General features: G+C 43.3%; 1 protein-coding gene and 1 pseudogene across 1 annotated transcript; one reads left to right on the top strand and one right to left on the bottom strand.

Moving 5' to 3' along the window:
* The first annotated feature begins 7,134 nt into the window (after nt 1-7,134).
* cpne7 (copine 7) lies at nt 7,135-188,749 on the top strand. Its single transcript, XM_033035666.1, has 16 exons — nt 7,135-7,377; nt 19,244-19,728; nt 70,520-70,702; nt 89,191-89,265; nt 100,432-100,506; nt 102,793-102,876; nt 106,758-106,847; nt 113,334-113,432; nt 122,501-122,587; nt 125,363-125,422; nt 135,425-135,558; nt 153,392-153,446; nt 161,721-161,772; nt 166,569-166,702; nt 175,612-175,848; nt 187,568-188,749. Exons 2-16 carry the CDS (start codon nt 19,555-19,557, stop codon nt 187,703-187,705), a joined length of 1,677 nt encoding a protein of 558 aa, XP_032891557.1. The 5' UTR covers nt 7,135-7,377; nt 19,244-19,554; the 3' UTR covers nt 187,706-188,749.
* On the bottom strand, nt 74,715-74,823 carry LOC116982989 (annotated as a pseudogene).
* Nucleotides 188,750-243,793: the final 55,044 nt, after the last annotated feature.

Here is a 243,793-nt window from a genome sequence, read left to right as displayed (position 1 = left end):
GGGGGACTTCACTGACGCAGAGTATAAGTCTATAATTTTGTTACTGTAAGATCTGAAGGGTCTTTTACAGAGACAAGTGTCAGCTTGGGTAATGAACTTCGTGACAAATTGGTTGCAGAAAGCAAAAATAAGAATGGGGAATAAAGACAATGATTAAAAAAGAAAAATAATTAAGAAATGACTCAATTAAAAAAACATTTTTTTTCTCAGTCACTTGAAAGATGTCAATAGTTCCCAAAGAATTTGCTGATAATTTCTAATTAATATCGAACAATAGAATAGCAATATCTAGCAAAGTCAAAGTCTTTTGCTATTGGTGATCAATTCAAAGGGATCCCTGGTGTTTAACATCTGTGATAAAACCAAACCAGTTGAATAGTCAATTATGATATAAGATTCTCACAGAAAGGAAACTGAGAAGTTTTTAATTAATTCATTACAGACTATCAAGTAAAGATTTAAATGTAAATGGAGTTCAATCTCAATAGAGCAGGCTTGAATATACTATAATAATAATAATGGATGGGATTTATATAGCGCCTTTCTAATACTCAAGGCGCTTTACATCGCATTATTCATTCACTCCTCAGTCACACTCGGTGGTGGTAAGCTACTTCTGTAGCCACCAAAAATAGGCAAATACTAGTTTTACCTTTAAAGTGGAGTGTTAGGTTAGTGTGGTGTAGTGTTAGTGTTAGTGAAGATGTGTGAGTGTGGATGTACAAATCTTATTCAATTTTCCAATTCACAGCCGACACCACCATTGTGGGCCGGATGTCAAATAATGATGAGACAGAGTACAGGAAGGAGATCGAAAACCTCGTGACCTGGTGTCGAGACAACAACCTTTCTCTCAATGTCAGCCAGACGAAGGAGATAGTGATCGATTTCAGGAAGTGAAGCGACACATACCTCAGTTTATATTGATGGTGCCGAAGTAGAGATGGTTGAAAACTTCAAATTCCTACGAGTCAACATCATCAACAACTTCTCCTGGACCACTCACATTGAAGCAACGACCAAGAAAGCACACCAATGCATCTACTTCCTTAGAAGGCTTAGAAAGTGTGGCCTTTCCCCTACAACTCTCACCAACTTCTACAGATGCACCATAGAAAGCATTTTATCAAGATGCATCACATGGGAATAGCTCCATCCTAGACCACAATAAATTGCTGCAAATTGTGGATGTAGCCCAGACTATCATACAAACCAACCTCCGTTGTATTTACTCCATTTATTCCCTACACTGCCTGGGCAAGGCCAGCAGCATAATGAAGGACAAGTTCCACTCTGGCCACTCCCTCTTCTCCCCTCTCCCATCAAGCAAAAGGTATAGAAGTGTGAAAACGCACACCTCCAGATTCAGGGACCGTTTCTTCCCAGCTGATATTAGGCAACTGAATCATCCTACCATAACCAGAGAGCAGTGCTGAACTACTATTTACCTCATTGGTGACCCTCCAACCATCCTTGATCGGACTTTACTGGCTTTACCTTGCACTAAACGTCATTCCCATCATGTATCTATACACTGTATATGGCCCGATTGTAATCATGTATTGTCTTTCTGCTGACTGGATAGCATGCAACAAAAGCTTTTCACTGTACCACATGTGACAATAAACTAAACTGAAAAGGGGTTGTCTCACACATCCGTGTTATATAGAAATTACACTCTATTAGAAGTAGAATAAGTAGTGGAAATGGTAAAAATACCTTAAGTAATAAAATAAAAACTTGCATTCCAAGTTGCCATTCAGATTGGACTTCCTTTATAAAGAAGTTGTATCACATATTCTTAAAAACAGAATACTGTGGCAGATAATTTGATAAGAAGAAATTAGGACTGGAACCTAATTAAAAGTTTGAGAGACATCATGTAGCTAAGTATAGCACGTTAGGTATTTTAAAGAAATGCTGCTTTGTGAATTCCTGTCAGTTCAAATATTTTTTTCGATTCCTTTGGAGAAGTCTGGCCACAATGCAGCAATGCTGTGAGATTCTCGAGCGGGGGGGGGGGGGGGGGGGGGGGGGACGGGGGACGGGGACCTGCGGCCTTAAGGCCATTAAGTGCGGCCTTGTGAATGAATCCAAATTTTGTAGAACAAATCCTTTTATTATTATTAATATGTTTTTGTTCGTCTTTTATTATTTTTATTTTAATCTTAAAATGAACGTATTTATAATACCAGAGAGTAAAAGAAGATTCAACAAAATAATCCTCCCCGACTGACGGCCACAATTAAAACATTAGTAAGTCATGCGGGCTATTTTAATACCTGTTATGCTCATGCTTTAGTTCTAATACGACTCTAGAATGTACATTAACCTCCCTGCCTGACTGGCGCCACCACCGCCTGAGGCTGGATGACGAGAGGGAAAATGTCGGGGAGAGTCCACTGGCCGTCCAGTCCAGTATTATCAACTTTTGATAGCGGAGCATGTGGCTTTCTGTTTGAAGTTCAATTTGAGAATAGCTAAACAGCGTATTTGTTTGACTGTATTTTGTTATTCTGTCTGCTTAACAGCCCATCATGTCAAAGAAAACCAAGTGAACACTGAGGGAAGAAAAAGGAGTTTTTAATGAGGAGGGGAACTGCAATATTATCTTGTTTCTGCTAAAGACGGCATCGTCAGTTTTGTAATATGCTAAAGTTGGACGATGAGGCATTCAGTGGGGATTTGCTGTATCATTCTAAAGAGCGTTGGCTATCGCAGGGACAGGTGTTAGCAATTTTTAAAAAATCTTTGTGAGAACAGATAGTTAAATTTCATGAAGACCAGAATCAGCAATGTGAATTATTGAAAGAAGATTTCTATAGAAATACTGCATTTCTGTGCGATATCATATCAAAGCAAAATGACTTGAATGTTTCTTTGCAAGGTAAAACTAAGTCTATATATGATATGTGGCAAAATATCCAAGCATTTTGAAAAATGTTTTCTTGCTTTTCAACCACTTATTGCTGCGAATCTACATTCTCCTACCTAACCCAAATCAAGACGCCCTTAAGGTCACAAATGACGGATACCCACCTAGAAGATCAGCTGAAACTGCGTACCTCCATGTTGCAACCAAATATTCAAATGCTTTCCCACAAAAAGCAGTCACAACAAAATCATTAAAAGTTTTTAGTTAATTTTAGAATTAACATTGAGGGGGAAACTGCTTTTCACGGTAGGTATGTTGCAAAACCTACCTTAAGCGTCACTGCAGATCTGTCTCAGCCCGTGTGCGTGATTTTGGCGCCGTTGAGAGGGGGGCGGGTTTAAAACGCGGTTTTCCCTAGGCTATTCTACTTAGTTGCTGACGAAAAATCGCTTGGAGGTTTTTTCGCTGGAGCTATTTTTACATTTAATGGGTTTATTTAATTATTATAGTAGGTTAAAAATTATCCTCTAAACCCGTGACCGCCGACAACAGGCCGGATCTCATACAGGGGACAACGGAAGGTAGGTTGTTTATTTTTACATTAAAAAGCGCTTCTTAAGATACCTTTATACAAAGTTTTATGTTGCGAGTAGCTAATTTGGGGCCCCATTAAATCCTGCAGTATTTTTCTGGGCATTTGGGGTACAAATCTACCGCAATGGGAACGTTCTAAACCAGCGCGTTCCACAAGACCCCACTCGAAAGCTGATTTAAATGGCCATTAATTTACAGCAATTGAACACTAAATTCCTTCCATTTGGCCTATAAATTAATGTAAATGAGATTTATAAAAATCATGTTTTATTGTGAATTCTTTGTGAATGTTATTTGGACACTTAGGCTATTTAAAAATGTGAATCTTTTCTTACTGACCATCGATCACCCATACACTATTTCTATGTTATCTCATCCTACACACCAGGGGCAATATGCAGAAGCCAATTAGACTACAAGCCTGCACAACTTTGGAATGAGCAAGGAAACTGGAGGTCCTGGAGAAAACCCACACAGTCACAGAGAGAACATACTAACTGCACAGACCGCACCAGTAGTATGGATTGAACCCAGGTCTCTGGTGCTGTGAGGCAGCAACTCCACTGTTGCCCCATAAATATAGCCAATGAACTGGCCTCAACTACCTTCTGTGGAAGAGAATTCCAGAGATTCATTTTTCACACAGAGAGTGGTGAATCTCTGGAATACTCTGCCACAGAAGGTAGTTGAGGCCAGTTCATTGGCTATATTTAAGAGGGAGTTAGATGTGGCCCTTGTGGCTAAAGGGATCAGGGGGTATGGAGAGAAGGCAGGTACAGGATACTGAGTTGGATGATCAGCCATGATCATATTGAATGGTGGTGCAGGCTCGAAGGGCCGAATGGCCTACTCCTGCACCTATTTTCTATGTTTCTATGTTTCTGTTTCTATCATGCCGCCCTATATTTCTGGGAAGTCTATTACTCGTAATCTCACTGAAAACTACATTTCAAAGGTTTGCCTAAATGAAAACTGCATCATTTCATAACCATTCAAATATATTCAGAAATATTAGAAAGTAACTACATTTTTCTATCTTGCTTTATAGTCGTTTAACTCCATGGTCTTCAATCTTGATGACAAATCTATTATTTGCCATCTCATTGAATATATTTTGAAAAAACCATTTAAGTTACCTCAACCAAAGTACCCTCTTCAATCTTCCTATTCCTTCTGTTTAATTAGTTAGTTCGTTCCTGACAATACGGACATAATCTCTCAAGAGCAACTACAAAAAACAAGCCATGAATTAAAATCTAGAAGAATCAGTCTTTACACTTCAGGAAGGATGTGAAGGTCTTAGAGAGAGTGCAGAAAAGATTTCCTACAATAGTTTCAAGGTTACAGGTTGAGTTATGTCAGCTACAAGGTCAGACTGGAAAAGCTGGGATTGTTCTCATATTGCAAAGATTTGGTAAAAATGTACAATGGACAAACATTGAAAGACAATAATAGGATTAGACAGAATAAGTGGAGGAAAGATGTTGTGGGTGAATGCGTCAAGGATTGGCTAGGACAGAATTAGATACGGTAAAACTCTGATAATCCAAACATCCTATTAGACAATAGACAATAGGTGCAGGAGTAGGCCATTTGGCCCTTCGAGCCAGCACCACCATTCAATGTGATCATGGCTGATCATCCCCAATCAGTACCCCGTTCCTGCCTTCTCCCCATATCCCCCGACTCCGCGATCTTTAAGAGCCCTATCTAGCTCTCTTTTGAAAGTATCCAGAGAACCTCCCTCTGAGGCAGAGAATTCCACAGATTCACAACTCTCTGTGAAAAAAAGTGTTTCCTCATCTCCATTCTAAATGGCTTACCCCTTATTCTTAAACTGTGGCCCCTGGTTCTGGACTCCCCCAACATCGGGAATTTTTTCCTGCCTCCAGCTTGTCCAAACCCTTAACAATTTTATATGTTTCAATGAGATCTCCTCTCATCCTTCTAAACTGCAGAGTGTACAAGCCCGGCCGCTCCATTCTCTCAGCATATGACAGTTCTGCCATCCCGGGAATTAACCTTGTAAACCTACGCTGCACTCCCTCAATAGCAAGAATATCCTTCCTCAAATTATTGTTCAGAAGTCTTGCTGGTCTGGACTTTAGTGGAGAGCATAAGTGTGATATATGGCAGCAGCTGAGTCGAGAGTGCTTGAACTCCTGCTCATTTGTTATATTATCGTGTAACATTAATCAATTGAGATGAAAGTATGTCTGGATATTAAATGGAGTGACATTCCATAGTCTTGACAATCTGCTAGTTCTCGACAATAAGGAGAATGTGAGGAAACACCTTTGTCAATCTCTGTTGCATCCTACCTCTGTTATGCGTAGGAAGGAACTGCAGATGCTGGTTTACCCCGAAGATAGACACAAAATGCTGGAGTAACTCAGCGGGACAGGCAGCATCTCTGGAGAGAAGGAATAGGTGATGATTGGGTCGAGGCCCTTCATCCGACCCTTCATACCTCTGTTATGATTCAAACTCAATGCCAGACGGAGTGGTAGGAAGAGAATCATTTGGGGTATTCAAAGGGGAATTGAATAGGCATTTGAGCAATCATACTTTGCAGTTCAATGAGGAAAGAGCACAACACATGGACGAGAGATGAATCCTTAACATAAAGTTGGTGTGGACTTACTGAGAGAACTAAATGACCTTCCTCCCAGCAGTAACAATTCTAGACTTCTGTAGAATGCACTATGTCCAAGATAAGTCATGTAGCTACAAAAACGAATGTACCTTTCACCCTCTGCCCCATCCCACAACATCCCTCTTCCCCCTTTCTGGAATACTTCTGGAATGAAGTATATGCAGGATTCAAGGATTCGGATCAATGAATGGAGGAAGCACATGGTGAAGATCACAAAAACTATTTATTAAACCAAACACAGAAAATCTATCAACTATCAATAAAGAAAAACAATACAAAATTGAACTCTTGCGTCCCCTCTGTTGTATTCGAATATATATCGATCTATCTCTCTACCTCTCTCTATCTATCTAATCTCTATCTCTCTCTCGCTCTATATCTCCGCTCTCTCTCTCTTCTCTCTCTACTCTCTCTCTCTCTCTCTCTCTCTCTCTCTCTCTCTCTCTCTCTCTCTCTCTCTCTCTCTCTCTCTCTCTGTTATTTTCTCTCCCCGAAGATGAAGCTCATAACAGAAGCATGTATTTATATAATAATGTTATCACTACGAATAACAAGTGATTATATGTCAGCGAGCTATTCTCCGTGGTACCATAATGGCGTGAGTTATGGGTCCTATCAGACACCGATATCTCTGGGAAAGCAAAGCTTTTCTCAGTGACCTCGCAGGTGTAGTCATGCTCTACTAGTCTCTGAATTAGCCCAAGTATTCTTCGAAAACATCTACTTGTTTGTTCTAAAGCAAGGTTGGAAATACGGTATTGCTACAGTCATTTAGCTGACAACTCCATTCCAGCTCACAGTCTATTTCACCCTTACATTACAACTCCCTCACCTGAAGAATTGATAAATAAAGTGTTAGGGCAGGATGCAACTTGAGAAATGATTCTCTTTAATAACTTCATTTAAAACGAGCTTGCAATGATGCCGCTGTTGTGAAGGGAAGTGGGTCCCTTATTTCAACAACCTCCAGTTTAAATTCCATTAGGAATATTTTGGAGGAGCAGGAAACCAAGAAAGAGAAGAAAGGCTTGTCCGAGGACGAGGGGAAGTGTGTGAGTTGTGAGCGGGGTTGGGAGTTGCCACTGTGCCGTGGAGATGGAGCGAGTGAGGTAACTGGAGGGCGGGAGCACTCACAGTATCTCTCTCTCTCTGTGTGTTTCACTGCCTCCCACTAACCGGGAATCTGATCTCTCAGCACAGGCGAGCCGACAGAAGCGAAGCCACTGCTGGCTGCATCGGGACTGCTCTCCAGGTATTTTTTCGGTGCTTTGTTTTTTTACAGTCCTGGGATATTGTGGAAGACAGTTTGTAGTGTTACACTGAGAAGTGTTGTATGGTGGAAATCAAATAAGTTAAGACAGAATAGATCAGAATAATAGAATTACACATCCGGCAGAAGGCACAAATTGAAGTCATAGCAAATATTTCAGTAAACGTACCCAAATCTGGGCGCTTTTATGAAAGTAATATGCCGTCAGTATGACCCAGTATTTGGGATAACTTCCCCAGATCAGCTTGGATCTGAGCGCCGTTTACATAGGAACGATGTTTGGTCAACTATGTAAGACTCGGTGCCAATTTCCCGCTGCGTTTTACATCTTTTTACTTCAAACGTTTCGCTCTCAGGATGTCAGGGGGAAACATTGTTATTATTTATGCGTGTGTTTGTCCTGGGTTTCCACGTTTTAAACTTACTGTTGATCAAGCCCAGGGTTATTTTGCTGGTCCGAGTGGCGGCCACAAGCAAGCACGGTGTTGAGAAATAAACTATTTAAACTGGGCTGTGATGGTCCCGGTGTAATCCGTCAGCGGAGGGTCGGGGTTTACAACAAAAAAGGAAGAATCAAACACAATCTTGTAACGTAATGATTTTGCTCGGAAATAATTGTGGAACGGGAAATTAACATTGATGTGCGGTGGTTTCACAGGGCAGGGGGGAGATTGCATTTCAGCGCAGATTTTGCCACCTAATGCATGGACTTGTCTGCTCACCCTCTCCTCACCAACATCCCTCCTGCCATCTGTATGTGTAAATGTTTAAGAAGGAACTGCAGATGCTGGAAAATCGAAGGTAGACAAAAATGCTGGAGGAACTCAGCGGGTGAGGCAGCATCTATGGAGCGAAGGAAATAGGCAACGTTTCGGGACGAAACGTTGCCTATTTCCTTCGCTCCATAGATGCTGCCTCACCCGCTGAGTTTCTCCAGCATTTTTGTCTACCTTTGTATATATATATATATATATATAAATGATTAGCTTTCTGCTCTATTTGATACTTGGCTGGCATTAAGGTATTCGTTCACAGTTCATGCTTCCAGGAACTTACATATATATATGTCCACGTGAATTTCAGGAACATATACCTATACAAGTTCCTGGAAGCATGAACTGTGAACGAATGAGCTTAATGCCAGCCAAGTATCAAATAGGGCAGAAAGCTAATCATTTATATATACAGATGACAGGAGAGATATTATTGAGGAGGGTGAGTAGACAATTCCATGCACTATTAGCCCCTGGAAGAAACTATTGTGTTAAATATATATGTTATATATATATATGTTATATATATATATATATGTTATATATATATATATGTTATATATATATATATATATATATATATATATATATATATATATGTGTGTGTGTGTGTGTGTGTGTGTGTGTAACACAATCATTTATTACATGGGCTAATAATGCACAAGGGAGAAGGTTGGTGTAATTCTGCACCCTCTATGGAGATCACTTGCCCACTATCCCCACTTCCAGAGGATACATCTGCTCGGATTTGCGCCGAGCATAGACAGCAGGTGGAGACATAAACACAGAATGAAATAGAAAGGGAAAGAACCGATAATGCTCAAACCGGCAGGCAGCGTCGGTGGAGGGATGAACTGCATGAATTAATCCAATGAATGACCTGTCAGATTTGGGATAATGTGTTTTTGGATTAGAAGTGAGGCACATTCTGAGGGTAACATACATAGACACAAAATGCCGGAGTAGCTCTGAGGGACCCAGGCAGCATCTATGGAGAGAAGGAATGGGCGACGTTTCAGGTCGAGAGATACTGCCTGTCCTGCTGAGTTACTCCAGCATCTTGTGTCTACCTTCAGTGTAAATCAGCACCTGCAGTTCCTGCCTGCACATCGGGGGTAACATATTGGATGTTATATTTAAGAGGAGTTAAGAAGGTGTGATTAAAGACAGCTCGAAATAACGCGTTTTGAGTTTTGGAGGCAGAACATATATAGGTTTACTTAGAAATTCAACAAAAAGCAAGCACTGTGACTTATCTGGATGTCAGGGAGCATGTCCTGTATACAGAGGAAATTTCTATTGGAGACTGAACAACTCACCAACTTTGTTGAACGGCAATGAGAGAGGTAATTAAATGCTGGCCTTGCTTGTGACACACACACACATATATATGTGTGTGTGTCGATATATATATATATCGATATACATATGCACGCACACACACACACACACACACACACACACACACACACACACACACACACACACACACACACACAAAAAATTCCTCTATTGTTAACTGTACAATATAAATGAAAGAAAACACCCCTGAATTATCATATTCTTACCTCAACACTTAAAATGCTTTTATCCTTAATGTAAAATAATAAGATTTGAATTGTACACCACATAAATTCATGCCATTTTTCTGATCAAGCAGTAATCTGGAAGTAAAGCAACATTTCCCATGCTCAAATAGAGTGAAGCTAATCCTCTCCTTAGAATTATCTTATAACCTGGAGCACATACAGTAGCTCCAGGTTCCCTGGAATGTCACGAGAGCCATAATTATTCCAAGCATATGATCTCAATTCTTTGAAGTAATATGAACAGTTCCTTACATTTGAAAATTGAGGTACTCGGATCGAAGCTACAGTAAATGTTTCTTTTACTGATCACCCAAGGCTGTCAGTGTCACTATTGGGGCATTAGCTGGTATCTTATTCCTAAGGCTTCTTGGCCAAAGTCGAAAAGCTACTTCTCCATGGCATTCTTGTTTATTTGTTTTTTTGGTGCAATTATTTTAGTAATACATTAAAATATCACTAAAAGAATGATTTAGTTTAGTTAATGACACTGACACCGAATCACATGGAATTTTGTCATTTGTAAACCAGATTTGTAAAGTTTGTTCGGCTGTATGTCCACAACACAACATCAGAAAAAGCAGAGTATTGTTTTAATATAAAATATCCTTGGAAATATAACTGTATCAAACATAAAGAGAATAAGCAGGGAGTATTGTTATATTATTTGTCAGGCCTTCAGTTACTCTTGAAGTGCAACATAGATTATACTGAGCTCAGGCGTTCAGAAAAACTAATTTGCTGCTTTTAATTGATATAAACTTTGTGGTGTGGCCTGACCTAGTTTCCTGAAGCCAAACAATTTAGGGATCATGAATCATTAGGAAAAATACTGTATGTAAGGAAAAGAATGTCACTGTGTGTTAGCACTTTGCACAGGTGACTATAAAAGCATCATTGAACCATTGACTAAAGGATTAAAGCTAAATAATTTAAACAGACTTGTACACCCTCCTCCCTCCTACCTCTTAGGCAATTGTCTATACCCATAATAAAAAACCCCATATATTTCTGATTTTCATAATATTCTCTAGTACATATCTGTTGAATGGCTTTGGAATTTCATCTAAATGACATTCCCTTTGTTATCATTTTATTTGCTTCCTCAAAATGTTCAGCTGGCGTAGATTGGCACGATTTAATCACAAATCTCAGCTGGCTCCCTCTCGTTATTTTGTCCAACCTTCAGAGAGTTCTAGTTAATTCCCCACAGCAGACTTCTAATTTTTCTGGATAATCACTCCATCCTTCTTAAATTAAAGAAATATTAAAGTATTTGAAAAGTGCAAGGAATATGCCCTGAAATGTTGGAATATCATTGGAATTACTATTAGCTGCACAATAAAATACATTTCTTAACCGTCAACAAAACAGTCCAATGAGTATTTTCTGCCAATATGCTCACAATATACATTTAATTGAGCAATAAAAGTCGCAGAATTAATCAGCAAATCTATTTTCTATTAAGGAACTTGGAATTGTATTATATATATGCAGTTATTATCAACTCTTCCAAAAAAATAAAATAATTAATATAAAGTCACATGCAGACAAAATGTTCTTGTGCTGTGAGAGGTCCAGTATATATGTAATATTGCACCTCCAGCTTCTTGGACATTACAAAACCATGTGTTAAATAGCTACTGAGCTAAATGCAAATCACACACAGCAAAGTTTCACTGGTATCACAGAACACGGTACACGTTTAGAGCATTGCAGAGCACAGTATTAAGACAACTAGACAAAAAATGCTGGAGTAACTCAGGCAGCATCTCTGGAGAGAAGGAATGGGTGACGTTTCAGGTTGAGACCCTTCTTCAGGCTGTAGGCTTGAATCCCAATTTGGCAAATTATGAACTTGAAATCAAAATGCTCTGGTAATCTGGAATAGTAAACTCATTATAAACATTTCTGGATTGATATAAAAACATTTCTTACTGTTTTTGGCCATCAGGTAACCGCAGAGCATGACTATTTGTTTATTAATGTCTTCTTAAAGGCCAATTAGATATTCAGTAATCTATCGTCCTCAAGTAATGGAATATCTGATGGGGTTTGACATCTATCAGTGTGTTAAAGTGTTTGGGTGATGAGCCAAATAAACTCGATTAATTGCCATCTATCGTAGTATGGAAAGAGATTTATGTATGATTCGCTACCATTCCTTAAAATAAACTAATGTGAGACTTCTTAACAATATTATTCATCCATAAGTATTTGTCTTGGGACTGTTAATGTAATGTATAAGCATTGTGTAAATCCTTGACTATATTCTAGCTAGAATAGTGTGTGTGTTTATTTGTGTGTGTGTGCATGCATGTGTGTGAGTGTGCGTGTGTGTGTATGCGTGCGTGTGTGTGTGTGCGTGTGAGTGTGTGTGTGTATGTGTGCGTGTGTGTGTGTGTGTGTGTATGCGTGCGTTCATATGTGTGTGCGTGCGTTCATGTGTGTGTGTGTGTGTGTGGAGATCTTAACATCATACCTTCAAAATTACATTAACAGATTTGAAGAAAATTGAAAGTAAGAAAATGTGACTTAACGCTAAATTTTGAAGAATAGCTGAAAAAGCTTGTGACAGGATTTGTAATTTAAACAGTGCAATCATTGATAATGTAAAACATATTGGGCTCAGATCGCACTCATAACAGTAGAAGGTTTTTAAAATTAACAAGGCTGAAATGTTATTTTTCTCAAGTAGTGGTTACATGAATTGATCGCAGTTGACTGGATTGTACCAAATCAAAGACTAATACAGAACAAGATGATCACTGAAACCATAGACCTGTCATTAGTAGTATGCAGCTATCTGCGCTATGATGTAGGTTGACTTTATTGGGTATATTTTTGTCTTTAGATGTGAGAAATGAACTGTAAAATATTGCTGTTTAAGAGGGAATTGCAGATGCTGGAAAATCGAAGGTAGACAAAAATACTGGAGAAACTCAGCGGGTGAGGCAGCATCTTTGGAGCGAAGGAAATAGGCGACATTTCGGGCCGAAACCCTTGTTATTTTCAAATATTATTTGAAGCTTTACCTGTGTTTGTCACAAAATGTAGTAGAGCATATAATGAGACAAAGTTGTTAATAAAAATAAGGTAACAAAAATAAGTTAAAAGGACATGAATAATCTTTTCTCTTCAATATTTTGTGACTTTATTTGGAAGCTACCACGGCATTGCTCACAGTAAATAAGAGACTACCTTTTCTGATAAAGTAGAAGTATGATAACATGTAATTTGGGATCTCATCCTGCTATTAGTTGTGTCATTTAAGGCTTCCAATATCTAATTGCACTAAATTGGGATAATCTGTGCATAAATATTTGTTAATGCTGAATAAAGCTTTTTGTAGATTGCTATGTAGTAATTTTAAATAAAGAGTCCTTTCGCAGGTGTTAAACAGCAGGAGACAACGTGTGTTTTTTGTCTTCTTTTGCAGTGTGATATTTGACATGAACTTTTTGTAAAATCACATTCATCTTTGCCAATTCAGCGGGACAGGCAGCATCTCTGGAGAGAAGGAATGGGTGACGTTTTGGGTCGAGACCCTTCTTCACACTCTGCTCCGTCTAGCAGAGCTGGTCCTCACCCTTAACGTCGGTTAACCCTTGGTTAAGGTTGAGGAACAGCTCCAGAGATCCTTCTCTCCAGAGATGCTGCCTGTCCTGCTGAGTTACTCCAGCATTTTGTGTCTATCTGCGGTTTATACCAGCATCTGCAGTTCCTTCCTACACAACTTTGGCAATTACCTGATTATTAATTCTTCTGCTGATGAGATGGGTTTTTCTCCGTCGATTCTGCCTGCATCCTGATTACAAATACCTCTCTGAGATCATCTTGTCAGTCCTAAAGGGTCTCAGCCTCTCTGGTCGAGCCACACAACTGAATCCCTTCATCCCCAGCATGATCCAAGAAAAAAACATTTGCTTAAATCATTTACATCTTTCCATAAGTGTGGCATCCAGAACATTATACTCCAGTTGTGGCTGAACTAGCATTTAAAAAAGTCTTTCCACATTCTCTTCTTTTGTGGTTTATATCATCGATTTGGATGAGAATGTACAAGGCATGGTTAGTAAGCTTACAGATGAAACTAAAATGGGTGGTATTGTAGATAGTGAAGATAGTTATCAAAAAATTACAGCAGCCTCCTGATCAGTTGGGCAAGAGGGGTGAGGAATAGTTAATTGAGTTTAATGTACATCAGTGTGTGGCGTTGCATTTTAGGAAGTCAAACCAAGGACCTTCACAGTGGGCCCTGGGGAGTGATGTAGAACAGAGGGGTGTACAGGTACATAGCTCTTTGAAACTGGCGTCACAGGTAGATAGGGTGGTCAAGAAGGCCTTCAGTACATTGGTCTTCATCAGTCAGGGTATTGAGTGTAGATGTTGGGATGTCACGTTACAGTTGTACAAGACATTGGTGAGAACACATTTGGAGTATTGTGTTCAGTTTTGGTCACCCAGATATAGGAAGAATGTTGTTAAGCTGGAAAGAGTGCAGAGAAGATTTACGAGGATGTTGCCAGGACTCAAAGGCCTGGGCTGTAGGGGGAGGTTGAGCAGGCTAGGACTTTATTCCTTGGAGCACAGGAAGATGAGGGGTGACCTTATAGAAGTATATAAGACCAGTAGGCGAATAGATAGTCTTTTAACCAGAGTAGGGGAATCACAAACCAGATGACATAGGTTTAAGTGAGAGGGGAAATATTTAAAAGGAACCTGATGGGCAACTATTTTACTAGTTAGAGTGATGTTGGCCACACGCGGGCAAGTGGAACGTGTAGATGGGGCATCTTGGATGGCATGGGCATGTTAGGCTGAAAGGCCTGTTTCCATGCTGTGTGACTCTATGCCTCGATGACATTAACCCACATATGTCCTTTATTCTGTCTGCAACCTTCCTCTAACACTATAGTCTTTCTCTGTCCTCTGATTTATGACTATTGTTTTGTTTATTTGTTAAACCTCTGGCTTTACATTTGGAAGGGAGGGAGGAGAGGAATAAAAACATCTCTCTTGGACGGGTTTTAGCTGAAACATCTCCACCTTAAAAACACCATTGTTAAATTACAGTTTTGTTTTCATTTCATTTGGTTCACATCTGGTCTCATCCTGTTAAAACCGACTCTTCACCAATTGGAGGACAAGAGATGTAAAATGTTAATATTTAAAGGAAGGGAGATCGTGTCAGTGAATAAAAAATGAGTTGATTCATCTGTGAATGTACGTAGCAGGAAATTAAGGAGAGATGTTGTCGGATTGTAAATACCGATAGTATAAATTAATGCATGAGTTGTGTTTCGATTCTATTCCATCAAACTCAAGCGGGAATTTTATGTTGGAGAACCATACCATGAGAACGAATGCATGAACTGGAATGATGAAAGCAATGAGTGCGTGTATATGTGACATGAAAGCTAGGACAGCCTATTCAGCCCCTTGTGCCTGGTCCACTGTTCCATCAGATTGTGGTGACCTTCCTTGCGTAGGGAGATCACATCAGTACACACTATTTTGGCAGCAGTCTCACTAGGTCCCATTTCATTACAATAAAATATCTCCACAAATTTACTTACTTGCATAAAAGTCAAATCCATTTTCCTAACTAATTTCTTGCTCCATCTGATGAATCTTCAATAATGTGTGCACGAGTTCTCTCGGGACTCCTTTAAACATCAACACCTTTCAACTTGATTGTCTGATACTTTATTGTGACGTGTATGTGGTACAGTGAGATTCTTTGTTTGCAGACAGTGCAAGTATGCAAGTGTAATGGCAGCCACGTAAAGGATGCTGTCAAAGTTACCAAAGTGTTCAATATAGGGGCAATCCTCCCCCCCTCCTTCACCGTCCTCTTTGTTCTTGGTGGTCCTTGTTCTTGGTGGCACGTCCTCCACCGACCGCCGGCGCTCACGCTGGTGATGGTTCCCCGACGGCCCCCGGTCCCTCTCGACGACGTCTCTCTTGCTCGCATAGACCGCATTCCCGCCAGACCATGTATCATCAGCAAAGTGAATGTATTATACTTGATGCCTTCATCCAAATTACAACTATAGTGCACAGACATCTATCACTAACCTACTCCCGACACCAATTGCTGCAGTAGACAATAGACAATGGACAATAGGTGCAGGAGTAGGCCATTCGGCCCTTCATACCTCATTATTGCAGCAGTTCACCTGCACTTTTTGTCCTTTTACATTAAATGTACATTCATTTTATTTCCCTACTATCGATGTCAGCCTAACTGGTCTACAATTCTCTTTTCTATTTCTATTTTGATGTACTATTCCAACCTGAAAGATTCTAGTTTCACTACCCTGCAGTTTGCCCTACCAATAGCCCTCGTTATCGGATTTGCTGGGACATTTTAATTTAAGTGAAGCCCATCCCAACAGAATAGCCCGTACCCTTTCCCCCAGCATTGGTGCAACAACCCTACAATTGAAACCTACTTCTCCCACACCAACCTTTGGGCAATTTAATGGTGCTTTCATTGTCACATGTGCAAAGTGCAAACGCACAGTGAAATTATTTTCTTACAAACAGTCCAGTAGAGTATTGCCCTACCTAAGCACATTTCTGATTAGCAGATTGTACAGAAATAGTCGCTGATACTGTGTGCAAGTGACGCCAGGCCTTGTCGCCATTGTCAAAGTCCAGTCCGGCCTCTAGTTGTTATGAGCGGTGCCCATTCCAGGCGAGCCCCAGGTTGCTGTAGGGCCTCCAGGCGTCGCCTTCCCATGGATCGAACAGCGAACCCACGTCCCTCTCCTCATTCATCCACCTCTGTTCCCCGGGGGGTGGGAGCCTCTCGCAGCCGGCCTTGAGGGTGCAGTAGGCCAGACCGCCGGTTTCCTCTCCTCTCCTACCCGCCACATCCATCGTCACCGGCTCCATCTCTGGTCTTCGAGGAGAACACGGGTTGGCTCAGCAGCTCCCCCCTTTTAACTCCCGAATGTTATTGATACTATACTAATGTGTATGGGGCTTTGGTTCTTTTTAATTTAATAAGGACCCTACCTGATCATAATTCTTCCGCAGACCCCCTTCTTAATTCTACCAATGTGATTTGTTCTGTCACGGACTAAAGCATGGATTAATACCCTCTCACTCAGTCCGTCTCCAGCCTCTTACTCCTTACACTGGCAGGCAACATCGTTTTAGGGACATAGTCATACACGCAGAGAACTGTGCTCATCTTCAGATCTCTGCTTTCTTATCATTACTGCATTGTTTATGAAGGCCCCCCTCCCCCAGTGCACCACAGTGGTTGGTTTATCCATTCTTTTCTCACATCTCTATGGGCTATGAACAAGGGTCTGGGTTCCTCTAATTTTACTTCCAGGAGCCCAATATTTGTTTGACTTGTGGCCACACCCCTTCTCTTCCTTTTGACTGATCATTTGCGAATCTCAGCCTCAAAGCTGTGACTCTGAAGGAAAATATCCAGGTAAGATTCCGCCACTCCACCTGATGCATTGCCATAGACACAAAATGCTGGAGTAACTCAGCGGGTGAGGCAGCATCTCTGGAGAGAAGGAACGGGCGAAATTTCGGGCCGAGACCCTTCTTCAGACTGATGCCAGGGGAGAGGGCGGGACAAAGATAGAATGTAGGTGGAGGCAGTAAGACTGGTGGGAGAACTGGGAAGGGGATGGAGAGAGAAAACAAGGACAGTCTGAAGTTAGAGAAGTCAATGTTCATACCGCTGGGGTGTAAACTACCCAAGCGAAATATGAGATGCTGTTGCTCCAATTTGCGCTGGGCCTCACTCTGACAATGGTGGAGGCCCAGAACAAAAAGGTCAGATTGGGATAGGGAGAGGGAATTGAAGTGCTGAGCCACCGGGAGATCAGGTAGGTTAAGACGGACTGAGCGGAGGTGTTGAGTGAAACGATCGCCGAGCCTGCGCTTGGTCTCGCCGATGTAGAGAAGTTGACACCTGGAACAGCGGATACAGTAGATGAGGTTGGAGAAGGACCTCTGCCTCACCTGGAAAGACAGGTGTTGCATCTGCAGTTGCAGGGGAAGGTGCCTGGGGAGGGGGTGCTTTGGGTGGGAAGGGAAGAATTGACCATGGAGTTTCGGAGGGAGCGGTCTCAGTGGAAAGCAGAAAGGGGTGGAGATGGGAAGATGCGGCCAGTAATGGGATCCCGTTGGAGGTGGCGAAAATGCTGTATGCGACGGCTGATGGGGTGGAAGGTGAGGACAAGGGGGACTCTGTCCTTATTACGAATGGGGGGAGGGGGAGTAAGAGCGGAGCTGCGGGATATCGAGGAGACCCAAGTGAGAGCCTCATCAGTAATGGAATAGAGGAACCCCCGTTTCCTAAAGAATGAGGACATCTCTGATGCCCTGGTATGGAACACCTCATCCTGGGCTCAGATGCAGCGTAGACCGAGGAATTGGGAGTAGGGGATGGAGTCTTTACAGGAAGCAGGGTGGGAATATGCATTACCATATCTGAATCTCTGATATTAGCTCAGAGCTGAATGTCAACTTGCAGACTGATTTCTGGCATGATTACCACAGTTCTCAATGGTTTAGATAGATCGATACTTTATTGTCACATGTACCGTGAAGGTACAGTGAAATTATTTGTTATAACACACAGCACACAAGAGTCGCCACAAGGCGCGAACAAAGTTACAAAGTACCCTGAAATATTGTTGCTCCCTTCTTCTTCCTCCCCCCACCCCCACCCCCACCCCCACCCCCACCCCCACCCCCGGAAACCAGAGCACTCAGAGGAAATCAATTTATTCAATTTATTTAGTTGGTGAATATGCTACCAACCAATTAAATAGCTAAAAAATCATTAATATATCTTTAAATTACAATCAGATGACATGAACATGCAGAAGATTTTATTTGAAAGGGTTCGTTCGTCTATCTTTCTAGTTTCTTTTTAATATAACACAAGTGTTACCTCTCTGTCATATTATTAATAATAATAATAATAATGCATTTTATTTGCTGGCGCCTTTCTGGACACCCAAGGACACCTTACAGGACATAAAATCACAATACATTTATCAATATTAAAATCAAGTTGATTTAAAAAAAACAAAAAAAACAAAACAAAATACACAAAACATTTTAAGTCATTAAAATCAGGGTGAACATGGTGGAAGTTATGTCGGGTATGCTAATCTAAACAGGTGTGTTTTGAGTTGTGATTTGAATTGATCGATAGTGTCCAGGTGACGGAAAGGAGGTGGGAGAGTGTTCCAGAGACGTGGGGCAGAGCAGCTGAAGTCTAAATGTGGGGACAGTTAAAATTGCAGCTGAGGAGGATTGTATTGTATTTTCATATTTTGTTCCTCCAGCAGGATTGAATAGATTATGTTCAAAACAATGCTAGAAAAATGTTTGCTACTTAAAGAAAGCAATTGTTACTGTAAATCTCAGTCATATAATTTGAGAAGCCTAACTCAATGGAATGCGAGCTTTAATACAACCAAGTCTTTGATTTATTTCCAGGAACTTCTGATACCTTGTCTAAAAGTTGCTGCCTCTTCCAAGTTACTTTTGATTATCTTTGGACCCTCAAGATGGAAGAATTGAAGCATTAGCAAAGGTTGGATTTGTGGATCCAGAGTGGATAGAAGCTGAATCCACTGATATAATCGCCACCATAGAAATGGCTTTCTAGCTCTTCTGCGGGCACAAGACTGCAATACAACACCTAAGTTTACACTAATAGTGTAGACGGATCTCCGTCAGTCCCGTGTTAAGATCTTCGCAGTGCTCGTTCCTTGCTCCTGGATTCTCCTACTGGTCTTGGTGCAGAGATGACTGAGCTCACAGGCAGAGTATCTCCAAACCCACTTGGTGTTGTTACAGCTCCCTGTGTGTCCAAGGTGGAGCTACGTGTATCCTGCAAATCCTTGTTGGACAGAGATACTCTCAATAAGTCTGATCCATCCGTGGTACTGTTGATGCAGTCTCAAGGACACTGGGTGGAGGTAGGTGAATGTCAATAGCGATTACGTGTCGAAAATATGAGTCCATCTGGTTGTGTTTTTGCATGAGCACGTATAAGATTAATTTTAGACAGCTAATTATGAAAGATGTGCACATAAATTTGTTACAACAACCCCCTATTAAAGTTGTAGATTGACCTTGCCAATTAATAGATGATGGAATACATTAGTGGTTCCAGAGAGTGCAAAATAAATTTAATTTAGTTTATTTTAGAGATGTAGCGTGGAAACAGGCCCTTCGGCCCACCGAGTCCACGCTGACCAGCGATCCCAGCACACTAACACTATTCTACACACACAATACAATACAATACAATACAATTCAATTTATTGTCATTTGGACCCCTTGAGGTCCAAACGAAATGTCGTTTCCGCAGCCATACATTACAAAACAAAAAAGACCCGAGACACAACACAGTTTACACAAACATCCATCACATTGCTGTGATGGAAGGCAAAAAAAACTTATCTCTCCACTGCACTCTCCCCCCCCGATGTCAGAGTCAGAGTCAAAGTCAAAGTCCCCGGCTGGCGATGGCGATTGTCCCGCGGCCATTAAAGCCACGCCGGGTGATGCAAGGTCGCGCACCGGGTCTTGGTGTTAGAGCCCCCGGCGTGCGCTCGCAAAGTCCCGCAGCCATTCCAAGCCAGGCGGGGCGATGGTGTAAGGCCCCGCTCAGGTGCTCTTCAACCCCGCAACTCGGGCGGGAGAAATCGCCGTTGCGGAAGCCCCGAAAAGCGGTCACCCAGCAGGGACCCGCGGGCTCCCGGTGCCGCACTCCGCCAAACCCGCAGTTGCAGCCTCCGAAACTCCGGAGGTCGGGTGTTAGCAGCGTCCACCACCGCTCCACCCGCTCTGGACTCGGCCAGCCCCGTGACGGTGAGTAGTCGGCAGCTCCGCAGCTGGAACCCCAGGTCGTTCCTGTTGGAGGCCGCTCCACGTTGCAGCCCCAACGACAACGGAGACCCGACAAAGAAAAGGTCGGGTCTCCCGTGCAGGGGAAAGATGTTAAAGTTACCCCCTCCCCCCCACCCCACCCCCACCCCCCCACACACATACTCCAACAAAAAAAATAACAAAAACTACATAAAAACGAGACAAAAAATAATAAAACACAGACGGACTGCAGAGGCCGCTGCTGACGAGAGTCGCGCCGCCCGCCGATATGCACTAGGGACTATTTACATATTATACAAAGCTAAGTAATCTACAAACCTGTACGCCTTTGGAGTGTGGGAGCAAACCTCAGATCTTGGAGAAAACCCGCACAGGTCATGGGGAGAAGATACAAACTCTGTACAGACAGCACCTGTATTTGGGATCGAACCCGGGTCTCTGACACTGTAAGCGTTGTAAGGCAGTAACTCTAGCGCTGCACCAGTGCGCTGACTACAAATGCTCCTTTGGATAGTTCATGCATGTAATTTAACTCACCAACTATGTGCTACAGGTGCAGGTTAATGCACCATCTGATATCCTCACCCTTAATATCTGAATGACTACATCTATTTTTGTAAGATTCTGTATTGGAATATAACAGGGATATGGAGTGGACTCCCTGTTAATGACTCTGCACATGCAGGTGATGATTGAGTTAAAGATAGATGCAAAAAACTGTAGTAACTCAGCTGGACAGGCAGCATCTCTGGAGAGAAGGAATGGGCAATGTTTTAACATAGAAACATAGAAAATAGGTGCAGGAGGAGGCCATTCGGCCCTTCGAGCCAGCACCGCCATTCATTGTGATCATGGCTGATCGTCCCCTATCAATAACCCGTGCCTGCCTTCTCCCCATATCCCTTGACTCCACTAGCCCCCAGAGCTCTATCTAACTCTCTCTTAAATCCATCCAGTGACTTGGCCTCCACTGCCCTCTGTGGCAGGGAATTCCATAAATTCACAACTCTCTGCGTGAAAACGTTTTTTCTCACCTCAATGGGTCGACACCCTTCTTCAGACTGATTGTGTTGCCTCTTCTTGTAATTTTAATTATTCCACAATATTTTTAAACTTAGCTTATCCCCACGATGCATTCAAAGCGGTGAAAAATGATGTGTTGCATTTCCTAATTCTCTACTTAACAATTTTAATTATGTGAGTCATCTTTCAGATATTTTCCTGGGGATACCTGCTAGCTGTTCCATGTGATTACTTTCATTTTTAAAACTAAATGTCTGCACTGTATCATATTTCATTGAAGTTTTAAGAAGAAATTACAATGAAAATGCAATGTCAGATTAGTCGGAGCAATTCTTACCACAGAAGATTACAATTTTGGGAAAGTCTTTTCTTCATTCCATCCTCTGATAAGTTCCACAATTTCAACAGCAAATAAAGCACTTTGAACTGCCAGTATTATCCCCTTATCTTGGCTCCTCATTGAAATTGTAGCTTTTGACATTTGATTCAACCAGACGTAAATGCACACATTTGACATCAGGCAACAAAATTAGTATAGAGAGTGTTCTCCAGTTACCATTAATGTATGCATGACGAATCTTTCCCAAAATTGATTGGGTCAATTTTATTCTGACGTAATTGTCAAATTTTATTGCCATTTCCCCAAGGCAATGTTGCTGGTTTGGTTGGAAAGACTGTCCATAGTCAGCACTCTTTTGGGACAGTTTGTTAAAAGTTGGTTTTAATGTTCTTCGGTTTGTTTTATAGAAACATAGAAACATGGAAAATAGGTGCAGGAGTAGGCCATTCGGCCCTTCGAGCCTGCACCGCCATTCAATATGATCATGGCTGATCATCCAACTCAGTATCCTGCCTTCTCTCCATACCCCCTGATCCCTTTAGCCACAAGGGCCACATCTAACTCCCTCTTAAATATAGCCAATGAACTGGCCTCAACTACCCTCTGTGGCAGAGAGTTCCAGAGATTTACCACTCTCTGTGTGAAAAATGTTTTTCTCATCTCGGTCCTAAAGGATTTCCCTTTTATCCTTAAACTGTGACCCCTTGTCCTGGACTTCCCCAACATCGGGAATAATCTTCCTGCATCTAGCCTGTCCAACCCCTTAAGGATTTTGTAAGTTTCTATAAGGTCCCCCCTCAATCTTTTAAATTCCAGCAAGTACAAGCCGAGTCTATCCAGTCTTTCTTCATATGAAAGTCCTGACATGTGGGGGGGGAGGGGGGGGGGGGGGGGGGAAAATCGGGGGTAACTTTTTTCAAGTTCTTACCTTCCGGGAGATGTGAGCAATTTTCGGATCACATTCTCCGGGCTCTGCGGCCTACCACCGCTGGAGCTGGGAGCTGCCTCAGACTGTCGTGAGCCCCACCGTGTGGCGCGGACTTAACATCGGAGTGGATCCCTTGCCTGGGATCGTTCCCACCGCGACCACCGTGGACTTACCATATAGGGCTCGCAGTCTCGGGACCAGCCCCGACTTGAGGTTCGATCGCCCAGCGTGGGGCAGCTGACATTCCCCTGATGCAGGAGCTGAACGCCTCGATGCGGAGGGCCGGAACGCCGCCGGCTACGGGAGTCAAGACCATCCCGTCAACGGAGGGCTCGAGGCCCACGACCGAGGAAGAACATAAGGAAGGACTTGAACTTTATTTTGCCTCCATCACAGTGAGGAATGTGTAGGAGTCACTGTGGTGGATGTTCAGTTAAAATGTGTTTTTGTGTGATTTGTTGCTTTTAATTGTATGACTGACCTGGCGAATGAAATTCCTCGTATGTTGTAAAACATACTTGGCGAATAAAGTGTGATTCTGATGCTGATTCTGATGGTTCATATTGGTGCCCAGGTGAAGCACTAATGAACACAGCAAATGAGAATAGGAAGTTGGGTTATTGATAGCACAGATCATAAATCAAAAGACAATCAAAACACCATATTCAAAGATTGTCTCAACTTCAAATACACTTGATTGTTTGGATGGTATTGGTTCTATAACTATCGAAGATGGCAGATTAATTGTTTTTTATAGAATGTGCAATTGATAAATAAATTATGTTGAAAATATTCACCAACCAATATTCCCATTTTTGACAAAGTGGTTGTCATTTTCATTGAATTGATCCAGTGCTTCACATTTGATGGGAAAGAGGGAAAACAGAACTTGAATACAAGAATATTAAATCAATATACTCAGCGGTATGAATATTAATTTCTCTATCTTCAAGTAACTCTTGGTTTCACTCTCTCTCCATCCCCTCCCACCCTAGTTCTCCGATTAGTTTCGCTGTCCTCCTCATTAATTTTACTGTTTGTATGCCTTCTTGTCAGCTTCCCCTCATCCAACAATGAACCATTGTACATTTTATTGATCAGCATCTGCTTTGATCTGTTCTTTTCACACCTTGTCCTTCCATATCTCTAATTTCCCTCTCCCTGACTCTCAATCTGAAGAAGGGCCTCGACCTGAACCATCACCCATAACATTCTCTCCAGAGATGCTGCCTGTCCTGCTGAGTTACTCCAGCATTTTGTGTCCATCTTCGATGTAAACCAGCATTCGCAGATCCTTCCTAAACAATATTAAATCAGTGTTAGCCCTTGACCCTGTCCTGCCATTCATCTACATTAATGCTAATTTCTGTCAACTCCAGCTACCTGCTTTGATTCAATATTTCTTAATGCCCTTTATACAACAAAAGACTGTCAATTTGATAAAATTCCACTCTCCATCCTGATAATATTCTATTCACTGCATGGATGAGACTCCTTTAGTGACATTATTAATATCTAATTGTCCAAACGATCATAATCCATTTTCCATCCTGATAATATTCAATTTTATGCACTGAGATATTCTTTTCCCTACAGCTATGATCTTCCATATGTCCCCTAACAATATACCATTCGCTACCCTGATGATATTTCTTCTCCAACTGATAATATCCTATTCTAACTGATATCATTCCATTCTGTGCAGAGATTATATTAATTCTACTGCCTGATCATATTCCTTCCATTCGTTGTGATAATATTCATCTCTCCATGGTCATAATGTTTCATTCTGTGCTCTGGTAATTTTCCATTTTTCTCTACTCATATTCCATCTCCACCCACAATTATTTTGTACAATTATCTCTCGTGGGCCTTTAACACAGAATTTGAAGCGAAACCACTGTTTATGGAGGCAGAGCTAACACATTATTGTAATTGCTTTGGATATTGCAATAAATGGCTGTACGGTGGCAAATATTTACTGTTGTATTTTATGTTGTAGCTACAATGTGTAAAAGGATTTCACTCTTTAATGTATGACAGCACAACTTTTGGGAAGACAAAATATGTTCATATTTTGGTAGCATGTTCGAAGGAGGAATGTCATGTATTTATTAAGATTGTATATCGGCTCTGAGCATTTAGCTTCCTGTTTATAGCTTCTCTTCATTGTAGGATACAGTTCATAGGAAATTTATTTTTTTAATGCATTGCTCCATCCAGTAGTTAGACCAATTGATGTGTTTTGGAGAGAAACCGCATCCTGTGCTGTATTCCAACTTCTTACAGGTTTAGTTTCTTTAATTTAGTAGGAAAGATATTAAAGGGCCTGTCCCACTTAGGCGACTTTTTAGGCGTGTGCAGGAGACTCTGCGCTCGCCACATGGTCGTCACATGTTTGCTGGTGGTCTCTGGTGAGTCTCCTTCATGGTCGCGAGTAATTCCCGCATTCTGGGAACTAGTCGAGGCCTCAGTATGGTCGCTGGAAATTTTTCAACATGTTCAAAAATTTTCTGCAACCAAAAATTGGTCACCATGGAGAAAGTCGATAATCCTGTTGTCGTGGGTGCAGTTGTAGTGGGGTCGCCATGTAGTTATGGGTAGTCGAGGTAGTCGTAGGTAGTTTTAGTTAATCGCCTTTGCTGACCGGGCATTTTCATTGGCTCATTGGGGAAAAAAAACATAAGCACGAGTTTTCAGAACCAAGGATAACCGGCCGGTAATATTGAATGCCCGTCAAACTTCACAGCTGTGTATCTCTGGCTTATTAAAAGTTGTCTGGCTTCTAAAAAGTGTCTCCACTCCTTCTCCACTCCTTCTCCCCACTTCTCTCCCCCCCCCCTCTTTTAAAGGACTTACCGTACACTGTGCTAGCCGTCTTAACCTTCCTGTTCATCGCGGTGTGTGTCTGTATCACCTTGGCTTTGCACCGTGTGAATTTCAGACAGCGCTCTCCCCCGCTTTCCCTGGTCCCCGCCTTTGTGATGTGTGTGTGTGTGTGTGTGTGCGTGTGTGTGTGTGTGCGTGTGTGCGTGTGTGCGTGTGTGCGTGTGTGCGTGTGTGTGTGTGTGTGTTTTCATTCCAGTCTGACAGTCGCTGTTTTTCAGGCAACTGCCGGGAACTTGACAGTCGCCGGCAGTCCGCTGAAAAATCGCCGAAGTGGGAACAGGCCCTAAAAAAAACGACAATTATGTAAACTCACCCTCCAATACAGTACAGAATCAGGGTTTGTTTTGCAGAAATGTAGGACTTAGTCATTTCTAATGGCCTTGTATTCAACTATCTAGATTACTTTGCCTGTGTTAAAGTGATGGACCTAGAGCTTTTCTGCAGAAGTCAAATGTAACCAGTCTGAGGACCCTGATATTGCTGAAGATGTGGGGAGGGCATTTCCAGGGGGAGTATATATGTAGGTAACTTGGAACTAGCTACAAGAGTGCTCAGGAAATCATGGAGAGCAGTGGGGCAATTGAATGGGTCAAGTGAGGCAATTTAATGGGGGGGGGGGGGGGTTAGTAGTAATGGTGTTTGCTGGTTGGGGCTGCTTGAATTTGGCTTATGGGTTAATACATAGGTGCACCCATATTGCAACAAACTGCAAAATAAGTACAATCCAGGGAATCTCAATTTAACCAGAAGTCATTGATTAGAGTCAGCGCTGACCTCACCTGCTCAACCCTATTTCTATAGTGTGAGATTCATGTCTTGTGTGATATTGTACCACAGCTACCCCACAGATAGCTCTGCTGCTTGTCACAGTGAGTCCAGATCAACCAAACACAGCACATCACATCCAACTTTAGTTTAGTTTAGAGATACAGCACAGAAACAGCCCCTTCAGCCCACCCAGTCCGCACTGACCAGCGATTGCTGCACATTAACTATCCTGCACACACTAGGGACAATTTACATTTATACCAAGCCAATTTACCTACAAACCTGTACGTCTTTGGAGTATGAGAGGAAACCGAAGATCTCGGAGAAAATCCTCGTGGTCACGGGGAGAACATACAAACTCTGTATAGACAAGCAACCGTAGTCGAGGTAGAACCCGGCTCTCTGACGCTGCAAGAGCTGTAAGGTGGAAACTCTACTGCTGTGCTACCACTGTGCACTAAAGACTATCATATTTCAATTTAGTTCTCAATCAAACTCTCCAATAATGCTTTCTCACACATCTTCCAGCCCATATTCTCTCATCCCTTTAAAGATGGCTTTGTCTAAATGATAAACATTAGATTTTGGAACTCCCCAGACATGCTTAAATGATGAATAGATGTTTTCATTTTGACAATCGCCTAAGCATCGCAAACAGACGCGTAGAATTTTACTTTTAAGTGATTCTCAAGTATCATGGATTAATATAGAAACGGCAGTTTGAAAGGTGTGGTTAAGAGGCTTTTAAGTGGACACAAGAATATGCGATGAATGGAGGGATATGGAGCACATATAGACAGAAGTGCTTAGTTTTAACTTAACAGACTGAAGGAGGGTCCCAACCCGAAACATCACCCATCCTTTTTCTCCAGAGATACTGCCTGATACTCCAGTACTTTTTGTCCATCTTTGGTATAAACCAGCATCTGCCGTTCTTTGTTTAGACGTTATTTTCAGCATGTTTGGCACAGTCATCGTGGTCAAAGGTCATGTTCCTATGCTGTATTGTTCTATGCTTTATGTTAAAAGGACAGATTACTATTTTTTTTTCACGTTTTATATTCTAATTTCAATATTACTAGTTAATATATAGAATCTATTGCTAGACCATGCATCAGAAGCTAGATGTATTTGAAACCATTTCTTCTCTGGTAAGGCAATCGAGTGAAAGGTATCTCTACATTCACGTGATTTACAATAAACATATTCTATCAGAAATGAAGTCTGACAAATAAATGCAGTCAGCACTTACTTGGAGTACATCGTGTCATAAAGAAGCCGCGAGATGGGCTGAGCCCAGTTTACCCGCTCACTGTACCACAGTTCACCATAGTATCTGGATGTACGAGGCTTCAAGTGAAATACCCATTGGAAACATGGATCAACAGTCGAAACCTCAATGTGATTGCCTGGCGGAAATCCTAAAATAATGGGAATACATTATAATTGTGTTCTTAGCAACTGCACAGATGTGTTTGTCACTAGACCATTTATGTAAAAGACTATTTCAACAGAATTACTGGTGACTACTGGAGAGACCGTTGACGGCACGGAAAGGCGGCACCCGGGACAGGCTGGGTTAGCACCCCAGTCTGTGTCTTTTTGGTGAGAAAGCCACCCAAAAAAGCTACGGAAAGGCCTAATGAACCACCATGGCCTAAAAATCCATTAGGCGAGAATGAAATGCTCGGAGAAGGAGAAAGAGGTGCAGCGCACAGGCCTTGAACCTGGTGAGACGCAGGAGGAGCCCGGCCGGGACTCACCCCACAGAGCCCAGTCCCTCCACGCACTAGAGTCTCCCAACCCCTGCAGAGTAGTTATTAAGATGGCTGATCCGTGGGCGGTTGCTGCTGGGACGCAAGTCGGGGCTTGATCAACCCCGGCTGGGTCGTCTGGGTGAGTGTGTCTGATGTTGTGAGACCCGAAACACCTGATGACCCCAGGTCACATCACTGAGGATGCGTCCCAGCGCATCTAGAAGATGTATATTTTTCACACTCCCAAACCGCAACACTGCTGCCTTAGAAAAGGCTATGTATCTCCCAATAACCATGTTCATTCTGAAGCACCTTCCAAAGTGGTTGCATGTTATTGTTAATTTGTCACTCTGCAGGAGACAGATTATGTCCCCTGGCGGATTCCCAAATGTAAAATTATACTTACACAGCAGCAATTGCAGTATATTGAAAAAAATCCAAAAGAAAACTTATTGTTCCTGTAAATATTTAATGAAATGGAGGGAAACTGTGTGGTCTCTGTACTGCTATTTTACTGATTGTCTTACTTTATGGTTTCATACACTGAACAAATATGGATTGTGACACGAGGCAGAAATAGCAGGCACCAATGTAGGGGTTGATGTGATTTACTGAATGCTGTGTGATCAGTTTCAATGGCCCACTTTAACATTAGGAGCCTATCACTGACTCAACCAGAACTGTAATAACTAGTAGAGGCTAATGTGGAAGATCAGAGTTTTATGACAAGAAGTTTTATTTAGAATGTTTTACTGAAAGTACTGTATTGATTAAATACTTTATACTGTATGTGGTTAATGTGAATGCACCTCTGAATGTTTGGATTTTTAAATAACATTCATCCTGATGAGTTTCCCTTAAGCAGTAGTGGGAGGTAAGACCTCCCTGGTGGAATAAAACAGGGTGACAAAAAAGGTCTTTCCTTCCACCACATGCAACCTCCGGCAACCACCTTCAACTAGCATCGCAACCGGCTGCGACTAAAAAATTACCGATTTTTAAAACGGCGACCTATTTTTAGTCGCGGCCGGTTTTGAATTTTTTGAAATAATCGCCGGAACATAGAAGAAGCGGAAACCACTTTCGACCATTAGGGAGACTGACAAAAACCTCCGGGAACCGCACGGAAACCTTGGGTGGGGCGCAAAGTCTCCAGAGGTTTACGTTCAGGTTTCCACTCAGCAGGACAGGCAGCATCTCTAGAGAAAAGGAATGGGTGACGTTTCAGATCAAGACCCTTCTTCAGAACTGAAACAACACCCATTCCTTCTCTCCAGTTGCCACAGAAAGTAGTTGAGGACGGTTCACTGGCTATATTTAACAGGGAGTTAGATGTGGCCCTTGTGGCTAAAGGGATTAGGGGGTATGGAGAGAAGGCAGGTACAGGATACTGAGTTGGATGATCAGCCATGATCATATTGAATGGCGGTGCAGGCTCGAAGGGCCGAATGGCCTACTCCTGCACCTATTTTCTATGTTTCTATGTTTCCAGAGATGCTGCCTGTCCTGCTGAGTTACTCCAGCATTTTGTGTATATCTCCGGTTTAAACCAGCATCTGCAGTTCCTTCCTACACATGTCAATCTAACAGGTCACATGCACTCCAGCTGTAGTGAAGTGGTTCTAAGTTTGGCTGAAGAATGGGGTCTAAAAGGTTTAATGAATAAAATATTATTTACGGTTTCTTAAAGCTAGAACTTCTGTTCAGACAACTAAGCTCCTTTGTGCAAGAATATGCATGTAATGCAGAATCTCGTGACCATAGAGTATGACTCATAATTAATGCTGTGATGAGAGAAGGGATTGAGGCACAAATACTGGAAGTGAAAATGTGAGACTGTATCTGCTTTTACCAATACACAGATGAAGAATGTTTTCCCGGATGCCAAAGACCAGCATCCTTCTGCACTAACAAACTGATTGCCCTGCCCACAAAATCACTGCACAATCAATATGTGTAACACCAAAATATCTTCTGATGTCAATGTTGCCTTTCACTGATTTTGATATATTCGTGCTACCATGCCAAGTACATACATTATCCGTGCTGGGAAATATTAGTGTCCTAGAACATTATGTGTAAGTGTCACCAAAAATTAATAATGTTGGTCTTATTCTCGAGAGTAGATGAATTCCATGATTATTACTGACACAAAAAGCCGTAGTAACTCAGCTGGACAGGTAACATCTCTGGAGAGAAGGAATGGGTGACGTTTCAGGTCAAGACCCTTCTTACTGGCAGTTCATGTCCCAGGAAAGTATACAGCTCCAAGGCCAAGCTTCCACCCAAGCTACTCCTATCACTTATGACCTTATTATGTCATAGCCTCAGAATTAAATGATGTTCTTTTAGGAAGGAGATGAGGAAAAATGTCTTTAGTCAGAAGGTGGTGAATCTGTGGAATTCTTTGCCGCAGGAGGCTCTGGAGTCGGTCAGCGGATTTATTTAAGGCAGAGATGGATAGATTCTTGATTAGTACAGGTGTCAGGTTATGGGGAGAAGGCAGGAGAATGGGGTTGGGAGGGAGAGATAGATCAGCTATGATTGAATGGTGGAGTCCACTTGATGGGCTGAATGGCCTAGTTCTACTCCTATCACTTATGGAAGTGTTGTCAATGATGCTTGCCAACATGGACATTCTCTTTCCTCTCCTATACTTTCCGGGAGAAGGTACAGGGGCTTGAAAGCACAGAACTTATGACTTAAGAACAGTTTCTTCTCCACAGCCATCACCTCTTTCATGCCCTTTCTCAGACATGCTACCATGTACTTGTATTCTGAACTCTACCTCATTTGATCAGACCGTTATTGCACTTCAGTTTATTTTTGCACTACTTCAGGTTGCACTACAATCTTTGCACCATTCTGCTGTTTTACATTGGTCATGGTATTTATCATTGTATCTCTCATTACCACTGTTTAAACTATGAGTTTCATGTGAACAAGGAATTTCATGTGAACAAGGGTGTGTGGTCTCTGATGATGCTGGCTGCCTTCCTGAGGCAGCGACTCCTGTAAATCCCTTCAAAGGTGGGGATATGAAGGATATCAGATAAGCCTCTGCGAGCTCTATGAACCCTCCTGCCTTGGAGAAGAACAACCATCCACTACGTATGTTTAGTTACATATATTTTATGACAGAAACAATCAGTTTCTGGTTTTGACAGTCAAATACATCTGGAGTACTGCATGCAGTTGTGGTCAAGAAGGATTTGGAAGTTTTGGACAAGGTGCAAAGGTGGTTCACTGCAAAGCTGCCTGGATTAGAGAGCATAGGCTACAAGGAGAGGTTGGACAGACTCTGGGGAGACCTGATAGAGGTATACAAGATGATGAGAAGCATAGATAAGGTAGACAGAACCTATTCCCAGGGTGGAAGTGTCAGGAATCAGAGGGTGTAGCTTTAAGGTGAGCGGGGTAAAGTTCGAAGGAAAGTTACAAGGCAAGTTTTTCTTTATACAAACAACGATGAGCGCCGGGAACGTGCTGCTAGAGTGGTGGTGAAAGTAGATACAGTAATGGCATTTAAGAAGCTTTTCGATAGGCACACAGATATGTTTGGCATGGAGGAACATGGATCATGTGCGGGCAGAGGAGATCGGCTGAACTTGGCATCATGTTTGGCACAAACATTGTGGGTGGAATACTGTTATACTGCTATACTGTTCTATGTCCTATGAATACATCAGTTTTTAGATTACACTTCTCTCCAATGATCTTGTGATCTGCATCCACACGTGGTCTAAAACTCATCTGCCTAATCCCATCCTTGTGGTGACCCCTCTCACCTATTGCCCACACCCTCCAGTGCTTCAAACACTGGAGAACTCTTATCTATAATTCTAAATTCCTCTTTGTTCTCAGCAAGGCCAATTCTTCCAGGGCAGCGGTTCTCTCCTCCAGCTATTTTCGACTATTATGCACACTTTATTTTACTATTGACTGCAGTAAATATGCACACCCGTATCTCTGGATCCATGCATTCCGAATCCCTCTATAAACTGCATCCTACTCCCTTTGCAATTTCCTTTAAGCCACCTCTGAATTCATCCTGATATTTTCTAAAGCTTTTCATATGCCCCGAGGCTGTTTCTCTTTTCTAAAGACATTAATTAAATGCAAGTTGTTGCTTTTGTTGTTGCTGCTTTTAAATCTTAAATTCACTTACATACTTTAGACATTAGGTACAGCTTGCAAACAGGCCCTTCGGCCCACTGAGTCCGTGCTGCCAGTGATCCCCCAACACTAGTCCTGTCCTACCCAATGGGAAGAATTTACATTCTTTACCGAAGCCAATTAACCTGCAAACCTGTACATCTTTGGGATGTGGGAGGAACCCGGAGCACCCTGAGATAACCTGCACCGTCACAGGGAGAATGTATAAACTCCGTACAAGTAGCACCCATAGTCAGGATCGAACCCGATCTTTGCAGGTCTCTGGCGCTGTAACGTGTCAACTGTAATGCTGCACCACTGTGCTGTTTCTACATATCTGTTTAAAACAACATTTCTAAGGACAAAAATAAATAAAATTTGACGTGATTGGGATTTTTCACCAACAAAAGCAACAGTCGGGTGAAATCAGTTCTTGCTTTCCTTATCTTAACAATTGCTGTACCACAGCTGCTCGGGCACATATTGTGAACGTGAGATGGGTTTGTTTCAATGCAACACACTGTTTCACATCCCACAAAGATGTCCAAACTTTTGTTCGATTATTTTGTAAAGAAGAAACATATGTTGTGGGCTCTTTTGCTTGATAAGTTCATAAGTGATAGGAGCAGAATTAGGCCATTCGGCCCGTCAAGTCTACTCCGCCATTCAATCATGGTTGATCTATCCCTCCCTCCTAACACCGTTCTCTTGCCTTCTCCCCATAACCCCGGCCCCCCCATACTAATCAAGAATCTATCTATTTCTGCCTTTATTGGCACATGTACCGAGGTACAGTGAAAAGCTTTTGTTGCTTGCTATCCAGTCAGCAGAAAGAGAGTACATGATTACAATCGAGCCATTAACTCTTTACCTACCTGCAAATCTCCAAAGTGATTTTGTATGTTTCAATGAGTTTATGTCTCATTTTTCTAAACTCCCAGAAATGGTCATTTTTGCAATCTGCTCCAAATAACATTGATTTTTATTTGCTTAGCGGTAAAAGATCGACACCACACCATCACATCAGATTTCTAGGCTAAAGAATGAATGATGCCTCGTGCCTGGTTTAAATCATTAAGTTAGTCTGTTGTCGGCATCAAAGTACATTTTGGAAATAGTCACAAAATGCTGGAGTAACTCAGTGGGTCTGGCAGCATAGAAAGAATGGGTAACGTTTCGGGTTGAGATCCTTCTTCAGACTGAAAGTCAGGGGAGAGGGAGACACAGAGGTAAAGAAGGGCAAGGTGTGTAAATCGAGACATCAAAAGAGATGTGGATCAAGGCAAATGTAGAATAGATCATTGTTGGCTAGGAGAAGGTGACAACAAAGCAAACAGAGATAAAATGTAATCGGGGGACAGTCAGACTGGCCGGAGAATTGGGAAAGGGGGAGGGATGGAGAGAGAGGGAAAGCAAGGGTTACTTGAAGTTAGAGAAAGCAATATTCATACCTTAAAGGTAGACAAAATGCTGGAGAAACTCAGCGGGTGCAGCAGCATCTATGGAGCAAAGGAAATAGGCAACGTTGTGGGCCGAAACCCTTCTTCAGACTGATGGGGGGGGGGGGGGGGGGGGGGGAGAAGAAAGAAAAAAGGAGGAGGAGGAGCCTGAGGACTGAGGGAGAGATAGGAAAGGGAGGAGACAGCAAGGGCTAACAAAATTGGTTGAATTCAATGTTCATGCCCCCAGGATGCAGACTCCCCAAGCGGAATATGAGGTGCTGCTCCTCCAATTTCCGGTGGTGCTCTGGCCATGGAGGAGACCCAGGACAGAGAGGTCGGATACGGAATGGGAGGGGGAGTTGAAGTGCTGAGCCACCGGGAGGTCAGATCAATTCATACCTTAAATTTTGGCTTTAGTCCGATGGGCATGGCCATGTTGGATGGGGCCAGCATTCGGTAGCATTTCTGTTGGGGGGAACATCCATCTGAGGCAAGGGTATGAAGACATTTCTTTACTGAGTCTAGCAGATCCTTGAACCCATCATCCTTAAATTGGCGTGGATGCTCAGATTTATAATATATTCAAAATTGAGATGAACTCTTTGGATGGATTAAGGATTTGGCTTCAAGGGGATTGCTCAGAAAAGTAGATTTGAAGTAGCGACACAGACACAAACTTGTTGAATGATGGAGCCCATATGCCCTGTTCCACCTTCTGTTGTATTTTACAATTTCATATTTGCAAATCAAAGTGTGTGAAACGTCTGGCACATTGCTTCAATTTTGCTGTTGTATAATTATTTTATTTTGTTGACCTGAGGCTAATTTCCCACTCACTGCCGACTGCAATATAGCTTTGTGTTCTTACTTCATCTGCCAGGACTATAATGATCCATGAAGTGACAGAGCACCTTGTTATCTGCTAAACATGTGCACCTTGTTTATTCCACTCTCTGTTCCCACACGATCATTGTCCACATATGCCATTGATACAGTATATATTCAGCATTTAGACACAACACTCGTTTTTATAAAGGAAGATTGATTCATATATTCTCATTATTTATAGATTTATAGATGCATGTTTTCAGCATATGTTTGATCTTGCGCTGTTAATGTTAAGGAGGATGCTGCTTCTTGATTTATTTCAGCGGAATCTTGTGTCATTACTTCCAAACTCGTGAGATTATCTTTTGGATTGCACCCATAATTGCATAACTCTTTGATATTCTCTTGCAAATCCCTTGCAGGAAACAGATGATTAGTACTTAGGCATTTAGTTACGACTTTTAGTCAGTCGTTCAGTTTAGTCAGAGTTGAGATGAAATTTCCAAACCTAGATGATGGCGAATCTTTGAATTCTTTAACACGGAGGACTGTGAAGTTTCAGTTGATGAGTATAGAGAAGTATGTTTCTTACTCTACACTGCCTGCCCCTCCACCCATCTTAACATCATCTGCTAACTTGGCCACAAAGCCTGCAACCCCCTTATCCAAATCATTAATATACAACGTGAAGAGAAGCTGCCCCAGGACCAACTCTTTGCCGATCTCTACTAGTCACAGGCAGCCAACCTGAAAACGCACCTTTTATTGCAGCTCTTTGCCTATTTCCATCCAGCCAACCCTCTATCCATGGATGTATCTTTCTTTCAATACCGTGGGCTCTCATTTTCCATAGCAGCCTGACTTGCGGTACCTTATCGAAGGCCTTCTGCAAATCTAGGTAAACAACATCTACAGCCTCCCCTCTGTCTGCCCTGCTATTAACTTCCTCAAAGAATTCCAGCAGATATGTCAGGTAAGATATTCCCTTCACAAAACCATGCTGACTTCAGCCTATTTAATCTGCAACTTCCAAGTATTGCGTAACCTCATCCTTTATAATTGACTGTAAAATCTTACCAACCACCGTAGTCAGGCTAACCAGTCTTCTGCTTTGCTCCCTTCTTGTACAATGCAGTGATATTCCCAATTTTCCAATCTTCAGGAACCACTCGTAACTCTAGTGATTCTTGAAATATCACAACTAATGCCTCCACAATCTCTGAGGCCACCTCCTTCAGAACCCTAGGGTGCAGTCCATCCGGTCCAGGTTACATCCATCTTCAGACCTTTCAGTTTTCCTAGCACCTTCTCCTTAGTAATCGCCACTCCACTAACTTCCACCCCTGACTCGCTAGGATTGCAGGCACACTGCTGGTGTCTTCCACAATGAAGGCTGTTGCTAAAAAGTTATTCAATTCCACTGCCATTGCTTGATTTCCCGTTATTACTTCGCCAGCGGCCCAACGTCCACTCTTGCCTCTTCTTTACTCTTTATACAGTGCATCTGTAGAAACACTTTCATATTATTGGCTAGCTTACATTCGTACTTCATCTTTTCTCTCCGTAGTATCCCTTTAGTTACCTTTTGTTGATCTTTAAAAACATCCCAATCCTCTGGCTTCCCACTGATATTTCCAATGTTGTATACCTTCTCCTTTGCTTTTATGTTGTCCTTGACCTGCCTTGTCAGCCCTGGTCGTCTTATTCTCCCCTCTGGAATCTTTCTTCCTCTTTAGAATGGCCTTCTGAATTATCCACAGAAATTCCTGCCATTGCTGCTCTCCCATCATTCCTACTAAAGCCTCTTTCCAGTCAATCTTTGCCAGCTCCCCCCTCATGCCTCGGTGGTCCCCTTTGCTCAGCTATAATACCGACACATCCGATTTCTCGTTCTCCCTTTCAAATTGTAGGTTAAATCTTATCATATTGTGGTCGCTGCCTCCTAGATGTTCCTTTACCTCGTTCTCTAATTAAATCTGGTTCATTGCACAACACTAAATCTAGAATTGCCTTATCCCTGGTAGGCTCCACTACAAGCTGCTCTAAGAAACTATATCGGAGGCACTCTACAAATTATCTCTCTTGGGGTCCAGTGCCAGCCTGATTCTCCCAGTCTACCTGCCTATTGAAATCTCCCATGGCCACCGTAGAATTGCCTTTGCTACACGCCGATTTTATTTCCTGATGCAACTTGTACCCTATATCCTGGCTACTGTTTGGAGTCTTTTTACCCTTGCAATTTTTCAGCTCTACCCACAGGGATGCTACATCCTCTGATCGTATGTCACCCTTTGCGAAGGACTGAATTTCATTCCTCACCAGCAGTGTTACCCCAACCCCTCTGTTCACCCGTCTGTCCTTGCGATAGGATGCGTAGCCTTGAATATTTAGCTCCCAGTTCCGATCCTCTTGTAGCCAAGTTCCATAATGCCAACAACATCATACTTGCCAATTTCCAACTGTGCTACAAGCTCATCCACTTTGTTCCATATGCTACATGCATTAAAATGAGTTACTCCAGCAATTTGTGTCTAACTTTGGTGTAAACCAGCATCTGCAGTTCCTGCCTACACAGCTCACAGGAATTCTTCCCCTCCCAGAGGTAACTGGACTATGCATTTGCTTCTCTCAGTGAAGCAGTGAATAAGCAGTGAATAAGCCTTGCACAGGCTGTCACAGAGCTGTTCCTGCTGGAGGGAGATGTGTGGCCAACAGCTGGAGTTGGAACAACATTGTTTGTTTCAGTGAAGATCTTTTGTCTACAGCTCCTTTCATCTTGCCGCGAGGCATATTATCAACATCAGACTTAAGTGAATTCATGCTCGCAATGATCACATCATTATCAAAACAAATTGCTTCCCTGGGTTCCCGATGGACAGGAAAGAACAGAATAGGTTTCTGGAGTTCTGTATATGACAGGCTTTCCCTCTCTGGAACATAATTCGACTCTACTCTGATCAGCCTGAAGGTTCCAGCAGAAGTTAACACAGCCCTTGTGAATTGCAAGGGGCTTCCACTTATTAATATGCAGCCACGTACAATGGAAAGCTAGTGTTGTACAAGTTTGTACCCGCACCACTACCACTGTCCCTGCCGCTGCCATGAGGCCTTCTCCTTGGCCCAAGCTCACAAAGCACGCAGCTGCTAACAGCTCAGGTACATGGGCCCTGCTCTGCATTCTCAGCACATCATTTTACTCAGTAACCCCTACATTGGTAGAACTAGATCCACACCTCTGTTTGAGCACTGAAGAGTCAAGAGACAAGTCAAGAGTGTTTTATTGTCATATGTCCCAGATAGAACAATGACATTCTTACTTGCGGCAGCACACAGAATATGTAAGCAGAAGATAGACACATGCTGGAGTTCAGTCTGGAGAAGGGTCTCGACCCGAAACATCACCCATTCCTTCTCTCCAGCGATGCTGCCTGTCCCGCGGAGTTACTCCAGCATTTTGTGTCTATCTTCCGTTTAATCCAGCATCTGCAATTCCTTCCTATACAGAATATGAAAGCATAGTACACTGTAAACAATATAATACATGAGAAAAAAAAGTTAAATGTGTGTATATAGAAGCATAAAAAAATAGTTATAGGAGCAGACCATTCGACCCTATGAGCCTGCACCTCCTTCAATATGATCATGGCTAATCATCTAAAATAGTAAGATTAAACGAGAACTTACCAGTTTGAAGTTTGATCTGTATTTTATGAGGAGTTACGATGAGGGATTACGTGAAGAACCCGCTCAGTGCGCAGGCGCGGCATACTTCCAAGCAGCGGTGTGGAATCACAGATAGACACAGTTATTTTGAAGTAAACATAGTAAAGATAAGGAGACATCAATTTATTAGTTTGATCCATATAATGAGGGTGGGAGCGGAGGGCACGTAATCCCTCATCGTAACTCCTCATAAAATACAGATCAAACTTCAAACTGGTAAGTTCTCGTTTAATCTTACTATTTTTCTTCGGAGTCACGTGAGTGACTACGTGAAGATTTCAAAGCTCTGTGATTTCAAACCGTGTAACAGTTTCATTTCACTCACTGCCGAAGTTCTTGAGGGAGGTAGTGTTATCGTAATCAACCAATGAGTCTATTTGTAGAAAAACACAATGGTATTTTTTAAACAATAACAACAAAGAATTAAGTTGCTCCCCTGGGCTTAAATTAAATATTTGCAGTTCGTAAATCTTTACTGCAAATAAACCAGGTTTTGCCAACGGCTTATTATAAAATTTCTGAACGGTCTTTTCCCCCCCCACCATCCTGCTGTAGCCAGGATGTGGTCTATAGGCATGTCCATTCTTTAGCCGTCGACATGGATGCTGCCCTGGTGGAATAAAATTTGTACATGTTAGTGTTTATCCCAGCAGTTTCTAGCACCTGCTTGAGCCATCTAGCAATGGTTTGGCTCGTCAGCCGACCATAAGGTTTTTGTGGCTGACCCACAAGGCCTTTCATCTCCCTCGAATATTTTGGTTGTGTCTATGTAGGATAGTTGGTGGGTCATGGCACATAACCGTGGTTCTGGTGGGTAAGCCACGACTGGATTAGGTGTTCCTGGTCTGCTCTGTTTGATCAGTCGCTGGATAACGACAGATCTGGTCTGGAGCTGTGATCATGTTGTCCAGTCGCAATAGGTGTAGTGACTGGACCCTCTGAGCGGATACAAGTGCCATCAACATGAGCGTCTTTAGTGTAGCTTGCTCGAGGCCGGGGGATCTGGCTGGTGGCCATTCCCTGAGATATGTCAGGACCACACTGATATCCCAAATATGGGTATACCTGGGCTTAGGGCTTGATATTGTAAATGCCCTTCATCAGATTTACCACCAGTGGATGGGATCCCATCGCCTGTTGTCCTGGCGCTGGTTTGAGATAAGCAGAAAGAGCACTCTGCGCTGTGTTGATGGCACTGTAGCTGATCCCTACATCGTGGTGTAGATAGGCCAGGAACTCCAGTATGTTGGTGGCTGTAGCTGTTGCGTATGTTGTCCCTGTTTCCTGGCAGTACTTCTCCCTTTTTTGATGCTGGTTAAGTACTGCCTCTTGGTGGATGTTCGAAGGGATGTCGACATGGTGGTGATGGTTTGTTTGGACAATCCCAGTTCCAGGTAAGGTCTGTTCAAACTTGCAACCCAGGCGTTTAATTTTCTCATGGCATGGGTGTTTAGCTTACCTGGTAGGTAAGTAGCTGATAGCCAAATATGTCTTTCGACACACCATTGCCAAATCATGTTGACCAATTTGTCGCATGATAATGATTTTATGCCACCCATATGGTTAATATAAGCCATCACCGTAGTATTTAGCAATTTGTAACCGAACATGCAAGTGCTGCATATTAGATACATATACTTTTAAACCATAAAAGGCGCCCAACATCTCTAGATAGTTAATGCCCAGTGTAAGTAGTAATGATGACTCTAGGTTAGTCCATCTACCACCTGTGCTGGATATGGAGTTAGTCGCTCCCCAGCCTTGAGCACTGGCATCTGTTTGAGTAACTAAAGTAGGGTTAGTGATAAAGATAGGGCTGAAACTATGCCAAACGTTTTCTGCCCACCACTGTAGCTCTGATATTGCTTCAGTGGATAAGTTCATGACACGATCATAGTGACCTGTATGTCGTTTTATTGCCTGTACCTTTGCTCTCTGTAAATTTTTTGATAGTGCAAAGGTCCGAATTGTGTAGCCGGAAATGCTGCTACCATTTCCCCAATTACTCTTGCTACTTGTCGAATAGTTGGTCGCTCGTTGACCATTAAATTGTTGCATGATTGTGCTAATTCAACCATTTTTGCCTTTGGCAAGGTAACAGTCATATGGACTGAGTTAATTGTGAAGCCCAGGTAGTCCATGATAGTGGATGGCTTCAACTTAGATTTATCTGGATGTAGGACGAACCCCAGACTTTCGAGGAGCTGTTTTGTAGCTGATACTGCTGCCACAGCCAATTCCATCGTTTTCCCTACTATCAGAATATCATCCAGATATGCCATGACAATATGTTTTTGTTTTCTTAGTATTGCCATGGCTGGGTTCAATATTTTGGTGAATAATCTTGGGGCTGAAGTTAGCCCATAGGGCAATGCTTTGTACCATCCAGATAAATTTTAGGTATCTGCGATGATCCTTGTATATGGGTACTAGATAGTAAGCATCTTTAAGATAAATGCTTGCCATGAAGTGTCCTTTGGAATTCAGTTGTTTGGCAGTAACATATGTCTCCATTTTGAAATGTATATACTTAACAAATTTGTTTAGTGATGTTAAGTCAATGATGATGCGACAGCCACCATCTTTTTTGGTTTTAGTGAATATATTCGATACAAATTCCAAAGGTTCATGTTTGGTCTTTTCGATGACCCCCTTTGTGATAAGTCTCACCAGTTCAGCTTGTCCCTCACGTTTCTCTTTGACGGAGGGAGAAATACCCTTTGGGCTAATGTTGAACTGGCGGCGTTTTTTCTGACATGACTTGTATTTTATATCCACTAATGCTGTTGAGTATATACTTGTCACTCGTGACCATACCCCATGCTTCTTTAAACAAGTGTAATCTCCCCCCTGTTAATAAAGCACCCTTATTCTCTATATGCTGGTAGGGACCAGACCCACCTACCTCCATGGTTATTGGCGATTCTGTTTCTTCATTTTCCTGAAGATTTTGTTCTGACGTGCTGGCGATGTTGGGGGGAGGCGCATTTTCCAGAGGGTCCGCTGCGGGCCCTGATCTAAAAAGATCTTTGGGGATAATGTGCGGACCCCAAGCGTTCACCACTCCCATATTGCGGACGTCGACTGGTGGATGCCGTGGGGTGCTGCCGCTTGGGTATCGGAGGCCTTGGTTTGCTCGTCCCGGGGCCTGCCCTCATTAGGCCGAAGGTTTTTGATGCTTCCTCCATCTCCTTCAGTTTTTATTGAGATCTTTCCCAAATAGCAGCACGTCCGTCTCCGCAGCTGGGGCTTTACACAAGCCAGCAAATTTGGGATTGAGGGCAGGTCTTATGTTTCCCTCCGGAGATTGTTGATCTCAAATTGTGTGGTACACATTAATGCCAGCACATCCTGCTGGCAGGTATCCATCTCCGTGGTCTCCACGGAACGAGCAAAGGCTGTGATGGCCGACGTCAGGAGCCTTAGGATCCGCTGTAGCTTGAGTTCTTGGGACCGGATGTGTGACCCCACATGCCCCCAGATTTGGCTGTTGGCACTTTTTACTTTGAGGGCCTCACAGTTTTCTGGTGCTGTGTGTTGTTTCAGCACCTCAGCGAGCACCTTTTCCAGTAATGGTTTATTGGATAGATGGTTGATGCTGGCCGCCATTCTTGGTTCCAGCGGTGCTCCAGCCCGTGGGGTTGCTACAAAGCGGTCCATCACACCCAACAGCTCTTCCTGTTCCTGCACCCCTGGCATACTCCCAAATTCGTCCGCCTGCCCCTGTTCCAGACCAGCCCAGCCCTGGTCACCAATGCTAGCCTCCAGTAATGAGGGAGCAGAGGGCAGTGCATGAAACACTGTGGAGGGGGTGCCTGACCTCCCTCCGCGAGAGCGCTCTTTCTGCGCATCTCGCTGGAGCTGCTCCAATAGCTGTTGGATGCAGCTCAGGCGGCTGTCTCTCCTCCATTTAGGTGGAGACATGTCCCCGTCCGACGAATCGAATGCCACCGGCCGGATGCCTGTTCGGATGGCTAGACATCCAGCCCGCAGTTCAGGCACTAGCGGGACTGGGCTCGGCGCGGTGATGGGAATAGCGGAGCGCCCGGTAATTGTTCCTACCGCCTTCTTCTGGAGCTTTTGTGCCTTGTAGTAGCGGGAGCGTCCCTCAAGCAGCGCGTCTCGCAGGCGCCTGCTCCGTGAGCCGCTCCAGCGGCACAGGCGGCTCTCTCTCCCCCCGTGCAGGTGGAGAGACGTCCCGTCCAAAATCGGGAACACCTGCCGGCTGCCTCTTCGGGTGGCTATGCATCCAGCCCGCTGCTCAGGTGCTAGCGGGCTGAGCTTGGCACGCTCCTACCGCCTGTTGCTGCCCCCCTCCCCGACGGGAAACGTTTCTCCTTGAACGGGGGACAGTTTTGTTCCAGAGCCTTTTTCTCTGCCTGTAAAAAACACAAGCAGAAAAAGCCTCACCTGTAAAAGAAAACCCGACCTCAGGGTACTCACCTGACGGTCCGGTTCATTCTGTAGCGGGAGCGCCTAAGTCCCGTTGCAGCCGCTGTTGCACTGCTGGCGTAATGCCGCGCCTGCGCACTGAGCGGGTTCTTCACGTAGTCACTCACGTGACTCCGAAGTAAAATCAGTATCCCATTGCTGCTTTTTCCCCATATCCCTTGGTTCCTTTAGCCCCAAGAGCTAAATCTAACAATCTCACTATGGCTATGACCCCTGGTTCTGTACTCCCCCAACATCGGGAACATTTTTCCTGCATCTAGCCTGTCCAATCCTTTAAGAATTTTATATGCTTCTATAAGATTCTCTCTCATCCTTCTAAATTCCAGTGAATACAAGCCCAGTTGACCCATTCTTTCATCATATGTCAGTCCCGCCATCCCGGGAATTAACCTGGTGAACCTATGCTGCACTCCCTCAATAGCAATAATGTCCTTCCTCAAATTAGGAGACCAAAATTGCACACAATACTCCAGGTGCGGTCTCACCAGGGCCCTGTACAACTGCAATAGGACCTCCTTGCTCCTAAATTCAAATCATCTCGCAATGAAGGCCAACATGCCTTTAGCTTTCTTCACTGATTGCTGTACCTGCATGGTAACTTTCAGTGACTGATGTACAAGCACACCCAGGTCTCGTTGCACCTCCCCTTTTCCTAATCTGACACCATTCAGATAATAATCTGCCTTCCTGTACTTCCCACCAAAGTGGATAACCACACATTGATCCACCTAATACTGCATCTGCCTTGCATCTGTCCACTCGCCCAACCTATCCAAGTCACCCTGCAGCCTCATAGCATCCTCATCGCAGCTCACACTGCCACCCAGCTTTGTGTCATCTGCAAACTTGGAGATGTCACATTTAATTCCCTTGTCTAAATCATTAATATATATTATAAATAACTGGGGCCCCAGCACCGAGCCTTGCGGTATCCCACTAGTCACTGCCTGCCATTCTGAAAAGGACCTGTTAATTCCTACTTTTTGTTTCCTGTCTGCCAACCAGTTCTCTATCCATGTCAATACCCTACCCCCAATACCATGTGCTCTAATTTTGCACAATAATTTCTTGTGTGGGACCTTGTCAAAGGCTATTTGAAAATCCAGATACACCACATCCACTAGCTCTCCCTTATCCATTCTAATTGTTTCACCCTCAAAAAATTCCAGAAGATTAGTCAAGCATGATTTCCCCTTTATAAATCCATGCTGACTTATAACCATATAACCATATAACAATTACAGCACGGAAACAGGCCATCTCGACCCTTCTAGTCCGTGCCGAACACGTGTTCTCCCCTAGTCCCATATACCTGCACTCAGACCATAACCCTCCATTCCTTTCCCGTCCATATAACTATCCAATTTATTTTTAAATGATAAAAACGAACCTGCCTCCACCACCTTCACTGGAAGCTCATTCCACACAACCACCGCTCTCTGAGTAAAAAAGTTCCCCCTCATGTTACCCCTAAACTTCTGTCCCTTAATTCTCAAGTCATGTCCCCTTGTTTGAATCTTCCCTACTCTCAGTGGGAAAAGCTTATCCACGTCAACTCTGTCTATCCCTCTCATCATTTTAAAGACCTCTATCAAGTCCCCCCTTAATCTTCTTCGCTCCAAAGAATAAAGCCCTAACTTGTTCAACCTTTCTCTGTAACTTAGTTGCTGAAACCCAGGCAACATTCTAGTAAATCTCCTCTGTACTCTCTCTATTTTGTTGACATCCTTCCTATAATTAGGCGACCAAAATTGTACACCATACTCCAGAATTGGCCTCACCAATGCCTTGTACAATTTTAACATTACATCCCAACTTCTATACTCAATGCTCTGATTTATAAAGGCCAGCACACCAAAAGCTTTCTTTACCACTCTATCTACATGAGATTCCACTTTCAGGGAACTGTGCACAGTTATTCCCAGATCCCTCTGTTCACCTGCATTCTTCAATTCCCTACCATTTACCATGTACGTCCTATTTTGATTTGTCCTGCCAAGATGAAGCACCTCACACTTATCAGCATTAAACTCCATCTGCCATCTTTCAGCCCACTCTTTCAACTGGCATAAATCTCTCTGTAGGCTTTGAAAATCTACTTCATTATCCACAACCCCACCTATCTTAGTATCATCTGCATACTTACTAATCCAATTTACCACACCATCATCCAGATCATTGATGTACATGACAAACAACAGTGGACCCAACAGATCCCTGTGGCAGCCCACTAGTCACTGGCCTCCAACCTGACAAACAACCATCCACCATTACTCTCTGGCATCTCCCATTCAGCCACTGTTGAATCCATCTTGCTACTCCACCATTAATACCCAACAATTGAACCTTCTTAACCAACCTTCCATGAGGAACCTTGTCAAAGGCCTTACTGAAGTCCATATATACAACATCCACTGCTTTACCCTCATCAATTTCCCGAGTAACCTCTTCAAAAATTTTAAGAAGATTAGTCAAACATGACCTTCCAGGCACAAATCCATGTTGACTGTTCCTAATCAGACCCTGTTTATCCAGATGCTTATATATATTATCTCTAAGTATCCTTTCCATTAATTTGCCCACCACTGACGTCAAACTAACAGGTCTATAATTGCTAGGTTTACTCTTAGACCCCTTTTTAAACAATGGAACAACATGCGCAGTACGCCAATCCTCCGGCACTATTCCCGTTTCTAATGACATTTGAAATATTTCTGTCATAGCCCCTGCTATTTCTACACTAACTTCCCTCAATGTCCTAGGGAATATCCTGTCCGGACCTCCAACCCATCCTTACAAACTTAAACCGATCCTGTCACTGCTTTCCAAATGTGCTGCTATAACATCTTTAATAATAGACTCAAGCATCTTCCCCACTACCGATGTAAGGCTCTTGTCTATAATTCCCCGTTTTGGCTACCCTCCAATCCACAGGAACTGATCCAGAGTCGAGAGAGCATTGGAAAATGATCACCAATGCATCCACGATATTCTAGCAATATACACACACACACACACACACACACACACACGTGCATGCGTATACATAGAAAACAAACAAACAAACAATAATAGTGCAACTGAATTGTGCGGATGATTTTCTATTGACCACACAGACCAATTTAAGTCCAATTGTTTACCATGCAGTATCATGGGTCCTTTAGTAATAAAATAATAGACCACTTATGAGTTAATCCAATAATAAGTAGCTCCAACAATACCTTTGCTTTGTACTGGAGGTCTTTCTATGTATGAGTTAATGTTATGGAGAGGGAGGTAAAATGGAAATCTGATCAAAAGATCAGTGTTCTATCTAATTATTCAGGCTAACACTGGAGAAGGAAGCTGAGAGGCAAGAGAAATCAAATATAGAATTTAATGGAAATAAATCACAGCTCGAACAAATATTGGCAAATTTAATAACACTGGATGAAAAATAGTAAGTATAAAGTGTAATGTTTTATGCTTTACAACACGGGTGCAAGAAATAAAATGTACTCTGCTCATCATTATAATATCTTGTAATGTCGACAACATTAACACATAACAGATTGCTCCAGATTGATTTCTTCTTGCATGCGGCATTTTAAAAGATTTATTCTCAGTTTTTTCTCATTCATGAAGATGACACATTGAGAACGATTTTTTTTTTGCAGCTTAAACTGTTTAATCATCCCACACACTGGTGAATTATCCAGGGAATAGACCTTAGGCATTAGATAAATATTCTCCATTAAAAGAGTAATAGTGTTCTCTGGGGAGGTTGTGACCATGAATGGTTATGTTCAGAAAAATCTCTGCTGCTCTCAATAGTGAAGCAAGTCTTCAACAATCTGACATGATAATGTCATTCAAATAACACATCATTAGTTATAGAAAAAAAAATATAGTGCTGGAGTAACTCAGCAGGTCGGAGAGCATCTCTGGAGAACTTGGATTGGTGACTGAAGACTGCAGAAGGGTCCTGACCTAAACCATCACCTATCGAAGTTCTCCAGAGTTGCTACCTGACCTGCTGTGTTCCTCCAGCACTTTTTGTCTTTTTTCGTAAACCAGCCCCTGCGGTTCCTTGATCCTTCATTAGTTGTTGACTTCGCCCTGAGCTTCTTTATGAAAATCATGCTTTATGATTCTTATGCTGCGTTAAGTGTGGATTCCTAGTTAAGTGTTTATACATCGTCTGGAAATTGTTCCAGAATTTTTCCTGTAGTCATCCACTTTTCATCATCGTATAGCTGTGACTAGCCTAAATGGTCACCTGTCACATCCAGGTATAGACACAGCGTGTATTTACAGTAAAAGGATTGCACTGGGGTTGGCCATCGATGTTGGTTTAGGAGGATGAATCTCCAGAGAACCTTGCCTGCTTGTATGCTTTCATTTGGGAAGGAAGGACACGAGAACCCATGTAAAATAACAGTAGCATTGGGAATATTTACTCCTTTCTACCTATCCTAACTTAACACATAAAGGTCCGTTTCTAGCAGGGAGAGCTGAATAACAATAAAAAATAGTAATCCCCAATTCTCCAGCTTTTGCACTCTAGATAGATACAAAAACGCTGGAGCTACTAAGCGGGTCAAGCAGCATCTCTGGGGAAAAGGAATAGGTGACGTTTCAGGTTGAGACCCCTGTACACTGGTCCTCACCTCTAGCTGCTACAGAAAATGTTATTTAGCTACTTTATTGGTTGAATTGAATTAATCTAGCATGTCTCAGGTTAACTAATTTGTTGGGAAAGGGATGTGATTTATGAAAAAATGCAAAGAAAATGATGTGAATAGGTGAAGATATTACAGAATAATACAAGTACTTAAAATTGAATTAAGTGACAATGACAAGGTGACATAGGTTCAAACTGTTGAATTAAGACAGATATCCGCCCATTGTCTGCCAGAAAGAGCAATGTAAAAGAAGAAAACATGGTAGATGCACAGAATCTCTTGTCCAGAATAAGGGAATCGAGGACCAGATGACATAGGTTCAAGGTGAATGGGAAAAGGTTTAATAGGAATCTGAGCAGTAGCTTGTTCACACAAAGGGTGGTGGGTGTATGGAACAAGCTGCCAGAGGATGTAGTTGAGGCTGGGATTATCCCAATGTTTAAGGAACAGTTAGACAGGTGCATGGATAGGACAGTATGACTCTATGAAACTGCAGACACTGGAGTCTTGATCAATAAGAGAGGTGGTGAAAGAACACAATGGGTCAGGCAGCATCTGTGGAGGGAATGGACGGACTCGTTTCAAGTTGGGTGCTTTCTTCAGACTGATGAGGTAGAGGGGAGAAAGCTGGTAAAGAGAGGTGAGGGGATAGGGATGGCCAAAAATAGGCAAGTGATGGGTTGATATAGATGAGGAGAGGTAATGGTGAAGGCTAGTGGTGAAATGGAGAAAAAAGGTGTCAGATAAGGAAAGAAGAGGAGGATTGAAATGTGAAACTAGAGGGAGGGATAATGGGTGGAGGTGGATGGGGAGAGAGGGTGGATAAGAGACTCTGAGTAGCGAGGTGTGGGATATGAGCAGGACTAGGGAAAAGGAACTACTGCAAGTGACTGAAGCAGAGGGGAAAATGTGTTCACATGGAACAGGGAGAAAGACAACACAGGGTTGATGGGAAAGAGGGGGGAATCAGGTGTTTAACCTGAAATTGGAAATCCAATGTTCATACTGTTGGGTTGTACGCTACTCAAGTGGAATGTAAAACACTGTTCTACCAGTTTACGTCTGGCAGTGGAGGAGGCTGAGGATAGAAAGGTTAATATGGGGGTGGGGTTAAAGTGGCGAGCAACCAGGTTCTCCAGCAGGGTTTGATAGACAGAGCGTCAAGCATTCAGTCACCTAGTCTATGCTTGGTCTTGCCGATGCAGAGGAGACCATATCGGGAGCACTGAATGCAAATGACGAGGTTGGAAGATGTCCATGTAAACCCCTGAGGCAAGAGAGGTATTGGCTTCATTCTAGAAACAATCTGGTGCTGAAATTGACCAGCCTTGGGCCGCTTCCAAATGGGGAAACTGACATGGATTCCTCACCTCCAATCTCATAAAATTGACATTTCCTTGTTTTCATGTCCTAGGTGTCTGATATCCGTCAGTAAATGGGAGATTTACCATCATTCAGAATGTTTGGTTTAGATTTCTTGTTTCCCTAGGTGTGCTTTATTTTAATGTAGAATGTCACTAAAATACCACTAATTTGTTTTATCCAGCATTATGGGAGGTTAGTGATATGTTAGTTTACAGTATATTGTGGCGCAGCGGTAGAGTTGCTGCCTTACAGCGCTTGCCACGACGGAGACCCTGGTTTGTTCCCGACTATGGGTGCTGTCTGTACGGAGTTTGTACGTTCTCCCCGTGACCGCGTGGGTTTTCTCCGAGATCTTCGATTTCCTCCCACACTCCAGATGTACAGGTTTGTAGGTCAATTGGCTTGGTATAAGTGTAAATTGTCCCTAGTGTGTGTAGGATGGTGTTAAAGTGCAGGGTTTGTTGGTTGGTGTGGACTCGGTGGGCCGAAGGGCCTGTTTCCGTGCTGTATCTCTAAACTAAACTAAACTAAATTAAAAATATGAAGCATAAAAATGTAAATCGGGGAGCCATGCTCCCTTAGAACCATATGTTGCATTGTCAGTTATGACATTAATAAAATATGAAAATACACACTACCAATTGCCATCATTTAGTACAATGGCGGGAAAAAAACAAGATTTTACTACAAAAATTACTATAGCACTGCCTCAGATGATATCAGAAAAATAATTGTGAACAAATTTGGCAATTTTATATGCCAATGACTGACACTATGCAAGTTGCTTTTAAAGTTTATATATCTGTAAAATTTGAATTACCAATCTAAAGGTCAAGTATATCAAAAGGAAGAGTAGCCACAGTGTGTTAATGCTGGAGGGTGTGAATGTGTGGGATGGCAGATTGGATGTTTACCAAGAGGGCTGTTGTGCTCTGGGTGGTGCCATGCTTCAGAGGTGTTGCTGGAACATTGCTCATCCGGAAACTGAAGCATATTCCTGACTTCTACATTGTAGACAGTGGAATGGTTTTAGGGAATGATGAGGCGAATTAACCCTTGCAAATACCCAGCCTCTGATCTGCTCTTGTCCAGTTATGCTTGAGGCATTGATGCAGTCCAATATGTGAGTTACTATTTCTTGGCCTCCAAGAAGACAGCCTGGTTCTTCATAGAAATGGGGAATTGGCTTCATTTGAATCAAGTGATGCAAGGACTTCAAAGTATTTCCTTTGCAGGAGTTGAAACATATCTTAGCATCCATTAAATTGAATTAACCCTCCACTCACTGTTGCTGATAAGGGAAAAGGGGTGGCTGCTATTAATTATAGAATCATAGGCGTTAAATGGAAGATAAACACAAGAAGCTGGAGTCACTCAATGGGTCAGACAGGATCTCTGGAGAAAGGAATAGGTGATGTTTCAGGTCTAGACCCTTCTTCAGACTGGCCATTCAGCCCAACTCTTCCATGTCGGCCAAATAGAATCCTCCAGTTACAGAAGCCACATTGATATTGTGGCTATTGAAGGTAAAATTGACATTTGGTCATTTGATTGGTAATTTATAATCGTGGCAGTCCTGCAGTGACTTTCATTGAACTCCATGGTAAAAGTTATCATTTGGTTTTGAAATAGAAATGCCTTAGTAGTTTGCCATTTCAATGCACTAGGAAGCTGCATACCGATTTCATTATTTCCTGCTTCACCACCAACAAGACCAGGAATGGGAGTGGAGAGCTGAGAGCAAGTCATCTATCACAGATGAATGGAAGGAGGGGACTGTGTAGGAAGGAACTGCAAATGCTGCTTTACACCAAAGATAGACACAAAATGCTGGAGTAACACAGCGGGAACAGGCAGCATCTCTGGAGAGAAGGAACGGGTGACATTTTGGGTCGAGACTCTTCTTCAGGAGGGATCTGGCCAGGCTTCCTATCCACCTGGAGTTTCTGTTTGATAAATCACTGGATTCAGATAACAGTTTTGATTCACTCAGAAATTTACTACACTACTAAATAAGGCTCATACACTCATGTATCCCCGAATATCCCCGAACGCACTCGCAAACCCCGAGTACACAGCAGAGCATGCGGCAGGGTGTTTCTACACACACTCACGTAAACCCATATAGGGGGGTTGCACGTAAGGTCACTGGGTCATAGGGCTTAACGCACGGAGCCACTAAATCCAACTGGAAGACATCCGTCACTTCCGGTATATGTTATTAATGCTAGAAACGGCACTTTCCTACCTGTTAAAAAACGCCAAAATGTTGAATTTTTGCGCTGAAAAGAAAATTGTGGGAGTCGGGGTAAGTGTGAGAGACATGTACCCAACTTTAGAATTCCAAACGTGAAGCGAAATGAAGGTATAGAGAAGCGAGAACTAAAGGGACTACAGCAGCTAAAGTGCTTGGTAAACATGAAAATATTGGGAATTCTCACGTTTGCTCACTGCATTTCATCAAGTAAGGCATTATTTGTGTTTTTTCTTGATTCCTTTGGTATCTAAAAATTCTCGGAAGTGATCAATCTGGCTGCAAATTTTTCTTCAGATGCGTTTTCATTTTGTACGTAAAAACCCACGAGAACCATGGGCGATTTAAAAAAATTACAGCCAGATTTATCACTTCTGAAACTTTTTAGATGCCAAAGGAATCAAGAAAAAGCACAAATAATGCCTTAGTTGATGAAATGCAGTGAGCAAACGGCCAATGTTCGCCAAGCACTCTGGCTGTTGTTGTCCCTTCAGCTCTTGTTTCTATCTACCGTCATTTTTCCTCGCTTTTGGAATTCTGAAGTAGGATAAATGTCTCACACGCTTATCCCGATTTCCATAATTATTTACAGCGCGAAAATTGACAATTTCAGCGGGTTTTAACGGGCCCGCTACGGTGGAAACAATGGTAAGTGCCTACCTGCAGTTCATCGCGTGTAATTCATTTGGAGTAGCGTAGCAACAGTACGGGTCATGGGTCGTGACCTGACTGCCGTGAAACCTCCCTATACGCACTCGCAAACTCATTAGAGCACGCCACAGGATGTTTTGTTCTTGATCACCTGGTCCAAGGCTGAGGTTCTCTCACTGAAAGGGCACCTAACACCAATCTTTATGGCAATTCCAATCAGAGCAGACCGCACCCCTGCCCCCTCCCCGAGCCAAGCATAAGCCCCCCTTGTCTGCAATGTTTCTGCGCTACTAGCAGCAGGGGACAAGGGTGGTCTACCCAACTATTGCTGTTGTGTTTTGTTCGCCAATACAGCCTTTCCCATAGAATGGCCTGGGAAAGACTGCGTTCCCAGGCAACCATCACAGGTGCAAGGAGATAAACTTGTTTTCGAGAGGCTATGGAATGTAGGGCTGCTAACTTAGCTGATAACTCTATTTCCCATTTTAGCTGAAATTGTCAGAATAACCCTAACACTACAGCCATGCTTTTACCTCAACCCATCTGAGGAGCAATACATCTGGACGTTGTGAGCCTTTGCACCAGTGTAGGCAACATCAGATGATGTATGGGACATCTTTCAATTAGCAGTTCACTGTCATAGATGAGATACTCCAGGAGAAGGGATTTCATCTCCATTCTGTTTGGGGGTGGTGTGCTTAGACTGCAGACATACCAAAGGAAGAGATAGATTACAGTAAGTGCTTCAGCTTCCACATGTGAAACTTGAGATCATCTTTTAAAAGAAAGCTCGTACCTTGCTGCATTTCCAGATATGGCCTGATCAGCAATGAATATTCTCTTTGGTAATTCCATACACTGCAATCTGGTGTGACTTGTTAATTCCAAGGCAGTTCATCCTGTGCTCCACGTAGCAGTAAACATATTGAACAGCCAGTTGCTTTTGGGGACCAATGGCTTTCCTCACCGTCCTTAAAACCTTACTCAACCAGGCTTCCGGCCAGTACTGGAGAAGACCGCTTCAACCATGGGTATGAGTTTGTGAAGAGTTGAATGAAGAGTCTGTTGGAATTATTTTGGACTGATTACAGTGCCTGTTGGTCTCACAGGAACCCTGCAATACTGTCCTGAGAAATGCTCACATTTTCTCATCTTCTGCTACATGCTGTGTTATCAGCTAGTGAGGAACCACTGGGTGGCGCCAGCAATAGCTGCCTCGCCAACAGTCTGTCTGTCCCTTTCTACTTTGTTGTTTTTTAGTATGTTTTTAGTGTTCCTTAGCTTTGTTTTATGTGGGGGGTTGGGGCAAACTTTTTCTAATCTGTTAACTCGATGCAGATGTGATTTTTTTCCGTATCGTATCTCTGTCCGCACTGCGGCATAACACCGACTTTGAGAGCTCCGCCGCGGGGAGCCTACGGAACTTACCATCATGGAGCCCGCGATCCCTTTGCCAGGGATCGGCCTCTGAGTTCTACTGCAGGTGCCTGCGGACTTAACATCACGGAGCTCGCGGTCCCTGGTGGGAGACCGACTTCGGGAATCCAAACCGCAGGAGTTTCGATCGCCCCGACGTGGGAGTTTCGATCGCCCCGACGCGGGAGTTTCGATCGCCCCGACGCGAGGGGCTTCGACCGCCGGCTGCGGGAGCTTCGATCTTGTTGCCCTTTTTGTATGGCTGCATGGAAATTTGCATATCACTGTACCTTAATTGGTACACGTGACAATAAAAGACCTTTGAACCTTTGAAGTGGACAGCCCTTCACCGCTGTACAAGAGCAAGAGGAAGAAAAGAAGAAGGACTCCAAGTCAAACAGCATCCTCACTTACAAATATGTGGCTTCTTATTCATCTGACCCACTGTATACATGTATTGCTGGTAACCCTCCACCAATGGAGTTCTTTGTTACTAGCACTGCAGTGGTTCATGTGGCTGGCTATTGAAATGCTCCATTGTACACAGAATGAGAAATGTGTGCTGTTTAAGAAGGAACTGCAGATGCTGGAGAATCGAAGGTAGACCTTATGTGCGCTGATGGCCCAGTATTGCCCACCATTCATGCATGATGACCTTCAAAGAGAAACACAAATCTCCCATGGTGACACATGTTGCCATACTGTCAATTCTGAAGTTGATCATCGTTAATGTTTCCTCCACACAACTATGGATGATAATTCCATGCTAAACTGCATGCCAAACATTTGTCAAGATCAAAATAGTACGATTGTTGACTTGATCACCCTTGTGCTTCATCAGTGGACACCAGTGGCTGCAGCCAAAGCGCTGGATGTTTGCTCCATTGGGTCAGAGAGAGAAGGTTGTGGAGAAAGGGCAAACACAAGCACTTGTGTTCTCGATGTGCTGGCTTCTGATGGCGCCACCTTGCTACGTGGTTGTTGTCAGGGCTAACTGGCTGTGAAGGCAGTTTTAGAGAGGACATGTGTAAGATATTATGGCTTCAGCATGTAGATAGAAACAGACACAGGTTTTCAGTGGACGTTGTTGCCAGTGTGTGTCTTCTTTATTTCACAAAAGTACACTGCGCATACTCACACATATTCACGAGACTGATAAGATATTGAATATATCACATGACACAAATCATACTATTCCAGTACTCAGTACTTAAAGCTATAGTTACCATTATATACACTACACTGCTCTCCCCTTAGAAAGTAAAATAACTTGTAACTTAGACAAACTAGAATAATTTTATAAATTTAATCTGACGCACACTTTCTGATCTTCTGGGTGGTTTAGAGGGAGAGTCAGGTTGTGATTCTAAAGGAGAGTCAAGTTCAGGATCATTTCCCTTTGTCTCTATGTTCTTTGGAGATTCTGATTTTACATCTGAACTTGGAATAATACCAAAGTTTGACAGATCTACCTCTTAATTTATACTTTGCTCTTTTACCGGCTCATCTCTTGCTGGGATCATATGGTTTATGTGCACACTTCTAACACGTCCCCCAATTTCTACCATGTATCTCCTGGTACCACACACTTCAACTACTGTTCCCATCTCCCATTTTTTTGCTTTGTAAGGGGGGGGCTGAGAACACGAACCTGATCATGCTATGAGTACAAATCCTATCGCACCGAAATAAGACTTCAGATGCCGACCGCACTGAGACCCTGATACTTCCATGGGCCGCCTTGTGGATTTGCTGAGTAATACTGAAGAGAGAAGTTATGGCGAATTGAACTTCAAGGCAGTAAAGACTAACTGATAGCACAATATAACACAACATAATTGATCGTACCAGGAATAAAAGTGCTTTAAGTCAAGCTAGAAATGATACCTCCTACACTCTTGATTTAATATCACAAATTGCGAGTTTTATGGTCAAAACTGGAGAAGCCACAGTAACAATGTCTATGCAATGTATTTTATGTTAATGCTGTCTCTTGTCTGCACCTTGAGTCTGCACTAAAGTTTAATAAAATAAATAAGTAATAACCATTAGTAAAACTCTATAGAACATGTACGATTATGCAGGAATAATTCAGCTAAGATATTTTCAAAGTAATTCATTTTGTGTAGTGATGTGCGGCAATTGCTAATTATGTTTGTGTGTTCTGTAATATATTATTCATATATATTCACATCACCACTTATGTGCCCCTTAAGCATAAATAAAAGGTGCACTTCAAACAGAATTTCAGATCATTACTATGTTTCATAACAGCTACATTATCATTAATGCTATCTTTCATTAAATATGTTTTTGTTCTGGTATATTCTTCATTAGTTGAAAGAAAATACCAATTTATGCAGAAAGAAGAGCCATTAAAATTGAAGGGGAAATAACTATGATAATGAAGAAGAGGTTTGCAAAAACTTACCTGTGCAAAATAAGCATTTGTATGAAAAACAGCAAATGCATTTTTATATTACAAAATGATCCCCTGTGGTGTAGCTCATGAAGTGTTAATCTAAACGCGGGCTCTTGTGTTACTTGCTAAGATGAGTCTTTGTTTAATATTGATCTATATAGTTAACATTTGTACAGGTAGTTATGCTATAAAGCTGTTGAAATAGGAAACACTATTTACATTATGTGGTCCAGTGCTTCTTAAACTATTTCAGTGTCATTCACCCTTGAGTCTTTATCACAAAATTTCATTCACCCTCGACTAAATTTTATTATGTTTTTTGGTAATTTTCATCATTCTCCCATGTGTATAATTCTATATATCATTTATTTTGTCACCTGAGCAAAAACCATAAATTAACTCATTCACCCCAAAATAATTTCATTCACCCTTGGGTGAATCATTCACCAGCTTAAGATGCACTGATGTGGTCAACTTGGTTATAATGTGACTTCAATTGGGAACTAGAGAACCATTTATTGGTATTAGTTTATTATTGTCACATGCATGGAGATACAGTGAAAAACTTTTGTTTGTGTGTATCCAGTCAAATCAAATCATATGAACAAAACATAATTTAGCATATCAGGAGTCAAGTGCTTTACTGTAGATCAAGCCAGGAATGACATATTCTACACTCTTGGTTTAAATTCACAAATGAATATCACAAGATTATAATCAATCTATACACAAGCACAACAGGTAATGTAAAGAGAAACACACCAGGGTGCAGAATGTAGTGTTACAGCGTTATAGTGCAGAGGAAAATGTCCAATATCTACCGTGAAGTAGGTTGGAAGATCAGGACCACACGTGAACAAGCTTGCAAGCGAGCTGTTCAGTAGCCTGATAACAGCGGAGAAGAAGCTGTTCATGAATACTTAGGAACATACCTTTGATCTTTTTGATCTTCCCACAAAGGGAGAGGACAACAGAGTGGATAACCTGGCTAAAAAATATCTTTGATTATGTGGCTTAAAAGTTACTTTGCAAATTGAATAGCAGAAAATAAAATCTGTATGGCAGGTAAAGGTAAACATGATTTAGTCCTGGTTTTCGAAGGAGGAGGCGTGGCAATCTCGGGCTTCTTCCGGCTGTTACCTCTGCCTTAAGAGGAGGTGCTGACGATACAGGTTTCTTCCTGGCAGCTCAGCTTCAGGCTTGGTGAGGGGACACTGTCTGTCTCTAGATTATCCTGGCGGTCAGTAGGTGTGTGTGTGTGTGTGTGTGTGTGTGTGTGTGTGTGTGTGTGTGTGTGTGTGTGTGTGTGTGTGTGTGTGTGTGTGTGTGTGTGTGTGTGTGTGTGTGTGTGTGTGTGTGTGTGTGTGTGTGTGTGTGTGTTGTCTGTGAGCTGGAAGAGGTTCTGGCATCCAGGCTTGCCCTGGCCACTCAGTCTTATCCTCAGGTGGAGACACTGGCTGTCTATGGCTCTGTCCCAGTGGCTCAGTCTGCCTCAAACCTGCAACGGGATAACACAGACACTCTATTTTGTCTCCCTTTCTCACAATCTTCTTGCTTCCTCTTTCTTTCCTGTTTCTACACTCATCCTCTCCTCTTTTTAGAGTGGCTGGGTTTTATAGAGAGTATGTGTAGGAAGGAACTGCAGATGCCAGTTTAAATCGAAGACGGATACAAAATGCTGGAGTAACTCAGCGGGACAGGCAGTATCTGTGGAGAGAAGGAATGGGTGACGTTTCGGGTCGAGATCCTTCTTCTTAGGGAGTAAGGCTCTCAAGGTACAAGTGGCCAACCAACAGCAGATATTTAGACCCAGCTGTTACCAGTGATGCTGGGGACTTGCCTCTCCTGGCCTGTCAGCCAGTCAAAGGCATCAAAGCACCAACCAAGAGAGTGAGCACGGTCACATCTATTAAACAATGTAAAATGCAGCAATGAGTATTTTTAGCTTGCAATAACAAAAATAAACTTATAAACATCAAAAATACCTTGATTTTTGAAAATCTTGCAGGAAAAACATTGTTATTGTGAGGTGTAAATGTTCCAGTCCCCACCATTCTTTACCCCATTGACAAAATTGTTATTAAAACGTGATTTTATAATGCAAGGCTGCTTAGGTACATCTTCTTATTGAGTCCACATCACAAGATTAGAAATTGTTCAGCCAGAGCTGAACACACTTCTCGGCATCTGCATACAATGGCGTCTTGCGTTTCTTGTGCTTCTTGTGTGTGGTGGTGGTAAGATTGGTGGAAACAGGGCCATAATGTGAACGCTCTTTGCTTGACCCCACTTAGGTACATGGTTTCATGTTATCGCAGAAGTACCCACACTGAAATAGTTTCTTAGCATCTAAACCTGGCTTTCTTAGAGTAAAGGCGACAGGGAAGAATCGGCCAGTGTGTTGATCCTTCTCTTGACCATGGCAGGTGGCACAGACTGTGTCATCTTTTGTTCAATTATGATTAAGTAATTTCACCCATATGTCATTATGATTTGTGTTACCTTTGAGTTCCCTATTTAAAGTACTGATATTTGTCCCTGTCCTTGTTCAGCCTTGGATTTTTCTCATGCTATGGCCTGTATTCTTGTTTATCAGGATTCTATTAAAAACATTTTTAAGTTGAATTTATTCTTGACTCCTGTGTCTTGATGAATGCACAAGATGTACACATACAAGAATCAATGTTTGGGGATATGAGTTTAAACAGCTTTGGTGTTCCTAAAAAAGTCACCAAGTGCTGGAGTAACTCAGTGGGTCCGGCAGCATGTCTGGAGAACATGGATAGTTGATTTTTGGGTTGAGACCTTTCTTCAGAGTCCAGCTGACTATTGTAAACTAGCATTTACAATTCCTTGTTTCTACATTTAGGTATTCCTAATATCTGTTGAAAGAATATTTATACCATACAATAATAATGTAAAGACAAAAATAATGCCCCCAAGTATATGTAGTTTGGAGCTTATTTGGAGGTCGTAGTGTTTAATAGTCCCTTGTTATAGGAATGAAGTTGCTCCTGAACCTGGGCATAACAGTTTTCAGGCTCCTGTACCATCTTCCTGATGGCAGGGGTGAAGTGACAGCTTGGCCAGGGTGGTGTGGGTCTCTGATGATGCTAGCTGCCTTTTTGAAGCAGTGACTCCTGAAGGATAGGCTCCTCTAGGATGGGCAAAAATAAGCTTTGTGGCTTCAGCCTATTACTTTTTCGGTCATTGATTATGTGAACGTTGTGTGAAATTGATATAGTGTTGGTTCATATTCACACAGATTGTAACGTTTTGTTCTTTTTAATGTATGAGTGAAATAAACTATTCATTCATTCATTCAAGTTCCCTTCGATGGTGGGGAGGTCAGTACCCATGATGGACTGTGCAGTGTTCACTACTTTTTGCAGTCTTCTTTCTTCCTGGGTGTTCAAGTTGCCGAACCAGGCTGTGATGCAACCAGTCAATATGCTCTCCTCTGTACATCTGTAGAAGTACAAGAGAGTATCTGTTGACATACCGAATCTCCACAATCTTCTAAGTAACGAGAGGTGTTGATCAGCTTTCTCTATGATTGCATCAATGTGCTGGGTCCAGGACTGATCTTCAGAGATATGCAACCCCGAGAAATGTGACTCTCTCCACCACCGTCCTGTCAATTAAGACAGTTTTGTGGACCCTCGACCTTCCTCTTCCAAAGTCAGCAATCAGTTTCTTGGTTTTACTGACGTTGAGAATATGGTTGTTGTTCTGGCAACATTTTGTCATTTGATTGATTTCCCTCCTATGCTCTGATTCATTGTGATCTGCAATTTGTCCAACAATGGTGGTGTCACCAATGAATTTGAAGATGGAGTTAGAATTGTGTCTGGCTGAACAGTGTCTGAGTATAGAGTGTGTAGAGCAGAGGGCTGAGCACGCAGCCTTGGGAGGTGTCTCCATGCTGATGGTTATTGAGGAGGCAGTGTTGTTGTTAATTCATACAGGCTGTGATCTGTTGATGAGGGATTTGAGGATCCAGTTGCAGATGGATACACAGAGACCCAGTTCCGTGAGCTTGGTAACCAGTTTTTAAATTAATATATATATATTTTTTTTAATCAAAAATATTTATTCAAATATTAAATATGTATGGTACAGTAAAAAAAAAACCAGAACCCACCACCATAATACATGACAAACGATAAACTACTAATCAACTATGTTACAATCCTTGTCAAGGATGCATTCAACCTCCTATGGTGCCCAGTGGTCCCGGAAATCCCCCAGGACAGCACGCTTGGTAACCAGTTTGGAGGGGGTGATGGTATTGAACGCCGAGCTATGAACAACAGCCTGACATATGTGTTTTTATTGTCCAAGTGGTCCAGTGCAGAGTGGAGAGTCAGTGAGATTGTATCCTCTGTTGACCAGTTGTGGCAGTAGGCAACTTGCAGTGGGTTGAGGTTCTTGTTGAGGTAGGAGATGATATGTGCCACAACCAACCTCGCAAAGATCAAGAGGATAAACGATTTCTAACGATTCTGTCGTTACTGCTGGATGCATAGGAATGGACAAATATGATCCTATCCGCCAGCTGGACAGTGGTTAAGAGGTATTGGAGAGCAATGGTGTGGTCAAATGTGACAAAGATAACATGATATGGACAATGAAGGACAAACACCCATTTTCAAATCTCATGAAATGTTAACGCTATCTTCAGTTGTACTGTGACTAGGGTGGACCCTGAGTGGAGGGATTTCACAAGAGTTCTACATAAGATGGGCATGGAATTCCCGGCTCATTCTTTAATAGTCAGTCCCACATTTATCCTTGTTTCTTTCCTCAGTTTTTAGAATGAGCACTCCAGATTATTACAACTCTCATTAAATCATATGTTGAACATGACACAGAAGTAGGCCATTCAGCCCATCAAGTGTGTGCCAGTTGAGAAAGATTCAACCAAACTAATCCCACCTTCCAGCTCCAAGTCTGCCTTCCTGCAATCTCAGCTCCTTAAGTTCACATCCAGGAACAGTTGAAATGTGATGAGGGTATCTGCCCCTACTATCATCTCGGATATTGAATACCAGACCCTTATTACCTCAGGGTGAAAAGCTATCTTCACCATCTCCCTACCTAGTCCTCTTTTCAATTATAGACACAAAACGCAGGAGTAACTCAGTGGGACAGGCAGCATCTCTGGAGAGAAGGAATGGGTGACATTTTGGGTTGAGACGTTTTGGATCGACCCGAAACGCCACCAATTCCTTCTCTCCAGTGATGCTGCCTGTCACGCTGAGTTATTCCAGCATTTTGTGCCTCATCAAGCTATAGCTTAGCTAGTTTTGCTAATGCATCTTGTATTAATGGCTTGCTCCTTTATAGTGGAGAACATAGCTGCCTTCCAAACAGTTGATCCAGGTTCGATCCACAGCTGATATCGTTTCCTTGAATCTTGAATCTGGTGGTTAAGAAGGAACTGCAGATGCTGGAAAATCGAAGGTAGACAAAAATGCTGGAGAAACTCAGTGGGTGAGGCAGCATCCACGGAGCGAAGGAAATAGGCAACGTTTCGACCCGAAACGTTGCCTATTTCCTTCACTCCATAGATGCTGCCTCACCCGCTGAGTTTCTCCAGCATTTTTGTCTACCTTTGAATCTGGTGATATTTGTATCTTGTGGCTGATGAGAGAGGGAATGATTGGTGTGGCAATGGTGCGTGATCATGTTGGCTGCTATCCCATGGCAGTGTGATGTACAGACAGAGTCGATGAGGAGGATACGGCAGATAGTTGAGTAATGCACTGGGCTACATCCATGGGCGGCACAGTGGTGCAGCGGTAGAGTTGTTGCTTTACAGCGAATGCAGTGCCGGAGACCCGGGTTCGATCCTGACTACGGGTGCTGTCTGTACAGAGTTTGTACATTCTCCCCATGACCTGCGTGGGTTTTCTCTGAGATCTTCCGTTTCCTCACACACTCCAAAGACGTACAGGTTTGTAGGTTAATTGGTTTGGTAAATGTAAAAATTGTCCCTAAGTGGGTAGAGGATAGTATTAATGTGGGGGGGGGGGATAGTATTAATTTGGGCCTCAGGGCCTGTTTCCGCGCTGTATTCCGCGCTCAACTAAACTAAACTCTCAGCAATGGTTTTATATGCTTGGGCCGAGCTGTTGCCAAACCTAGCTGAGATGCATCGCAATGAGATGCTCTCCACAGTGCATCTGTACAAGTTGGTGAGCATCGTTGGGGGGACTTGTCAAACTTCCTTAATCTTCTGAGGGAGTAGAGGCCTTTGTGTGCTTTGGCCGTAGCTTCAGTGGCATGTTTGTGATATTTATTACTCGGGACTTGAAGCCCTCAACCATCTCTCCCTCTGCATCATTGGTGCTGACTGGGGCGTGGGCACCACTTCACTTTCTTCAGTTAATAACCAGCTCCTTGGTTTTGCTGACATTGAGGGAGGGGTTGTTGCCTTGATATCATGTTACTGAGCACTCTATCCTCTTCCTTTACTCCGTCTCGCGATTGTTTGAGATTCGGCCCACTGCAGTGGTGTAATCTGCAAACATGTAGATGGCCTTAGAGCAGAATTGGGCCACACAGCCATGAATGTATGGGGAGTATGATAAGAAGCTGAGAATACATCATCACAGGGCGCTGGTTTTGAAAATTATTGCGGAGGATATTCTGTCGCCTATGCTGACCGATTGTGATCTATGGGCCAGTAAGTCCTGGATTCAGTTGCAGATGTAGGGTTTTGACTGGTAGGTCTAGGAGTTTGGAGATGAGTATTGTTGGAATTATGGTACTGAAAGTGGAGCAATAGTCAATAAATCGGAGCCTGATGAAGGTGTCCTTGTTGTCTAGATGTTCCGGCGATGAGTGTAGGGCCAGGGAGATGACATCTGCCATAGACCTGTTGCAACCGCAGGCAAACTGCAGTAGATCGAGGCTGCCCGGGAGGCTGGAGTTAGTGTGCACCATCACAACTCTCAAAGCACTTCATGAGGGTGGATGTCAGATCCACTGGACGGTAATTATTGAGGCACCAGGATGATAATAGTCTTCTTAAAGTAGATGGAGATGTCAAAATGGAGTAAAGAGAGGTTGAAGATGTCCGGGAATACTCCCGCCAGCTGGTCTAGGCAGATCCTGAGGATGTGGCCGGAGACCTCATCAGGGCCAGTCCGTGGATCCACTCTCAGAAACAAGCCAGCGATGCTGCCCAACTTCACTTTGCAGCCCGCTATAGCATGTAAGCTTGCCACAATCCACGTATGTACGTGTGGTCATCCCAACTTTAGCTTGATCCACAATTCTCACTTGGCATCATTGATGGCTTTTCAACGGTTGTAAATAGAATGCTTTTACCGCTCAGGATTGTTTGGTCGGTTTGAACCTACACTGCACGCCCTCAATAGCAAGAATGTCCTTCCTCAAATTTGGACACCAAAAATGCACACAATACTCCAGGTGTGGTCTCACTTGGGCCCTGTACAACTGCAGAAGGACCTCTTTGCTCCTATACTCAACTCCTCTTGTTATGAAGGTTAACATGCCATTAGCTTTCTTCACTGCCTGCTGCATGCTTACTTTCAGTGACTGATGAACAAGGACACCTAGGTCTTGTTGTACTTCCCCTTTTCCTAACTTGACGCCATTCAGATAATAATCTGCCCTCCTGTTCTTGCCACCAAAGTGGATAACCTCACATGTATCCACATTAAACTGCATCTGCCATGCATCTGCCCACTCACCCAACCTGTCCAAGTCACCCTGCATCCTCATAGCATCCTCCTCACAGTTCACACGGCCATCCAGCTTTGTGTCATCTGCAAATTTGCTAATGTTACTTTTAATCCCTTCATCCAATCATGAATGTATATTGTAAATAGCTGCGGTCCCAGCACCGAGCCTTGCGGTACCCCACTAGTCACTGCCTGCCATTCTGAAAGGGACCCGTTAACCCCTACTCTTTGTTTCCTGTCTGCCAACCAATTTTCTATCCATGTCAGTGCTCTACCCCCAATACCATGTGCTCTAATTTTGCCCACTAATCTCCTATGTGGGACCTTATTAAAGGCTTTCTGAAAGTCCAGGTACACTACATTCAATGGCTCTCACTTGTCCATTTTCCCAGTTAATTCCAGAAGATTAGTCAAGCATGATTTCCCCTTCGTAAATCCATGCTGACTCGGACCGATCCTGTTACTGCTATCCAAATGTACCGCTATTTCATCTTTAATAATTGACTCCTGCATCTTCCCCACCACCGATGTCAGGCTAACTGGTCTATAATTTCCTGTTTTCTCTCTCCCTCCTTTCCTAAAAAGTGGGATAACATTAGCTACCTTCCAATCCGCATGAACTGATCCTGAATCTATAGAACGTTGGAAAATGATCACCAATGTGTCCACGATTTCTAGAGCCACTTGCTTAAGTACCCTGGGATGCAATCAAGAGAGAAAAAGTATCCTGAAAATAATTTTATAATCTGCTTCAAGACCATTGTCGGTTAATTCTATAGAAGATTGTTTCCAACTCTCAGGAACATTGTTACTAACTCTTCCACATACACTGTCATGTCTTCTGCCAATTAAGTGCTCTTCCATATATTTGGCAACCCTTTCAAAGTCAGAATATGGACCATTGATGCTTTAGAGTTTTAATAAAAAGTTGAAGTTATTGCTGGAAGTATAGCTCCCTAATTCAATGTTAAATAATGTTTTGCTGTCAGGATATTGCACAAAGTACCTGAATATATTAATAAAAGATCATTGTGGTATACGGACCTGGAATTTAAACTGGTGGTGTTTCTGAGTAGATTTGTTCCAAATGTAGATTTTTTAAATTGGGTTTTATGGAGATTGTCATTCCATTCGTGGGAAGAAACAGTCAAAACAATGACCAGCCTATATTCAAGCTCCAATTGGTACTAAATAACAATTACACTCGCACACCACGAGGGCAACTGGTTTGAGATACTGTGATGTAGTAATGAGTGACCCGTTGGTTGAAGGTCTAAGTGCATTTTGTGGCATTATTAAGAAAGTATCCGCATCCACTGAATCCCTTCAACAATAGTGGTGGGTGAATGGAGTTACTTACTTTAACCCATGTGCTAAAAATCATACATATGCAGTTTTATGAGTAAAGACCACAAAAGTGTCTTTTAAACTTCAGAGGAAATGCCTTCTCCAATGGTTCCATATCCTGATTCAGAATTATTGGAGCTGACAGATAAATGTTTTATTTTTATTTTATTTTTTTATTTATTTTTAATTAGAAGTACAGTAAATTACAGTAATACACATCACATATATCTTATTACATTTGTTGTACCACTTCGTTTTTCGAGCTTTAAAAAAGGTAGAAATAAAAGAAGTAAGGAAAGTGAGCAAGAATCGTGAAGGTGCAGGAAAGTGTTGGGAGAAGAAAGCCCCTTAGGGAAGAAGTTAGAGAAGGAAGTAAAGAAAGGAAATAAGACCCTAGAAAGAAAAGAAAAAAAAAGGAAAAACAATCGCTCTATTGTAACACAAAACTCCGCAAAAAAGGATATACCAACCGTGTTTTAAATTTTTTTTATTTTATACCCCCCCCGTTACCAGATCCTGGTACCATTTATATTTTAAATTACTATTGCACCTTATGCTTGTAATAGTTCCGTAAATGCAGACCACGTCTTTTGGAAGTGGTCTGCTTTGCCTGCTAGGAGGAGTCTCATCTCTTCGAAGTGTAGTGTTTTGAACATGTTTGAAATCCACATTTTTATTGTTGGTATTGGAGCATTTTTCCAAAATTTGAGTATAAGCTTTTTTCCCCATTATTAGCCCATAATTAAGTAAGTTCTTTTGAAACACATTTAATTCGGGGTTACCTTCCGATATTCCAAAAATGATCCATTCTGCTTTTGGTACAAGTTTTATTTTAAATAATTTAGTGAAGATTTCAAATATTTCGTTCCAGAATTTTTGAATTTTTATACAGAAAACAAAAGAGTGCGCTTTAGCTTCTTGTGACTGACATTTATCACAGATGGGTGAGACATTGGGGAAAAGTTTATTTATTTTAGTTTTTGAATAATATAGTCAATGTTTTATATTGAATTTAGAGTATGTCGTACGTTGATCGAGCATTTATGCACATATAGTAAGTGTTTATCCCAGCTCTCTTTTGAAATTTTTATAGCTAGTTCTTGTTCCCAGTCTCTTCTAATACCATCGGTTGTAGGTATTTCTATATTTAAAATAATGTTGTATAAGTATGATATTAGATTTGCTGATTCAGCCTTTGTCTTCATGGCTTCATCCAATAAGTCTGGGGGCATGTTATGATAGTCTTTTGTGTATTTTTTCAGATAGTCACGGATTTGAAGATATTTAAAATATTGATTATTTTTCAAATTATATTTCAGTTGTAATTGTTGAAATGATAATAATTTTCCTAATTCATACAAGTCTCCGAGCATTTTGATTCCCATTCTTTCCCATTGTGTAAATGATTTATCTATAATTGAAGGTTTAAACGACGGGTTATTGACTATTGGCATTAAAAGAGATAGATTTCTTAATTTTAGATTCTGTTTTATTTGTTTCCAAGTTCTAATTGTGCTATGTATCATTGGATTTTTATTATAATTTTTGTTATTCAGATTCATTGGTGAGAGGAGAGTCGCTCCTGTATTACACGTAGAGCAGTCCTCTCTCTCCATTACAATCCAGTCCACCTGCTGGGCAGAGTTGTCCAGCAGGTGAATCATATTTTTAATATTTACTGCCCAATTATAGTACATAAAGTTAGGGAGTGCTAGACCACCCATCTCTTTTGGTTTACTAAGGTGTGCTCTTTGTATTCTGTGGGATTTTTAATCCCATATAAAATTTGTAATGTCTGAGTCTAGTTTTTTGAAAAACTTTTTTGGAAGATATATTGGAATTGATTGAAATAAATATAGGATTTGTGGTAAAAAGATCATTTTTATAGCATTTATTCGACCCATTAAGGACATCGGGAGCGTTTTCCAGAATTTGATTAGATTATTTAGTTTCTTAAGTGAGGGGCTATAATTGGCATTAAACATAGCGTGATAATTTCTAGTGATTTCAATTCTTAAATATTTAAATTTTTCTGTGGCTATTTTAAAGGGGAATTTCAAGAGATGTGTTGAGTTTTTCGGTTTTATCGACATAATTTCACTTTTGTTCCAGTTTATTCTGTATCCTGAGAAAGATCCAAAGTCCTCAATTAGATTTAATATGTTTGGTATATTGATTTGGGGTTTTGTGATATACAGTAATACATTGTCTGCATATAAGGATATTTTGTTATTTGAATATTTTGTATTATAACCGTAAATATCCGGGTGTGTTCTAATTTTTTCAGCTAAAGGTTCAATTATCAGAGCAAATAACAGCGGTGATAATGAACATCCTTGTCTATTGCCCCTTGTTAATTGGAATTTCGTAGATAGTATATTATTAGTTAATATTCTAGCCGTGGGTTTGTTATATAATAATTTTATCCATGCGATGAAGTTCTCTCCCATTTGAAATTTTTGCAATACTTTAATCATATAATCCCATTCAACTTGATCAAACGCTTTTTCTGCGTCCAATGAAATGATAGATCTCTTGTTCTTGAGGTTTGTGAGAGTGCATTATGTTAAGCAGATGTCTCAGATTATTAAATGAATGTCTCTTAGGTATAAATCCCGTTTGATCCTCATTTATTAATTTACTAACATATTGACTTAGTCTTCTAGCTAGTGTTTTCGCTAATATTTTTTGATCCGTATTTAACAAAGCAATAGCTCTATATGAGCCTGGTTCTTCTATATCTTTATCTTTTTTAAGTATTAATGTGATTGTTGATTCTGCAAGTGTTTCAGGTAATATTTGTTGTTTAAAAGCGTATGTATACATTTTCTGTAGACGTGGTGTAACTATGTCGTAAAAACATTTATAAAATTCATTACTGAACGTCTGGTCCTGGTGTTTTTCCATTCTTAAGTGTGTTTATTGTGTCTTTCCTTAGATGTAATTTGTGCTCCCAGTTCCTCTTGTTCCTTCAATTCTAGTTTTGGAAGGTTACAATTGTCCAAAAATTCTGAAACTTTATTATTGTCTATTAGCGTTTTCGATGTGTATAAATTCTTGTAAAATTGAGCAAATCTTTTATTGATATCATTAGGTAGTGTTAATAATTCCCCTCTATCTGATTTAATCTTTAAAATTGCATGATCTTTTTCCCGTTTTTTCAGTTGGCGTGCCAAAAGTTTATGGGGTTTATCCCCAAATTCGAAATGTTCTTGTTTTGTAATTTGGAATAATCTTATAATCTTCTCTGATAATAATTTATTTAGCTTAAATTTCAGTATTAAAATTTTATTATGTTTATCCATAGTTGGGTCTTTAGCATTATCTATATCTAGTTGTCTGATTTGTTCTTCTAATTGTCTTTGTTCATTCTTATTCTTTTTGTTTTGAAAAGCTTGATATAAGATAATGACTCCTCTAATAAATGCTTTGAAGGATTCCCATAATAAAGTGGGCGATATATCTGGTGTATCGTTTGTCTCAAAAAATAGGTCCATCTGTTTTTTAAGATATATACTCCCTTGTGGGTCTTTCAGAATTTGCGAGTTAAACCTCCAGAACGATTTGTTCGTAGACATTCCTTCTAATTTTAAAACGAAAGTTAGCGGGGGAGTGATCTGAAATCGTATTGGTGTGATATTTAGGGTTCATAGTATAAGGGATTAGTTTTGTATCCACTAGGAAGTAGTCTATACGTGAGTATGTTTTGTGTACCATTGAATAAAACGAGTATTCCCTTCCAGTCGGATTCGCGATCCTCCAGACGTCTGCTATATTTGTATTTTTTATATATGTATTTAAGAGTTCACTAGTTTTAGATTTCATATTACCTCTTTGTTTTTGCATCGATTTATCTAAGTACGGATCTAAAACACAGTTGAAGTCTCCTCCAATTATAACATTTTGGTAGTTAAATTCTGCGATTGTATTCAGGATTTGATTAAAAAATTGAGGATTATCAAAATTGGGCGCATATATGTTTACCAAAGTGATTAGCGTAGCATGGATCTCTCCTGTAACTATAAGATATCTCCCTTCCTTATCTGATATACTGTTCTTTGATTTGAATGGTATTCCTTTGCGAATAATAATTGCGGTGCCTCTGGATTTCGAAGTTAACAATTGACTCCAGCATCTTCCCCACCACCGATGTCAGGCTAACTGGTCTATAATTTCCTGTTTTCTCTCTCCCTCCTTTCCTAAAAAGTGGGATAACATTAGCTACCTTCCAATCTGCATGAACTGATCCTGAATCTATAGAACGTTGGAAAATGATCACCAATGTGTCCACGATTTCTAGAGCCACTTGCTTAAGTACCCTGGGATGCAATCAAGAGAGAAAAAGTATCCTGAAAATAATTTTATAATCTGCTTCAAGACCATTGTCGGTTAATTCTATAGAAGATTGTTTCCAACTCTCAGGAACATTGTTACTAACTCTTCCACATACACTGTCATGTCTTCTGCCAATTAAGTGCTCTTCCATACATTTGGCAACCCTTTCAAAGTCAGAATATGGACCATTGATGCTTTAGAGTTTTAATAAAAAGTTGAAGTTATTGCTGGAAGTATAGCTCCCTAATTCAATGTTAAATAATGTTTTGCTGTCAGGATATTGCACAATGTACCTGAATATATTAATAAAAGATCATTGTGGTATACGGACCTGGAATTTAAACTGGTGGTGTTTCTGAGTAGATTTGTTCCAAATGTAGATTTTTAAAATTGAGTTTTATGGAGATTGTCATTCCATTCGTGGGAAGAAACAGTCAAAACAATGAGCAAGCCTATATTCAAGCTCCAATTGGTACTAAATAACAATTACACTCGCACACCACGAGGGCAACTGGTTTGAGATACTGTGATGTAGTAATGAGTGACCCGTTGGTTGAAGGTCTAAGTGCATTTTGTGGCATTATTAGGAAAGTATCCGCATCCACTGAATCCCTTCAACAATAGTGGTGGGTGAATGGAGTTACTTACTTTAACCCACGTGCTAAAAATCATACATATGCAGTTTTATGAGTAAAGACCACAAAAGTGTCTTTTAAACTTCAGAGGAAATGCCTTCTCCAATGGTTCCATATCCTGATTCAGAATTATTGGAGCTGACAGTTAAATGTGAAGGAAGGAACTGCAGATGCTGGTTTACACCGAAGATACACACAAAATGCTGGAGTAACTCAGTGGGACAGGCAGCATCTCTGGATAGAAGGAATGCGTGACGTTTTGGATCGAGACCCGGAGACTGAGGAATGATCTCGCTTATTCCATCTATCCAGAGATGCTGTCTGTCCCGCTGAGTTACTCCAGCATCTTGTGTCTGACTGATAAATGTGGCCATTACAAAATGATCCTTTATTCGAGTGTGCCAATTGCTTTGATCTGGTTAACATTGTTCTTCCCAGTTAATCTTTTGGATTCTAGCTGTAATTAAGATAGATATCAAAATCTTCTTTTTGCCGCAAGGAGTGAGAACCATGATTGCCATTGAGATATTATTACAGTTGTTATTACACATTCATGACTGGTTTGATTTTTTATTGTTTAAGAACATCGTGGAGCCATGTCCTGCTCTGGGCAATTCTAACTGGCAATGTCACGAGCTTTTAAGCTCCAATATATTATAGAAATGAAATCAGACGGTGTAACCTAGGCAGTCAGTTGAATCATATATATTAGGCATTCTTAACAGTCAATATTAGTGATCTTTTAATATTATTTCTCTTTTTCCAGGTCGATCGGACTGAGGTTATAAAGAGTAACTTGCATCCAGTGTTCTCTAAAATTTTCAACGTGGATTATTACTTTGAGGAGGCTCAGAAGCTTCGATTCGAGGTGTATGATATCCACGGGCACTGCAGTATTGGTGCACGAGACGATGATTTCTTGGGCGGTGTGGAGTGTACCCTTGGCCAAGTAAGTACCAAAGGTAGTAGTACTGGCAGCACATCACAGATACATGTCATTCTCATGTTTCACGGCTTTTTAACCTGCTCACTGCCAAGTTTTATTCCCACTATTGGCCATCACCCCAGTATACTCGGGGCTGGCACTGAACAGGTTACATGTTCCAGCTCTTTATTTCCACATCAAATTTGTTGGCAGCATGGTGGCGCAGCGGTAGTGTTGCTGCCTTAAGCCCCTGTCCCACTTATGTGTCCGTGGCACGCTAATTACGCGACCTCGTGGTCGCGTTGAGGCGCGACGGTCCTGCGAAGGTCGCGCATGACTTCATGCGTCCGCACAGCCGACAGGAGCGCGTAACGTCATTTGAAGATGGACACAAAAGGCAGGAGTAACTCAGCGGGATCGGCAGCATCTCTGGAGAGAAGCAATGAGTGATGTTTCGGGTCAAGACCCTTCTTCAGTCTGAAAGAAGGGTCTTGACCCGAAACGTCATCCATTCCTTGTAAAGCGCTTACAACGACAGAGGCCCGGGTTCGATCCCAACTACGGGTGCTGTCTGTACGGAGTTTGTACGTTCTCCCCGTGACGGGTGGGTTTTCTCAGAGATCTTCAGTTTCTTCTCACTCTCCAAAGACGTACAGGTTTGTAGGTTAATTAGCTTGGTATGAGTGTAAATTGTCCCTAGTGTGTTTATAAACAATAGACAATAGGTGCAGGAGTAGGCCATTCGGTCCTTCGAGCCAGCACAGCCATTCAATGTGATCATGGCTGATCATCCCAAATCAGTACCCCGTTCCTGCCTTCTCCCCATATCCCCTGACTCCGCTATCTTCAAGAGCCGTATCTAGCTCTCTCTTGAAAGTATCCAGAGAACCGACCTCCACTGAGGCAGAGAATTCCACAGACTCACAACTCTCTGTGAGAAAAAGTGTTTCCTCATCTCCGTTCTAAATGGCTTACCCTTTATTCTTAAACTGTGGCCCTTGGTTCTGGACTCCCCCAACATCGGGAACACGTTTCCTGCCTCTAGCGTGTCCAAACCCTTAACAATCTTATATGTTTCAATAACATCACCTCTCATCCTTCTAAACTCCAGAGTGTACAAGCCTAGCCGCTCCATTCTCACAGCATATGACAGTCCCGCCATCCTGGGAATTAACCTTGTAAACCTACGCTGCACTCCCTCAATAGCAAGAATGTCCTTCCTCAAATTAGGGGACAAAAACTGCACACAATACTCCAGGTGTGATCTCAGGATAGTGTTAAGGTGTGGGGATCACTGTTCGGCGCAGACTTGGTGGGCCGAAGGGCCTGTTTTCGCGCTGTATCTCTAAACTAAACTAAACTAAACTAAACTAAAATTAAATTATCAGTTGGAATATGGAGACAGTGGTCAATGTTGTAACAACTTCTGCTAACCACACTATTATCAAGAAATAGTTTAATATTGATATATTTAATAGTAAGATTAAACGAGAACTTACCAGTTCGAAGTTTGATCTGTATTTTATGAGAAGTAACGTTGAGGGAATACATGAAGAACCCGCCACTACGCACGTGTGTCATTCTTCAAAGCAGCGGAGTGAATCACAGATACCTGTAATGACTTAAGCATAGTAAGATTAGAGAAAAGATACCAGTTGTGTTTATGATCAAGGGTGGGAGTGGAGGGCATGTATTCCCTCAACGTTACTCCTCATAAAATACAGATCAAACTTCGAACTGGTAAGTTCTCGTTTAATCTTACTATTTTACTTCGGAGTCACGTGAGTGACTACATGAAGATTTCAAAGCTCTGTGATTCAAGCCGTGGAACGAGTCCATCATCACGTCTGCCTTGGTTTTGGGGAGAATAGTGATAACATATTAAACATCAATATGATATATGTAAATAACCATAAAGTTAATAATAATTGATAGCCCCTGTTTTTTGGGGTAAATTATGATACAGAAACTTAACAATGTTTCTGAAAAATTCCAGTTTCCATTACTGGTTAGTTATAATCTTTAGAATGTTCTTTCCGATGGCCATCCTGCAGTCCTGAGGATTTTATCCATAGGAACCTCCAATTTAAATGCTGCCGACGTTGCTGCAGCCTGGTGGAGTGAGATTTTAACCCAGTTAGTGTTTACACCAACTTTTGTCAATACTATGTTAGCCATTTAGCTGGCCTGGCCTGTTATTCTTTAATGAGGCTGTCTGTCGTTGATGAGAAGTTCCTCTTCTGTGCCAATTATGGTCTGGGTTTGTTCCATGTATATTTGTAGATGTCTCACAACACAGTCAATCATCTGTAGGGTAGGCTCTAAAAAATGTTATTTTAAGGCCTGCTGACCCCTGTCTGTTTAGTTCCCTAATTCCTGAATATAGAAGTGTAAGTTGCCAGGTGAACTGGTCAAGGTATCCAGCCTTAATTTGGTAGGGACTGAGTCCTTAGTGCCGTGACCTAAGCCATCAGCATGACAGTTTTGTAAAATGTCAAAAACTGTAATGACAGCGCTGTGGCTGGAGCCCAGTTCTTTAACAACGTTAAGACGATGCTGATGCCCCATATTTGGGAATACCTGGTCTTTGGGGAATTCTCATAAAAAGTGTCCCTCATAAGCTGTTGTTCCGTTCTCTTGCCATAGGTAAGTAGATGGGCCACTTCTGGCACAGTTGATGTCACTAATACTAAGCCCCTGTAGGTTAACAAAGCTTCCAAACAGGCTGGATGATGTATTATGGTTGCAACACATCTCCCATTAGTTTATGTATTTTAGACATTGTCTTTAGGTTGATTGTCTGTGGCCCGCTGTGATCATGTCCATTGCTCTGGCCGTCTGTTTTGGATGGTGCTGCATGGTTCTAATCTCATTCCCTAATACCACCTAGAACCATGGTTGGGTAGGTCAGTCGGGCACTATTAAAAACACCAGACGCAGAGTCTCGTAGTATTTCCCTTAGTACCCCCCCCCCCCCCCTGATGAGGTTGCCAAATTGTGTTGGCCAGATTGTTACATGATGTAGATTCCCTTTCACCCATGTGGTTGATATGTGCTACCACAGTAGTGTTGTTAATTTATAATCTAATAACCTGTTTAATATATTCCAGAGCAACATGACTTTAGGCCATGAAAAAACACCCAACATTTCCAGGTAGTTATGCCCAGTGTTAGTAATAATGATGCTTGCTGTGTATTCCAACTTCCTCCACAGCTGGAGATGGAATTGGTAACACACCATCCTAGTGCATAGTATCCATATGTAGGACCATAGACTGGTTGCTGACAATGATAGGATTGGAGCAATGCCCAATGTTATCTTTCCACCATTTAGTTCCAATATGGCTTCTGTATGGCTTCATCATTCTATTGAAATGATCACCATTAATCTTAAGAGCTCATATTTTGGCCCTCTGTAAATCTTTATAATGTAAGGGTCTGAATTATGTGGCTGGAAACCATATGTTGCCAATATTCTTGCTACCAGTCTGATGGATGGTTTATCCTCGTGTCAATGATTTTGCTGTATGCCTCTATTAAGGTTGTAACCTCTGTTGGCAAAGTTACTGACATGAGGAACTGAGTTAATGGTGAACCCCAAATAATCCCTTTAGTTTGAAGGCTTTAATTTTGATTTAATTGGATGGATAATGATCCTAGTTTCCAAATAATTGTTAAGTGGCTGTTACCGTTTGTTCAGCCCGTCCTAAGTTTCCACACAATTAGTATGTCATCCAAAGAAGCCATTACCATTGTGTGGCTGGTTGTCATATTTTGTAAATAACCTAGGTGCTAATGTAAACACATTAGGTAGTGCTCTATACTGCTAGAGCTGAGCCATCCAATTAGATAAAAATAACGTCCGTGGTCACCTGTTATGGGTACTGAAATTGTAAGCATCCTTTGAATCAATGCTTGCCATTTTCGTTCTTAAAACGAATATACTTAACAATAGAAAAGGTTTCTGTTCTTAAAACGAATATATCGTTTTATTTATTTTTCACTTCCCCCCCCCATCTTTTTTATTTATTTATTTATTTATTTAATTTTATAATATATGGTCCCTAGATAAGGGACATATCAGACATTTAAACTGATAAGAACAGATATTATACTTGATCTTAGCCAAAAAGCCGAGATACCAGCAATTTGTGTACCTGAGATATGATCTATGATTGATGCGTCAAGCGCCATATCCTATTTTGTTAGGAAGGGAATGCGTAGATAGTAATTCTTCCCTTGCAATGCAGCTAAAACCCCATCTGTTGCTGATATCCAGTGTCTGTATCCCATATGACATATTTGGTAATTGGTGATTATGTCTGGATACGAGTAGATCGGCATCTGGTGTTCCAAATCGTGTAGAAACATCAGCAAATACTATAGCCCAATATCCATTTGGTGTTCTCCTCCAAATTCCTCTCTCGATATATCAGCTCGACTAGAAGATTATGTGTTGTAAAATTCTATTGTGTATCCCCGGATATTGTTTAAGATATGAGTGTCAAAAAGTTATTTATTCAATGTTTTCTCGCATCAACCTCCTTGCTTCCTTCTGGTTTTACTGTTTTCTTCTGGATCCCAGAGGCCGTGTGTTGTGGGTGTACACATCTTCCAGCATAGGGGCGATACCTTTGAGGATGATGTTTGGACGTTTAGATGAGCTCCAGTTTGGCTTCATTGTCCAACTCCTTGACCTTCTAGATAGGTCACCCCCAAATAAAAAGATTTTGCTAGGAGGTTTCGGGTTTACACAGGCCCGCGTCAATCCCGGTTGGATGTAACCAGATGCATAAATTAATTAGTACATTCAGGGATTTACAATCCCCAGTGGCAAGAGACAGCTATGGTGTCAGCTAATGTTTGCCCCTACAGTAGATAGAAAACATATGGTCTATGCTGGCTTCTATACAATACAATACAATACAATTCAATACAATTCAATTTATTGTCATTTGGACCCCTTGAGGTCCAAACGAAATGCCGTTTCTGCAGCCATACATTACAAACAAATAGACCCAAGACACAACATAATTTACATAAACATCCATCACATTGCTGTGATGGAAGGCCAAAAAAACTTATCTCTCCACTGCACTCTCCCCCCCGATGTCAGAGTCAAAGTCAAAGCCCCCGGCGGGCGATGGCGATTGTCCCGCGGCCATTAAAGCCACGCCGGGTGATGCAAGGTCGCACACCGGGTCTAGTTGTTAGATCCCCCGGTGTGCGCTCGCAGTCCCGCGGCCATTCCAAGCCGCGCGGGGCGGTGATGTAGGCCCCGCTCCAGGTGCTCTTCAACCCCGCAACTCGGGCGGGAGAAGTCGCCGTTGCGGGAGCCTTGAAAAGCGGTCTCCCTCCAGGGACCCGCGGGCTCCCGGTGCCGCCGTCCGCCAGACCCGCAGTTGCAGCCTCCGAAGCTCCGGAGGTCGGGCCGCAGCAGCGTCCACCACAGCTCCACCCGCTCTGGACTCGGCCAGCTCCGCGACGGTGAGGTGAGTAGTCGGCACCGCAGCCCCCGGTCTTCCTGTTGGAGGCCGCTCCTCGTTGCAGCCCCAACGACAACGGAGACCCGACAAAGAAAAGGTCGGGTCTCCCGTGCAGGGAGAGATTTAAAAGTTACCCCCACCCCCCCCCCCCCCCCCACCCCCCCCCCACACACATACCCCAACAAAAAATAACAAAAACTACATAAAAACATAGACATAAAATAATAAAAACGCAGACGGACTGCAGAGGCCGCTGCTGACGAAAGTCGCGCCGCCCACCGAAAAAAAAAAACCTGGTTTGTAGATCTTTCCCAGTTAGCTTTACTCACAGCTGTACTGTTGTTCCCCCTGAAACATAGACAGGCAGTCCCGTGTGACGTCCCAGATGGGAATGGAATTTGTTTGTAAATTTTTGGACTGCTAAATCCTTCAGTCACAACATAAGTATTCCTGTATTTCTATCAGGAAAGGACCAATAATGCACTCTATGTACTTTGTGACTTAGAAAAGGCATCACCTCATTGTTACAGCTCTTACATCTGTTTACCTGTCCAGGGTTTGCCCTAGACTTGACCCCAGCACTCTTCTGACAGAAGAGTCTACTGGGGAGAGAGAAGCATGATTATAGCCCTATAGAAAAGGTGCTGCTTCCTTCTCCCTGAGTCTGTCTTTTCCTCAAACACTTCCCTGTAATAGTAGAAGTGAAATACAGCCCTGTATAAGGTGCTGCTATGGGACTTACCCACTGGAGGATTTCTTCTTGGACCTGCATCGCTGCAAAACGGTATGTTCTCGCAGGTGCAGGTCCCGCAGTGCCAATGCGATGCAGTGTACACGGTCACTGTGCTGCCGGTATCCCCGTTGGCCTGCGGTGCTCCAAAGCGCGGTGCATGCTCACAGCACTGAGCCGCCCGTACTGCCGTTAGCCTGCGGTGCTCCAATGCGGTGCAGTCCTCTCGGGGAGCTGGCCGCTCGCAGCCGCAGGTATGGCAGTTTTAACGCGGTGCAGTGCATCCCGCACTGTGCCGCTCCTTCTCCACTTGGGCCTGGGGTGCTCCAACGCGGTCCAGTCCTCTCGGGGAACTGGCCGCTCGCGACCCAGCGGCTCCAACGCGTACTCGGTGCTCTCGGGCACTGACCGCTTGCCGCTATTTCTAGTGCTGTGGAAAAACCCAGCACCTTCCAGCCCCTCGGACCCATGTAGTATAGGTCGGAATGACGGCTCCAGAATGCTCCACCGCTGTCGGCGTCCTGCTGGAGCTGAGGTCAGCTCCGGCTCCCGTTTAAGGGAGATAGTGGTGCCCCCGGCCGTTGCTGGCTGCCTGCAGTTCTGCAGACTCTCCCCAGCCAGTTTTCATCAGCCTGCCTGTAAAAAAGGTAAGTCAAGAAACTAAGTTCTCCTACCTTACTTGTTGCAGGTTCAACCCTGCCGTTTGGGATGAACGTCCTCCCCTCGTAATGACTTGTTCACAATGCGTGTAGCGATAATGACACACGTGCGTAGTGGCGGGTTCTTCATGTAGTCACTCACGTGACTCCGAAGTAAAATAAATTAAAAGGAATTACAGATTTACACATTAGGAATTACACATTGGTCTCCATTTGTCGATTTCTTGGAAGCATATGGTGCAATACAAACGTAGAAACGATCCGTTTCAGGACTGGGTGAATGGTGATCAAGAATAACAAATAACTATCTCTCCTTTATTCTTCTGCTTTCTACCTCTGCTTCTTTTCTCTTCATTTTCTTTCTTTTCTCATTTTCCATTTCTCACTTTCTGATATCACACACGTTTCTATTTCTTTTCTATTCTTTCTCTGTCTCCTTTTTATTGTTAAAATAAAAATAATAAGAAGCTGTACATGAATTGTAACATGCCAATATATACTAGGTAGCTATGGTACCATATTATTGTACTTCTAAAAAAAAAAAAAAAAAAAAAAGAATTACACATTTCTAAAACGTTGTTTGAGCAAAAAAGTTCAAGAAATAAAGGCAGGTCGAGCAGTTCAAGAGATCATATGTTCGTTTGACATTATATTCACTAAGAACTTTGTCTATCCCCTGTCTGATCTCTTTATTCCTTGATTCCCTTCAATGCTCCATCTGAAATCCTCAGCCCTGTGGGATAGCATTCCAGGAATTAACAATCTAAGTGAAGAAATATCTCTTCTTTTATCTCCTCCAGGGATGATGCCGTTTTCTGAACCTATGCCTTCTAGATGTTGATTCCTCAGGCATTGCAAAAAGCCTCTCATTCTTGCAATCTCTTACAGAATCTTACATGGTTTAATGAGATCATCTCTAATACTTCAAAATCCAGTTCATTGTCAAAAGTTAAATCCAATCTCTCAGTTAGATTACCTCTCAAGCAGGCCGGATAATGAAACAAAAAATTGGAAAATTAATTCTTGCACTCCATCCTAACTTGCAAAAAGCATCAACGTAATATTTGCCTTTCAAATTGCTTGCCGAACCTGAACAATGCCTTTGTGTTTTGTGAATCTCAACATCAGATTCAGATCAGATTCAGATTCACATTTATTGTCACATGCACCAATTAAGGTACAGTGATATTTGAGTTACCATGCAGCCATACTCACAACACAATTAAAATACCAATAGAACTTAACATAAACATCCACCACAGTGATCGCTGTGATGGAAGGCAATAAATTTCAGTCAGTCTTCCTCCTTTTGGTCACCCGTGTTTGGGGCCTTGACCCTCCACAGTCGCCGTTATGGACGGCTCGATGTACAGGCTCTCTCGTCGGGGTGATCGAAGAGCCGCCGGCGAGACGGATGAAATGGCCACTTTCTTACTGGGACCGCGGCTTCTTGATGTTATAGGCCACAGGCAGGCCAGCGGTAGGTGCTCTTCTCCGGCGATCCCCGGCAAGGGATCCCTGGCTCCGGGATGGATCCGCTCCACCCCTGCTGCTAGAAGCTCCGCAGACCGCGGCTTCACGATGTTAAAGTCAGCAGGCCGGCGGTCAGAGCCTTTCTTCTGGTTCCGCGAGTGTTCATCAGCACCTGGTGGTAAGCGCTCTGCTGCTGGGATACCCATCTTGGTGGCAATAGGGACAGTGGCTAGGCTGCTCTTCCACATCTGGAGGTGAGCTTCAGTTCAGTTTCCAATGGGGGTGACACTGGTTAGGAAGCTCTTACGGGATTTTAACCGCCTAGGACGGGGCACATGGTTGTGTAATGGGTGTCTATCATCTGTCAGATGTTTCAGACACTGCTGTACTGATCTATGTTCTATGTTCTGTCAGTACTGACCACCAGAACTGGCCATTGCCGTAATAAAAACAAAATTGATATATTTATTCCTACTCTCTGCATGTTTTCTCTTAACTAATCTTCAGAACATGCCCAATAGTTTAACCAATTCTATGACCATTATTTTTGTATTAACCTTCCCACAACATTTTGATGAATTTTGCCATGTGGGTTAGGTCATCATTAATCCCCGAGAGAAAGTATATTTGTGGAAAATAAGTACATTTACAGATGTTGTAAATTAAACTTAAGGCTGTCTTGTTCGATATAATTCTTAGGTATTTAATTATTTCATTAGATGTAATGCAATTTACACACAAGGGTTGCTTTGTTTCTGAAGGTGATTGATATGACCATAGTTCCTTGAACCATATGAAACTGTGTGTTTCAGATTTACCCTAAATTAAGCAAATACAGCTATGTTAATCTAATGAAAACAATGTAAATCCCTTTGATAACTTTTAGCTTAGTTCAAGGTTTCAAGGTTTCAAGGTCAGTTTATTGTCACGTGTACCAGTTAAGGTACAGTGAAATGTGAGTTACCATACAGTCATACAAAGTGAAAAGCAACAAGACACACAACCACATCAAAGTTAACATGAACATCCATCACAGTGGATTCCACATTCCTCACTGTGGTGGAAGGCAATAAAGTTCAAACTTCTTCCTCTTTGTTCTCCCGCGGTCGGCAGTCATAGCAACATAGAAACATAGAAAATAGGTGCAGGAGGAGGCCATTCGGCCCTTCGAGCCAGCACCGCCATTCATTGTGATCATGGCTGATCGTCCCCTATCAATAGCCCGTGCCTGCCTTCTCCCCACATCCCTTGATTCCATTAGTCCCTAGAGCTCTATCTAACTCTCTCTTAAATCCATCCAATGACTTGGCCTCCACTGCCCTCTGTGGCAGGGAATTCCATAAATTCACAACTCTCTGGGTGAAAAAGTCAAACCATCCGCAGTCGGGGTGATCAAAGCCCCCGCAACCGACGACCGACGTCAGGGTGATCGAAACTCCCACATCGAGGCGGTTGAAACTCTCCACGGCATGGAGCTCCCGAGTCGGTCTCTTCTTACCAGAGACCGCGGGCTTCACGATGTTAAAGTCCACAGGCCCCGCGGTCGTAGCTTTGATCCCCGGCAAAGGGATCGCAAGCTCCGCGACTCCTGTGGTTGGAGGGCTGGGTCTGTCTCCAGGAAAGGCCACCAACTCCACGATGTCAGACCGTAGTGGGGACGGTGATACCATACGGAAAAAAAACACATCTCCGTCGAGATAAGAGATTGAAAAAAAGCCCCCCTCACCCCCCACATAAAATTAACCAAGAAACACTAAAACATACTTTTAACACATACTAAAAATAACAAAAAGAAGAAAGGACAGGCCGCCCTTGATGCCAACCTCATGATACTTATATTTCTTGAAAAAACATGGGGAAATTATATGAAGATTGTGCTCATTGCTGCTATCTAGTATTGATCATGCTAAATTATGTAGAGAGCACCTCAGTGATTGTACCAGTGGGAAGCCATTGTGCTTATTCACCAACCCAATTGTACTAAAATGCAACACTCCTTCATGGGGTTATTTTATACATAGGAAGGAACTGCAGGTGATGATTTACACTGATTTACAGTAATCAGAACTATTTTGGCTGGAGACACAAGAGACTGAAGATGCAGGAATCTGGAGCAACAAACAATCTGCTGGAGGATGTTGAGTAGAACCTGTGGTGGTGGTGGTGGAGGGGGGGGGGTAGGGGGGGGAGGGAGAATTATCAATATTTCAGGTCAAAACGTTGCATTAGATTTCAGAGTAATGTGTAATATTCTCCCAAAGTGAGCCATCACTCTGAATTGTTTAGGAACGAACTGCAGATGCTGTTTAAAATTGAATATAGACACAAAATGCTGGAGTAACTCAGTGGCACAGGCAGCATCTCTGGAGAGAAAGAATGGGTGATGTTTTGGGTTGAGACCCTTCTTCAGACTCCCAAGGAATCCAGACATTTCTCTGACTTACATTCTGACGGACTTGAGCTTTGTGAGGAGCTGCTGTACTTCATCCATCTCAGGGAAGCTTTGACCAATAGTTTATGCCAGGATGACCATGTCAGATCGTTTCAAACCCCAACTTTAGTAATTGGCAACATAGAACATTGAACATAGAACAGCCCAGCAGAGAATTGGGCATTTCAGCCTACAATGTACGTGGCAGTCATGGTGGCGCAGTGCTAGAGTTCCTGCCTTACAGCGAATGCAGCGCTGGAGACCCAGGTTCGATCCCGATTACGGGTGCTGTCTGAATGGAGTTTGTACGTTCTCCCTGTGACCTGCGTGGGTTTTCTCCGAGATCTTCGGTTTCCTCCCACATTCCAAAGACATACAGGTTTGTAGGTTAATTGGCTTGCTAAATGTAATAATTGTCCCTCGTGGGTGTAGAGTAGTGTTAAGGGCCTGTCCCACTTTCACAACCTAATTCACAACCTTTTTTACTCGTGAACATTTTTCATCAGGCTAGAAAAATGCCCCGACCTACTTGATGCCACGAGTACCTACGACTAGCATCACGACCTACCTACGGCCTACCTACGACCTCCTACGACCTCGGGACGACCATGCTGCGAGTATGAGTCAAGGGCAAACTCGGCAGAGGTCGTGAATTAGGTCGTGAAAGTGGGACAGGCCCTATAATGTGCGGGGATCACTGCTCGGCGCGTACCCGGTAGGCCGAAGAACCGTTTACGTGCTGTATCTCTAAAACAAATGTGATGCCAAGTTAAACTGATCTCATCTGCCTCTACATGATCCATCTCTCTCTATACCTTTCACTTCCATTTGGTTATCTAAAAGCTTCTTAAACAATTACTGATGGGAGGAAATGTTTAATCATCATTTTCAAAATCTGCTGATGCTTCTCAAAGCCTAACACCTGGAAACAGCTCGACTATTGTAGGTTGTCTGTTGCATGGATAGGTTATATATTCCCAACACAGTTCTATTATGTCAAACAGGTTTGTAAACTTGCAACAAAATCACTTATTTTCATATGGGAGAGGAAGATGCATTCAGAATTGCTTCAAAACCCATTAATGGCTGGATGCACTAAGTGTTATATAATTGCAACAACATTTTGCATTCTCTCTGACATTCATTCCACTGAAGTCAGTTCGACTATCGTCCACTGATGCATTCGAACACATTTTACTCAATCGGGATAAATTCCTGTGCAATTATAATGTTCTGTAAGCTGATTGATTTGATATCTAATTTACTTTGACTTCAAGCCAACTTGAAAACAGCAAGAGTAAAATGTTAGCAAAGAGCTAAACTATGGAAAATTCTTATTGCCAGTTAATTTGGGCAATGTGCAGAGATATGCTTCGAATGATTTCTGGTTCATCTATTGGCCACTGAACTTGGTATATTAATGTGAAACCTGGAAGCATTTATAGTGAGACACGTGTTGTGAAACAAGGTGATCGTTATTACGTTATACAGAGAACAGTTCACACACGACTGGGGAGGGTTCTCCCAGAGTTCTATATATATATCATGGCACACCCCTAAGCCACGTGACAACTTCTTCCCGCCAAACCTGGTCATGTGACACTGCCAGTCCTAGGGCCGAGGGTTCACCTAGTAGGTGGCCTAACCACCAGGTGGTGCCACACATTAAAGATATAAACTTCCAACTATGACCAGATGGATGGCAAATCAAGCACAGAATGTACTTTGCTGTAGTGTGCGTGAGGCTTCTAATTATCCAAACAGTTGAAAAATGCCCTTTATGATGGGATGTATTAAGATAGTTACTCTAATGCAGATTTGCTGCCTCCTCTTCATCCATTGTGAGCTAGCCAACTGAAGCTAGGGAATTGGCTTCATGGAGGAAGCAGAGGGTGATGGTAGAAGTTTGTTTATCGGACTGGAGGCCTGTGACTGGTGATGTGCCTCAGGGATCAGTACTGGACCCATTGCTGTTTGTAGTTTATATCAATGATTTGGATGAGATTATAGAAGGCATGATTGGTAAGTTTACAGATGATGCTACAGTGGGTGGTATCATCGATTGCGAAGATGGGTACGAAACACTACAGCAGGATTTTGATCAGTTGGGTTATGGCCTGAAGAATGGTTAATGGAATCTAAAGCAGATAAATGCGAGTATAAATTGTCCCTAGCGTGTGTGGAATAGTGTGCGGGGGATCGCTGGTCGCGGGCTGGATCCACAAATGGGGGGGCGTCGGGGAACGTGAGGGGGGGGGGGGGGGGGGGGGAGAATGGGAGAAGGGAGGGAGAGGGGGAGAAGGGGATGTGAGGGGAGGGGTAGTGGATAAGGGGGAGAAGAGTGGAGCAGGGAGAAGGGAGGAAGAGAGGGAAGGAAGATAGGGGGGGAGAGGGGAGGGGGGAAGGATAGGGGGAGTAGAGAAGGAGGGACGGGGGTGGGAGGGGGGAAGAGGGGAGAGGGGAGTTCAGTCTACACTCACTGAATCCATATCCCTGTGAAAAGTTATAGATCGGATCTGAAAGCGGACCAATAGGCCTATAAATAAAACGGAACGACTCAGACATCTTTTCATTTGCACAATTGATTATATTGTATTAAATTTAATATATTAATGTTTAAAATCCACGCATTGAAGGAAGAATATTTTACAGCCTCAACCCTAACTGGGCATCACCCGCATGACAGCATACGTCAGCGTGTATGTCGTGCAACTTGACGGTTTTACGGGCGTCAGTCACTGACGCTCCGCAGTCGCCCTAATGTCGCCCAAGTGGGACAGGCCCTTAACTCTATGACTCTTGCTACCAGCACCCAAGGGCAAACACATTTATATGTAGTTGAGAACGTATATCAAGGGAGAAAACATACCATGGTGATTCAACTAATTATAAATGAATTTCATCAATAAAGCATTTTTACACAATGAAAGCTATATATTATTCACCTATGATCAGCATGTTGGATACCTGGAGTCCTGTTCGAACATAAATCATCAATATTTTCTGTCTGACATTTCATAATGATACAAGTGACAGCTGCAAGGCAAACAAAGATCTGTGGCAGACTTTTCTGACATTATGGAAGGTTTACTGGCATTGATTTCCATTCTCTCAGGTCTGACATTCTGGTCAGAATACACTGGCATTTTGCAATAGCTCAAAATGGTCAGCAATATGTATTTCTGAATAACAAGACATTGTTACATTCATAGTAGCAGTGGCAACCTTTCCCGAAATTATCCAGCCTAAACTTAGTAATAGTATGGGATTGCAGATGCTGGTTTACTAAAAAAAGGTGTGAGGTAAGGATAGACGAGGTGAGAATTGTGGAGGCAGTGGAAGGAATATTGGTGGGAGGGGAGAGGAGTGGGAAGAAATGGGGGCAAACCACGTGGGCACAGGGTAGGGATGGAAAGAAGAGTTGTTTGTAGATAGTTAAATAAAGTTGGAGGATTTAATGTTCATACCGTTAGGTTGTGATCGACCCATGAGGAATATGAGCTACTGTTCCTCCAGATTCCGTGTGGCCTCAATCTGGCATTGGAGGGCGGCCAGTTCAGAAAGGGAATGGGAAGGGGAATTAAAATGGTTGGCACTCGGGATATCTAGCAGTTCTTGGCAAAGATCCTATAGCAAGCAAGACAGATCACTCGACGAAAAAGACGTAGTATGGTCATGGGCAGATTCATGGGTAATTTTCGGCCCATTTCTGTAACCGGCTTCCGTCTCCGCACCAAAGATCCCATAGATATTAGTGCGGAGACGGAAGCCGGTTACAGAAACATCCTCGCAAAAATAAAAGTTCCTTGGTAAAAATGTTCTCATCATTTTCAGAATTATAATTTATTTACACAAACTGTTCCCCCGCAACGTTGATTACATTGCGAGTCGGGTCGGGACGGGTCGGGTTACTGAAATGGATGAAAAAAAGGCCCATGTTCTGCTTCGTTGCATACTACACGTCAACCCATTGCATGTAGAAGGAGTGGTCTATCTTGCTCCGCTATAGGATCTTTGGTTCTTGGTGAACTGAGCACAAGTGTTTGGCGAAATGGTCACGGAGTCTACGCTTGGCGCGCTGATGTTAAGAAACTCACATTGGGAACACCGGATGCAGTAGATGAGGTTAGCGGAGGTGCACGTGAACCTCTGCCTCACCTGGAAGGACTGCTGGGGTCTCTGGAAGGAAGTGAGGAAGGAGGTAGAGGGAGAAGTGTTACATGTCCTGGAGTTGCAAATGAATGTATCTTGGAAAGGGAGGTTTGGGTGGGATGGAATAAGTGAACCAAGGAGTTGTGGAGAGAGCAGTCTCTGCAGAAGGCAAAGAGAGGTGAAACAGGAAAATGAGGCTGGTGGTGGGATCATGTTGAAGGTGACTGGGCTGTTGGAGAAAGGTGTGTTTGATGCAGAGGTTGGAGGGCTGAAGTAAAGACTAGGGATATAGCTGTTCTTGTTCCAATTAAGGAGAGGTGGAGAAAGCGCAGAACCATGGGACACAGAGAAGTGGCTGAGGGATTTAATTTAGTTTAGAGATACAGCGCAGAAACAGGCCCTTCGGCCCACCGAGACCGCACCGACCAACGATCCCCACACATTAACACTATCCTACACACACTAGGGACACAATTTTTACATTTATACCAATCTAATTAACCTACAAACCTGTACGTCTTTGGAGTGTGGGAGGAAAGTGGAGCATTCGGAGAAAACCCACGCAGGTCACGGGGAGAATGTACAAACTCCATACAGACAGCACCCATAGTCAGGATCGAACCCGGGTCTCTGGCGCTGTGAGGCAGCATCTCTATCGCTGCACCACCGTGCCAATCCATCTATGATAGCGGGGGAACCATGTTTACTAAAGGAAGAGGACATCTCGGATGTCCTAGAATGGGCAGCTTCATCTTGGGAGAAAATGCGGCGTAGACGGAATAATTGAGAGGACGGGATAGCGTCTTTGCAAGAGGCAGGGTGGGAGAAGTGTAGTCCAGATAAATTTGATTAATGTGAGATTAATGTGAATGGACTCTTCATGGTGGGCATGCAATTGGTTGGTTGGAAGACCTGGATCCATGATTTATGTCTCTACCACTTTATAATATAAAGTAAGTAGGTTTAGAAGCATCACCGCACAGTCACAGGTCATTAAGGCTTATATTTATTATGCTCATTCTTTGCAATGGTGAGCTAGGTGTTTAAGGTGAATGTTGTTTTAAATGCAGCATTTAATACCCTGTCAACCATGCTGCGGACTGACCTTACACTGCGCTGACGGACTCCTCACATGGAGTCCAAAGGAAGAGTGCAAATATCCACAGACTTCCCAGATATCAGATTGGGAAAATGTGCCTGATTCCTGCACCAGGGAATGTCTATAGTAAGTCAGAGGCTCAATTCAAATGTACGGGGAAGAAAGGTGCTGCAGGAGAAATGCAAATGGATCTTTTATTGATTTAATTACACTAATTCAAAATGTTTTGAATTATATTTTAAACTGGTGCTAAGTGAATTTGTGTATGTTAGTCATTAAATAACAGGGATAGCATTGATTGTCAGTGTGCTAAGGGCATGGCCTCACCAGATGTCAAGGTGGTGATATAAATGCAGGTGGCCACAACAGCCCTGACACTGCACTGCTATCATGTATCTATACACTGTAAATGGCTCCATTGTAATCATATATTGTCTTTCTGCTGACTGGATAGCACGTAACAAAAGCTTTTCACTGAACCTCGGTACACGTGACAATAAACAGAATTGTAATCGTAAGATTGTAAAACCTTGTGATAGGAGTAGAATTAGGCTGTTCAGCCCATCAAGTCTGCCCCTTTTGTTATCCATTTTGGTGGCAAAAACAGGAAAGCAGACTATTATCTAAATGGTGGCCGACTAGGAAAATGGGAGATGCAGCGAGACCTGGGTGTCATGGTACACCAGTCATTGAAAGTGGGCATGCAGGTGCAGCAGGCAGTGAAGAAAGCGAATGGTATGTTAGCTTTCATAGCAAAAGGATTTGAGTACAGGAGCAGGGAGGTTCTACTGCAGTTGTACAGGGTCTTGGTGAGACCACACCTGGAGTATTGCGTACAGTTTTGGTCTCCAAATCTGAGGAAGGACATTATTGCCATAGAGGGAGTGCAGAGAAGGTTCACCAGACTGATTCCTGGGATGTCAGGACTGTCTTATGAAGAAAGACTGGATAAACTTGGTTTATACTCTCTAGAATTTAGGAGATTGAGAGGGGATCTTATAGAAACTTACAAAATTCTTAAGGGGTTGGACAGGCTAGATGCAGGAAGATTGCTCCCGATGTTGGGGAAGTCCAGGACAAGGGGTCACAGCTTAAGGATAAGGGGGAAATCCTTTAAAACCGAGATGAGAAGAACTTTTTTCACACAGAGTGGTGAATCTCTGGAACTCCCTGCCACAGAGGGTAGTCGAGGCCAGTTCATTGGCTATATTTAAGAGGGAGTTAGATGTGGCCCTTGTGGCTAAGGGGATCAGAGGGTATGGAGAGAAGGCAGGTACGGGATACTGAGTTGGATGATCAGCCATGATCATATTGAATGGCGGTGCAGGCTCGAAGGGCCGAATGGCCTACTCCTGCACCTAATTTCTATGTTTCTATGTTTCTATGCCCCGCCATTCAATCAAGGCTGATCTATCTCTCCCTCCTAACCCCATTCTCCTGCCTTCTCCCCATAACCTCTGACACCCGTACTAATCAAGAATCTATCTATCTCTGCCTTAAATATATCCACTGACTTTGCCTCCACAGAATCCAGTGGCAAAGAATTCCACAGATTCACAACCATCTGACTAAAGAAATTCCACATCATCTCCTTCCTAAAAGAACGCACTTTAACTCTGTGGCTATGACTTTTAGTCCTAGACTCTCCCATTAGTGGAAACAACTTCTCCACATCCACTCTATCCAAGCCTTTCACTATTGTACGTTTCAATGAGGTCCCTCCTCATTCTTCTAAACTCCAACGATTATTGGCCCAGCACCGTCAAAAGCTCATCAATTCTTGTTGTATGACTGCAGAAACCAAATTTCGTTTGAACTTCATTTGAGGTTCAAATGACAATAAACGGTATTGTATTGTATTGTTAACCTACTCATTCCTGGGATCATTCTTGTAAACTATCATATCAATGTGCTGGAGGTTGGGTTTCCAGTGGAGGACGATGTCGGGGACCACGATGGATTAAATGGCCAGCAATCTTGGGGCAGCAGACGATCTGCCTCAGTTCCTGCAAGTTACAGAGATAATGCGATGAATGTGGCTCTGTTCTGATCGGTGAACAGTAGCCATCATGAAATTGTGCAGAAACAGGTTCTCATAAATTGTATCTTCCATGATCAAATCTTCCAAGGGTTCCAATGACTAACGTTCTAAAACGCAAATCTCTGCTCAGGTTTTACCCTCAGGAAACTCTTAGTTGTTTAACCTGATTGTTATGAAGCATTGAAATGAAATATGGTTTAACCAATAATAATGGCCAGATTTAACTTGATCAATTTTTATGTCCTTCAGCTGCAGCAAGCATTTCTTATAAATATTAAGTATATCCCATTGCTATAGGACATCCGACATTAATTAGAATAGATACTGCAGCTACTTAGTGGTTGGTGGGGACATGGTGAGCCAAAGGGCTTTTTTATGATTCAATGATTCTATGATATATCATTCATTCAGCTTTACGTAATATGATTTTGTATTTTACAGATTGTGGCTCAAAAGAAAATGACAAAGCCTTTGTTCTTAAAGTATGGAAAATATGCCGGGAAGTCTACAATCACTGTGAGCATTAGTATTCATCATTGAGATAAAAAAGAATAATGTTAAGAATGCAATTGAGCAAAATTTAAATATTTAGTATTTACTTTGTTGATTCTACTTGAGTATGGATTGAACATGGTAATGTCTCATTAGTAACATTCTTTCATATTGCAGAGAAACAATTATAATTTTGCATTCGTGATTAAACCATAATTACAAAGGATGCATCACCATGCTGTTTCCATTACATTTTCAAATTGGCATTGTCTTTCTTTGAAGACCCTGGTCACAGTTTTTAATGTTCCATTTATACACGAGGCATCTGCATCTAGTGGTGATTGTCCACAAGCAACACCCAGCACCCTACCTCACCCCACCCCACCTCACCACGCCACACCCCACCCTGCCTCACCCCAACCTGCCTCACCCACCCCACCCCACCCTGCCTCACCCCACCCCACCCTGCCTCACCCACCCCACCCTGCCTCACCCCACCCCACCCTGCCTCACCCCACCCTGCCTCATCCCCTCTCCTGCCTCATCGTTTCTGGAGACAGCATTGTTTAAATTATTTAAAGGTCAGTCACACATCATCTGTGGTCACATTTCCACTATTTTCAGAGTGATTTTTTTTGTGTGTGCTTCTAAATATTGTCTTCAGTTCCCACACATCGTTGCTGATAATGATACTGTGCAGACAATACCATATGTTCATATTTTCCATTTCTGCTACAGGGCAAAGTTACACATCTTTTTTATTACCATTGCTTGAATTTGATCAGTTATTTATTATTTCATATAATATTCTCAGCTTGATATACTTTACTCATCACTCTTTTATCTTTGATCTTTGATCTCATTCCTATTTTAACTTTTAGGTTATTATAGCTCCTAGAATATGTGCAGATATTGTGTGTGTGTGTGTGTGCGCGGAATATGGTTCTTACCAATGAGAATAATAAGAACATGTATTGTGTGTATTTACCATGCTCATTAACAACAGAAAATCTTACAATCTGAAGGATATATCTGGTAAATATCAAATACTGCTCCCTCTGGGTTTTAACCAGAGGTTTGAAATTGGGTGGCACAGTGAGCAGAGGTAAAATTGCTGCCTTATGCCCCTGTCCCACTTAGGAAACCTGAACAGAAACCTCTGGAGACTTTGCGCCCCACCCAAGGTTTCCGTGCGGTTCTCGGAGGTTCCCGGAGGTTTTTGACAGTCTCCCTACCTGCTTCCACTACCTGCAACCACCTGCAACCTACGGGAACCGCACGGAAACGTTGGGTGGGGGGCAAAGCCTCCAGAGGTTTCCGTTCAGGTTTCCTAAGAGGGACAGGGGCATAACGGCGCCAGGCACTCGGGTCCGATCCCAACTACGGGTGCTGTCTGTACGGAGTTTGCACGTTCTCCCCGTGTCCTGCGTGTGTTTTCTCCTTGATCTTCGGTTTCCTCCCACACTCCAAAGATGTACAGGTTTGTAGGTTAATTGGCTTGGTATGAATGTAAAAAATTGGCCCTAGTGTGTGTAGGATAGTGTTAACGTGCGGGGATCGCTGGTCGATGTGGATTCAGTGGGTCAAAGGACCTGCTTCTGCGTTGTATCTCTAAACTAAACTAACCCAACCTCGAGCCATTATTCCAAATCGATTCATCCTTTCAGCTAGAGTCTTACTGCCAGTGTAGCAGAGGGGCAGATCATTCCAAGGGCACAGTTCCACTCCATCCCCCATGTTATTTGTCGTTGAGATTAAGTGGAGAAAATGTCGAGTAATATTAAAAGTCAAAAAGGAGAAAATGGATTTGGAATGGAGAATGCCATGTTTACCGAGGGATCAGAAAATGGTGAACGTTCAGAGAAAGGTAAATACAGAGATAATGAATCCATCAAGTGAGTTGGAAGAGATGAAATAATAATGTAAATCAATACTAATAAAAAGAAGAGATAAAGTAGGAATAAGATTTTGAGAGCGAATAAGTAAAGGATGTAAATTAGTGAATACTTTTGGGATTGAACAGAATGAGCCAAAGGGCTGCTAGAAATTGTCTCATTAATGGATCACGACTGATAGTATTCTGGGTCTAATTTTGGGGAAATGTTAATATGGATGAATGAACAGCAATATACTGATCATTTAGTCTCCCGCATCTCTCATTACCTTGCATGCACTTATGAAAATAAAGGTTTCTGTAATCATGAATGCGAAATGGGAATTTCAATAATAATTGTTCTTTGCAAGTGGGTGATTTAATAATAATGGATTATAAGGGCATTAACAACTAATTGTTATTGAATTAACTCTCATCACCTCCTGATTGTTTTGTGTTTAAATGCTGATTTGACGTTCCTCATTGGCGTCACAAAATGAATCCTGCCCACTGATTGAATGAAGGATTCATTCATCTTAACCCAAATCTCCCAAAAGGTAACTTAAGCAGAGCTATATCTCACAGCCGGTACTTGAAAAGAAATGGCACTAACGGAGGATAAGCAAATTGTTCAAGAGGCTAAATGATGTACACGCAGGAAAATGATGAGTGCTGGAGCGTTATGGTATAATATAATAACAGGGAACTGCAGATGCTGGTTTATACCAAGGAGAGACACAAAATGCTACAGTAACTGTGGATCGGGCAACATCTCTGGAGAAAATGAATCGGTGACGTTTTGCGTCGGGTCTGAAGGAGTGTCCTGACACATCCATTTTTTCCAGAAATGCTGTCTGGTGCACTGAGTTACTCCGGCATTTGTGTCTGTCTTGTGAATCATGGTATGTTGTTTCCAAGAAGACTTGGCAAATAATTATGGTTTTGTGTACAGGGTTGTACACAAATTGAGGACAGAAATTGAGGATACATATTGAACCAGAATATATGTAGAGCATTGTCTCACCAATATGTAATTACTGATTCTGTTCTATTCTGTTTTGTAGTTTTTTGCACATTCCGCAGGCATGACCACTTTTCATTTCACTGCACATCTCGTATGCGTATGTGACAAATAAACTTGACTTGACTTGACTCCACATTTTGTGCAAAATGAACATAACGTCTCAACTTCTATATTTAATTCCCCTACTGATGAAGGCCAATGTGCAAAAGACTTCTTCATCATCCTTCCTATCTGAGAGCCCCTAATCCCTCTCTAGTTACCCTGTGTGCTTAATATAAATATCTTCGGATTTACCATAATTTTATCTGCCAGAGCCATCTCATGCCACATTTTTATTCTACTGATTTTCTCACATATGCTTCTCAATTTCATATACTCCTGCAGGGAGTGGATTCCGATCCCAGCTGCCTAAACCTGACCCATACCTCACCAGTGCCTTAATGTCCATCATCATCCAAGGTTCATTGCACAACCCTTCATTCTAACACGAACATGAGAACCTTGAAATCTCACTATCACAGTTTAAAAACATTCCGCTTTCTGATGTCCCTTTGCAGTCAGATACTATCAAAGGTGGTCTTGCCCCAATTTGGAACTTCAAAAAATGGCTAGAGGGAGAGTCATTTGCAGGTCATTGGGGGTAGAGCAGGGGGATTGGACTAATGGGATTGCTCCATTTGGATCTGGCACATTCTTGATGGGCCAATTGGCCTCCTTCACTGGAATAATTGATTCCAATATTCAATAAGAAGGATCTGCAAAGCTGGACAATTTGCAAACAGTAACATCAAATCTCACGCTTGCATGGCATCCAAGTAAAAATAGGCTTCAAAGGGTTAACATGTTCTTTTTGTGTTTAATGTTGCTCAGCCTTCTCCCAATCCCCTCCCCTCCATTTACTCTTAATGGTATCACTCTAAATCAAAGCTCAGTGGATGCCACTTACTACCTGCTCAAAATCAAACAAATTGCACCTTGGAGTTTTGTGCCCCTAATGAGTCATAAACTGGATAAATGCATGGAGTTTGCAAGTTATTCCTGGATGACATTTATTATTGTCCACTTCTCTCCTGAATGTCAAACTAGACAATTTCATTAAAGTGGTTGAAATTGAAAGGGCTCTCATGGGTTGTGATTTTTCTAAATTTGTTTTATTACGTTCTATGTTTCGATGTGCTGTGCACATCAGGAACTAAAGCTGCTGCCATATGCTTACCAGGATTTCTGCTTGGGAGATTTGCTTATTGTATGGTGTCAAAAAACAGCTGAAAAGGGATTAAAAGAAAAATTCACTTTTTTAGTTGTGTCTATATGAGATGCTGTTCCTCCAATATGAGATGCAGTTCCTCCAATTAGCGTTTAGTCTCACTCTGACAATGGAGGAGACTGAGGACAGAAAGTTCTGTGTGGGAATGGAAAAGGGAATTAAAGTGTTTGGCAACCGGGAGATCAGATAGGTTCAGTCGGACTAACGATAGCCCAGTATACGTGTTCAGTAAAACGATAGCCCAGTCTACGTTTTGTCTCGCCGATGTATAAGAGTCCACATCTTGAACAACGGATACAGTAGATGAGGTTGGTGGAGGTGCAAGTGAACCTCTGTCTAACCTGAAAGGACTGTTGGGGTCCCTGGATAGAGTCGAGAGAGGAGGTATAGGGACAGGTGTTGCATCCTCTGCGGTTGCAGGGGAAGGTACCTGGGGAGGGGGTAGTTTGGGTGGGAAGGGATGAGTTAACCAGGGAGTTGCGGAGGGAACGGTCTCTGCTGAAAGCAGAAAGGGGTGGAGATGGGAAGATGTGACTAGTGGTGGGATTCTGTTGGAGGTGGCGAAAATGTCGGAGGATTATGATTTGTATGCAACGGCTGATAGGGTGAAAGGTGAGGACTAGGGGGACTCAGTTTCTGTTGCGACTAGGGGGAGGGGGAGCAAGGGCTGTTGCTACAGGGTACCGAGGAGACACTTGTGAGGGCCTCATCTATGATGGAAGATGGGAACCCCCATTCCCTAAAGAATGAGGACATCTTGGATGTCCTGGTATGGGACATCTCAACTTGGGCGTAGATAATAATAATAATATATCTTTTATTGTCATTGCACGTCAGTGCAACGAGATTTAGTATGCAGCTCCACTGATGTACAAGAAAGGTAAATAAATACAATACATAAATAAACAAGCTGAATTGATTGACGTGACCATCTGAGGGAGACTGTCCAAAGGGGGTGGGGGGGGGGGGGGCACTCATTAGGGCCGGTTCAGAGCCGCTATAGCAGATGCGGCGTAGACGGAGGAATTGGGAGTAGGGGATAGAGTTTTTGCAGGAAGCAGGGTGGGAAGTGTAGTCTAGAGAGTTGTGGGAGACAGTGGATTTATAATAGACGTCAGTCGATAGTCTATCTCCGTTGACGGAGACGGTGAGATCAAGAAAGGGGAGGGAGATGTCGGAGATGGCCCAAGTGAATTTGAGTGCAGGATGTGCACTCAGTATTTGAGTGTTAGTTAGGAATGGCATTCGCTGATCACTGTACTGACTTTCTATGGGTCATTAACACGAACCAACTGCATGTAGTTGTCTGGGGGAGGATTTGTATAATATGGCAAGCAATTGTGATTCTCATTAACCAATTACATTGGAGAATCTATCTATCTATCTATCTATCTATCTATCTATCTATCCATCTATATAAATATATATATAAATAACTAAAACTCTGATCATGTTATCTACCAGTTTGCGTGGTTTTTCTATTTGCGCAAAAATCGTACACGATAGTGCTACGATTGTTCGCCACCTTACTCACCATGCTCCTGTGCTGCAAGTGCAATAAGTTTTGTTCCGATCTACTATATATTTTAAAAGTTTTAAAAATCTTTAAAAACGCGCATGCGCAGATTGGTCTCCTCTCCTGTCAGTCACCACTGCTGCCGGGACGGCGACGCCCCTTCCTGCACTATCGCCGCACTGATTGGCCGTGTTCGCTGTCAGTCACTGGCGGCGCCAGGCGAGGAGAATAAAGCTGAAGGAGCGGAATGAGCAGAGTGTGCGTCACTAACGTTCTGCCGGGTGGAGAGCGAGTGGGGCTGCATCTGCGGGTGCTGATGGTCCGGGGCCTGGGCGCTGAGGCTGGCTCTGAGGCCGATGGCTGCAACCTTGAGATCCTGGGGAGGTTAGGAAGGAGAGTGTGGTGATTGAGGGAGAGGAGGGGGTAGGGAGGGAGAGGGGGGAAAGTGGGGGAGGTGAGGTGGGAGAGTGGGGGAGGCGGGGGAATAGAGGGAGAGGAGGGTGGAGTGAAGGAGGTATGGAATGAGGAATAGAGGGTGAGGAGGGCAGTGGGGAGGTCAGGAGGGATAACGGGGGGGATAGGGGGTGGTGAGGATTGGGGGAGGTGGAGGATAGCGGGAGGGAAGATGAGTTATGGAGGGAGGGAGAGAGTGACTGAGGGTAGGGGAAAGGTGAGGGAGGGGGAGGTGAGGTCGGGATTGGGAAGGGGATGAGGGGAGGGGAAAGACGAGGGAGGATGAAGAGGAGGGGGAGGGAGTGCTCGGGGATGAGGGGAAATGAGCCATGCCTGCGCAGTTAGGGGCTATGGGTGATGGATGGAATATTACGTTGGGGGAACGGGTTGCGTTGGGGGAACGGGTGAGTGGGGGAATATTGCGTTGGGGAGCGGATTGCGTTGGTGGACCAGGCCCGTGTGACAGGGACCCAACGGGTCCCACTTAGCCTAGTTCTTTCTAAACCCAGGCTCCAATAGAAATGTTGTTAATATGGAAGCAGAATCTTTATCTCACATCTTTTGACTTTTCTTTAAAAAAAAAAATTTTTAATTAGTTTTTTTCAAAAGCAAAAACAAGACAACAAAAAAATAATGATAAACATAACAATGATATTGATACATAGGGATCAGGGTTACATTAATAACAAATATAACCTAAATATGAGTCCAGTGTCAAAATACACATTGAATATAGACCTCCCGGTTTCTATGTAAATATAGTTAAATGTTTAAAAGAGAACATATGTATAAAAACAAAAAGATAAAAAGAAAAAAAAATGAAAAAATGAAAAAACAAAACCCCCCTAAACTAAAAAAAATATTTTCACCTCTGCATCTCTGAATCCCCTCTCACCCATATCCACATATCGATGTCCCACGCCTCCTCTCTTCCAGATGTTTCTGGTGTTCGTAACATGTACGAATGAGATGCATGAGCCATAGAATACAATATAATATTTTATTGTCAGATGTAATGAGTCACAGTGAAATTCTTTGCTTGCATACCTTGCCAAGGTATGCAAATAGTTGCACATAAAGGCCACTTACAAAATACAGATTCCCTTTAGCTACCCGATGGAGATCAATGTGTACTGATATTGACCACATGCCCATGGATAAAACATTTGGACAATTCAGAGTGTCGATTTAAACCAGCATCATCAGTTCTTTCCTACTCATTTTGTCTGGTCCACTGCAAAATCTCGTCAAAGTATTTCTACTTTGAAGATTTTCTCCTCCGTTCTCCAACCAGAGTTACATAGAAACATAGAAACATAGAAAATAGGTGCAGGAGTAGGCCATTCGGCCCTTCGAGCCTGCACCGCCATTCGATATGATCATGCTTCGAGTTGAGCAACATCCTCTCTCACTGCTCCCTCTCTGTGATTCCTCCTGCCCTCCGACTCTACGACCACGTTTTAATCCAGAGGACATCAGTCAGAAGAAGAGTCTCAACCCATTCCTCTTCTCCAGAGATTGTGCCTGTCCCGCTGAGTTACTCCAGCATTTTGTGTCTATCTTCAATTTAAACCAGTATCTGCAGTTCTTTCCTACACAATTCAGAGTGATGGTTCGCTTTGGGAGAATATTGCAAGTTACTCTGAAATCTAATGCAAGGTTTTGACCTGAAACTTTGACAATTCTCCCCCCACCCCCACCCCACCACCACCACCACCACCACCACGTGTTCTACTCGACAGCCTCCATCAGATTGTTTGTTGCTCCAGATTCCTGTCTCTAGCCGAAATAGTTCTGATTACTTGTGTTATGATATTTTGAAATACAGATGATGAGAAAGAACTGCTGTTTCTAGTTGGGGCAATGATCTTCGAGAAGGGACATCCAATAGTATATGCAAGCAGAGCCCTGGGGATGGAGAGAGGCATCATGTACAAATTGCTATAATCTTTTAACTGGAGAAGTTTCTCCGGCACATAAATGGAATTTATGAGGCTACAGTGTGTGCTTATGGGGATTAAAGATTAAAACTTCCTTTAGCACAGATATGCATGTAGCTTTCATGCTGACCTGATCCCATTGTAAAGATGTAAAAGATGCTGAAGCAATCAAGATGGCAAGACATATTCCACTCTCTTAGTTACTGATGCATGAGAATGAGGATTTTGCCAGTCACGCCGATGTGCCTGAAACAATTGATTCGGAGAAGGTGGAAAATGACACAACATATGGTCAAACCAGTTCTCGGACCATACCACCAAGTGAGACATGTTAGGTGGCCTCATCTTTAGAGGTGAAAGGATAACTGCACCAAGTTATGAAGAAACAACATGATAAACTGCCTTCATTTTATGCGTCTGGGTTTGAATGCAAGAGGGAGGGAAAGCAAGCAAGAGGATGTAGATACTGGCCTGGGATTAATGGGGACATCAAAGATTATGCAGAGAAATGCAGTTGCTGCCTTACAGCGCCACGGACCCGGGTTTGATCCTGACTACGGGTGCTGTCTGTACTGAGTTTGTAGGTTTTCCCTGTGACCACATGGGATTTCTCCGGGTGTTCACACACTCCAAAGATGTACAGGTTTGTAGGTCAATTGGCTCGGTAAAATTGTAAATTGTTCCCAGTGAGTAGGAGGATAGTGTTCGTGTGATCATTGGTCGGTGCAGACGCAGTGGGCCGATGGGGCCTGTTTCTGTGCTATATCTCTAAACTAAACTAAACTGAAACTCTTCACACTCATTTAGCCTAACAGAAATTCGGGTTAGATCTCCTTCACCTCAGGGCTGCCAACATTGGGTGAGAGTTGAGAGTGAGAAATGTAGACCCACCCTACGACAATGTCTACGACTAGCTACCACTTAGTCGACGTCAAGCTACGACAAGCTACGTTGGCCGGCGACACAATTCCTCGCGCATTGGGACGTCCACCTACGACCACACCTACGACAACCTACGACCACACAGGCAACAACTTACGACTACTGAAGTCAACTTACGTCCACCCGCGACAAGCTACGAACCTGTCAGCGACATCTGAAAACGTCAAATTCTGTGATCAGCGTCAGAATGGCATGAAATGCATGAGAGTTGGCAACGCTGCCTTCACCTGGATATGCAGAAATTAGTTTGAATCCTAATATAGCATCTTTAACTTTAAGTATATTAATGAAATAAAATAAGTGATAGTAGCTGTGAAGGTGATGTAATTCAGGAAGAGGATTCTCTAGGCCTTAACTGTTGTGACTTTTATGTTACTCCAGACCCAAACGACGTGTTTGACTTAATTAATCTCTGATTGACTAATTGACTGAGCAATAATCAGTTCTGGACAAACACCATTAGTCATGCCAATGATATCCCTGTCCCATTAATTAATGAATATATAAAATCTATCACTTGCAAGCAAATTGGTGTCAGTCTTTCATTCTGACCTCTGTTAAATGTGGAAAGTGAATAGGCTGATTAGACCTCTATGTTCCAAGACGGCACCCATCCCAGACACTAGCCACAGCTAGCAGTGGCCGCAGAAGCAGATCTACAATCACATATCATAATCTCTCCATACTTTTAAATCTCTACTCTTCCAGCAACATTTCAGACTTTACTGGCTTTACCTTGCACTAAATGCCATTCCCTTATCATGTATCTACATACTGTGAATGGCTTGATTGTAATCATGTATTGTCTTTCCACTGACTGGTCAGCACGCAACAAAAGCTTTTCACTGTACCTCGGTACACGTGACAATAAACTAATCTGAACTGAACTGCAGGTGAGTCAAAGTTGGGGGTTTTTATGTTAACCTTTTAACATCTCAACCAAGTATAATGACCCACAATTTTTAGGGTTAAAATTCACATTGTAATAATTGAACCAGAAAATGGGTGGAAGAGTTGATGTGAAGACACATAAAATGAAATAAACAGGCATGAAGAAAGATGGTCTTGAGAGAAAAGGAATAAAAGGGGAAAAAAATGTGAAGATAAACTTTGTTTTGATTATTTGGTGATAATTAAAATCTGAACACCCCCGTTGTATTGTTTAGTTTTGGAAGAAGTACAATAATCATGGATTGGCCCTTCAGGACTGAAGTGAGAAGACATTCTCCTTCCTGACATTAGTGCATTTTACAGTTCTCTACCCTAGAGAGCTGAGGAGACCATCGCTGTATATTATCAAGGCAGGGACAGATAGATCTTTAGTTATTAAATGGCAGAATAGGCACAAGCGGCCGAATGGCCTACTCTAGATTTTTTTTAAATTAATGTTCCTAAGGCACAAGAATAGGACTCATAAACCAAGAAGGAAGGAGGCATTATTATTTCTGGCGTCACCCGAGTATTTCATATTGAGTGCTGGCTCTCAGAGAAAGATACCATGTTGCACTGTTTCTGGAAGAAAACGACAACTTAACCTGCAGCTTGCTAATTTCCAAGATGACCATGTAGCAGCAGATAATTGCAGTCTGATGTACTCTGTAATAGTGAGATCACTATCACCGTTTCTTCCACCACAGAATCAAAGAGGTGACAGCAATTACTTTGAAATATACCATTGTCAGATAAATGATAGGAGCAGAATTAGACTATTCAGCCCATCGTCTACTCCGCCATTCAATCATGGCTGATCTATTTCCCCCTCTTAATCCTGTTCTCCTGCCTTCTCCCCATAACCCCCAACACCTGTATTAATCAAGAATCTATCTATCTCTGCCTTAAAAATACCAATTGACTTAGCCTTCTGCGGCAATGAATTACAAAGATTCACCACCCTCTGACTAAAGAAATTCCTCCTCATCTTCCTAAAGGAACGTCCTTTAATTCTGAGACTACGACCTCTGTTTCTAGACTCTCCCACTAGTGGAAACATCCTCTACATATGCATTTAATCCAGGCCAGATATATGGTTATCCTTTTGGTGAATGCTTTTCTATACAAAATATTTTTTTAAATCACTTCTTCCATGTGTTAATCCATTGTACAAACTATGTGATGAATCTAATTCTCAATCGAAGATGCAACAAATAGGTCATTTATTTCTGTCTATGTTCACAGGTTATTGCAGAGGAAATAAATGGAAACAATGGCTATGTGGAATTAGCCTTCTGTGCTAAGAAACTGGATGACAAGGTATGTGAATGCATTTGGAGGATCATGTGCAGTTCTGGTCATAGGTGATTTCCTAGAGGTTTCGTTTTAGCTACAAAGAGAGGCTGGATTGAAAACGTGGATTGCTATCTCTAGAACAACAGAGGCTGAGGGGAGACCTGATAGAGGTTTATGGTATGAATATGAAATACTCATATTTGACAGGCAGAATCATTCTTCCAGAGTGGAAATATCCAAGACTAGAGGGCGTAGCTTTAAGCTGAGAGGGGGGAAAGTTTAAAGGAGATGTGCGGGGCGAGTTTTGATTTACATAAAGAATGGCATTTAACAGCGTTTTAGATAGACACATGGATATGTAGGAAATGGATGGATATGGATCATTAGCAGGCAGAAGGGATTAGTTTTATTTGGTATCATAGAACATAGAAACATGGAAAATAGGTGCATGAATAGGCCATTCGGCCCTTCGAGCCAGCACCGCCATTCAATATGATCATGGCTGATCATCCCTGTCCATGAGTACCCTTTTCCTGATCATGGGTACCCCGTTCCTGCTTTCTCCCCATATCCCTTGATTCCTTTAGCCCCAAGCGCTATATCTAACACTCTCTTGAATACGTCCAGTGAATTGGCCTCCACTGCCTTCTTTGGCAGGTCATTCCACAGATTCACAACTCTTTGGGTGAAAAGGTTTTCCTCATGTCAGTCCTAATCATGTTCAACAGAGACACTGTGGGCCAAAGTGCCTGTTCCTGTGCTGCTCTATGTTAAACCTGTATATAGTCATATTTGTGCAGTCTCACAAGTGCACTGCAGTTGCACCAAAATCCCAACTTTCCAGAGCTCTTGTAATAAAGGAAAATATTCTATCAGTCACCTTAATTACTTGTTTTCACTGCATGCTGATCTTTTGTGCTTCATGTACTGAAACCAGATTCTTTTGTACTACATTCTGAAGTCTTACTCTGTTGAAATAAATTACATTCTCATTCTTCCTTCCAAAGTGGATAATCTCATATTTTAACTACATTATACTCCATCTGCCAGCTTCATGCTCATTCAATTAACTTATCTATACCCCTTTGCACAATTGCTGAACCCATCTGTTTTTCAACAAATTTGCACTCTGTCCCTTCATCCAGTAAAAGCAATATTAGGCGGTTTACAATTCTCAATTTTAAGACACAATGCTTTAGAGCTTGAAGCCCCTGTCCCACGATGCGAGTTTACCCAAGAGCTCTCCCGAGTTTAAAAAAAAATCAAACTCATGGTAAGTACGTAGAATGTACATAGTGGGTACGTCGGAGCTCGTGGATGCCTCGTAGCGTCTCGTAATGCTAACGGCAGGTACTCGGGAAACGAGGTAACTCGTGAAGTTTTTTCAACACTGTGAAAAATGTCCAAGATTAAAATAATACTCGTGATGAAGTACCACGAGTTCGATTTTTTTTTAACTCGGGAGAGCTCTTGGGTAAACTCATATCGTGGGACAGGGGCTTTACAGTGCAGTTTACATCAAATCTTGAATTTAGTGCATTCATTATGAAGAGTTTGTTTTCTTTTTGTGTAGCGTTTTAGGGGGGGGGGGGTTGAATTTGATTGTAGCTTCTCCATTTTCTAACTATGTTGTCAAAGGACAATGAGTGATCATACTGTTTTTACAAGAATAATCGGACCTTCCATCCAATCTGCCAGTTTTTGTTGATGGTGTGTTGGAGATTCACCCCTGTCCCACTTGGCCGTCGTTTGCGCGTAAATTACGCAACATCATTTAGCGTCACGACGCGCGCGACGTGACACACACGTGATGCGGGCATGGTGCGCATTACGTACGCATGGTGCGTGATGACATAGGCAGAGACGCGCGGCATCGCAGAATTTTGTGATGTACAAAATCTTGGCGCGCCATCTGCGTGACGCGCAAATGATGGCCAAGTGGGACAGGAGTTTTCAGGCAAAAAAACCCCCAAATCAGCAAAGTTTCCGCCATGGAACATCACCTACATGATTTCTTGTTGAGTTTGGGAACCAGGAATATTTCAGAGATCGGCAGGTTTAAATATCCCGAAACATGAAGAAACAATGCTATCTTTGTTATTGTGAAATTCATTTGCAGTATCTCTGTCTTTTTTTCACAACTGGTCTAAATATATTTCCATTTACTTATGCCCGATCTGCTACTATTTTTGACCCGTGCAAATTCAGTTTGATTCACTTGTCCCATTGATCATTTCAAAGTTGTCTTGAAACTAATGATGTAGTTGACACACCTCAAAAGCTATAGATTTTTCATTTCTATCATTACAGGATCTTTTCAGCAAATCAGATCCTTTTTTGGAAATATACAGGCTGAATGACGATGAATCTGAGCAACTTGTCTACAGGACCGAGGTATGTAAAATGTGTGAGGAATAACCAAAGTGTATTTATACAGCACAATCTATAGTGCACAAATACAATTTTGCTTTTAAATATGATTAAATCAATACAATATAAATTAAAATGTACAATCGCAATATAAACTAAGAGCTGTTATTCTAAAAGAGTTACTTGAATTGGGAGAATTTAGTTAAAGTATAAATTTAGTGAAAATGGCAGGGCAGATTGAGGAAGTGCGTGAAGCCATAGTGGGTGCAGAAGAAATGTACTAAAATGATTCCACAGTTAAGAATCAATTTCAAGCTCCTCCTTTATGTATACAAAGGACCCCCACCTACATAAAAAATCTGCTAACCCACCGCTCTACCTCCAGGTCCCTCAGGTCGGCCGACTTGGGGTTTCTGACCATCCCGCGGTCCAGGCATAAGCTCAGGGGCGACCTGGCTTTTGCAGTACTGTTTGTACCTGCACTGATGTAAAGCACTTTGGTCAACGAGAGTTGTTTTTAAATGTGCTATAGAAATAAAATTGACTTGACTTGAACAATCTTGTGTTATGATGATAGAAGTTGTATTGGCAGTCGAAAGAATCTGGTAGAAAGGAAGTTGTTAAAGGTATTTAAAATCATGAACGGTACAGACATAATGAACTTTTCTCATGGGTGGCGGTCATTAAATACGCTTGCTTTGCTTGCCCAACAACAAACTTTAGGATATATTGAAAGAAAGTAATTAACAAAAGAACCGGAAGTGACATGAGGTAGACAAAAATGCTGGAGTAACTCAGCGGGTGAGGCAGCATCGATGGAGCGAAGGAAATAGGCAACGTTTCGGATCGAGACCCTTCTTCAGACTGATGAGGGTTTTTTTTTTAAAGAAATGGTTAACGACCGGAAATGGACTGCCAAAGATAATAGTCAAATGGGAGCTGGATCTAACATAAAGGAATTTGGAGGAGGGAATATAGAGGGCAGAGATAAAACAGGTGGCTCTTAGGTTAAGGTAGTACACATTAAATGGGATAAATAGCCTCCTTCTCAGCTTTAAACATTCTGAAAATAAGGAACATGAAATTTCAAACCTCTGAATTAATAAACTTAGTGACAACTCCAAAGCCATTAATCTATCATAATCAAAAGTGTTAATTTAAGGATACAAATTTTAGAAAGCAGCAATAATTTGAAGCTCTTGAAATAAATTGGGCTATTGATTGTTCAATTCCTAATTTTAAATTCACCTTTTAGCCTTGCCTGACACTTTCACTTGGCACTTGCCATGATAGTAAGGGTGTCAGTCTAATGTGGGTTTAATTTTAGTTTTAGAGATACAGTGCGGAAACAGGCCCTTCGGCCCACCGGGTCCGCACCGACCAGCGGCCCCTGCACATTAACACTATCCTACACCCACTAGGGACAATTTTTTACATTTACCAAGCCAATTAACCAACAAACCTGTACGTCTTTGGAGTGTGGGAGGAAACCGAAGATCTCGGGGAAAACCCAAGCAGGTCACGGGGAGAACGTACAAAGTTCGTACAGACAGCGCCCGTAGTCGGGATTGAACCCGGGTCTCTGGCACTGCATTTGCTGCAAGGCAGCAACTCTACTGCTGCGCCACCGTGATTACGATACGATACAACTTTATTCATCCCCGGACGGAAATTGGGAACATTGGTTTTCCAACAATCATAACACACAACAAGGTTCACGAAAACTTGAAATGTTTGGTATAGGAAGAACTGATTGAGGAGTGAATGCTGAGCTGTGAGCAAAGTTCTCAAAGATCGACTTGGAGTGATTAATGAGAACATAATGTGTCCAGAAATGGAAGGCAGTAGAGCAATGGCAATAAAACTGAGGGAAAATATACTTTTGGAACTTCAAATTATTTTTCCAATTGTTCTATACAAAAATAATAAACGAAAGAGCTCTGATGTTATGTCCTACATTTTGTAGTTGTAACATTTTGTAGTTATATAAATGCTTTGAAGTCCAGCTGTGGACTTTGATGTTAACAAAGAAGCAACATGATAACATAACAAAGAATTTTTAGTGTGCTTGTCACACAAACCCTACAGAGAGCTGTGATGTGCAATCAGAATAATAATTTTGAAGCAGGGGGTTGAAAAGCCTAATGAACATATTCTACTGCTAGTTAAAAAGATTCTTCTTCAGAAGTTGATAGACCTCATTAAAGCTGTCTATAGTAGAACAAAATAGATTTCTAAAAATGAATGAAGATGCGTCAGAGAAAATTTATCAAACAAGAATTGGTGTTGAGATAAACAAGGACAAACTAAGGCAGCTCGTCCAAAGAAGTGGGTTTAACTCAGCAGATGGAAATAGAGACAGCAAATGTTTTTATGACACCATGTTTTATGTTTTTCGCGGACCAGAGGACATAGGTTTAATCGAGGACCAGAGGATGTAGGTTTAAGGTGAAGGGGGAAAGATTTAATACGAATCTGAGGGATGACTTTTTCACACCAAGGGTGGTGGATGTGTGGAACAAGCTGCCAGAGAAGGTAGCTGAGGCTGGGACTATCGCAACATTTAAGAAACAGTTAGACAGGTACATGGATAGGACAGGTTTGGTGACATATGGACGTGCTGGCCAGTGTGGGCAAGTTGGGCTGAAGGGCCTGTTTCAACACTGTATCACTATGACTGTGCATGTGTGTGTGGGGGGGAGGGGGTGGGTGGGGGGAGGGGCAGGTAGTGGTGAATTGATCACGGTGGAAGATTAAGGGGAAGCTGCTACTAGTAGATTGAGTGGCATGAAAATAGATTCACTTCGCAATTTGTGGCAGCGCTTTGAATACATATTTATATCAATGTTGGAATATTTCTTTAAACTAAGAAAATAAAACAAAAAAACAAACTGCTGATGGATAGACTTAGCATGTCAGGCAGAAGGTAGAGGAATGGCCGATGTTTTGGATCGAGACCTTGCTTCAGGACTGTTCCACCACCAGTCTGGTTTTTTTGCTCCAGATTACAGCCTGTGCATCCTTTGGTGGAACAGTGCTGTCTACAGATTTAAAGGAAATGTCAATAAGTAGGTTCATTGTAATTATACCAATGTAAGATTGTAAGCTGATGAATATATTGTGTTAAAAAGAAAGGGCATTTTTTATTCAGTGACTTTCGGTGATCTGAAGTGAACTGCATGAAGTGTGATGTAGCACATTCAATACTGGGGATGAAAATGGAATTGGATTCATGCTTAAATTGGAAAGAATTGAAGGATTATGGGGAAAGAAATATAATTAGTTCAATAGCTCCTTCTTAGAACTGGCATAAATGTGATTGCTCGAATGGCCTGTATATAATACAGTACTGTCATTCTGCAACATATCTTTTTGAATATCTCCTTAAACCTGAAGGAAGATTTTACACAAAGTATGTACAGGTAAAATGTATGAAGTGTTAAAAGTCTATTTAAAATAGACTGGGTCAAAAGGATATACAAGGATTTGATGTCATATCATAAAATGATCAAATATCACTTTATCATTAGAAATTGTAGCAAGTGATATAACCATTTACTGATGAGCAAAATGATAATTTAGAGAATAAATTGAAAGAATTTCAACAAATCAAAATGCTAAATATAGTTCACTTCGAGGTTGTGGAGCATACGAAGTATTAGTAGATTCATTCTATAGCCCACAGGCCATTTATTGACCAAGAAACGATTAGTTTTTTTGTGTTATTTTTAACCTGCTGGTTTATATGTTCATGTAAAGTGAAGCTCAGGTACTTTCTATGCTTAGCGTACCGATATAACAATGAAATAATCAAAACCACATGCAGCAAATCTTTGCTTTGGGTTGTGTGGCAAGGTTGACAAGTACTCAATGTGACATTGAGAAGTTTTTTTCTGCTTACCCAGGTTATCAAGAACAACTTGAATCCAGTGTGGGAGTCATTTAAAGTTTCTCTGAGTTCACTTTGTAGCTGTGATGAAAAGAGACAGTTGAAGGTAGGAATTGGTGTGGAATGCTGATTGTTACATGATTAATCAAAAGAGCACAGCAGAACTGAAGGCGATATTCACAAAGAATATTTTTGTCAGTGCTATTGGCTCCCCATGCCCTTGAGATTTGGACAGAAGGCTGAAGATCATTTGTATCATTTCCCTGAACCTTTTTTCTCTTGGTGACACTGTACAATATTTAGCTTATTCTCTCAATGTTAAACTAACCTCTAGATGAACCTTCTTGCAAGAAAAACTTTAAAAAAAAATGACCATTGCAGCCAATAGCAGATTAAAATGCCACCTCATTTTATACAAGTGAATGGTTATATGTCCTATTGTCAACTGTTAGAAGTAGGCACAGCTAATTCCGATGAGCATTATGCAGAAGTCTGTGCCAAGATTCTATCTTCGTTTTATTTTTCTAAACCAAAAGCTACGGAAGTCCATAGATGCTTAGCCACTTTAGGGTGGCTATCACTAACTGCACTAATTGTAGTTGTAGTTGCTTTTCTTTTTTACTTTCCACACTTTACTAACCCAATTTGCTATCATCTTTTTTATCTTATATCATATTATATTTTGTATTTGGAATGGAATTGCATATTTTATTTAAGGAGATATGTTCGGATGGAAAACAGACGTGACCTAAAATTCATCTACCTGATGTTCAAGTATAAGGTAGGGTTGAGTGTGCTGAATCATCTGCTCTACCACTTAATCACAAGATGCAAGACATGAATATAAAAATTGGGGATGAGGGAATTAAATTCTGTAGTTGGAATGTTAAGGGAATTAATGAAAATTAATTTGCCTCAAGAGAGGCAAAGTGTTAGCTCATTTAAAATCATTGAAAACAGATATAATATTTCTCCAGGAGACACATCTTAAAAAGGAAGCACAACACAGATTGAAAGCAAAATGGATTGCTAAAGCGTACCACTCTTCATTCTCACATAAATCTAGAGGTGTTGCAATATTAATTTGTAAAGGTATACCCTTTAAACATATATCAACGATAGAAGACATTGAAGGCAGATATATTGTAATAATAGGAGAGTTATACTTAAAAAAGGTGACTCTCCTCAATGTGTATGGACCAAATTTTGATAGCCCTCTGTTTTTTAAGAGAATTCTTAACAATATCCCGGAAGGTACACAACAAAACTTAATAATCGGTGGAGATTTAAATTGTACATTGGATGCTTGTTTGGATAGATCATCAACTCAAAGAAAACTAAAATCTCGATCAAGTGAATTTTTAAATTCATACATTAATACTACTAATATTACTAATATTACTACTAATATTAAGGACGTTTAGAGAATTGAAAATCCATCGGGCCGAGAATATTCATTTTACTCACCAGTACATAAAACTTACTCAGGGATAGACTATTTTTTAGTAGATTCAAAACTTATCCCATTTACCTATAACTCACCATATCATAACATCATAATCTCAGACCACGCTCCATTAATATTTATGATCAAAGTAAACGGAATGGCAGAGACACAGTCACAATGGAGATTTAATCCCCAAATCTTAAAAGATAAGTCATGTAATGAATACCTAGTAAAACAGATTAAAATGTTTTTTGAGGCTATCGATAGCCCTGAAATCTCTGCTTCCCTTCTTTGGGAAACATTTAAAACATTTGTACGAGGAGCATTAATTTCTTCCCAATCATTTTTTAATAAAGAGAATAGGGCCAAACAACAGAAACTGGAAATGGAAATAAAGCAATTAGACACAGAAAATGCAGCAGCACCATCCACGATAAAACACAATAAAATTGCAGTATTGAAATATAAATTAAACAAGATATATTCAGACCAAGTTATAAAACTTTATCAACATACAAAACAATTAAATTTTGAATTTGGTGACAAACCACAAAAACTATTAGCGCGTCAACTTCGCAAATTGGATGGGGAAAAAACAATATACAAAATTAGAACAGACAAGGGAGAAACATTAATACTGCCTAAAGATATTAATGATAGATTTCTACAATACCACCAAAAATTGTATTAATCTAAAATAACAGAACAATCAACGGGAATGGAAACATTTTTACAGAATTGTAAGTTTGCGGGTCTAGATCAGAAAGAGAGAGAATTGCTAGGGGCTGAAATTACGATAAAAGATATCGAAGAGTCAATCAAATCCTTAAAAAACGGAAAGTCTGCAGGACCCGATGGTCTAAATTCTGAATTTTATAAAAAAAATTATGATTTGCTTTCCCCACGCCTACAGACAATGTACAAATACGCATATACTCAACAGAAACTCCCAGAAACTCTAAATGAATCTACAATCATACTCATACCAAAAACGGACAAGGATCTTGAAGACCCAGGTTCATACAGAGCTATAGCCCTCTTAAATACTGATCAGAAAATATTAACTAAAATTCTATCTAATAGATTGAGCTTAGTGATCAGCAAATTAATACATCCCGACCAAACAGGGTTTATCCCCAAACGGTATTCATTTTATAATCTGAGAAGATTATTTAATATTATATACTCCAATAGAATCCCTAACGCAGAGCTAGCAATTATCTCGTTAGATGCTGAAAAAGCATTTGACCAGGTAGAATGGCCATATTTATTTTCGGTGATGGAAAAACTTCAACTAGGAGAGAAGTACTGTACATGGGTTAAATTGTTATATTCTAATCCAACAGCTAGAATATTAACAAACAAAATGTTATCAACTAAATTTAATCTCTCTAGAGGCTGTAGACAAGGATGCTCACTATCCCCACTATTATTTGCTCTTGCAATCGAACCCCTAGCAGAAAGCGTTAGAAAGCATCCAGGAATATTCGGATACAATACTAAAGACACAAGGAATAAAATCTCCTTATATGCAGATGATATACTAATATATATTACAAAATTAGAAACTAGTATTCCAAACCTATTAAATCTAATAACTCAATTTGGTCAGTTTTCGGGATATAGAATTAATTGGAATAAAAGCGAAATCATGCCAATAACAAAATTCAATTTACATACAATACAACAATCCCCTTTTAAAATAGTTAAAGATAAATTTAAATACTTAGGAATCTATGTAACTAAGACGTATACCTCCTTATTTAAACTAAATTTCCCACCCTTACTGAATAAACTACATAAGAACATTCAATACTGGAAAACACTCCCCATTTCTATGCTTGGGAGAATTAATGCTATAAAAATGATTTTTTTTACCGCAACTGCTGTACCTACTTCAATTAATTCCGATATATATCCCAAAAACTTTTTTCAAAAAAGTCGACTCCATCGTTACAAGTTTTGTCTGGGATTATAAGAATCATAGAATAAGTAAAAAACATTTATGTAAGTCAAAGATAAATGGAGGTTTGGCTTTGCCAAATTTCTTATTTTATTTTTGGGCAGTCCATATTAAAACATGAATTTCTGGCTGGAAGAAATGGATCAACAACCAGATTGGTTAATGATGGAAAAGGAAGACTGTCTACCTTTTGAAATTGGACCGATCATATTTGCCCCCACAAAACTGCACAAAAAAACCTACAAAGAAAACCCCATAATACATAGTGGAATACGAATTTGGAAACAAATAAAAAAAGATTTAAAATTGAATAATATACCACTCTGCCTTCCCATTGTAAATAATCCTTTATTCAAATCATCCTTTATGGATAAAGGTTTCACACAATGGAAAAATTATGGAATCAAAAATATAGGACATCTTTATGGGAAAGGTACTTTTCTTTCATTTCAAGAGTTACAAGGAATTATGGACTGCACTCAAATAATTTCTTCAGATATCTACAATTTAGAGATTATGTTAAATCTAATACACAAGTCTACAGGAATAGGGAATCAGAAATTCTTGATGAATGTTTGAACAAGCATCCTAATACTGAAAAACTAATAGCTTATATTTATAACACCCTACTAAACAACGAGGTACCACCGACCGAACCATATAGATACAAATGGGAAAATGAAATAGGTCACCCTATCACGAAAGATATGTGGGACGAAAGTTTACAACAAATACATCAATGTTCATTAAATGCCAGACATACTTTAATACAATTCAAGGTCTTACATAGACTACACTACTATAAAATAAAACTAAATAGAATCTTCCCACAAATCTCTCCTATTTGTGATAAATGTCTACATCTAGAGGCTAATTTAACACATACGTTTGCAAACTGTATAAAACTTAAACATTTCTGGACTGATATTTTTGAAATAACTTCAGAAGTTATTAATACAAAACTGGACCCAGACACAAAATTAATAATAATTGGAATATCAGAACAAAGCTTAACACTCACAACAAACCAAAGAAATTTCCTCAACTACAGTATAATAACCGGGAAAAAATTAATATTAAAATTTTGGAAAGGCCCTACAACCCCCACAATTAAAATGTGGATTACGGAAATGTCGGAGACTCTATACTTAGAAAGAATTAGACTTGTCTTAATGGACAAACAAGATCTTTTCCATAAAATTTGGGCTCCATTCATTAACTATCTGAAGGGATAGATTGGCACAGCACGAGGACCCAACTGAAACTTGAACTCAGGAACAGATGAAAAGCTATACTTTATAACCTACGAACCTATCTCCATTGACGTATTACAGGTAACCCATTCCACCTCCCTTGTTTTTCTGTTGTGTTTTTTTTTTCTTTTTTACTTGTAACTTTCTACCCTCTCTTTCTCCCTCTTTCTATAAAAAATAAAAACACTAGAAGCAGAAGTAATTGATAATGGAAAATTTTAATAATGTATGACTGATGTATATTAAAAGTTTTTTTACTATAATATGTAACTCCATTTTATAATATGTCTACTGCTAATAAATACATTTAAAAAAAAAAAGAAAGAAAAAAAAAAAAAAAGAACAACTTGAATCCAGTGTGGGAGTCATTTAAAGTTTCTCTGAGTTCACTTTGTAGCTGTGATGAAAAGAGACAGTTGAAGGTAGGAATTGGTGTGGAATGCTGATTGTTACATGATTAATCAAAAGAGCACAGCAGAACTGAAGGCAATATTCACAAAGAATATTTTTGTCAGTGCTATTGGCTCCCCATGCCCTTGAGATTTGGACAGAAGGCTGAAGAAAATTTGTATCATTTCCCTGAACATTTTTTCACTTGGTGACACTGTACAATATTTAGCTTATTCCCTCGATGTTAAACTAACCTCTAGATGAACCTTCTTGAAAGAAAAACATTTAAAAAAAATGACTATTGCAGCCAATAGCAGATTAAAATGCCACCTCATTTTATACAAGTGAATGGTTATATGTCCTATTGTCAACTGTTAGAAGTAGGCACAGCTAATTCCGATGAGCATTATGCAGAAGTCTGTGCCAAGATTCTATCTTCGTTTTATTTTTCTCTTCACTCATGAGATGCAGATTATTGTGAAAAACCAGGTTAGTGTAGAATACTAGACTTCCGTTGGGTTGTCTACCTTGCTACATTGAGGCAGCCACAGAGATCAGCGTTGGAATTTCAGTTGGCTCCGTCAGTGGGCTGGCACATATTGGTGCATACTGGATTAATGTTGATTTTAAATCAATAGCCTATTAAAGTCACCATTTAAATCAATTTAGTATTTAGAGTTTTTTCAACAAAACGAGTTTTGGAGTTACAGCGCGGAAACAGGTCTTTCGGCCCACCAAGTCCGCACTGACCAGCGATCCCCGCACATTAACACAAGCCTACACACTAGGGACAATTTACCCGTATACCAAGTATACAAACCCAAGCTAATTAACCTGTAAACCTGAACGTCTTTGGAGTGTGGGAGGAAATCGAAGATCTCGGAGAAAACCCACGCGGTCACAGGGAGAACATATATACTCCGTACAGACAGCATCTGTAGTCAGGATCAAACCCGGGTCTCCGGCGCTGTAAAGCAGCAACTCTACCCCAGCGCCACCATGCCGCACAACTAATTTGATTTCTTTCAAGACAATTCATTTTTAGTAATTTAAACTCCACATTTATAATAGAAAACCTAAACCAAAATTAGTTTTAAACTAGCATTATTACCAATTGTCTGAATTTTCTTGGCACGTTTGAAGAAAGATTTTGGGGTAAAATACTCCAATTTATTCTATCAGCAGCCTGGATTATCCATATATCTTGGAATCTAAATGAGCATCTGAAAATAACTGAAAAATATATACTTCTGTGTATCAGTTTACTTCTAACTTTATTAAACTTCTTCAGCCATTTGTTAGTCACCTTAAAATTTGTTCAGATTATGTTTGACCTTCATTTTAATTGTTGGTTCACAATGTTGAATGTTGGTAATACATTTTCTAGCAGGTCTAATCATCAACAAAGAATAGGCTGGAATTGACAGGGCACTGCTCCCTAGATAGATGCTACTCCATTCACTTTCCACTCTTAAAATTCAAACATAAGGAAGTAAAAATTCCCTCACCTGATATTCAGTGTATTCTGTTTTTTTTCAGTGTTTGGTCTGGGATTATGATAACCGTGGAAAACATGACTTCATTGGAGAGTTTTACTCAACATTTGAAGAACTGCGGAAGGCAATGGGAGAAAACAAGGTAAATGATGTTGAATTCTGAACCGGAGAAGATATCATACTGATTAATTGATAAAAGGTTACAGAAGACATGTAGGTGTTCATTTAGCTGGATTTCCAGACACATTTTTGTCAAATTCGATAAGAGTAGTAATGCCTCTATCACATGGACACACTGCACAGTAGGTAGATTATGAAGTTAATCTTTATACAATGGTGGTTTGATGCTTATGTAGCAACATTAGGCCATATTAACCCAGCTAATGCCTAGTATTAAGCCTAAAGGGGAAAGAACCTTCCCAACAGATCTTATTCTTCTTTGGCGTCTTCAATTACTTGCTGGTTGTTGGTGTTTGGAAGGAAAATGGGTTGTGGAGATTTGATAGAGTGTGATATTGTTCCAGTCCACAAAGTCTCCGAAGAGCACCATGGCACATTACAATAGCCTTATTGTAGACAGTGACATCGTAGACAGTGAAGATGGTTACAGCAGGTTCTTGATCAGCTGGGCAAGTGGGCTGAGGAATGGCTAATGGAGTTTAATGCAAATAAGTGTGAGGCATTGCATTGTAGTAAGTTAAACCAAGGCAGGATCTTCACAGTGAATGGTAGGGCCCTGTTGACTGTTGTAAAGCCGAGGAGACATAGTACATAGTACAGAGTTCCCTGAAAGTGGCATCGTAGGTAAATAAGGTGCTAAAGGAGGTTTTTGGTATATTGGCCTTCATCATTCAGGGTCTTGAGTATAGACGTTGAGATATTATGTTACAGTTGTAAAAATGGCCACATTTGTAGTACCGTGTTCAGTTTTAGTTACGTTGCTAATAGGAAGGATGTTGTTAAGAATGCAGAGAAGATTTATGATGATGCTGCCAGGACTTGAGAGGCTGAGATATATGGAGAGGTTGGGCATGCTAGGACTTTATTCCTTGGTGACGCAGGAGACTAAGAGGTGATTTTGTAGACATGTATAGGATCATGAGCAAAATAGTTAGGGTGAATGCACAGTCTTTTACTCAGGAGAGGGGGGTAAATAAAACAGAGGACATATGTTTAAGATGAGAGGGGCAAGATGTAATAGGATCTTAGGGGCAACCTTTTCAATTAGAGGGCAGTGGGTATATAGAATGAGCTGCTGGGGGGGAAGGTTGAGGCAGGTACTAGAACAGCATCTAAAAGACGCTTAGGCAGGTACGTGGATAGGAAAGGTTTAGAGGGATATTGGCCAAATATGGGCAAATTAGACTAGCTTGGGTGGCAAATCTTGGTTGGCATGAGCGAGTTGGGCTATTTCTGTGCTGTGTGACACAGTGACTAATTTAGTTCAAATGTGTTGCTGCCAGGCATACAGACTTGGTGGTTATTCTTTATGTGCTGGTCGTGGCTTATTATTGTCTCATGTACCTAGACAGTGAACAACCTTATTTGTGTATTATTCATTGACATAATGCCATACAATTACTCTCATGCCCATACCCAAGTACAACAGGTAGTGCAAAAAGAAAAAAATCATTTAGAGTGCAGAACATAGTGTTACAGAGTTAGACCTGTAAAGAGTGCAGATTAAAACAAATGTAAGGGCTACATTGAGGTAGGATTGGGAGATCAGGACTACACCTTCATCTTACGGTTCAGTAGTCTGAGAACAGAAGTGTAAAACATAATAGAGCAGAGCAGTTTAAGATCAAGAGAGTAAGGCACAACCCTGGGGTAAGGTGAAGGAGTGGGGCAAGGGTTCCCACCAAGGCACTCTGTCCCCACATGATTTTTTGAGTGCACCTTTCCGCCATGTGCCAGCTATGTAAACATGGGTAATGCATGTTAAGAGATGCCTGCAGAGATCTGTTATATGTTGCAGCCATATCAGGAGCTGTTTGGCCGCACAGCAACAGGGCAGCTGCTTTAGAGTTGAGAGATATAGCATGGAAACTGTCCCTGTGGCCCACCAAGCCAATGCCAACCATCGATCACCCCTTCACACCAGTTCTGTTATCCCACTTTCTCATCCTCTTCCTACACATTAGGGATGATTTTACAGAATCTTTGGGATGTGGGAAGAATCTGAATCACCTGGAGGAAACCCACGAGTCGAGATCCTTCACAAAGCTAGAAAAGGGAGGAAATGTAGGCTCAATGTCTGTGGAAACCCAAATTCATCTTGGGCAAATGAGAGGAGAAAGAATGGGAGATGGGATTTCAGTAGATTATCTCCTTAACGGCATCAACTGTGCCCATCACGTTTGGAGGGTCCAGGATTACTGGAACCACAAAGGAATTTTCAACTTAGGTGGCATTCGACTATTTACAATGCTCATTGCCAGGAAACAATAAAGAGCCTGTCCCACGAGCATGCGACTCCATGCGGCAAGCGCGACCTAAAGGGCCGGTCCCACCAGCATGCGACTCCATGCGGCAAGCGCGGCCTAACGTGGTCGCTTGAGCCGTACGGCCTTGCAGGGCCGGTCCCACTTCGATCGGCGGAGCCGTATGGAGTTATGCGGAGCTGGTCCCGACATCGCGCAAGGCTCCGAAAAACTGACCGTGTTAAAAAATTCCGTGCGGCAACGGCCTGCCGGCCCGCAGCCGCCTCGACACCGTACGCCCGTCGGACTTCGCTCGAACTTCACGTCACTCACTCGACCTCCGTGCGTACGGCGTCGAGGCGGCTGCAGGCTTTAGGTTGCGCTTGCCGCATGGACTCACATGCTCGTGGGACAGGACTCATTCATCCTACAACTGTCCACTGCACCATTCTATTTTGAGGCCATTATGGCATCGTGGTTTCTACTTGGATTAACAGGATTTTCTTGGAGCATCTCGTTCCTCGCAAAGATATGAAACCCTCACGACAATAACACCCCCATTGACAACAGGCGCCTTGGTACCAGCACACCATTTGTGCAAAAGACCAGTGTCTTAAAACAATGCTAACGTTCCCTGGAATGCTTGGAGAACGGTGGCAGTGAACTGCTGAGCAGGTGCCGGAAGTTAAAGTTGCTTCATACAATCTAACAATAATGCTGGATTCAGCCCTGACCAGTAGGAGCAGGAAGAGGCTACCTGCCAATCACCAACCCCTCACACTCACCCCCTACGACGTATACATGGCACTGAGTAGGACTAATGCACGTAAAGCTGCTGGCCCTGACGGCATCCCCGGGCGCGTGCTCAGGGCCTGTGCTGCGCAGCTGACAGACGTATGGACTGACATCTTCAACCTGTCACTTGCCCAAGCATTTGTCCCCACGTGCCTTAAAACCACCTCCATCGTGCCAGTGCCAAAACACTCCACTGCGGCAAGCCTCAACGACTTCCGCCCAGTTGCACTTACCCCCATCATCACCAAGTGCTTCGAGAGGCTGGTCCTGGCACACCTCAAAGGCTGCCTACCCCCCACACTGGATCCCTATCAGTTTGCCTACCGCAAGAACAGGAGTACGGAGGATGCCATCTCAACGGCACTTCACTCCGCCCTCTCCCACCTCGACAACAGAGACACTTACGTAAGAATGCTGTTCATCGATTACAGCTCAGCATTCAACACCATTATACCATCAAAACTGATCACCAAACTCGGTAACCTGGGCATCGACCCCTCCCTCTGCAACTGGATACTGGACTTTCTAACCAACAGACCCCAGTCTGTTAGGTTAGACAAGCACACCTCTTCAACCCTCACCCTGAACACCGGCGTTCCACAGGGCTGTGTGCTGAGCCCCCCTCCTCTACTCCCTCTTCACCTATGACTGCACACCTGTACATGGTACTAACACCATCATCAAGTATGCAGATGATACAACGGTGATTGGCCTCATCAGCAACAACGATGAGTCGGCCTACAGGGAGGAGGTCCAGCACTTAGCAGCATGGTGCGCTGACAACAACCTGGCCCTTAACTCCAAGAAGACCAAGGAGCTCATTGTAGACTTCAGGAAGTCTAGGGGCGGCATGCACACCCCCATCCACATTAACGGGACGGAGGTGGAACGTGTTTCTAGCTTCAGGTTCCTGGGTGTCAACATCTCCGATGACCTCTCTTGGACCCACAATACCTCAACTCTGATCAAGAAGGCTCACCAGCGTCTCTTCTTCCTGAGGAGACTGAAGAAGGTCCATCTGCCTCCTCAGATCCTGGTGAACTTCTACCGCTGCACCATCGAGAGCATCCTTACCAACTGTATCACAGTATGGTATGGCAACTGCTCTGTCTCCGACCGGAAGGCATTGCAGAGGGTGGTGAAAATTGCCCAACGCATCACCGGTTCCTCGCTCCCCTCCATTGAGTCTGTCCAAAGCAAGCGTTGTCTGCGGAGGGCGCTCAGCATCGCCAAGGACTGTTCTCACCCCAACCATGGACTGTTTACCCTCCTACCATCCGGGAGGCGCTACACGTCTCTCCGTTGCCGAACCAGCAGGTCCAGGAACAGCTTCTTCCCGGCGGCTGTCACTCTACTCAACAACGTACCTCGGTGACTGCCAATCACCTCCCCCCCCCCGGACACTTATTATTATTTATTCAAATAATTTGCTATGTCGCTCTTCCAGGGAGATGCTAAATGCATTTCGCTGTCTCTGTACTGTACACTGACAATGACAATTAAAATTGAATCTGAATCTGAATCTGAATCTGAAGAGAAGGAAGAGAAGGAGGATGAGGAAGGCAAAGGCTGCTTTCTAGTTAGGCATTCAGAGGACAGTATTAATTTTTAAGTAAATAGAATCATAATTCTATTTACAGCTTCTCAAAAATGTGGCTGCTCACTGGAGGACTTGCTTGGCTACCTTAGACTGATAAATGGCAAGTATTTTTTTTAGAGATACAGCGTGGAAACAGGCCCTTCAGCCCACCGAGTACATGCCAACCAGCGATCCCCGCACACTAACACTATCCTACACACACACTAGGGACAATTTACATTTTATACCAAGCCAATTAACCTACAAACCTGCACGTCTTTGGAGTGTGGGAGGAAACTGAAGATCTCGAAGAAAACCCACGCGGTCACGGGGAGAATGTACAAGCTCCATGCAGATAGCACCCACAGCCAGGATTGGACCCGGGTCTCCGGAGCTGCAAGCTCTGTAAGGCAGCAACTCTACCACCGTGCCACCGTGCTGCCCACAATAATAGTTGAAGTGATAGTTGAGGCATCAGCATTGGTCATGTCCGATGCAAGAGAATCCAGTGGCCCCCCCCCTAGACGTTGACTTTCATCAAATGCCCTGCGTTCAACATCCAAAACCTTAACACTAACCAGAACGTTAAATGGGGCACCTACATAAATTCTGTGCTAACAAAAGCAGCAAAGATGGTGGATATTTTGTGCAGAGTAGATCACCTCCTGATATTTCCACCATCTACAAGGAATTCCTTCCATCTTTCTGTATGAAAGCAGTTCCAGTGATAATCAAGAACTTCAGCCTCATCCAGCTCACTTGATTAGATCCTGTTCACCACCCGACATTCACTCATGCCACCGCTGCACTGGATGGGAGCACCAGCAATTCCCCAGCCTCCTCAGGTCACACAGCATCTTCATTTGGGACGATTGGCAGCCCCGCCAACAGTCTGTCTGTTTTTTCGTCTTTTTTTGTTATTTTTAGTGCGTTTAAAAAGTTTGTGTAAATGTTGTCCGGTTTGTTTTATGTGGGGGGTGGGGGAGGGGGTCGGGGGAAACTTTTTTTTCCAGTCTCTTACCCCGCCGGAGATGCGATTGTTTTACGGATCGTATCTCCGGTCGCTCTGCGGCCTAACATCGTGGAGCTGGAGGTCTCGTCGGACTGACTTTGAGCCCCACCGCGGGGCGTGGACTTAACATCGGAGCCCTTTCCTTGCCTGGGATTGCTCCAACTGCGGCCAGCAGACTTTACCTCGAGAGCTCGCAGTCGCGGGAGAGGCAGAGTCGGGAGCTCCAACTACACAGACGTTCGACAAGGCCCGACCCGGGGTCCGATCGCCCGGCGCGGGGGAGCTGACATCCCCCTGATGCAGGAACTGATCACCCCGACACGGAGGGCCCAAATGCCGCCACCTACGGGCATCAAGATCGTCCCGTCAACGGAGGACTCGAGACCCCCAACCGTGGGAGACAAAGGGAAGAGATTGAACTTTTTTCACAGTGAGGAATGTAGAGGGGTCACTGTGGTGGATGTTTATGTTACAATGTATTTTGTGTGTTCCGTTGCTTTTTATTTGTATGACTGACTTGGCAAATTAAATTCCTCATACGTTACAAAACATACTTGGCTAATAAACTATTATTGTATTGTAATCTGTTGCCACCACATCAAATTCTTCCAGCTCTCTGCTTTCACCACAAGAACTGCAGCGATTCAAGAAGGCAGAATGAGAATTAAATGCCAATATTGAATTATTACAATTGTACAGTTCCTCATTTTCCTGCTGTTCCTAACACACCCTCCTTCTATGGCTGATCATCTTACTGTCCTCTGTAATTGAAATGACTCTAACCACTGCAATGTTTTCCGCTGGTTAATTTCCTATTTACCACAGCACCTTGATGCTACACTCGGTCAAATGCTGCCTTGATGACAAGGGCAGTCACCGTGACCTTGTCAGTGGAAGTCAGCTCGTTGCTCAATGTTGGGATTGGGGCTATGATGAGGTCTGGAGTAGAATGGTTCTTGATGAGCACAAACTGCTCATCATTGAGGAGGTCATTGCTGATTAAGTGCTGCTTGTTAGCTCTTTTGTTGACAGCTTTAATCATTTTGCTAATGACTGTGATTAGATTGATTGGGCAGTAAGTAGCCAAGTTAGATTTGCCCTGTTTTTGTGAACAGGACATACCTGGCCAAATTTCCACCTTTTGAATAGATACCAATTGGGCGGCACGGTGGCGCAGTGGTAGAGTTGCTGCTTTACAGCGCCTACAGCGCCAGACCCGGGTTCAATCCTGACTACGGGTGCTTGTCTGTACGGAGTTTGCACGTTCTCCCTGTGGGTTTTCTCAGAGAACTTCAGTTTCCTCCCACACACCAAAGACGTACAGGTTTGTAGGTTAATTGGCTTGGTGTAAATGTAAATAATTGTCCCAGGTGTTGGATAGTGTTAATGTGTGGGGATCGCTGGTCGGAGTGGACTAGATGGGCTGAAGGGCCTATTTCCACGCTGTATCTCTAAACTAAGCCAATGTTGTACCTGTAATGGAACATCTTGAATGGAGGTGCATCTAATTCTGGGGCACTGGAAGGTCCATGGTGCTGCAGCCAACTGTTGTCTGGGGTGCCTGGGTTCCCAATGACCTCACCGTTTTATCATATCACATGGCATGAATTGAATTAGCTGGACCTTGGAGGGCAAGATGGGTTATGTTTGAGGCACTACAGGCAGGACATGGTTGCGAATGGTACAGCCTCTTCTATAGCAACCTTGTGCTGGACCCTGCCATTGATGATGGTGGAATCCTTCTTAAAGCCTCCTCCTGCCATAGCTGTTTTGTTGTCCACCATCATTCACCATGAGATACAGTGGGGCTGCAGAGCTTTGGTCTAATCAATTGTTTAACTGTCTATTCAATGTGTTTTTTACTGTTTAACATAGATGCAGCCGAGTTTCTCTCTGCTGTTCTCTGATCATTTTTGACATGTCAGGTGACACTCCCTACATCCTTTCTGCACCTCTTATTGAATCAGGGTTGATCCCCTGGCTTGATTTATTGAAAGATACAGCATGGAAACAGGCCCTTCAGCCCACTGAGCCCATGCCAACCCATTCACACTAGTTCTATGCTATCCCATCTACTCGCAACTACTCCCTACAAACTGGGTGATTTACAGAGACAATTAGGCGAGAAAGCACACGTCTTTGGGAGGAAGCCAGGCACCCAGAGGAAACCCACAGAGGCACAGGGAGAACATGCAAACTCCACTGAGACAGCACCTGACAGCGGCACAGTGATGCAGCAGTAGAGTTGCTGCCTTACAGCGGCAGAGACCCGGTTTTGATCTTGACTACGGGTGCTGTCTATACGGAGTTTGTACGTTTTCCCGTGACCTGCGTGGGTTTTCTCCGGGATCTCCGGTTTCCTCCCACACTCCAAAGACATACAGGTTTGTAGGGTAATTGGCTTGGTAAAATTGTAATTTGTCCCTAGTGTGTGTAGGATAGTGTTAAAATGTGGGGATCGCTGGTCGGTGCGGACTCGGTGGGCCGAAAGGCCTGTTTCCGCTCTGTATCCCCCAACCAAATTAAACTAAACTAAACTAAGGTCAGGTTTGAAGTGTGAGGCAGCAGTTCTCACAGCTACACCACGGTGTAGGCATTATGGGGACTGGTAGTGTGAGTGATACGTTCGCCCATGAGATGTTATGAAATATACAGTGCAAGGTCTGGCAAAGGATAGTGCAGCACATGAATTCAATGTTAAAGTCAAAGAGAGAAGGGAAAGCACTTGCCACATTGTTGTTGTGAGGGCATGAACATGATTTAACTTGCGGTGGCAAGTTTATCACAACAGCATCATACCATTCGAGTTACTTAAGTGGGGAGACAGACAGCAACATGCTTTTCTCATAAAGCTAATGGTGGACTGCACCGCACTGATAGAGTTGGAACAGAGTTGTGCCCTCTCTTTTATAACCGCTGGTCTTACGTGTGTTTTTGGCCCAACAGTTGTTTTGACATTAAATCTCGACGCATATTTGTGAAAACACAGCCTGCTACATATGTAAATGTTTGATCAATATAATTATCAGATAAAGGCCTGAACATAACAGTGACTGTAGTGAAATTCAACATTGGGTTAGTGCTCATCTGTTCTGAACTTTGCTCCACGCAATACATCTGTTGTTTTATGCTATGATCTAACTTTTAGCGATATTCCCCACTGTTGGTTTATTCAACTTGATGCATGCTTTGCTATTATTTAAATGCTTCCATCCTCAAGTAACACATAGCCGGTCTTCAAATGCATGGCAAGCAGTTCGTCAACATGTATTTCTCGACCCAACGGTACATCGTATGACGTTTCAAAATGCACTTAGAATGACAAATGATGTGTTGTGTGTGTCAGAGTGGCTTATGTAATGATTTCATAATACTACTGGGGCCTTTTCTCTCATCATCAGGTCCACTGGGACTGCGTTAATCCAAAATATAAAGCCAAAAAGAGACATTATAAAAACTCTGGAACAGTCATACTGAAAGATTGTAAGGTAAGATGAACAGGAATGATATGGTTCAATGGCACTTCATGGTCACTTGTACCGAGGTGCAATGAAATGCCTCTTTTGCATATAGTTCAGTAAAAGTGTTAAGCCCCTGTCCCAGGATGTGAGTTTACCCAGGAACTCTCCCGAGTTTAAAAAAAAATCAAACTCGTGGTACCTCATAACGAGTATTTTTTTACTCTTGGAAATGTTTCACAGTGTTGAAAAAACTTCACGAGTGCCCGCATTTCCCGAGTACCTGCCGTTAGCATAACGAGCCGCTACGAGGCATTCACGAGCTCCGACGTACCCGCTACGTACATTCTACGTAATTACCACAAGCTTGATTTTTTTTAAACTCGGGAGAGCTCTTGGGTAAACTCGCATCGTGGGACAGGGCCTTTACTATACTATAAAGCACAATCTTAGTAGAAGTGTATAGGAATGGTACACTGAGACTATATATAAGAGTTAGCGTCTTTCAGATTACTGCAAACTCTTTATTTTGTATACTTTATCCAGAAAAATCTTAATTTAAGTCTCCTCCTAACGAGCACAACCACTGGCAAAGTAGCACCATCCAGTCTGGGGAAATTATTCATATGACATGAGTTTGTTTGTTCATTCCAAAACAATTCGAACATACGAATTAGTGGTAGGAATATGCCATTCAGCCCCTTGTGTCCGTTCTTCATTCAAAAGTATCACAGCCAAGCTTTGACCCAGAGGACCGGTTCTCTTATCTCTAAGTTGAGTTTAGTTTAGAGATACGGTGCGGAAACACGTCCTTCGGCCCGCCGAGTCCGCACTGACTAGCGATCCCCGCACATTAACACTATCCCCGTACACACACTAGGGGTAATTTACAATGTTCCGAAAGCCAATTAACCTACAAACCGGCACGTCTTTGGAGTGCGGGAGGAAACTGGAGATCCTGGAGAAAACCCACGCAGGTCACGGGGAGAACGTACAAACTTCGTACTGACAGCACCCGTAGTCGGGATCGAAACCAGGTCGCTGGCGCTGTAAGGCCGCAACTCTACCGCTGTGCCACCATGTCGCCCTATTACCTTGATTCCCTTAATATTGACAAATATATCGGTCCACTTCTATATCTCTCTACGTCACCGTCTATATCTCTAGTTTCCTTTTCCCTTGACTCTCAGTCTGAAGAAGGGTCTCCACCCAAAACATCACCTATTCCTTTTCTCCAGAGATGCTGCCTGACCCGCTGAGTTACTCCAGCTTTTTTGTGTCTATCTTTGGTTTAAATCAGTATCTGGAGTTCCTTCCTACATGTCTCAATGTCTTGTTAGTTCTGTAGATTGAAAACAACTGATTTATTGGCAGCCAATTTCACACAATATTCTGATGGAAATTCAGAAGAATAGAAACCTAAAATTCACTAAAATCTTTCCCCGTACAGTTTGTGCTGTGTGTGAATTCCCAACATGCTGATGCTGCCTATGAAAAAAAACCCTGAATTAAAGAATGATAGCTGAGAAAGGGTTATGAATCGCATTTATTCAATGGTATAAGATTTCTACCATCGGTGTTATGCATTTTTTATGAGCAGGTTTCTAAAATTATGCAAGTAGCTTCTACCAAAAGAGATGATCCCAACTAATGTATTTTGTTTCAGTCAGGCTCCACAGTCAACAGAAAATCAGGAGGAGTCTATATGAAAGACATTTTGATTTTTAAATGGTGCTTGCTATTAATTAAAGCAGCCTGCCGCAATTGTATCACATTTTTGCTGTACAAAACGTGCATTCAAAAATATTGAGGTTAAAATTGTGATAGATTTGGGAGGTCAAATATATAGTTAATGGAAAGACCATTACTGGAAGGGTGTAGCGGTTTTGGAGAGGATGCAGATGGGATTTACTAGAACGCTGCATGGATTAGAGGCTATTAACTGTAAAGAGAGGTCGAAATGTTTTCTCTTCAGCGTCGGATGTTGAGAGGAGACTTGATAGAAGTATATAAAATTCTGAGAGGCGTAGATAGGGTAGATAGTCAGAACCATGAGTAGAGGGCCCAGTTTTAAGGTCAGAAAGGGAGAGTTTAAAGGAGATGTGTTTTTTACACAGTGATTGGTGGGTGCCTGGAACGCGCTGCCAGAAGTAGTTTTGGAAGCAGATGCGAGAACAAGGTTTAAGTGGCTTTTAGAGAGGCACCTGGATATGTAGAGATGGAGGGGTATGGATCTAATGGCGCCTCTTGCATAGCTGCTCTGTGCGTATTGTACTGACTGGGGTGATTGTGCTTTATGCACTGGGATGGTCTTGCCGAGCTGTATGCAGAAAATGTATTTCACTGTACCTGGTACAAATGAACCATTGAACCACGTGCAGGCATGATGTTCGGCATTGTGGGCCGAAGGGCCTGTTCCTAAGCTGTACTGCTCTATGTTCCACATGCAACAGTCAGATTGTATCTTCTAATGAGGGAAGACAATCAGAGAATCTAAACTGCGGAGTAACACGTGATCTTTATAAGCCTTTGAGTAAATTGTTACTCATTTCTGTCAAGGAATACTTTTGCTCGCAAACATTACCGATGAAACAGTATCATTAAAATAAAATCAATCAGAACAAGACACCTAACCTATTTGGACCTTGTAATGCAAAATTAACCGGTGTCATTATTAATTATCAATCACTTGAACAGGTTGAGAAGTTGTTTACGGTGGCCAGGCAAGATTATTAGTCATTATATATTGTGTGTTAAAATGATTTATTTTTCTTGGACTAACAAGTTATTTTTTTTGTTTTAAAGTTGCACAGGGTATATTCATTTTTAGATTACATAATGGGAGGATGTCAGATTCACTTCACGGTAGGTCATTATGTTTTTAAAACCACTACTGAGATTTCATGTTTATCTGCCCTTGAAGATGAATGCTTGATTTTACTTAAATTGTTGACAGTGAATATCATTTATAGGTTTGCCACAAGTTTAAAGGTGTAATGTTAATTTTCGAAATCCAAGTTAAGGGTGGATGGTTACAAAACTGTGAAATATTTGCACTTTATTTTTGTTGACGTTATGGCTAAGTGATGAAGAAAGATATCATTTATCTGAAACATCCACAAAGAGGAAGCAGTTTGCACTAAATACGAGCTTGCTTTTGTATTATTAATTAATTTTGATGTAAGGTGAGGAGCAACTCATAACTGCAAAAAGGCCTTTGTTGCCTTGGGTTTTTTCAATAGTGAAAGATGACTGTTTAAAAACCTTGGCATTTCATTCCCACCTCTTAAATATTACTTTTGTCAATCAATGCCATGTGACTAATACTGTTGGGTGGGAACTTCTCGGAATTTGATCCAGTGAAACTAAAGAAACAACAGTAAGTTTCTGGAAACATGATACAAGCTGATCGTTGAGGAGGTGTCCTTTCCACGTATCTGTTTCCCTACTCTTTGTTTTGTAGTAGCATTAATGAATTTGGAAGATATTGTTGAAAAAAACCTTGGCATGTTCCTGTAGTCCATTTTGTAGATGGTAAACACTGATCGTGGTGGAGGCAATGAATGTTTCAGACGGTGGAAGAAGTTCTTTGACTTAGTTTTGCTTTGGTTTAGAGATACAGCGTGGAAACAGGATCCTCGGCCCACCGGGTCCGCACCGACCCCCGTATACTAACATCACCCTACACAAACAAGTTCCGATTTACCTGTATGTCTAATCCTTCCTACACAAATTTATCTTGAAAATTTCCCTCAAGATGTTTACCATACATGAAAAGTTGATGTAGTTTCAGGTGGTGTTACAAATTCCCAATCCTGAATGGCCAGTAATTATCCCGTCCAATATTTTGGATTTACACAACTCAATTCTGGCTAGGTTTGCTGAAGGAGTCGCAAGTCAAGAGTGTTTTATTGTCGTCTGTCCCGGATAGAACAATAAAATTCTTACTTGCAGCAGCACAACAGAATATGTAAACATACCACACTGTAAACAATGATGACTGTTACAACATTGTACTCATTGGAAGCCTTTTTTCTGTGCCTTTTGCTGTCAGATTTTTTGCTTGGGTTACACTGGCAGTGAAATTCAACACGTTGTAATGATGCTGTCAGTTTGGTACTTGGTAGATGGAATGACCTTTAGATTGGGACTTGGATCAACGTGTTTCACTGGCATCCCAAACCTGATACAAGTGAAGCAGCTGGACAAACACATGCCAATAGATTTGCAAGAATCCAAATGGCAACTTTGAATGGGAACACATAATTTGCTCTTCTTTTAGTCCGTTCCAATTTTAATTTTACTCTTAGTTGTGTTTATTAAACTAACAATCTTGCATGGATCTGCAGAAGGAGATGGACAAAGTGTCGATGATTAATTTGAACAAATAATTTTCTGGCTATAATTGCGCTGTGTATCTCTTTCTGCTGAAATATTCATCATGAAATTCAAATTCATCTGGAGCAGGTGGTATTACTGAAAATATTTTGGATAGGCTCGATAAGACCATAAGATATAGGAGCAGAATTTGGCCATTCAGCCCATCGAGTCTACTCCACAATTCAATCATGGCTGATTTAGTGTCCCCTCTCAACACCATTCTTCTGCCTTCTCCCCATAACTTTAGATGCCCTTTCTCATCAAGAACCCATCAATCTCCAGTTTAAAAAATACCCAATCAATTGATTTCCGCAGCCATTTGTGGCAGATTCACCACCCTCTGACTAAAGAAATTCCTCCTCATCTCCTTCCTAAAGGTATGTCCTTTTGTTTTGAGGTTGTGCCCTCTGGTTCTAGGCTGGAAACATCTCTATTACTGGAAACATCTTCTCCACATCCACTCTGTCCAGGCCTTTCATTATCTGGTAGGTTTCAATTAGATCCCCCTCATTCTTCGCAACTCCAGCGAGTACAGGCCCAGGGTCTTCAAACACTCCTCATACATTAATCCAATCATCTCCAGGATCATTCTCGTAAATTTCCCCTGGACCCTCTCCAAAACCAGCACATCCCTCCTCAGATATGGGGCCCACAATTTGCCAAATGTGGCCTCACCAGCACTTTATAAAGCCTCAGCATTACATCCATATTCTAGTCCACCCGAAATGAATGCTAGCATTGCATTTGTCTTCCCTAAGCCCCTGTCCCACTTTCACGACCTAATTGGCGACCCCTGCCGAGTTTGCCCTTGCAGCATGGTCGCCACGAGGTCGCAGGAGGTCTTCGTAACTCTTCCTCATGCTCGTGAGTGGTCTCCGCGTACTCGTGGCCTCAAGTAAGTCGCGGCGTTTTTTCCAGCCTGATAAAAAATGGCCACGAGTAAAAAAAATTGGCATGGAAAAAATTGATTTGTAGGTAGGTCGTAGTAGGCGTGATGGTAGTCGTAGGTAGTTGTGGGTAGTCGTAGGTCGGTAACTGGCCCGAAAAAAAAATGCAAACATGACATCATTTTATCATGTGATCATTTTCCACTCGTAACTAGACGTAGTTGGTCTTAGGTGTGGAAGACTGAGGTCGAGAGGGGTCGTAGGAGGTCGTAGACGTAGTCGTAGGAGGTCATAGACATTGTCGTAGGAGGTCGTAGGAGGTCTTTTACTTCGGCGAGTCAACACGACCTTGACATTTTTTTCAACTCGTCTAGGGTCTTCTAAACTCATGGATTAGGTTGTCCAAGTGGGACAGGCCTTTTACTGTCAACTCAAACTGCAAATTAACCTTTTGTGAATTGTGCACCAGCACTCCCAAGTCCCTTTGCACCTCTGGTTTCTGAACCCTTTACCCATTGAGAAAGTAGTCCACATCTATATTCCTTCTAGCAAACTGCATGACCATACACTTTGCTACACTCTATTCCATGTTCTGCTTTTTTGCCCACACTCCCAACCTGCACAAATCCTTCTGCAGACTCCGTGTTTCCTCAACACTGCCTGCCCCTCCATCTATATTCGTATCATCGGCAAACTTGAACTCAGAGCCATCAATTCCATCGTGCAGATCATCAACATAAAATATGAAGAGTAGCGGACCCAACTCTGACCCCTGCGGAACACCACTGGTCATCGGCAGCCAACCAGGAAAGGCCCCTTTATTCCCACCCTTTGCCTTCCTCCAGTCATCCAATCTTCTACACATGCCATAGGCTATCTTGGTTAGCAGCTTCACGTGCGGCACCTTATCAAGGGCCTTCTGAAAACCCAAGTAAACAGCATCTACTGACTCTCTTTTGTCTATCCTGCTTGTCACCTCCTCAGAAAACTCCCACAGATTTGTCAGGCAAGATCTCCCCTTAACAAAACCATGCTGACTTCAGCCTACTTGATCATGTGCTTCCAAATACCTCAAAATCTCATCCTTAAAAATAGACTTTATAGAAACATAGAAAATAGGTGCAGGAGTAGACCATTCGGCCCTTCGAGCCTGCACCGCCATTCAATATGATCATGGCTGATCATCCAACTCGGTATCCTGTACCTGCCTTCTCTCCATACCCCCTGATACCTTTAGCCACAAGGGCCACATCTAACTCCCTCTTAAATATAGCCAATGAACTGGCCTCAACTATCTTCTGTGGCAGAGAATTCCAGAGATTCACCACTCTCTGTGTGAAAAATGTTTTTCTCATCTGGGTCCTAAAAGATTTCCCCCTTATCCTTAAACTGTGACCCCTTGTTCTGGACCCCTTATCAACCATAGAATTCAGATTACCTATAATTTCCTTTCTTTTGCCTTGCTCCCGTCTTGAAGAGTGGAGTTGCATGTATGGTATTCCAGTCCTCTGGAACTATTCCTGACTCTAGTGATCTAGTGGTTCTTGAAAGATCACTACTAATGACCCCACAATTTCAACAGCTATCTCTTTGAGAACCCTGGGGTGTAGTTCATCAAGTCCAGGTGACTTATTCACCTTCATCCCATTCGACTACCCAAGCACCTTCTCCTCAGTAATAGTAACTCCACTCACTTCTGCCCCCTGACTGGCTTGAATTTCTGGCATAATTGCTGGTGTCTTCCACTGCGAAGACTGATGTAAAAAACATATTCCATGCATCCACCATCTTTGTGTTCCCCATTACTATCTCTCCAGTGTCAATTTCCAGCAGTCTAATGGACACTCTTGCCTCTCTTTTGCTCTTTATACATCCGAAAAAAACCTTTGGTGACCTTTTTTTTTATAGTAGTGGCTAGCCTACCTTCATATTTCATCTTATCTCCTCCTATTGCTTCTTTTGTTGCCTTCAATTTTGTGTTTAAAAGCTTCCCAATCCTCTAGCTTCCCCCTAATCTTTGCCATGTTATATGCCTTCTCTTTTGCTTTTATGCCACATTGGACTTTCCTTGTCAGTCACATTGGCCTAAATCTCCCCTTGGAATGTTTCTTCTTCTTTGGGATGAAACGATACTGCGTCTTCCAAATTACGCCCAGAAATTCCTGCCACTGTCGTCATTCCTGCTAAGGTCTATCGTCATTCCTGCTTCCTCATATCTCTGTAGTTATCTTTACTTAACAGTAATACCGATGCCTCAGATTTCAGCTTCTCCCTCTCAAACTGCAGATTGAATTCTATCCTATTATGAGCACTGCCTCCTAGGAATATCTAATCAAGTCTGGTTCATTACACAACAACAAATCCAGAATTGCCTTTTCCCTAGTGGGCTCCACTATAAGCTGCTCTAAGAAGCCATCTTGTAAACATTCTACAAATTCCTTCTCTTGGGATCCAGTACCAATCTGATTTTCCAAGTGGACTTGCATATTAAAATTCCCCATGACCACTGTTCTATTTTCTTTCTTCCATAACTTTTCTATCTCCTGCTGTAATTTGCACCTATTTGTGCTGCTATTCGGAGGCCTGGATGGAACACTCATCAGGGTCTTTTTACCCTTGCAGTTTCTTAACTCTAACCTCAAGGATTCTACATCTTCTGTTCCTACGTCGTTTCTTGCCCTGGATTGGATTTCATTCCTTCCCAACAGAGCCACCCCACCTCCTCTGCCCACCTGCCTGTCTTTTTTATAGGATGTATATCCATGTATATTCAGCTCCCAGCTCTTACCCTCTTTCAGACATGTCTCCCTGATGCCCACAACGTCGTACCTGCCAATATCTACCTGTGCTATGAACTGATGCACCTTGTTTAATATGCTACATGCATTTAGATATAACACCTTCAGCTCAGTATTCACCACCCCTCAAAATGGTTCCCATGTTGCCTGACATTAGACTCCTTTCCTTTTCTAAACTTCCTGTCCTATTTCTCATTCTGGCGACTTTGGTAACCTTCCCTGTGCTCTCCTTCCCATTAACTAATCCGTACCTTTCCCCGGCGCTCCTTGCCGAAGCATCTCGAGCCAAAGCCTCAGTTCTGCACTTGGGCCACAACAGGACTTCACCCCCCCAACATGGCCACACTCAACAGGCCGCTCCTATCGTTACACCTTCCTTTCCTTGATTGCTCAATCTGTCTCTTCCTTAGCCAATCCGAAACCTGCTCCTTTAAATTTCCTTCCGGTTCAATTTAAAAAACGGTTCTTTTGTGGTATTTCCTGCCTCTTTTTAAATGTTGATTATTCGTCACCTCTCAAAATGGACGCACAAACTCGGCTCAATTTTTAAGGTAGAAAAAGATCTCATTTCACCTCACAAACTCCTTTGGTTTCAGTACAATATTTACGGTGGCCCAGCGGTAGAGTTGCTGCCTTACAGCGAATGCAGCGCCAGAGACTCCTGACTACGGGTGCTGTCTGTGCGGAGTTTGTACGTTCTCCCCGTGATCTGTGTAGATTTCCTCCGAGATCTTTGGTTTCCTCCCACACTCCAAAGACATACAGGTTTGCAGGTTAATTGGCTTGGTAAATGTAAATATTGTCCCTAGTGGGTGCAGGATAGTGTTAATGTGCGGGGTTCGCTGGTCGGCGCGGACCCGTTGGGCCAAAGGGCCTGTTTCCACGCTGTATATCTAAACTAAACTAAACTAAACAATGGGGATTAACTATCTTAGTTTAGTTTCTTTTAGTTTGGAGATACAGCGTGGAAACAGGCCCTATGGTCCACCAAGTTCGTGTCGACCAGCGATCCCCGCACACTAACACCATCCTACACACACTGGGGGCAAATCACAATGTTGCCAAGCCAATCAACCTACAAACCTGTACGTCTTTGGAGTGTGGGAGAAAATCAGAGCCCAGGGAAAACCCACGCAGGACACGGGGAAAATGTGCAAACTCCGTACAGACAGCACCTGTAGTGAGGATCGAACCGGGGTCTCTGGCGCTGTAAAGCGGCAACTCTACTGCTGCGCCACCGTGCCACCCTACCTCTTGGACCAAGGGGAAAAGTAAGATGCTGCCTAGGGAAGTCATTATTCAAGCTGCGTGAGGAAGAGGCAGTCTATGCCTGGGTTACTTGGTCACTGGGATATGGAAGTGGGCCTTCCTTTGTTTAAACCATTACAGTGGAGATGGGCAGAGGCTGGGACCTCCAGAGGATCTCACTGGGGGATCTCCACTCTCTACGGCAGTCAGAGTTGTGAATAGTTTCAAACTTTATGCACTGTTAAGAGCAATGGGAGCACAAAGCGTTTATGTCTTGGAGACTTGTGCAAGGCAAATAAATCTGTAGTGTGTACTGCCATCAAATCACCCGTGCCAAATCGCCAGAATGATAGAATTTATGGGTCCAAGAACATGAATGCAACATAAATGGTTACAGAACTTGCAAAGTTTCCCAAGGATTTTGGATAATAATCTCTATTTCAAAGACAATGTGAAACAATAAATGAACAGACATTTTCACTCAATTCATTATATTTCACTCAGTGATTATATTTGAAACTACTAATTCCTCCAATTGGATCCAAAGTGTGCTGTTATCTGCCAACATTTCAGTCTTTTTTTGCTCATTCACAATAATCAAAGATGAATTTAAAAACCGTGAGTCTCTTGGAGTATATACCACTGTGGGACTGGCACATCACATCACAGCCAGAATTAATCGACTAATACTGGCAGTGGTAAAGGAATTTGAGCTTGTGTTGGGTGAATGCACGCAATTACTATACAAGGACTGTGTTGGCCTGGTTTTCTCTTCAACAGTTTTATTCTCCACTATGTACCAGCAGCAGGTTTTGACCCCCTTGAAGCAGAAGGCCGGGCGGGCACTGTCAGTGCACCAGGAAGGCATCAGCTGAAGTGCCAAGAAAGCCATATTGAAGGATTTTCGCTGAATTATAATCCAGTTCCTGTCACAACACATTTCCAATCACACGGCAGCATCACATTAGAACCCCTAGTGTTTCCCTAAGATCACATTTCCTGTTTGTGTGTAACAGTGGGAGTACAGAGTCTGGAGCAAATCATCCACTCTCCATAAAATCACCATGGGATCAGGTGCTGATTCACCGTGATGAGGTTACAGTGGCTTGCAAAAGTATTCATACCCCTTGAACTTTTCCACATTTTGTCACGTTACAACCACAAACGTAAATGTATTTTATTGGGATTTTATGTGATAGACCAACACAAAGTGGCGCATAATTGTGAAGTGGAAGGAAAATTATACATGGTTTTCAAATTTTTTTACAAATAAAAAACTGAAAAGTGTGGCGTGCAAAAGTATTCAGCCCCCTTTACTCTGATACCCCTAAATAAAATCCAGTGCAACCAATTGCCTTCAGAAGTCACCAAATTAGTAAATAGAGTCCATTTGTGTGTAATCTAATCTCAGTATAAATACAGCTGTTCTGTGAAGGCCTCAGAGGTTTGTTAGAGAACATTAGTGAACAAACAGCATCATGAAGCCCAAGGAACACATCAGACAGGTCAGGGATAAAATTGTGGAGAAGTTTAAAGCAGGGTTAGGTTATAAAAAAATATCCCAAGCTTTGAACATCTCACGGAGCACTGTTCAATCCATCATCCGAAAATGGAAAGAGTATGGCACAACTGCAAACCTACCAAGACATGGCCGTCCACCTAAACTGACAGGCCGGGCAAGGAGAGCATTGATCAGAGAAGCAGCCAAGAGGCCCATGGTAACTCTGGAGGAGCTGCAGAGATCCACAGCTCAGGTGGGCGAATCTGTCCACAGGACAACTATTAGTCGTGCATTCCACAAATCGGGCCTTTATGAAGAGTGGCAAGAAGAAAGCCATTGTTGAAAAAAACCATATGAAGTCCCGTTTGCAGTTTGCCACAAGCCATGTGGGGGACACAGCAAACATGTGGAGGAAGGTGCTCTGGTCAGATGAGACCAAAATTGAAGTTTTTGGCCTAAATGCAAAACGCTATGTGTGGCGGAAAACTAACACTGCACATCACCCTGAACACACCATCCCCACTGTGAAACATGGTGGTGGCAGCATCATGCTGTGGGGATGCTTTTCTTCAGCAGGGACAGGGAAGCTGGTCAGAGTTGATGGGAAGATGGATGGAGCCAAATACAGGGCAATCTTGGAAGAAAACCTGTTAGAGTCTGCAAAAGACTTGAGACTGGGACAGAGGTTCACCTTCCAGCAGGACAACGACTCTAAACATACAGCCAGAGCTACAATGGAATGGTTTAGATCAAAGCATATTCATGTGTTAGAATGGCCCAGTCAATGTCCAGACCTAAATCCAATTGAGAATCTCTGGCAAGACTTGAAAATTGCTGTTCACAGACGCTCTCCATCCAATCTGACTGAGCTTGAGCTATTTTGCAAAGAAGAATGTGCAAAAATTTCAGTCCCTAGATGTGCAAAGCTGGTAGAGACATACCCCAAAAGACTTGCAGCTGTAATTGCAGCGAAAGGTGGTTCTACAAAGTATTGACTCAGGGGGACTGAATACTTTTGCATGCCACACTTTTCAGTTTTTTATTTGTAAAAAAATTTGAAAACCATGTATCATTTTCCTTCCACTTCACAATTATGCGCCACTTTGTGTTGGTCTATCACATAAAATCCCAATAAAATACATTTACGTTTGTGGTTGTAACGTGACAAAATGTGGAACAGTTCAAGGGGTATGAATCATTTTGCAAGCCACTGTAGCTCCTCTCAAGTATTGCTACTTCCTCCAAATGCTGACAAAGTATGACCCATGCTTACAGTCCAAATTCTACTGTGGAGGCCAAGTCTATGGATATTTTTAAGGCAGGGATAGATAGATGCTTGATTAGTGCGGGCATCAGGGGTTATAGGGAGAAGGCAGGAAGGAGAATGGGGTTAAGTGGGAGAGATAGATCAGGCATGATTGAATGTCGGAGTGGACAATGGGCTGAATGGTCTAATTCTGTTCATCACTTATGAACTTATGAGTCCTCTTCCCTTTGACATGTCACCTGGCAGATATAAATCAGTAGCGGTAGTTTACCGACAGCAGGTCAAAGACTGTGAAGATTTCTACCAGCGCCCACAGGTTGGTTGATGCAAAACTCCAGTCACTGCCCATCTGCCTGGTGGATGACATGTCACGTAGAAAAAAAAGGAAATCTTCGGGGATTTAATACCTTAAATTACAAATTACAGAGATCAGCCACGATTGAATGGCGGAGTAGACTCGATGGGCCGAATGGCCTAACTCAACTCCTTTAATTTAGGAACTTAATCAGAAAATGTTAATCAGAAAAGTGCTTTTATCAATTATGTGCAATCTGTTGATAATTCTCAAAGCTCTCTCAATCGTAGACTATAATTTCTGTGGATGTATGTATCAGTTTGCTCTTCATGTCCTAGATTTCTGCTGCATTGTATGTGCAATGGTGCTTTTAATTCTGACATATCTTATGCGCTGTTATTTAGAAGATTGTGCATCAGTATGAGCTTCCAGAGAAAAGTAGAATTCGGAGCCTGGTGCTGCTAATTATGAATTACCACCTTCTATTTTAGGTAGCCATTGACTTCACAGCTTCAAATGGAGACCCACGAAACAGCTGTTCCTTGCATTACATCAATCCCTATCAGCCCAACGAGTATCTGAAAGCACTTATCTCTGTTGGTGAGATCTGTCAAGACTACGACAGGTACTGTTAACCATCCTCACAGTCTAGTACCCGTTAGTTGTAATGTTACGCTTTTGTCTGTTGAGTTCTCGGATGATAAATGCATTTCAAATTGAATTTGCTGTAAGGCATCAAACCTTACATTGCTGCTTGGTTCCAATTCAGTTTCAGTGTACTTTGTTACGTGTACCGAGGTATAGTGAAAAGCATTTGTCGCGTGCTAAACAGCCAGCAGAAAGACTATACATGATTATAATCGAGCCATTAACTCTGCAGCTTCTTATAAAACTCCAAAGGAACTTTGTATGTTTCAATGAGCTTGTGTCTCATTGTTCTGAACTCCCAGAAATTGTCATTATTGCGATCTACTCCAAATAATAACAGCCAGCAGAAAGACTATACATGATTATAATCGAGCCATGATTACAATTAAAATGTTTATTTTTGTGTCAATTTTGCATTGCTGTCAATAGAAATCCTCGGACACTTGAAAGGATAGGAAAATAAACCTTCAGTGGAAGAAGAGAATTTACCAAACCCCAACTATTTTTAACAGAGGAATTATAGACGTCTCCTGGGTATCATTTGCATTCATATCAGGCAAATAATAATTCTGAAGAAATTTGACTAATTTTTTTTTGTTGCTTTTACACAATCAAGAATTGTAGTTGGCACTCCTTGGTCTATGTCCTGTGAAATAAGGCTGTGCAAAAACCAAAGATAGACACAAAATGCTGGTGTAACTTAGTGGGTCATTTTCTCTGGAGAAAATGGATAGGTGATATTTCCGGTCGGGACCCTCCTTCTGACTAATGCTTAATATTAATAATATTAATAATAATAATAATAATAATAATAATAATAATAATAATAATAATAATATTATTATTATTTGCTAAAAACAGTCCATGAATGCTTTAAGGTTTAAGCAAATTACTTCTGGGATTGTTAAATACCCTTTCTTTTAACTGTAAAAAAAAAAGCTTGTGGCATGTCAGGATCACAGTTTCCCTCATTAATGCATGACCATACAGACCCTGCATGCTCAGTCCAGCATCCACATAAAATGCTGGAGTAATGGGCCTGTCCCACTTAGGTGACTTTTTAGGTGACTGCAGGAGACTATGCAGTCGCCACATGGTTGCCACATATTCGCGGGTGGTTGCCGGGGAGTCACCTTCATGGTCGTGAGGAGTTCCTGCATTCTGGGAACTAGTCGCGGCCTCATTATGTTCGCCGCAAATTTTTCAACATGTTGGAAAAATTAGCGGCGACCAGAATGAAGCCGCCATGGAGAGTAGCGAGAATTCTCGTGCCGTAGGTGGGTCGCCCAGAGGTCCTAGTGGGTTGCCAGGAGGTCGAAGGTTCTCGTAGGTTGTAGCTGACCGGTGAATTTCATTGGCTCATTGGGGAAAAAACGTAAGCAGTAGTTTTCAGAACCAAGGATAAGCTTCACAGCCATGTATCTCTGGCTTCTCAAACGTTGTCTCCACTCCTTCTCCCCCCCTCTCCCCCCTCTTTTAAAGGACTTACGTGACCCTTCTCTTACACCGTGCTTTCACCGTCTTAATTACAGCGCCAACCTTCCTGTTCATCGCGGTGTGTGTCTGTGTCACATTGGCTTTGCACCGTGTGAATTTCACTCAGACAGCGCTCCCCCCGCTTGCCCTGTCCCCGCCTGCATAACGGGCTGGTGAAGGAAGCGATGTGTGTGTGTGTGTGTGCGTTCCACTCTGACAGTCACCGGCAGTTGCCTGAAAAATCACCTAAGTGGGACAGGCCCATTAGTCTATGTCCTGTGAAATAAGGCTGTGCAAAAACCAAAGATGGACACGAAATGCTGGTAACTTAGTGGGTCAGGCAGAATCCCTGGAGAAAATGGATAGGTGATATTTCCGGTTGGCACCCTACTTCAGACTAATGCTTATTATTATTATTATTATTATTATTATTATTATTATTACTATTATTATTATTTGCTAAAAACAGTTCATGAATGCTTATGCTGCTTGCAGAGGGTTTGTTGCTTGTTTCCTTAGTCAAATTCACTTATTTTAAATGGAGTGACATCAATTAATATATACAATGCTCCTTTGAGCAAATGACCTGGAATTGCTAAATACCGTTCCTTTTAACTGTAAAAAAAAAAAAGCTTGTGGCATCTGTTCGGATCCCAATTTCCCTCATTAATGCATGACCACACAGATCCTGCATGCTCAGTCTAGCATCCACTTAAGATATAAAATGCTGGAGTAACTCAGTGGATCAGACAACATCTCTGGAGAAAAGGAATAGGTGACACTTCGGGTTGAAACCTGAACCTTTTCACACCTCTAGTTATTCTCTCCCCTGACTCTGAAGAAAGATCTCAACCCGAAGCCTTACCTCTTCCTCCTCTCCAGAGATGCTGCCTGACCCACTGAGTTACTCCAGCTTTTTGTACTTTTCTTTGGTGTAAACCAGCATCTGCAGTTCCTTCCAACACCTCCACTTTAGATAATTTGTAATTCATTGGAATTGATAAGAACACAAGTTAATTGCAACTACTCTGAAGATTTTACGAAAACCTTACCAAGATTTGATTAAGACTGCTTCACAGATATTTGAAGGCTTTGATCAAGTGATGATAGAATCAACACCCTGTGTCTGTGAATGGAGTCATAGTGTGAAGTATATCAATCATCATTCACAGGTTGCGTACACAATTGGACAGATGTAAGCAACATAGTAGAGGGGGAATGTGTGGCTATGACGTTGAAAGGGGCTGGGATATTTAAACATATCCCATATTAGACGATAACAATCATGAATAAACCAGTTTTAAAAGGCATTAAACCTACTGCCTTAACTTTATGATGAGCCAATAGTATTAAAACATCAAAGAGTCACAAAAATTGTGGATTCAGGGCTCACATGATCTAAGGACACTTGTTCTTCATAATTTCTTGGGGCCAATAATGACGCTTCCATTTTAGTTCCGTGGGTTCTGGGATGGTTGATGAAGCCAATCTTCCATCTACAGACTTTGCAATAGAGCAGCGGGATATGCTCGAAGGGGGTGGAGGTTGGCCAGTTTGGAGTCCTGAGGAAGGGTCTCGGGGTCTTCAGTTCCATCTAGGATGCTCTTTCCTCAAGTACCAGGAAAATCTGGTCGTAAATGCAGTGAGAAGACGTTGCTTGCATGCTAGCCAGTCATTTCTCACTATGCATGAGTACAATCAAACCATACACAAGTCCAATTGGTAGTTTAGTTTGGTTTAGAAATACAGCGTAGTCCATGCCGATCAGCAATCCCCACACACTTACAGTATCCTACATACATTAGGTACAATTTACAATTTTAACAAGCTAATTAAACTGCAAACCTGGATGTCTTTGGAGTGTGGGAAGAAACCGGACCACAGAGGTCAGAGGGAGAACGTACAAACTCTGTAAAGACAGCACCCGTAGTCAGGATCTCAGGCGCTGTGCTGCCGTGATGGTGCAAAGAGAAAAATACCAGAATGCAAAATATAATATTACAGTTTTATAGTGTTACAGCTGCTTAGAAAGTGCAGATTAAAAAAAGTACAAGGGCAACAGTGAAGTAGGTTGGGAGATCAGGGCCATTGAGAATACCAGTGAGGTTGAGAATATGCATTGAGAATACCATTGAGATTGAGAATACCATTGAGAATACCATTGAGATTGAGAATACCATTGAGAATACCATTGAGATTGAGAATACCATTGAGAATACCATTGAGATTGAGAATACCATTGAGAATACCATTGAGAATACCATTGAGAATTCCATTGAGATTGAAAATACCATTGAGAATACCATTGAGAATTCCATTGAGATTGAGAATACCATTGAGAATACCATTGAGAATTCCATTGAGATCGAGAATACCATTGAGTTGGCTGCTAACCTGGCCGGAAGCTGTTCCTGAAACTCATACTACCTGCTAGTTGACCCAAGAGAGGATACTAACATTTGTTTGCTTATCCTGCCAGTTGATTCGGTGGGTCTTGTGGAGACAGCATTTGTTGTATCTCTCCAGTAATGAGTGGTGTTTGCTGGAAGTGTTCTGTGTTACTACTGGGAAGACAATGGGATTTGCTATAGGAAGGAATTGCAGATGCTGGTATAAACCGAAGATAGACACAAAATGCTGGAGTAACTCAGCGGGACAGGCAGTATCTCTGGATAGAAGGAATGGATGATGTTTCAGTTTTTGTGTTGGATAAAGATCTTGCTTTTCAAACATCATTTTCCTCAGATAGCCAAAGGCTGTGATATGGAAAGTGGTCCATGTTTTCCAATTCACATTTTGGATCTTTATTGTCAGAACACTGTAATACTATATTCTGCATTCTGGTAGTGCTGTACAATGAGGTGACATGGTAAGCTGCTAGAGGATGCTGTTTACACATATTTAGTGCAAAGCAAGAATGATCATCTTACTGTATCAACATACGGTCTGCTGGAGATCTCAGCCAAGTCGAGCAGCTGAGATGGACAGTTGGTGTTTTGGGTCTTTTGGCTGAGGGGTCCCGACCTAAAACGTAGACTGTCCATATATCCCACCACAAATGCTGCTCGACCCACTGAGTATCTCCAGCAGATTGTGTGTGCTCCAGATTTAAGCATCTGCAGTCTCTTGTATTTCCATCAGCCCACTGAAGCTCGATGCCGCTGTTCTGGAGTGGAGGTGGTGTAGGTTGTAAAAGTTTCCCATTCATCCTTTAGGTTAGCTTCATTCTAGTGTGAAGCTTGTAGAACATGAGCAAGGTTGCAGTCTTCCTCTTCTTCTTGCGAATGAAACATAAACCAAAGGAATGGTTAGATCTCAAGCTGGGTGTTGAGCATGCCAGGTTGTTGTCTCTGCGTCAATGTCTGCCAGGCCCTGAGCTCCATTTGGTGGGTGGTGAGCGGGCACTCAGAGACTACACGGTTGGCTGTCTGTTGTTCTGCTCCGCTTTCACAAGCGGAGCCCCCATCTCCACATGCTGGCATTGAAACGCCCAACTCCAGTATGAAGTCTGCTGAGCTTCACCCATGCTCCTCTGGGGAGGTCAGACCCTGGACAGCTTTTATCTGGTGAAGAGATGTAGCTGTGTAATGGAAATTAGATTGCCTTCCACTCCTGTGACCACTCCTGTGACCACAGGTTTCAGTGAGAAAGATTGAGAGAAGTGTTTTGGGTGTTGGCGTAGACTTGCACTACCACACAGACTTCCACTGACAGTGTGTCCGTTGTGATCCCAATGGAGAAAACACGTCTTCGTGTTCCATCACGTGGCTGAGACAAATTTCTTGAAACAGCCATATTTAAGGATGTCCCATAGAATCAAAGTGTTTTTGTGAGGTCAGGAAAGACAGTACAGTCGTTGTTGTTCCCTACATTACTCTTAGACACAATCTACTCAGAAAGACAACTCTATGTTGCATCCAGATGGTAGAATATAGAGCACTGAAAAATATAGCACAGTAGCAGACCTGACAGCCTGCCTTATGTCTTAGCCGAAATATGATGCCAAGATAAACTAATCTCATCTGCCTGCATGTGATCCACATCCCTCCATTCCCTGCTTATCCATCTGCCTATCTAAAAGCCGCTATCCTAACTATTTGCAACACCGCCCCTGACACCACACTTCGGACACCCAAGCCACACCCATGTCTTTGACATTTCCACCTCAGCGGAGGGTTCTGACTGTCTAGCCTATCTTGGCCTCTCATCATTTTATATACTCATTATAGAAGTCTCCCCTCAACTTCCAGCATTCCAGAGAAAACAATCCTAGTTTGTCTACCTTCCCTTGCAGGTAATATTTCCTAATTCAGGCAGCATTCTGGTAAACCTCTTCTGCACCCTCTCCAAAGCCCCCACACCCTTCCTGTAATGGGGCAACCAGATCTGCATGCAATGCAACCCGATCAAAGTCTCACAGAGCTGCATCATGACTTCCTGACTCTTATACTTAATGTGTAGGAAGCAACTGCAGATGCTGGTTTAAACCGAAGATAGACACAAAAAGCTGGTGTAACTCAGCGGGACGGGCAGCATCACTAGAGAGAAGGAATGGGTGATATTTCAGGTTGAGACTGATTCCTCGCCCATTCCTTCTCATACTTGATGTCCCGATCAATGAATCTGAGCTTACCAGTCACGGCATATAATCCTCCAACATTTTCGCCACCTCCAACGGGATCCCACTACTGCCACATCTTCCCATTGACACTCCTTTCTGCTTTCCGCAGAGACCGTTCCCTGGTCAACTCGTCCCTTCCCACCCAAACCACTCCCTCCCCATGTACTTTCCCCTGCAACCGTATTAGATACAACACCTGTCCCTTTACCGCCCCCCTCGACTCCATCCAAGGACCCCAGCAGTCTTTCCAGGTGAGGCAGAGGCTCACTTGCACCTCCTCCAACCTCATCCACTGTATTCACTGTTCCGGCTGTCAACTCCTGTACATTGGCGAGACCAAGCGCAGGCTCGGCGAGACCAAGCGCAGACTTGGCGATCGTTTCGCTGAACACCTCTGCTCAGTCCGCCTTAACCTACCTGATCTCCTGGTTGCTCAGCGTTTTAACTCCCCCTCCCATTCCCAATCTGACCTTTCTGGCCTGGGCCTTCTCCACATCAGAGTGAGGCCCAGCGCAAATTGGAGGAACAGCACCTCATATTTCTCTTGGGCAGCTTACACCCCAGCGGTATGAACATTGACTTCTCTAACTTCAAACATCCCTAGTTTTCCCTCTCTCTCCACCCCCTTCCCCTTCCCAGTTCTCCCACCAGTCTCACTGTCTCCGCCTGCATCTCTGTCTCGCCCTCTCCCCTGACATCAGTCAGAAGAAGGGCATCGACCTGAAATGTCACCCAGTCCTTCTCTCCGGAGATGCTGCCTGTCCCGCTGAGTTACTCCAGTATTTTGTGGCTACCATCGATTTAAACCAGCCTCTGCAGTTCTTTCCTACACCTTCTTATCCATTCCATCTGTTTGTATTCCAAGTTATGGACTTGGATTCCAAGATCCCGTCGCTCAACAATGTTGTTAAGGGTCTTGTCATTAACCAAATTCCTTCTCCTTACATTTGACCTCCCTAAGTACAACAGATTAAATTCCATAACTCCCAAGTAGGTAAACATTTGGAAATAAATGTCTTGGAAATGGGTCTTATGATCACTTGGGAAGCCAGGGAATGGTGAGAGAGAATCAGCATGGTTTTGTGCATAGGAAACTGCCTCACAAATCCAATTAAATTATCTGAGGTGATTACTAATAACATTGATGACATGGCTTTTGATAAGTTACAGTATAGTCGGATGGTGCAGAAAGTTAGAACACATGCGATCCAAGATGTCATGGATTGGTGATAGGAAGCAGGGGTACTGGTGGAGGGTTGTTTTTCTGGCAAAGTCTGTAGCCACTGGTGTACCACTGGGATTGGTGCAGGGAACTGTGCTGTTTGTCACACGTCTTGGATGAGAATGCCTGTCGTCTGACGACACAAAGATTGGTGGTTGCCTAGGAATATATAGATCAGCTGGCAAGTATCAGTAAGGCTGGCTATCCTCATTATCACCATCATCATAATTGCTTTATTAGCCAAGTATGTTTTGCAACATACGAGGAATTTGATTTGTCGTACAGTCATACCAATAAAAAGCAACAAAACACACAAAATACATTTTAGCATAAACATCCACCACAGTGACTCCTCCACATTCCTCACTGTGATAGAAGGCGAAATAAAGTTCAATCTCTACCCTTCTTTGTTCTCCCGCGGTCGGAGGCCTCGAGCCCTCTGTTCACGGGACAATCTTGACTCCCGTAGCCGGCGGCGTTTGGGCCCTCAGTGTCGGGGCGATCAAGCACCTGCATCGGGAGGGGATGGGGAATCTCAGCTCCCCCGCGCCGGGCGATCTACCCCAGGTCGGCGCTGGTCGAAACCTTCTGCGACTGGAGCTTCCCGACATCAGCCTCTATCCAAGCTCCTTAATGGTGAAATCCGCAGGCCTTGGTTGTAGCATCGATCCCAGGCAAGGGATCGCAGGCTCTGATGGTAGGTCCACAGTCCCGCGGTGGGGCTCAAAGTCAGTCTAGAACAAGGCTGCCAGCTCCATAATGTTAGGCCGCAGAGTGACCGGAGATACGATCTGGGGGTGGAGTTGGATTAATTGGAGGTGGTCTCAAGGGGAGGATGCTCTTCAAATTGTGGAGCATCTTGGACAATACAGCTCACCCCCTCCGTGACACACTGGTCAACCTGAGGAGCACCTTCAGCAACAAACTGGTTCCACCAAGATGCAGCACAGAACATCACAGGAGATCCTTTTTTCCCTGTTGCTATCAAACTGTACAACTCCTCCCCCTTCTGTCATGGGGTAGACTGACTCCAACCCCCCTCCCCCTCCCCCTCCACAATCTTCAGAAGTGTCAGAGGTTACAGGGAGAAGGCAGGAGAATGGGTTTGGGAGGGAGAGATAGATCAGCAATGATTGAATGGCAGAGTAGACTTGATGGGCCAAATGACCTAATTCTGCTCCTATCACTTATGATCTTATGATCTTTGCACATCCCCAAACCAGGACTTTCCACTTATCACTTTAATTTCATGTTTCATTTATCTTGTGTTTAATGACTGATGGTGGACCAATTTACTTCCTGGGATAGGTCGTATCATATCGTAAATTGGGCAGAGCGGTGGAGGTGGAATTTAATCCAGATAATTTTGACGTACATCTAATATTGGCTGGATAGAGACTATAAAGGGGAGGGACCTGAGAGCCACTGATGTACAGAGAGACCTTTGTGTACCAGTTCCCAGTTCCCTGAAAATGGTGATACAAGTTGATTGGGTAATGAAGAAAATGTTTAGCAGGGGGTGTTAAGTATATGTGTTGGGACTTCATGTTGCAGCTGTTAAGACACTACTTGGGCCAGACTTGAAATATTGTCTTCAGTTTAGGTCACCGCACTACAGAAAGGATGTCAGAGCACTGGAGTGCAGAAATGATTAACCACAATGTTACTTGAAATGGGGAGCACGAGTTAAAAGGAGATTGGGTTTACAGAGATTTATAAAATTACTAGACTTGGTGGGACCCATTGGGTCCCATGTTCACACGGGAGGGTTGGTCCCCCAATGCAATATTTCACCTCTCCACCAATTCCAATATTGGTGGCCGGGGGGGGCTTTCTGGAGTGCTAGAATGGGTGTAGTGGGCCAAAGGGACTGATTTCCAGAGGGCTAGTATGGGCATTGTGGGCCGAATGAATGATTGGGCTGTCAGCTCAGTCACTCATGGCTGGTGGGCTGGCAGTTCACTCACAGCTATTCCTTGAAATTGCATTTCAAGCAGAGTGTAGGCCACCAAATTCAATTTCATAGCTTTGTGTTCAAGAAGGAACTGCAGATGCTGGAAGATCGAAGGTACACAAAAATGCTGGAGAAACTCAGCTGGTTCAGCAGCATCTATGGAGCGAAGGAAATAGGCGACGTTTCAGGCCAAAACCCTTCTTCAGACTGATGGGGGGTGGGGGGGAGAAGGAAGGAAAAAGGGAGGAGGAGGAGGAGCCCGAGGGCGGGGGGATTGGAGGAGACAGCTCGAGGGTTAAGGAAGGGGAGGAGACAGCAAGGGCTAGCAAAATTGGGAGAAGTCAATGTTCATGCCAACCGGACGCAAGCAACCCAGGCAGAATATGAGGTGCTGTTCCTCCAATTTCCGGTGTTGCTCACTCTGGCAATGGAGGAGACCCAGGACAGAGAGGTCGGACTGGAAATGGGAGGGGGAGTTGAAGTGCTGAACCACCGGGAGTTCAGGTAGGTTATTGCGGACTGAGCGGAGGTGTTCGGCGAAACGATCGCCCAACCTCCGCTTAGTCTCCCCGATGTAAATCAGCTGACATCTAGAGCAGCGGATGCAGTAGATGAAGTTGGAGGAGATACAGGTGAACCTTTGTCGCACCTGGAACGACTGCTTGGGTCCTTGAATGGAGTCGAGGGGGGAGGTGAAGGGACAGGTGTTGCATTTCTTGCGGTTGCAACGGAAAGTGCCCGGGGAGGGGGTGGTACGGGAGGGAAGGGAAGAATTGACAAAGGAGTTGCGGAGGGAGCGGTCTTTGCGGAAGGCAGACATAGTAGGAGATGGGAAGATGTGGCGAGTGGTGGGGTCACGTTGGAGGTGGCGGAAATGGCGGAGGATTATTTGTTGTATTTGCCGGCTGGTGGGGTGAAAGGTGAGGACTAGGGGGACTCTGCCCTTGTTGCGAGTGCGGGGATGGGGAGAGAGAGCAGTGTTGCGGGGTATGGATGAGACCCTGGTGCGAGCCTCATCTATGGTGACGGAGGGGAAGAACGAGGACATTTCCGATGCCCTGGGGTGGAACGTCTCATCCTGGGAGCAGATGCGGCGTAGGCGGAGGAATTGGGAGTAGGGGATGGAGTCTTTACAGGGGGCAGGGTGGGAATACGTGTAGTCCAGATAGCCATGTGAGTCAGTTGGTTTGTAGTGTATGTCGGTCAGAAGTCTGTCCCCTGCGATGGAGAGGTCAAGGAATGGTAGGGAAGTGTCGGAAATGGTCCAGGTGTATTGGAGTGCCGGATGGAAGTTGGTGGTGAAGTGGATGAAGTCAGTCAGTTGTGTGTGGGTGCAGGAGGTGGCCCCAAAGCAGTCGTCAATGTAACGGAGGTAGAGGTCGGGGATGGGGCCCTGGTACGTATTGAACAAGGATTGTTCAACGAACCCGACAAAGGCAGGCGTAGCTGGGGCCCATGCGTGTGCCCATAGCTACGCCTTGTGTTTGGAGGAAATGGGAGGAGTCAAACGTAAAGTTGTTGAGGGTGAGGACCAACTCCGCTAGGCGGAGGAGGGTGTCAGTGGCTGGGTATAGGTTGCTCCTCTGGTCGAGGAAGAACCGGAGGGCTTTGAGGCCATCCTGGTGGGGGATGGAGGTGTAGAGTGACTGGACATCCATGGTGAAGATGAGGGGGTGAGGGCCTAGAGAGTGGAATGCACGGAGGCGGCGGAGAGTCTGAGGTGTCTAGAACAAAGGTGGGAAGGGATTTGACCAAGGGGGATAGTATGGAGTCAAGGTATGTGGAGATGAGTTCGGTGGGGCACGAACAAGCAGAGACAATGGGTCTGCCGGGAGAGCCGGGTTTGTGGATTTTGGGGAGAAGGTAAAAACGGGCCATGTGGGGCTGGGGAACGATGAGGTTGGAAGCGTGGTCGTGCAGGGCGTGGGAATTGATGAAGTCGGTGATGGTGCTAGATATGGTGGCCAGGTGCTCGTCAATTTCATAGCATTTCAAGCAGAGTGCAGGGCACCAAATTCGATTTCATAGCATTTCAAGCAGAATGCAGGCCACCAAATTCAATTTCATAGCATTTCAAGCAGAGTGCAGGCTACCAATACAATACAATACAATTTATTTGTTATCATTTGAACCTCTTGAGGTTCAAACGAAATTTGGTTTCTGAGGTCATACACACAAGAAAAAGAACCAAGACCCAACACAATTTACACAAACATCCATCACGGTGAATCTCCTCCTCACTGTGATGGAAAGCAAAGTCTTATCTCTCCCCTGCACTCCTCCCGATGTCAGAGTCAAAGTCAAATTCAATTTCATAGCATTTCAAGCAGAGTGCAGGGCGCCAAACTCAATTCTCATTGCATTGTCATTAAGGGCTAACAAATAATTTATTGCAAGTACATTGCAGACTCACAGTTCAGTTGATTCACAGCTTAGAATCACAGCTGTGGACTCTCCCTCGCGATCTTCCAGAGTGACTGACTCATGTCCAGGCATCTGGGGTTTTATAGTTCTGCCCCCCCCCCCCCCCAGAAGGGGCGTTACCTTCATTGTGGTGATTGACAGGTGAGAGGACCAATCAGCTGATCTCAAGTTTTTTTAAACACTTATAACTTTTTTATTTTTCATCGATTCAAAAAATCTTCAGGGCTACCTCAGCGGAGGAGGACTGAGTAAGATCGCCAAAAATTATAGCGATATGGTAGCGTTTTTTCTAAAATCAATATACAGCGCAGACAGGAAGTGGTCAAGATGAGACTTTTAGTTATATAAATGAGGAACATAGATGGGATAGATAGTCACAGTATGTTTCCAATGGTAAGGGAGTCTAAAACTAGATGTATGTTTAAGGTGAAAAGGAAAATATTTAAAGGAGATCTGAGGGGCACATCTCTCGCACATGGATATATGGAATAATTTAATCACAGCATTTAAAAAGGATTTTTACAGATATACGAGCAGAAAAGAAACAGAAGGACATGGGCCAATTGCAGAAAAATAGGATTTGCTTAGATAATCATCTTGGTCGATGTGGACAGATTGGGCTGAATGTCATGTTTCTATGACTCAGTCGTTCCGCAGTGTTGCTTTTTATTGCTTTTTATTGACTGCCTCTTGGTATGTGGCTAGTGGTCACCTTTGGGACAGTGAATTTTCAATATATTCAAGTTTAAGTTTAGGCTTGGCGATTTGATAGACATCTGCAGGCACCACGCGCCTAAAAGTCAATGTCCATGCATGTTGATTTTCAGCTGGAAGTAGACTATTCTTTCCCCCTCTCATTGAGATGCAGTACCACTGTTGGTGGAACCTAAATGGATGCAGATTCGGAGAGGAATCTGTTCCCTGCAGATAAACATCAATCATTGCTTCATCTGCCAAGAAGCCAAGCAAGAAAATGAAGGAAAAAAAATCAAAGATTTCCATTATATATTGCCTTTTCACAACATCCCAAAGTGTGATCACCGTTGTCATCTGATAAACGACATCAGAAATGTATAAAATGCAGTGATAATGATCTGTTATTTATTCAGTAATATGGAGTGAGGGATAATAATGGCCTGAACACTGGGAGAACTGCCTTGCTCAAGCTCTCCATTCGATAGTGATGTTGAATCACTTGCATTCACCCAGCTCAGAAACTGGGCAGGAAGGTACTGCAGATAATAATAATAATAATGGATGGGATTTACATAGGGCCTTTCTAATACTCAAGGCGTTTTACATCGCATTATTCATTCACTCCTCAGTCACACTCGGTGGTGGTAAGCTACTTCTGTAGCCACAGCTGCCCTGGGGCAGACTGACGGAAGCGTGGCTGCCAATCTGCGCCTACGGCCCCTCTGACCACCACCAATCACTCACACACATTCACACACATTCACACACAGGCAAAGGTGGGTGAAGTGTCTTGCCCAAGGACACGACGACAGTATGCACTCCAAGCGGGATTCGAACCGGCTACCTTCCGGTTGCCAGCCGAACACTTAGCCCATTGTGCCATCTGTCGTCCCAGATGCTGGTCTACACTCAATATAGTCACAAAATTCAGGAGTAACTCAGCGGGTCAGGCAGCATCCCCGGAGAGAAGGACATTTCGGGTCAGGTCACAACCCGAAACGTCACCCATTCCTTCTCTCCAGCGATGCTGACTGATTACTCCAGCATTTTATGTCTATCTTCAGAAACTGGGCCCTGGTTTAATGTCTCAACCGAAGACACCACCTCCTTTTGTATAGCAGAAAAGGCTCAGACTAGATTTTTGTGCCTAAGTTTCTGAAGTTGGAATTGAATTGGAGAATATCATTAAAAACCACAAATGTCAAATCCTCTCTTAGATAATATACTTTATTTTTAAGATAATACTATTTCTATCCTGTTTTCATTATGATATTATTTCTAACTAAATGATTCTAGATTTAGATTTTAATCATGTTAGCATTTGATTGCATTAAAAAATTAGCACCTGACCCAACTAAATGTATTACAGGATGTGGGTGTTTAGTTTAGTTTAGTGGAAACAGGCCCTTCGGCCCACTGAGCCTATGCCGACCAGCGATCACAACACACTAACACTATCCTACACACACTAGGCACAATTGTACATTTATACCAAGATAATTAATGTACAACCTGTACGTCTTTGGAGTGTGGGAGGAAACCGAAGATCTCTGAGAAAACCCACGGGGTCACGGGAAGAACGTACAGACAGCGCCCGTAATCAGGATCGAACTCTAGTCCCTGGCGCTGTAAGGCAGCAACTCTACCGCCGCACCACCATGCCACGGGGTGTTGCTGGCACGGACATTGCTTCATAGCCGTCTCTTAATTGGCCTTATGCAACATGGTTTGTTAAACCATTGTAGAGGCACGTAATGCCCCTGTCCCACTTAGGAAACCTGAACGGGAAAACTCTGGAGACTTTGCGCCCCACCCAAGGTTTCCGTGCGGTTCCCGGAGGTTGCAGGTGGTTGCCGGAGGTTGCAGGCAGTGGAAGCAGGTAGGGAGACTGACAAAAACCTCCGGGAACCGCAAAGTCTCCAGAGGTTTCTGTTCAGGTTTCCTAAGTGGGACAGGGGCATAAGTGTGGAGCAACATTACTGTGGGTCTGGAGCCACATAGAGGCACTCTGAGGATGGATGGTAAAGTTTGCAACAATTCATTGCTATTACTGATAGAATATTTTGATTCCAGATGTTTAACTGTTTGATGATACCAGCAAATGGCTCAATCTATCCATCAATCTTGCAAAAGATTGATCATAACGGGATTCCGGATTCATGTCTCTGCAGTATGATACCATGTGACAAAAAAAATATTTGCAGTCTCCCTCATGTTAAATAATCACAGCAACCATCATTTCTTATTTGCTGGTAAATGCAGAGGTTTTATTGGGTTGTTGTTCCCATCTCATTGATGATTTTTATGGACGCACCTAGCACTTTTACTTTTACTATTTACCTGATTGGAGAGTCAAATGCAACGAAATTTCGTTCAAGGTGCACTGTGTCTAGGTGTATATCTGAATGACAATAAAGTTTTCATTCATTCATTCATTCATTGGAGAGAATCTGCAGAATGGCAGAGCAATTCAGGATCTTAAAACACATCGTTAGATTTATTCTGTTTCATCAGGAAACTCCTGGCACGAAATATTCATGGGTAATGAAAGTTACATTTAAAAGAAATATTTCCGCACTAGGATGTGAAATTGTGTTGCCAGTAAAGTTGTGTTCTGGAGGTGTGTAAGAAGGAACTGCAGATGCTGGTTTACACCGAAGACAGATGCAAAATTGCTGGAGTAACTCAGTGGGACAGGCAGCATCTCTGGAGAGAAGGATTGGGTGACAAGTCTGAAGAAGGGTCTCAACCCAAAAAGTCACTCATAGATTATCTGGTCTGAACACTGACCTTCCCTCTTTGAGATATGATTTTCACTGATGTGATGAGCAACTTCTGTTTTTGGACAGGACACTTCTAGACCCTTTTTCCACACTGGCTGGTGGATGCAAATGGTTGTAAAGATAGGGGTACATCCACAGAATGATTGGTGAGGCAAGGTCAGATGGGTTTTCACATGTGTAGGAAGGAACTACAGATGCTGTTTTAAACTGAAGATAGACACAAAATGTTGGAGTAACTCAGCGGGACAAGCAACATCTCCAGAAACAAAGAATGGGTGACGTTTCGGGTTGAGACCCTGACGAAGGTTCTTGACTAGAAACGTCACATTTCCTTCTATCCAGACCTGCTGAGTTACTCCAGCATTTTGTGGTTTCTCACATGTGTTGGGTTGGTTCCTGCTGCGGACTCATTCAGGCTGTTTTATTCTTCAGATATTGGCCAGCACAGTCAGTGGTGCTGCTGCCAAACCACTCCTTGGTGTTGGAATTGAAGTCTCCTATCCAGAGTATGATTTGTGCATGTGCCACTCTCAATGTTTCTTCCAAGTGTTCATCAACATGGAGGAGAACTGAGGGAGCAATATGGAAAAGCAACGCAGAGTTGGTGTTTGAAGTAACGACCGATTTCTTAAACTGGTGCACACCAGGAGGCCAGCCAAAGCTGACCTATCAAGTGTGACTTTATTGCCTTCCCTCACAGTGGGAAACGTTGATTCTGCCGTGTGGGGATGTTCATGATAAATTCTATCGTGTATTGTGTTCTTTTTATTCGTACGGCTGTATGGTAATTCAAACCTCACTGTACCAATTGGTGCATGTGACAATAAATGTAACTTGAACTTGAACTTAACTTGAACTTGAACTTGGTATATTGTTTAAATTCTCAGATGACAAGATTTCTCAGAAACTTGATTAACAGTAAATCAAGGTCTTAATTGCAGAAACTTGATTAACAATAAAACAAGGTCTTGCACAGAGACTTGATTAACAATAAAACAAGGTCTTAATTTAAAAATGGAACTCCGAAAGACTTAATTAGGTGACAAACAGAATGAGATGATTATCCACAAGTCTATATTCATTAACAGTTAATCCAAATTTCTGTTACAAGGATGAGTGCACATATAATCAATGAAATTCCTGTTTGGCTTTGTCTGCTGTTTCCTGTCACCACATTGAATTGAATTGAAGTAACAACATGATATACAGTAGACAATTAAAAATAAAACATTATAATTTAAACATGTGAAGAATGAAATATAATACAGAGCAAAAGGAGGCTACAGACTTTTGGCTGTTGAGTAGAACAACTGCTCATGGTAAAAAAAAGCTGTTTTTATGTCTGGCTGTGGCGGCTTTGACGGTCCAGAGTCGCCTTCCAGAGGGAAGTGCTTCAAAGAGTTTGTGGCCAGGGTGAGAAGGGTCAGAGATGATCTTAGCATTAGCACAATCCACATCCCTATTTACTAATTATTAGCCCTCACTATTGTTGACCCTACAACAGAACTAATTTGTAGGAAAGAACTGCGGATGTTGGTTTGAATCGAAGGTGGTCACAAAATGCTGTAGGGACAGGCAGCATCTCCGGAGAGAACTAATTCATCAGCTTCTGGAAAAATGGGAGGTGATAGGAGGTTTCCCGATGCCATGAGAATGAATGGGGTGTGGAGTCGATGCCGAGGGCTGTTCCTATCTGTACACCACTGTGCAGCTCCTCTGGTGGATCTAAAAGTGTAATGTTCCCTTGTGTTTGAGAAAGTTACAGCAGGGCTCTGAGTAAGGGCCTGTCCCACGAGCATGCGACTCCATGCGGCAAGTGCGACCTAAAGGGCCGGTCCCACCAGCAAGCGCCTGCATGCGGCAAGCGCGACCTAACGTGGTCGCTTGAGCCGTACGGTCTCGCGGGGCCGGTCCCACTTCGATCGCCGGAGCCGCATGGAGTTGTGCGGAGCTGGTCCCGACATCACGCGGGGCTCCGAAAAACTGACCGTGTTTAAAAATTCCGCGCCTGCCGGCCCGCAGCCACCTCGACAGGCATACGCAGCGTCTCAACGCCGTGTCACTCACTCGACCTCCGCGCGGCTCCCGCTTCTGGTTTGGTCGCGCTTGCCGCATGCAGGCGCATGCTGGTGGGACCGGCATATAAGGACTGACTGGGGAAATAACGTATTGTTACAGAGCAGATGGAAGGCATTTTCATTCCCTGTTTAGTTTCAGAGTTCAGCCATGTGCCATGTTGACATGTGGAGCCAAGGTTTAGTGCATCACAAGAAGGAAACTCCGCATTATGGCGATCTTCTTGCAGATGATCTGCAGAAGGGTCTCAACCCGGAACGTCACCTGTCCCTATTTTCCAGAGATGCTGCCTGACCTGCTGAGTTACTCCAGCACTTTATTTCCTGATTGCAAAGACTTGCCCGTTCTATACATAGCTTTCCAAATCGACAAGAATGTAATGAGTTGTTTAAGAAGGAACTGCAGATGCTGGAAAATCGAAGGTAGACAAAAGTGCTGGAGAAACTCAACGGAAACTCACCCGCTGAGTTTCTCCAGCTAGAATGTAATGAGACTGTCTTTAAATTGATAACCATATCACTGATTTTCCACTGATGTGTGATTCATTTTAACTCCTAGTGATAAGAAGTTTTCCGCCTTGGGATTTGGAGCAAGAATTCCTCCGAATTATGTGGTGAGTAATTTCTGTTGAACGGTGCCATGTTGCTCAAGCAGCTTTGGGTGTAAACAGTTTCATTCCGTTAGCCCCACTTTGGTTTTCTGTGCAACACCTTCCTTTTACGGCCCTGCTTCGATCTGTCCAAGTTTTTATAAGCATCAGATGACTTCCTTCGCTCAGTGCTACTTCCCATTCATGAGCCTTCTGTCCTCTTCCAGCCTGGCTCTGATGCAGATTTGCATGTTTTCTCAAGATTCAAATCAGCCTTGCCCTGAGCTGCAAAACCATCTGCTCTGCCTGTCTCTGACTCTTTATTCTATGTCCATATCTAACATTGGCAGTGATTCTGTCAAGATACTTGAAAAAGAAAAATTGGCACTCATTTGGTAATATTTTCCAATTAATATGGTTTGCTCATACATCTTGGCTGAAACACTCTCCCCATTGTAGCTAAAGGTAGTAGATAAATCCTTATGTTGCATATTCCAAATACTTTATTTATGCATAACTTTGTGTCCTACTTATTGCTACATATGCCGCTAAATTTCCATTTAATCTAGTATAGATCTAGTATAGTTCACCAGTAACTTTACCCTGTACATTTTCTTTTTTGGTTTCTGCCTTGTTAGTTCAAAAACTTGGAATAAAATTGTCTTTAATTTTCCAAACAATTTATTTGTCAAAAAGGAAAATTGCTTATAATTTAAAGAAAACTTTATATAATACTATGACGGCTTTAAACGTTCTTTAATATAATTAACATGTCCACATCTGCTTATAGAAAACTTGTCTTTAAGTTGAGAATTTCTTTCTGAGTATGCACTTACCAATCTTGGAATTTATTTTCCAATATTTATAATTCAAAATGTAACTCTCTGAGTTTGAGTAGGCGAGGGTTGAATGTTTCTTTCTGTGTGAGAACCTAGAACAAGAGCCCTTGTTTAAAAATAAAGAGATCCTTATTTAAGACAAATACAAGGGCAGCACGGTGGTGCAGCGGTAGAGTTGCTGCCTTACAGCGCCAGGGACCCGGGTTCGATCCTGACTATGAGTGCTGTCTGTACGGAGTTTGTACATTCTCCCCGTGACCTGCATGGGTTTTTCTTCGGGATCTCCGGTTTCCTCCCACAATCCAAAGATGTACAGGATTGTAGGTTAATTGGCTTGGTAAACTGTAAATGTAAAATTATCCCTAGTATGTACGACAGTGCTAACGTGTGGGGATCGCTGGTCGGCGCGGACTGGGTTTGCCGAAGTTTCCGCGCTGTATCTCAAAACTAAACTAAACAAGGTGGTTTTATTTGTTTTCCCAGAAGGTTATAAGTGTTTGAAGTCATAACATGGAAACGGGTCCTTTGGCACACCAAGTCTGTACAACCATCAAGCACCTACTTACATGAATCTGCATTAATCGCTCTCTACTTTCATTACATTCCCATCAACTCTCTTCAGTTTCTGCCACTCATTAACAAAGCAGGCACAATTTATCATGGCCCATTAACCTACCAACCTGCAAGTCTTTGTAAAATATGTATTTTAGATAAGTGAGAAAACTGGTGCAGCCAAAGGAAATGCACACAGTCAAAGGGAAAACCTCCAAATTCTAAAACAGGCAGCACAGGAGGTCAGGGGTGAACTTGGATCACTGGAGTTTTGAAGTATTAGCTCAATTAGCTACACCACTGTGCTGCTCACAAAGGGCGGTAGAAGGGAATACGTTTAAGGCAGAGATAGTCATGAACAAGGAGACGAAAGGTTACTGTCAGTAGATGGGAATGCAAAATTAATGTTGCAATCAGATCAGCCATAATCTGTATTGCAGAGCACGTTTAATTGATGTGGCTCACTTCATTCAAATGCTTCACTAATGATATTTTATATAATGTCGACCAGCCATGTGGAGGAAATCGAAAATATTACGATTACCAACTGTTCAAAGTTGAATCATTACTAAATGAATGACTGTATTTCTCAGAATCACCATGAATCAATCCATTTGATACTCGATCATGCATTTAATGTTCTGTGTCTTTTCTTAAATATATGCTCATTAGGGAATAAATGAGACTTGTTAATTTATGACATTATTGTGTTCAGTGAAAGAGGCACACAAGTTTCCTCTTGTACGAGCTGGCTCAGATTGCATTATAAACTCTTGTATAAGTCTATTTTTTGTCTCCATATCTTTTGCATAAATGTTGTTTCAGTCTCACAAGATAGGAATGAAATTGACTGATTGAACGATGATGGTACAATTGCTTGAAAGCGTGCACCACCACACTCGAGAACAGTTCCTCCCCCTCTGTTTTCAGGTTTCTAAACAGTCCTTCCAATAGACAATAAACAATAGGTGCAGGAGTAGGCCATTCGGCCCTTTGAGCCAGCACCGCCATTCAATGTGATCATGGCTGATCATCCCCAATCAGTACCCCGTTCCTGCCTTCTCCCCATATCCCCTGACTCCGCTATCTTTAAGAGCCCTATCCAGCTCTCTCTTGAAAGCATGCAGAGAACCTGCCTCCTCCGCCCTCTGAGGCAGAGAATTCCACACACTCACAACTCTCTGTGAGAAAAAGTGTTTCCTCGTCTCCGTTCTAAATGGCTTACCCCTTATTTTTAAACTGTGGCCCCTGGTTCTGGACTCCCCCAACATCGGGAACATGTTTCCTGCCTCCAGCGTGTCCAAACCCATAACAATCTTATATGTTTCAATAAGATCCCCTCATCCTTCTAAACTCCAGAGTGTACAAGCCCAGCTACTTCATTCTCTCAGCATAAGACAGTTCCGCCATCCCGGGAATTAACCTTGAGCTAGGGTACTGTCCGATTCACTTCCATCCCATCGTGGCACATTTAACCTTGTCTATGGAACCGATGCGCTACAATGCTGAGAACCATATTTTGTTCTCTGTATCTTCCCCTTTGCTCTATCTATTATACTTGAGTTTGACTTGATTGTATTTATGTCCAGTATATCTACCCTGTTTGGATGGAATACAAAACAAAGCTTTTCACTGTACCTCAGTACAAGCGGCAATACTAAACCTAAAACCAAAAATCCGAACATAAACCAATGTTTGGTTCCAGTCATTGCATCATAATAAACGGAATATGTATTTAATCAGGATAATTTTCTCAGTTCAATTGAAACAACTCTGCTATCTATGCATGAATGTGGGAATGTTGTGCACACTGCAACAGCAGAAGGGAGCCAACGTTTTTTTACTACTTGCACCATTCCCAGACATAAATAAAAATGTACAAAATAGAAACAGCAGTTCATGTAGTCATTCAAAGCTTTCTCATAAGCAATCATGATCAACCTACACTTCACTTTCCTGCTTCATTCCCATTTCTTGACTGAACATAAAAGTCAGTAGGTCGTTTGTCCCTCTTGCCTGCTCCACCATTCAATAAGATCATATACTTTACTTCAAAGTCACCTTCCAGCATTATCCCCATATCCTTTAGCTCCTTTAATATCTAAAAACCTGTTTTAAACCTCCATGTCCCTCGAGGATAAAGAATTAAAAACATTCACATTGTCATTGGTGGAAAAATGTATTCTCTTCTATGTACTGATGGAAGACCCCTAGTTTGAGACTGAATTCTGGTTCCCAGCTAGGGAACCACCAACTCCACATATGTTCAAGTTCAAGTTCAAGTGAGTTTATTGTCATGTGTCCCTGTATAGGACAATGAAATTCTTGCTTTGCTTAAGCACACAGAAAATAGTAGGCATTTACTACAAAACAGATAAATGTGTCCATATACCATGATATAAATATATACACACATGAATAAATAAACTGATAAAGTGCAAATAGCAGAAAGTGGTTATTAATAATCAGAGTTTTGTCCGAGCCAGGTTTAATAGCCTGATGGCTGTGGGGAAGTAGCTATTCCTGAACCTGGTCGTTGCAGTCTTCAGGCTCCTGTACCTTCTACCTGAAGGTAGCAGGGAGATGAGTGTGTGGCCAGGATGGTGTGGGTCTTTGATGATACTGCCAGCCTTTTTGAGGCAGCGACTGCGATAAATCCCCTCGATGGAAGGAAGGTCAGAGCCGATGATGGACTAGGCAGTGTTTACTACTTTTTGTAGTCTTTTCCTCTCCAGGGCGCTCAAATTGCCGAACCAAGCCACGATGCAACCGGTCAGCATGTTCTCTACTGTGCACCTGTAGAAGTTAGTCTTCCTTGACAAACCGACTCTCCGTAATCTTCTCAGGAAGTAGAGGCGCTGATGAGCTTTTTTGATAATTGTGTTAGTGTTCTCGGACCAGGAAAGATCTTCAGAGATGTGCACGCCCAGGAATTTGAAGTTCTTGACCCTTTCAACCATCGACCCGTTGATATAAATGGGGCTGTGGGTACCCCTCCTACTCCTTCCAAAGTCCACAATCAGTTCCTTGGTTTTGCTGGTGTTGAGGGCCAGGTTATTGCGCTGGCACCATATGGACAGTTGCTCGATCTCTCTTCTGTACTCTGACTCATCCCCATCAGTGATATGTCCCACAACAGTGGTGTCGCCAGCGAACTTGATGATGGAGTTCGCACTGTGGTTGGCTACGCAGTCATGGGTATAGAGTGAGTACAGCAGGGGGCTGAGCACGCAGCCTTGAGGTGCTCCCGTATGCTTTTAAATTCTACGAATTCACCTTGACCGTAATCCTTTCTTGTTACTGGAATTTGTTCTCGAGGATGACAGAAATAAATGAGTATACGTATGCATTACAATCTGAGCAGTGTCAGCTCTTCACATGATTGCTAGAGGCAAAGCCCAGTTGTAGGTTGGAACACCAGCTCAAAGAGTATCTTCAAACATCTGGGACTCCACTTTGTTACTGCTACACATTTTATATAGGCACGTGTACCAAGATACCGTGAAAAATATCCAAGGAAATCATACCAATCATGAGTACATCAACGTACTGCAAAAGAGATATAGAGCTCTGACTATGTGTAGGTAGGAACTGCAGATGCTGGTTTACACCAAAGATAGACACAAAATGCTGGACTAACTCAGCGGGATAGACAGCATCTCTGGAGGGAACGAATGGGTGACGTCTCAGGTTTGAAGAAGGGTCCCATTCCTTCTCTCCAGAGATGCTGCCTGGCTCGCGTAGAGCTCAGATTATAGTGATTTTGGTGAATGTGGGATTAGTGATCATAATACCACAAGAAAATTAGAAATTCGGACTGCAAATAATTTTTGGATCTTTATTTTGGGCCTAAAATAATTTGTATTCATTGGGTTTACATCGACCAAAATCCCCAAACTGTACCTGGCAGATTATTCTATTCTTTGATCACCTCATGTGTAAAAACGTATTTCCTGAAATCAGTCCTAAACTTATCTGTTAACAAATTGAATTTGACTCCTGTATGTTTAGTTCAAATGGAATGGAAAATTATGAAATATGATCTCCAAGGCACCAGTAAAAAAAATCAAGTAAAAATGTAATATTGAACCTATTTAGTCATCTTAATACATGGGCTTATACCTTTATATACGAAACAGCATGGAATTGTGTAGAAAACTCATCCTTTCCAACTAACTGTGTGTCTTGCACTAGGAGATTACAAACTTAATTGTGGAATTATGAAGTTTGAGTAGAGTAAGCAATATCTTAAATGTGAAGTGGCACCTTAAATTAGCAAAATAAAGAGATTGGAAATCCAGTTCTTTCAGCACTCTCCACCAACAAGTATGGAAAAGGGCTGTATAAAATAAATAAATAAAAAAGTCATACTTACACAAAATCATTCATTGAATGTTGAAAAGCTCTTTGAGAATTTACCTCTGCCGAGGCCTACTCGCCTCGCAAGCCTGGCATTGGGCCCTGTTGTTTAGCTTCAGGTGTTTTCGAACTTGGAATGAAGATGTTCAACTAAGCCACAACTCCTAGATGATCCACACATGACAATATCACTGTAGTATTGGTGTAAGAAGGAACAGCAGATGCTGGTTTACACTGAAGATGGACACAAAATGCTGGAGTAACTCAGTGGGTCAGGTAGCACCTCTGGGGAAAAAAAGAGTAGGAGACGTTTCGAGTCTAGACCCTTCAGCATCCTACTGTAGTATCGGTCCTGTACTGTAGTATTGACTCTGAATATTTTTTAAATACTTGGCATTAATTAGTAGATTGATATACTGATAACAGAGCATAATACAAGAAATACTAATGCAATACAGCTCCTGTGTGCAACTGAGACTCTCTGAACAGGAGCAATTAGATCCATTTTTTGCATTTCAATATATTATTCTGAAACAAACTGTCAGAAAATTGAAAAATGCTCATTTATTTGGTACATATTTTAAAAATAGTAAAATGAAACTGTGTAAAAGCGTAACAGCTTGCGTTTAATTTACAAGTTCACAAGACATAGAAGTAGAAGCATTCGGCCCATCAAGTCCACTCCACCATTCAATCATGGCTGATCTCTGCCTCCTAATCCCATTTTCCTGCCGTTTCCCCATAATCCTTGACATCCATTCTGATCAGGAATTTATCTATCTCTGCCTTAAATATATCTACTGTCTTGGCCTCCACAGCCCTCTATGGCAAAGAGTTCAACAGATTAACTACCCTCTGACTAAAGAAGTTCCTCCTCACCTCCTTTCTAAATGAGCACCCTTTAACTCTGAAGCTATGATCTCTGGTCCTAGACTCTCCCTCCAGTGGAACCATTATTTCCACATCCACTTTATCCAAGCCTTTCATCTATGGAGAGAAGAAATAGGCGACGTTTCGGGTTGAGACCCTTCTTCAGACTGATATCGGAGGGGGGCGGGAAGAAGAAAGGAAGAGGCTGAGACAGTAGGCTTGTGGGAGAGCTGGGAAGGGGAGGGGAAGGAGGGAGAAAGCAAGGACTATCTGAAATTAGAGAAGTCAATGTTCATACTGCTGGGGTATAAACTACCCAAGCGAAATATGAGGTGCTGCTCCTCCAATTTGCGCTGGGCCTCACTCTGGCAATGGAGGAGGACCAGGACAGAAAGGTCAGATTCGAAATGGGAGGGGGAGTTGAAGTGCTGAGCCACCGGGAGATCAGGTTGGTTATTGCGAACCGAGCGGAGGTGTTGGGTGAAGAATAGGAAGATCAATATCTGTATTGATCTTCCTATTCTTTCTCACTTTTGTAAATTACATTCAGCGACAAGGAATAGGTGACATTTCGGGTGGAGACCCTACTTCAGTCTGAAGAAGGGTCTCGACGTATTCCTTTTCTCCAGAGATGCCGTCTGACCCACTGAGTTACTCCAGCTTTTTGTGTCTATCTTCGGTTTAAACCAGCATCTGCAGTTCCTTCCTACATATTCAGTGGTCTTCATGAGGTTGCACCTGGACTGGATATCAGAGCTGATTTCCCAGCTGAGGAGCAAGAAAATTGCTGCACAGGCTAACCTGCAAATGTGTAACCACTGCATTCATGCAGGAGTCCTGTGCTTCGCAGGCATTTAACATGGGCATAAGCCAGCGTAGTCTGAGACTACATAATTCCAAGGTTGACCAGGGTTCTGGAATGTTCTGGAGCTGATGTTTCAGCAGTCACTACTCATCTTTTAACATTGGTTCTGAAGGTGTATAAGATCAAGAGAGGCATTGATCGGGTAGATGCACAGAGTCTCTTGCCCAGAGTAGGTGAATCGAGGACCAGAGGACATAGGTTTAAGGTTTAATAGGAATCTGAGAGATAACTTTTTCACACGAATGGTGGTGGGTGTATGGAACAAGCAGCCAGAAGAGCTAGTTGAGGCAGGGACTATCGCAACATTTAAGAAACAGTTAGACAGGTACATGGATAGGACAGGTTTGGAGGGATATGGACCAAACACAGGCAGGTGGGACTAGTATAGCTGGGACATGTTGGCCGGTGTGGGCAAGTTGGGCCGAAGGGCCTGTTTCCACACTGTATCACTCTATGACTCTCTTGTTTATTGGCATTTTGGGACTGTACACTGCAACTGGAGGCAATTATTTTTCCTTCGTATTACTTGGCTGTCACAACAATATTAAAAGATATTATTTGTAAACTATCGCTTTGGACTCAGGATGCTGCCAGTACAGTAAATGTGATTTTCATTACTGGGAACATCAAGGGAATGATTCGCTCATGAGTAAATGGCAACAATTGAGCCTTTGCGTGAATCAACAACACGTTCTCCTTTCCAGCGCGGAATAAATCTTTCATTAGCAACAAAAAAGGAATGCAATCTCTTTGTGAGAAGAATCGGGAGCATTAATATTTTAGTTTATTTTCCTATACTATTTTCTTTTGCAGGTCTCACACAATTTTGCCATTAATTTCAATTCTGAAGATGAGGAATGTGAAGGTAAGCTGCAGCCTATTTCTATCACCTGAGGGCATGGTACTGCTGTCAACTTTATTTCACCATCATGTAATCTATTCTGCACTGCGACACAGTATTCTGGAGGATCAGATACTAACCTTTCGGGAGTCTTTCACTGTAGTTTCCACCGACAACCCCCTCTCATAGCACCTCGGACTGTGGAAGATAGATTCAATACATAATGTCATAGAAACATGGAAAATAGGTGCAGGAGTAGGCCATTCAGCCCTTCGAGCCAGCACTGCCATTTAATATGATCATGGCTGATCATATTAAAATCAGTACTCCGTTCTGGCGTTTTCCCCATATCCCTTGATTCTGTTCGACTAAGAGCTCTATCTAACTCTCTCTTGAATACATCATATCTAACTCTCCCTTGAATACATCAAGATTGTCAGGCCAAATCTTAAAGTGCCTCGTTGATCGATGAATCTCGTAATCTGAGGAAGCCATTTCTTTGTTAAATGGTGAATCTGATCTCAAAGTATTCAGTATTTTCCATCAAATGATTCTTCCAAAGCCGGGAGCCTACAATACACAGTGCAAACCAAAGCAGAGATTTCTGTGTGAAGATTCATTCTAGAATTGCTATTCTCTGATTAATGTAACCATACAGTTAGAGCCTAATGTGGACAAGGTATATATTAGCTAAATAATCAGTAGCAGGCATCTTCAATGTTAAACAGCAGAGCTCATTGAAAGATACACATCCTCTCTTCCACTGCTGAACAGTAATTTCCCCTGATGCCCATTGTAACCACATTAGTTGTCACTTAGAAAGTTACTAAACTAGAATTAGAATTGACTTAAAAAATGTGACTTTACAGGCAGCTGAAGCCAATTAAGAGATTACTGTCAGTTTACATGAACCTTGTTTTACAGTAATTTCCTCGTTAAAAGCATTTCATTGACATGATTCATCCAACTGCATGCACAGCCCTAAACATATGGACATCCGTGTCTCATCAAAATTGGCACATAGTCAATAATAAAAAAATAATTTCTTGATCCAATCAGAAATATTAATTACATATTATTCAAAATCAAGCATTCAATGAAATCTAAACAAGTTGAGTCTGTATGTTTTGCTACCTTTTTGTCCACATCACTGAAATGTATTGCAGATGCAAACCTCTGTCCTTGGCATTCACCTCTGTTAACCCTAAACATCTCCCTAATGTGGATAGTGGTGGTCACACACGTGCATGCTCACACACTTAACGCAACTACGTAAAAATATTACACACGCACAAGGAACTGCAGATGCTGGCTTACAATAAAAGGCACAAAGTACTGGAGTAACTCAGCAGGACAGGCAGCATCTCTGGAGGACATGGAGTGTTGATGGTTTGGGTCGAGGAAGTGTACATCCCTTGTTAATCCACATGAGCTCCCTGCCTTATTTTCAAAGGGCACTACATCCTTCCCTACCTCCTTCACCATCACTTTACTTCTGTGATCAAGATAAGAGATCAAGTAGCAATAGTTGCTCTTCCCAGCAGGCATCAGAATCCCAGCATCCAACACTGCCCCTTTCTTCATAATGTCTGCATCATTTTCCTGTGGTGATTTTATTCATCAACAACAAACTCAATCATTTCTAACATGTTTTCATAAGTGATATGAGCAGAATTAGATCATTCGGCTCATCAAGTCTACTCCGCCATTCAACCATGGCTGATCTATCTTTCCCTCCTAACCCCATTCTCCTGCCTATTCCCCATAACCCCTAATGCCCGTACTAATCAAGAATCTATCTATCTCTGCCTTGAAAATGTCCATTGACTGGCCTCCACGGCCTTCTGTGGCAATTAATTCTATAGATTCACCACCCTACGTCTAAAGACAGGAACAGCTGCAGGTACAGCAGGCAGTGAAGAAAGCAAATGACATGTTGGCCTTCATAACATGAGGAGTTGAGTATAGGAGCAAAGAGGTCCATCTGTAGTTGTACAGGGCCCTAGTGAGACCACACCTGGAATATTGTGTGCAGTTTTGGTCCCCAAATTTGAGGAAGGACATTCTTGCTATTGAGGGAGTGCAGATTCACAAGGTTAATTCCTGGGATATCGGGACAATCATATATTGATAGAATGGAGCGGCTGGGCTTGTATGCTATGGAATTTAGAAGGATGAGAGGGTATCTTATTGAAACGTGTAAGATTATTAAGGGTTTGGACATGCTCGAGGCAGGAAACATGTTGCCGATGTTGGTGGAGTCCAGAACCAGGTGCCACAGTTTAAGAATAAGGGGTAAGCCATTTGGAACGGAGATGAGGAAATACTTTTTCACCCAGAGAGTTGTGAGTCTGTGGAATTCTCTGCCTCAGAGTGCGGTGGAGGCCGGTTCTCTGGATGCTTTCAAGAGAGAGTTAGATAGAGCTCTTAAAGATAGCGGAGTCAAGGGATATGGGGAGAAAGGCAGGAACGGGGTAGAGATTGTGGATGATCATCCATGATCACATTGAATGTCGGTGCTGGCTCGAAGGGCCGAATGGCCTACTCCTGCGCCTATTGTCTATTGTCTAAAGAAATCACTCATCTCCTTCCTAAAGGAACATCCCGTTTTCTGACCCTTCCATCATCTGTGCATTGTCAATTGATTTTCCATCATCCAGGCTTGGCCATGCTACTGTGTCGTCCAACTAAACGTAAGGAAAAACAGAGCCAATGCCTTGAGTCCCAATATAAATAGTGTACCTACGTCCCACGCCACGCCACACCATCTGTTTCCCACACCACCCACACACAGAGTACGTGAAGCAGATAACTTCAGTCTTCTACTCCACCCCAGGCTAAGCTTTCACACTCTTATGTTTCCCACCACCTGTTGCCAAGGTTTCCTACCCCTGCCTCACCTTGGCCTCCATGTCAAGCCTTAAAACTCGTTTGCTGAATTCCTTTGTCAATAGGTCTGTTATTTCTCAGGACATTCAAGTGATTTCCAAAACGACACCTAGTGTGCTATAAATACAATTTATTTCAGCAACCAATAAAAACTATCTGTTCAAAGATGTTCACGGCAACAGCACAAATGATATGGGGTAAAGAATTCTGATAATTCAGCACCCCCAGGACTTTGGTTTAAGAGAAGAGTGGAAAATGAACTCTCTAGGAAGGAACTGTAGATGCTGGCTTAAGGGCCTGTCCCACTTTCCCGAGTTATTCACGAATTTTCCTGAGTTATTCCCGAATTCTCCCGAGTTTTCAAACTCGCAGAATATTCGTAACGAGTCCGTAGGAGGCCGTGAATATATCGTAGCGGCTCGTTATTCCAGCCGTAGGTATTCGGGGCTATTTTTTTTACTCGTGGACATTTTTCATCGTGCTGAAAAAACGTCCCGACTTACCTGATGCCCCGAGTTCCTACGGCTGGCATAACAAGCCGCTACGATGTATCCACGGACTCCTACAATACAATACAATTCAATTTATTGTCATTTGGACCCCTTGAGGCCCAAACAAAATGTCGTTTCTGCAGCCATACATTACAAACAAATAGACCCAAGACACAACATAATTTACATAAACATCCATCACATTGCTGTGATGGAAGGCCAAAAAAACTTCTCTCTCCACTGCACCCCCCCCCCCCCCCCCCGATGTCAAAGTCAAAGTCAAAGCCCCCGGCGGGCGATGGCGATTGTCCCGTGGCCATTAAAGCCATGCCAGGTGATGCAAGGTCGCACACCGGGTCTTGGTGTTAGAGCCCCCGGCGTGCGCTCGCAATCCCGCGGCCATTCCAAGCCGCGCGGGGCGATGGTGTAAGGCCCCGCTCCAGGAGCTCCTCAACCCCGCAACTCGGGCAGGAGAAGTCGCCGTTGCGGAAGCCCCGAAAAGCGGTCTCCCTCCAGGGACCCGCGGGCTCCCGGTGCCGCCCGCCAGACCCGCAGTTGCAGCCACCGAATCTCCGGAGGTCGGGCCGCAGCAGCGTCCACCACAGCTCCACCCGCTCTGGACTCTGCCAGCTCCGCGACGGTGAGGTGAGTAGTCGGCACCACAGCCCCCGGTCTTCCTGTTGGAGGCCGCTCCTCGTTGCAGCCCCAACGACAACGGAGACCCGACAAAGAAAAGGTCGGGTCTCCCGTGCAGGGAGAGATTTAAAACTTACCCCCTCCCCCCCACACCACCCCCACCCCCCCACACACATACCCCAACAAAAAATAACAAAAACTACATAGAAACATAGACATAAAATAATAAAAACGCAGACGGACTGCAGAGGCCACTGCTGACGAGAGTCGCGCCGCCCACCGAATCGGACTTGTTACAAACATTCTGCGAGTTTGAAAACTCAGGAGAATTCGGGAATAGCTCGGGAAAGTGGGACAGGCCCTTTACACGGAAGACAGACACAAAATGCTGGAGCTCTTCAGACTGAAGAAGGGTCTCGACCTGAAACGCCACCCATTCCGTCTCTCCAAAGATGCTGCCTGTCCCGCTGAGTTACTCCAGCATTTTGTGTCTGTCTTGAGTGTGTCTAGCACAGGGAACAGAACCCAATTATCTAAACGCCTAACCATTCCGGTACGCAAACAAGGGGAGACCAGATTATCAGAGTTCTATTCTATTACCCGATTCAATACTTCTCGAATGCCCAGCACTTAACAATGAAGGACCAGCAGTGCAGAGACAGCAGGTATAATTTTATTGGAGACCAGTATCTACAATTCCTTGCTTCTAAATTTAACGTAATTTGTTCAAGCTTTATGAAGATTGCTTTCTTTTAATGAATTCACATGAAAGCAGTTGCTAACTTAACCCTGTCTTTATTTAAGGAATACAAGGAGTAGTTGAGTCCTATCAGAGCTGTCTACCTAAAATCCAACTTTATGGGCCAACGAACGTGTCTCCCATCATAGGCAAGGTGGCGAAAGTGGCTGCTGAGGAGGAGAAGACAAAGGAGGCTTCCGTATGTAGAATCTTATACAATACTCTTTATCTGCAGAAGTACATTGGGGATGCCATTAACAGTTTCAATATGGACAGTTAGACAAGTATACGGATAGGACACGTTTGGAGGGGTATGAGCCAAACGCGGGCAGGTGGAACTAGTGTAGTTGGGACATGTTGGCCGATGTGGGCAGGTTGGGCCGAAGGTCCTGTTTCAACATTGTATGACTGTATGACTATCTCTCTATGCACAGGTGATCATTCATAGAAACATAAAAAAATAGGTGCAGATGTAGGCCATTCGGTCCTTAGAGCCAGCACCGCCATTCAATATGATCATGGCTGATCATCTAAAATCAGTAACCCGTTTTTGCTTTTCCCCCAAACCTTTAGTCCTAAGAGGTAATTCTTATTTGAAAACATCCAGTGAATGGGTCTTCACTGCCACAGAATAAGTTTTTCCTCATCTCAGTCCTAAATGGCCTATCCCTTATTCTTCAACTGTGACCCTGGTTCGGGACTCTCCCAACATCGGGACCATTTTTCCTGGATCTAGCCTGTCCAATCCTTTAAGAATTTCATATGTTTCTATAAGATTCCCTCTCATCCTTCTAAATTCCAGTGAATACAAGCCCAGTCGACCCATTCTTTCATCATATGTCAGTCCCGCCATCCCGGAAATTAACCTGGTGACCCAACACTGCACTCCCTCAATAGCAATAAAGCCCTTCCTCAAATAGACCAAAATTGCACACAATACTCTGGGTGCGATCTCACCAGGGGCCGGTAAAACTGGAGTAGGAAAGGCCAACATGCCATTAGCTTTCTTCACTGCCTGCTGTACCTGCTTGCTTACTTTCAGTGACTGATGTACAAGCACACCCAGGTCTCGTTGCACCTCCCTTTTTCCTAATCTGATCCCATTCAGATAATAATCTGCCTGCCTGTTCTTGCCACCAAAGTGGATAACCTCACATTTATCCACATTATATTGCATCCGCTATGCATCTACCCACTCACCCAACCTATCCAAGTCACCCTGCAGCCTCATAGAATCCTCATCACAGCTCACACTGCCACCCAGCTTTGTGTCATCCGCAAACTTGGAGATGTCTCATTTAATTCCCTCGCCTAAATCGTTAATATATATTGTAATTAACTGGGGTCCCAGCACCGAGCCTTGTGGCATCCCACTAGTCACTGCCTGCCATTCTGAAGAGGACCAGTTAATTCCTACTGTTTAAGAAGGGACTGCAGATGCTGGAAAATCGAAGGTAGACAAAAGTGCTGGAGAAACTCAGCGGGTGCAGCAGCATCTATGGAGCGAAGGAAATAGGCAACGTTTCGGGCCAAAACCCTTCTTCAGACTGTTGTAGGGTGGGGGGAGGGAGGGTGGGGTGGGGTGGGGAGAAGAAAGGAGAAAGGAAGAGGAGGAGCCCGAGGGCTGAGGGAGAGCTGGAAAGGGAGGAGACAGCAAGGGCTACCGGAAATTGGAGAAGTCAATGTTTATGCCGCTTGGGTGCAAACTGCCCAAGCGGAATATGAGGTGCTGCTCCTTCAATTTTCGGTGGTGCTCACTCTGGCCATGGAGGAGGCCCAGGACAGAAAGGTTGGATTCGGAATGGAAGGGGGAGTTGAAGTGCTGAGCCACCGGGAGATCAGGTTGGTTAATGCGGACCGAGCGGAGGTGTTTGGCGAAACAATCGCCAAGCCTACGCTTGATCTCACCGATGTAGATCAGCTGACATCTAGAGCAGCGGATGCAATAGATGAGGTTGGAGGATGTGCAGGTGAACCTCAGTCGCACCTGGAATTTCTACTCTTTGCTTCCTGTCTGCCAACCAGTTCTCTATCCATGTCAATACCCTACCCCCAATACCATGTGCTCTAATTTTGCACACTAATCTCTTGTGTGGGACCTTGTCAAAGGCTTTTTGAAAATCCAGATACACCACATCTACTAGCTCTCCCTTATCCATTCTACAAATAAATCCAGAGGATTAGTCAAGCATGATTTCCTCTTCATAAATCCACGCTGACTTTGACCGATCCTGTCACTGCTTTCCAAATGCGCTGCTATAACATCTTTAACAATCTTTATCAAGCATCTTCCCCACTACCGATGTAAGACTAACTGGTCTATAAATTCCCCGTTTTCTCTCTCCCTGCTTTCTTAAAAAGTGGAGTTACATTGGCTACCCTCCAGTCCACAGGAACTGATCCAAAGTCGAGAGAACATTGGAAAATGATCATCAATGCATCCACGATTCCTGGGGCCACCTCCTTGAGTAATCTAGGGTGCAGGCCATCAGGCCCTGGGGATTTATCTGCCTTTAGTCCCAACAGGTGGAGTGCCGCTCAACAACGTGCTGGCCAGAATGCTTCTTTATGCTGTGCAGGGAAGATTCCATGGCATCAGTTTAAAGACAATTAACACAGTGTCTCTCCATGCTGCGGCCAATGTTTATCACTAAATTAACATTTCTGAGTTGCTTTGACTCCTCAAAAACTGGCAATGCACATGGTGCAAGTGGGGTTGACTAGTTTTAGGTCCCTTAACAATACAATTCAAGGTATCATGGCCAATAAAATGGCATTGAGGCCATTCCTCAATGAGATAAGCCGCAGGTTAATGGTTGGTGGTAGTGGTGGTGTAGAGGGGAGGATGGACATGCGGTAGCAGAGACATGGACAGTTGGATGGGAAGGAGCGGTTTAATGAGACAAGGTTAGACCACGGCCTGAATTCAAGTGCCGCAGTAATCACTTGCAACGAAAAGCAATTGAAGGTCAAAATACAGAAGTTCAACGTGAATGAAATCGCATTGTGTGACCACCCGATTGGTCTGAAGTATATCCCCCAGAAGTCAAGGAAGTGGAGGAGATGAGCTCAGCAGATGTTGTAGGAAGACAAACATTAATCATCTTGAAGAACCACTGAGTCTGGCCAGTTCTATCACAGAACATCACAATTGATGGAGTCAAAGGCCTTGGTAAAATCAATGAAGAACATGTTCAGGTTTGCATTTGATCTTGGTAACTTTTCCTGGATTTGACAGGCAGTGGATGTCATATTGATTGTCCTATAGAACAGTCTAAAACTTTCATTAGATTCTAGCAGGACTTTCCCAGTGGGAGTTTAACAGGATGTCAATATTTCAATGCTTTTCACATTGCAATTTGGCTCCAAACATTGAACACAGAACAGTACAGTACAGGTAGACAAAAGTGCTGGAGAAACTCAGCGGGCGAGGCAGCATCTGTGGAGCGAAGGAAATAGGCAACGTTTCGTCCCGAAACGTTGCCTATTTCCTTCGCTCCATAGATGCTGCCTCACCTGCTGAGTTTCTCCAGCACTTTTGTCTACCTTCGATTTTCCAGCATCTGCAGTTCCTTCTTGAACAGTACAGTACAGGAACAGCCCATTCAACTCACAATGTCTGTGCCGAACATGCTTTAAGGCCAACTTTTACCTTATTTGCAAAATCCATGTACCTTCATTCCCTGCACATCCATGTGCCTATCAAAAAGTCTCCTAAATGCCGCTCTCATATCTGCTTTTACCACCACCATCACCACCAGTGAGTTTTAGGTACTCAACCTTCTGTGCAAAAAAAAAACTTGCCTGCACAACTCCTTTAAACTTTGGCCTTCAAACCTTAAAGCGATGGCCTTTAGTATTTGATATTTCCAGCCAGGGAAACAGGTTCTGACTGTCTACCCTATCTGTGCCTCTCATAATTTTATATACTTCCATTAGGTCTCCCCTCAACCTCCAGCGTTCCAGAGAAAACAATCCAAGTCTGCCCAACCTCTCCTTGTAGCTACTACTCGCTCATCCAGGCATAATTTTGGTAAATCTCTGCACCCTTTCCAAAGCTTCCCTACCCTTTCTGTAATGGGGGTGACCAGATCTACCTGCAATACTCCAAATGCATCCTAAACCAAAGTCCTATAAACCTGCACCATGACTTCCTGACTCTTATGCTCAATTCTCCGACCGCTGAAGTCAAGCATATCATATGCCTTCTTTACCACTCTCCATGTGCATTTCCACTTTTAGGGAGTTATGGACTTGGACCCCAAGATCTCTCTGCACACAAGCACGATTAAGCCGTCTTGCTGCTTGCTTGGATTAAACTCCATCTGCCATTTCCCCACCTATTCCTGTCGCTGATCTGTATCCCACTGTACACTTTGACAGCCTTCCTCGCAGTCCGCAACTCCAGCAACCTTGGTGTCATTCGCACACTTACGAACAAATCCGTCTACGTTTACATCTAAATCATTTATAAACAACAGAAGTCCCAGATTCCTGCAGAGTTCCACTGGTCACAGCCCTCCAGCTTGAATATTGTCCTTCCACCACAAGCCTCTGTCTTCTATCAGTAAAAAGTCACTCTTAATCCTGTGCATCTTAATCTTCTAAATCAACCCACCATTGGCAATTTTATCAAATGCTTTACTAAAATTCGTATAGACAACATCCAATGGCCTACCCTCATTGATTTCCTTTGTTACCTCTTTGAAAAACTATCAAGTTAGTAAGACATGATCTGAGCAATACAAAGCTATGCTGAGAGTCTCCAATTAACCCATTCTCTTCCAAATGGGAGTAATGTGCAACTACAGGCAACTAGTTTGTCGCCACATGTTCGCCGGTGGTCGCCGGGAGTGGTCTTCTCAGTCACGCAAAATGTCGTAGCGTCTTTCTGGTCACCGCAAAAATGTCAACATGTTGAAAATCTTTCGGCGACAGTGGGTTTGACACCTATGAGCGTAGTTTGACTTCTCCTGACGTAGGTGCTGTCGTAGGTTGTCGCCGGTTGTCCAGTGACCTGCTTCGACTATGACAGTCGCCGACAGTTGTCTAAATAAATGGCAAAGTGGGACAGGCCCACACATCCTATCATGAAGATTCTTCTCCATTAGCTTAACTATCACTAATGTGAGGCTCACCAGTCTACAATTCCCTGGATTATCTCTCCTTCCTTAAACAAAGGATCGGAACATCCAATCGCCCGCTCGAGCTCCTTCCTCGTTTCTTTATATTTCTCACAAGCCAGTCTGATTTCATCCTCTTAAACCTCGCACGTGTATCCCTTTTCTTTTGGACCAAATTTACCACCTCTTTGCTCATCCAAGAGTCTCTTACATTGCCATCCTTATCCCTCCTCTTTACTGGAACATGTTGGTCCTGATCTGATTGACTGGCCTTTAAATGACACCCACATGTGTGAAATGTCATTTTTGAAGGGTATTGGCATGTTTTAAGTCTTCTCAAATCTTCTCATTAAACCAGATTTGATGCAAGAGCTGATGAGGTTTATATGCCGGTTCTGTATCCCCACTTTGTAGACTCCAGCTGGTGTGCCATCTGGTCCCGCAGTCTTGCTATCCGGCGTTTGCATAATGTCACCTCTTGCTACTTTGAGGACTAAGGTGGGGGTCAGCGGGAGATACTCCATCAGAGTGTGTTGTGGAATGGATTCTGTAGCGACATCTGTTACAATTGACTCATAGTTCAGGGGTGTCGCAAAGTGCTCTTTGCACCAGGCTTTGGTTTTTTTTCGCAAGTATTGACTCATCTTTGGTTCAGCTTTGGAACAAGGAATCTTGGTCCAGAAATGGTACTGGAAGGAGCTCCTCAAGTCATGGTGATCGGCATAAAGCTCACTCCTCAAGGACTTCACTTGCCACCACATGTTTGCGATGACATTTGCGTTAAGCTTTGAGTTGTTGGCATGACTTATCTTTTTCTGCTGGCGGGAGATTTTGTTTTGCCATAGGTGGTAGCTGAGCAGTTTCTGATTGATGGTGGCATCCGCAATAACCCAGACCAATCTTGGTGATGATACATTACATTGCCAAAGGGTTTAGCAGATGATGGTCTTTAAATCCATCCAGAAATGTTCATTATCTTCAACTCAAAGCACAGCAGTCATGGAGCACTGCTGAAGGCTCCCATGAATTGTTGTCATAAGTTCATGTGATAGGAGCAGAATTAGATCATTTGTCCCATCAAGTCTACTCCACCATTCAATCATGGCTGATCTATCTCTCCCTCCTAACCCCATTCTCCTGCATTCCCCCAATAGCCTCTGACACCCATACTAATCAAGAATCTACCTATCTCTGCCTTAAAAAAAATCCACCGACTTTGGCTCCATGGTCTTCTGTAACAAAGAATTCCACAGAATTCCATAACCACACTCTGACCGAAGAAATTCCTACTCATCTCCTTCCTAAAAGATTGTCCTTTAATTCTCAGGCTATGACCTCTGGTCTTAGATTCTCTCACTAGTGGGAACATCCTCCCCACATCTACTCTATCCAAGCCTTTCATTATTCTGTAAGTTTCAATGAGGTCCCCCTCATCCTTCAAAACTCCAGCGAGCACAGGGCCAGTGCCGTCAAACGCTCATCATATGTTAATCTACTCATTCCTGGGATCATTCTTGTAAACTATCATATCAATGTGCTGGAGGTTGGGTTTCCAGTGGAGGACGGTGTCAGGGACCATGATGGATTTAATGGCCAGCAATCTTGGGGCAGCAGACGATCTGCCTCCGTTCCTGCAAGTTAAAGAAACAAATCTCCTCTGAACCCTCTCCAGAGCCAGCACATCCTTTGTCAGATATGGGGCCCAAAATTGCTCACAATATTTCCAAATGAGACATTACCAGTGCCTTATAGAGCCTCAACATTACATCCTTGTTTTTGTATTCGCCCCCTTGAAATAAATGCTTGCATTGCGTTTGCTAGCTGTTGTTTTTAACAGATTTTGTGTTGAATTTCCATTGCCATGATCTTGCCAATGTATGGTACGTTGAGTGATCAGGAAACATGATGAATTTAATAACATGACAATCTGCAGAACAGTCACTGGTTTAATGCACGGTCCTCATGGTACAAGCATCCTTATGATTTTAAACTCTTATGACAAGGTAGTCAAAGAGTGCCATGCTCCCAGCAAAATTGTCTCTAAATCATTTAAAATGTAATACTTTATGTTGTAAATTTAACTCATTATGCCCCAAAATGCTCTTGTTGATGCCAACACACTTACGTGGTAGTAGTATGGTATTAATGTTGCCTTTTTGGACTCAAAAGGGCTGTTCAGTCTTGAACGTGCATCCTTGTATCAGGCCATTTAATTTACAGCATCTATGAGCAGATTTATCCCTTGTGATCTACTGTTACGACCAGTCTGAACTTAAAACTGTTGTACCAATGCAGTTGTAGATAAGCAAGAAATCTAAGAGTTCCGTGTCAAGGAAAGTCCAAGCTGACTGGAGATCTGTAACCTGCATCGGCCTTTGTCTGAGACTCATGATAAGTCCTCACAGCTAATGTAGTGGTTGGGGGAGGGGGACACACTGGTGGCTTCACCCCATCAGGTAGCTTCCTACAACCATTGGCTCCATCACCCCACTTCCCCCACTCCCATTGCATGACAAGGATGTGAGGTTGGACGTGAATTTACAGGCAGAGAGTAAGGTCGTCCAGGCCGATTTTTGACAATCAATATTTTTGCCAGTTGATTGGGTATTCATTATTGGTCTGGACATAAGCACAGTGCCTCTTCTTTTGTGATAGGGGCTCATTATCTGTTGCATTGTACTGAGATGGTGGGCGGGGTTACGTTTAACATCTGAAGGACACAGTGCAGCAGTATTCTAGTGTAAACTCAGTCTAGATTAAAGGGCCGGTCCCACTTGGGCGTTATTTGCGCATCATTTACGCGACATAATTTACGCGTCATGATGCATGACGCGCATTATAAGCGCATGGCTCGTGGTGAGACGTGGTGGCATAGGCAGTGACGCACGGTAGCGCGCGGCGCCCCAGGATTTTGGGATTCTCAAAATCCTCGCGCGCCACCTGCGTGACGTGCAAATGACGCCCAAGTGGGATAGGCCCTTAAATACTCAGGTGCTTGTAGCAGGGACTGCATCTAAAAGGCAAAGCTAACATCTTGCAAACAACAACCTAGACAGAATGGGTTATCTAAGGTGCTTTGATGCAGCGATTACCCCATTGTAAGCTGAAACCATCATTAGTTTCTGTCACTGAACCCTTCATTAGTTTCCGAGACATTAAATAGAGTCCAATTAATTTAACACTGCCAAACTCCTGCTGTAAAACAAGGAAAGCAATATAAAAGCAAAAGATTGGGAGACTGGAAGTCTGGAATAAAAAGTCAGCCAGGTCTGGGGAAAAAGACACAGAAAGATTTCAGGCTGAAAACGTTTCATTAAAACGGTTCAAAAAGTGGCGATTAATGAGTAATTAGATGCAGATAAAAGTGGAAGTGTGGAGTGAATTCGGGGAAGGTCTATGATAGGGTTGGAGGCAGATTAAATGGCAAAACATTTCTCAAACAATTTTTCGTTTCAGTTTTGATGAAAGGTCATTGAACTTTAGTTCTTTCTCCGACACCCTTGAAGAAGTAATTTTTGTGTTTTTAACATTTTATCTAAGGGCGTAACTATCCTAACTATCTTAATGTGTAGGAAGAACTGCAGATGCTGGATTAAACCAAAGATAGACACATAAAGCTGAAGTAACTCAGCGGGTCAGACAGCATCTCTGGAGAGAAGGAATAGGTGACGTTTCGGGTCGAGACCCTTCTTCAGACAGTCAGGGGAAAGGGAAATGAGAGATATAGACAGTGATGTAGAGAGATGTAGCACAAATGAATGAAAGATATGCAAAAAAGTGACAATGATAAAGGAAGGCCATTTTTAACTGTGGCGGAGGTGAGAATGAGTACAGATAATGAGACTCAACAAGCCGACTTTGAAGCTGGTACGAATTGGGTGGGGGAGGGATGAAGAGAGAGGGAATGCAAGGGATACTTGAAGTTAGAGAAATCAATATTCATACTATTATTCATATTCATACTATCTTAATTTTGTCTTTACAGCAATACTACATCCTACTGATCCTGACAGATGGAGTTGTCACTGATATGGCGGACACAAGGGAGGCAATAGTCCGAGCATCACACCTTCCAATGTCCATCATCATTGTTGGTGTGGGCAACGCAGATTTTACAGATATGGAGATACTGGATGGTGACGATGGGGTTTTACGATCTCCAAAGGGGGAACCTGTGCTAAGAGACATTGTACAGTTTGTCCCCTTCCGTGAATTTAAAAATGTAAGAACCAAATAATTTTCTGAATTATTAGTCCTTTTACATGACATTATCATAAGATCATAAGTGATAGGAGCAGAATTAGGCCATTTGGCCCATCAGGTCTACTCCGATGTTCAATCAATCGCCTTCTCCCCATAACCTCTGACCTCCGTACTAATCAAGAATCTATCTATCTCTGCCTTAAATATATACCCTGACCTCCATAGCCTTTTGTGGCAAAGAATTCCACAGATTCACCTCCCCCTGACTCAAGAAATTCCTCCACATCTCCTTTCTAAAAGAGCATCTTTTAATTCTGAGGCTATGACCTCTAGTCATAGACTCTCCCACTAGTGGAAACATCCTCTCCACATCCATTCTATCCAAGCCTCTTACTCTTCTGTATGTTTCAATGTCTCCCCTTATCCTTCTAAACGCTAGTGAGTACAGGCCCAGTGGCGACAAACGCTCAACATAGGTTAACCTACTGATTCCTGGAATCATTCTTGTAAACCTCCCCTGGACCCTCTCCAGAGCCAGCACATCCTTCCTCAGATATGGGGCCCAAAATTATCTTCTATTTGATTGATTCTCAATGCCAGAGTTGAAAATTATTTTTAAAAGGATCGCACAAATTCAGAATAAGAATAAGAAGGTGAAGAACTAGTTACAGTTTACAAATTCTGTTTGTAATGCAATTAGGTACTTTGCTTTGGTTGTATATTCTTCGTATCATACACCTCTACTGTATATTGCGTACATGTGTGGGCATAAGTAGGCATGTGATGTCACTTGCATGGGGTTGTATTTTCAGATGTGACTACTCAGATGCTACTTTAAATCTCCATCCACTGTGCTGCTCAATACTCTGCCATGTCCAGATCCTATGTAGGTGCCCACTTTACATTTTCATTGATTGTCCTCAACCCTCATACTCCCCTTACTTTCAGCATCCACGGGTATTCAACACCCACACTCATCTCCCGGGTGCCTGCCCAATAATTTCCAAGACCCCACATCCATGCCACTCCGTCACATGCAACCATTTCCTCAATTGTACAGCTCCACATCTAATATCCTGATCTCATTTCTGACCACACTCACTGTTACAATTGGGCCTATTCTGTGGCTGAGAGGCTTCACATCACACTGGTTTGAACCCACTGTGCAACATTTGTTTAAGCTAATTTTTAGTCACATCACAGTATCTACTACATTCGCAAGTCAGTTCTTATTAGGAATTTGTATTCCATTCAGTTACAGTAGTTTATTTTTCCTCTTCGCAAGAGCCTCACTTTTAATTAGAAGTAAAACCTCCCAATTTTCCAAGTATTTTGCAATTCTAAGTTTTCTAAAAGGCAGTCTAAAATTTACAATGTGCCATGTTGTGAAAAGGATATTAGTATCAAAGTTCTTTGCTTTTCCAGCAATCATCAATGAACTTGTTTTAGTCAGGATAAGGTAATAGAATGAAGTTTGATAATTGGTTTTGATTTAGACAGGTGTGTTATGTTAGTGGAGCAAAGCTTGCAGATTTAGCACAATTCAATGCAAACTTTTGTTGTCTTTCATTTTTACTTAAAAGTTTATTTGTCCAGAGTTGAGAGCAGCATTTTGACTTCATTTCGGTTCACATTCTCAGCATTGAGGTAGGCTGTACCTATTGGATGTGATGAAATGTCAGACAATGCTCTTTGCTTAATGTACTCTGTTTCATAATGTCTCAGTTTAATTGCTTCTGCTGCTTGGGTGATTACCCTGTTTTATTAAGTGATTGTCCTCCTTCCAATACTATCTGGTTCAGGATAAGCACACACAAGGACAAATGAACACATTACAGTAATTGTATTAATCCTAAAGAATTTGATTCGTAATTCACACACAGCAGTTTTAACCAGGAAGAATGTAACAAATTCTCATCCATGAAGGCACATTTGCGAACAGTGAAGGGATTGAGTATTCTGTGTGGTGAGATGAGAAGGTTTTCTTACTCGAATGTTGCTTGGCATTCTTCCAGAAATTTTGGACCATCGACTATTTTAAATATTTATACACTCAGAATGGCTTTTGACACAATTCCAAGTTTACATTTTGTTCCAAAGCCAGCAGTTATTCTAGCATTTTCTTAAGCCTGACATTTTATCTCTAGAACTCCTAGCCTGGTAATTTACCAAGACTGGCAAATCTTGTTCCATAGCTTTCAATGTACAGCCTGGAGGTTAAGCAAGAACAATCTAAGGCCATGCAAGCAGTTTAATGTTATTTAGGTTTCCTTCACATTTTTACTAAATACCAAGCCTAATTTATAATCAATATCCAATATCAGAAAGGGTGAAATCCTTCATAATGATGTTAATTTGATTATCTCATGTTTTTTTCTGTTGTATATTTTTACAGATAACTTTTTTTTTTTTTTTAATAATTTTATTTATTAGAAGTAAAGTACATTACAATAATACAAGCCAAGTATAACTTAATACATTTCTTGTACCACTTCATTTTTTAAGCTTTAAAAAGAGAAAAAAGTAAAGAAAGTGAGATAGAATCGTGAGTATGTGTAAAAGTGATCAAGAAAAAAGACCCATTACGCGAAGTTAGAGAAAAAAGTTAAGAAATAGGCCGTAGAAAATAAAAAAGAGAAAAAGAAACAAAAGCTATGTTAACATAGAAACATAGAAACATAGAAACATAGAAAATAGGTGCAGGATAGGTGCAGGAGTAGGCCATTCGGCCCTTCGAGCCTGCACCGCCATTCAATATGATCATGGCTGATCATCCAACTCAGTATCCTGTACCTGCCTTCTCTCCATACCCCCTGATCCCTTTAGCCACAAGGGCCACATCTAACTCCCTCTTAAATATAGCCAATGAACTGGCCTCAACTACCTTCTGCGGGAGAGAATTCCACAGATTCACCACTCTCTGTGTGAAAAAAGTTTTCCTCATCTCGGTCCTAAAAGATTTCCCCTTTATCCTTAAACTGTGACCCCTTGTTCTGGACTTCCCCAACATCGGGAACAATCTTCCTGCATCTAGCCTGTCCAACCCCTTAGGAATTTTGTACGTTTCTATAAGATCCCCCCTCAATCTTCTAAACGAAGACAGAGCTGGAAGGGATATACCAACTTCGTATTTTCCATCCCCCCTTACCAGGTCCTGAAACCATTTCTTTTCAGAGTACTGTTACACCTCATTACACCTCATTTTTACAGAAAATTAACAGCAATAATGAAGGAAGGAAATAAACAATTCCTCAAAAAAAAGTTTTTAATATTGTACAAATAATTTTGCCAACAAATACTCAAAGAAATTACAACATACTCGTGGGGCTAAATTAATATTGGTTTTGAGATCCCATGCTCAGCAGTAGTCTAACTCAATTTTCCTTTACTAATCAAAACTGCAATTAGCTACCCCTGGATTACCAGTTAGCTGCATGTGACTCCTGGGTAATTATTGAAAAAAACTGCCTGAGGATTTGAAAAAGTAATATCTGGCATCTGAATTTTCCTTTTTGCCAATTTGGTTATTTTCAAATATATCTCGCATTTTTATTGTCAAGATAATTTACTTATCCCATCAGTTTATAATGTTACATGAGGTAATGCACACAGATTCCAAGTTCTTTGAGTATAGAAGTTGGGGGGGGTCATGTTACTGTTATATAGGATGTTGGTGAGGCCACATTTAGAGTATTACTAGACCAAGTGGGACCCGTTGGGTCCCGTCCCCCAATGCGGGGGGCGGCGTCACAATGGAGGGCTGGTCCCCGAATGCAATATTCCATCACTCACCCATAGGTCCCCATAATCACCACTCCCTAGAGAGGGAGGGGGTAAAGAGGGAGGAGGGGGGTAGTGAGGGAAGGGAAGGGGGTAGAGAGGGACAGGAAGGGGGAGTAGAGAGGGTGGGGGGTAGAGAGGGGGAGGTGGAAGGGGGAGAGAGGGAGAGGGAGGGGAGAGGGAGGGGGAGGGGTTTAGAGAGGGAGGGGGGCAGAGAGGGAGGGGGTAGAGACCCTACCCCATCTCCCTCCTCCTCATTTCCCTCACCCTCCTCCCCTCACTCTGCCCCTGGACCTACCCAGGTTGTAGAGCAGTGCCAGGGCCTGGATAACTTGAGAGCCCATTGTGATTGGTGCACTGTGAGAGGCAGCCAGCTTGAGAGGCCATTGTTACCGTTGGCAACGGTCATAGTGGCAGTTGGCAGCCAGCTTGGGAGCGCATTGTGATTGGTGCACGGAGAGAGGCATTGTGACATCATCACTGGACGTTCTCTCAGAAAGCGGTTTTGTCTTTATTTGTAACTTTAAATCATGAATAACTTCGGAAATATAGGTCGGAATGCGACGGGAAGATGTTTATAGCTTCTACAGGAAAAATGTGAGTAGAATATGTGAAAATGGGAAGGCTGTGGCGTAGCGTTTGGAAGAAGATAGGAAAAGGCAGAGCAGAGTGACACATTGCCGGCACATACAAAGAGTTTTAGTAATATAATGTTCAGTTTTGGTCACCATGTTATAGGAAAGAAGTTGTCAAGCTTGGAAGGGTTCAGAGAAGATTTACCAGGATGTTGCCAGGACTCAAGGGACTGAGCTATAGGTAGAGGTTAAGCAGGCTAGGGCTTTATTCCTTGGAGTGCAGGAGAATGAGAGGTGATCTTATAGAGGTGTACAAAATCATGAGAGGAATAGATTGGGCAAACGCACAGAGTCCTTTGCCCAGAGTAGGGGAATCAAGAACCAGAGGACATAGGTTTAAGGTGAGGGGGGAAAGATTTAATGGGAACCTGAGGGGTAACTTTTTTAAACAAAGGGTGCATGGAACAAGTTGCCGGAAGAGGTAGTTGAGGCAGGTACTATTGCAATGTTTAAGAAACATTTAGAGGTTTAGAGATATGGGCCAAAAGCAGGCACGTGGAACTAGTGTAGATGGGGCATGTTGGGTGGCCTGGGCAAGTTGGGCCGAAGGGTCTGTTTCCACACTGTATCACTCTATGACTCAACAAAGATGCCAATGAAATGAACGAGACAAGCCTGGGAATGAGGGATTATGATTTTGTCCTTAGATGTAGGAAGCTAAACCCATTCCCACCAGAAAATGTTTGCAAGTGCCTACTTCCCATGTTTTGAAAGTAATGGAGGGATTTAATAAGGTTGCCACAGAGTAGTAATTTATTAAGATTAAGAAAAGAGTTAAAAATATCAGGAGTGTATATCAAAGGAGAGTTGAAACATGAGACGTATTTCACTTTTTCATTGATGATGGGCCACAGACTTGCTGATGAAGTATTAAATCATTCAATAAGAAGTGGATGACCTGATTCTGTGTGGAATTGCTGTGGGAATTTGAGGAAAATAAAGTTGGCTTGAATGGCAGTGCGTTTAGTTTAGTTTAGTTTAGAGATACAGTGCAGAAATAGGCCTTCGGCTCACCGAGTCCACGCCGACCAGCGATCCCCGCACATTAACACTATCCTACACACATTGGGGACAATTTACATTTATACCAAGCCAATTAACCTACAAACCTTTACTTCTTTTGGAGTGTGGGAGGAAACCAAAGATCTCAGAGAAAACCCACGCAATCACGGGGGAGAACGTACGAACTCCGTACAGACAGCGCCCATAGTCGGGATCGAACCTGGTACTCCAGTACTGCTAGTGCTGTAAGGTGGCAAATCTACCGCTGCACCCCGTTTAGACCTGTATAGGTTAAACTGACAGCAAGACATTTTTGTTATATAACAGTTTTGGTCTCCAAATTTCAGGAAAGACATTCTTGCTATTGAGGGAATGCAGCATAGGTTCACGAGGTTAATTCCCGGGATGGCTGGACTGTCATATGTTGAAAGAATGGAGCGACTGGGCTTGTATACACTGGAATTTAGAAGTATGAGAGGGGATCTTATTGAAACATATAAGATTATTTAGTGATTGGAGGCAGGAAACATGAGGCACTAGAGGCAGGAAACATGTTCCCAATGTTGGGGGAGTCCAGAACCAGGGACCACAGTTTAAGAATAAGGGGTAGGCCATTTAGAACGGAGATGAGAAAAAACTTTTTCACCCAGAGAGTTGTGAATCTGTGGAATTCTCTGCCTCAGAAGGCAGTGGAGGGCGATTCTCTGGATGCTTTCAAGCGAGAGTTAGATAGAGCTCTTAAAGATAGAGGAGTCAGGGGATATGGAGAGAAGGCAGGAACGGGGTATTGATTGTGGATGATCAGCCATGATCACAGTGAATGGCGGTCGGTGCTGGCTCGAGTGGCCGAATGGCCTACTCCACCTATTGTCTATTGTCTATTAAGGTGTCCTATTTTTGAGCTACTTTTTCTCTATGGCACTTTGATCTGTCTACATGGTATATCTGCTTTCAGTAAAGATGGTCTCCTGCCTACAATTGCAGATGGAGTACTCTGCTGTAGTTAATCTCTCTCGTAGTTCTGCGCACGCTCTCCATCCGCATGGATAGAACAAGGGTAGAGTTCCCCTGGTCCTTCCTTCACCCACCAGCCTCCGTATCCAACATATCATTCTTACATTTATACCTCCTTCAACATCATCCCATCCTTTTGCACATTTCTTGGAGACATCTCACAACTTCTTGCTTTGCCCAACCTGACGCCTCCTCAGGCGCTTGCCCCTGCAAACTGCAGGAGATGTACCACCTGTCCATGCACCTCCTCTCTTGCTTCCATCCAGTGACTGCAGCAGCCCTTTCAGGTGTGACACCTCTTCCAACTTTACCTAGTTATGCAGAGCTCCCAATATGGCCTGCTTTACAGAGGGTTGAGACCAAGCATAGACGAGGTGACCATTTTGCTAAACACTCGCTCTCTGTCTACTGAGGCCTGCTGGATTTGCCAGTTGCCCCCCATTTTAACTTGCCTTCCCATAACGACCTTTGTGTCCTTGGCCTCTTCCATTGCCAGCGTGAGTTCTCATGCAAGCTGGGAGAATAACACCTCATGTTCCGCTTGGATAGCTTACGACACAACAGTACGAACATGTAATTCTCTAAATTTAAGTAATACACCCAGGCCCCCTCTCCCTTTACCCTACGCACATATTTCCCCCACTATCTCTCATCACCCCAGGCATACTATTCAGTTTTCTCCTCAATACACTCATCTTCCATCCCTAAGTCCCATATTTTCCTCTCATCCCCTTTCCTCCCCCTTGCCTTTACCCCCATACTCCTTCCTCTGGCTTTACATTTCACTCCTCCTCTTTCCTCATCTGACCTCCTTTTGTTTCTGTCTGAAGAAGGGTCTTGACCCGAAACGTCACCTATTCCTTCACTTCATAGAGCTGCTGCACCCGCTGAGTTTCTCCAGCATTTTTGTCTAACTTCGATTTTTCCAGCATCTGCAGTTCCTTCTCAAACATCCTTTGTTTCCTTTCACTTGTGGCCTTTGTGACTTCCTCTAACGTTCTGCCGATCACCCCTACCCCACCCTCACCTCTATCCAGCTGTCACTTGGCCTGCATTTGTCCCATTCCTACCCCTGTTCTACAGTGTTCTGAAGAAGAGTCCTGAAAATGTCCTTCTGTCCATTGCCTCCACAGATGCTACTTGAACATCTGGAGAGGGAATGGACAGAAAAACATTTTCAGGACTCTTATTCAGACTGATTGGAGTAGGAGAGAGAATATCGTAAAATAGAGGTCCCCCAGCACTTTATTTTTTGCTCAAGTTTACAATCTCTGTAGTCTCTTGTGCCTGGTAATTCCATCTTATCGATGTGCCACTTGGCTGGCAATTCAGTCCACCTTTTACCACCTTAAATTAGAGATCAACTGAAAGATCTTGCTGCTTGAGTTTGACCATATTTGTGAGAGAGAATGCCCCTCCTCGGTGCTTCTTCCTTCAGATATGTGGCTGAAAGTATCGGCAAGTGGACAATGTGTCCAGTTATCTCTATGAATCATGAAATGGGAATGGCATGGAAGAAGGCCTTTCAGTCTCTCTGTGTCATGTTGACTAGCAATGCAGCCAATGCCCTCCCCTCTTTACTCATGTCCCGACAATTATTTTTTCTGCTTCAGTATATCGATGATCCAAGCTGTACCACTCCATCACAACCCTGTTCCACCTTAAGAGAGTCATGCAAGTGGCAGGGGCTGCCCTAGGCTTCTTCTGCACAGAGCATAGGTACAGGCCCTTTAGCCATGGTGCCTGTGCTGAACATAATGCCACATTACACTGATTCTTATTTTAATCTCTGCTATAGTGGATAGAGATTACCTACACTGGCATCAATCACTTCCTGCATGGTTAAAGACCTGTCCCACTTTCATGACGTAATTCGCGACCTCCCACGACCGTAAACAACCTAAAAAAAAATCAAGGTCGCGGACACCTACGACCTCCTACGGCCTTCCACGACTATGTCTACGACCTCCCACGACTATGAAGAGGACCTCCTTCGACCATGTTGAAGACTGGTTTCAACCATGTACGTTTTATTGCTGTTTGCAGTAGCCCTTTTGCAGCAACCTTTTAAGAAAGGCAGAAGGGGAAGAGCAAGGGTGAAGCGGAAGCACAAGAAGTCTCAATGGGTGAATGGAGATGATGTGACGGAGTGTCCCAGTACACCAGATGACTGGAAGAGAGTGGCGCTGGGCTTTGACAAAAGATGGAACTTTAAGCACACATGTGGGGCAGTGGATGGCAAGCATGCTATTCTTGTCCCTGTCCCTGTATCCCTCATTTTCCTTTTCGTACAGGATGGAACCATTCCTCAAGGTCCCCCTCCTGCTGCCTGGTGAAGGTATAGGGCATAACCTTCCTCCAGACCTCCCTCACCACCACTGGGGCATCTGCCTCTGATGCTGTGTCAGACACAGGAGAAAGGCTGCTTTGCTGCCTTCAAATGAGGCAGTGAAGGATGGGGTGGTGGTGGGGACATATACAACCACCCTGGTCTCCTCCTCCAGGGGTCTCTCATGCAGGGCTACCTCCTCCTGCACTATCACCTCCTGTGGCATCTCCTCCTCTTGGGTGGGCAACACCTGCATGGCAGGTTTTGTTTTAGGGTTGTGCCCTTCCCGTGTGCTGCTGCCTTTTTGGTGCCATCTCTAAAACACAAGTCTCCTCTCCATAAAACTCTCCAGCTATGAATGAACATGCCTTGGAGTGACAGAGGTGACGTTCTGCTGTTTAAATGACCTTTTTTTTCCTACTGACCTTTTTTTCACCCCGGAGCTATTACCTTCGACTGCCTCCGACCACCTACGACTAGCATCACGACCTACTACGACCTACCTACTTACGAGTAAAAAGTATCGATTTTTTCCATGCCGACGTTTTTCTTACTCGTGGATATTTTTAATCAGGCTAGAAAAAACGGCGCGACCTACTTGATGCCACAAGTACGCGGAGACCACTCACGAGCATGAGGAAGACCTCCTACGACCTCGTGGCGACCATGCTGCGAGTATGAGTCAAGGGCAAAGTCGGCAGAGGTCGTGAATTAGGTCGTGAAAGTAACTCCACTATTAACCCCTAGTATTTTCAGTGACATTATTTGAAAACACATGAGGTTCCATGTGCATGTTGACTGCACCTTACACCATGTTATCACCTCTACTCCCAACTCCTCTGTGGCAGCTGATTTATCACAGAGTTTATCTGCATGAGCAGCATTTTACTCCAACTGCTAGGGTGGCACACTGGTGCAGCGGTAGAGTAGCTGCCTTACAGCACCAGAGACCCAGGTTCGATCCTGACTACAGGTGCTGTTGGTAATGGAGTTTGTACATTCTCTCCGTGACCTGCGTGGGTTTTCTGCAAGATCTCTGGTTTCCTCCCACATACCAAAGACATACAGGTTTGTAGGGTAATAGGCTTGATATAATTGTAATTTGTCCCCAGTGTGTGTAGGGTAGTGTTAGTGTGCGGGGATCGCTGGTCGGTGCGGACTTGGTGGGCCCGACCAGCCCTGCATCTCTAAAACTGGGAAGACCAAAACTATTGCCTTCAGCCAATGACACTGACTCTGCCTCTCTCCCTGGCAGTTGTCTGAGGATTAAATCCTCAGTTCACAGTCTCGGGTTTCTGCTTCTCCTGGAGATGAGATTTAAATTTCATGGTTTCTCCTTCACAAAACTATCTCTCCAGAATATTGTTCCTGGCCCCAGCCTCAGCATTTTAGCAGCGAAAATCCTCCAGCAGATTGAAGTAAAGCAAGGTTTTATTGATCTGCTTCCCATCTTTTACCATCAATAAATGTTACTGATTATGTTAACATAATGGTTAGGATTCCGATTGTCTTCTGAGAAATAAGCTGAAATCCAAACCCTATTTCATTTTAATTTAAATAAATCTCTAATGATAGGCAAGGATCATTAATAGTGATGAAATTACTATAGTGCTGTATATCATGCTCACTGATTTCTCACAGATTCACTGTGATCCATTTCTTCTCCCCGGAGATGCTGCCTGTGTTGCTCCAGCATTTTGTGTCTTTCTCAGGCACAGTAATTGCCTGTTATCGTGACCTAGTGAGGAATCTTTGCTCCTCAGGGATACAAGTATTGGTCTCTCTTGATTGCCCTGTAGAATGGTCCAGTAATCCATTCAGTTCTCAAATACATGTAAATTACTGGACTCAAAAATAAAATGACCTAGATATTGTATCTATGTTGAAAGTACTGACATTTGCTGCCATTACTCCTTGTACACGAGCTATTTATGATTCCCATGCGTGTGAGGCTTAACACAGGAACCTTAAAGCTGCTGGCAGTAATGCAAGCTGTCATCATGGGCTGTGCTGAGAATGAAACTAAAATCACAGACTGATGCCAACTTTAGCATTTTACAATTTGTCCTACTGCAAAAAAAATCATATATTTACTTTCATGAAATTTAAGTAAATTCATAGCACAATACCAAACCATGGCGCATAACAAAATACCAAACCAGTTACTGCCTCACAGCGCCAGAGACCCGGGTTCGATTTGCGTGTACATTCTCTCCGTGAATCGCGTGGGTTTTCTCTGGGTGCTCCGATTTCCGCCCACAATCCAAGCTGTACAGGTTTGTAGGCTAATTGGCTTGGTAAAGCTGTAAATAGTCCCTAGTGTGTGTAGGATAATGCTAGTGTACGTGGTAATCGCTGGTCGGAGTGGACTTGGGCCAAAGGGCTTGTTTCCGCACTGTATCTCTCAACTAAAAAATCTAAGTATTAGCAAATCATATGGCCTGAGAAACACAAATCCTGGCTGCATTTTAATTTCTTTTCATGAATATGTCAAAGAACAAAGGATTTCAAAGTAAATGTCATTATTATATTAATATCTTAATATTATCAGCAGTTAAATAAATGAAACATACAAATGTACATGTACGTATCTTTATTTAGAAACTTGTATAATGTTTAAAGGTTAATTAAAATTGAGAATTCTTTAACATGGCTGGCTACTGTCTGAAGAAGGGTCTTGACCCGAAACATCACCCATTCCTCCTCTCCAGAGATGCTGCCTGTCCCGCTGAGTTACTCTGGCTTTTTGTGTCTATCTTTGGCTGCTCAGCCAGTTTGATAATATCACACTTGCTGGATGTCAGGAATTCCCTATAAATGATCTCTTGTAGCGACTTCGAAAAGGTAAATTTCACAGCTGAGTTGTTGTAATTCTGTGTGGAACTGTCTTTAAGGTCGGGGCAAATGCTGTAGTTTCAGCGCTCTGCACAATCTTTATTTTTCTCAGTTAATACTTTAATTTTATTGCTGTGTTTCAGGCATCTCCAGCAGCTTTGGCCAAGTGTGTCTTAGCAGAAGTCCCGAAACAAGTTGTGGAATATTACAGCTACAAGGCCATTCCTCCTAAATGTCTCAGTCTGGATTCCTCTGAGTCAGCATGCACAACGCCAGAATAAAGAGACTGCTCTTTGCTGATGGAGGTTTCTGAAGGGAGAATGAGATGACCCAGAGAAAAAAAATTCTTCACATTATGTATCTGGTTTGCTGCAAACATATTAAGATAAAAGCAAAGCTATTTTCACAGCTTGAATAACCAAGTTCCGATGCCCATGCCACTGATCAACCACAGCAAAATATCTGGATGCTGAAAGATAATGTTTGGGGAATATTGGCCAATTCCCAAACATTGCACTTTTAGTGTTTTTATCTGAGTCAATGGGACATACATATAATTTATTATCTGTACTGAATAGATGCAAAATGGCTATAGAAACATCTTTCATGAATTAATTCATTTTTCTGCACTAGACCCTCCCAAGTCATTTAGACCCACTGGAGAAAGCAGACCACATGGCATTTGCTGCACGGTTTCTACATTTGAGGCTTCATAAGCAATTTGAAGATTTTGGGGTTAATTTGGTTGATTTTTGTGCAAATATTAATTCTGCAGAATTTTATAAGATTTCTTCTTGCCTCTACCTTGAAACAAAAACTGCATGCCAAAATTAATATAGCATGAAAGTAGAAGGAGAATCAAGGCATCATAAATAAAGGTCTTGACCCGAAACGTCACCCATTCCTTCTCTCCACAGATGCTGCCTGTCCTGCTGAGTTACTCCAGCATTCTGTGTCCATCTTCGGTGTAAGCCAGCATCTGCAGTTCCTTCCTACATAAATAAAACACTACTCCTTTGGATCATAATGGCTAAAATGAAAAGAATAGCATGGCATACATTTAATCAATCAGTGAGTCAGAGTGTTTGTTTTATTAGCTGCATTTACAAGAAGTGGTGGAGGTTGCATTTAATTCAAGAAAGTTCCTAATGTATGAATGATCACATCATAGTAAAGAATTGTTGGCATATGAAGGAATCAAACAAGGCAGCACAGTGGTGCAGCAGGTAGAGCTGCTGGCTCACAGCGACAGAGACCTGGGATCCATCCCAGCCTTGGCGTTGTCTGTTTGGAGTTTGCACATTCTCCCTGTGACCAAGTTGGTTTCTTCCAGGTGCTCCGGTTTGCTTCTACATCCCAAAGGCATGTAGGGTTGGAGCTTATTTGGTCCCTTTTATTGTCCCTAGTCTGTAGGGAATGGATGCGAAAATGGGATAACATAGAACAACTATGAATGGATAAATGATTGTCGACGTGGACCCAGTGGGCCGAGGGTCCTATTTCCATGCTGTATCTTCATAAAAAAATAGAAGTGTTCTCCAGCAACTGAAGTAATAATAGTAGCAACACAGATTTGGCTGGCTCCCTGTTACGTATGGTGGTTGCTAGCAACGTGTACTGAAAAAGATAGGGATATTTTAAAGGGTTGACAAATATAAAAGGATTTTGTCTTCATGGAAAATTTCTTGGCAAACCAATTATTTGATCTGCAGAAAGAAAGAGAGAGAGTGAGAGAGAGAGATAGAAGTCAGAAATAAAACAAGTATTTCTTATACAGTCAATGATGTTTTGATATTTCATAATACAAATTTCCCCATAGCATTTTATTATCAATCCAGTTCAGTTAAGTTTATTGCATCATTTATTTCCTGAGAGAATTATTTTAAAAACGATTTGATGCAAGATTAACATGGCACACTCAAAATGATCACAATCAAACCGAGGTACAGTGAAAAGCTTTTGTTGCGTGCCATCCAGCCACCGGAAAGACAATACATAATTAATCATCAATAAATGTTTGAGACAATAAAGCGCTTCTTTAAAAAGGCAAAATCATTGCAGCATTCTCAACTTAAAACTCTGAGATATCAAGAAGTTAAACCCTACTTAGAGCTTCTCAAGGATGGAAGTAAAAATGGAGTGTTGAGTTTAACTACTGCATATGGTACCTCAAGGGTTTCCCAGCGTAATCTGGAAAATAGAACCCTGTAAGATCTACAGGGTCGGTAGGGTCTGTGTAGGTCCTACCTTACAGGCAGTGAATGGTAGGGCTTTGGGGAGTGTTGTAGAGCAGAGGGATCTAGGAGTGTATGGTTCCTTGAAGATGAAGTCGCAAGTAGATAGGGTGGTCAAAAAGGCTTTTGGCACGTTGGCCTTCATCAGTCAGAGTATTGAGTATAGAAGGGAGGTCATGTTGCAGTTGTATAAGGTGTTGGTGAGGTCGCATTTAGAGTATTGTGTTCAGTTCTGGGCACCATGTTATAAGAAAGATGTTGTCAAGCTGGAATGGGTACAGAAAAGATATGTGAGGATGTAGCCAGGACTAGAGGGTCTGAGCTACTGGGGGAGGTTAAGTCGGCTGGGACTTGCCCAGAGTAGGTGAATCGAGGACCAGAGGACATAGGTTTAAGGTGAAGGGGAAAAGATTTCATAGGAATCTGAGGGGTATCTTTTTCACTCAAATGGTGGCGGGTGTATGGAACAAGCTGCCAGAGGAGGTAGTTGATGCAGGGACAATCCCAACGTTTAAGAAACAGTTAGACAGGTACATGGATAGGACAGGTTTAGAGGGATATGGACCAAAAGCGGGCAGGTGGGACCAGTGTAGCTGGGCCATGTTGGCCAGTGTGGGCAAGTTGGGCCGAAGGGCCTGTCCCACACTGTATCACTCTATGACTGTATATAGTATTTGTGTTCCCAAACATTTTTGTTCTGAAATCCTGTGCAGAAAACGACAAGTGCATCAGAGACATAAAATATAGTTAATTACTGCAGGAGTGGAGAACAATACAAGAGATGGGAAGATGTGAAAGCAGTGAAAAAGATTGAGCTGCCACAGAAATTCACATAAAGATGAGGGTGGCTGTGAACAAAGAGACGAGGAATGTTAACAAAGGGGAAATGTGCGCAATTATTTTTTGTTTTGTGTTAAAATGGTTCTGGTGCAGAATTTCTGACTGATAGCATTTAGTTCATACTGTTTAATTTATACTGTCTGTCAAATGCAGAATAATCTAAAATAGTTTTATTTTTGGCAGCTTCTTCATATTTTAAGATGTAATTACAGCACAACTGTAGAATCAGTGTGAACTAGTTGTGTTTGCATCAACATTCCAGTTCATCTCTCCATAAAGCTGAAGGCTGCATGGAAAAGGAGAAAAAAGGTATCACTTGAGGCGAGGAGTGAAAGGTGAAGCCGGAGGGAGGGATATGGATGGAAGGTGATGGGAATGAGGGAATAGAGGGGAAATAAAAGAGAAATGGGGGACGAGGATAGGAGAGGGGGGTGGGGGGGGGGGGGGGGGGGGGGTGGGGATAAAGATGAGCTTGTTGAGGAGGGGAGTGGGTTTTGGAGAAAGAGGGAGTTAGTAAAAGGGTGGTAGGGGGATATTACTTGAAACTAGATAATTCAAATGTTCACACCGTTGGGTTGTCAGGTCTTCAAATGGAATATGAGATGCTGTGATTACAGTTTACATGTGGCCTCATTCTGGCAATGGAGGAGGCCAAGGACAAAAAGGTTGCTATGGGAAGGAGCGTTGAAATGGTTGGTAACCAGGGGATCCAGTAAGCCTTGACGGACAGAGCACACAATTGTATGCCTAGTCCATGTCAGGTCTAACCAATGTAGAGGGGGACCACAGGGGGACCACTGAATGCAGTCGGCTTCAGAATTCTAATGCCTCGCTCCATTTTGTCCCACACTCCCTCCGGGGCTTTGGGGGTCGAGATGTGTAATAAGTAATAATATTAACAGTAAATGGAGCCCATTTCTTACAATACTAAACTTGCAGTGTAAATGTGGGTGAAACAAAACGTTTAAATGCAGTTGCTGTATATTGGAAACAGAAACATGCAAAAACAGTAAACATGCAGGTAGTAATGAACTCAAGCCTGTGTCTATTTTCGGTGTAAATCTGCAGTACCTTCCTACACGTGATTAGAAATAATGTTTGATTATAAAATTAATTATAAAGATTTTTAAAAATATTTCTATGTTTTGTAATAGTTTATACAACTTTACATTTTTGATTTATGAAGTTCACTGCTCAGGAGGAACTGTTTTCAAATATTAATTTATTTTTTAAAGTTTCCATGATAAAGTAAGTAAACCTCTGAAATACATTGATAGAGGTCATGGGCTATCTTCAGTTTCCAATGAGAACTCCCTAGTATGGTCACTGAGTGGTCTCCTAATGTGAATGTTTTCAGGGTCTCTATAGTGTTCTACTTTGAGATTCCAACCTGAGAATCACTTGAGAACAAAGATGTAAAAGTCACATAAAGATGAGTTTAAGTCCCTTAGCGAGCACATTAATGAGAACACAAGAAGGGTCACCTATTCCTTTTCTCCAGAGATGCTGTCTGACCCGCTAGGTTACTCCAGCTTTTTGTGTCTATCTTCGGTTTAAACCAGTGTCTGCAGTTCCTTCCTACACAGTGGGAGCACATGACCAGCTTTGCATCTGTTGTGTCTTACAGTTTAGTAGTGCCGATGATATTCTTTCAAATGATTGCTGCTTTTAATATAAACTGCAAGGCAAGTCTTTCTACAACAGTCGTACCCATGTGGGAAATGTACTGACTATACTACACCACCATGGTAATACCTACTAAATCCTGCTTTCAGTGTGAAATAAGACAGTGCCCGTGATTGCATGGTTTAAGGGCAAATTGCTGCATTTCCTGATGTTTGATCCCATTTACTTGGATTTGCCGGCCTGAATTCATGTTTGTCCTTTATAAAAGCATGTTAATAATTACTAAAATTCCAGACGCAGTGATTTGAAACATAGCAAATCAGTAACATAGTGCATGACAGTTATGAAATCTTTCTTGTAAGGTGAGAATATACCCGTCTGTCAAATCTTCATCAGAATGAAGCTTTTTTTAATGTAACACTTGTTAAGTAAAAACATCAGATCTCTGAAGTAGATCATATTTCTTTTCAAATTCATCAGGGTAAAATATTAAAGCTTTTAAAATTTCACTAGGTAGGAGACTGTAAGAAATTGATGTTAATTTACCCATATGTAAACATTTTTTTAAATTCTTCCTACATTATTTTTAAATATCTAATGCTTCTGCTCAAACGTTTCAATTAGCATTTTTTATTGCAAAGTTAAAAGTTACAAAATAATCAGAGTCACCAATGTTTAGCATCGTACAACCACTGTATTATTGTTTTGTGTTCTCTATGTTTTATTATTGTGATGCCGAGGAATATTTCATTGAAATATATCATTATAATCTAATTACAATGAAATTGTATTTCCTACAAAAAATTGCTGACTTTTGTGAGTGCATGATAAAATGTTGCCATAAATAATCATATTTTTGACACGACATATTAAGACAACGAGCATGTCAATCCTGACCTGCACTGGCAGGTTCAATCAGCTACAAGTTTTCACTTGCCATTTTCTTTCCTATTAAGAAACCTTAATAAAAATTCTAAGAGAGCACCAACAGGGCAGCCAAAAATACATTTTTGGTCTGGATTGCTAGTAATGTTCTCTTGGAGTTTAGGTGCATAATTTTGAGGAATAAGAAATAAATAGGAATAACAGAAACACTGCTTTTTGATGATCTTAATTCGGCAATTTTCCTGCCATGAACTTTAATAGTTGTATTCACATTTTGTACTGGCTCCAAATCTAGATTGTTTCCCCTTGATTTTGAAAACCTTTTATAGTAATCAATGACTTTCTGGAGGTTATTTAGCACTCTACTAGTAACTACAAAATCATTAGTGCTGCAAACACTGCTCTTTTTTATTTCCACAAACACTACATGGGACTGTGGTCCTTGCCTGAAAGTCATTTTCCTCCTTGGTGCTTGGTCATGGCCTATAAGAGGAGTGAACAGGTTATCCATTGATCTCAATGGAAAATAAAACTGAATGGGTCCCATTATGAGCAGGCAATGCACTGCCAGTTTCGATAAGCCAATGAAAGCTGCCCTCAATGATTCATCATGTCTTTGGAAAGGTATGGAGTTACATTAGCAGTTAAGATAGACACAAAATGCTGGAGTAACTCAGCGGGACAGGCAGCATCTCTGGATGGAAGGAATGGGTAACGTTTCGGGTCAAAGAACTGAAGAAGAGTCTCGACCCGAAACGTCATCCATTCCTTCTATCCATAGATGATGCTGTCCCGCTGAGTTACTCCAGCATTTTGCGCCTATCTCTGGTGTAAAACAGCGTCTGCAGTTCCTTCCTATACATTAGCAGTTTGGTTTTGTTCAAGACATGGATTACAAAGATGAAATTACTTGTCATGGGTTTGTTTTCAGCCAGCAACTGGAGTAACAAAGCCCAATTTTGGGATAACATTTCTAGTACCTGAAAGTCTTATTCAAAGTTATTCCACTTTGCCATTTGAAGTAGCTGCCAGAGAGACTGCATATGTGAGCTGAGGGGTAACCTTTATCAAAAGACCCTTCTGTTTAACTTAGCCCTGATGAATGAATGCCAGACTAACCCATTCAGGATGCTTCTGCAATGCTCGCGTTTATCAATGGTTTCTTAACCAACAAATTGGAAAAGAGAGACCGACTTAGCTTTAAAATGGTTTAAATTCCTGATATTTCCCCCCATGAATTGATCTCATCGATTAATCTAGTTTTTGTGTTTGAAAGACTAAGAGATGTATCACTCAAAACAGGATAGCGCATCTTATATTAATTATATGCAGGAAATGATTTGGGCAACTTGACGAGTAAAAATATCATATCATTTAAATGCTACCACCATATTAAAATGATTGCTTATGCAAGAAGCTCTCATGGAAATAACAATGTAATTATGTCCAACTGATGTGTGGGAGTAGGGCTGGCAGAGGAACGGTATTGACTGGCAGTTAAATACTGCGATTTGGAGGAGATGATTGAAGTAAATGGATTGCTCCATAATAATCACGCTGGCCTGCTAAAGAGATTCTGAAGGGAATGAGTGAAGGCCGGTTGAAAGCCGAAGTTAAGCTCTCTTAGGAACTTACACTTACAGAACTTATTGGATGGCGTGATGCCTGATTTCACAAAGCTAAATTCAAAAGTGTTGTGGAGAAAAACAGCTATAAAATATTTAGGATGTTTGCTTGCTTTTTACAGAAATGCATGGCACTGTATGTTTGGATTCCCAATAAATGTTTTTTACCATGCTGTGTTTCCCAATTCTCAATCAATTTGTATCAACTAAGTGGGTCTATAATATCATCTATTATGAAGACTGCATGGAAATGTATAGTCTTTGTGCTTCGTGAACTGAATGCTCAACCTCAGATTATCTAATATATATATTTAACATTGAGTGTTTTTAATTACAAAAATGCTGGAATATTGATCAATGGCGGTTAAAACCAGAGTAAGGGCAGTGCACTACTCTCTTTCCTTTTGGTTTTCTACAGATCTATAATAAATATAATTAAATACCATAAATGCATTCAGAAGGCTTCATTTTCTGTTCAAGGCTACAGTCTGAAGAAGGGTCTCGACCCGAAACATCACCCATTCCTTCTCTCCAGAGATACTGCCTGTCCTGCTGAGTTACTCAAGCGTTTTATGTCTAGCTTCATTTTCTTTATTCCTTCCTCTCGCTTGGTACATTCATCTTGTTATTTGGAGATTAGCAGGCTCTGCTATTTATTGGGACAACAAGAGTGGGCTGAAACAAAGGCAGGCCATTGAGCTGTTCTCCACCATAGAGTGGGGTCTCTTTTGCATTGTACCCTGGCACCAATTCAAATGGATATCCATACCAATGTGGCATTGTGAGAGGATGGGAGGAGGTTGTTTCTACAGGAAGCATGACAGTCAGAAGTAGGAGGTGGTTTCTCTGTATTAAGGAGTTGGGAGCATAGGGGAGAGGGTGGGGATGCTGGCATTTAGAACATGGGGAGGTTGGTGACCATGTTGAGGTACCTGGATGGAGAACATACTCAAGTCATGAGGAATGTTAAAAACTCCACTTGGGTAGATGACAATGTTCATGGTCATTCCCCAATCTCATGATTATTTTCAAAACAACCACAAATGGTATGATTAATAAAGGTTGAGACAAAGTCCACAGTCACAGTGAAAATCGCATCAGTGTCATGCACAGCATGACGAGGCCATGTTACAAATATCTCACCAGTTATCTCCACCATCAATTCTTTCCTGACTCTTGAAATGAGGCAGATCTTCACAGATCTTCACATCGCAGTCCCTTGTGTAAACTTCCGTGAAGATATGACAATTATTTATATGGATCATTTTAGCTAGTTGTGAGACATTAATAAACGCACCTTTAACACTAATCTGTGTTCCATTAAAGCATGACCATCTAGCTTCAGCCTACTAGGCAACCTTGATCCACTGTAGTTCACCTACTGTTTCAACAGGACCACAGTAGCTGCCACCAACATGGCCCTAAACTCATCTCTGGAAGACCTGGACAACACAGACTCCTATCGGACTCCTATTTATTGACTATAGATCTGCCTTTCCACACCATCATTCAATCCAAACCCATCTCCAAACTCTTGGACCTAGAAGTCAGCCCCCACCACCCCCCCCCCCCTCCTGCCACTGGATGCTTTCTGGCCCTTACACCATGGTCAGGACAAACATCTACACATCGTCCCCAATATTCCTGATTACCGGTGCCCCACAAGGATACGTTCTCAGACCCCTAAAATATTCCCTGTACACACACAACTGCGTGGCTAAATCCTGCTGTAACTCCACCTACGAGTTTACAGATGGCACCATTATGATGGGCCGGCTCACAATCAATGATGAGACCACGTACAGGAAGGAGTTAGAGAGCTTAGAATAGAATAGAATAGAATGCCTTTTATTGTCATTCAAACAGACATGGTATGAATGAAATTTCATTCCTGCAGTCATTACAAAAAAAACCCAAGACACACACTTAACACAATTTACACAAACATCCATCTGTGTCTCCAACACCTCCTCACTGTGATGGAAGGCAAAAGTCTTATCTCTTCCCTTTGTTCTTTTCCTGTGGTCCAGCAGTCCAACTGCAGCGTCGAGGCGACTGGGGCTCACGATGTTAAAGCCCCCCGGTGGGCGATGGTAAGTTTAAGCTGCGCCGGGCGATGTTAGGTCCGACTCCGAGTCATTTAAACCCTGCGATTCCGGCGGGAGAAGTTGCCGTTGCGGGAGCTCCGAAAAGCGGTCTCCCACCAGGGACCTGTGAGCTCCCGATGTTCCTGTCCACCGGGTCTGCGGCCGGAGCCTTCAAAACTCTGAAGTCGGGTAGCAGCCGCGCGCCACCACAGCTCTCCCCGCTCCGAAGTCGGTCAGCTCCACAGGCGAGTCTACAGGCTCCGCAACTGGAGCCCTCAGGTTGGTCCATGGTGTCAGGACAACAAGCTCCCCTTCAATGTCAGCAAGACAAAGGAGCTAGTCTTCAACTTGAGAAAGCATGGTGGAGTACATGCGCTAACCATTATTAATGGTGCCGAAGTGGACTTGGTTGAGAGCTTCACATTCCTTGACGTGAATATTGCCAACAATCCAAATGTGGCCCAAACATCTTGAAATAACTGCCGTGAAGCCACACAAATGGTTCATCAGGAGACTGGGCAAATTTGGCAATCCTCCAATGATTCTTGGAAACCTCTTCAGATAACCATATAAAGCATATTGTTGGGTTGCATAACAGCTTGGTTTGGGAACTGCTCTGCCCTAGACATTGCATAGAGTTATGAATGTAGCCCAGTCCATCACACAGACCAGACTCCCCACCATTGACTCCATCTACACTTCATGCTGCCCCAGGAAAGTGGGCAACACAATCGAGGACCTTTCCCAGTCAGGTCATTCCATCTTCACCCAGCTCTTATCGGGCAGAAGTTACAGAAGTTTGAAAGCGTGCACCACCAGACTCAGAAACAGCTTCTTCCCCTCTGTTATTAGGCTTCTGAACACTCCTTCTGCAGTAATGTTATTCACTAAATAGTGCATGATTTATAGATAAAATCCAATTTTAGACTTTAGAGATACAGCGTGGAAACAGGCCCTCTGACCCACCGAGTCCGCACTGACCAGAGATCACCCCATACAGTAACACTATCCTACACACTTGGGACAATTTACAATTTTACCGAAGCCAATTAACCTGCAAACCTGTACGTCTTTGGCTTTTGAAGGAAACCGGAGCACCAAAGAAAACCCACAAGGTCACGGGAAGAACGAACAAACTCCGTATAGACAGCACATGTAGTCAGGATTGAACCCGGGTCTCTGGCACTGTAAAGTAGCAGTTCTATCGCTACCTCACTGCGCTTCCCTTAGCATTTAGATAATGAGAAAGTTTCTCTCAGTTGTACAACAAGATTCGCAAGCAGAAGCTGACATCAAACGGTCGGGATCAAACAGAAGAAAGATGTTTTAAGACTGTTGAAACTCAGTGAAATGATTTGGTTTTAGATATTTCTTCAAGTGGAAGAGATGATTAATTGTAAGGCTTCAGGATAGTAATTTTAGATAGGTCTGCTAAAAATGAAAACAATCAGATAAGGACCTCAAGAGGAGAGTATCAGAAGGGAGCAATTTGCGTACAGGTTTGTAAGTAACGGCAAGACCCTTAGTATTGTTGATGTTCACAGAAATCTTGGGATCCATAACTCCCTGAAAGTGGCAACACAAGTAGATAGAGAGGAAATGAACGCATAGAGTATGATTGCTTTCATCAGTAACGGCATTGAGTTCAAAAGTATTGTTGCCGCTTAATAACATTTTGCCACATTTGGAGTAAAGTGCGCTGTTCTGGTCTCCCATTACAGTCAAGATGTGGAGGCCTTGGAGGGGTGGAAAAGAGGTTTACCAGGATGCTGACTGGATTGGAGGGTAATATCTGTGAGCACAGGTTGGACAAGCTTGGATTATTTTCTCCAGAGTCAAAGGCTGAGATGAGATCTGATAGAAGTTTATTGTATTGTATTGTATTGTATTGTATTGTATTGTATTCCTTTATTGTCATTCAGACTTTTCAGTCTGAACAAAATTTCGTGCCTTGCAGTCATAACATAGAATAAAATAACAAAACACACAATAAACACAGAATTAACATCCACCACAGTGAGTCTACAAGGCACCTCCTCACTGTGATGGAAGGCAAAAGTCTTAAAGTCCTTGTCTCTTCCCTCCTTGTTCTCTCTCTGCGTTGAGACGATCCAGGCTTCCGATGTTGTGACCGGTGATGGTAAGTAAGTCCCGCGGCTGAATCCGAGCTCATCATAAGGTCATAAGTGAGGAGTAGAATTAGGCCATTCGATCCATCGAGTCCACTCTGTCATTCGATCATGGCTCCTGTCTCCTAACCCCAATCTCTCTCCATCCTAACCCCATTCTCCTGCCTTCTCTCCAGAACATCTGACACCTGTACTTGTGAAAGGCATAGAGAAAGCAAACAGTCAGAACCTTTTTCTCAGGGTGGAAATAACAAAAAATGCTTAAGGGTGGCACAGTGGTGCAGCAGTAAAGTTGCTGGCTTACCGCACCAGAGACCCGGGTTCAATCCTAATTATGGGTGTTATACAGAGTTTTTACATTCTCCCTGTGACCGTGTGGGTTTTCACTGGGAATTCCGATTTCCTCCCTCATTCCAAAGACGTCCAGGTTTGTAGGTTAAATGGCTTCTGTAAATTGGCCCAAGTGTGTAGGATAGAACTAGTGTATGGGTGATCATTGGTTGGTGCAGACGCGATGGGCCAAAGGGCCTGTTTCCATGCTGTATCTCCAAAGTAAATGAGAGGAAAAGCCTTGTCAGAGGGGGAAAGTTAAAGGATATTGGAGGCAAATGTTTTACAATAGGGAGAGGTGGGTTTCTGGACTGCACTGCCAGTGGTGGGGGTGGAAACAGACACAATGGTGATGGCTAGGAGGTTTTTCGATAAACCCATGACTATATAAAGTATTTAGGGATTTGGTTCAGGCAGAGAAGATTAGTTTAACTTGGCATCATGTTCACCACAGACATTATAGGGCCGAAGGGCCTATGCTGTACTGTTTTATCTTCTATGTAAAGATAGAGGGGATAAAAGTGAGGTGAGGATCACAGCTGTGAAAGGACTGAATGAAATAATGTACTTTAAATTGAAGGCATGGGTGTATTGGCAACTAATCTGATTGCATTATCTGATTGCGTGATCTGTGTTACATTTGTTTACATTCCTATTCCATCTCTCAGCCTGAAGAAGGGTCTCGACCTGAAACGTCACCCATTCCTTCTCTCCAGAGATGCTGCCTGTCCCGTTGGGTTACTCCAGCATTTTCTGTCTAGCTTCTCTTAGGACATGCTTCACTGGCTGCCTGGCCTTTTATCAAAGGGCAGACGGCAACTGATCACATTACTGTGTGGATCAGAGGTCACATATATGACTGAGCAGCAAAAAGGACATTAGTGAAGTAGATTTTTTTTTAAATGATACTAGAATAGATCAATGTTGATCATTTATGATTGTCGAAAAAATTGACAGAGGGAAATTAAAGGAAAAGCGGCGACTTTTAGGTTTGCTTCAAGAGGCTGTATTGCATGATATCATAGAGAGATAGCGGCAGTTAACTGCTTACCGGGTCTCTGTTTTGCAGCAGAAGTAGCCGGCAGTTGTACAGAGCAGTTTTTTTGTCATAGATACAACTATACGCAAATATACTTTGTCCTTGGCTATATGTTTTCCTGGTATTATTCTCTACCACATGGGTATCAATTATTTAATTAGTCATAATATACTTTTTATTTATGTTAATCTTATTCAACAACAGATGGTTAATACAAGTCAGACATAATACAAGGATTCTATCTCATCTTTCAAGCAGACCGCTCCGCTGCCCCCTCTCCGAGCTAATCCTAAGCCCCCCTTGTCTGCAACGTTTCTGCGCTACTAGCGGCAGGGGGTCCACCCAATTGTGTTTACAGGGTTAATTATTGTGATCCAGCATTCAGTAATTTTCTACTGAAAAACAGGCTTCCTTATCTATGTAGGAAGATTAGGATGTCTTAGGTCTGAAGAAGGGTTTCGGCCCGAAACGTTGCCTATTTCCCTCGCTCCATAGATGTTGCTGCACCCGCTGAGTTTCTCCAGCTTTTTTGTGTACCTAGGATGTCTTAGTGTTGACCTGAGTTCACACGCTTTTGTTTGTGTTTCGCGAACTTGTTTTCTCTTAACTCTATGGGCCACACCTGCACCATGCCTGCTTAGCCTTGCTCTGAAGGGTACATTCACTGGAGTAAAGTTCGATCCCCACAGAGTGCTGCCCGTGGTGAAAGACAAAATGGAAGAACAGCTCATTTCTTCCACAATGATACTAACATTTTTTTTACAAATCTCGATGAATTTACTCATTGTTCTTAAATTCCCTATATGCTGCTGTGACATCTAAACTCAACTGTCATTGTGAGTCACATTGCATGTAACTTGTTTTCACCTCGCACACAGCTAACAACGGCCTGTTTCCTTTATCAACGTTCATTTTTTGCATATCTTTCATTCATTTGTTCTATATCTCTCTATAATCACCGTCTACATCTCTCGTTTCCCTTTCCCCTCACTCTCAGGCTGAAGAAGGGTCTCAACCCTGAAATGTAACCTATTCTTTCTCTCCAGAGATGCTGCCAGACCCGCTGAGTTACTCCAGCATTTTCTGTCTGTCTCTGAATTACAACCCCAGTCGTGTAATCATTGTGCTCCAGTTGTAAATTGGATGAATGTTACTTCATAGAATATAAATCTGAAGCTAAAAGTAGATGTTCAATGGAATAAATAGTCAGAAATGAAGGCAACCATTCATACTTTCTTTTCTATGCCAGTCAGAATTTGATCTTGGGAACATCAGAAATTTGATTGTAACTTCAATAAGAGGATCATAAATCTGGAATATGGCTTGTATAGAAACATAGAAATGTAGAAAGTAGGTGCAGGAGGAGGCTATTCGGCCCATCGAGCCAGCAACACCATTCAATGGCTGATCATCCAAAATCCTGTTCGTATACCCCGTTCCTGCTTTTTCCCCATATCCCTAGATTCCGTTAGCCCTAAGAGCTAAATTTAACTCTCTCTTGAAAACATCCAGTGAATTGGCCTCTACTGCCTTCTGTGGCAGAGAATTCCACAGATTCACAACTCTCTGGGAGAAAAAGTTTTTCCTCATCTCAGTCCAAAATGGCCTACCCCTTATTCTTAAACTGTGACCCCTAGTTCTGGACTCCCCCAACATGGGAAACATATTTCCTGCATCTAGCCTGTCCAATCCTTTAAGAATTTTATATGTTTCTAAAAGATCCACTCTCATCCTTCTAAATCCTAGTGAATACAAGCCCAGTCAACACATTATTTCATCATATGTCAGTCCCGCCATCCCGGGAACTAACCCAGGAACACTCCCTCAATAACACGAATGTCCTTTGACCAAGAATGAAAGTCAAAAAGCCATTTGCTTTCTTCACTGCCTGCTGTACCTGTATGCTTACTTTCAGTGACTGATGTACAAGCACACCCAGGTCTCATTGCACCTCCCATTTTTCTAATCTGGCACCACTCAGATAATAATCTGCCTTCATGTTCTTGCCACCAAAGTGGATAACCCCACATTGATCCACTATAAAGGCGGCAGCATTGTTGTTCAATGGTAGACCTACTGCCTTACAGCGCCAGAGACCCGGGTTCGATCCTCGCGACAGGTGCTGTCTGTATGGAGTTTGTACGTTCTCCCAGTGAACTGCGTGGGTTTTCTCCAAGATTTTCTGTTTCCTTTCACACTCCAAAGATGTACAGGTTTGTAGGTTAATTGGCGGTGTAAATGTAAAATTGGCGCTAGTGTGTGTAGGATAGTGTTAATGTGCAGGGATCGCTGGTCGGTGTGGACTTGATGGGCGGAAGGGCCTGTTTCCGCGCTGTATCTCTAAACTAAATTAAACTAAACAGTTAGAATTTGACCTAATACAAGGATGGCATCTACCATGAGCACAAAGCAATGTGGACCCCTCTCTGTCATTCCCACTTACCAACCTGAAGCCTTTATTAGTGATTACTGAGAGCCTTGAATCAATTTATTTCACTGACTTATTAGAATGTGTATAATGGCAATTCACTCCCCATTGGATTGCAACCTTGTCATGGTCGGTGTCTCAGTGACCCCTAGAGCTATGCCAGCGGGAGATTCGTCTCCTGTTAGGGTCTCCCATGCTGGACAGGTCGAAGGGTAGAGGCAAGCCGAAGAGCGATCCACTGGTCCTCCAAGTTGGAGGTTGAGCACAGGGCTAACAAATCTCGTAAAACAAATATGTTACGGAAACAGCAACTGAAGGAATCAACACTACTGGGCGTGATGGACATCTAGGGCTATCGACAAATGCTACAATGGACCTGACCTGGGGTAATGTCCAGAAGCTAGCCAAGAACAGACAGGAGTGGAGGACCTTCGTTGCTGCCCTACATGGCAGGAGGCGTAATAGGCAGTAAGTAAAGGGCCTGACCCACCAGCATGCGATTGCATGCATCTAGCGCGACCAAACGTGGTGGCTTGAGGCATACGACATCGCGGGGCTGTCTGGAGTTGTGCGGGGCTGGTCCCGACATCATACTCACCAATCAGCTGGGCAGGAGGCAGGCCGACTGAATTTGGACGTCGCACGGCGTCGGGCAGTTACGTCATCACGCAAAGGCACGATGGGCGGTGATGTCATCGCACAACGCCACGCGCTAGGCGTATGCCGGCAAGACGCTGCATACAGTGTCGAGACGCTGCGTACGCCCGTCGAGGCGCTGCGTACGGCCTCAATGTGGCTGCGCGCTGAGAGGCCGTAGCCATGCGGAATGTTTGGACAGTGTCAGTTTTTCGGAGCCCCGCGCGATGTCGGGACCAGCCCCGCACAACTCCATACGGCTCCGGCGATCGAAGTGAGACCGGCCCCACGAGGCCGTACGGCTCAAGCGACCACGTTAGGTCGCGCTTGCCGCATGGAGTCGCATGCTGGTGGGACAGGCCCTTAAGTAAGTAGTAATGGCAATTCCACAACTTGCTGAAAATAATGAGATCAGCATTTACATTGCTCTCCCTTTATTTGTGATTGGGTGCTCAAGTGATGTGCTACCAAAGAATCCAATTTATTTTTGTAGTTTAAAAAAAAATAATCCTAGATGTTCTGAAGGTTTACTTCGTAAGTAATAAATGTTGACCAAAGAGTAGAAATAATACATTTCTCATTTGTGGTGAGAGAAGTGAGCGAACAACAGCAGATTGTATTGCAGTGCAGTTTTTGTATATTGTGGTGACAAGTCAGGCATGGAGCAGTGAGAAGCTCAACCACCTAGAAATAATTATTAGACACATGGCTAGTAGGATTTCTGCAGTGTTGATGTTTTTGACAGTGAGACATTAACCAGTACAGCACCATTAAAGTAGGCCCATCAACCATGTCGATCTGATTGTTCAGTAAACATGTTCGCAATTTATTCAAACCTCTAACTTAACAAGTAACTTGCCAGTTCATTGCAAAAACAACTTTCATGGTGTCTCTCAAACGAATACCTCAGATCACCGTGTGTAGATAGATAGATATAATTTAATTGCCACACAACCAAGGTCGGTGGAATTTGGGTTGCCAGCAGCGGTACAGTAATAAAGAACACAACCACAATAAAAAATGTACACAAACATCCACCACAGCATTCATCACTGTGGTGGAAGGCACAGAGCTTGGCCAGTCCTCCTCCATTTTCCCCCGTGGTCGGGACCACCACCCTCCACAGCCGTTGCTGCGGGCGTCCAGATGGTAAGGGACAAAGTCAAAGTCAAGGTGAGTCCAGGATCGGCTCTTCCCAACCAGAGACCGCGGCTTCAGGCTGGTGTAGGCCGCAGGCCGGCGGTCAAAGTTTTAAAGTACCAGCCGTGCCGCAGTCGGAAGCACCGCAGTCTGCAGGGCCGGCGGTCGTAGTAAGGAACTGCAGCTGTTGGTTTACACTGAAGATAGATGCACAATGCTGGAGTAACTCAGTGGGACAAGCAGCATCTCTGGATAGAAAGAATGGGTGATGTTTCGGGTTAAGACCCCTCTTCATACTTCTTCAGACGTTTGAAGAAGGGTCTCGACCCGAAATGTCACCCATTCCTTCTGTCCAGAGTGGCTGTCCCGCTGAGTTACTCCAGCATTTTGTGTCTAACCTCAGATGTCAGTGTGTAGAAAGGAACTGCAGATGCTAGTTTACACCGAAGATAGATACAAAATGCTGGAGTAATCCTGACCCGCTGAGTTACTCCAACATTTTGAGTCTAACCTCAGATCTCTGTACATGAGAAGAACGTGGATGCCTAGCTGGAAACATAGAGGATTTTGACGGAAAGAGTGAATTACAAGGAAAATTATAAATTGAAGCTGGAGTATGTCATTTGACCACTTGAGTCAACTCTGTCATTCAATAATATGGCTGATCAACATTACTGCCCAATTTCCATATGCTCTAATTTCCTTATTGACCAAACATCTATGGTCGTCAGTGTTTAATCTACCCGCTGTGCCAAACAGAGAATCACAAATCTTTGTGAAAAGAAATTTCCAACCAATTTCTAATTTTACTGTACATTCCTAATAAAATGTCTCCTCACCTCAGTCGTAACAGGTCCGCCCCTTGTTTAAGACTATGTCTCATGGTTGTAAACTCACCAGTTAAAGGCTACACCTCTCAACATCAACGTTTTCAATTTGTGTGGGGATATATGTGTGCAAACAGTATGTATAGGAAGAAACTGCAGATGCTAGTTTAAACCGAAGATAGACACAAAAAGCTGGAGTAACTCAGCGGGACGGGCATCATTTCTAGAGAAGGAATGGGTGACGTTTCGGGTCGAGACCCTTCTTCAGACTGAAAGTCACGGGAAAGGGAAACGAGAGATATAGACGATGATGTAGAGAGATATAGAACAATGGATGAAAGATATGCAAAAATGTAACGATGATAGTTGGGTGGGGGAGGGATGGAGAGAGAGGGAATGCCGAAGTACGTTGACTGGAACCCCACTGATGAACAGACAACAGGCGATGATCCAGACACAGTGGCGCATGGGTAGAGTTGCTGCCTTACAGCACCAGAGACCCGGTACGATCCTAACTACCTGACTGCAGGTGCTGTCTGTACAGAGATTGTATGTTCTCCCTTTGAATGTGTGCGTTTTATACAGGTGCTCCGGTTTCCTCCCACATTGCAAAGACGATCTGGTTTGTAGGTTAATTCTGTAAATTGGTGCAAGTGAGTAAGATAGAGAGAGTTAGATAGAGCTCTAGGGGGTAGTGGAATCAAGGGATATGGGGAGAAGGCAGGCACGGGTTATTGATAGGGGACGATCAGCCATGATCACAATGAATGGCGGTGCTGGCTCGAAGGGCCGAATGGCCTCCTCCTGCACCTATTTTCCATGTTTCTATGTTTCTAAGATGGAACAAGTGTACGGGCGATCGTTGGTCGGCGTGGACTTGGTGGGCCTAAGGGCATGTTTCCATGGAGTATTATAAAACTAAACTAAATTAAGCAAGAGGAACAGACAATGTGGACAGTGGTATGTGAATTAAATATATAGCTCATTAGAGAGACCAGAATAGAAGAGGGAAATTTTAGTGGTATTTAAGAGCCTTGCAATTACTCTGAGAGCAAGGCAAGAATCTCCAGTTACAGCCACTGATGGCATTGAATCACTTTGGTGGAAAGAATGAAGCTTTGCTGATGGACGTGCACATAGATACATAGAAACATAGAAAATAGGTGCAGGAGTAGGCCATTCGGCCCTTCGAGCCTGCACCACCATTCAATATGATCATGGCTGATCATCCAACTCAGTATCCTGTACCTGCCTTCTCTCCATACCCCCTGATCCCTTTAGCCACAAGGGCCACATCTAACTCCCTCTTAAATATAGCCAATGAACTGGATTCAACTACCCTCTGTGGCAGAGAGTTCCAGAGATTCACCACTGAATTGAACAGATTCACGTCCTGTTCAATTCCTATGGATAGACACAAAATGCTGGAGTAACTCAGCGGGACAGGCAGCATCTTTGGAGAAAAGGAATGGGTGACGTTTCTGGCCGTCATAACAAGAGGATTTCAGTATTGGAGTAAAGAGGTACTTGTGCAGTTGTATAGGTCTCTGGTAAGCCCACATCTGGAGTATTGTGTACAGTTTTGGTCTCCTAATTTGAGGAAGGACATCCTTGTGATTGAGGCAGTGCAGCGTAGGTTCACGAGATTGACCCCTGGGATGACGATGTCATATGAGGAAAGATTGAAAAGACTAGGCTTGTATTCACTGGAGCTTAGAAGGATGAGGGAAAATCTTATAGAAACATATAAAATTATAAAAGGACTGGACAAGCTAGATGCAGGAAAAATGTTCCCAATGTTGGGCGAGTCCAGAACCAGGGGCCACAGTCTTAGAATAAAGGGGAGGCCATTTAGGACTGAGGTGAGAACAATCATTTTCACCAGAGAGTTGTGAATTTGTGGAATTCCCTGCCACAGAGGGCCATGGAGGCAAAATGGATGGATTTAAGAGAGAGTTAGATAGAGCTCTAGGGGCTAGTGGAGTCAAGGAATATGGGGAGAAGGCAGGCACGGGTTATTGATTGGGGACGATCAGCTATGATTTCAATGAATGGCGGTGCTGGTTCGAAGGGCCAAATGGCCTCCTCCTGCACCTATTGTCTATGTTTCTATGTTTCTAATATGATCATGGTTGGTCAAATAGAAGATTAAAACAAGTTACTTCATATTTTGTTCAAGAAGGAACTGCAGATGCTGGAAGATCGAAGGTACACAAAAATGCTGGAGAAACTCAGCGGGAGCAGCAGCATCTATGGAGCGAAGGAAATAAGTGGCTTCCCAGTTCAAACAGCAATCAGCATACAAAATATTAAAATTGCATATCAAGGGATATGGGGAAAAAGCAGGAAAGGGGTACTGATTTTGGATGATTGTCGTGGTTTTAAGACTCAAAGTTTGGATAAGATGACACAGACATGGAGAATTCTTCAAGAAGACGGAAAGCCTTTATTTGCAAATATTCAGCTTGGAACAGTCTGAAGAAGGGTTTCGGCCCGAAACGTCGCCTATTTCCTTCGCTCCATAGATGCTGCCGCACCCGCTGAGTTTCTCCAGCATTTTTGTGTACCTTCTTACTTCTTATTTTTACTTTTTGCACCATTTGTATCTTTGTGTGTAAACATATAAACCACTATTATAAACCAATATGTTTAAAACAATGATCATAACCCACAGATGTCAGCTATTTTATGTAATCAGACATCAAGGAGCTAAAACAAGTTACTTCTTATTTTTGCTTTAGCTGGAACATAATGGTAGCAGGACATAGCTGAGAGATTAAAGTTAAAGGGCAAGGACATAGATAATAAGATAATAAGATAATGTTTTGTTTATAGGGACAGTGTATATTAATGAACATTTTGCATGTAAATATGCGAGATATAGCTGAGAGATTAAAGTTAAATTTAAGGGTGGCGAGTCGAAGAGAGATATGAGGGGATTGTAGCAGAAGATAAGGCTGAAACTGTAATAAAGAGCTGTCTTTTTCTGTGAAGCAGAGAGCAATTAGAGAGCGGACAGGGGGTGTCGTCTCTGAATGTTCCAAGCTGAATATTTGCAAATAAAGGCTCTCCGTCTTCTTGAAGAATTCTCCATGTCTGTGTCATCTTATCCAAACTTTGAGTCTTAAAACCACGACAATCATCCAAAATCAGTACCCCTTTCCTGCTTTTGCCCCATATCCCTTGATATGCAATTTTAATATTTTGTATGCTGATTGCTGTTTGAACTGGGAAGCCATCTGAATAACTTTCTGGATATGTTTTCATTCTAAAGAAATAAGATTTTGTGATGTTCCCATGTATTAATCTGCACTAAAGATATAAAGAAAAATAAAGTTTCAATATCCTCATGATCCCACAACAGTGCTGCATGAAAAGAAAGTATAGGTCGAGAAATAAACATACTCCTTCAATTTCCTCCAACTAATTTTCAAACAGGAAGTATTATCACTATGTAGGAGTAGTCTATGGGATAAAAAGGTACAGTATAACAACAAAGAACAGTACAGCCTTTGGGCCCACAGCTTCTGTGCCAGTGCTATTTCCACATAGCCATCAGGTTATCTCCACTAATGTCTACGGGAGGCTTGTTTTAATTGACAAATATGATCTTTTTTGCTACTTCTTTGACATTTTGTACATTGTTTACTCTATAAAGGTATAAAAATGAACAGACCGATGTAAGAGGTTGACGTCTCAAAATATTTCTGATTGCAAATGATTACAATTAAGCTTAAAATTCTTTAAGTTTCATAAAAACAAAAGCTATTGACTTGCAAAACCATTTTTGTTCCTGATGTTCACGAGTCCTTAAGAAACATCACCATTTGGTGTTACCATAGCAACAACAACGGCTTGCAGCATATTTTTGCCCACTAGTTTTAGATCCACTTAGAAATATATCTAATTGTTTTAAAAGATATAAAGAAAAGTAAAGTTACAATATCATAGAAACATAGGAAATATCTGCAGGAGGAGGCCATTTGGCCCCTCGAGCCAGCACCACCAATCATTGTGATCATGCCCAATCAATAACCCGTGCCTGCCTTCTCCCCATATCACATGATTCCACTAGCCCCTAGAGCTCTATCTAACTCTCTCTTAAATCCATCCAGTGACTTGGCCTCCACTGCCACTATCCTAATGATCCGAGAACAGTGCAGCATGAAAACAAAACTCTATATCTATCTCACCGGATGAACAAAATGACTATTTTGTGACTCATTTTCCAATGTGTACAGAACGGGAAATAAACATACTCCTTCAATTTTCTCCATCTGATTTTCACAAAGGAAGTATTATCACTATGTAGGAGAAGTCTATGGATAAAAACATACAGTATCACAACAAAGAACAGTACAGCAAAGGAACAGGCCTTTCGGCCCACAGCATCTGCTCCAAACACAATGTCAGTTTATCTCCACTACAAGCAGCAGAGTGGCGCAGCGGTAGAGTTGCTGCCTCACAGTGCAAGAGAGCCGGGTTCGATCCTGACTACGGGTGCTGTTTGTACGTTCTCCTTGTGACCAAAGTGGGTTTTCCCCGGGAGCTCTGGTTTCCTCCAACACTCCAAAGACGTATGGGTTTGTATGATGTGTGTGTTCAAGAAGGAACTGCAGATGCTGGAAGATCGAAGGTACACAAAATTGCTGGAGAAACTCAGCGGGTGCAGCAGCATCTATGGAGCGAAGGAAATAGGCGATGTTTCGGGCCGAAACCCTTCTTCAGAATGATGGGGGGGTGGGGGGGAGAAGGAAGGAAAAAGGGGAGGAGGAGGAGCCCGAGGGCAGGCGGATGGGAGGGTGGGAGGAGACAGCTAGAGGGTTAAGGAAGGGGAGGAGACAGCAAGGGTTAGCCCAACCTCCGCTTAGTCTCCCCGATGTAAATCAGCTGACATCTAGAGCAGCGGATGCAGTAGATGAGGTTGGAGGAGATACAGGTGAACCTTTGTCGCACCTGGAACGACTGCTTGGGTCCTTGAATGGAGTCGAGGGGGGAGGTGAAGGGACAGGTGTTGCATTTCTTGCGGTTGCAATGGAAAGTGCCCGGGGAGGGGGTGGTACGGGAGGGAAGGGAAGAATTGACGAGGGAGTTGCGGAGGGAGCGGTCTTTGCGGAAGGCAGACATGGGGGGAGATGGGAAGATGTGGCGAGTGGTGGGGTCACGTTGGAGGTGGCGGAAATGGCGGAGGATTATGTGTTGTATTTGCTGGCTGGTGGGGTGAAAGGTGAGGACCAGAGGGACTCTGCCCTTGTTGCGAGTGCGGGGATGGGGAGAGAGAGCAGTGTTACGGGGTATGGATGAGACCCTGATGTGAGCTTCATCTATGGTGGCGGAGGGGAATCCCCGTTCCCTGAAGAACGAGGACATTTCCGATGCCCTGGTATGGAATGTCTCATCCTGGGAACAGATGCGGCGTAGGCGGAGGAATTGGGAGTAGGGGATGGAGTGTTTACAGGGGGCAGGGTGGGAAGACGTGTAGTCCAGATAGCCATGTGAGTCAGTGGGTTTGTAATGTATGTCGGTCAGGAGTCTGTCCCCTGCGATGGAGATGGTGAGGTCAAGGAATGATAGGGAAGTGTCGGAAATGGTCCAGGATTGGAGTGCCGGATGGAAGTTGGTGGTGAAGTGGATGAAGTCAGTCAGTTGTGTGTAGGTGCAGGAGGTGGCCCCAAAGCAGTCGTCAATGTAATGGAGATAGAGGTCGGGGATGGGGCCCTGGTACGTATTGAACAAGGATTGTTCAACATAGAAACATAGAAACATAGAAATTAGGTGCAGGAGTAGGCCATTCGGCCCTTCGAGCCTGCACCGCCATTCAATATGATCATGGCTGATCATCCAACTCAGTATCCCGTACCTGCCTTCTCTCCATACCCTCTGATCCCCTTAGTCACAAGGGCCACATCTAACTCCCTCTTAAATATAGCCAATGAACTGGCCTCGACTACCCTCTGTGGCAGAGAGTTCCAGAGATTCACCACTCTCTGTGAAAAATGTTCTTCTCATCGCGGTTTTAAAGGATTTCCCCCTTATCCTTAAGCTGTGACCCCTTGTCCTGGACTTCCCCAACATCGGGAGCAATCTTCCTGCATCTAGCCTGTCCAACCCCTTAAGAATTTTATAAGTTTCTATAAGATCCCCTCTCAATCTCCTAAATTCTAGAGAGTATAAACCAAGTCTATCCAGTCTTTCTTCATAAGACAGTCCTGACATCCCAGGAATCAGTCTGGTGAAACTTCTCTGCACTCCCTCTATGGCAATAATGTCCTTCCTCAGATTTGGAGACCAAATCTGTACGCAATACTCCAGGTGTGGTCTCACCAAGACCCTGTACAACTGCAGTAGAACCTCCCTGCTCCTCTACTCAAATCCTTTTGCTATGAAAGCTAACATACCATTCGCTTTCTTCACTGCCTGCTGCACCTGCATGCCTACTTTCAATGACTGGTGTACCATGACACCCAGGTCTCGCTGCATCTCCCCTTTTCCTAGTCGGCCACCATTTAGATTGCTTTCCTGTTTTTACCACCAAAATGGATAACCTCACATTTATCAACGTACCCGACAAAGAGGCAGGCGTAGCTGGGGCCCATGCGTGTGCCCATAGCTACGCCTTGTGTTTGGAGGAAATGGGAGGAGTCAAATGTAAAGTTGTTGAGGGTGAGGACCAACTCCGCTAAGCGGAGGAGAGTGTCAGTGGCTGGGTATAGGTTGCTCCTCTGGTCGAGGAAGAACCGGAGGGCTTTGAGGCCATCCTGGTGGGGGATGGAGGTGTAGAGTGACTGGACATCCATGGTGAAGATGAGGGGGTGAGGGCCTAGAGAGTGGAATGCGTGGAGGCGGCGGAGAGTGTCTGAGGTGTCTAGAACATAGGTGGGAAGGGATTTGACCAAGGGGGATAGGATGGAGTCAAGGTATGTGGAGATGAGTTCGGTGGGGCACGAACACGCAGAGACAATGGGTCTGCTGGGAGAGCCGGGTTTGTGGATTTTGGGGAGAAGGTAAAAACGGGCCGTGCGGGGCTGGGGAACGATGAGGTTGGAAGCTTGGTCGGGCAGGGCGTGGGAATTGATGAAGTCGGCGATGGTGCTAGAAATGGTGGCCTGGTGCTCGTCAGTGGGGTCATGGTCCAAGGGTAAGTAGGAGGAGGTGTCCGAGAGTTGGCGCGTGGCCTCAGCTTTGTAGAGATCGACGTGCCAGACTACCACGGCACCTCCCTTGTCGGCTGGTTTGATGACCCAATCTGGGTTTTTGCGGAGTGATTCAATGGCAGTGCGTTCAGAGGGGGAAAGATTAGAGTGAGACAGGGGAGTGGAGAAGTTGAGGCGGTTGACGTCGCGACGGCAGTTCTGGATAAAGTGTTCCAGAGCCGGGACTTTACGAGAGGGGTTCCACGAGGAGGGGGTGCGTTGGAGACGGGAAAAAGGGTCATCATTGGGGGGCGAGGACTCCTTCCCATGGAAGTGCGCTGTGAGGCGGAGACGACGGTAGAAGCGCTCCAAGTCATGGTGGGCGCGGAACTCATTGAGATGGGGACAGAGGGGGACAAAGGTAAGACCTCTGCTGAGGACAGATCGTTGGGTGGGGGAGAGGGGGAGGTCGGAGGGGGATGGTGAACACCCGGCAGGGGTGGGTGTTGGGGCCAGAGGAAGGCAGGTGGGTGGACTGGGGATGGGGCGATGTGTGGGGGGGGGGGTTGTGGGTGTTGGAGGAGTGGTGGGAGGTCAGGGGGTGGGGGGGAGAGAGTGCTGTAATGTGGGTGGGGAAGAGCGGGTGTGACATGGTTGGGGGGGGATGGGGGAGGGTCAGTGGAGCAGCCACCGAGGTTAGCACGGCTGGGCAGACGGGCGCTAGGACCCAGTGGAGTTAAGTCCAGGAGAGAGGGAGTAAGCAGCGTGGAGGCTGCAGGCCCAGTGCAGAGTCCAGGCTCCAGGTAAGGCGACGGCTGTGGGTTGCTGGAGGGGGGTGGAGTGGCGCGGGTCACCGGACCCGATGGTCGGAGTCCAATGGCGCGGGTCACCGGACCCGATGGTCGGAGTCGAGTGGTGGTTGAGTCGGGGTCCGCGGGCGATGCGTGGGTGGTCCCGGTGTGCTGAAGGTCGGCGGCGAGATGAATCGGGTGCGTTGCGGCGGCCATGTTGGGGGTGCCCCGGTCCGGCGGCGATGTCGGAGGAATCGGCGAGGGGGAGAAAGTCCGAGTTACCGTAATTGGCCTTGTAAAATTGTAAATTGTCTATGGTGTGTAGAAAAGTATTACTGTGCGGGGATCGCTGGTTGGTGTCGACCTCGTGGGCCGGAGGTCCTGTTTCCTTGTTGTGTCTCTCAACTAAACTAAGGTAAACCAGCATGTGATCTATATCCCTCCATTCCCTGCGTATGCATGCACCTATCTACAAGTCTCTTAAATGCCACTATCAAATCAACTTGCACCATCATCGGGTTCGGGCGGGCGGCGCGACTCACGTCGCAGCGGCCTCTGCAATCAGTCTGTCGTTTTTTTATTTTTTGTCTCGTTTGTATGTTGTTTTTATTTTTTTTTAAACTGGGTATGTTTGTTGGGGTTGGGGGGTGGGTGGGGAAACTTTTTAAAATCTTTCCCCTGCACGGAGAACCCGACCTTTTCTCTGTCGGGTCTCCGTTGTCATTGGGGCCGAGCACCGTGGAGCGGCCTCCAACCGGAACGACCTGGGGCTCCAGTCGCGGAGCTGCGGACTTACCCACCATCGTGGAGCTGGCCGAGTTCGGATCGGGAGGAGCTGTGGTGGCGCGCTGCTGCGGCCCGACCCAGGAGATTCGGGGTCTCCAGCCGCCGGCCCGGTGGACGGTGACACCGGGAGCCCGCGGTTCCCTGCTGGGAGACCGCTTTTCGGGGCTTCCGCAACGGCGGCTTCTCCTGCCCGAGTTACGGGGTTGAGGATGACCTGGAGCGGGGCCTTACATCGCCTGGCGCGGCTTTAAATGGCCGCGGGAATTGTTAGCGCATGCCGGGGGCTCCAACACCAAGACCCGGAGCGCGGCCTTGCATCGCCCGGCGCGGCTTTATAATTGCCGCGGGGCTTATTTACCATCTCCCGCCGGGGGCTTTGACTCTGACATCGGGAGAACGAGGAGTGCAGGGGAGAGATAAGACTTTGCCTTCCATCACAGTGAGGAGGAGATTCACTGTGATGGATGTTCGTGTAAATTGTGTTGTGTCTTGGTTCTTCTTCTTGTTTGTATGACTGCAGAAACCAAATTTTGGAGATAAGCCACAAAAATTACTAGCACGACAGCTTAGAAAATTAGAAGATGAGAAGATGATACATGGAATTAGATCTGAGTATGGAAATATATTAATTACTCCAAAAGATATTAATGATAGATTTTTACAATATTATAAAAATCTTTATTCGTCAAGACTAACAGGACAAACAGATAGTATGGAAATATTTTTACAAGAATGTCAAATCAATAGCTTAGATCAGGAAGGTAGAGAATTGTTAAATGCTGAAATAACAGTAAAAGATATTATAGAATCAATTAGTTCGCTAAAGAACGGAAAAGCAGCGGGCCCAGATGGCCTGAGTGCAGAATTTTATAAAAAAATTTCAAGATCTGATTTCCCCAAGATTACAAATAATGTATAGATATGCATATGACCAAGGAAAATTACCAGAATCTTTAAATGAATCCACAATTACACTCATCCCTAAAGTAGATAAGGATTTGGAAGATCCTGGATCATATAGAGCGATTGCCCTTTTAAATACAGACCAAAAAATATTAACTAAGGTCTTATCTAGGAGATTAAGTTTAGTGATCTCTAAATTAATACATTATGATCAAACAGGTTTTATCCCAAAACGTTACTCATCCCATAATCTCAGACGTTTGTTTAATATTATATATTCAAAAAGAATACGAGATACGGAACTAGCGGTTATATCACTAGATGCAGAAAAAGCGTTTGATCAGGTGGAATGGATGTATTTATTTAATATAATGGAAAAGTTTCAATTGGGGGATAGATTTTGTAAATGGGTAAGAATTTTATACTCGAATCCTATGGCAAGAATTTTGACTAACCAAATTTTATCAGCCAAATTCAAACTTTCTAGGGGATGCAGACAGGGATGTCCGTTATCACCCTTAATGTTCACATTGGTGATAGAACCATTGGCGGAAAAAATTAGATCTGAACCTGAAATATATGGCTATAATACTGATACAACAATTAATAAAATTTCTTTATATGCAGATGATGTTTTGATTTATATTACAAAACCGGAAATTAGTATTCCCAACCTGCTAAACATTATAACTAAGTTTGGTGCATTTTCTGGGTATAGGATTAATTGGGATAAAAGCGAGATTATGCCAATAACAGGAATAAATCTAAATACATTACAACAATACCCATTAAAAGTAGTTACAGACAAATTTAAATATTTAGGGATTAACGTAACTAAAACTCATAACTCATTAATAAAATCCAACTATCCTCAACTATTAGATAAACTTAGAAAAAATATTTTATATTGGAAAACACTTCCTATATCCATGATTGGTAGAATAAGTGCCATAAAGATGGTATTTCTACCGCAGTTGTTATATTTGTTTCAGGCTATTCCTTTTTTTCTTCCGAAAACTTTTTTTTTAAAAATTGATAATATTGTCAATAGTTTTATTTGGGATTATAAAAATCACAGAATAAATAAAAAAACATCTATGCAAAGCTAAGATAAATGGAGGATTAGCACTTCCAAACTTTTTATATTATTTTTGGGCTGTTCAGATTAAGAATATGAATTTCTGGTGGGTAAATATGGATCATGTCGGTACATGGTTAATTATAGAAAAGGAAGACTGTCTACCTTTCAATGTAGGTTCGATAATTTTTGCACCAACGGAAGTACAAAAAAAATATTATAAAGACAACCTAATAATATATAATAATAGACGTATTTGGAAACAAATAGTTAAGACTCTACACTTGGATAATCTCTCATTTAGATTACCAATTATGAATAATCCATCGTTTAAACCTGCTATATTAGATGGGGGGTTTAAACAATGGGATGATTTAGGAATTACAAGGATAGAACACCTGTATAGAAAAGGAAAATTTCTTTTATTCCAGGAGTTACAAGATATTTATAGATTGTCTCCACAACATTTGTTTAGGTATTTACAAATTAGAGATTATATTAAATCCAATACACAAGATTATAAAAATAAAGAAGCAGGATTGTTAGACGAACTGTTTAATTTATATCCAAATACAGAAAAATTAATAGCCTATATATATAACATCATTTTGGATAAGGAGAATCCAATAACGGAAATATATCGTCAAGCATGGGAAAATGAAATGGGATTGGCTATAACAAAAGAAAACTGGGAAGAAAGTCTACAACGAATACACCGGTGTTCATTAAACGCCAGACATATACTGATACAATTTAAAGTATTATATAGGTTACATTATTCGAAAACTAAATTAAATAGTATTTTTCCGAATCTCTCCGCTATTTGTGATAAGTGCAAGAAAGCAGAGGCAAATTTAATACATAGTTTCGTTACATGTCCTAAATTGAATTATTACTGGACAGAAATTTTTAAAGTTATTTCTGAAGTCATCAAAGTTAAATTGGACCCTAACCCAAAGCTAATAATATTTGGAATTCCGGATTTACATCTATCACTTACAGTAAATCAAAGAAATTTCTTTGATTACTGTTTGATAATTGGGAAAAAAATCATATTGAAATTTTGGAAGGGAACATTATCCCCCACAACCAAAATGTGGGCAACAGAGATGATGGAGACGTTACATCTGGAAAGAATTAGATTTGTCCTATTGGACAAGTATAATTCTTTTGAACAGATATGGTCTCCATATATACAGTATTTAGAGAAGTAGCTGTTCTTGGCAACACAGCTCGGCGTGCACCCTGCGGGATTTGGTGAGAATAATTCATTTTTATATTGGAATTAACATATATGTCTTTATTGATACTATCACTTGTAGTAGTGTTATTAATAATACATATTGTGGTTACTCAATTTTTTTTTTTTTTTTTTCGTTTCTCTTTTCTTTCTTATATATAATCAAATTATTATTTAATCACTCTCTTAATGATTTATAACTGTTCTATTCTTTCTCTATCATTATTTCTAAAAAAATAGTAGATAAGTATTACTAGTGTTTTACTTAATGCAAATTGAATTAATTTGATATAAAGTTGTTTGAAGCATTGTAATTGATTACCTATAATAAAAAAATATATTAAAAAAAAAAAAATTAGGGGACCAAAACTGCGCATAATACTCCAGGTGTGGTCTCACTAGGACCCTGTACAACTGCAAATCATGCCAATCTATTGGAAAGTGACATAACGTGAGTGTCTGCCCCACCACCCCCCATCTATCCTTTGCGGTCTGAGCATCTGCTTGCTGGACACCTCCTATAATCAGCTGCCCATGTGAGCAGGGTGATCTCATGCTATTCAAAGTCAGAAACTTCTAAAGGGACAGGCCTGCTTTTCTACTCTGGTTCTTCCCCGCTGGGGCATAATAATGTCAGTGTATTTGCTCTCTTTGTTGTGTGTGTATATAATATATATAATTTCTCCCAGAAATTTACCAGCGAAATGTTTGTTTGTAGTCCTTGTTCTTTCTGTCATGAAATGTTGAAACTAGCAATCTTCAGAGGATGGGCATGATAGCAAATTGTAACTGTGTAAGTCCCAAAGGTCTTGAAAATTCTTTAACCAGTTGTATGTCCAAAAGGAATTGTAGATTTTAAATAATAAAACATTTGCAATACATAAAAAAAAAAAAAAAAAAAAAAAAAAAAAAAAAAAAAAAAAAAAAAAAAAAAGAAACCAAATTTTGTTTGAACCTCTGGGTTCAAATGACAACAAATAAATTGTATTGTATTGTATCCTGGCAGCATGTTCCAGGCACCCACCAATCTCCTTGTAAAATATTTGCCACATCAATTTTTTTTTTAATGTCCTCTTCTGACTTTAAAGTTATGTCCTATATTTTTTGACATTTCCACTCTGAAAGAAAAAGTTCAGACTATCTATTCCATCCAAGCCTCTCAAGGCTTGATATACTCATTTTGGTGGCAAAAACAGGAAAGCAGACTATTATCTAAATGGTGGCCGACTAGGAAAAGGGGAGATGCAGCGAGACCTGGGTGTCATGGTACACCAGTCATTGAAAGTGGGCATGCAGGTGCAGCAGGCAGTGAAGAAAGCGAATGGTATGTTAGCTTTCATAGCAAAAGGATTTGAGTATAGGAGCAGGGAGGTTCTACTGCAGTTGTACAGGGTCTTGGTGAGACCACACCTGGAGTATTGCGTACAGTTTTGGTCTCCAAATCTGAGGAAGGACATTATTGCCATAGAGGGAGTGCAGAGAATGTTCACCAGACTGATTCCTGGGATGTCAGGACTGTCTTATGAAGAAAGACTGGATAGACTTGGTTTATACTCTCTAGAATTTAGGAGATTGAGAGGGGATCTTATAGAAACTTACAAAATTCTTAAGGGGTTGGACAGGCTAGATGCAGGAAGATTGCTCCCGATGTTGGGGAAGTCCGGGACAAGGGGTCACAGCTTAAGGATAAGGGGGAAATCCTTTAAAACCGAGATGAGAAGAACTTTTTTCACACAGAGAGTGGTGAATCTCTGGAACTCCCTGCCACAGAGGGTAGTCGAGGCCAGTTCATTGGCTATATTTAAGAGGGAGTTAGATGTGGCCCTTGTGGCTAAGGGGATCAGAGGGTATGGAGAGAAGGCAGGTACGGGATACTGAGTTGGATGATCAGCCATGATCATATTGAATGGCGGTGCAGGCTCGAAGGGCCGAATGGCCTACTCCTGCACCTAATTTCTATGTTTCTATGTTTCTATACTCTCAGATTTCCCCTCAGCTTCCAACGCTCAAGAGAAAGCTATCTAAGTTTATCCAACTTTCGTTAAAGGTAATAACCCCAGCCCAGGGAGCGTTCTGATAAGCCACTTCTGCATCCTCTCCAAAGCCTCCATTTCAGCCAAACAGAACTGTATGCAAAACTCCTAATGTGGACTAATCAAAATTTAATACAGCTGAAACAAGACTTCCTGATCTTTTTACTCAGTGTCCAGAATGTTAAAGACAAGCATACCATTTGCATTCTTTACCACTCTAACAACTTGTGTTATCACTTTCACGGAGCTAAGGTTTTGTTTGAGTGTGATCCAATTAAATCAGAAAATCCTGCATGTAAATACAATCAAGTCATATATAAGGAGAGCAGGTACTTAAGGGCAGCACGGTGGCGTAGCGGTAGAGTTGCTGCCTTACAGCACTTGCAGCCCAGGAGACAGTTCGATCCTGACCACGGGTGCTGTCTGTACGGAGTTTGTACGTTCTCTCCGTGACCGCATAGGTTTTCTCCTGGATCTTCGGTTTCCTCCCACACTCCAAAGACATACAGGTTTGGAGGTTAATTGGCTTGGTATAAATGTAAAATTGTCCCTAGTGTGTGTAGGACAGTGTTTGTGTGCGGAGATCGCTGGTCGGTGTGGATTCTGTGCTGAATCTCTAAACTAAACTAAACTAAGGTAGAACAAAGAGAAAAATACAAGTGCAAAATATGTTTTTCAAAATTGTAGCAGAACAGTTCCAAACCAGGCTGTGGTTCAACTGACAGCATGCTTTCTGTGGTGCATCTGTAGAAGTTGGTAAAGATCATCAGATACATGCTGTTAAGAGTCTTGCAATTAACTGTATAGTTTCTTCTAACTGTATAGATTCTGTATAGAAACTGTATAGAAACATTCTATACAGGGGGCCGTGGACTTATCATCAGAGCCATTCCCTTGCCTGGGATCGACGCTCCAACTGCGGCCTGTGGATTTCACCATCGAGGAGCTCACACTCGGGTGGAGACTGATGTCGGGAAGCTCCAAAGTCGCAAGAGGTTCGACCAGCCACGACCCGAGGTCAGATCGCCCGTCGCGGGGTTGCTGATATTCCCCTCCGATGCAGGAGCTTAATCGCCTCGATGCAGATGGCCCAACCGCCGGCTGCGGGAGCCAAGATCGTCCAGTCAACGGAAGGATCAAGCCCCCTGACCGCGGGAGGACAAGGAAGGGAAGAGATTGAACTTTTTTTCACCTTCCATCACAGTGAGGAATGTGGAGGAATCATTGTGATGGATGTTTATGTTAAAAGATATTTTGTGTGTCTTGTTGCTTTTTATTGATATGACTGTATGGCTAATCAAATTCCTCTTATGTTGCAAAACATACTTGGCTAATAAAGTATGATTATGATTATGGTGATTATGATGTTGGAAGAAAACCAGATTGTTCACTACATCACTTTTCACAGATGCTGCCTGACCTGCTGAGTGCTTCGAGCATTTCCTATTTCTGTTTCAAATTTCCAGCATCTGGTGTTTTGATTTTGATTTTCTGTTTTCTAAACATTTAATTTAGTTTAGTTTAGAGATACAGCGTGGAAAAAGGCTCTTCGGCCCACCAACTCCACGCCGACCAGCGATCCCTATACACTAACACTTTCCTACACACTAGGGACAATTTACAATTTTTACCGAAGCCAAATGAAGGAAAACAAAGCCTCCGGAGAAAATCCACGGGGAGAATGTACGAATTCCGTACAGACAGCACCCATTGTCAAGATCGAACCTGGTCTCTGGCGCCGTAAGGCAGCAACTCTACCACTGTGCCATTGTGCCTCCCATCTCTTAACTAAACAAAATTAAAAACTAAATTATCTAATCATCAGTGGCAGTCACAAGCAATAACAAAGTTCCTTGAGTGTGGGAGCAGTCAGATGAGCACCAGCCAGAAGTCAGGGGCTGAGACTTTGTTCCCCCGCATGTACCTCTACATTTAGTGTGGTGGCTGTGGCATTGAATCTGTTGCCGGAAGCTACTGTATGTAGCTTCAATACAGCCATGAGGCAGCATGAAGTGGGGCTGTGTCCAGCAAGATTCAGCCTGCTAACTGGTTTCCTCTCTCAACAAACCTGCCTGACAAGCTGTGTATGAAGGAACTGCAGATGCTAGTTTAAACCAAAGGCAGACATAAAAAGCTGCAGAAACTCAACAGGACATGCAGCATCTCTGGAGAAAAGAGTAGGTGATGTTTCGGATCGAAACCCTTCAGACTAAGAGTCAGGGGAAAGGGGAACGAGAGATATAGACAGTACTTAGGACAAATGAATGGAAGATATGCAAAAAGCAATGATAATGAAGGGGAAGTGGAACCCACAATGGTCCATTGTTGGTGGAGGGATAGGTGATAATGAGTTATACTAAACTGTTGCGAAAAGAGGTGGATTGGCTGTCGGAGCCTGTAATCCGGGTTGGGTCCGAACTTGGATGTCTGGAACCGGAGCTGGAATCCCCGAGGTAGAAAATGGAGGCGCAGGCAAGCACTGAGAAAACACACGTGTTATGGTGGCGAGTCTGGGTGACAACATGGTCATGGAACCGGAGGGCAGGAGGAATCACAGAGGGGGAGCGGCGAGAGAGGATGTTGCAGGACAACTTCTTCAAACTCGCGCTCCTTGAGATTTTGCAGTTGGGCAGGCGAAGTGTGTAGGAAGGAACTGCAGATGATGGTATATCCCGTAGACAGACACAAAAGGCTGTAGTAACTCTGCTGGCCAGGCAGCGTCTCTGGAGAAAAGGAATGGGTTGAGACCCTTCTTCAGACTGAGAGTCAGGGGAAAGGTCAGACTGAGAGTCAGGGACTCTACGACCACGTTTTCACCCAGACACGCTACCACAGACATGTGTGTTGTCTCAGTGGTTGCCTGCTCCTCCATCTTTCCCCTGACGGAGTCTGGGTGACAACATGGTTAATTCTGTTGGCGTCCGCATCCTTCGTCCAGCTGTCCTTAGCCACGTCAGTTACTGCAGAACCCTCGAAATGGAGAGAAGCTACACATCCTCGATCCCGAGGGACTACCAAAGAAAGAAAGAGACAGGAATCATTCTTAGCTAAGACTAATGCAGTGCTCAGCATTTCCTTGTGCTTTGTCACAATACCCTGATGGAATCTCCATGTCCTACATTTGAAGATGTTAATAATCGTAGATATATTCCATGCCACAGTAATGCACAAATCTTTATGGATGGCTCCCTTGGTAACTTCAGAGGATTTTGGTTCGACCACCAGGGGGTATAGATTATAAAGATAGTTACATATTGAAGTGCTGATTTGGGGAGCTCACATCATTACACTGTGCAAGACACTAAAGATTACATTAATCTTCCTCATAAACAGTAAAATACTACTGGAAGGTGGAAACGCTGCAGAAGATTTCTGCACGAAGATAGCATCCTTATAACTATAAAACTGTGTGTGTGTGTGTGAGTGTGTGAGTGTGAGTGTGTGTGTGTGTGTGTGTGTGTGTGTGTGTGTGTGTGTGTGTGTGTGTGTGTGTGTGTGTGTGTGTGTGTGTGCGTGCGTGCGTGCGAGTGTGTGTGTGTGTGTGTGTGTGAGCACATCTACTCGAAGAAACAACGCGCTAACGGTAACATTTTTACATATTCCCGTAGAGATTTATCTCCTGAAATCAAAAATCACTGTATCTAAACATTTCATGCATTATTTCTTGAGTTATTTATGAAAATGTTCACAAATCTCAAATAGCTTAGAAAATAAACGAGATGGTCTCTCTGAAGACGTCACAATGGATCTGACTGCCTGCCTCATCATTGACGGAGGTGGTCTTCGAGGGGAGGATGCTCCTCAAACTGTGGAGCATCCTGGATAATACAGCTCACCACCTCCATGACACACTGGTCAAGTGGTCACGATTGGTTCCACCAAGATGCAGCACAGAACGCCACAGGAGATCCTTTGTTCCCTGAGGCTATCAAACTGTACAACTCCTCACCCTTCTGTCATGGGGTAGACTGACTCCCCTAGGCTCTGCTGATGATGATGCATTACCAATGCCGCCTTTGTTAGGTTATCTCTGAGCCCTCAGAGTGGTCTTTGCCACGGCTGCCAACTCCTTCCTACATGCAAAGTACCACCTTTCCCTGGAGGCCCCTCAACCATGATTTCCCCCATCTTTGAACCTTCTCTTTCCTGCCTCCATCCCCCCCTCCCCCCTCCCTGACCTCCGACCTCCCTTCTTCAGAACTACTCCCTGCAACCTTTAACCAGCCTCCCTCTCCTTGCACCCTGCCAGATGACTGTGATGCCACTGCAAGAGTTCCTTTGTGCCTCATTCAACATATATATATAACAATCAATCAATAGAAACATAGAAACATAGACATAGGTGCAGAAGTAGGCCATTCGGCCCTTCGAGCCAGCACCGCCATTCTATATGATTATGGCTGATCGTCCAAAATCAGTACTCCAAATTCAAGCTGCCAATAAGCTTATCTTGAACTAAATGTTATGCCCTTTATCCTGTATCTGTGCACTGTGGACATGGATTGCATTAGTGTATAGTCTTCTCCTTGACTGGAGAGCATTGAAACAAAATCTTTTCACTTTACCTCGGTATACATGACAGTAATAAACTAAACTAAACTTGATATGAACCCTTCCTCCCTCCCCGCAGTAAACGTACGTCCCTGGCACTCTCTGCTGGGCCAGAGGTGGGCGTGCAGTCAGGAGGAGAGGACAGGAGGATGACCAGGGGTAGGGAACAGCAGTGAGGGTTCAGGAGGAATTGGAGCAGGGGGTGGGGGCAGGGCTCAGGGGTCAGGGGCAGTGGTGTCAGGGATGGGGAGTAGGAGTAATGGGCACAGTAGCTGCAGTCAGTGGGGTGGGAGGAGCAGGGCTAATGGGAGCAGGGGCAATAGGGGCTGGCAATAGTGGAGACAGGAAGATGTGGTGAGTGGGGGGGGTGAGAGCATGGCAGAAGTGGGATGGGAGTAGGGTTGCCAACTTTCTCACTCACGAATAAGGCACAATAGGTCAAAATATGGGAAAATTCCCGACGGCAATTCGTTGGCCGACTCGGCCGTGGCACGTGGCCGTGAATGATGAGTTGGCCCGGGTGCTGGACTGCACACAAAGCCCAGCAGGCGGGCCAGCTGAGGAGTTTTGGCCCGGGAGCCGGGAGCGAGCGACGTTGTGTGCAAAGTCCGGCACCACATCCAACTCATGAACCGATGATCAGCCATGAGAAGGAGGGGTGGTGTCGGTGGTAAGCGAAGGTCCGAAGGCTGGACAGCTGCCGGGCTGCCGACCGACGGAGCCATGGGCGAGGCGCTGCAGCTGCACTCCATGGGCTGCACTACGTTGGGACGAGTGAGGCGGGGCCGGACGCGGCGCTCCGACCCGACAGTCCCCTCGACCCTAGTAGTAGTCAAATATGGGACAAGGGTTGTCCCATACGAGACAAACCAACAAGTGGGAATGGGGCTAGGGTCAGATGGCAATGGGGTCAGATCAGTGCCACAGTACAGCTAGGACCTCTATGCAGGACCAGTTAGCGATCCACACATTGACCCAAACTCACCACCCCACACCCTAAGCCAACTCAACTATGGTACAAGGAGAGCATGAGGTGAGAGGGAGAGGCAGAATAAAGAGCAGGATGAGAGAAATGATACATGTATGTTGAACAAAAACACGTACGTAAATTCTCAAAGTGAAGTTTGCCGAAATGAATGCTTTGAAACAGTGTAATTAATCCTCAATAGAAAAGGGAGGAGTGAGTCACCAGTGCACAAGCCAATCTTCACTCGATTGTCTTATTTCCTCTCTCAATGAATCCAAGTGACTGTTGTATTGGCCCATAGTTGTTAGGCTCCCCTACCCTGGTGAATGCTATGTACTTACTGTAAAATGACTTGCTTGTCACACAAAGTCTTTTACTAGATAACTTTATTATAAGCACTACACACACTATGCCCTAGCTGTCCGTGGTCATCACAGGAGCTAGAGAGAGAGCTGGAGGTGGGGAAGCTACAATTATACAAGAGACAATAGGGAGTGGTTAGTAGTGGTGAGGTCACTATGTTAAAGGAGCATGCACTGATCTACACTTACCTTTCTCTGTTTCTCTCCCGAGTACAGGCCTCGTGGCTGTGAGTCTGGAATCAAGGGGTTAAAGGCTCCTGTACCCGATTGGCCAAGCTGCGTCAGGTGATGGGTGACTCATCTGAAGCTTAAATACCAGAGTTTCCCAGGATTCTCTCTCTTCTTCGTAGACCCTGACTTGTGAGCAGCCTGCTGGTGTGAGCTGAGGAAGGCCTGGCCACATGGCATAGAACTTTGTGTACTTTCACCATTACTTGTTAACAAATATTGAATTGGGACGGATAAGGGCTGACCTTAGTGTTTTCGGGTATTTTGTTTCAGGGTTATATCTCTTTAGTCAGGTTTTAGAGTCTCCGGTTCGACGGCCCATTACGTGGCTGGCTGGAGCACTGTTTAATTGTTTGTTAGTCCATCCATATCCCTGACTGGGTTGTTTGAATCAGGTTTGGGTTTTGTGTTCCATTGAAAAATTAAAACTATTTTTGAACTTGAACCTGGTTTGTGGTACTCTGAAGTACCTGCATTCGGGAGTCGTAACAAAATGGGGGCCCGTCCTAAGTTTTGAGCACCCTAGACGTTTTTGGGGGGTTTTTTGGTAGGCTTCTGGTGACTGAGGTAGTCTGTGTGTGTGAGGGAATTTTTTCTTCCCTGTTTGTGGTAGCATTGGTGCCCAGGGTTTAGCTGGTGGTTTGGTGCTACATTAAAGATGGAATTTAAGGTGAAGGAGTTTGTTGAGGCTCCTAGTCGGGATTTGTTTGATAGATGTACGAAGGAGCATTTGATTTTGCTGGCTGAGAACTATGACGTGCCTATTGACAAGCATTCAAAGAAACACTCCATTAAATCGGAGTTGTGGGCTGCGTTGGTGGAGGGTGGGGTTTTGCCTGGCTGTGCAGACAGTCCCCCACCTTCTGTTCAGCCAGTTCAGAACATGGAGGCCGTCATTAAACTGAAGGAGATGGAGCTTGAGTCACAGAGAATTGCCTCTTTGTTAAAAGAGAAAGAGCTCATGCATGTTCTTGAAATGAAACGGCTTGAGCTTGAGGAGGAAACCAAAAGGGCTGAATTTCAGCTGCGGGAAAAAGAAATAGATAATTCCCGGGTTTCTTCTAGGGAACGGGAGTTTGATATGAGCAAGAACATCTGCCTGGTTCCCCCGTTTCGTGAGAAGGATGTGGACAAGTATTTCACAGTGTTTGAACGGGTGGCTTTGTCCTTGAAGTGGCCTAGGGACGTGTGGACCTTGCTATTACAGCGTGTCCTTGTGGGTAAAGCACGGGAGGTGTACTCGTCTTTATCTGTTGAAAGCAGTCTGGACTATGAGTGTGTGAAGTCTACAGTATTAAGGGCTTATGAATTAGTTCCAGAGGCGTACGGCAGAAGTTCCGACGCTTTAGGAAGTTTGATAGTCAGACTTATGTGGAGTTTGCTAGGGAGAAGGAGGCACTTTTTGACAGGTGGTGCGCTTCTCAAGGAGTGAAGGATTTTGAGCTACTGCGGGCCTTGATGATTATGGAAGACTTTAAGAACTGTCTCCCTGAGAGGGTTACTACTTACCTTAATGAGCAGAAGGTGAATGAGGTAAGGCCGCGGTGTTGGCAGATGAGTATGTATTGACTCATAAAACTGATTTTGTTGGGCGATCCTATAGTTTTGGTGCACGGCCGGTTGATCGTGGTGGTGTCGCCGGTGGCAGTGTCAAAGCTGTTTCTGTGCCTGCAAGTGGCAGCACGTTGATACAGGGGGAGGTCCGAGCTGATAAGGTTGACGGAAATTTGAGGAATTATTCTGCGTTCATCATGAATGGTTTTGTTTCTCTGGAGGATGGGGGTGATAGAGTTCCAGTATCCACCTTGCGTGATTCTGGTGCTACTCAGTCCTTTATATTGGATAGTGTACTGCCGTTTTCTGGGGAATCATCGGTTGGGTAAGTGTCCCTGTGGTAGGATTCGGGATGGATGACATGGTAGTGCGTTTGCATACCGTGAGTCTCGAGTCCGAGTTGGTTTCAGGCCGGGTAACTGTTGGGTTACGGCCGTGTTTTCCCGTTGGGGGAGTTTCTGTGATTTTGGGGAATGACTTGGCAGGAGGTAGAGTTTTAGTTACTCCTGAGGTGACGGCTGTTCCGATGGTGCAGAGTCCTGATAGATTGGCTATGCAGCATCCGAGGGTCTTCGCAGCTTGTGCTGTCACGAGGGCTATGGCTAAGAGCCCGGCGAAGTTTGGGGATGTAGTGGACCTGAGTGAGAGCATTTTTGGGGATCAGGATGATAGATCCTGTGTTGTGAAGGGTGTTTCTACATCTCAAGATGGGGTAGTGTCTGGAAATGTGCCGGTGTCAGTGTCACATGACCGGCTGGTTGAGGAGCAAAAGAGTGATCCAGGTTTATCTGATCTGTTCGACTGCGCGGTGCCTGAGGGGGATATGGATTCCACAGCGAAGGGGTATTTTCTAAGGGAGGGCTTACTGATGTGAAAGTGGTCTCCCTTGGATATATCTGAGCATGATGATTGGAGCGTGGTTGATCAGATTATGATGCCTCTCGGTATAGGGACGAGATACTCTGTTTGGCTCATGATGGTCCTCTGGGTGGACATTTGGGGGTCAATAAGACGTATGACCGTATCTTACGGAATTTTGTTTGGCCAGGGTTGAAAAAGGATGTGAAACAGCACTGCAGGTGTTGTCACATTTGCCAGGTGGCAGGAAAGCCGAACCAATCGATTGTTCCTGCGCCTTTATATCCAATCCCTGTGGTCGGTGAGCCGTTTGAGCGGATTCTAGTTGATTGTGTGGGTCCTCTACCTCGGACAAGGGTGGGCAACAAGTTTTTATTGACAATTATGTGTGCGTCTACCCGCTTTCCGGAGGTGGTCCCTTTGTGTAGAATTACTGCCCCTACCATTGTGAAGTCTCTCACTAAGTTTTTTTCGTTGTTCGGTTTGCCCAAGGTTGTGCAGAGTGACCAAGGTACCAACTTCATGTCGAAGGTTTTTGGTCAGGTAATGAAGTTGTTAGATATTAACCATTGTTACTCCAGTGCTTATCATCCTGAGAGCCAGGGGGCTCTCGAGAGGTTTCACCAGACTTTGAAATCTATGTTGAGGACTTACTGCCTGGAGTTTGAAAAAGACTGGGATGAGGGGGTTCATCTAGTTATGTTTGCGGTGCGTGAGGTCGTGCAGGAGTCTTTAGGGTTCAGTCCTGCTGACCTGGTGTTCACGCATACTGTACGTGGTCCGTTGAGGGTCCTGAAGGAGAAATGGTTGCAGGAGGATACAAAACGTAGTATTTTAGACCACGTCTGTACTTTTCGGTCTAGACTGAGGAGGGCATGCGAACTGGCAATGGGTAATCTTGCTTCTGCTCAGTCTAGGATGAAGGACTGGTTCGACAGGAAGGCTTCTAGTAGGAATCTTTCTCCAGGTGACAAGGTCCTGGTGTTATTGCCTATTCCTGGTTCCAGTCTGCAGGCTCGGTATAGCGGTCCCTATCAGGTGGTTAAGAAGGTTGGTGAGAGGGATTACGTTATTGGTACCCCTGATCGGAGGCGTAAGACTCAGCTCTGTCATGTCAACATGATGAAACAGTACCATGAGCAGGAGCCTGTGGAGGTTGATGGGGTGGAGCTGTTTCCTTCGGTTTCATCTAAGCCTGTTTTGGCTGCAGTGGTGCTGCCCCCTGACACGGGTGGTGATGTGGGTGAGGCACGGTTGTCTGTGGCAGTGACGCTGGGAAAGCTGTGTAACTCTGAGGCTTTGGAGTCGCTTCCCTTGCGGTTGTCTCATTTGACTGGAAGTCAGCGGGGTGACCTGCTTGCTTTGGTGGAGTCAAATGGGTCACTGTTCTCGGATGTGCCTTCTCAGACGTCTGTGCTGCAGCATGACATTGACGTGGCCGGTGCTACGCCAATTAAACAGCATCCATATCGGGTCAACCCTGACAAGCGTCATCGTCTAAGGAGTCAGGTTGACTATATGCTGCGGCATGGCATTGCTGAACCTAGTTGTAGTCCGTGGAGTTCTCCGTGTCTACTGGCGACGAAGGCTAATGGGGAGGACAGGTTTTGCACGGACTTTCGGAAAGTGAATGGTGTAACTAAGCCGGATTGCTATCCTCTTCCACGGATGGAGGATTGCGTGGATCGTGTGGGAAGTGCATCTTTTGTGTCTAAGTTGGACTTGTTAAAAGGCTATTGGCAAGTCCCTTTGACTAGGCGGGTGAGGGAGATCTCTGCGTTCGTTACGCCTGATGACTTTCTTCAGTACACGGTAATGGCATTTGGGATGCGCAATGCGCCGGCAACCTTCCAACGGTTGGTGAACATTGTATTGTCTGGTTTGTCCTTCTGTGAGGCATACCTTGATGATTTGGTTGTGTGGTCCAGGTCGTGGATCGAACACATCGGTCATCTGAAGGAGGTATTTCATCATCTAGCGGAGGCAAACCTAACGATCAATCTGGGGAAGTGTGAGTTTGGCCAGGCCACGGTAACGTATCTGGGTAAGGTGGTGGGCCGGGGTCAGGTTCGCACTCTCGAGGAAAAGGTGGGGCATATTGTTGCATTTCCTGCTCCAACCTCTAGGACTGAACTCCGTAGGTATCTGGCTATGGTTGGGTACTATAGAGGATTCTGTCCCAACTTCTCTGCGGTGGCTGCTCCTTTGACGGATTTGCTGAGTCCGAAGGTAGCTTTTGTGTGGTCCGCAGAGTGTCAACAAGCCTTTGATCAGACCAAAAGTCTTCTGGTGCGCGCACCTGTGCTTGCGGCACCTGATTTGGAGCGTCCATTTAAGCTGGCAGTGGATGCTAGTGATCGTGGGGTTGGTGGAGTTCTTCTACAGGATGATTCAGATGGGGTGGAGCATCCAGTTTCGTACTTCTCTAAGAAGTTTAATCGTCATCAGAAGTGGTACTCCACCATTGAGAAAGCCCTTGCTATTTTAATGTCTCTGAATCATTTCGAGGTTTATGTTGGCTCCTCGAATGTCCCTGTCATCGTACTCACGGATCATAATCCTTTGGTATTTTTGCAGAGTATGAAGAATGAGAACCGGCGGTTAATGAGCTGGAGTTTGCAGCGGCAAGACTACAACCTGGAGGTCAGGCATATCCGTGGCAAGGATAATGTCTTGGCTGACGCCTTGTCGCGCCAGTAGTGTTTTAGCTCCTGAATAGTTTCTGGGATTTGGTGGTGTTTTTTCTCTCTTCTTCCGAAACTTATTCAGTATCTTTGGGTGGGGGTGTTAGGCTCCCCCCCCCTGGTGAATGCTATGTACTTACCTTTCTCTGTTTCTCTCCCGAGTACAGGCCTCATGGCAGTGAGTCTGGAATCAAGGGGTTAAAAGTCTCCTGTACTCGATTGGCCAAGCTGCGTCAGGTGACGGGTGACTCATCTGAAGGTTAAATACCAGAGTTTCCCAGGATTCTCTCTCTTCTTCGTAGACCCTGACTTGTGAGCAGCCTGCTGGTGTGAGCTGAGGAAGGCCTGGCCACATGGCATAGAACTTTGTGTACTTTCACCATTACTTGTTAACAAATATTGAATTGGGACGGATAAAGGCTGACCTTAGTGTTTTCGGGTATTTTGTTTCAGGGTTATATCTCTTTAGGCAGGTTTTAGAGTCTCCGGTTCGACGGCCCATTACGTGGCTGGCTGGAGCACTATTTAATTGTTTGTTAGTCCATCCATATCCCTGACTGGGTTGTTTGAATCAGGTTTGGGTTTTGTGTTCCATTGAAAAATTAAAACTATTTTTGAACTTGAACCTGGTTTTTGAATTATGTTACGCGGCTCTGAAGTACCTGCATTCGGGAGTCGTAACAATAGTATTCATGGCCCATTGCAGTTAATGTGTAGGAAGGAACTGCAGATGCTGGAAGTTAGACACACAATGCTGGAGTAACTCAGCGGGACAGGCACCATCGCTGGAGAGACGGAATGGGTGGTCTGAAGAAGAGTCTCGACCCCGAGATGTCACCCATTCCTTCTTTCCAGAGATGCTGCCTGACCCACTGATTTACTCCAGCATTGTTTGTCTATCTTCCATTGCGGTTACAATGTAAATAGGACATGTGATCATTGATTGAATTTGAACCAGTTTAAACTAAACATAAAGATATTATGGCAGCAGCAGATATGTAAAACATTGTCAAGGGGCTGTCCCACTTGGGCGACCTAATTGGCGAGTTTAGAAGAGTTTAGGATAGTTTGAAAAAATGTCATGTTTAGACCTCCTTCGACCTCCTTCGACTATGTGAAGACTAGCTAGGACTGGCTTCGACTAGCTACGACTAATTTCAGGAAAATTGGACACCGAAAAGTAGAGAGTGAAGACGACCTCCTTCGATCTCCTTCAACCTCCCTTCGACTATGATGAAGACTATCTACGACTACCTTCGACTACCCTCGATTACCTATGACTAACATGCCGACCTACTACGACTAATCCTACGAGTAAAAAAATAATCGATTTTTTCCATGGCGACCTTTTATTACTCGTGGGCATTTTTCAACATGCTCAAAAATACGCCGCGACCTAGCTGACGCCTCTAATACACGGGGACTACTCTCGAGCATGAAGGAGAGTTACAAAGACCTCCTACGACCTTGTGTCGACCATGCTGCGAGTATGGGTCGAAGGCAAACTCGCCAGAACTCGCGGATTAGGTCGCCCAAGTGGGACAGCCCCTTTAGCCTTCAATTATCTGCTGGTCACAGGTTTAGGTAAGTAAGATTAGTGTGGATTAATGCATAAAGTTCCCCTGGTACTCACCTTTCATCCCGCCAGTGTCCGTATCCAACACATAATTCTCTGACATCAGTTGAGTTCAGTTTAGTTTATTGTCACGTGTACTGAGGTACAGTGAAAAACTTTTGTTGCCTGCTAACCAGTCAGCAGGCAGACAACACATGATTACAATCGAGCCATTTACAGTGTATAGATACATCATAAGGGGATAATGTTTAGTGCAAGGTAAGGCCTGTGAAGTCCGATCAAAGATAGTCCAAGGGTCACCAATGAGGTAGATAGCAGTTCAGCATTGCTCTCTGATTGTGGTAAGATGGTTCAGCTGCACATTTTCACACTTCTACACCTGTTGCCCGATGGGAGAGGTGAGAAGAGGAACTGTCCAGGGTGAGACTCGTCCTTTGATTATGCTGCTGGCCTTGCCGAGGTTGCGTGAGGTATAAATGGAGTCAATGGAAGGGAGGTTAGATGTGTGATGGTCTGGGCTGCGTCCACAATTCGCTGCAATTTTTTAGTGGTGTAGGATGGAGCTGTTCCCAAACCAAGCATTTCCGTCACCTCCAAGGCAATCCCACCACCAGTCACAACTTCACTTCCCAACCCTTTTCCACAGAGACTGCTCCCCTTGCTAACTCCTTGACTCACTCATCCTTTCCCATCCAAACCATTCCTTCCCAGGTGCTTTCCCCTGTAACCGCAGGAGATGTAACCCATGTCTCTATACTTCCTCCCTCACCTCCATCCATGGATCCCCGCTGTCCTTCCAGTAAGACAGAGGTTCACGTGCTCCTGGTCTAACCTCATCTACTGCATCCGGTGATCCTGATGTGGCCTCCAGTACATCGACAAGATCAGGCATAGATTGGCGACTGTTTCGCCGAACCACTTGCCCTCAATCCACTATGGCCTGCTGGATCTCCTGGTTGCTAACCATTTTAACTTCTCTTCCCATTCCCATATTGATCTTTCTCTCTTGGGTCTTCTTAATTGCTGGTGTGAGGCCAGACGCAAACTGGAGGAACAGCACCTCATATTCCGCTTGGGTAGCTTACAACCCGACAGTATGAACATTACATTCTCCAATTTTAGGTAACCATCAACCCCTCTCCCACCACTCCCCACCACTCTCTCCCCTATACCCCACCTGGGCTGGCAGCTATTCCCCTCCTTCCACATGCATACAATCCTTCCTCTAGCTTCACAATTCACAAGACTTTCATTCTTTTTGCCTCATGTGGCCCATGGCCATTTTTGGCCTTCGTTCAACCACCTGCCTATCAACCCCCCCCCCCCCCCAACTGTTACTATCCGGGCTTTGTCCTGCCTCTCCTCTTTCAGCTTCTTCTCCCCCCCTCACCCTTATCAGTCTTATCAATCTTTTTTTTCTGGATTACTGTGACCATGGATGCCTGTGTGCTGCATAGTTTTCAGAAACTTGGCGCAGTGTGATAGTGAGCCCTGGAAGTATCTAATTACTGGGTTGGCCTGAATGTTGACTGGTCTCATGGACAGGGATCTGGTTCAAATGAAGAATTATAAAGGATTGTGAATATTAATGTGACACCCATTTATGGATTCAATTAACTTGAGCTTGAAATTTCAATTTTCTGCATTAATTTATTAATTTCTGCAAATTTTCTTTGTGATCCAATTGAAATTATGTGGAAACTGTACCCCAGTTACCAGCAGAAAGGAAGGGTGTGTGCATTGTCTATGAACTATGTGAGGCATAGAAAAGGGAAAGCAGAGAAATTTAAGGGCCTGTCCCACGAGCATGCGACTGCATGCGGCAAGCGCGACCAAACCGGAAGCGGGGGCCGCGCGGAGGTCGAGTGAGTGACGTGAAGTTCGAGCGAAGTCCGCGAGAATTTCGCGCGTGACGTACGGTGTCAAGACGCTGCGTATGCCCGTCGAGGCAGTGCTTACGGCGTCGAGGCGGCTGCGGGCCAGTTTTTTGGAGCCCCGCGCGATGTCGGAACCAGCTCCACACAACTCCATATGGCTCTGGCGATCGAAGTGGGACCGGCCCTTTATTCAACCGTACGGCTTAAGCGATCACGTTAGGTCGCGCTTGCCGCATGCAGTCGCATACTCGTGGGACAGGCCCTTTATTCAATTGAATTCTAGTTCTTCCTTCACAGACAGTGCCTGATCTGTATCTTTGAAATGTATTTTCAATATTTACTTGTTTATATTGGAGCCATCCTGGGGAAAGTATAGATGGACCACGATTCTGCTTAACGATTCTTACGATTCTGCTTAACAAATGGACTGTCAACATAATAACCATGCTTAACAAAAGATTACTCTAATCTCTAATTGGCCAGTCACTTTAAACAAACACTATGATTATCCTTAGAGACAATAAATAGAAAAAAAAAACATCAACTAGAATTTGGAATAATGAGGTAAGTAAGTAAGTAAGTTGGCCATGTATTCACATACAAGGAATTTGCCTTGGTGCTCCGCCCACAATTACCAACATGACATACAGTGACAGTTACGAATGACTCAGAAAACACTAAACATTAATAATAATAAAACATGAATGATAAAACACCATTGATCAAGCATGTGAACCAGCAAATATGATGATATGTAAAAGTGAATAGAAACTTGACTGAGATTTTCAAGTCATCAAACTTGATTAAAATAGTGTTGGAAAGAACGACAGATGCTGGTTTACACCAAAGATAGACACAAAATGTTGGTGTAACTCAACGGGTCAGGCAGCATCTCTGGAGAAAAGAAATAGGTGACGTTTCGGGTCAAGACCCTTCTTCAGACTAAGTCGCTTGACCCACTGAGTTACTCCAGCATTTTGTGGCTATCTTGATGATAATAGGTATGATGAGGGTAGTGTGCTGAATCATCACAATTACACACCACATTGAATTTCCGCACAGGACAAATAACCAAATCAATTGTCTTAATGTTTTAAAACCCTCAATTATCTCTTTCATGAATGTCTTCAATAATTATTTGTTCATATAAAATGTATTTTGGTAAATATATGATGTTCATTAACTTTTTGACAACATGCGATGAATATCGTTTGTGTTTAGCACCCTTTGCCAAAATTTCAGAGCACACAGTCTGAAGTAATCTTTGTTTTCAAGAATAATTCATTGCAAAAGAAGCGTGTGGAGATATCTGCGGGAGATTTGAGCGGCTGTTCTCTAATACAAGCCTTTCTCCAGATGATATTTCTACCTTGGCAGTTTTGACAGCACCAGCTGCAGTTTGATGGAAATTGAAAATGAATTTGGAGATGGATTTTATACAGTCAGACAGTGAAGTTATTGTGTAGCGATCACTATCTTCATTCATCAAGATGAATCCTTCTGAGACAGGGATTTGTGTTTCATTTATGGGTGCAGGTGTTTGTTTCTAGACTCACTCATTGAACTGTCAGAGTCAACAGCATGCAGGCGAACGCTGATAACTTCTGTAAAAACTCATTTCCTAAAGCGACAATTTCTTCTGCCACAAGAGTAATTGAGGTATTATTGCTCAGTTTAGTAGCTATTGAACTTGGGAGAACTTCCAATTGAAGTGCGAGCACAACCCAATTGAACTTGGCAATTCTGTAAGATTCTACAAAATGTATTAAGAACTGTGCTGGGACCTCTGTTGTGTGTTACAGTGCATTCAGAAAGTATTCAGACCCCTTCACTTTTTCCACATTTTGTTACGTTACAGCCTTATTCTAAAATTATTATTTTTTATCAACAATCTACACACAATACCCCAGAATAATAAAGCGAAAACAGGTGTTTAGACATTTTTGCAAAGTAATTAAAAAGAATTAACTGAAATATCACATTTACATAAGTATTCAGACCCTTTACTCAGTACTTTGTTAAGGCACCTTTGGCAGCGATTACAGCCTCAAGTCTTCTTGGGTATGACGCTACAAGCTTGGCACACCTGTATTTGGGTAATTTCTCCCATTCTTCTCTTCAGATTCTCTCAAGCTCTGTCAGGTTGAATGGGGAGAGTCAATGCACAGCTATTTTCAGGTCCCTCCAGGGATGTTCGATCGGGTTCAAGTCCGGGCTCTGGCTGGTCCACTCAAGGACATTCACAGACTTGTCACAAAGCCACTCCTGCTTTGTCTTGGCTGTGGGCTTAGGGTCGTTGTCCTGTTGGAAGGTGAACATATCTGAGGTCCAGAACGCTCTGGAGTGGGTTTTCATCAAGGATCTCTCTGTACTTTGCCCCGTTCATCTTTCCCACGATCCTGACTAGTCTCCCAGTTCCTGCCAATGAAAAACATCCCTGCAGCATGATGCTGCCACCATCATGCTTCACCGTAGGTATGGTATTGGCCAGGTGATGAGCGGTGCCTGTTTTCCTCCAGACGTGACGCTTGGCATTCAGGCCAAAGAGCTCAATCTTGGTTTCATCAGTCCAGAGAATCCTTTAGGTGCCTTTTGGCAAACTCCAAGCGGGCTGTCATGTGCCTTTTACTGAGGAGTGGCTTCCGTCTGGCCACTCTACCATAAAGGCCTGATTGGTGGAGTGTTGCAGATATAGTTGTCCTGGAAGGTTCTCCCATGTCCACAGAGGTACTCTGGAGCTCTGTCAGAGTGACCATCGGGTTCTTGGTCACCTCTCTGAGCAAGACCTAGTCCTAATGGTTCCAAAGTTCTTCCATTTAAGAATGACGGAGGCCGCTGTGCTCTTCGGGACCTGCAATGTTGCAGAAATTGTTTTATACCCTTCCCCAGATCTGTGTCTCGACACAATCCTGTCTCTGAGGTCTACGGACAATTCCTTCGTTTTCATGGCTTGGTTTTTGCTCTGACATGCTCTGTCAACTGCGGGACCGTATATAGGCAGGTGTGTGCGTTTCCAAATCATGTCCAATAAATTTAAGTTACCACTGGTGGACTCCAATCAAGTTGTAGAAACATCCCAAGGAATATCAATGGAAACAGGATGAACCTAAGCTCAATTTTGAGTGTCATAGCAAAGGGTCTGAATACTTATGTAAATGTGGCATTTGAATTATTTCTTTTTAATTACTTTGCAAACATTCCTAAACAGCTGTTTTCACTTCTTCATTCTGGGGTATTGTGTGTAGATTGATGATAAAAAAAATAATTTAATCCATTTTAAAGTAAGGCTGTAACATAACAAAATGTGGAAGAAGTGAAGATGTCTGAATTCTTTCTGAATGCACTGTATATAGATATATATATTTATATATATAAATTACTTGGATACAAACCAGATGGATTGGTTAGTACGTTTACAGATGACACCAAGGAGGAAGTGAGGCACGACTGAGAAGAAGGCTGCCAAAATATACAGCAGGATGTCGAACAGCTACAGGAATGGACGGAGAAATGGCAGATGCAGTTTAATCTGAGCAAGTGTGATGTATCACCTTGGGTGGTTAAATGTAAGGGGGAAATGTACAATTAATGGCAAGACCCATAACAGCATTGATGTTTAGAGGGATCTTGGGGTCCAAGTCCATAACCCCCTGAAAGTGACCACACAAGTAAAGAGAGTGGTAAAGACGGCATTAAGGGAGGTGCCTTTGTAGGTTGAGGCATTGAGTATAAGACTCAGGAAGACATGATATAGCTTTATAGGACTTTGGTTCGGCCACATTTGAAGTATTGAATGCAGTTCTGTATCACAGTTGTATAGGTCTCTGGTAAGACCACATCTGGAGTATTGTGTACAGTTTTGGTCTCCTAATTTGAGGAAGGACATCTTTGTGATTGAGGCAGTGCAACGTAGGTTCACGAGATTGATCCCTGGGATGGCGGGACTGTCATATGAGGAAAGATTGAAAAGACTAGGCTTGTATTCACTGGAGTTTAGAAGGATGAGGGGGAATCTTACAGAAACATATAAAATTATAAAAGGACTGGACATGCTAGATGCAGGAAAAATGTTCCCAATGTTGGGCGAGTCCAGAACCAGGGGCCACAGTCTTAGAATAAAGGGGAGGCCATTTAGGACTGAGGTGAGAAAAATCATTTTCACCAGAGAGTTGTGAATTTGTGGAATTCCCTGCCACAGAGGGCCGTGGAGGCCAAATGGATGGATTTAAGAGAGAGTTAGATAGAGCTCTAGGGGCTAGTGGAATCAAGGGATATGGGGAAAAGGCAGGCACGGGTTATTGATTGGGGACGATCAGCCATGATCACAATTGAAATAGAAATAATTTAATTGCCACACAACCAAGGTCGGTGGTATTTGGGTTGCCAGCAGCGGTACAATAATAAAGAACACAACCACAATAAATATTTTACACAAACATCCACCACAGCATTCATCACTGTGGTGGAAGGCACAGAGCTTGGCCAGTCCTCCTCCATTTTCCCCCGTGGTCGGGACCACCACCCTCCACAGCCGTTGCTGCGGGCGTCCAGATGGTAAGGGACAAAGTCAAATTCAAGGTGAGTCCAGGATCGGCTCTTCCCAACCAGAGACCGCGGCTTCAGGCTGGTGTAGGCCGCAGGCCGGCGGTCAAAGTTTTAAAGTACCTGCCGTGCCGCAGCCGGAAGCACCGCAGTCTGCAGGGCCGGCGGTCGAAGCTCCCCTCCAGGGGAGATGATAAGTCCATACCACGCCCGCGGTAGAAGATGGCCGCGGGCCGGCGGTGGAAGCTTCTTCCCCCGGGTCCCCAACGTGAGATCCCGGGCTGTAGACGCCGCACCAGCTGGAGTTCTGCAGACTGCTGCTTAAGGCTGCCGGCTGCCGCGGGCCAGCGTAACGGAGCGCTCCCCTCCAGCGAGGTCTCACCCGCTCCGCGCCGAGAGTCCACGCTGTGCCCGCCGCTGAAGCTCCGGGCGCGTCTCCGGGAAAGTCGGCGCCGATCCATGCTGTTAGGCCACGGGGGAGGCGACCTGAAAAAGTCGCCTCTCCATGGCAGTGCTGGCTTGAAGGGCCGAATGGCCTCCTCCTGCACCTATTTTCTATGTTTCTATGATATGGAAGTTTTGGCATGGGTGAAGAGGAGGTTTACCAGAATGATACCTGGATTAGAGGCTATTATCTACCAGGAGAGGTTGGACACATGCATTGTTTTCTTCAATACCAGAGGCTTAGGGGAGACATAATAGAAGTATATAAAATTAGGAGAGGCATAGATTGGGTAGACACTCAGAATGTTTTAACAGGGTGGAAATATCAAATCCTAGAGAGCACAGCTCTAAGATGAAAGGGGTCAAGTTTAAAGGAGATGTGTGGGCAAGTTTGATGTGCAGAGGGTGGTGAGTGCTTGCAATCCACTCCCAGAGGTGGTGGTGGAGGCAGATATGACAGACGCATTAAAGGATAGGCACATGGATATGTGGGGATTGGAGGGACATAGATGATGTGCAGGCAGATGAAAGTTGGTCATGGCATTATGCTTCGCACAGACATTGTGGCCAAACGGCATATTCCAGTGCTTTTCCATTGCATTCTACATACCTGAGTAAATTGCTCCTGGGTATGGATGGGTGTTGGTTAAATTTTTAAGTGAATGTTGATACTTTCCCATAATTTGACATAATATGTTTTCAAAAGTATTGTAATGTATTTAGATGTACAGTGGCTCAGATCTTCTCAATTTGGCAGAACATGTAACTATAACTCAGTATTAAAGTGCCCAGTATTGCATTTTGTACCATGGCACCTCAACCTAATTGTAAGGTTATTTATTGTAATCGAGTTTAAGCAAATAGTCATGGTTGATCCAGTGTGCGCTTTACTTTCTTTTGGTGTAAAGAAAGTAAAGAAAAGAAAATTACTATTTCAGGCAATTTGCCAGCCTGTAAAAATGTCCTGCTGATTACTGTGTTCTAAAGGAACTGCAGATGCTGGAATATCGAAGGTACACAAAATTGCTGGGGAAACTCAGCTTCAGTCTGAAGAAGGGTTTCGGCCCGAAACGTCGCCTATTTCCTTCGCTCCATAGATGCTGCTGCACCCGCTGAGTTTCCCCAGCAATTTTGTGTACCTCCTGCTGATTACTGTATGAGACGTGTTGGGTTTTTACAGGCAGCATAATGATATCTGATGGCAAATCACCTTTAATACCTGAAGTGCACAGCGTTTTCTGTTGTGCAACTTCTGGATACGATTGCATGATACACCTAAATGATTCTATGGTACTGCCGTAGGCTTTTTGTCAAACCTATCAACTTTTATAGGCACAAAATGCTGAAGTAAATCAGCAGGACAGGCAGCATCTCTGGAGAGAAGGAAAGGGTGACTTTTCGGGTCGAGACTCAGGGAAGAGGGAAACAAGGGAAAACACTTTCACCTGACCTGACTCCCCAGACTCTCAGACTGAAGAAGGGTCTCGACCCGAAACGTCACCCATTCCTTCTCTCCAGAGATGCTGCCTGTCCCGCTGAGTTACTCCAGCATTTTGAGTCTATCTTCGATTTAAACCAGCATCTGCAATTGCTTCCTGCACCTATCAAGTTCAGAAGTAGAATTAGTCCATTCGGCCCATCGAGTCTACTCCGCCATTCAATCATGGCTGATCTCTGCCGCCTAATCCCATTTTCCTGCCTTCTCCCCATAACCCTTGACACCCATTCTAATCAAGAATTTGTCTATCTCTGCCTTAAAAATATCCACTGATGACCTCCACAGCGCCCTGTGGCAATGAGTTCCGCAGATTAACTACCCTCTGACTAAAGAAGTTCCTCCTCACCTCCTTTCTAAAAGAACACCCTTTAATTCTGAGCCTACGTCCTCTGGTCCTGGACTCTCCCATTAGTGGAAACATCCTTTCCACATCCACTCTACCTATGGCTTTCATTATTAGAAACATAGAAAATAGGTGCAGGAGGAGGCCATTCGGCCCTTCGAGCCAGCACCGCCATGGCTGATCGTCCCCTATCAATAACCCATGCCTGCCTTCTCCCCATATCCCTTGACTCCACTAGCCCCTAGAGCTCTATCTAACTCTCTCTTAAATCCATCCAGTGACTTGGCCTCCGCTGCCCTCTGTGGCAGGGAATTCCATAAATTCACAACTCTCTGGGTGAAAACGTTTTTTCTCATCTCATTCTTAAATGACCCCCCCTTTATTCTAAGACTGTGGCCCCTGGTTCTGGACTCGCCCAACATTGGGAAAAATGTTCCTGCATCTAGCTTGTCCAGTCCTTTTATAATTTTATATGTTTCTATAAGATCCCCCTCATCCTTCTAAACTCCAGTGAATACAAGCCTAGTCTTTTCAATCTTTCCTCATATGACAGTCCCGCCATCCCAGGGATCAATCTCGTGAACCTACGCTGCACTGCCTCAATCTGTAAGTTTCAATGAGTTAACAACTATTTTGCTGGACAATGAAAGAAACTTGTCAATTGCAATAAAGCTGGGAAACAACGAATACACTCTAATACACTCATACACTCTAATAAACTAATACACTCATCTCCACATGTTGCAGGCATTCTGTGTATATGTTTGAAGACATAAGACAACTGCTGTTGCTGGTGTACAAAAAAGAAAGAGCACTGGAGTAACTCAGCGGGTCAGGCAACGTCTCTGGAGGACATGGATAGGTAACGTTTCTGGTCAGGATCCTTTTACAGACTGTAGTCTGTAAACTACAGATTGTAGTAGCTGGAAGAGAGGTGGGTCAGGACAAAGTCTGGTAAGTGACAGGTGGATGCAGGTCGGGGGGTGCGCGGGGGGGGGGGGTGATGGCATTAAATGTGAAGCCAACAGGAGAAATACAGGAGGAAGGGGACGGGGAGAGGAGGAAGGGAGAAGTGTGTACACATCCAGGTGGGGCACATGGAAGAGTGTGGGGAAAAATAGGGGGTGGGGTGTTTGTAGGTTAGTTACCTTAAATTAGAGAATTCAATCATCCTACCATTGGGAATCATCTCACCAGCCTCCACATGCAACACTTCATTCTGTGACATTTTCGCCACCTTCAACGTGATCCCACCACCAGTCATATCTTGCCATCCCCACCCGTTTCTCTTTTCCGCAGAGACTGCGACCACTGCAACACCTCGGTTCATTCATCCCTTCCCACCTAAACCAACAACTCCCATTGCATTTTCCACTGCAACATCCTTCCCGATACCTCCTCCCTCACATCAATCTTGGGACCCCATCAGTCCTTCCAGGTCAGACAGAAGTTGATGCGGACCTCCTCTAACATTATCTGTTGCATTCAATGCTCATGATGTGGCTTCTTTTACATTCGCCAGACAAAGCGTAGACTGGACCACCATTTCTTTGAATACTTGGGCTCAGTCCGCCAAGGCTTGCTTGATTTCCCAGTTGCTAACCATTTTAACTCCCCTTTCCATCCCAGAGTGACTTTACTGTCATGGGCCTTCTCTATTGACAGAGTGACAGCACATGCAAACTGGGGGAACAGAGTCTCATATTCCGTTTGGGTAGCTTACAACACAACGGTATGAACATTGAATTCCTCAATTTTAGTTAAGGAAGCACTACCCCTCTATTCCTCCGCCCCCCCCTCTTTTCCCCCTCTGTTCCCAGCGTATATCCATTTCTCCCTTTCCCCTTCCCCCCGTCTCCACTCTGCAATGGACCACCTAGACAATATAAACACCAATGTCACGCTGCTGTTTACAGACTACAATTTGGCGTTCAACACCATCATCCCCTCCAAGCTGGTTTTCTTCGGACCCAGGCGCCGTAAACCATCCCGGGAGCCGGTCCCACACAATTTGAGCCGCCTTTCCTCGACACCCTTCGTCTCCCTCCGAGACGCAGGGAGGCGTGTCCTGTACAGGCTCCTCCTCCACACCCTGCACTTCCTCGCCCTGGTCCACCGTCCGGACACCAAGTGGTGGTCGGTGTTCCCTTCCGGTCGCGAGGGGGGCCCCTGGTGGGGGTCCCTCTACGCAGGGATTCTCCCCCTCTACATTGGGGACCTGGGGTGGAGGGTATTGCACCGAGGTGTTCCCTGCAACCTGTTTCTCTCGCGGTTCACAGACTCGCCAGCCGCCTGCCACTTTTGCGGGCTGGAAGAGTCTGTGTACCACGTGTACATGGAGTGCGTGAGGCTGCAGCCACTGTTTCAATACCTAAAGGGGCTGCTCCTTGCCTTCTGGCTGCATTTTTCACCCACCATCCTCATCTTTGGACACCCTGTGCGTAGGGGAGAGGGTAGGGCTGAAGATGTGCTGGTTGGGTTGCTACTGGGCCTGGCCAAGCTGGCCATCCGCGAGTCACGGCGCCAGACGGTGGAGGGCTCTACCCGAGCCGGCTGCCTGCCCCTTTTCCGGGGATACGTCCGTGCCCGGGTGCGGATGGAAAGGGAATACGCCCTGTCTACGGGCACCCTGAGGGAGTTCCGGGACCGCTGGGCACCGAGGGGGGTTGAATGTATCCTTGACAAGGATTGCAATATAATTGTTTAGCTCGTCTTGTATTATGGTGGTGTTTTGTTTTATTGTATTGTCAATACTATTTTAATATGTGAATAAATATTTTTGATTTAAAAAAAAAAAAAAAAAAAAAAAAAAGCTGGTTTTCTTCGGACCCAGGCGCCGTAAACCATCCCGGGAGCCGGTCCCACACAATTTGAGCCGCCTTTCCTCGACACCCTTCGTCTCCCTCCGAGAAGCAGGGAGGCGTGTCCTGTATAGGCTCCTCCTCCACACCCTGCACTTCCTCGCCCTGGTCCACCGTCCGGACACCAAGTGGCGGTCGGTGTTGCCTTTCGGTCGCGAGGGGGGGGCCCTCGGTGGGGGTCCCTCTACGCAGGGATTCTCCACCTCTACATTGGGGACCTGGGGTGGAGGGTAT

The sequence above is a fragment of the Amblyraja radiata genome, chromosome 17, assembly GCF_010909765.2.
Source record: "Amblyraja radiata isolate CabotCenter1 chromosome 17, sAmbRad1.1.pri, whole genome shotgun sequence".
In the NCBI taxonomy this organism is placed as follows: Eukaryota; Metazoa; Chordata; class Chondrichthyes; order Rajiformes; family Rajidae; genus Amblyraja; species Amblyraja radiata.
Note: the sequence above shows the minus strand (reverse complement) of the source record. Positions and strands in the feature narration are given on the sequence as shown.

Excerpts from the sequence above, each read along its gene's own strand:
- cpne7 (XM_033035666.1), top strand. The coding sequence starts at position 19,555 with ATGACTGAGCTCACAGGCAGAGTATCTCCAAACCCACTTGGTGTTGTT. Across the intron at positions 70,703-89,190 it reads TGGAGTGTACCCTTGGCCAA|ATTGTGGCTCAAAAGAAAAT; the intron begins GTAAGTACCAAA and ends TGTATTTTACAG. Across the intron at positions 166,703-175,611 it reads AGAAGACAAAGGAGGCTTCC|CAATACTACATCCTACTGAT; the intron begins GTATGTAGAATC and ends TTGTCTTTACAG.